This window comes from Amphibalanus amphitrite, unplaced genomic scaffold (genome assembly GCF_019059575.1).
Source record: "Amphibalanus amphitrite isolate SeventyFive unplaced genomic scaffold, NRLGWU_Aamphi_draft 000041F_arrow, whole genome shotgun sequence".
Taxonomy (NCBI): domain Eukaryota; kingdom Metazoa; phylum Arthropoda; class Thecostraca; order Balanomorpha; family Balanidae; genus Amphibalanus; species Amphibalanus amphitrite.
The window spans coordinates 362,793-651,150 of NW_024881537.1; the positions used below are offsets into that span (position 1 = coordinate 362,793).

The window sequence follows — 288,358 nt, forward strand, 5'->3', positions numbered from 1 at the left end:
TCAAATTATAGTTCATTCGACGCGTCTCGGCGAGAGAAACACGATTCTGGCAATATAAATGTTGTGGCGTTTTTTAGTCAAAAGTTATTTTCAAAAAACACATTTCGTAAAAACAGCTATTTTTGGAGTTTTTGCCCCCTGGAGGCTAAACCGTTGACCTAAGGTCAATTTTGATAATGACCTTATCAAAAGAAAAGTTCAAAAGCTATCGATTGCTGTTCCACCTGTTTTTCTAGCTATCATAGTTCCTGAGATAAATGCATGTTTTCTGAGAAATATAATGACATTTGGCAAATTTTGACCTTTGATGACCTCCAGTGACCCCAATATTGTTCTGAGATGAAAAATGACCGAAATACTTTCAAACGTACGCATCGAGAGCTGTCGACTGCCTTTTACCGCGTCTTTCTAGCTCTCTTATTTCTGAGTTAGAGGTGGGTGGTAACATATGCCCCCCTCCCCCCACACTAGGGCGAAGTTGGCTGAGACCGCCACTGGGGCGCGGGTGTTAACTGACCCACACGACCATCTAACAAGCGAGTCCGCAAGTTTCTGACGTGCAAGCCAGCTTACTTTGCATTCCAAAAGTTGACTTTGAGTCAACTTTCGGTTTTCCTCTCTGCGAAGTCTGCGACTTTTGAAGTGTTTTGTTGGTGTCGGTTTTTGGTTCGTTGTGCTACTATTGAGATAATACGTAATTTTTCTAAAGGTGTATCGGTTTCTCAGTATGATTCATGGAGTGAATATTACAGAATGCTCTCTCACTTCATGAATGAGTATGATACCCTCAAACCCAAAATCTGCAGACTCGCAAGTCGCAACCCGCATGAGAGGTCCAGTGTGTGGCGGCCTTAACTTGTTCTGAGGTGAGGTCATTTGACGTGACCTGGTGGCCTGACCTTGTGAGACCTTGGTCTGAAATTTTCGCAGCATGTGCAGAAAAGATACATGATAAGGTGTGCTAAAAACCACGGGGGCGTTCAAACACCCCCAGAATTGCTGGGGTTAAAAGAAATGACAAAAAAACACCAGTGGCATTTCAAGCACCGCAGCGGTAAATGCTGTTCACATATGTTCAGGCAGTCAAGTGAATGTAGTAATTGCGCATTTTGGCTGTAGAGTTCCATACCTACAGTTCTTCATTGATTAACGTACTCGGATGACCAAATTTAGCCTGTGAATGCCTATAGAGATTCACAAATTGAACTAGTATATGTTCAGTCGTGGCTCTTCATCAGTGGCACACATATACTTGCAAGTTGCAATATTACGTACGAAAGAACCGGAATATTCGTGCTCGGCACTGCTATTGGCAAGCTTGACTGAAAGTTCGATCTCCGATGAATATTACAGTATTTGTGGACAATCATTTTGCTTCCATGTGCTTTTTATGCAGCTTCCGAGTCGTCATACGGGTCAAATATAGGCGCTAACCATGACGGTGTGAAAGGACTTACGAGAATTTTGCTCTAAAATTGGACATTTTTCACGTACCACCAGCGTAGCTGAACACATCTGATTCACCTGAAACCACGTCCTTGAACCCCTTCCACGTCCTTTTCATTGCATCGTAAATGAGTGCGCAAAATTCAGACTAGTTGAGTATAATTAGTAAATTTTATTTTGGATTATTTGAGTTTTTTTCGGGACATCCTGTACGTCATGCTGTACTCTTCAAAAGAGCAGTGCACACATCCGATATAGCCGGAGCACGGCAGCTGTTCATACTTATGTTATTGGCTAACTATACGCTATTATCTGTGTACCTACCCACGCTTGAGAGGCTGAACGCAATGGATACGTGGGTGGGTGGGTGGATGCCAATTCTAACCTGCTGAGTCCTGTAAGGATCGCTTTTTCAAACCTCGCCATTTCGCCGTCATCGCTCCTCGGTTGATATATGTAACATTATAAGTCAACTGATAATGTTTTTTCTCCGCCGTGAGGGCGAGCGCCGCCCATGTGATTGCGTCATACCGCCCGCTCTTCAGGTCCGCATGACCCGAGCTCGGGTCATTCGCGCTCGCAGCGCCGCCGAGAGCAGTCAGCCACTGAGCCGTGGGCTGAGCGCGGCGCTTCCTGCTCTTCGCCATCCACCTCCCCTCCGCCACCGACGCGACTGTATTTTATCATTCGTGTAATTGTGCAGCTTCGCGTACATGCTTGATGCGTTGTGCAATGTACATTCCCTCGTCTTCGGCTATGTATTGTGGGCTTTTCCTCACCCAAAGGCATTGTTGGATTGCACAATACATAGACCCATAATCACAACAACGCCTTTGCGAGCTCGAACGAAGCGTAGAAATGTTTTTACGGCGGGTTTTCCGCGGGTCACGGCCGAGGTCTCGTGTCGCCTGTCCGGCGCGCCGGGGCGGGAACCCCGTTCCTACCACTCTCAGATCGCTGATACCGGCTTGGGGTGGTCGGCATGAGCCATCCGATGGAAGACCGCTTACATTATGAGGGTCAGATCAAGCGCGCTATTAGTCATTTCTATGAAGGTTATCTGACACTTATTTGGTCACATTTAGTACAGGCTGGTCGAATTAGTTGGTTAGTAAATTATTTCATTTTGCATGCAAATCTTTTTGAAAACCGAAAATGAGCTGTGTGCCTCCTTTTGAAATTTATTTCCATGCTGCTCCTTTGCGCATGCAAAGACGGTGTAGTGTGAAAGGGTGTTTATTTCCCTCCAACCGGCTTTGGGCGAGGTACAACGGCAACATTACAATGCGCAACGCTACTAGCGCGTATGTACATTCGATCACACAATATGTAAGACTAGGAGGCGGCGGAGAAGCGGGCGGACAGCGCTGGTGCAGACCCCTGCAGAGCGGAGAATGACCCCGCGCCAGGGCGGGTCAGCTGGTGCGCGCACGCACAGATCACGCTACGTGGCGAGCACTTAGTCGCCGCATGGGAAGGTTGTTAAGCTGCGCTAAAACGCTGCATTTAAGGCACAGTAGGTGCATAGCTAGCTACAAGCTGTAGCTGTAGCTGGCTAGCTGTACGTGTACTTACATACCGGGTGATCATTAATGAATGATACAAAAACAAACAACGCACGTGCGCACATTAGTGCTTTTTTAGTCCGCACGTGCGTTATAAGGTCAGTGCTTGGGCATTGTGCCCTGAAATGACATTTCACAGTTCGGTGCCTTGGTTTGGTGCCAATAGTCGTTCCCTATGAGCAATTTGCCGTTAACTCCAATTCGGCACTTCAGATCAACAGGTCCGTTTTCGCAGGATCAGGCAAAAGGGATTGCTCTGAAATATGAGGGGCTTAAGTCAGTTCTGAGCACCCGGAGGGCTTTTAGAGAGGAGTTTTACTCTTCCTGTTCCAGAAAGGTGCCTTCACGGTTGGCATTCATAAGGCTTATTGAGCGATTTAAGCAGACAAACTCTTTGAGGCCTCAGACCCCCACCGGGAGAGGGCCCGTAGCCAAGGAGAAAGTCGACAGGGTCGAAGCGTTCTTTAAGTCGAACCCTAGTGCTCACGTGCGGGAAGGTATGGCCAGCTATAAGACACCGTGCAACGGCGTGTCAGTACTGGTTCCAACAGGATAGAGCGCCTCCGCATGTCACAAAGCCGGTAATGGACTTCCTTCACGCGAAGTTCGGAGACCGGGTAATCAGCCACAATAATGAGCACTCTTGGCCTCCATATAGCCTTGCATATAGCCCTTGCCTCGATTTCAGCATCTGGTCTAGCATCTCCAGTAAGGTCTACAAAGCTAAGCCAGGGACGATCGAGCAGTTAAAGGAGGTTGTTGAGTCTTGAGAACACTGTCAGAAGTATGAGTCCAGAAAGGCTCCGGAAAATTGTCCGCCACACGCGGAGGCGTGCGTGGCACAAAAGGGCGGTCTTTTCGAGCACTTCCTGTGATGCACCTATGCACAAGACAATAGCTTTGTGCTCAGAATATTAACCCTCGCCGGCACAGGCCATTTTGCGTCCTTCGACGGCACAAGGGGGGGGGGGGTACGACCCCCCTCGCGTTTGGCCCCTGATCGAGCTAGAGCTTCGCGGAAAAAAACGAGCGTGTTGCCCGTCACGAGAGGAAGCCGATGATACCCAATTTTAAGGTCCTAGGTCATCGGGTGACCTTTTGGTCACCCGATGACCTGGGTCAGGTCAATATTCAGGTCAGGTCAATGACCCGAAAACCGGGAAAATCGGGACCTGTTAGAAAGTCGTAAAGTGTGGCTGCTATGTGGTTTTCCGGGGTGCTGATCACGAATATCGTGTTAGTTTTAATCAGAGATGATGTTTTTAAGCATTTAGACCAAGTCGGGTCAGGTCAGGTCAGGTCAACCGGTAGGGGTTGTGACAGGTATTCGTAATACGTGTCAACCGCCTCTCTGACAGCTTCGTAACATGTTACGAAGGCACCAAAACTACTTCGTAAATGTTCAAATGGTTGCTAAATTCGAATTCCCCAGCAAACATGCCCACATGGTTCCCATATGGGGCCCACATGGGCCCCCCACCTCTTCCATATGGGTCCCACATGGGAATGGCAGTGGGTGACACGTGGGACCCATATGGGTCAGCCCACGTAGGCCCCATATGGGACCCACGCGGCGCCCACATGGGACCCATATGGGTAGCTCATCTGTAGCCCATGTCCCACGTGGGCCCATCTGGCCCATGTTCACCCCATATGGGACCCACATGGGATGCCCATCTCCAGCCCATGCATGCGTTTGGCCCATCTGGCCCATTTTTATCCCATATGGGGCCCATATGGGTAGCCCATCTGTAGCCCATGTCCCACGTGGGCCCATCTGGCCCATGTTCACCCCATATGGGACCCATGTGGGCATGTTTGCTGGGTCAGCTCCAAAAACTAGCCTAGAAACATGTAAAACTCGAAAAAGTGAACCGAGGTCACCCGAGGTCACCAAAGGTCAATGACCTGACCTGACCTTCAGGTGACCTTGACACCCACCCTAATGTATGGGAGCAACATCAAATCACATGTTTGACGTTTGAAACCACGAAAAGCTTGCAAACGCGCGGCTAATGCGAGCCGACATACGCCGAATCGCGATTTCGGCCAAACCTGGTCACGGAAAAGAGGTCACAGGCAGACTTGTGCCGTGACCAAAAATCAAGATCCAGGATCCTCAAGGTCCCACGGCAAATTCAATTTCTAGAATCCAAGGTTTCCAAGGTCCCACGGCAAATTCAATTTCTAGAATCCAAGGTTTCCAAGGTCCCACGACAAACTCAATTTCTAGAATCCAAGGTTTCCAAGGTCCCACGGCAAATTCAATTTCTAGAATCAAGGTTTCCAAGGTCCCACGGCAAATTAAATTTCTAGAATCCAAGGTTTCTAAGGTCCCACGGCAAATATACATTGCAGGATCCACAGTCCCCAAGGTCCCACGACAAGAATGCATTGCAGGATCCACAGTCCCTAGGGTCCCACGACAAGCGTGAATTTCAGGATCCACAGTCCCCAAGGTCCCATGATAAGTACACACTTCAGAGTTCAGGGTCCACAGTCCTCAAGGTCCCACGGCAAGAATACATCTCAGGATCTAAAGTATTCAGGGTCCCACAACAAGAACTTAAACTAACATTCTGATGAGCAGGCTTACTTCTAAATATTCTGCCAACGGATGCCCAGCAACATTGAAAGGGGCAGAACCTATGCAAACCTGTGGTGGTCTTATCATTTACCAACATAGGTAGGGGGAGCTTCAACACAAGTCAAAGTTAAAGATGAATCATGATATCAATCTCTTCTTCTTTAGCCTGACAAATTCATAAAAATATAGGTAGGTAATAGGTACCTTGCATTTTGCATTGTCATGTCCCTTTCAAATCAATCTTACCTGATCATTATGAATGTAGGATGGCACCTTACAGTTATTGAAGAGTGAAGACAGACATCCAAGTATTCTTTCAGGCAAGATAAAAAACAGAAATAAAACCTGCAGGCTTCATGAAAATGGAAAAATTGAATTGGATAGGTATATGCCAATGCCAGTATATGCTTTCGATTTTCTGCACATTCAGTTACATAATACCTAGAGCTCTGTTCGCACCCCGTTTATTTATCAGCAGGCTGCGACCATGCTGCTAACTTCTTGGCTCCTCATTGGTCGAATTCAAGTGGTCTATTCGTTAGACCAATGAGAGGCCAAGCCGCACGCTGATATAAAAACAGCGACCGAACAGGGCCCTGGATAAAAACTCAAATATGTTCTAAGTCTTGTTTTCACGAGCGCTCACAGAAAATACGGATCGATTAAGCCAATAGAATTAGAGTATCAGCGAGCGCAAACCTTACTTACTGTTCATTCACATTAGCTTGAAGGCTCTGAACAAAATTCCATATGACAATTTTTTCGTCAGACGGTTCTTCGTCGGCAGATTTTCGTCTGACTTTTTCGTCTTGCATTTATTCGTCTGTACGAATTGATTTGGTGCATTTTTCGTTGGAGTATTTTTCTGTCCGGCATTTTTTTTTTTCGTCTGGACGAGGCGGAAAATGTCCTTACGAAAAAATACGCGGACTTAGATATGCACAGGCGAAAAATGCATAGACGAAGTCTGCAGACGAAAATCTGCAGACGAAAAATTGTCCGACGAAAACCTGCTAAACGAAAAAGTTGAACTGTCATGGAATCATTGCTTATATTGGATGCTCATTGCTCAATGGTGATTTGATGACTTTGACTTGCAAATCAAATAAGTTTGACACTTACTTGGTCAGTGGGTCAAGGTAGCTTCCAAGTAGCTTCAAGCCCGGCATATTACAACCCAGAAAATATGTCAGGTGAGATTAGAAAAGAACTTTCCAAACCACCACTGTCCACTGTTTGACAGTTTCATAATCCATAACAATAACATTGATAATGTAAAAAGCTACCAGGTCTCTTGTTCCAGTTCTGCCTCACAGCCATGATAACGATTTGGCTCTGTGTATGTCTACACAGTCTGGTTCATTTTCTCTTCATGTATCTATCCTAGCCCCTTGCAGCTGGTCGCTCAGCGGCTCAACCATAGATATTTATTGAAGTGTTTACAGACAAAACCTAGTGCAGGGTCCTTAGTGGCCCATGTGCAACATAAACCTCATGGTCCTGCTTCCAGGATTCTTGAGGTCCCTCAACAAAATGATGGTGTAGATCCAGACCCTTCTCCTAAGATCCCATGCCAAATATTAACCCGCGCCCAGATGGGGTCTGCCGAGCAACGCGGTCTGATGGGGGGGGGGGCCATTTTGGCCCCCCCCTCAGATCTCGAGAACCACGCAACATAGCGACAAGCGGTAAACGGTGTTGGATAGCCCCAACAGGGAACTACCTTGTGACCCAATTTGATTGACCTCGGTCAAACCGATGACGTCACAGGTCAGGTCAAAGGTCGAATTTTCACCGTTTACAGGCATTTCAAGAAATGCGTTGTAAAATCGTGTAAAATGCATTTCATTGAAAATCATCGATGGGGAAATGTTCTTCAAACACATATTTTGCTATTTGAGGTCACTGATACCAGGTCAGGTCACAGAGGTCAGGTCACTGGGGGGTCACAATATGAAAGTGTCGTGTGATACATGTTTTATGGTCCATTTTACATGACAAATGCGATTATGTGGGTCAGACAGACTTTAGGGCCAGCTTAGGTCATGTTTTGGTCAAGGTCAGGTCAAGGTCAGGTCAAGGTCAGGTCAAATTAGGTCAAATTTCAAAGTTGATATTTTTGCATAAAATGGGTATCGATTCGATGCAGCTCGTCACGGGGAGTTCAATGGTGGTCTCCGTTTTGCGCTACGAGGTCTAGAATTGCTAAAAATTGAGTTCAAAAATTTGACGTCATCAATTTTTAACAGTTTTTTCGCTATAACTTGGCCAAAAAAAGAGATATCGATCTAAAATTTGGTATGTATATCGAAGAGCGCAGGGACTATCACATATATTCCGGTTTTTTTCGAAATTCGAAATTTTTTTGAAATTTTTTGAGTTTTTCTAAAAAAATCATTTTTTTTATTTTTGGGGGTCAAAATCCAAAAATTTCAAAAATCCGAGATAGCAGTTTTGTAGCGCCGTTTTTTCTCTACACAACCACATAAAGAACTTTAAAATTGCTTGTGAACTGTAGAATTGGTGAGCGTTTCAAGATGTCATGTTTTTTGCTCATTTTTACTCGAACATGACCTCAGTTTGACCTCAATAACTCCTGACCTGAGGTGACCTGTGACTTGAAATTTTGTGTGAAGGTGTCAAATTGATGTCCGGTAAGGTACCCAAAATTTGGCGGCGCTGCGCGCCGCCGTTTTCTCGCTATTTAAGAAAAACCACAGGGGGGGGCCAAAATGGCCCCCCCCCCATCAGGGCGCGGGTTAAAACTGGGACTGAAGGTCTGCATTCTGTAGGGTCTTGCAGCATACCAAAATTTTGAGGTCCTGACCCCTGGATTTCCATGGTTTCACGGCATATGAAATGTTGAGGCCCTGGGTTTCTAAGGTCTGATGTCACATGAAATGTTGATGTCCTGGGATGCCAAGGTCTCGCGGCATATGCAAATGTTGAGGTCCTGGGATTCCAAGGTCTCGCGGCATATGCAAATGTTGAGGTCCTGGGATTCCAAGGTCTCGCGACATATGCAAATGTTGAGGTCCTGGGATTCCAAGGTCTCGCGGCATATGGATGTTTTAAGGTCCTGGGTTTCCAAGGTCTCACGACAAAAATGACAATGCAAGGTCCAGGATCCATCAAGGTCCCAGACCTTGGACTCTGCGAACCCTGGATCTCGGACCTTTTTGGGACCTTGGCACAAGTCTGGTCACAGGTCAAAGGTCATTGGGGTCAGGGTCATGAAATTTTCAGTGAACGTGTACAATTGATCAATGCGAGGGTACTGAAAGTTTCGTCGCGATCGGCCGCTTTTTACGCGAGTTATTTGCGAAAAACCTTAGGGGGGGTTGCATCAACCCCCCCGTGCCGGCGAGGGTTAAATGTCCAGATGTGCTGAATCGTTTTACGTGCAATTTGCATCAATATATGCACCCGCTTATCCGTGAACTGAGTTCGTTTTTGTATCATCCATTAATGATCACCCGGTACATACATAGCTACAATTGCTTCGGTGCATGAGTTCAACCCCTCCCGAGTCCCGTGTTTCGCCAATATCTTCTAAACGCTTTAGAGCAGCTACGGCAGACTTTCAGCACCTTATCATGCATCAACATGGGGAAGCAGGAGGAGGCGGGGGCAGAGATCAAGGTAGCGGCTGTCACCGCTTCCGCTATCGGAAAACACTCGTAGAGCTCCCGCTAGCCCGTAAATGCCATGGCTGCTGTCAACGTTAGTCACAGAATCAGCCCAGAATAATGTTATAAAGGCGGCAATCAGTGTGCATGCCGGAAGCTGCAGTCTCGTATGCGAAGATGATGCAAGGCGGTACGAGGCTCCCGCTCTCCGGCCGCGTAGACGGGGGCAGCCACATACCCATGGGGCTGCCTGCCGCCTGCAGCCGACCGCGGCAGGGCGGCAGCGCAGTGGTCGGCCGGTATATGACGTCATGACCCGGCTTATGACGTCACACTCAGTGCCGTATGACGTCAGACGGCCTGTCGCGTGGCCGCGGAGCCGCCCCGGGACCGCTCGGCTGTCGTCGCCGACGTCACGGCTCGGCTCGGAGGGTCATTCAGGTATTTGACGGCGGCTCTCGCCAGCGATGGACGCTCCGAGGCACGCGCTGTGACGCACGTGCCACCCAACGGTCGTCGAAATCGGGTATTTTCCCAGTTTTGGGTTGCAGTTGGATTTGTTTTAATAGCCTGTTGGCTGTTGAGTTCCGGTACTATGGCTTTATGTCCCGGAACTCATTCCTCCGTTAAAGTTCATTTGGCTTAGCAACACGGCTTGTCGCTCTTGTCATGAAAATCTGGGAACATCCATAACTTCTCAGTTGGAGGGAATCTACCCCGTATGTGTCAGTGATCCAGTCAGCATTCCTCTGGAGTGATTGCATCTCCAAATTTAGTAACAGATGAGATCCTTCACTGTGTGATATTGTTAGCGAATGGCGCATTTTTTATCCAGGAGGCAGGAATAGATAGGCAATGTCCCATCGCGTAAAATGAATGCTAATGACATTTTTCATTGCAAAGCTAGAGTTTGCACGAAACGCCGTAATCGCTTATGGCTATAACGAAACCTAAATGCATATTTTAACCCGCGCATGACTGGAAGGGGGGGGGGGGCTCTACAGAGCCCCCTCCCTCCCGTTGTTCTGCAATATCTTATAAACCGCTCGACGTATCAACACGAAACTTGCAGTTCCCTTAGCGGCATTAAACTGACACCATTTGTGCAAATTGCAACTTTTTAGCCACCGCAGGTCGTCCTAAAATGATGTCAGAGTGACGTCATGTCGGTCGATTTTGATGCAAAACATTTAACTACGGTAATCGCTCTCAAAAGTTCAGTTTTTAAGCTAGATCCAATTTTTTGCATGAGGGGACTGAGAATACACGTGACTATCAAACTGCTATCTCGAATTTTCAAAATTGTAAGAATTTTGGAAATTATACTTCATATACAACAATTTCATAAAAAATATATTTTTTAATGTTTTGACTTAACGAGAAAGCCGGAATATATGAGATAGACCACCCACCGATGAACTACTCCAGAACGTTGTAGCTCAAAATCCTCAAAAATGGCTGAGTCATACCCATTATAGTTAAAATTTCACATTTTTCAAATCCTTTTTTCAATGCGTTTTTGACATCGCACAATAATATAAATGACACCATCGTGTCTCTGAGCTTAAACTGCAACTGATAGACAACTTTTTCTGGAACAAAATTTGCCATTTTGACCTGAAAATAACTTGATCTTAGCTAAATGAAGCTGAAAATGACCTCAAATTACTCAGACGATACTGTTTTCGAAATCTGTGAGTGAAATGTACCATAAAACATGGGTCATGTGACCGATACCTACATGATATGAAATTTTCATGATCTATGATGACCTGGCATTGACCTGAAAAACTCGAAGCATAAGTTCGGTACCCTCCCTCAGGGTAGGTATCTAAGGCATATATCAAGGAGCGCGTAACTAAAAATTGAGCCTTATCGAACTGATGAGCCGGCGACCAGAGATTAAATTGTGAACAAGCTGCTAATTTTTGCTAAACAATGCTGCTAATTTTTACTTTGACCTAGCCTGTAATGTCATCGGTGATCTCGAGGTCAATGAAATTAGTATTCGCACGAAGTTTTTCCAGGGCTATCAGACGCCGTTTGAATTTTGACGATCGGCTTAGTAGTTTCGGAGATAGGAGGGGGGGGGGGCTCTGATAGTGCCCCCTCCCCCCACCCCAACCCAGAGGCGGATCCAACTCAGAGTTTTTTTTTTGGGGGGGGGGGCAAACCATAACAATTTATCGATTCCTTCCATGCCTCGTCCATAGGCGTAATGTTAAAATTATGCCGTGAGGGAGGGCAAATGCCCATTTTGCCCCCCCCCCTGGATCCGCCACTGCCCCAACCCCACCATCACCCTCAGTCACTCGCGTTATGAAAAATACCCCAGTCATGCGCGGGTTTAAAAGGGTATGAAAAAGCTGTGTGTCCCACCCCAAAAAAACTCAAACTCCTAACCGTCGATACTTTCCACGACCGCCAACCATATAGGTAATAGGTATCGTTTCATTAACTATGTACTTCAGTGGACAGGACAGTGCGTGTTCTAAAGTGTAGGAGTTTCTGATACTGCTGCAGAGCATTCACGCGTTCGTATGCAACAACGACTAGCCATGCGCTGATATGTGCAGCAGAAACGAATGTCTTTCGCAGCTTCCCGCACAGATCACTTGTGATCACTGATCACATGTAATTAGCGACTGAATCTGAGAAAACATAAGGTGTAGCTGAAGATTATCACCATGCAGCGGGCGTAACATGGCATCAGGACGCACCATATAAAGGAGCGTGTACGCATATGCAGGTCCTGTGTACTAATCACGGTCTTAGTCACTGCAATAGAACATACACTAGGGTTACCCGCGTGCTCCGCAACGCGAAGAAGGGTTATTTGTGACCCGTGGGTATTGGGTTGGTCTGTGTCGACTTGGTTGGTATCCATTTCGCTCGATTGCTTTTTGACGGCCAAGCACTTGGTAATAAAACAAAAAAGATACATCGCATCGAGGTGCCCGTGTCGTATTATCATGCGTTCTCCTTAACCCTATTAGTGGCAGGCTCCTGGTATACCCCTATTAGTGGCAGGGGGGGGGGGGCTGTTTACGACCCCCCCTTGATATCTCAAGATCTATCGGGCCGATTTTCAAAATTCAAACGGCATTCGATTTCGCTCAACGTGATCTACATTTCTAAAAAATAAAAATTAAAACATGTCAACAGGGGGGGTAGAGGGGGGTAAAAACGGGCAAATTGCAGATACATTTTTGACTGTTTATCACGGCCAGGTTTCTGAACCAATTCTAACGCAACTTTTGCCGATCGATAGAGAATGAACCAGGAATTCACATGGATCCTAAAAATATGCATTTTCAAAAATCATAGGCGGATACAGATCATTGAGATTGGGGGTACACAAAAAGTATAGTAAATAAGGTTTTTGTTGGTACTGTTTCTAAAAAGGGTGGTAATGGTCTTGTTATGTTACAATTTTCTCATGAGAGAACGACTACAATTGTATTGGTCATGCATAGGCGGTGTCAGGGCACCTATGTTGGGAGGTAAAACATAACCCCCCTTTTTGGACGCCTGGATCCGCCTATTATAGCAAAAACGTGTCAAAAGAGGATGCACAATAACTGTATATGTTATCACATGTATACCTTTCATTCACTGTTCGTAAAACTGGTGCAGCATCGTGATCTTCGCCCAAATGACTCGCTTCACGAATAGGACCCCCAATTCCCAGTGCTCTGGAGCCGCCCCTGGTAAAGTTATGAACTTGAAATTTTCAGGGAATAAGCCCAATTTAGTTTTAGGAAAAGTCAGAAAATTTCAGCATCGTAGCTTCAGCGGTTTCGGAGATATTCCCGAAAAACCTGAGGGGTGGATAAAAACAACCCCCCCCTGCCACTAATAGGGTTAAGAATGATTCGAAAACTGGCGTGAAGTCTTTTGAGGGCCATCAATGAATTGCGCTAAAAATGACAATGTAATGGTTTGGAACATTTACATTTTTAAGAATACTGTTGCTCATCATGCAAAAATGAAGAGTGAACATTGGGCAGAATTGAATGCTCTATCCAATGGTACCATATTCAATTGCCAAAGGGATCAGGTTATGCAGCAAAATCCGTGTAATTAATAAAGTGGCACAAAATTGACAAATACCATTTTCTCCCGTGATTTGTACCACCTTGATTTGGATCAATCAGCTTTTCACAAATTTTATATGAGAAGCGGTACATTTCTCTTGCCAACAGGCGTTGTTCCAACTCGCTCCGTTTAACGGTCATCTAAAAATAAAATCAATTCCAAAATCCTTCAAAAACCGCATTTTTTCAACAAAAGTGCCCTCCACGGTGCACGTGGCGCGTGCCATCCCCTGCACCGCACACCATTCGGTAGCCCGTTCAATTATTTACACGATACCGTTTTCCCAGTGCCGATCGGACCCCTGGTCACCAAGATATCGCACCTGGACTGGACCCGTGTCGGCCAAAATTAGCCGTTTTCGCCCGATTTCGCACGCCGATTTATACATGTAAAGTCTATGACGCGAATTTGCACTTTTTGAGCACGCGCCACGCGCTCCCTATCAATCCGATCGAGCTGAGACCCCTCAAAGGCACGTCGCGCATCCTTGATCTATAAGTTGTGCAAATTTCACCGGGCTAGGTGCAACGGTCTGGCCTGTAGTCCACGCAAAGCAGCACCAAGTCGGGACCTCGGTAACAGACAGACGCACCCTCCTCAAATAGTAATATAGAAGATAATGCATACGCTGTTGCCTGACCCAAATTACCTATTTTTTGTATTCTTTTCTTTATGAATCTGTACGTCGAATATACATATAAACATAGACCCGGGAACAGGGGGGGGGGCAGCGGGGGCGCTTGCCCCCCCCCAACTTGAGAGCCGAGGGGGAGGCGCCCCCTCAACTTTGAGGCAGCGTGAAAGGATCTTTCCTCCCTTTTCCGGACTTCTTTCCTTCTTGTTTCCTTTATACTCGTACATCTAAACATCAACACACGGCGTTTTCCTAGCCATCTGAATGGTTTTTGCTGCATACAGCAGTATCGATTTGACAACATCTGCTTTTGTCATCCCGCTTTGGTTTGGGCCTGGCCTTGGCCATAAGTTTGGCAGGCCAGATTTTACATACCCGGTGGCCCAGAAAAAACGTTCCCAATTTTAAATCAATATTTCTCAGAAAGTGATAAAGATACAACATTGAAACTTCGAATAGCCAATGCGGCACACATTTTCAGTAAATGGTGTGATTTTCATGGTGTTCGGTAAATTACTTTTTAAACGGTTCGTGTTTCAAGTATGCCATGTAAAAATTACTTTTTTGCTCCGATGTTCACTAAAAAATGTGAGTGAACGGGTCACTTTCACCCCGCGGCACCGCGGCCTAGAGCCATGACTTCTACTGGCAGCTAGTCTCATTGATGGTTCGGGTCTCAGGATGACACATTTCCTCAGGCAACCACGATGGCTTTGTGCCAGCGGCATCGAAAGAAGTTTCCAGTTTTCTAACCAGCTTGTGGCTCAAATGCTTTCCTGGCTGACATTCCTGGGAAAAGGTAGCTTTTCAACCAGTTTTTTTTTTGTCATCTGCTGGCAATGTTGCTTTTCATAAGCTATTCTGTGGTCTTCTGGCACAGGAACCAGTCTTCTTTAGTTTGTTTTCCTTATCCGGTCGATTTACTGTTTGATCTACTGAAAGGAGGGTAATCAGCAGTAATCCATGCACCGTGCCACTCCTGCTCGAAACATGATTTGGTGTTGAAACGAATGGCATCCATGAGCACCATTTTGGCTCAGTATTTGAACATTTGGCACATAAGTGAGACAAAAATATTTAAAATAGGAACATACGTGTTGGTTTCATTCACGTGCCCTATTTTTTATTTTTTTATCACATGGGACGTCTAACCCAATCATCACTATCGTTTGACATCGGCAAAAAAAGCAAAAACGTCTTGCTTAACCCTCGCATGTGTGCGGCGTTTTCCAGCTTCTAATGTGTAGGGGGGGGGGGGGTCGGTTGGACCCCCTCCCCCCTTGCCGTTTGGCCCCTGATCGAGCTAGAGCTTCGCGGAAAAAACGAGCGTGTTGCCCGTGACGAGAGGAAGCCGATGATACCCAATTTTAAGGTCCTGGGTCATTGGTTGACCTTCCAGGTCAGGTCAATGACCCAAAGTCGGGAAAATCGGGACCTATTAGAAAGTCGTAAAGTGTGGCTGCTAAGGGGTTTTTCGGGGTGCTGATCACGAAAATCGTGTTAGTTTTGATCACAGATGATGTCTTTAAGCATTTAGACCAGGTCGGGTCAGGTCAGGTCAGGTCAATCAGTAGGCGTCGTGACGGGTATTCGTAGTACGTGTCAACCGCCTCTGACAGCTTCGTAACATGTTACGAAGGCACCAAAACTACTTCGTAAATGTTCAAATGGTTGCTAAATTCGAATTCAGCTCCAAAAACTAGCCTAGAAACATGTAAAACTCGAAAAAGTGAACCGAGGTCACCCGAGGTCACCAAAGGTCAATGACCTGACCTGACCTTCAGGTGACCTTGACACCCACCCTAATGCATGGGAGCAACATCAAATCACATGTTTGAACGTTTGAAACCACGAAAAGCTTGCAAACGCGCGGCTAATGCGAGCCGACGTACGCCGAATCGCGATTCCGGCCAAACATGGTCTCGGAAAAGAGGTCACAGGTCAAAGGTCATTTGGGTCAGGGTCATGAAATTTTCAGGGTAGGTGTCAAATTGATCAATGCGAGGGTACTGAAAGTTTCGTCGCGATCGGCCGCTTTTTACGCGAGCTATTCGCAAAAAACCATGGGGGGGGTCCATCCGACCCCCCCCTACACATGCGAGGGTTAATTCAACTCAAGAGTCCCAGCTTGAAAATGGTGGTATAGTGTTATAATTTGGCATACCAATGTGCAAAGAAGTGACGCAAACTTGATGAAAATTTTGGCTCGTTATTTGTACTCAAATTTGATATATAGGCCTCCAAAGTTCGGAACGTTTTTTCTGGGCCACCCGGTATACTGGATTATTTTGAGTCAACTTTGAGAAATGCATAACGTACAACGGTGATAAAATCGTTGCAATAGGTATAACACAGTTTACCCGCTCCGGGACGGTGTGAGGGAGGGGTGTGGGGCAATGAGTACACCGACGTGGCGCCCTCGGAAGGCCGGTATGGGATCAAAGCTCAGCGACACTAAGGGCCTGTGTGCTGCCTTCGGTTATCGGTAGCACCCTCAGAATCACCGGCGTAGGGCCCTCAGAGCCGCCGGTAAGGGGCCTTTAGAGGCACTGGTGTGGGGCCGCCATGGCCCATGCAGGTGCCGGTGTGGGCGCTCAGAGGTGCTAGTGTGATTCTCTCAGAAGCGCCGGTGAGGGTCCTTACAGGCGTTGCTGTGGGCCCTCATAGACGCTGGTGTGGAGCCGTTAAACACGGGTGTGGGGTCTTTAGAGCTGCTGACGCGAACCCTCTACAAGCCGGCAGGGGGTTCTCAGTGACCGGCAAGGGGCCCTTAGGCCGGCAGAAGAAGTATTGTGGGGCCCTTAGAGACCAGCATGGTACTGTCAGACGCCGGTGGGGCCGTCGGGGCTCAGAGTCACCGGTGTGGGGCCCTCAAAAGTCACCAGTGGGTGGTGGAGGATGCGCCGGTGTTGACTGTTGGGTCCTCAGAGCCGCCGATATAGGGCTTTAATAGGCACTGGTGTAGACTGTAAGCATAGACACTCCGAGTTGGGGCCTGGGGGTGTGAAACGCTCAGAGACACCGGTGTGGGCCCTCATAAGCGCCGATGAGGGCCCCACAGTTGCCGTTATGGGCCCTCAGAAAAATAAGTGTGTGACCATCACATGCGGGAAATGCCCCTAGAACTGGCCCCTCATAGGCAGGTAAGAACTCTCAGAGGCCAGAAACGGGCCTCTGGAGACCACTGAGTGGCCCTTAAAATCTACAAGAGGCCCTCAGAAGCCGGCGTGGGGCCCTTATGGAGATCTTAGTGTGGTTATTTAGGGCCCATGAGGTGCTCTAACGAGCCCCATGGGCCCTTCCGAGTTGAAACATGGCTTTCGTTAACCCTCAGCGGCCAAATGGCGCCGCAGGGCCTCTCGGACCCGAGGGTCCCTTTGAACCCGATGGGGGTACGTGTCCCCTTAGACCCCTAGCTACGCCACTGCTTCATATGCATCATGTCAGGATTTTAGGCTCGCCCCCCCCCCCCAACTTGAAAATCGTTCCCGGGCCCCTGCATATAAAATAATGTTGCACATCGTCAAGCAGTCATCTTCAAGACCAATGCAACATATTGGCTATTCATATGCATAGTCGTTAGTAAAAATGCCATTTTTCACTAACACTGAAGCTTTCAATGTAAAGAAGCGATCCCTTAAAGCGCGTTCAGATATCGTTATTTTTGCTTCTGCCTGATTCAAAACAGAGCAAATGATGAGAGAATGAATCCAACCCCGTTGCTAAGGTAACGTCCCAAAGTCAAATTGCCCTGTTTGGTTGATTTTCCGCTAAAATTAAAATTTTCACTTTGAAATGGAGTCCCATTGAAATTCTTTAATTTCATTATTTTCGTTACTGATGAAATCAGAATAGACCTAAGACGGGAGTATCCATTCCATCTAAAAAAAGCCTGAGCCAAAAATGGCTAACCGTAATGCATGCCTATGTGTGGTAGAGGGGGTCAACTAGGCAGAGGCGGATCCAGCTCAGATTTTTTTTTGGGGGGGGGCAAACCATAACAATTTATCGATTCTTTCCATGTAGGGGAAGTTGGGGCAATGCCGGAGTTGGGGCAAAGCCGAAATTCGAGATATTTCGAAAACCGTAAGACATGGATGCCACCTGTCAGTGATGCTCTGAAGCTTAAGTGACTACAATTATCGCATGTTTGTTACGAGTCGTCATTCGGAATACTTCGGCTGTGAGGGCGCCAAGAGCGTTTTCAAGGTACGCGTTCCTTGTACTACATGCGCCTTTGAAGCTGCATTTCTTACTCATTATGCCACCGTTTGTCTGGCCAATTCGGTCAAGTAATCTTTAGCATGTCTTTGCATAAGTGTGCTGCCTATTTGAAATTTATACGGCACGTTGAAAAGTTATGGGCCTGCAAATGAAAGTATGGCTGGCTGGGGTAATGCCGAATACGTGCAATTACGCACGTTAAAGCACGCTACGTGGACTTTACTGCTGTAGAATAGCAACGCGAATTTTTAGTCACACAAATTACACTTTCAACCGACACAACGGCCTGTTACCTATAAGGAATTATTTACCTGGCATTTTCTTATTATATCACACAATTATAACTTCCACTGTGCACCAAGCGTCCTCAAGCTCTTAAAACGCGTGTCAGCTTTGATAAATTCTGGATAAAGTTTGAGATAAAGTGGCAAAACATCAATGTCGGCATTCCCCGTAGATCATTTCTCCCATTTTCGGCTTTCCCCGCAGTCCGGGGCAACGCCGAAAAAGTCACTTCTTTGATATTTTTAGTTTGTGCGCTTAACGGTATGCGAATTCATCAAATGCGCCTGGTATGTTTGAAAGGCAAAAGACTGGCCTCTCAAATGACGCCAACAAGAATAGCTTATGTTGTCTACCTTGCGTGCTACGGGCGTCAGAAAAAAAAAGTATTCGGCGTTCCCCCAACTTCCCCTATCGTCCATAGGCGTAATGTTAAAATTATGGTGAGGCGGCCGACCGCTCTCACCAGTCGCCTCAAGACAGCTCACCCAATAAATAGGTACTACAATCATCAACAAAGTCGAATTCTCATGCATTTTAACTTTTTCGTCTCGTAATTTCCCCTTTGGTGTACGCTGTTTAGCACACAACTCGTCCTTTCAGCCACACCCCTGCGGCTTGCGTCGGTGCCCACCGGCTGGCTGGTCTGAGTCCCCGCAGTGTCCGCGCTGCGGAGTTTCCCGGCTGGTGGCGGGGCCGCTGACTCAGGCGCGCGCCCGGCCACTCGGCTGAGTATCCCCGTGGACCGGGCTCGCCCGCAGCCAATCGCCGCCGACCCCGCCGCTGACTCGCCCGGCCGCCATTTTGTGTTGGGCCGCGCCGGCGCGTGCGTCACCGAGACGGGAGAGCGCAGGACGGGTGAAGAGGCGGGGCGGGGCGGGGCGGGGACGCGGCGGGATACGGCGGGACACACGACCCAGTGCGCCAGCGAGACTGAGTTATGGGTAAGACCGAACTTTCTGATTGCGCTAGAGTCGTCGGGCTTGGAATCGTATGCTGAAGAAATGACTTAAATTTCCCTGTTGGTTGATTTCTGTTCAGTAATTTGCTGATGTAGAAAATGGTGGAGCACTAAAATAGGAAAACACACATATCATGTCGAGTGTCGACACAATGGTATCGCTTACAGCATTTTATTCCGTCATTGATCAGACTGATTTTTGCATTTGCCACGTCATCAGCTGTGTTCCACATCAGAGGCGGAAAGGCTAACGAAAGTCTGAAATAAATAGTAAACATTTTACATCAAACATTGAGTAGGAAACAGGTCAGGGGACGGGAAAAAAATTGAAGGTAGTCAACAGGGAACGGCATGGGAAAGGATGGGAGATGGGGAAGAGAAGGATGGGGGGGGGGAGACTAGGAGTCGAAGATGAGTGGGTCAGATATAAACTGGACTGGAGGCGGATAGGAAATGAATAGGAGACGGTTAGAGAAGGGATAGGGTACGTAGAAAACGGAAACGTGACGGGTAGGGAACGGATGGGGTACGAATAGGACACGGACAGATAACGGATAGAGAAGGGATAGGACACGGACAGATAACGGATAGAGAAGGGATAGGAGACGGACAGAGAACGGATCGAGAAGGGGTATGGGACGGACAGAGAACCGATCGAGAACTGAGAAGGGGTAGGGGACGGATGAAGAAGATAGAGAAGGGATACAGGACGGACAGGGGACGGATAAAGAGTGGATACAGGGAGGATAAGAAGCGAATGAGAATGGATAAGAGACGGGTAAAGGACGGACATGACTTTAAGGAACGGGAAGGACGGACATAAGAAGAACAAGAGGACAGACCAGGCAGACTTTAAAGGAATCACGAGAGCTGGGCTGGGGATAGACAGGGACGCTCATGAGATGCCCGAATAGATAACGACATGTAACGGACAGGGAACGGACAATGTCAAGCGGCAAACAGGGAACAGACTGCGGGGCAGAGAATGGGCAAGGGATGAACGGACATGGGATGGACGGACATGGGATGGACGACATGGGATGTACGGACAGAGGAAGGACAGGAGGCGTCCTAGTCGGCGGCGGTGCGCTGCGCCGCCACCGCGTCCCGCTGGAACGGCGCCATGCAGAGGCAGGCCACGCTGACCGCCTCGGACCGCTGATCGCCCGGCAGCTGCACGAACGTGCTGAAGGGCGTGCACTCCAGGCCGGGCCGGCAGCCGCTCTGCTTACACCGGCACTCGGCGCGCTGCAGCCGCAGCAGGGTGCGCCGCCGCACCCGGGAGCGCAGCCTGCGCGGCCGGCCAGCCTGCGGACGCTGAGCGCGCCACCGCCACCCGCTGGCCACTACCGTCTGGTAGAAACGGTGCGCGCGCCGCCGGAACGGACACAGCGCGCGCCGATGGAGGTCGCCGGACTCGGGGTCGGCTCGGCACCGCGCCGGGCTCTGACACCAGCTGTGGTCGTCGCTGGTCACCAGCGCGTCGTCGCAGGGCCGCTCCAGGTGTACCAGTGCCGGCACCATCAGCAGCACCAGCGACAGCAGGCAACACCGTCCGGCGGAGGAGGACATCGCTGTGCGGGCTGTGAGTGAGCTGGTTCAGTTGCCAAGATATTTCTTTTGTGTATTCCTCAAAGATTCTTGAGCAACTTCGTTGGACTCAACAGCGAATGGAAAACTGCCAACGAATTCTTGCGCGGCAAATAATTAGACCTCTTGAATAAGATGTTAATTCTTCTTTCAAGCACTGTCCCGATTCAAGACAAGGGGTACAGGCCAAAGCAGCAGACGACTGAAAAAGCTCCCTGTTTCCCTGTCTCTCACAACGTGATCACGCTGCCAGGGAGGACACCGTCGCCTGTCGAACTGGTGTTGACCCTCGCCAGCGCCCCGTTTATACCTACCATCACTGCCGACGATATGTCTGCGTCGATACCGATGACAAAGTCTATCTTATCGTTCACAGCGACGCGCCTGGACTGCAGGACCTGCAATCTGCAATGGGTGGCGGCTGGGGTGCGCAGGGTTTCGAGCGGCGGGACGCGGGTCCGGTGCCGACGGAACTGGGTATCCACAGGACATCCTGCCACCCACGATCGCCGAGGCTATTTTTGGTTAGAAGCGGACTATTTCTAGCCGGATGTTGAAACATCTTTGCTCGTAAGGCGATATGTTTAAGGATGTGATTCGCCGTGTCGTTTTGTCATGTCTTGCAGCGATGGCGGAGAATCTCATCACACTGGCTAGAGGCTGATGTAATTATCCAAATTAATCAGCATCAAGAGCACCCTTCCGTTCCATAGCTCACTAAATTGTGAATTGACCATCACAGCGCCCGGCGATGATCTCTGCATGTCATATTGGCACGTGCAGGCACAGAGCGCCGCGGAGCACGGGGTCATACGGGGCTACCCAGCGGCTGTCGATGGTGCCATGGGACCACCACCACCGTCCACCAGTCCGGCCAGCCCCACCATGCGGCCGCCGTCGTATTCCTTCATAGATACGACATAGCCGTCATACTTAGATTCATAGCTTCATAGCCGTCGTATACTTTCATAGAAGTACGGCTGGAGGAACCGGGGTTGCTCGCTCTCGACCGCCAAGAGGCTCCCGATGCAGTGGGACACATTTCCATGAGGACAATTACAGGGTTCCAGCCGGTCTGCCGAGCCTGCTCACATCGCTTGCTGGCCACCTGGAACGCGCTGTTTTAGGCCCGCGTGTGTTCTGTAAAGTGCCTGTGATGCGGTGAGCCGAGAAGTGCCTGTGAAGGTGGCGCAGCGCCTTCGTTCGTGGAGGGCGGAAAGCTGGCGGAAAGGCGGAGCCATATTTCCACCGTGGCAGCATGCGCCGGGGGGCTTCAGACGCCATAGCAGGGCGCCACAGTGGGCGCAGATACCGTCCACCTGACCCGACTGTGGCCGCTGAGGAGACATGAAGTTCTCGCGAGAGTAATGAAGGGCGAGCTCCTGTGACGGAGGAGCTCCTCCTACTGCAGCCAGAGCCACTCGGTATCGGCGGCAAGAAAATCGGCACGCTCCCGCCCCCGTCGACCTCCATACGAACGGCAGCGGGGTGAGCGGCGATTCCAACGGCGCCGGCGCTCAGGAGAGGCCTCCTCCTCGGGGAAGGCAGCTGGAGAGCGGTGCCAGGCTTCCTGCTCGTAGAGGCAGCGTGGAGAGTGGTGCAAGGCTTCCTGGTTGCGGGAGGTGGCATAAAAAGCGGTGCCCGCTCAAGCCATTGCTGGCGCTTTAGTCTAGGTCCGTCTCGGCAATCTTGCAGCTTGCAGCATCATTGAAGGAATCCCTTTAGGGTGCCTTGTTTAATGAATGTCACGGCAACGAACGAAATGGCAAATTGATAAAGCTTTCGAGTTTTTTTTTTCAACCTGTGGTTGATCTGCGCAGTAATTGTCATTGTCAAATAAATGACTGGATGACAGCCCACTTGCTGGAAAATGGGACGAAACTAAAGAAGCTCAATCCTAGTCCGGTAAAGGTAGGCTTGTGGACAACGGAAGTCTCAGTAGAAGAGCCCATACGTTTTATCTTGACATCCAAAAAGGGTAGCGTTTGGTTGGACTCTACTTCTTTGGTGAACTTAATCTTTGAATGCTGCTCGTTAAGGAAGGATAAAAGCTTTTCATGTGTGATGTGTCGAAAGACCAGAAAACAGTCATCAACATACCTCCTATACAGGACAGGACGAAATTCAGAAGGGCAGGCAGTAAGCCAATTCTTCTCATGAAAGCATAAGAAAATGTTGGCAAAGGTAGGGCCAAGTGGTAACTGGTAGGCCCATCCTTACGCCGTCAAGTTGTTGGTTCCCTCCTCTGGCAGCGTCCAAAATCGACAAAAGATTGCATTTTTTAGAATAAAGCGAAGGCTGAACAGCTTTTCATTGGAAAATGTTGTTTTTAACTACATAGCAGTGCGTACAGAATCAAAATCCGATAAGTTTTGGATTTTTGTGAGGGTATGCCCCCCTCGCCCCCCCCCCCCAGCGTCCAAGGTCGCCTTTCTGCCAGCGTTCTGGCGTCCGGACAAAGAAACTCAGACGGATTTTGCTCTTTTAGTATCAGATAGGTGTGTTACTGTAACATTTTTTCATTATTGCTTTTGTTTCTGCTTATCACTAATATGTCTGGGCCAATGCTTATTCTCGGAACGCCAATTACATCAGATAAATATTCCACAAAGTTCTTAATCTGTACTAACAATATTATGGGATTCATCGTGATTCAGTCGTAATCTCAAAATAAGCCTCAAAGACCAGCGTATCCCCGAGTAAACGGCAAGTCATGCTTGCTTTCCGACAGACACTCACCCTTTCAACATTCGAAGGATTTTAAGGAACATTGAAGCATGGGCGCCGCCACCGGGGGGGGGGGGGACGGGGGGACGCGTCCCCCCACTCTCAGAATTGAAGGGGGACGTCCCCCCCAAACTCATTACGGAGCGAGCGAAGCGAGCGTAGTCTTTCGTAGGTTAACGGAAATTTCTGAGTATGCCGTGGTCACGCTTTTGCTAGGCTTATATCTCAGCAACCACTTGGCCGATTTACATGCGGTAATTTTTGTAGGGTAGCATTAGAATCTAGATTCATTCCTTCTAACGAGCATCGGATCGGACTATTCCCGATGCATGTGAGTGACCCCATATGCACGTGCCACGTGAAAAACGAAGAGGTGTTAGTTTTGTAACAATTTCAATATCTCGGCAACTACTGGGCCGATTGCGCTGAAAGTTGGCATGTAGGTAGGTAATCTTGGGTAGGTATGTATACACACTAGGCAATGCATATCCATGTGCCACAGTTCGCACATGCAGGGGTCGATTCCAGATCTCGAGAACGGCTGAACCGATTGTGCTGAAATCTGATACATGGTTAGGGACCGGTTAGTAGGGTGCCGTGCAAAAGTCAGTTGGGACCCATTTTGCACGTGCGCACGTGCAGGGTGCCGCTTCCAGATCTCGAGAACGGCTAGGCCGATTGCGCTCAAATTTGGCACATCGTTAGGGACCGGTTAGAAGGGTGCAGTGCACAAGTTAGTTGGAGGTATCCCCTCGCAATTTCGCACGTGCAAGGCCCACCCCACCCTCTCGCTCGCTCCGTTGGTCGCCCCAAAAGGCGTTTTACTGGTTGTTATCCTACTCGAAATTTGATTAGGCCCTTCGGTCCAAAGAGACCATTTCAGAGCCGCAAGTATGAAAGAATTAGTGGGAGACATTGGTCGGGGCAGCCACCCTAGTGAGCCACTTGGGATGAACCCGACCAATTGAACAGGCAGCCCAGCCCACTGGCACTCACTGCACCCGGCAAAGGACTATAGCTCCAGTGGAGCCATTCCCGCATGGGATAGAGTTGCCCGTCCAGCCCGGAGCAGGGGGTTGCGGCGTGGAGGAGAAGGATTTGACTGTCCTGAGGATGGAAGAGATGGAACGGCCGGTGCCGAATCTGAGAGGGTCCAGGAGGTTAGGTACTCAGTATATGGGGTGTGGGCCCACATGCATGAGTCTGACCCCTGCCACCTCGGCCAACAAAATCTCCAGGCTTATCCGACCTGCCATCGCGGAACTGCCGATTTTTGATATCGTGATCAACGTGTGCCGTACAACACGACTGGCCGAACACGGGCCTAATATATTTCGTCTAACCAGCCAAGAACATGACTTTACACCAATCCGACCTCGAAGTCAAAATCCGAACATTTTCGAAGACTTCAACTCCGACTCTGGCCAAAACTGGCCAAAACAGTCAACTCCGACTGATTCCGGCTCCGACCCCACGCTTCTGCAGTCACGCTACACTAAATTTCCAGCTTCTAAGAAATAAGCTATACGGTTGCAGGACCACAAAACTTTGAGGCGACTTGACTACTTGACTTGGTTTTCCTGACCTAAGGTTTTCTGGTATCAAGCTTGTTACACGGTCTGCAAAATTCGTATTTTGGAGCAGTTTTGCCTAATATTTTTTGCCAGTTTTCGCGGCGCTTCGCGCCGATTCGTGCACAAACCAAAAAGAGAGATTTGTGACTATACAACGCCCCCTCCCCCACGCGGGTATGCAATATGCATTACCTATGCAATATGCATTATCGATCATATTAGTGGCATACATCAGCAATTATACCGTGATAGAACACGAGGCTTTGCCGTGTCAAACTGAATCGGACATCAGATGTGTATAAAGGTAGGTATTCGGTGGGAATGCGGTCTATAGCCATTACTTTAAGGAAATACCTACCTAAACTACTTTCCTCAAACCAGTTATTTCGCCACAGTTTTATGAGTTTTTAAACATAAAATGGTCAGGAAATAATGAATATTTGCAAAAGGATTTTATATTTTTTACATCACTATTTCCCATCTTTCGTAGAGGCTACTTGCCTATATTGCAGCGGAAGAGCGTTGACCAAGCCACAGTGTATATAAATAGACCAAGCATAGTACGTAGTTCAAACCAGCTGAATGCTGATTGGCTAGCATTTTTCCGTAAGGGAATGGATTCCTCGGTAAGAGAATGACAAAGTGTAATCTATGGGAATGACTTCAGTCTTCAAACCTAAAATTGATACCTATATATTTGGCTAGGGTGATCGTTGAGCCATAAAAGCTCCTGATTTGTTCTCGTCTCAGCTCAAGCTACAAAACTGTTACTTCAGTTCAAAACCCTATGTTAAAAGTGGCATATTTACTTTAAACGTTGAATGCATCCGACCGAAAAAGCCACGGTAAGAATGTCTAGTCTACTTGTGTTTTCAGTCAGTCAGTCCGTCCCCCCCCCCCCCCAGTCAAAAATCCGTGGCGGCGCCCCTGCATTGAAGGGTACCACTTCTTGGGTCCACTTCAATGATAATGTCCGAGCTTCCTTAAAACGAGTGTACTTATCATGAAATGAAGTCAAATGACCTACTAAATTTCCGTTCCCTCCTGTTACGGGGAGGTGGCAGAGCCTGCTTCCTCCCGAGTTTCGCCAGTATCTTATAAACGCCTTGACAAAGTGCGTGGAGCAGTAATCGCCACGCACTTTGAGAATGTGGATCGCTCATGATAGTTCAATACAATACAATACAATACCCTCGCTGGTCGAGGCGGAAACGTCCGTCGCCCCCTTAACCTTCGCCCCAGTGGGGGGGGGGGGGCATGTGTTACCACCCTGTCGCGTTTTTTGCGTATAAATAAAAAACAGCGACGCGTAGCGCCGCGCCGCTTGGGGTACCTTTTGGTACATCAATTTTGGACAAGGTGTGAAATTTTTAATCCCAGGTCATGTCAGGTCAGGTCACCAGGTCAAGTTAACTGACCAAGCCTAAAAAAGTTTGCAATCATGTCCAGCCTGCAGTGTTTGTCAGAAAGCTTTGAAACTTGGTGGATTGCATGATGTTATGGGCGCCTACAATTTGTATATCTCGGATTTCTTATATCCGTGACCTAAGGTCAGGTCAGTGGCGTGACCTTACCATTACAAGTCAATGGAGAAAAATGAAAATGCCTCTAGATCCGTGTGTACGCATAGGAACAGTCCAAATATTTCAGAATCACAATGATTTGGACCACCCGTGATGACCAAGGTGTCATTTTTGCTGATAGCCTCTAGAAAGGTCATCCGAGGTCATTTGAGGCTACAAACAGATTTTTGCCAATAACTCGCGATTGGAAAGAGATAGAACGCTGGGGATGGTCTCATTGTGTTTGTCTTGCCGAGACGCATCGATTGATATGCAACATGACCTTTTCCGGTCACCTTGACCTGAGGTCAAATTTTCAAGTTGACCTTTCAAGGTCAAATTATAGTTCATTCGACGCGTCTCGGCGAGAGGAACACGATTCTGGCAATAGAAATGTCGTGGCTTTTTGTAGTCGAAAATCATTGTCGAAAAACACTTTTTGTAAAAACAGCTATTTTTGAAGTTTTTGCCCTCTGGAGGCTAAACCGTTGACCTGAGGTCAATTTTGATAATGACCTTTTCAAAAGAAGAGTTCAAAAGCTATCGATTGCTTTTCCATGCGCTTTTCTAGCTACCATAGTTCCTGAGATAACGGCATGTTTTCTGAAAAAATATAATGACCATTGGCAAATTGTGACATTTGATGACCTCTGGTGAGTTGGTGACCCCAATATTGCTCTAAGATGAAAAATGACTGAAGTACTTTCAAACGTACGCATTGAGAGCTATCGACTGCTTTTTACCGCGTCTTTCTAGCCCTCTTAGTTTTTGAGTTAGAGGTGGGTGGTAACATATGCCCCCCCCCCCCCTCACTAGGGCGAAGCTGGCTGAGACCGCCACTGGGGCGCGGGTTAAAGCTTTTTTTATTCGCGACAGCTCGGAACACGCCGGCGATAAAAAGCTAAAACTTGGCATACCTGACTTTTGATTCAGGTCGGATCTTTTGACACCAACCAAATTTTCAGGTCAGGTCAGGTCACTGACCTATGACGTCATAAGTAAATCTCTGCACGGTCCTGCAATGTCGCAACTTCACAACGCCCTCAGTGTCAGGGGAGCTTTCACAAGGAGATGAAACTTTCAGGCCCTAATATTTTTTAAAGGTCTCATAATTTGCATATCCCGGATTTTTTCCTTAACCCTCGCCGGCACAGGCCATTTTGAGTCCTTCGACGGCACAAGGGGGGGGGGGGTTGGTACGACTCCCCCCTCGCGTTTGGCCCCTGATCGAGCTAGAGCTTCGCGGAAAAAACGAGCGTGTTGCCCGTCACGAGACGAAGCCGATGATACCCAATTTTAAGGTCCCAGGTCATCGGGTGACCTTCCAGGTCAGGTCAATGACCCGAAAACCGGGAAAATCGGGACCTGTTAGAAAGTCGTAAAGTGTGGCTGCTATGTGGTTTTCCGGGGTGCTGATCACGAATATCGTATTAGTTGTGATCAGCGATGATGTCTTTAAGCATTTAGACCAGGTCGGGTCAGGTCAGGTCAGGTCAACCGGTAGGGGTTGTGACGGGTATTCGTAATACGTGTCAACCGCCTCGGACAGCTTCGTAACATGTTACGAAGGCACCAAAACTACTTCCTAAATGTTCAAATGGTTGCTAAATTCGAATTCAGCTCCAAAAACTAGCCTAGAAACATGTAAAACTCAAAGTGAACCGAGGTCACCCGAGGTCACCAAAGGTCCATGACCTGACCTGACCTTCAGGTGACCTTGACACCCACCCTTAACAACATAAGAATGTGTCGAACATAAATGAGTGATATATTCTATCTGCGATGAGACTATATCTCATCATACATGTACATGTACTAGTATTAGGTCGTTCAATAAGTAATGAACAATCGGTCATAACTTCTTTATTTCTTTATTTAACACTTTCAAACTTTCACAGATTATAGATCAGACATTTCTGAATGCAGCCTATGCCTCAAATCAGCCGCCGCCCGCCTGCACACACTTCTCCCAGCATTCCGGCCAACGCCGGAATTCCGCCCGGAAAAACGCGTTTTCCGTCTTTTTCACCCAGTTCATGACAGCGCACCTGACTTCAGCGTCGGTCTCGAAGTGTTCACCATGGAGGCCATCCTTTAGGGGACCAGAGGTGAAAATTTGAAGGAGCCAGGTTCGGACTGTAGGGCGGCTGGGGCATGATATTCAGCCCTGTCACGCGATCTCCCCGCGCGTGGCGTGAGACAAGTGCGGTCGGGCGTTGTCATGGTGTATGGTGATGTTGTTGACATCTGAGCCGCGCCTCTTCTTCAGGATTGCTTTTCTCAGTCTCCTGCAGGACTGTGATGTAGCGGCCCGCTGTCCATAGTCCGCCCAGGTTCAAGAAAGCCCACCAGGATGACACCATGACAACGCTCGTCCGCACATGTCTCACGCCACACGCGAGGAGATCGCGAGACAGGGCTGAATATCATGCCCCAGACGCCCTACAGTCCGAACCTGGCTCCTTCAGATTTTCACCTCTGGTCCCCTGAAGGATGGCCTCCGTGGTGAACACTTCGAGACCGACGCTGAAGTCAAGTGCGCTGTCAAGAACTGGGTGAAAAAGACGGAAAACGCGTTTTTCCGGGCGGAATTCCGGCGTTGGCCGGAACGCTGGGAGAAGTGTGTGCAGGCGGGCGGCGACTGGTTTGAGACAAAGGCTACATTCAGAAACATTTGATCTATAATTTGTGAAAGTTTGAAAGTGTTAAATAAAGAAATAAAGAACTTAGGACCGATTGTTCGTTACTTATTGAACGATAATACGTTAACCCTTGTCGGCCGAGAAGGGTTGGGACTGGTGCCACCTCATAGGGTTTTTCGCGATAGCTCAAAACACGCTGAGGATAGACAGCTGAAACTTGGCATACCTAATCTTTTATTCAAGCTGGATCTTTTGACATCAACCACCCTTTCAGGTCAGGTCAGGTCACTGACCTATGATGTCATAAATGAGCCTCTGTGAGGTCCTCAGATGTTGCAACTCTGCAACGCCCTCGGTGCCAGAGGAACTTTCACAGGAAGATGAAACTTACAGGACGTAGTATACTCCAGAGGTCACACAACTTGTATATCTCGGATTTTTCCCAAAGGTCACATGAGGTCAGTTCGGTTACGTGACCTCACCATTGTAAGTCAATGAGGGAAATATGAAGACTGTAATTTTGGCGCCGGAAATGATCTTAACCCGCGCCCCACTGGGGTCTGTGTATAACACGCCCTACTGGGGGGGGGGGGCTATTCATAGCCCCCCTCCTAACTCCGAAACTACTGGGCCGATCGTCAAAATTCAAACGGCGTCTGATAGCCCCTGAAAAACTGTCGAGCGAAACCTAATTTCATTGACCTCGAGGTCACCGATGACGTCACAGGTCAGGTCAAAGTAGAAATTATTAGCACTTTGGCTTGTTCACATTTTGGGCTCTGGCCGCCGTCTTACAAGTCAGATCAGGCTCATTTTTGGTTTCCACACTTGTGAACAGATGCTCTAGATACCTTGAGGGTACCAAACTTGTACTTTGATTTTCAGGTCAGGGTCAGGTCATCACAGGTCACGAAAATATTATATCATGCGTCGGTCACGTGACACATGTTTTATGGTCCATTTAGGCCATAGATTTCGAATTTGATGTCGTCTGTGTCATTCAAGGTCATTTTGAGTCGAAATTAGCTTAGGTCAGGTCACTTTCAGGTAAAAAAAGGTCAAATTTTGAAGTTGAAATTTTTCAACAAAAAAGGTGTCTATTGGATGCAGTTTGAGCTCAGGAACACGATGGTGCCATTTATATTGGTGTGCGATGCCAAATACGTACTGAAAAATTGATTTGAAAAATTAATAATTGTGAATTTTTGCAATAATGCGTATAACTTGGCCATTTTTGAAGATATTTAGCTAAAACTTGCTAGAGTTAGTCATAATCATACGTTCTGTCACATATATTCCGGTTTTTTCGAAAAGTCGAAAACTTTTTGAAAAAAATATAAAAATATAAATTTTGAATATTATTATTTAAAATTTTCGAAATTTTCCAAATTTTGAAAATCCGAGATAGCAGTTTGATAGCGCGGTCAATTCTGAGTCCTTTCATGCAAAGAAATTGGATCTAGCTTAAAAACTGAGCTCTTGGGAGGGATTGCCGTGGTTCAATGTTTTGCGTCGAAATCGGCCGAACATGACGTCACTCTGACGTCATTTCCGGCCGACCTATGGTAGCTACGAAGTTCAAAATTTGACACAAGGTGTCAAATTGATGCAGCCGAAGGTACTGAAAGTTTGGCGTCGATTCGTCAAGCGGTTTGGAAGTTATTGCAGAAAAACGGGAGGGGGGCTATAAATAGCCCCCCCCCAGTGGGGCGCGGGTTAAACTGTCCCAAGCACATGAAATCGTGGTTTCATGCACTCCTTGTAAGGTCCGATCATGAAACCACGATTCCATGTTCTTGGGATAGTTTTAGATCATTTCTGGCGCCAAAATAACAGTTTTCATATTTCCCCCATTAACTTATAATGGTGAGGTGACGTGACCGACCTGACCTCATGTGACATTTTGGTTAAATCCGAGACATACAAATTGTGAGACTTATGAAGGATACTACGCCCTGTAAGTTTCATCTTCCTGCATGAAAGTTCTTCTGGCACTGAGGGCGTTGCAAATTTGCAACATCTGAGGACCTCGCAGAGGCTCATTTATGACGTCATAGGTCAGTGACCTGACCAGACCTGAAAACGCGGTTGGTGTCAAACGATCCAGCTTGAATAAAAGATTAGGTATGCCAAGTTTCAGCTGTCTACCCTAGGCGTGTTTTGTGCTATCGCGAAAAACCTTATGAGGCGGCACCCTCCCCACCCCTTCTCGGCCGATGAGGGTTAATTTACTAGTTCATGTACATGTTTGCGCAGATATAGTATTATCTCAGCTAAAATAGGATATCTCTAATTCATGTTCGACACATTCTAGTGTTGTTATACAAAAATTAACTCATTATATTTTCAATTTATTTGACTATTATGCCTGACGAATATTTATTTTTCAAAAAATAGGTGCTATGGCCAAAATGGAAATTTTTCAGATCTCGGGGACCACACCATCGGATTCCTCGCAAAATTTTAGCCCAGAAAACACTAAAATTGTAGATGGGTATTTTCAAAAGTTATTTACCGTCTTTTGGGGCAATGTGCCCGAGCAGGGCGCTTAGATTTTTTACTTATAATGTAGACTTACACCTTGTAACTGGCCTGGCTACGGATGGGAAGAAAGCTTTTCGGAAAAGTTTTACTCCGAAAACGTTGTTAGAATCTCCAATTTCCAAAGTAGGTAAGTACATACATATGTCAAGCGTTTGATTTTTTATGGTAGAACCGTACAAAGACTTGGCGATAGAACAATGCACAATTCCTTTTCATATGATGGATAATAACTAAAACAAATATTTTCGGTGCAAGAGAAGTCTTACAGTGAATCTCTCATCATACCAACATTCTTTTGTATGTATTTCGCTATCGCTCCTATAACAAACAACTAGGCAATAAGCATTTTATAAATAGTATACAAATATGCAGAATATTCCTAACAATACATTGCAATGATATATGTGAAGATAAAAAGAATGAATTATTCATGGCTTATGTCCATTTAAAAACAATCATGGAATGATCACGAACGTCACGTCAATGCCAACACCATAAGTCTGATCTAGTCCAAAAAGGCAGGGACAGAAAAATCACCTTAACGATTATAGTAATCTGTAAGGCGTTAACAAAACATAAGTCGACATTCATTCGGCTCCTTCCGATCAACGATTGGTAACCATACCCGGTACAGTAGCTACTCAACCATTTGTAGAAACGGCTGAAGCGCAGCATTACTTCAAGTGGAAAGCCCTCTGGTAAATCCTTAGGTCTATGTTCTCGGTGGACTTCATCAGTCATCTCCTTCCCACCAGAAATATTCTAATGGATTTTTCTAGTTCTTGAACATTTCCTCATTGTGTCAATGCAGATGTCTGACACCATGTCTTGCTAACGGGCCCTCTCGTCGTCTGCCACAAAGCAATGCACAGGCCTTCTGCCGTTGCGAGCGACCAGCTAGAAGCGCCAGTAGTGCTGGCGGCGCCGTCCGTGGCCATGCCGAACGGTCCTGGTCACCGGGACGTCCGCGTCCTCAGCTGCCGGCGCGGCCCTCCTGCCCACCGGCGGGGGCTGGGGCCGGTCCGCGCCAGCCACCCACAGCGGCGGCGGCCGCTTGGCGGTCACCCGGTCGGGCACGGGCGCCGCACACACGCACGCCACCGTCACACTCTCGCTGAACATGCGCCCCTGCTGGCGGTAGCGGATTTCGGCCTGCAGCGGCGTGCACTCGAAGCCGCCGACGCCGCAGGAGCTCAGCGGGCAGAGACACTCGGCGGCCGTCAGGTTGACACCGCCCACCTGCCGCTGGTAGACGCGGAACGGGCACAGCGCGCGCAGCTGCGGCTCCTCGCTGGTCTGGTTCGGAGAGCAGTGCGAGTCGCTGGCAGGGACGCCGACAGAGTTGTCAGAGGATGCGCTAGAGGAGTCGATGGCGCGTGTGACGCGTGCGGGAGCACCTCGCAGACAGAGCGCCAGCAGGTCCGGACGATGACCGAGGTGTCCGCAGGCGCCTGCCACGGGGGGAGGGACTGTGAGGTCGGTCGAGAGGCCTGTCGGTGACACGGGACGTGTCCCTGACAGCGGTGTCGCCGCCGAGAGCGTCAGCAGCAGAGGTACCACGGTGATGGTGATGATGTCTGCTGTCAGAGACATCAGAGGTGACGACTGGAGCGCAGCCAGCGGCGCCGGCATCCTGACGAGGGAGGCGCTCCTGGAGAGGATGACTAGGAGAGCGTCTTCCCTCGGGCTAGAGTGAAGCTCGGCAGTAGTGTTACGGCTGGCTGTTCAGATCCAAATAACGAATAGTATCGGAGTCGGACAGCTATTCGTAGCCCGAGCTGACTGGATAATGGATATTGTTACTTTATGCCAACTAGGTGGATGTCGTGTCACTGTCGCTTCCCACTGCGGATGTTGCTGCCTCTATCCTCTGGTGGCCTCCCGCGCCTCGCTTCTGTTGCGCCGCTGTGCCGCTGAATGTGGCGCATCCATCTGCTCAACGGCTTTATACCTGCCCCTGTGGCGCGGCTCGGGCCGGGAAGCACCGACAGTTTCTGGACCTCGTGTTGGCTGGCCAAATTGGCGTGTTGAGCGCCCGACCGCCCCCCTGCGCCGCCCCTTTGGCTGCAGCACGCACACACCTGGTGCGGCGCCCACGTGAGCCCGCGGCGCCCCGCCCTCGGCCGCCACTGCAGTCCGGATCAATGTTTGTTGACCCGGATAATGCCGCCGCCGAAATAGCAGCCAGGAAGGGGCGGCGCGCGCCCCTCCGATTATCCGCGCGGCTGGAGGAGCCGGCGGCGCCGGCAGCGGCGCGGCGCGCGCCCGGCTCGCATGCCGACCCTCTCGTGTGGGCACGGATAATGAGAGCTCAGCGCCGCCGGCCGGGGAGATGAGGGGACTCGGGGTGAGACGGGCTCGGGCCCCGGCCCACCCGGCCCCGAACGGGTGCTCAGCGGCTCAGCGGGGTCATAAAGCCGACTGACCTGCTTATCATGCGCACGGAAGAATCACAAGAAGAACGGTCCTCTTCTAGTTCGTCGCTACAGGCTCATAGCGGTGTTGAAAATGTTTCCATCTAACGTCATCTTTGAGTGATGGCTGCGATAAATAAAACGTTAACACAGAGCAGGGTTTTGAAAGATACAGCTCCCAAAAGACAGAAACCCCAGATACAACAGCAAATGAACTGCCATTACAAACTGTCGTGCATGCTTTCCGGCCCGTGCCGCACCACACAGAGGGCAGGTATAAAGCCGTTGAGCAGATGGATGCGCCACATTCAGCGGCACAGTGCAGCGGCGCAACAGAAGGGAGGTGCGGGAGGCCACCAGAGGATAGAGGCAGCAACATCTGCGGTGGGAAGCGACAGGGACACGACATCCACCTAATTGACATAAAGTAGCAATATCCAGTCAGCTTAGCCTCTCAGAATAGCTGAGAGACTTCGAGAGCATTCGTCCGACGCGCCACAAAGAAGAGCAAGCCGTGACACTACTACCGATCTTCGCAAGGGCCCTAAAGAAGGCGGTTCTTGGTTCTTCTTGCTTACGAGCCGCCACAAATTCTTGTATTTGGGCCCGGTAAGACCGTCTGTTAGTCATCCTCTTGTACGGGCACTTCCCTCTCCACGATGCCGGGCTGCTGGCCGTGATCCAGTCGTCACACCTGATCTCGTTATCCCGCGCCCTGCTGGAGAGGGGTGTTTGAACACGTTTTTTGCGAATGTCTCATAAACGGCGGGGCTCCGCGACACAGGACGTGTCCCTGGACACACCTTATACCTAATACTCGTACATCTTGTCTGCACATGCTGTAAAAAATCCTGTTCGCTGTTCACGGGCACGTGCGGTAGCTGCGATAAACCGCAGGCTTCAAGCCCCGCACCGCATAGGCGGCGGAACGGGAGGGGGGGGGCACCGGGGCACCGTGCCCCCTTGAATTCTGCAAGGGGCACCAATAGCAAGGTGCCCCCTTAAATTTGATGTATTAGTATGTACCAGGGGCGGATTCGGGAAAACTCCAAGGGGAGGTTCATGAATCGAAGTGGTGCCCCTACTAACCTACTTATACCCAAAATTAAAACCTCAATAGATTTCGGCCACTTAATTTTGGTGGTGCCCTATTTTCAGTTTTTTTTCTTTATTTTTGGTTAGTCATGTGATGATCGGTGCCCCTGCTAGGCCGCTGGTGCCCCTGGAAAGACTGTGGTACCTACTTAAGTACCTACCCTGCCCCCTGACAAGCCTACGGTGGACCCTGACATGACTTAGGTGCCCATGGGCCCTGACAGGCCCGAGGTGCCCCTGACAGGCCTGTGGTGTCCTTGCTAGGCATGTGGTGTCCCTGGCGAGCCTGTGGTGCCCCTGTTAGAACGCAGGTGCCCTTGACAGGTTTGTGGTGCCCCTGACAATCTTAAAGTGCCAACGACAGGCTTGTGGTGCCCTTGACAGGCCCATGGTAACCCTTTTGCGAGGCCGGTGGTTCCCCTGCGAAGCCGATAGTGCCCCTGGCAGGCCTCTGGTGCCCCTGGCAGGTCTGTGGTGCCCCCTGAAGACCTGTAGTGCTTTTGCTAGGCCGATGGTGCTCCTGACAGGCCTGTGGTGCCACTGACAGGCCCGTGTTGCCCCTGCTAGGCTTGTGGTACCCCTGGCGGGCCTGTGGTGCCCCTGTCGGCTGTCAGGCCTGTGGTGCTCCTGGCAGGCATGTGGTGACCCCAGGCCCTAAGTCATGACCCATGTGGCCCCCCCTGGGATTCGCCACTGATTAGTACTACGATGGCTTCTTGGGAATTTGATACATGTAGGATAAATGGTATCATCAAGTAAGCTGGTGCAAGACATGACGTGCAGTCATGCAACAATAACTTCGACTCCAGAGTCGGAGTCGTTGAGATTTTGTCGACTCCGGCTCTGACTCCAACTCAGGGCAGAACTGTCGACTCCAACCGACTCCGACTTGGAGTCCGACTCTGACTCCACAGCCCTGTGACAAACAATCTCACGCGAAGGTCAAGTTCAGGTTATGTCACCAAAGACGAGCTATACATATAATAGGATGTGTGCAGCACACGTTTTATGAAGCAATTTGGTCATCGAACACTTTCGAAAGCACTGCGGCTTTCCCCCTCAAAAGCCGCAATGTTTTCGAAGGCTACCGTAAATGAAAAGTATTCGATGCTTCGAATATGCGTCACTAGAAATGATTCCTTCCCAGGTGAATAATAGTGTTTATTAATGTACCAGATGGATTATCTTGCGTTTGATGCTGATGCAACATAGCATTCGGTGCTAATCACCGGCGCTATTGTTCTGAGCATGCACAAGTGATAAAAGCTGACGCAAATTCCGTCGATCGGCCGGTGCTGACGTAAAATCGAACGTGTGATAGGCAGGTGCAGTGATTGGCACGCTGGCATGCATTCCATTAGACCGTTTTACGGCGAGACACAATTGGTCTGCGTTACGCCAATGCATAGCTTCTCTCGAGAATCCGTTACTTCAACCGATAAGGGCTCAATGCTCACAAAATAAAATTCCGATTTGACACAATTATCCACTTCTTGTAAAGCCGTTTGGCTGAGTTGCTTTAATCGTTGTAGTCGTTAGATGACGACCTTTTAGATATTTTCTTTAAACAAAATTACAAATGTTTAAAATGTTTAAAAATTGGTCCTAGATTTGCATGGTAATCCCCCCCATCCTCCCTCCCTTCTATTTCCAATCCTGGGACATGAGCGACATAAAGTAGGCAATGGTTCAAAAAAGAGAGTCTTGAGAATAGTGTCTTTCCAACATTATTAAAACAAGCAGTTATAAAACCAATTTGTAAAGCCGGCGACAAACATATTTTTAGTAACTATAGACCAATATCGTTACTTCCAGTTATTTCTAAGCTGTTAGAAAAAATAATATATGCTCGTTTAAGCCAACACTTATTCTTGAACCAAATTATCAGTGACAAACAGTTTGGCTTTAGATCTGGCATGAGTACATACATGCCTATAGTGTTATTACAAGACAAAATCATAAGTGCGTTTGAAAGTGATTCGAACATGTGCGGCATTTATCTCGATTTACGTAAAGCATTTGATACTGTTGACAAGGAAATTCTTCTTAGAAAATTACTTCAGTACGGTATTTCTGAAGATGCCCATATGATGTTTCACTCATATCTCAGTGACCGTACCCAGTGTGTGGAAATAAATGGCATGCGTTCATCCTTCCTTCCAATTGATATTGGAGTCCCTCAGGGATCAATTTTGGGACCACTTCTGTTTATACTTTATATAAATGATCTCCCTTTGATATGTGGTGAACACATAAGTACACTCTTATATGCTGATGACACTGCTATTTTAATAGAAGGGGAAAGTGAGCATATTTTACAAACAAGATTAAATACCTTGATGCCAAAGGTAGCTGAATGGTTTACTTCTAACCAACTGTCTCTCAATGCTGATAAAACATATTATCAGATATACACGAACAAGAAACGACAACTTGAATTGCGAATCGAACTGAATGGTGTGATATTACAACGTACTAACTACTAATACTGTTAAATATCTTGGTATTTTCATAGATGAGGATATGAAGTGGAGAACTCATATCTCCAAACTCCAGAAAGTACTGTCGAGAAATGTAGGTATTATGTTTAAATTGAATTTTTTCCTGGACAGTAAACATTTGTTATTGCTCTACAACTCACTCTTTCTGTCTCACGTTAATTATTGCTGCTTTATCTACAGTAATACGTACATAACAAACCTAGGTGAATTAGACAAAATACAGAAGCGTGTCGTTAGATTAATAGACGGCCAATGTAGATTAGCGCACACTGCACCAATCTTCAAAAAATTTAAACTTCTTCGTATCCAGGACATCTAGTCCTGCCAACGTACTGTTCAACTACAAACTGAGAGTGCCGGACGTGGAGAGTGAGGAAAAATGCGAAGAGAGTGAGTGTGCTATGTTCAATGTAGGCGATAAGGTATGGATCAGAGACCCTAGTCGCCGGTGTGATGTGCCAAGTTCCATAGGAACAGTCACCCGACAAGTGTCGGCGCAGTGTGTGGAAGTAGACAATGTCCCCCGTCACGTGAGAGATCTGAGACTGGCTTTCGTTCCCAGTCCGGAGAGTGACCAGACTGAGCCGCCGAACAATGACAATGACGACTCTGGCCCAATTATCTTGCGAGAGTGTGCGCACGAAAGCCACGGGGAAAATGTGCCCCCTGTGACGTACGCTGAAGTTCTACGCCGCGGCATGCGGGAGAGACGCCCTGCCGTTCTGACCCAGTACGATGATTTGTAGATCAGGGGGGAGTGTATTAGAATCTTGTGGCCGCCGTGCCACTGCGGCGCCGCCGCCGCCCCGTCCAGGCTCGGGATGAGTTATATGGCATTGTGCGGGGCGGGGCCGGGAGGAGACGGCCGGCGGCACGCGCAGCGCAATTGTAAATTTAAGATATGTCATTTAAGGCACGTAGGCCGCCAAGCTGGCGCCTTCCGTCACCTCGTCGCTGCTGTGCAAGTTCGCACTCGTTTTGGGCGTGTTCTAGACGTTTCGTAGCCTGTTGAATAAAAGGTGGGTCACGTACGACCCCCGGCCAGTCTGGGCCGGCGCGCGACTGAGGCAGCTGGCAATACAACGGCAATGTGGACGTAAGGAGTTTACTACAAGTTAACTTAAGGTAAAAGTCATGACCTGGCCGGAAAAAGTCATGTTACATAACATTCGATCTAATATCATTGATCTCATCTCATTGATCTAAACGCATCCGATATTTTTCATCGACCTTGCATATCTTCATCAAAGGATATTGACAAAAAGAACTTTCATGACCTGAGATGACCTCACGTGCTTAAAGAGCTTAAAGAGCTTAAAGAGTTTAATCAGTCCCGGGTGCTACGTTTCCATTCAATATGTCATGCTTATTCTGAATTGTTCTTTGCACTGTTTTAACCCTATTCCTGGCGGGGGGGCCTCAGGAGCCCCCCCCCCTGAGGTTTTTTGGTTATTTCTCCCAAATGCGTTGAGCTAGGAAGCTCAAATTTTCTGGCTTTTCCTAAAAGGCTTTTACGCAACATGTCTGAAAATTTTGAGTTGATCTGACCTCAGGTCAGGTCACCAGAGGCGGTTTGGTGACCCTACCTCAGAAAAGTTTGCAATCACGCCAGAGCTAGAGTTTTTGACCGATCAATTTCTTCTCTTCAGGGTTTAGTTAGGGTACCAGTATGTGCAATTTGTATATCTCGGAATTTTGATATCGGTGACCTAAGGTCAGGTCAATTTCGCGACCTCCCCATTATAAGTCAATGGGGGAAAAATCAACTCCCTGTTTTTACCACTAAAACGGGTCGGAATGGCCCCATATACCATACATGACTTCATATACGATCAACCTTCACTACCTTGAGGTCTGTTTTGCTGTTGGGCAGCTGTGAGGTCATGTGACGTCATCAAAGGTCACCAAAGGTTTTTGGCCAATAACTCCGTACAGGAACAAGATACAGACGCGTGGATGGTCTCATTGTGTTCAGCTCGTCAAGACGCATCGAATGATATACATGATGACCTCGAGGTCACGTGACCTGAGGTCAACCTTTGACCTTGACCTTTCGAGGTCAACATATATATCATTCGATGCGAATTGACGAGAGGATCACGATGATGCCCTTAGTTTGTTCCTATCTTGACTAATTCGAAAGTTATTCGAGAAAAACTCTCTCCATATCTAGCGCCGCCATTTTGACTTTTTCGACCCCTGTGACGTCATCTTTGACCTGACCTGAAAATGACCTAAGTAAAAATTGTAGATCTTGGCCGTGCGTATCCGATGCCGTTTACCGCTTGTCGCTATCTTGCTTCGTTCTCGAGATCTCAGGGGGGGCCGAATCGGCCCCCCCCCCGCCAGTTTCTTGTCCCGGCGGAGCCCGCCAGGAATAGGGTTAACCCGCGCCCTGATGGGGGGCCATTTTAGCCCCCCCTGTGGTTTTTCTTAAATGGCGAGAAATTTTGGGTACCTTACCGGGCATCAATTTGACACCTTCACACAAAATTTCAAGTCACAGGTCACCTCAGGTCAGGAGTTATTGAGGTCAAACTGAGGTCATGTTCGAGTAAAAATGAGCAAAAAACATGACATCTTGAAACGCTCACCAATTCTACAGTTAACAAGCAATTTTAAAGTTCTTTATGTGGTTGTGTAGAGAAAAGACGGCGCTACAAAACTACAATCTCGGATTTTCGAAATTTTGGGATTTTGACCCCCAAAAATAAAAAAAATGACTTTTTAGAAAAACTAAAAAAATTTCCAAAAAATTTTCGAATTTCGAAAAAAACGGAATATATGTGATAGTCCCTGCGCTCTTCGATATACATACCAAATTTTAGATCGATACCTCTTTTTTGGCCAAGTTATAGCAAAAAAAAACTGTTAAAAAATTGATGACGTCAAATTTTTGAACTCAATTTTTAGCAATTATTGACCTCGTAGCGCAAAACGGAGACCACCATTGAACTCCCCGTGACGAGCTGCATCGAATCGATACCCATTTTATGCAAAAATATCAACTTTGAAATTTGACCTAATTTGACCTGACCTTGACCTGACCTTGACCCGACCTTGACCTGACCTTGACCTGACCTTGACCAAAAAGTGACCTAAGCTGGCCCTAAAGTCTGTATGACCCACATAATCGCATTTGTCATGTAAAATGGACCATAAAACATGTATCACACGATACTTTCATATTGTGACCCCCCAGTGACCTGACCTCTGTGACCTGACCTGGTATCAGTGACCTCAAATAGCAAAATATGTGTTTGAAGAACAATTCCCCATCGATGATTTCCATTGAAATGCATTTTACTCGATTTTACAACGCATTTCTTGAAATGCCTGTAAACGGTGAAAATTCTACCTTTGACCTGACCTGTGACGTCATCGGTTTGACCGAGGTCAATGAAATTGGGTCACAAGGTAGTTCCCCGTTGGGGCTATCCAACACCGTTTACCGCTTGTCGCTATGTTGCGTGGTTCTCAAGATCTGAGGGGGGGGGGGGGCTAAAATGCCCCCTCCATCAGACCGCGTTGCTCGGCAGACCCCATCTGGGCGCGGGTTAACCCGCGCCGGGCTGGGGTCTCCAGCCAAACGCGCGGGGCTGGGGGGGGGTAAGTTTTACCCCCCCCCCTGTTATCTCCCGAACTAATGGTCCGATTTGAAAAATTCAAACGCCAATCGAAAGATCTCATCACGAACAACTAAAAACATGTACTTAATTTAGTTAATTGTAGTTTGAGGTCAAGGTCAAGGTCAGGTCAAGGGTACAAATTGCAAGTTCCTACAGTATCGGCCTTGCACCGTAGTTGCCGAAGAATGGAGTCATGGACTGAGACTGATCGCCCAAAACGTGTTCTTATGCTACCAAGACAATATTCGTTGCATACAATATCATTCAGAGGTCAAGGTCAAGGTCGGGTCAGGTCAGGTCAGGTCACCAAAAACAAAATATAGAAAAGGGCCTGTGCGATACATGTTTTATGGGTCATTTTACTCATAGAATTCAATAGTCACACTCAATAAGTGATATGGACCACCTCTGGATGAATTTCAGGTCGAGGTCAGGTCAAGGTCAGGTCAAGTGAGGTCAAATTTTGAAGTTGGTTGTTAAGGCCTAAAAAGGTGTCTATCTGATGCAGTTTTTCACGGCGAGTCGAATGGTGCTATTTTTGTTTCCGTACGAGGTCTAGAACTTCCAAAAAAATAATTTTTCAAAATTTTTGTGTGTCGTGACGTCATACAATTTCGAATAACTCCCACATTTTTGAACCGATTCTTCTAAAACTTGGTATGTAGGTGCACATAGGCCACTTCTCTGACATATATTCCGGTTTTTTTCGATACACTCAAAATTTTGGATTTTATAGCTATATTCCCCAAAAAGTCAGTTTTTTGAAAAAATTGGGCCAAAATCCAAAATTTTCAAAAAACCGAGATAGCCATTTGATAGACAAAGTAGAATTACGTATATCCTTTTTTTGTTACGTCTTGGTTCCTTTAAAAATGAAGATATTAGCGGCGTTTGAACTTTTGCCATTTTTGAGGCGAAAATGGCGAACATGACGTCACTAAAACGTCAATTTCTCAAAAATTTTCCAACGGATTTCGCTCAAATTTTCAGGGAACGTGTCATTGATGTAAAAAAAGGGTACTGAAAGATTGGCGGCGCTGCGCGCCGCCGTTTTTGAGATATTGCAAAAATTCGCGAGGGGGGGTAAAATTTACCCCCCCAGCCCCGCGCGGGTTAGGAGACATGCCTAACCCTCGCCCGTATAGGGGGAGGGGTCGAATGGACCCCCATCTCGTTTTTTCGCAAATAACTCGCGTAAAAAGCGGTCGATCGCGACCAAACTTTCAGCACCCTCAATTTAATCAATGTCACGAATACCCTGAAAATTTCATGACCCTGACCCAAATGACCTTTGAGCTGCGACCTACTTTTCCAGACCATGTTTGGCCGGAATCGCGATTCGGCACATGCCAGCTCGCATTAGCCGCGCGTTTGCAGTCTTTCCGTGGTTTCAAGCGTTCAAACATACATATATGATGTTGCTCCCATGCATTACGAGTACGATGGATGTCAAGGTCACCTGAAAGCCAGGTCAGGTCGTTGACCTTTGACGACCTCCGTTCACCTTATCGAGTTTTACATGTGTCCAGACTAGTTTTTGGGGCTGAATTCGAATTTAGCAACTGAACATTTACGAAGTAATTTTTGTGTCTTCGTAACATGTTACGAAGCTGTCAGAGGCGGCTGATTCCTTCTACATGCTTCTACGAATATCCGGAAGGACATCTAATAGTTGACCTGACCTGACCTGACCCGACCTGGCCTAAATGCACGAAGACATCATCTGTGCTCAAAACTAGCATGATATTCGTGATCAGTACCACGAGAAACCCACAAGAAGTCACACTTTACGACGTTATAATAGGTCCCGATTTTCCCGACTTTTGGGTCATTGACCTGACTTAGGTCAACCAACGACCCAGAACCTTAAACTTGGGTATCATCGGTTTCCTCTCGTCACGGGTGCCACTCTGGTTTTTCCGCGAAGCTCTAGCCCAAACAGGGGCGAAACGGCAAGGGGGTCCAACGGAGCACCCCCCCCCCTTATACGTTAGCGGCTGGCAAAACACCAAAACGGGCGTGCGTAAAACAAATAATCAAGTAAAGTTACCGTACTCTCATAATTAACGTCCAAGATTCGTATGAAAAAGACGTACTATTGGTCTCAACTCTCAAGATAAGTGCCTAGGCGACCTGTAGTTCGGATGCGGTGAATGCCCTCACCCTCGCTACAACTCGGTGGGGGTGGTGCTGGGCGACCTGTAGTTTGGATGCGGTGAATGCCCTCACCCTCGCTACAACTCGGGTGGGGGTGGTGCTGGGTTGTGTGGGAGGAGGGCGCACTCAGTAAAGTAATCTCGGGTGTACTCGGCCATAGCTGTGGCGAGGGTAAGGGTATTCAACGCATAAAAACTACAGGTCTGATAAAAACGTACAGGAATTTGAATTGTCACTGAAAATGTTATTTCTTTAACCTTCCAGGCGGTGGGGGGGCATTTTTTGCCCCCACTTTAGTTTTTTTCGATATATCTCGAGAACCGCTGCGCCGATCGTCACCAAACTTTCAGTACCCTTCCGTGATTAGCTATTGCACATTGTGACCAAAAAAATTTCCGAAGGTTATGATAGGTTGGACGGTAATGACGTCAGATTGACGTCATTTCTGCCATTTTCGACCCAAAAAAGGTTTCGCGAGAAGAGCCGTCAGCAGGGGCTCCGCCACGGTTTTGGGATTGGGGCCGGGGGGGGGGGTGCGACCCAAAACACAAAACCTCGTTGGCGGATCCAGGGTGGGTATTTTGGGCGAATTCACCCTCCCCTCCCCCCTGCAGCTCCCGAAGATGATAAAAAATTGCCGCTTTTTCTAGAGCTCCAAGAAAACTTAATAATTTTATCGGGAGAATTCTGCTTTAAACCGAAAAACCAAGGTTCAATTTGCACAAGGAATCGAAATCCGAGAAGCGGAGCCCATTGACACCGACATTGCGGCCTCTCAAATCAGCGTTCTTGAGGAATGGAGGCCGCTGTTGCGCGCTCCAAGGGCGGTGTTAGCCATCAGACAGCGCATTAGTCTCTCAGTGACTGGCATGGGCTTGGGAATTTAGGGACCTTCTTAGACGCTCAGATATCTATGTAGGCTCTTAGGCCAGTGCCGGGTCCTCCAAGGCCGTAGTTAACCCGCGCGGGGCTGGGGGGGGGGTAAATTTTACCCCCCCTCGCGAATTTTTGCGATATCTCAAAAACGGCGGCGCGCAGCGCCGCCAAACTTTTAGTACCTTTTTTTACATCAATTTGACACGTTCCCTGAAAATTTGAGCGAAATCCGTCGGAAATTTTTTGAGAAATTGACGTTTTAGTGACGTCATGTTCGCCATTTTCGCCTCAAAAACGGCAAAAGTTCAAACGCCGCTAACATCTTCATTTTTAAAGGAATCAAGACGTAACAAAAAAGGTTATACGTAATTTTACTTTGTCTATCAAATGGCTATCTCGGTTTTTTGAAAATTTTGGATTTTGGCCAAAATTTTTTCAAAAAACTGACTTTTTCGGGAAAATTATTATAAAATCCAAAATTTTGAGTCTATCGAAAAAACCGGAATATATGTCAGAGAAGTGGTCTATGTGCACCTACATACCAAATTTTAGAAGAATCGGTTCAAAAATGTGGGAGTTATTCAAAATTTTATGACGTCACGACACACAAATGTTTTGAAAAATGACTTTTTTGGAAGTTCTAGACCTCGTACGTAAACAAAAATAGCACCATTCGATTCGCCGTGAAAAACTGCATCAGATAGACACCTTTTTAGGCCTTAACAACCAACTTCAAAATTTGACCTCACTTGACCTGACCTTGACCTGACCTCGACCTGAAATTCATCCAGAGGTGGTCCATATCACTTATTGAGTGTGCCTATTGAATTCTATGAGTAAAATGACCCATAAAACATGTGTCGCACATGCCCTTTTCTATATTTTGTTTTTTGGTGACCTGACCTGACCTGACCTGACCTTGACCTTGACCTCTGAATGATATTGTATGCAACGAATATTGTCTTGGTAGCCTAAGAACACGTTTTGGGCGATCAGTCTCAGTCCATGACTCCATTCTTCGGCAACTACGGTGCAAGGCCGATACTGAAGAAACTTGCAATTTGTACCCTTGACCTGACCTTGACCTTGACCTCAAACTTTAAATTAAGTACATGTTTTTAGTAGTTCGTGATGAGAGCTTTCGATTGGCGTTTGAATGTTCCAAATCGGACCATTAGTTCGGGAGATAACAGGGGGGTAAAATTTACCCCCCCCCCCAGCCCCGCGCGTTCGGCTGGAGACCCCAGCCCCGCGCGGGTTAAAGGAAAGCGCAGGGCTTCAGGAGTCGTTGAAGGGATTTGAAAGCCCTGCCCTCATACATATAGCTGTATGGACTCCTTAGATACTGACATTCAGTCTCTGTGATCAGAAAGTGACCTAACTTGACCTGAAAATGGATATCAAAATGCTGCAATTGAATCAAAGGTCAGGTTATGGAGGGGATTCTGTAAGAGTTGTGATTTGTAGACGTACCTCTACCGACCTGCATTCAGAGTCCTGTGCAGATTATTGCAGATTACCTCAGAACGGTGTGAGGCGGCTTAGACTAGCACGGTGCTCGAAAGACCGGCTTAACCCCCTTCCCCCAACACTATCGGTTGACCTCACATGGAAAAAGGATTCTCAGATCGATTTGAAGCTCATTTAGGGCGGGTAAGAGGCAGAGGTGTGTCTAAGAGGTGTACTGCAGGCTGCAAGCTGGGCCTCTCTCACGAAATTACATTAATTACAATAAAGTAGGAAATTGCATTAAATTAATTATTGTATAATAGCCGAATTCTGGCATGCTTAGCTAATCCTATAGCAATAAAAAATCCTTTAGCAATCTTAACCCTCGCCCGTAAACGGCGATCTTTCACCTTCGCCCATGCAGGGGGGGGGGGTTGGTGCGACCCCCCCCCCCCTTGGCGTTTGAAAACCGAGCGTCGTAGAGCTTAGCGGAAAAGACCAACGGATTGCTCTCACCGAGATCTCGCGATTGGTGGTATATTTCTTGGTCCTAGGTCAACATTTGACCTACTTTTGACCGGTCAAAGGTCAAATTTTCGGAAACATAGACTTTTTTCAACTTTCCGCGGCGATTGCGGCAAAACGGTGGGAGATATCGACTTGAAACCTTTACTATCGTGTTCCTTGATCAATTCTCTATCGTTTGGTATGTATTTCGTTTCCCTAGCTCTAAAAATGGCGCGTTGGGAGCGCCGGAAGTCGGCAAGGTCACAGTCGGCGGCAGAAATTCGAAAAATCAAAATTTAAATTTTTGAAATCTGATTGTATTTTTGGATTTGGAAGGTCCATTTGCTCCCTATAGAAGCTAATATTGCTGCATATTCCCATTGAGGTGACAAGAATTAGCAAAATAGTGGTTCGGGCGCTTTTCAAAAATAGTACCGGACGCTGTTCCTCTTGTGACGTCATAGCTCCGTGACCTGACCTGACCCGGTCAAGTTTCTTATACCATATGATAGCCAATACTTGCCCCAACATGCATGGGAAGTTTCATCACGATCCATCAACCGATGTCCGTACCACCGGCAGGAAACCTCGGGCGTTGGCACTCAGTTTGTGAAAATCCGGCCGGAGGCTGTTCCCTTTGTGACGTCATAACTCCGTGACCTGACATGACCCGGTCAATTTTTTTTTATCAAAAGATGCGCAAGATTTGCCCCATAAGGTACCCAAAATTTGGCGGCGCTGGGCGCCGCCGTTTTTGCACTATTTCCGAAAAACCTCAGGGGGGGGGGGTTGCACCAACCCCCCCTACATGGGCGAGGGTTAAACGCATTCATTTTAATAACAAAACGGTAGAATAATGGCACTCCCGTACATACGAGTATAGGTCGGCGAGAGTTGAGCACTTCGTGTGTCACATTTTAATGGATCCCTACATTTCTAGACCTTAACCCTCGCCCGCACATGCCATTTTCCCATCCTAGAAGGCACATGGGGGGGGGTTGCCACCCCCCCGCGCCATTTCGTTCCTGTTGGAGATAGAGCTTAGCAGTAAGGACCAAAAAGATTCTTTGGGAAGAGACGAATCCAATGATACCCAGTTTTACCTTCTCAGGTCAGTCATTGACCTTCCAGGTCAGGTCAAACTAAAAAATATTGCTGTTTTGGGTCACCGTTGGATATCAAGTGCGCTGCTTATCAAATACCGATGACGATGCTGTTTTCTGGTGCCAAGCCAGCTAGAACCTCTTTGTCACACTACCCGACCAGAATTTTGCTGCTGAGGTCATTTCAGGTCGAGTTAGGTCAAGGTCAATCATATGTGTTTGTATGTCTGTGTGTGTCTGTGTGTATACTGATGTGTGCACCGATTGTTTTTGGGTCCATATTACATGAAATCATGATCTGAGAAGCTTTTACCAAAAATGCAGTCAAAAAACTTCACAAAAAGTAAATTCAGCTTGCCTAAAACGCAATTATCTTAGATGACCTAGGTTGACCTTGACCCTGACCTTGACCCCTGTACATCGTCGAACAACATGTCCCATGATAGGTGGGAGGTAAGACTGGCAAAAAAGGCCGAAATCAGGGTGTCAAAAGCTCACAAGGCCCATGGCAAGCGCAAGATGTTGAGAATTGGCCATTTGGGTCATGACATGACCTGAAAAACAAGGTCATATCTCCGAAACCAAAAAATACAGAAACTTGAAATTTTCAGTGGACATCAAGAAAGGATAGAGGAGCAGCTATACGAACAATCAGCCTTCTAGCTCTAAAAATGTTGAGTGCAGAGCAGAAAGACTACCTGGGGGGTGGCAACCCCCCCCATGTGCGGGCGAGGGTTAAATTCCTTAGGTTTGCGACTGTCAACGTATTCTAAATTATTCAACACATTCTGTAAATGATTTAGTCATTCTTATGTGAAAACAAGCTTATACAGGCTCTCAGTGATATCGAAAACTACATGGGGGCCCCATGTGGTTATTCGAAATATTGGGGGGTACTGTACCCCCCAGGTAAATTATTGAGGGGGTCCGGACCCACGCGTACCCCCTGTGGTGGAGCCCTTGGCTGTCAGGCCTACAGCTTTAGAGATACAGAAAAATGTTTCGACATAAAAGGTGTAGAATTTAAAGGGCTATAAAACTGTCATCTTCGATTTTTGAAAAGTTAGGATTTTGATCCCAAAAAATCAAAATATATTTTTTGAATATAATAGCCGAAAAATCCAAAAAGTTTTTTTTTTGAAGTTCGAAAAAAAAACAGAAGATATGTGATAGTCTCTACAGCATCCTATCTACATACCAAATTTGAGATCGATACCTCTTTTTTTTACCAAGTTATAGCGAAAAAACTGTTCAAAATTGATGACGTCAAATTTTCAAACTCAGTTTTTAGCAATTCTAGACCTCGTAGCGCAAAAAACGACCACCATTAGACTCCCCGTGACGAGTTGCATCGAATCAATACCCATTTTATGCAAAAATATCAACTTTGAAATTTGACCTTTTTGACCTGACCTTGACCTGACCTTCACCAGAACGTAACCTAAGCTGGCCCCAAAGGCTGCCTGACCCACATAACCGCATTTGTCATGTAAAATGGACCATAAAACATGTATAACACGACACTTTCATATTGTGACTCCCATTGACCTGACCTCTGTGACCCAACCTTGTATCAGTGACCTCAGATAGCAAAGTATGTGTTTGACGAAGAATTTACCATCGATGATTTTCAATAACTTACCAATTTACTCGATTTCACAACACATTTCTTGAAATGCCTTTGAACGGTGAAAATCCCACCTTTGACCTGACCTGTGACGTCATCGATTTGACCTAGGTCAATGAAATTTGGTCACAAAGTAGTTCCGCGGTGGGGCTATCGAACGCCGTTTGAATTTTGAAAATCGGCCGGTAAATTTCCGAGATCTTAGGGGGGGGCGAAACGCCCCCTCCCCCCCCTATAGTTGGTAGGGTCCGCCAATGACTCTACGGGGCGCGGGTTAAGCTAGATCCAGTTTCGTTGCATGAAAGGACTCAGAATACACGCGGCTATTAAAATTTCATCTCGTATTTTCTAAATTTTGAAAATTTTCAAAACTATTTTATAATATCCCAAAAATAAGATTTGAATTTTTTTTCATACATGTCTTTGACTTTTCGAAGAAAAAAAACTGAACATATGTACTGAACACATACCGATGATCTATTGAAGGAGCTTTGAGCCCGATATCTTCCAAAATAGCTAAGTTCTACGCTTTGTAGTCAATATTTCGCAATATCCAAATCAATATTTTCATTTCTCAGTACGTTTTAGACATCGTATACCGAAATCAATAGCGCAATCGTGTTTCTGAGCTCAAACTGCATCTGATAGGGACCTTTTTCGCTTAAAAATTTCAAATTGAAAATGTGACCTTTTTGGCCTGAAAGTGACCTGCCCTCTATACAGTATACATAGCTGTGTAAATGGCCCCAAATAGTGCAAACGACCCTGTTTTCGATGCCTGAAATGGGCCATAACACATGTGTCACTGACGTGACCGATGCATGATATAAAATTTCCGGGACCTATGATGACATGTCGTTGGCCTGAAAAATGCGAAGTTCATGTAGGGTATCCTCAGAGGATTTGGCATTTATCATCGAGTGTGTAAGCCAAAATGAGCCTAATTTGACTTGGTAGCCGGTGGCCAGAGCCCAAGTGTGAAGAAGTCTAATTAAAGGGACCCTCCCACCTTAACCCTCGCCGGACCTATTGGTTTTCTACATACGCGCCGGCCGAGGGGGGGGGGGGGGCGGGTACGACCCCCCCCCCCCTCGCCGTTTCGCCCCTGGTGGAGCTAGCGCGTCGCGGAAAAAACGAGCGTGTGCGCCGTTACGAGACGCAGAGATTGGTACCCGATTTTAAGGTCCTAGGTCAACCGGTGACCTCTGAGGTCAGGTCAAGTGCCCCAAGGTACGGTTCAGTTTTTGGTGAATAACTTCGCAAAAAACGGCCGCAGAGCGCCGATTTTGGCAGCATCGTGTTCGTCTCGCTCAGGCGCGTCGAATGATATACTTTTTGTCCGGGTCAGGTCAACTTGGGATGTTGACCTCAGGTCAAGGTCAGGTCAGCACCCCCAGGTCAGGAAGTTGGTCGAAAGAGGTCATGTCGCATATCATTCGATTCGGCAGGTCTTCCTGAGTCCATTGGTGGCTTTCCCGACTCGCTAGCTCAATTTGATCAAGAGTTATTGACGAAAAACTAATATGACCTTGATGACGTCATAAATGACGTCACGCAAGGTCAACATTGCAAAAGTGACGCATCTAACCTTGCAAGGAGTGCATCTAATCACGATTCGGTGTGCTTGAGATAGTTGGAGATCGTTCCCGGCGCCAGAATAGCAGTTTGAATTTTTCCCCATTGACTTATAATGGTGAGGTCACGAAAATGACCTGACCTCATATGACCTTTAGGAAAAATCCGAGATATACAAGTTGTGGGACTCATAATGGATACTAGATCCTGCAAGTTTCATTTCCCTGTGACATCTCCTCTGGCAGTGAGGGCGTTGCGAAGTTGCGACATCTGAAGACCGTGCAGAGGTTCACTTATGACGTCATAGGTCAGTGACCTGACCTGACCCAAAAATGCGGTTGGTGTCAAAAGATCCGGCTTGGATCAAAGGTCAGGTATGCCAAGTTTCAGCTCTCTATCGCCAGCGTGTTCGGAGCTATCGTGAAAAAACCCTATGGGGGGGGGGGGCGGCACCCGCCCCCCCCCTCGGCCGGCGAGGGTTAACATTAAATTTGAGTTGAGATAGCCAAAATGGGGTCCCTGGCTCACAATTACCGGTTTCGGCACTCACAACATCGAGAAATGCCTTAAATCGGAAATATTGAATTTCAAAATTGCAGCGTTTTGATTCAGAGGGGCTAATGCATAGGAATACCCGTCTGAATGTGTGACGTCAGCGCAGATATCCAACGATTTTTAAATGTTTGACTAAAACGTTTTGTAGCACGCGGTGGTATATGCTGCTTTGCGCGCAACAAGTGCCGCACTTTCAGCTGCCAAACTATTGCTTCCAAATAAAGTCGCTAGGAACAGCGGAGATCCCAAAAAGTAAACAAAAGTAAAAGTATAATATCTTGAAAACCGGTGAATATTTTTCGGTGTATATTGGTAGATATCCGTTTTCGCTCTTTCTGAACCGAGCGACATCACTTTCATGCCAATTCATAAACTTTTTTGAAGGTGGGAGGGTCCCTTTAAGTGTTGATAATATTTACTTTGAACTGACCTGTGACTTAATCGGTGACCTTGAGTTCAACTAAATTAGAATATTTTCGACAGTTTGTCCAAGGCTATCAGACGCCATTTGAATTTTGACAAAAGTACCTGTCGTTTCAGAGATAGGAGGCGGGGCTCTGTAGAGCCCCCCCCCCCCCCCAGTCAGCAGCGTTATGGAAAATACCCCAGTCATGCGCGGGTTAAAGATGAACCAACGTGCACAGTGTGCAGTAAGCACCATGCTTACTACAGTCTCTATTGGCGCCCCAGATACACAGAAGTCAGAACGGCCTGTGTTTGCATGGCATGATGAATATGCTTCGTTGCAGAGTTAGAATGCGGTTCACATAGCGATGAGTCAGGCATCCGGCACCGTAACACGCGTCAGTGACCCAGACTCTCTCCCTGTTCAAACACCAGCCATCGTGTCTGGGCTTTGACCTTGAGACCTCAAAGTCAAACACCTACTATGGTTTATCATCGTTCTGATTCAGTTTATTGTTTTTCATTGATACATGCTTGCCGCTATTGTAGCCATGAATGGCCTCGGTTACTACGGATAGCGTGTCACGCTCTTAGGGCTGCCTTATTACCACGCGCGGCGCATTTCGTCGCGTGTCCGACCGATGAGGTGTCTCTAACGTCACCAGTAGCTGGTCGTTACGTCACGCAGTGCGTGGCCGGCTGGTATAACGCGCTGGTATGCGGCGGGAGCGCCCCTGGCGCGTGCGCGCGCTGCTCTGACGGCCTTCCTGCGGGCACGCTGCGGGACAGCGGCCCCGGCTACCGCCCGTAACATCCGGGGCGGTATATGTGGGTGGGGGTGGGTGCGCGGCGCGTCTGTTGGGTCCCACGGGCGTCACACAGGGATCAGAGGGGAAGTCCCACACCGTCCGAGATGGCGGCATAGCGGCGGAGAGTAGGTGAAAGGGAAACGGTTCACCACAACAGATTCGAGCGGTGTGAGACAGACATTTTCGGTGCTTGGCATACGAGTATTGGGTAGGTATCTTACGATCAATTGGGCATATTACGAGCAATGATAGTGAGCTCTACGATATAAGCGAAGAGCAGTTACCTGATCGATGTCATACGTTCACATAGGTTGTCACGTATAGCTGGACAGCATATCTCCTCATTGTCATGTGTGAAATAGGGCGAACGGTTACAGATATGGCGGGATCTAAGACAAGCGCCGCGGTGCCTAGCGACAGGGCCGCCGATTTCTGTGAGTGACGTCACTACCGGGTGGCTCACTCGCTGGCAGGGTGCCAAGTATCAGAGGGGGGAGGGGAGGGGTGGTGAAGGACGTCCGGAGGTGGGACGGGGGGGGGAGAGGAAGTGAGGTCCCGTGACCGCAGTGGAATGCTGATATGCACCGCACTATGCTGACGTAACAGTGCACCCATTGACACCGACAGCCAAGGTACCCCGAAGCTCCATTCACACTTTCGATGCCTGCACGGCGGCTTGTTGGAGACCACTCGCATATAGTTACACCCTTCAGCGTATCCTCAGGAATGCATTCCACCCAGGGGTGCGGAGCCGGAGTCCAATTCATGTGTTTGCCCATGAAATGAGGAGCACATTGCCGGGACATAAATGCATCAAAAGGCAATGTGCTCTGTCTTACATGCAAACGTAATGTGAGAACGAACTTATGGGACCCTGTTCGCTGATTGCATGTGCTGTTGAGAAAATAAATAGCCTTGGTTTGCAAATACAGAAGCAGCGAGTACCAATCCAATCGCCTTTATTCTTCCACCCACATTTAAACCCTCGCCCTGGCAGGGCATTTTTCATGACACGGCCTGGCAGGGGGGGGGGGGGGGGGGTCGATGCGACCCCCTCGCAACTTGCTCCTGTGGCACCTAGAAACACCAAATTTGGTAGGTAGGTGGGCCCCCTGGAATTTTCGTCCCTGTGCAAATTTGGTTGCTCTAGGTCACATTTGGGGGGGGGGGGCTTGGGGTACAAATGTAAAAAATCGCTAAAACAGGTCAAATTTTTTTGTTTCGCTTCTAACTTTTGATCTAAATAAGATAGAGCAAAAACAAAAGCACCAGTGAACTCAGCACGTCATGGCGCGTCGAATGATATACATTTTTTTGCTTGCTTAGGTGTCCTTAAAAAGTTAGCACAGCTTTAGTACAACTTAAGTCCAAATGCTTAATGTTGCATTGCATATCATTTGACTCGGCTGTTCAAGAGGAACAGAATGGTACCATTTTACAAGCTTTATCTTCATTATGTGGCAAGTTATTGGCAAAAACGTCATTTGACCTCAGTTGACCTCGTTTGACCTGACCCTTGGATAAGTACACCAAACAAAGAAAGACCAAGTGACATACTGTTAAGTGCTGTGGTTTCAAAGCACACAAGTGATAGAACGAAGCGGGTATCTCTCGTATTTTCCGAATTGGAGTAATTTGAATATTTTCCCATAGGCATTACGATTTCCATTATTTCCATTACCTCTAACTGACCTCCGGTCAGTATCATAAAACGAACTACATTTTATACAACTCGGCTAAATTAACGCATCCTGAAACTTTAAATGAAATCAGTCCAAAACTGTGAGTTGGACAGGTGCATAAATAAAATTAAAAATTGGCCATGACCATGTACCAGTTTTTCTGACCTGGTGACCTGACCCAAGGTCACCCGGACCTGAAATTTTCAGGTCATATGTAACAAAGGCTGCCCCATAGACTGTGCTAAACTTGGCGCGTAGCTACGCGCCGCCGTTTTTACGCTAACTTTGAAAAACCCTAGGGTGGTCACATCGATCCCCCTGCCAGGGCGAGGGTTAACCCTATTAGTGGCAGGCTCCTGGCTACCCCCTATTAGTGGCAGGGGGGGCTGTTTACGACCCCCCCTTGATATCTCGAGATCTAACGGGCCGATTTTCAAAACTCAAACGGCATTCGATTTCGCTCAACGTGATCTACATTTCTAAAAAATAAAAATTAAAAAATGTCAATAGGGGGGGTAGAGGGGGGTAAAAACGGGCAAATTGCAGATACATTTTAGACTGTTTATCACGGCCAGGTTTCTGAACCAATCTTAACGCAACTTTTGCCGATCGATAGAGAATGAACCAGTAATTCACATGGATCCCAAAAATATGCATTTTCAAAAATCATAGGCGGATACAGATCACTGCGATTGGGGGTACACAAAAAGTATAGTAAATAAGGTTTTTGTTGGTACTGTTTCTAAAAATGGTGGTAATGGTCTTGTTATGTTACAATTTTCTTATGAGAGAACGACTACAATTGTATTGGTCACGCATAGGCGGTGTCAGGGCACCTATGTTGGGAGGTAAAACATAACCCCCCTTTTTGGACGCCTGGATCCGCCTATTATAGCAAAAACGTGTCAAAAGAGGATGCACAATAACTGTTTATGTTATCACATGATAGCTTTCATTCACTGTTCGTAAAACTGGTGCAGCATCGTGATCTTCGCCCAAATGACTCGCTTCACGAATAGGACCCCCCAATTCCCAGTGCTCTGGAGCCGCCCCTGGTAAAGTTATGAACTTGAAATTTTCAGGGAATGTGCCCAATTTAGTTTTAGGAAAAGTCAGAAAATTTCAGCATCGTAGCTTCAGCGGTTTCGGAGATATTCCCGAAAAACCTGAGGGGTGGATAAAAACAACCCCCCCCCCCTGCCACTAATAGGGTTAATGGATCGCATAGGGGATGTAGGTACTGAGTCGGAGCCGGAGCCGGAGCCGGAGCCTCCACAACATTTCCATGCACTCCTATTTGCACCACCAAGCCTACGCCTCGAGACAGCCATAAACCACAAACCACCAGTCGCATGCTACGGCAGCTTGCTCTAACCTGCTCTGATCATAGCCGGAACTGACGAGGGACACGAGCTGTCTCGCTAATGGCTGTAAATAACCGGGGTGTCCAGCATTGCTGACGGAGCTCTGCTCTCCGCAGGTTGCCGCATGTCTCCGGCGCTCCCTGACTGCGATCTGGCGCTCAACAGACGTGCTCTCACTCGCACCGTGCCAGTACCGAGTAATCAACCGGCATCTCGCCTCAAGCGGCGGAAGGGGAGACAATTTCCAGCGCACGGCGGCCAACGTGGCGCAAGTGCGACACCCAGAGGTCAGCGCAGTTGGCCATTACACGCGAGTGGCGCAACGGCTTCCGCTCGGTGATGGATGCGCTCCGATCCCTGGTGCACGGATGCACGCGGGGAATGCGACTGAGGTGATGTCATTCATCAGAAGTGAACAGCGAGTGACCTGTGACACGCTGAGGTGACACCGACAACAGGGTTATGACACCACGTGCGAGTGGGGACCTCCGACACCAGGAATATGACACCTCGTTCGAGTGGGGACCTCTGACACCAGTAATGACACCGTTACCCGTAGTATGACACTGGAAACTGACACTGACCTCAAGACTGGGGACACCTTGGTGCCCTGGTCGCTGTCTTTGTGTTGTCTGTTATTATAAGCTCTTTCAGTCGTAGCACTGTTCATTAGCATTTTCGAGAAAACAGATAAAAACTCTCATGTTTGTCGCTTCTCATAACGGCTCGGCGACAGGTGTTCCGTGCAACGATGACGTCGGTTTCAGCCGATTTGCCACTGCCGCTGACCGCGCAGTTATGACGTCATTTCCATCGGAAGGAGACAGAACCCGTCCAGGAGGCCCTTGCGACACCTGCTGTGTGTACCCGAGGTTCTCCCCCAGGTTACCCGAACCACAGGTCGGAAGCGGAGGGCTGGCTCGCCTCCCGCGCTCAGCCCATTGAGACTTTTCTTGGTGTGACCTTGCTCTATTAAAACGCACTTCCAATCTAATTTGCACTGGCTGCTTTAAAACATTAAGTTTGTTTCTGAATGTAAATATGGAGTCCAGCTAGTCATGACATAGTAGAATTTCGTCTTAGAAAGGTGTAAAGGTTATCATGGGCATGGCATTTAGGCGTAAAGGCTAACACATAAGGTTTGAAGCTGCTGCTACTCGATATTATCCATACCATTTAAAGGAACTATCCCACCTTCTAAAATGTTGTTAAAACCAGTTAAATTGTGCCCGACTTTATAGATTGGATGACCAGGAACACGGTTCTGGCATTTATTTTTCATTACACATCTTAGGCTTCCCATATTCCAAACACAAACTTTCAAATATGTGACGTCACAGCCTAAAATTACCTCCTTCCCAGGCCACATTACTGTCATAAAGCTGATTCTTTTTACTCTGTAGGCACCACAACAAAGTTCAGACCAAGTTTTAAGCGATTTTTCAACGAACAAACCCATTTAAATCAGAATGACTAAACGAGGTGACGTCACACTAACGGTCGCTCCATGTTGAAGATAGGGCCTTGCGCAAGGCCCATTTTCAAATGAAGGGAACGAATTTCTTCAACACCAAGAGGCCGCGGGGGTTGCAACCTAGATAGATAGTGGTTTCTGAACCTCGTCGCAAACTTGGCTATCTCAACTCAAACCCCATGTTAATTAACCCTCGCACGACCAGGCCATTTCTCATAACACGAACGACCAGGGGGGGGTTGTTACGACCCCCCCCCTGGCGTTTCGAAACGGAAGGTCGTAGAGCTTAGCGGAAAAAACCAACGGATTGCTCTCAACGAGATCTCGCGATTGGTGGTATATTTTTTGGTCCTAGGTCAACATTTGACCTACTTTTGACCGGTCAAAGGTCAAATTTTCGGAAAAATAGACTTTTTTCAACTTTCGGCGGCGATTGCGGCAAAACGGTGGGAGATATCGACTTGAAACCTTCACTATCGTGTTCCTTGATCAATTCTCTATCGTTTGGTATGTATTTCGTTTCCCTAGCTCTAAAAATGGCGCGTTGGGAGCGCCGGAAGTCGGCAAGGTCACAGTCGGCGGCAGAAATTCGAAAAATCAAAATTTAAATTTTTGAAATCTGATTGTATTTTTGGATTTGGGAGGTCCATTTGCTCCCTATAGAAGCTAATATTGCTGCATATTCCCATTGAGGTGACAAGAATTAGCAAAATAGTGGTTCGGGCGCTTTTCAAAAATAGTACCGGACGCTGTTCCTCTTGTGACGTCATAGCTCCGTGACCTGACCTGACCCGGTCAAATTTCTTATACCATATGATAGCCAATACTTGCCCCAACATGCATGGGAAGTTTCATCACGATCCATCAACCGATGTCCGTACCACCGGCAGGAAACCTCGGGCGTTGGCACTCAGTTTGTGAAAATCCGGCCGGAGGCTGTACCTCTTATGACGTCATAACTCCGTGACCTGACATGACCCGATCAATTTTTTTTCGGCAAAAGATGCGCAAAGGTTGCCCCATAGGGTATCGAAAATTTCAGCCCGCTACGACAAGCCGTTTAGCGTGCACTTCGAAAAAACCTCAGGGGGGGGGTTGATACAACCCCCCCCCTAGGCGTTCTAGGGTTAAAGGTGGTATAGTCCCTTTAAGGACACTGTCTAATGATAATAAATGTTTTGATTGCATTACTTGAACCTTACTTTGATGCCTATAGGACAAAAATAACGTTGTTTTTTTCCTTCAATGATTCCGGTTTGGAGGATGGTTCAACAGTCAACACCATGTCAGTCCGGAAACAGGTCATTTTTTCAGGCAATCACCTCCGCCCTCATCGACATTGGCGGTTGGGCTAGTAACGGTATAAGGGTTACGTCTGCCTCTCGATGAGTCGATTGCCAAACACTTTCACCAAGTGCAACGGTCTTTGATGTGAATGGGATGGCATGCATGTTCAATGACTCCGTAACCATGAGATGTATATTCAAAACGTTACCTTATCCGTTCTGGGAACAGCTACCTCGTATTGGAATGTGTTTGTATTCGGCCTCATAGCGGGCGCGAGGTCACGCAGTCCGGGGGGCCGGCGGGGGCCTCTGGGTGCGGTGGGAGGTCATCCTGCCGACCGAGAGGCGCTGTTGGCAACTCTGCAGTCCCCGACACGGGGTCAGCAGCCTGCGCACTTCACCAACACTGCGCCAGAGGCCTTGACCGCTGCTGAGAGGCATTCTGGAGGTAGCTTATGGTTATGGGGTACGTTACCTGGGGAACCTCAGCGGCACTTGCATGCGTAATATGCTGATAAATGGAACTAAATGGAATCACACGAAGCTTGAGGGCACTCAATGGTGTGCCGTCGAAATAAGTACCTTATTTCGATGAACGCTTCGAAAATAAATGTTTTTTTCCTTTTATGGTTTTCAATAATCATAATTAACCCGCGCCCCACTAGGGGCTGTGTATAACACGCCCTACTGGGGGGGGGGGGGGCTATTCATAGCCCCCCTCCTAACTCCGAAACTACTGGGCTGATTGTCAAAACTCAAACGGCATTTGGTAGCCCCGGAAAAACTGTCGAACGAAACCTAATTTCATTGACCTCGAGGTCACCGATGACGTCACAGGTCAGGTCAAAGTAAAAATTATCGATATTTAACTTGTTCACTTTTTGGGCTCTGGCTGCCGTCTTACAAGTCAGATCAGGCTGATTTTTGGTTTACGCACTCGTGAACAGATAATTTAGATACCCTGAGGGTACCTAACTTGTAATTTGATTTTCAGGTCAGGGTCAGGCCATCATAGGTCACGGAAATCTTATGCCATAAGTCGGTCACCTGACACATGTTTTATGGTCCATTCAGGCCATAGATTTCGAATTCGGTGTCGCCTGTGTCAATTGAGGTCATTTTTATCTGAACATAGCTTAGGTCAGGTCACTTTCAGGTCAAAAAAGGTCAAATTTTGAAGTTAAAATTTCCCAACCAAAACGGTGCCCATCAGATGCAGTTTGAGCTCAGGAACACGATGGTGCTATTTATATTGTTGTACAATGTCAAAAACGTACTGAAAAGTTGATTTTAAGAATTTATAATTGTGAATTTCTTGCAATAATGCGTATAACTTGGCCATTTGTGAAAATATTTTGCTAAAAGTTGCTAGAGTAAGTCATAACCATGTGTTCTATCACATATATTCCGTTTTTTTCGAAAAGTGAAAAAACTGAAAAATATAAAAATATAAGCTTTGAATTTTATTGTATAAAATTTTTAAAATTCTCAAAATTTTGAAAATTCGAGATATCAGTTTGATAGCGCAGTCCATTTTCAGTCCTCTCATGCAAAGTAATTGGATCTACGAGTAGCTAGTAGCTTAAAAACTGAGCTCTTGGGAGCGATTGCCGTGGTTCAATGTTTTATGTCGAAATCGGCCGAACATGACGTCACTCTGACATCATTTCTGGCTGACCTATGGTAGCTACCAAGGCCCTAAATACAAGGTTGCACGGACTTATTTCTACTAAACCTACCAGAATATAGTTTCACGGTTGGCTATTTAAATAATTATTCAATCAAAATTTCTTTATTATTATCTCGTAATCATTTATAAGCAATTTTATAAATCAACTTTCAATTTGCTTGCCTTTTACTAGCAAAATAACTTTTCTAGTATTGGGTCAACATAGTGGTGTAGCAGTAGGAACCACATCTGGCAAAACCCCAATACCTACATACAGCAGAAAAGCAGCCACCAGGCGTCGCTACAGTCGCAGCACAGATGTCGCGCGCGTCGCCAATCGCCAAACTACCGATTTCCATAAGGCTGCATATGTACAGATATGTAACGGAAAGTCGCCCTTAAGGGTTACGCTTACATCCTTTGCTTATCAGGTCGATGGTTGGAAATTGGGAGGGTCTCGGCTATTTTCGACCACGGATTTGCCTCTATCACATGATGAGGAACATGCTGATAAGTGTTGTATGTGTCATAACAGCACAAAAGTATTTTTAATCATTTTTCAAAAATAGCCGTTCTGCCGTATCTTTCAGTGCAAGGTGCTGTCGGTCATCCCCGACGTGACGTCACACCGGGGATTTCCAGATTTTCCTACTAGACTTCGACGCCCCCTGGTAGCTACGAAGTTCATATTTTAACACAAGGTGTAAAATTGATGCAGCCGAAGGTACTGAAAGTTTGGCGTCGATACGTCAAGCGTTTTGAAGTTATTGCAGAAAAACGGAGGGGGCTATGAATAGCCCCCCCCCCCCAGTGGGGCGCGGGTTAATTTTCATATAAGTTAGGTTTACGCTAGAAAGTAATTAAGAACTTTGTAATATCTTAGTTATCGGGGCCTTAGAGCAGAGAGCCAACATTAAAAGGCAATGTTGAAAAGAAAGAAAAACGCTATCAATTAGCTGTACATACTCCTCGTCTGCGGAATCATGCAGAAAGTCACTGTTGAAAGTAAGTTAAATGCTCTGTTTGCCAAAAAGCTCAAAACATTGGCGCCCTTCACGTTGTAGGTCAAGTGACGGTACCAATCAGGGACTAGAAGCAGCATCCGCCATGACTCATCACACGTGGACAGAAATAGCTCCGCTGGTATGTGCCAACCGGTGCGGGCTGCTGGTCCACAGACGTCTATACGAGTACCCTCACCTACCCGCGGACCGGACCTGTCGGCAGCCGCACGGCAGTCACCGACACGGGGATGACAGGGGAAGGGGCACGTGACCGGATGTCGGAGCAGTGCGCCGGGTCGCGGCCCCGCGCTGCCGCCCGCCGCCCGGCTCGTACGCTCGGCAGCTCTGGGGAAAGCAGCTCGCCGCCGGAATGGCCGGGTATTTCCCGCCGCCCAGCTGCTCGGGCCGGCCGCTCACTGGCCGGCCGCGGAGCGCGGAGCGCGGCCGTAGTAGCCGCGCGATTTGCGGCACAGCGCTTACGTCAAAGATGCTCTGCGTTTCCCAGTCCACTCTGCTGTGATGTCAGAATTGCACAACGATGACGCTAGCAGTGGCTATGTGTGCGGAAAAGGCCGGTCTTGCCGCGTTGGCTGAACGGCTGTACGCACGATTCCGGTGAACCCGCGGCACATATGTACTATAAGAAGAAACGGCTGCCACGGCTGATGTTCGCAGAATAACTGTTATAGGGCGATAGCAAAACTAGAATAGCAATTTTGTAAGTTGTGGTGTAAGCACAGCAAACATCTGCTTATCTGATGCCTCTTGAGTCTGAACGGGTGCTATTTTAGCATATTCAAAACAAGTTTCGGGGTAATCCTCTTGGCACGTTCATCATTGCGGAACTTTTGTAGCTAGAACATTTTTTTTACACCCTGGGGCCAGATTTGGTACTTGGCACGAGCCGTTACAGTCGGTTATATACAGAGTGTCTAAAAAGTAATGTTATGATTTAACCCTCGCACGACCAGGCCATTTCTCATAACACGAACGACCAGGGGGGGGGGGTTGTTACGACCCCCCCCCTGGCGTTTCGAAACGGAAGGTCGTAGAGCTTAGCGGAAAAAACCAACGGATTGCTCTCAACGAGATCTCGCGATTGGTGGTATATTTTTTGGTCCTAGGTCAACATTTGACCTACTTTTGACCGGTCAAAGGTCAATTTTTCGGAAAAATAGACTTTTTTCAACTTTCGGCGGCGATTGCGGCAAAACGGTGGGAAATATCGACTTGAAACCTTCACTATCGTGTTCCTTGATCAATTCTCTATCGTTTGGTATGTATTTCGTTTCCCTAGCTCTAAAAATGGCGCGTTGGGAGCGCCGGAAGTCGGCAAGGTCACAGTCGGCGGCAGAAATTCGAAAAATCAAAATTTAAATTTTTGAAATCTGATTGTATTTTTGGATTTGGGAGGTCCATTTGCTCCCTATAGAAGCTAATATTGCTGCATATTCCCATTGAGGTGACAAGAATTAGCAAAATAGTGGTTCGGGCGCTTTTCAAAAATAGTACCGGACGCTGTTCCTCTTGTGACGTCATAGCTCCGTGACCTGACCTGACCCGGTCAAATTTCTTATACCATATGATAGCCAATACTTGCCCCAACATGCATGGGAAGTTTCATCACGATCCATCAACCGATGTCCGTACCACCGGCAGGAAACCTCGGGCGTTGGCACTCAGTTTGTGAAAATCCGGCCGGAGGCTGTACCTCTTATGACGTCATAACTCCGTGACCTGACATGACCCGATCAATTTTTTTTCGGCAAAAGATGCGCAAAGGTTGCCCCAGAGGGTATGGAAAATTTCAGCCCGCTACGACAAGCCGTTTAGCGTGCACTTCGAAAAAACCTCAGGGGGGGGGGGGTTGATACAACCCCCCCCCCTAGGCGTTCTAGGGTTAAAAATTGAAATATCTCGGGAATTTAACCTCGCCCGTATTGGTGTTTTGCCAGCCAGGAGTGAAGTGGGAAGGGTTCATTGGACTCTTTTTGCCCGTGATGAGAGGAAGCCGATGTTACCCAATTTTAAGGTCCTAGGTCATTTTTTGACCTTCCAGGTCAGGCCAATGACCCATAAATCGGGAAAACTGGGACCTGTTAGAACGTCGTCAAGTGTGGCTGCTATGGGTTTTGTGAGGTGCTATCACGAATATCATGTTAGTTTTGATCACATATCATGTTTTCATGCATTTAGGCCAGGTCGAGTCGGGTCAGGTCAGGTCAATCAGTAGGGGTCCTGCAGGGTATTGCAGGACCCTTACTGCACGGTTCGTAGTAAGTGTCAACCGCCTCAGACAGCTTCGTAACGTGTTATGAAGGTAACAAAACTACGTAAATGTTCATGTGGTTGCTAAATTCGAATTCAGCTCCAAAAGCTAACCTAGAAACATGTAAAACTCGAAAAATGAGCCGAGGTCATCAAGGTCAATGACCTGACCTGACCTTCAGGTGACCTTGACACCCACCATAATGCATGGAAGCAACATCAAATCACATGTTTAAACGCTTGAAACCACGATATGGCTGCAAACACGCGGCTAATCCGTGCCGACATACACCGAAATAAGTTAAACTTGCCACATGAAAATGTCATGGGTCGTTAACTGTAGTGCCGATTGTTTCACTCAATGTTCCATAATATCCTGGAATGCCTACCTCGTCAAATCTCCTATAAAGATAGCCTCGTAGCTATTTCAATCAGCTGGAAGCTGATGAGAGTGGTACGCCGCGCCCAGCAAGAATTACGACTATCAATACCTGTAGTGCGACAAACATTCAACTCAAGTAACACCTTTGAATCGGCTGCGGTCACAATCGTACCGTGGATTCAGGGTGACTCTAGCAGCAGGCAATGCTAAGCGCGGACTTCCTAAGCCACTAGCTACTGACAAATCTTGTAAAAAGACAAAGTAGGCATAAAATGTGATATCATTGTTACTGACTTGACAATCGGTTCACGTCAATTCTGGTTGTCAGAAGATATACCGATGGAGGCTGTTTGTCTGTCCACTGTGATGCGAATGACGCACTTTTTACGAATCGTTGCAACATCTTTTCGCCAGCCGATCTGCACCGCTATCGGGTGCTACGCCAGCCCGCGCAATGTGTTTGACCTCCAGCGGCCTGTTCAATGTTAGGTCGCTCATCATAGGCCCTGGTGCAGCTGTGACCCCAAATTAGCGGATGACGTATCCTAGACTCCTACGTGATCGTTCACACTATTAGCGGACGCTCAGATGTACAGGGTGTCCCAGAATTGACCGAACATTTAGTTTACTAGCTAAAAGTACGATTGCGCTCGATTCTGATTATATATACAAGCACCCTTGTTTTTAAGACATCTCCTAGCTATCGAGCTTGGAGACTGTGTGCTTTTGGTGACCGGTCACGACACGAATCAATTATTATCCAGAGTCAAGAAAGAGTAGTCCCTTTCTGTTTTAGCCCAAGCCGTAAAAAGGAAATTATGGCAATTCAAATGCCGTTCTCAACTTCGTAAACAGACTTTCGGCATGGCTCTTGCTGGAGAGCCCCAGCAGCTCATCGACGAAGCAGGTAGGAGTGAGAAAAGCGCAATATATCAGCGAGCGAAGCCAGAAAGAGCAAGAGATAATGTGATCGACAGGCTTGGGCGCGGTCAAAAAGGAGCATGCACCGGTTGTCAACCGGGTGCTTGTCATGACATGGTCATTGGTCAACGAATCTCACCGATCTACAAAAAAAAAAGCGTAACGACAGATCTGGCCAATTCGAGATGGCGCACTAGGAAGCTAGTAAGACTAGGCCGTCAAGTGACACCTGAAGGTAATGTCGCTAAGCGGTAGGTATTTTACAGCAATCGGCTAGTGGCTCAGCGCGAACCGAAATCGCCAAGTGACACTTGAGATCAAGTGTCACTAAGCCTTAGTGCGGCAACGCGAACAGGGCTAGCTACAAAATATCAGTCTTCTTTTTTACCGCTATCTTCAACAAGATTATCCCGCGCAGCGACGGGGGTCTGCGCCACAGATTCATGTATCTGGGCCCGGTTCTGTTCTTTCGTCCGTTTTGTTGTTCGTCGTTCGTCCGTCCGTCTTGTAGTGGTACACGTTGTCTTCTCTTGGTGGCTCGTAAGGGTGGGGTGAGGGGTGGGTCGGGGTTTCCTTATAGCTCTATCTCCTCCCGAGTAGCCGGATTGCCCCTGTTTTTTTTCATTGTCTTTTGTTGCCATTTTGCCATTCTGGGGTATTTTATTTTGATTCTCATTGTTTTTAATGTTTTTTTTTTTAGTTTTCTTTTCTTTCTTTGGCTTTTTTTGTTTTGTTTTTTGTCCTTGGCTCTAGGGGAGGAGATTTACAAGTCATTGATCAGCCCAGTGTTGTGTACGTAGTAGATGAGTAGTGTTGTTAGGTCGGGGTGTAAGTCCCCGAGCAGTGTTGTGAGTGTTAGTGGGATGTTGGCATCTCTGCAGTATGTTTATATGTTTGTCCTGTGGTGTTGGTATTGTGGGTTCGTGAGTAGTAGATGTTTGACAGTGATAAAAGTGTTGCAGGTGTTGCATTTTGGTCTCGGGCTTCTTGTGATAATGTAGTTGTGTGTAATAGCAGTGTGTCCAATGCTAGGTCGTGTGACAGCCCTCTCGTTTCTGCGTGAGTTCATGTTCTTGGAGTGCCAGTGTTCTATGCGTGGTTAAATGGTTTGTAAATTGTAATGCAGTTCGAGTGTTGTTCCATTTTGATTGGTAGTGTTTGTGTAGTTTGGCTGAGAGAGTTGGTGTGAAGTCATTTAGTGAGAGTGGGATGTGGATCAAAACCGGTGTAAGTTACGGACTCGCTTTATGAAACGAGGCCTAGGTGACCTGACCTGACATTTTCAGGGAAGGTGGCACGGGTGGAACTTTGTGCGGAGTTGGGAGGGCCCGGGCGCAGCAAATCCGCCGCCGCCTTAGCGGTGACCTTGACCTCCGCGGTCTGTTGCGGCTCCAAAGCCAAGTCGGCGTCGAATTTGGAGAGCTCGGGCCCTCCGAGCTCGGCACAAAGTTCCACCTATGGAAGGTGGTAAAAGGTTGCCTAAGAGGGTATTCCAAATTTGGCGGCGGTATGCGCCGCCGTTTTTACGTTATTTGCGAAAAAACCTTAGGGGGGTTGCATCAACCCCCCTGGCCCGGCGAGGGTTAACCCGCGCCCCGTAGGGGGGGGCCGAAACGGCCCCCCTGTCCTTTTCGGTCGATATCTCCTAAACGGCTGGAGATATCGCCACCAAACTTTCAGGACCCCTCCGGGCATCAATTTTACACATTGTGACAAAAAATATTTCCAGAGGCTATGATAGGTTGGCCACAAATGACGTCAGAGTGACGTCATGTTCTGTCATTTTCGACCGAAAAAAGACCTTCGCGAGAAGACCTGTCAGGACTACAGCTTTGAAGATACAGAAAAATGATCACGACATAAAAGGTGTAGAATTGACAGGGCTACAAAACTGCTATCTCGAATTTTTGAAATTTTTGAGTTTTGACCCCCCAAAATCACAAAAGCATTTTTTTTATATATTCGCCAAAAAATCCAAAAAGCTTTTGAGTTTCGAAAAAACCGGAATATATGTGATAGTGCCTACCGTCACCTATCTACATACCAAATTTCAGATCGATACCTCGTTTTTTGGCCAAGTTATAGCGAAAAAACTGTTCAAAAATGATGACGTCAAATTTTCAAACTCAATTTTTGGCAATTCTAGAACTCATAGAGCAAAACGAAGACCACCATTAGACTCCCCGTGACGAGCTGCATCGAATCGATACCCATTTTATGCAAAAATATCAACTTTGAAATTTGACCTAATTTGACCTGACCTTGACCTGACCTTCACAAAAACGTGGCCTAGGCTGGCCCCAAAGGCTGCCTAACTCACATAATCGCATTTGTCATGTAAAATGGACCATAAAACATGTATCACACGACACATTCATATTGTGACCCCCGGTGACCTGACCTCGCTGTGACCTGACCTGGTATCAGTGACCTCAGATAGCAAAGTATGTGTTTGAAGAACAATGTACCATCGATGGTTTTCAATAAATTACCAATTTACTCGCTTTCACAGCACATTTCTTGAATTGCCTGTGAACGGTGAAAATCTGACCTTTGACCTGACCTGTGACGTCATCGGTTTGACCTAGGTCAATGAAATTTGGTCACAAGGTAGTTCCCGGGTGGGGCTATCGAACGCCGTTTGAATTTTGAAAATCGGCCGGTAACTTTCCGAGATCTTAGGGGGGGGCCGAAACGCCCCCCCCCCCCCTACGGGTGGTAGGGTCCGCCGGTAGCCCTACGGGGCGCGGGTTAAGGCTAGCTCCAATTTCTTTGCATGAGGGGACTCAAAATACACAGGGCTATCACATTTTAATCTCATATTTTCAAAATGTTGAAAAATTTGAAAATTACATAAAATAAATCTTTTTTACGTTTTTGACTTTTCGAAATACGAAGTATAGGGGAAGTTGGGGCAATGCCGGGGTTGGGGCAAAGCCGAAATTCGAGATATTTCGAAAACCGTACGACATGGATGCCACCTGTCAGTGATGCTCTGAAGCTTAAGTGACTACCAATTATCGCATGTTTGTTACCAGTCGTCATTCGGAATACTTCGGCTGTGAGGGCGCCAAGAGCGTTTTCAAGGTACGTTTCCTTTGTACTACATGCGTCTTCGAAGCTGCATTTCCTACTCATTATGCTACCGTTTGTCTGGCCAATTCGGTCAAGTAATCTTCAGCACATCTTTGCATAAGTGTGCTGCCTATTTGAAATTTATACAGCACGTTGAAAAGTTATGGGCCTGCAAATGAAAGTATGGCTGGCTGGGGTAATGCCGAAAACGTGCAATTACGCGCGTTAAAGCACGCTACGTGAACTTTACCGCTGTAGAATAGCAACACGTATTTTTAGTCACACAAATTACACTTTTAACCGACACAACCGGGCCTGTTACCATAAGGAATGATTTACCTGGCCTTTTCTTATCATATCACACAATTATAACTTCCAGTGTGCACCAAGCGTCCTCAAGCTCTTAAAACGCGTGTCAGCTTTGACGAATTCTGGATAAAATTTGAGATAAAATAGCAAAACATCAATTTCGGCATTCCCGTAGATCATTTCTCCCATTTTCGGCTTTCCCCGCAGTCCGGGGCAACGCCGAAAAAGTCACTTCTTTGATATTTTTAGTTTGTGCGCTTAACGGTATGCGAATTCATCAAATGCGCCTGGTATGTTTGAAAGGCAAAAGACTGGCCTCTCGAATGACGCCAACAAGAATAGCTTATGTTGTCTACCTTGCGTGCTACGGGCGTCAGAAAAAAAGTATTCGGCGTTCCCCCAACTTCCCCTATGGGATAGAACACATACAGATAACATATTTTAGAAAGTTTTAGTTCGATAGCCTCAACATTAGCCAAATATAGCCCCCCCCCCCATTGGGGCGCGTTATACCCTGAACTCAGTGGAGCGTGGGCTAGCAGACTATATCAGACGATAAAAAGAATTAGGTGTTATTATTTTTCCCTTATATTTTACTATGATTAACAGTGTTCGGTCAATTCTGGGACACCCTGTATGTCCACAGGCATCGTCACTGCTCGTCTGAATCTGACCGCTATAGTGGTGTGCTTTGCGCGATGCAATGCCAACTATTTTGCGCTGCAAAATATTATTTTTCGCCTTACACACAGGAACTATGTTTGGAAATTTTTAACCCGCGCACCGACGGGGGTCTGCGCCAACTTCGCACCGACGGGGGGGGGGGCGGATGACCGCCCCCCCCCCCCACCCCTGAGATCTCGAGAACGAAGCAAGATAGCGACAAGCGGTAAACGGCATCGGATACGCACGGACAAGGTCTACAATTTTTACTAAGGTCATTTACAGGTAGGGTCAAAGATGACGTCACAGGGGTCGAAAAAGTCAAAATGGCGGCGCTAGATATGGAGAGAGTTTTTCTCGAGTAACTTTCGAATTAGTCAAGATAGAAACAAACTAAGGGCATCATCGTGATCCTCTCGTCAATCCGCATCGAATGATATATATGTTGACCTCGAAAGGTCAAGGTCAAAGGTTGACCTCAGGTCACGTGACCTCGAGGTCATCATGTATATCATTCGATGCGTCTTGACGAGCTGAACACAATGAGACCATCCGCGCGGCTGTATCTTGTTCCTGTACGGAGTTATTGGCAAAAAACCATTGGTGACCTTTGATGACGTCACATGACCTTACAGCTGCCCAACAGCAAAACAGACCTCAAGGTAGTGAAAGTTGATCGTATATGAAGTCATGTATGGTATATGGGGCCATTCCGACCCGTTTTAGTGGTAAAAACAGGGAGTTGATTTTTCCCCCATTGACTTATAATGGGGAGGTCGCGAAATTGACCTGACCTTAGGTCACCGACATCAAAATTCCGAGATATACAAATTGTAGCTACTAATGACCTAATAACATCCTGCGACTTTCAAAGGCCTCCGACATCTACTGTAGCTCTGGCACGGTGACAAAGTTGCAAAAAAGTGACTTGAGGTTGGGTCATTCAAAGTGACCTGGTGACCTGACCTTAAAAGTTAGGAGGTTCAAACTTGCATACCATGTGTAAAATTGATGAGAGAATAGTCGTACCAAATTTCGCGGCGCTACGCGCCGCGGTGTTCCCACTATCCGCGAAAAACCTCAGGGGGGGGCGGATATCCGCCCCCCCCGTCGGTGCGCGGGTTAAGCCTTTCCATTCACTTTAAGCGATTTAAAGGCGGGCGCAAATAGGAAATATGGGTTGCGATACATATATTGCGCCCGCCCGCCCTCGCACGACCAGGCCATTTCTCATAACACGAACGACCAGGGGGGGGGGGGGTTGTTACGACCCCCCTGGCGTTTCGAAACGGAAGGTCGTAGAGCTTAGCGGAAAAAAACCAACGGATTGCTCTCAACGAGATCTCGCGATTGGTGGTATATTTTTTGGTCCTAGGTCAACATTTGACCTACTTTTGACCGGTCAAAGGTCAAATTTTCGGAAAAATAGACTTTTTCAACTTTCGGCGGCGATTGCGGCAAAACCGTGGGAGATATCGACTTGAAACCTTCACTATCGTGTTCCTTGATCAATTCTCTATCGTTTGGTATGTATTTCGTTTCCCTAGCTCTAAAAATGGCGCGTTGGGAGCGCCGGAAGTGGGCAAGGTCACAGTCGGCGGCAGAAATTCGAAAAATCAAAATTTAAATTTTTGAAATCTGATTGTATTTTTGGATTTGGGAGGTCCATTTGCTCCCAATAGAAGCTAATATTGCTGCATATTCCCATTGAGGTGACAAGAATTAGCAAAATAGTGGTTCGGGCGCTTTTCAAAAATAGTACCGGACGCTGTTCCTCTTGTGACGTCATAGCTCCGTGACCTGACCTGACCCGGTCAAATTTCTTATACCATATGATAGCCAATACTTGCCCCAACATGCATGGGAAGTTTCATCACGATCCATCAACCGATGTCCGTACCACCGGCAGGAAACCTCGGGCGTTGGCACTCAGTTTGTGAAAATCCGGCCGGAGGCTGTACCTCTTATGACGTCATAACTCCGTGACCTGACATGACCCGATCAATTTTTTTCATCAAAAGATGCGCAAAGGTTGCCCCAGAGGGTATTGAAAATTTCAGCCCGCTACGACAAGCCGTTTAGCGTGCACTTCGAAAAAACCTCAGGGGGGGGGGGGGTTGATACAACCCCCCCCCTAGGCGTTCTAGGGTTAACCCACGAGCCACTGGGGGGGGGGGCATAAAGTTGCCCCCCTTTACGTTTTGTGAAATATCTCCGAAACCTGATGAGCTACGAACGTGAAACTTGGCATAGCTTCAAATGAATACCTAGGCAATGTTTGAGGAAAGTTTGGTGGTTGTAGCACCTAAGATGACGTCACAGTGACGTCATAAAGTTTTGCCGTTTTCCGATATGGACCGTTTCTGATGACGCTGACCATCTCAACTGTAAATGAACTAGACAGCACCTGCTGTCATCCTAAAACATCTAACTACACTTCCATCTAGTTTCTGACCAATAATCGGTCCTTTATATTCGGTCCCATATATCTGATGTATCGTGAGGAATATGAGAGTCGCAAATCTATAATTTCACTTATGACGTTACTGTGACGTCATTTCAAATGGGATCAACACCAAAGTTGGACACAACCTTGGCTAGGTATTCAGAAAGATGTGTGCAAAGTTTCGCTTCTCTATCTCTTCGCGTTGCGACGATATCGTCGCAGAAGTAAAGGGAGGGCAACTATATGCCCCCCCTCCCCCAGCGGCCGGCGGGTGGCGCGGAGGCCCAGCGGCCGCCGGGTTAACCACTATGCAGTATGCACTGTATAGCTAGTATATACAGCGATTCAGGCTACGGGAAAACAGCAATCAGTTGAAAAATGATTGTCGATTTAGAAATGTGATTGTCGAAAAGGTGCATTGTCTTAAAGTGCATCTCTTTTCATCAGATAGGGCACAAATGCACGCGTTTTGGATAAAACAACTTGCCATTTTTTTTTTTAACTCGCCTAAAACATCCGACCACAAGCACCGAATTTGATAACCATAGTATGACATCCCTTCTGACATGGTTTACGCCGATTTCTGTTCCCAGCTTTTCTGTAGTGAGGTAGGTCGCAAATTGCAAAGGGTCGCTAATTAGAAAATGTACCCTGTAGGGTCTGAAACGCCGTGAAGCGAACATTCCAACTCAAGCCGGAACGGAAGCCCGACCACTGACCTCGTCTCGAGCATTCCGAAGGAATGTAACAAGATTATGAATTTGGAATGTGGATACCTTTCTGATATTATTTGCTTGAGTCATCCGGTGGTATCGTCCATCGTGTGGCGCACAGGTGTGCTTGCCATCACCCTCCGTCGATGATGCAAATTCCTGTCGCGTGCTATGTAACTAACGGTGATCTACCGGTGACCCGGCGGTGTGACCCGGCGGTGACCCGGCGGTGACCCGGCGGTGACCCGGCGGTGTGACCCGGCGGTGACCCGGCGGTGACCCGGCGGTGACCCGGCGGTGACCCGGCGGTGATCTACCGGTGACCCGGCGGTGTGACCCGGCGGTGACCTGGCGGTGACCCGGCGGTGACCCGGCGGTGACCCGGCGGTGACCCGGCGGTGACGCTGGCGGTGACCCGGCGGTGACCCGGCGGTGACCCGGCGGTGTGACCTGGCGGTGATCCGGCGGTGACCCGGCGGTGACCCGGCGGTGACCCGGCGCGGCGGTGGCCCGGCGGTGATCTACCGGTGACCCGGCGGTGACGCTGGCGGTGACCCGGCGGTGACCCGGCGGTGACCCGGCGGTGACCCGGCGGTGACCTGGCGCCCGGCGGTGACCCGGCGGTGACGCTGGCGGTGACCCGGCGGTGACCCGGCGGTGACCTGGCGCCCGGCGGTGACCCGGCGGTGACCCGGCGCGGCGGTGGCCCCGGCGGTGATCTACCGGTGACCCGGCGGTGACGCTGGCGGTGACCCGGCGGTGACCCGGCGGTGACGCTGGCGGTGACCCGGCGGTGACCCGGCGGTGTGACCTGTCCCCGTCGACGGAGAACAGTCACGAGCTCCGGAGAGTGACAGAAATGGCTTCCTGGCAGTGACGAAGGATGGCTGGCCCTGGATTGTAGGGGAACGGAGGGGAACATGAAACTCGGCGCGTCTCGAGCGCCGATCCAAAGCTCAAGTTTCAGCACGTCAAGAGCTGACTCAGAAGAGGGACTTTAGGTCACTTAGATCGCACTTTTTCGGTGTGCATACGACGGTTTTATTTGCTCAGACACCTCTGCTCTGTGCGGTTTAACGGAAGTGACCATCGCGCTCGCTTTTAATCGGTACACAACACAAGCACTCTGTGAGCACTCATTTGGTCACAATGTCGTTTTAGAATGTGTCAGTTTTTCGTGAACATCCCTGTATGAGTATCTGTAAGTTTATGCTTATACATCGTAACATGTATGTATAATGTATATGCATCGTAACATGTATGATTCAAGAAGTGTTGACTCATATCCGACTTAAAAGAGTGCAACTGCCCTTTGAGTGCCTTTCGATATTTCATTGCAAAGCCCTTCTGTTTATAAACATTACGATCGCCGGAAAACCTGGCTTGAAGCATTGTTTATGCAGACAATGCATGCATATTGCATACAGTAAAGAATGCGCTCAGTTAGGCCTTCATGTTAGCGTATGTAAATAACCGACTATACGACCGAAACGACCGGTTTGGGGTAGGGCTATGCACGGCGTTCTTATCACGGGCTGGTAGGGTTAGCTCATCACGGCACCACTCCCACAGTAGAGCTAAGAATAGCACCTTTCAACTGATTGTGTGTTCGACTGCAGTGTGTGAGAAAAGGCATTGCGCACTGCGCAGGTATGTCGATTAGAAATACTGCAGTACTGTTGCGAGCCCCCGGTATGTACTTACACCAATTGCCAACAACTTTTTTATTTAGCATTAAGTTATTTTAGTATTACGCCTCATTCCATAGGTTACCGTAGCTTAGCTTACACCCTCAGATTGTTCTGACGCTGGCTTAGGTACCCTCTGGCTCTGCTCTGCCATGTAATAAAAGGCTCCTGATTCTCATCAATTCAGCAAATATTCAGATATCCCAGATAGATGAATCGGCAAAATATATTTGTACGCTCCTTTCGAGGGAGTCTTAACCCTCGCCCGTAAGCGGTGTTTTGCCACCTTCGCCCATGCAGGGGGGGGGGTGCGACCCCCCCTGGCGTTTGAAAACGGAGCGTCGTAGAGCTTAGCGGAAAAGACCAACGGATTGCTCACAACGAGATCTCGCGATTGGTGGTATATTTTTTGGTCCTAGGTCAACATTTGACCTACTTATGACCGGTCAAAGGTCAAATTTTCGGAAAAATCTAACTTTTTCAGATTTCCGCGCCGATTGCGGCAAAAAGGTAAGAGATATCGACTTGAAACCTTCACTATCGTGATCCTTGATCAATTCTCTATCGTTTGGTGTATATTTCGATGTCATAACTCTAAAAATGATGCGTTGGAAGCATCGGAAGTCTGCAAGGCCATTTGTGTATTGGGTCACGTCAGGCGTGTGACGTCACTGACCTGACCCTGACCCAAAATGAACTACAAGAAACAACCGACGATGCCTGAAATGGATAGCAAATTCGAATTCAGGGCATCAAAATACCCCGAAAAGGCATACAAGTGCAAGAAGTCATTACAGGTCAACCGAGGTCACTGACCTTACCTTGACCTTAAGTAACCTTCAAAATGTCAACGGACATTGTGCCAATGCCAAATCAGCCAGTTGTGATTCTAAAACAGTCCATCAGTGTGTCAGGTCAGTCGGCATTTATACCAATGTGAAGCAATCTCCAATTTAGCGTAAATCTGGCCGGAGGTTGTTCCCTTTATGACGTCATAACTCAGTGACCTGACATGACCTTGACAAAAAATTACCAAAAGTTGCGCAAAGGATGCCCCAAAGGGTACTGAAAATTTGAGCAGGCTATCTGAAACGGTTCGGCGTGTAGCTAAGAAAAACCTCAGGGGGGGGGGGGGTTGCATCCAGTGATCGCCACGGGCCTGGCCAGCCCAACGGGCCATGGGCCGGGCTGGGCTACGGGCTGGGCCGGGCCCCCAAATATCATTAGTTAACGGGCTATGGACGGGCCGGGCCAAGAGCTTTGTGGACTATGGGTTTTGCGACTAATGTCAATTTAAGAAAATTTGGAAACTGATGCAAACAAAACCCACTGGGAAAATACTAAAACTAAACCAAATTTAAGCAATGTGAAAGAAAACCTACTTGATATTGAATTTTGGGAATCTTGAGAATTATCCAATATCACATCATGTCACACATAGGAGGGTTTTCATAAAACTTCCGCAACCAAATAGATAAGAGAATCTCTAGCATCATTGGTTTGTTAATAAAAGTTAAAATGTAGTTATCAGAATAACTTACTTAGCACTACAACTCCAAAAACTAAGAAGCCACTCAACAATGATGGGCTACAGGGCTAGGTACATTAAGTTTAACACTTATATATGGCGATAGTGAGACAATTCCAACACAGTCTTTTTTCCTTCACCGACGGCTTTTTAACGAACAGAACCTTAAAAGGATACTCACGAAACACACTGTAAGTAACGAGGAATTCTACAGAGTATTTCGCGATGAAAGCTTCTTTAAATGTCCATAAATTTGTCAAAATAAATCACAACAAACCAGCCCCTTTTCAACAAAATTTGCGATCATGGCGCTATGTTTATGTGGCGCAAGGCTCTATAGAATGGCTCTATGATGTGGCGGCATCTACGTAGTATACACAACAGTATATCAAATAAATACGTGTTTTAAGTAAGTATCAAGGTGAAAAACAAAATTAAACAAATAAAAAATAAAACATAAATCAAGAAGTCTGAAAACTCGAACGAAAAACAAAATAAAAACTTGATCATATGTTTTATCATACAATTGGTCAGAATCGCTACCTGCCGCAACTGCGACAATAAAGAAGTGTTCGCTCATTCTCAATTGATGATGATGATGCGTAAAAGTCGCAAAAGTATCCAATGACATTTCAAGCTTACCATGTTTTCTGCTTACGCTGCTAGCGATATCCATATCTTGAAAAAGAGCCTAACATAAAATAGCAAGAAAAGCAGCAGATAGTTGTCCAAAGAGATTCGGTTGACACGTGGGCATGAATTGAAAATAGATTAAATCAGTTTTGCTGATAAATGGATGAATTTTCTCTTTTTTGGAAGACAGTGCTAAAGCTAGTGTCACCTATTTTGTATGCTTTCTCAGGCTTTTGATATTGCAGCATCAATGGAGTGAATTTAACAGCAAGGTCAATCCCAGACAGATTCATCAATTCCCATAAGTCAAGCTTTTTTTCTGCTGGTAAGTGCTGGGAAGTATAGAGTAAGTTGCAAATACTTCCTTCAAGTATGCATTAGAGTCACCAATAGGGTTGGGACCTATCTGCATGCTCTGTATGTTTTGGTAAAATAAGAAAGCTGATAATTTTTCATGATTTAATTTAAAATCACTTTGTTAAAAAAATGCCTAGTTAGCTCAGAAATTAATTATTTGTGACTGAAAACAACTTGCTTCTGATTGGTCGGGCTAATCATGACGTCACATGTAGGTATATAACTGTCTGTATATTTGGCGCAGTTGAGACATACATTTTCTATGTATTTTCCTATGGTAAATCGGAGTGATTGGTCGTGTTTTCAGTGTCTCTTTATTTTGCGCTGGTATTGCGTGGCTAAGAAGTTTTATCAAAAATGACATATACTAAAATGTTCCTTTAATAATGGAGCTTCAATATCTGTGAGTTTTATTGGCAAGCGAAAACTGATTTCGCTGTTATTTTATCTGGAAATTACTCATTTTTTTAGGTCAATATTCAAAATATTTTACGGGAACAAGTTGGCACTTCTATTGATTTTTGCACTCAAATCGCGTGCGATTCAACTGTATTGGAACTTGCAAAGAAGCTTGGTGATTAATTAACTATGTTGTTATGGCACTGTTTGCAAAGCATGGATAATGAAACTGCCAAAGACTTAGCTACATAGCAATGCCTCAAGTAATACGCAGGAGGGACAGAATTCAGAGTCCGATCGAGAAGAATCGGTGCAAATGCTACGAGGACCAGACAGCTCTGATACGATGGCTAGTCGTCTCACTCCATTAGACCAGCTGATTCCTGCCAGCACCGACTCAGATGCAAAGATGGAGCTCATCTTCCAAGCCAGAAACCAGTTCTTTGATGGAAGATGTGATGCTGCCTCTGTCTCTGCTTTGTTGGCCACTTTGGACGGGGCGGAGCTCCGCTCCTTGCGTGAGCGGCTATTCGCCTGCCATCCAGAAATAGTTCCTTCGTTTGCTGGCCGTTCCCTGATTAGGTGCAATACGGGGAGCTGTAGTCAGGGAAGTAACTTTCCATATGAAAGGGGTGCAGGTGCACCCCCGTCCCCCATCCACTAGAAGTGCACCCCCCTAGGCTAAGCGGCGCCCCACACGCCGCCCCACACCGATTAGCTCTAGAGCAGATGGCGAGGGTGATTTCCCGGCTACATTCCATCTCGGCGTCGTGATGCTTGTGGGCTTGGAAAATGTCCAGAGGGTAGTGTAGGGGTAGGGTTGAGTTCAATAAGGTCCTTACATTTGAAAGGTTTGAACAACCCGCAATCAGCACAACATACCATAAGTTAAATAAAAAACTACCAAACTCCGCCCAACTAATATTAATAAACATTACAGCCAAACTAATGGCCCAAATAAAAATATATCTCAAATCCTAACAGTTTTCGCGGGTGATGGCGCCATGAGTTGCTATTATCCAAAACAGATGCAAATAAACATGTTTGTATGTTATATGTTTGTATGTTTGTTTTAAAAACGTTGCAGCGGCGCTGGGAACTGCAGTCTTAGATCTGGGTATGTTTAGCATCTGCAACTCTTCATATAGGGTAGAGTGGGGCAAAGCGCCCAGGGCGGGTCAAACGCCCACCCCTCTTTTTTATGAAGTGCTCGACTTTTCGAAGAATTCTCGATAGCCATTTTCAAGAACGAGCAGGAATCTACTTTTGCCCCCTTTTTCGGTTCTACAAGTGGGTTGTTCTGGACGTAAGATAAAGATTAGTTTATTTCAGACAATTTTTAGATATTACATGTTTTCATACTACTAAAACTTTGTCTGACAGAGATTAAAGTAGGCAATGAAATTTAGCTACGCAGAACCTGCGGATTTAAGCTACGTTTTGAGCATTTACTGGTTTGCAACACAATCGTCACACGCTTAATTTTGGTGGACTTCGTTTTGAATGTGCTGTTGGGGTAATACGCCCACTTTGGTGTGGGGCAAAACGCCCATCATGGGCGTTTTACCCCTAATGGGAGTTATACAGTACGGGTATTTGCGAACATTTTTGGCTGAAAGTGAGTGTCGGGATACGTTTCTAATGCTCAGGATTCTTATGAAATATGCAATATACTGGTTAGTATCGCCTGGAACAATTTATTCGCACGAACTAATCTCCGCTCTTTAAGGCGGTGACAGCCCGTTGACTGAATGAGGAGTGGGGTGGTAACAACAGTGTTCAAGATGTGTTTGGTGGTGTAATCTATCGATTTAAAGTCAAACGAAATGAGAAATGATAAATACTGCATTCTTTTGTCAGAGTACCGAGCGTGTAATGAAACGTTCAGGACTGGGCGTTATGCCCCACTCATATGGGCGTTATGCCCCATGGGTGGGGCAAAACGCCCGATTTGTAGTCCTCTCAATTCGGATGGCATATCTCAAAAACCATGCATGCCACTTGTTTCTGATGTGTTATTCGAAGAAAGCCAAGGTAATGAGCTACCAGATCAGCTACCTAGTTGTCTTTCAAATTTGTAAGATAATGAGATACTGGGGCTGGAAAGTTAGGGTGGGCGCTTTGCCCCACTCTACCCTACACATTAACCCTATTTCGGACGGGGGAGGCCTTTCAGGATTTTCTTGTACAATTGTCAAACGCCGCGAGACATTCAGCTCATATTTGGTGACTTTTCCTAAATGCTCATTGCGCACATCTCAGCAAAAAAAAAAAAATGCCGGGTCAGGTCAGGTCAGGTAACCAGAGCGGGTTTGTTGACCCCACCTCAGAAAAGTTTGCAATCACGTCAGAGCTTGAGTTTTTCACGAAGTTATTTCCTCTCATCAGGTCTTCAAAACAGTACCTGCAGTATGTGTCGTTTGTATATCTCAGAATTTTTTTTATCTGTGACCTGAGGTTAGGTCAGAGTCGTGACCTTTACATTGCAAGCCTATGAAAAAATATTGAAATGCGACCTGCCTCGAGTAAACGAGTCAAAACCGCCCAATTCTTTAAGAATTATGACAAATTATCTTATCTGTAATGATCTAGGTGCCATTTACTGACAGGGACACAGGAGAGGGTTATCTGAGGGCGAGATCATGTGAGGTGATATCTACCATACATCAATGTTCACAATACTTACAATATTGACAATGCTTACAATACTGCTACAATACTTACGATGATACCAGCAAGCACTCTGCCGTTACAGTTCTAACTTCTGTTTCGAAAACCGACGTTACACACATTCGCTGCCAGCATAACATGTATTGTTTGACAGTAACAAAATACAATTGACATTTGAACCCCAAACGGACCGCCATCCACTCAAATTTTATAACCCTGACCGGTCAGGGGGCGAATGGAGGTCATCTCCTGGGCATTACACTCAGCCCTTGCACAAAATATCTCACCTCACAGTGATCATTACAACAATATCACCGACTTGATAGTGGATTTCAAAGTACTTGCATCAGCTCTTCTTGCTATTGCAGACGATCATCTCCTCAGGGTGATGTTGTTCGGGACATAAACGAAGATCGTTTTCGGAGTTTCATAAGTGCCACTGCAACAGCCTGGCACGAAACAGGACTTGTAAGCTTTTCTCTGCACTTTGCCCTTCAGTATATCACAAAAGAATTGTTTAGAATCCAGCTTACGCTTCTTTCACAGTCTCCCTTGCCACCGTAGGGCGTAGATAGGTTGCTGTTGTTGGTAAGTTAAGGCACGGTAGATAGAAATTACATCGGTTCTCAACGCCTTAATTTATTTTTATGAAAAAGAACAAAGCAATTATTTATAAGATTAGAGAAATGTTAAAATTTTAATTGTAAATTAGGCCAAATGAGTATTGGAAAGGCTTTTGCGCTTCAGCATCTTCCGATTCATCATGTTTTTCATTTGAAAATTCGAGGTTCACAAAATGTTTACCACGCGCTCAATGTTAAATGGGAACAGTACACGGCAGGCGCATCAATTTTTGACACTGAACCTTTCATTCGTGAATGCTTAAGCATAATTTAAAGCTAAAAACAGCGCGAATGGCAGAGTGAAACAAACAACCTCTTTCACATATTGAAATAACATGTAATCGGTGGTGCGCCAGATGCGCCATTATTTGTCAACCGCAGAAGGTGACATGTGACGTAACAGCATCAAGAGCGTCTTTTTCAAGAACTTTAAAAAGCATGTTTTCTATCTGTCTTCCCCCATTTCTCTCAGCATAATGATTTTATGAGGAAACTGTATGCACCATAAATTCTGCAAAAATAGTCTGATCATTTCTATACATTCTTAAAAAATCGAGTTCCCAACCCCATTATGCATGATAATGTTAACACACATCAGCTTGCAAGATAAGTTTACTCATAGAATGTAGTTAATATAATCATGTAAACTTTTTATAGGTGTGTAATCATGACCTAATTGACTGAGGTGCTTGCTGTTACTGTTAAAATTTGTGCCATAGGTACTTGAAATGATTATATTCATTGAAAAGAAGGGAGTCATAATTGCCATGTTAATATTCATGCAATTTGAATTGTTCTCAAAATAGTGAAATCAATCATGCTTATTATAGCAATAGACTAAGACAATAACTAGATTGCTATTATTTGACGGGCCGGGCCGGGCTGGGCTTGGACATATTTGCCAAGAGCGGGCTACGGGCTGGGCCGGGCTCTGAACCCATGGGCCCGGGCCGGGCTGGGCTGGGGATTTTGGGGCCCGTGGCGAACACTGGTTGCATCAACCCCCCCCCCCCCTACATGGGCGAGGGTTAACCCGCGCACCGACGGGGGTCTGCGCCAACTTCGCACCGACGGGGGGGGGGCGGATGACCGCCCCCCCCCCCTGAGATCTCGAGAACGAAGCAACATAGCGACAAGCGGTAAACGGCATCGAATACGCACGGACAAGGTCTACAATTTTTACAAAGGTCATTTTCAGGTCAGGTCAAAGATGACGTCACAGGGGTCAAAAAAGTCAAAATGGCGGCGCTATATATGGAGAGTGTTTTTCTCGAATAACTTTCGAACTAGTCAAGATAGAAACAATCTAAGGGCATCATCGTGATCCTCTCGTCAATCCGCATCGAATGATATATATGTTGACCTCGAAAGGTCAAGGTCAAAGGTTGACCTCAGGTCACGTGACCTCGAGGTCATCATGTATATCATTCGATGCGTCTTGACGAGCTGAACACAATGAGACCATCCGCGCGGCTGTGTCTTGTTCCTGTACGGAGTTATTGGCAAAAACCCTTTGGTGACCTTTGATGACGTCACATGACCTTACAGCTGCCCGACAGCAAAACAGACCTCAAGGTAGTGTCGGTGTCATGTATGGTATATGGGGCCATTCTGACCCGTTTTAGTGGTAAAAACAGGGAGTTGATTTTACTCCCATTGACTTATAATGGGGAGGTCGAGAAATTGACCTGACCTTAGGTCACCGATATCAAAATTCCGAGATATACAAATTGTAGCTACTAATGACCTAATAACATCCTGCGACTTTCAAAGGCCTCCGACATCTACTGTAGCTCTGGCACGGTGACAAAGTTGCAAAAAAGTGACTTGAGGTTGGGTCATTCAAAGTGACCTGGTGACCTGACCTTGAAAGTTAGGAGGTTCAAACTTGCATATCATGTGTAAAATTGATGAGAGAATAGTTGTACCAAATTTCGCGGCGCAACGCGCCGCGGTTTTCCCGCTATTCGCGAAAAACCTCAGGGGTGATCCGGTGGATATCCGCCCCCGTCGGTGCGCGGGTTAACCTAACCTAACCTAACCTAACCTAACCTAACCCACCCAAACCTAACCTAACCTAACCTAACTTAACTAAGATTAGGCCTGGTGGGGTAGGATTTCCGTGAGCGGTGCAGGGAGCGGGACGGCCCGGCCCGCGGTGCTCAGTCGGAGCGACGGCCGCGGCTCGGGCTGCGGTCAGCTGCGGTACCCCGACGTTCCCACGGCGTCACCGCTGACGGCCCAGCGCGCGCTGCCCTCGTTCCGGCCGCACGCCGGCCGTGACGTCACCGCAGATTGTGTGACGTCGAGTAATCGGGGAACGCCGCCATCGGGTCGCGCATCGGCGTCAGCTAATGCCGCGCTGGCCAGTGGCCACGCAGAGCACTGCATGGCATGATGATTCAGCAGCTGCCGAGCATATGTTTGTGGTGTGTAAGTGAGGAATGACGTAAAAATGTTTGAAATGTCACCCGTCTAAATAGCTTTTGCCATTGGCTATATCGTCAAAACGCGAAGGGAGATCATCAACAATCAGCATGCATACCTATTGTTCAATTCTAGCATATCACAACATAAGCCTCAAATATGGGTCAAACTATTATCGATTAATTTTATAGTGTTTTCATAAGACTATGTACATATATCCGTGTTTGACCCGAATTGACCGCATAAGGAAAGGCAAGTGTGCGGTTATCCGTCTGCCGGAGTTTTTCAGGTGACAAAAAGAAAAAACACAAACTTCTTGAAATGCACCGTTAATACCTTGAACACTAACCTGATGCCTAAAAATCAGGTCATTAGACGTTTCACGTGAGCAAGTCTTTCGTTTTTTTATGCATAAAGATTCGTGCTCCTAAAGTAATTGTTATCAATTACCTACTTTTGATAATAAATGCTAACGCATCACGGATAAAAGCCGTTTTTACGACGGGCTATCTGGCAAGCATGCACCTAATTTGACCAGCTCTGCGCCAAATCTCTTTGACAGCAAATATCTTCATATCATGAAATTATTTCAGTGCTTTAATCGAAAATAATGTCTGATAAATGGAAAAAATGAGGTCTATAAGCATCTGTGCAACCCAAACTGACAACTTTTAAGAAACACAAGCCGGTTTCACAACGGCCATCGTACTCAGTTGGTGCAGATTTGGTCAAATTAGGTTCATTGTAGCCGTTTTCACTATCACGAAGGTCATCTGGTGCACATTTGGTGCAGATTAGGTGCAGGTTTGGTGTATATTTGGTCAAATTAGGTTCACTGCGTTTCTTAAAAGTTGTTAGTTTGGGTTGTTCAGATGCTTATTACGAGCGAGCAAGCGCAGCGAGCGAAGCGAAGTCTTTTGAATACATATAACGTAAAAATATCAGTACGAGTGGCCCGGCTCAGGTGACTTTCTGATGGAGGTCAGGTCAATGTCAGGTCAAAAAACGGTAAAATTTCAATGTGGATATTTCTGCATAAAATGGGTATCGATTCGATGCAGCTTGTCAAAATTCAAAAATCCGAGCCGGCAGTTTTGTAGCCCTGTCAATTCTACAGCTTTTATGTCTTTATCATTTTTTTTTTATCTTCAAAGCTATAAGCCTGACAGCTCTTCCCGCGAAACCTGTTTTTTGGGTCAAAAACGGCACAACTTGGCGTCACTCTGACATCATTTCCGGCCAACCTATCATAGCCTTTGGATAATTTTAGTTACAATGTGTAAAATTGATGCCCGGGAGGGTACTGAAAGTTTGGTGACGATCGCCGCAGCGGTTCTGGAGTCGAAAGGTCTGGGGGGGGGGGGCAAAAAACAGCCCCCCTCCCACCAGCGCGCGTTAGAAGTTATCAGTTTGAGTCACACATCTCCTTATTGGTATACCTCATTTGTTAAATTATCACACATTATATACGATTAAAACACTTAAATGATTTCATGTTATCTAAATACACTCATCATTCTGCTTTGCTTGCAGCTTTAAGTATCCCGAGAATACATGAACAGCTTAGACGAACGGTGCTGCTAGTCTTATTGGGTAACCTATATTCTGAAGCCACCAACACCGACTGAAACACATTAGGCTACGAGAGCTGGCTTTTTCAGCTACCGAGCCTAGACAATTGCACGGAACATTTTTGGACCTGGCATTGCTTAACTGCTCTTTTCAAAACGTGCTCTATGCTGTGAGGGACCATGTGGGCCCTAGCTTTTTAGGCAGCGCGATTAGTAGATTCGCTAAGCTTTTAAATTCCAGCCAGACGGTGATGTCTCGTCGCCTCGTGAGGCTTCTGTGCTCATGTTTTTTTTCATAAACGTGTTGAATTGTTAATGTGCTCTGCAACAGTGGTTTTAGTGTTGTGTTTATCGTCATACTTGCAGTATCTGTACTATACCTGTCTGGTGTGGTTAGTGGAAAGTGAAATGTGTTTGTGTGTTGTCTGATAAAGACGCATCATCAATTGATGATGATGATGATAGGCAACTGTGCATTGTGGAACCCAACTGATAGCTTTTAAGAAACACAATGAATCTAATTTGTCCAAATCTGCACTAAAGCTGCACCTAATGTGCACCAAATGTTTACCATCGTGAAAACTGCTATTGTGGATGCTTTGCTGTTGAGTTATGCTGCTTTGCTGTCGTGTGCAAGTAGTTGAAGGAGCAATCGGCACTTCACTAATCAATGGACGATGACAACAACTTCAAGCTACAACATCTATGACTAAGAGATTCTACGAGTCGGATGCAAACATACTCGTATGACTATCGTACGAATTTCACTTGATCATATCTGCTATTTCCCGTGAATGACAGTGTTAAAATATATGTGTTTAGTTCGGGTCATATCGCACTGAAAGCGAAGCGCTTAAGCTGTGGGATTGTTGCAATGCCAAGTGCATTAGTGCATGCTTCTTTAATAAACAGAAAACATGCATGTTCCATGCCCCAATTGACATAACAAGCAAATCGAAATTATTAGCAGGACTTATTGGGTCACGCAAGTCGAATGCATTTAAGAAACATCCGCTTAACAACGATGTGGCGTTTCGGAATGCATCGGTTAATTAAACGGGCTGATTGAGAATAAAAACGCGAACGTATATACCTACACCATTTGACTGGCACTCATCCGCTATCAATCAGATAGCACAGGTGCAACCGTAAGTTTAAACATCACACGGTAAAGATAACAAAAAGCTGACAGGGATTATCTCGCATTATGCCTTTCAAGTACCTATTGTGTTATGTACTGTTATAGTCGTGTACCGAATTGGTATACAATGGCCGCGCTGATAGGCACGACCTTGGGTCACACTATGTTAGGAGTGTTTCATGCAAATGTTTGGGGAGGAAGTTGTGTGTCGTCACGATTATGCGATTATGCAATTACGAGCAGACTGGCGGGGTCACTGAAATCAAGTTTCGCCTTGTTGCTGTGCCGTTAATGTGTTATTACCGCATAGTTGCGACATAGACGGAAAGCCCAGAATGCTGGATATGCTCAAAGGACACCTCATCCCTGCACTCGCGCTGAGTCACGACTGACACTAGTGACGTCACGGATCGGCGTGCCGCCGGGACGAGGGCAGCGCGCGCCGTGCCGTCATCAGGCGCCGGTGCCGTCATCGCGGAGCCCGGAGAAGGCCGGCCGGTCTGCATCTGATCACCTAGAGCCCCACTAGTCCCCGTCGCGCCGGAACAGAGCTGCGCAGTACGCTCGGGAGCCGCTGCTGGAACAGGGGCGATGTGGAAGTCATGAGCTGAGGCCGTTAGTGATAAGGGGAACACGGCTTCCGGAGAGCACCAGTCCGACGTCGGGTGACGACACGGCACGAGACGGGCCTCTCGTGCCGCCACGTGCAGGCACTGGGCGGCACACGCAGGCGGCGGAGGAGCGACGGTCTCTGCCCGTGCCGCGTGGAGCAGGGCACGTGTCGCACGTGCCACGTCAAGACGGCTGGCTCAACGGGGCGAGGGTATGCGAGGTACTGATGACGTGACTGCAGCGCGGCGCTTTGTGTACCGTCATTGGCACCTGCTGACGGTCGGTCCTACGGCCGGCGCGTGGCTCGCTGGTCGCAGACGGGTGTGATTCATGTCTGACGTGGCGACCTGCTAGTTCAGTCCCGGGTGACTTACTCTCGATGCCTGATGTTGCCACCGGAGGGAGTTGCCGGGATGTGCCCACTAAGTTTTGGACGAAAGCTCTGCACCGTGGCTAACCAAATGGCATGCAGATGCAACCCACCGTTTAACCCTCGCACTTATGGGGGGGGGGGGGTTCGAACAAAGCCCTTCTCTGTTTTTCACGAATAACTGGAGTTGATTTCGAAGTTAGCACCCAGTTCAACACTAAACACTGGTCAAGTGTTAAGAGCCTACTGGTTGACCTGACCTGATCTGACCCGAGCTGGCTTAAATTCATGAAGATATCATCTGTGATAAAACTAATAACATGAAATTCGTGATTAGCACCACGAAAGCCCATATTAACCTTAGTTTACGAAGTTCTAGTAGGTCCATATTCTCCCGACTTTTGGGTCATTGACCTGACCTGGAAGGCCAATCAATGACTAAGGACCTTAACTAAAGACCCGCTGGGGCTCCTGAATTTCTACGCCCTGCTGGGGGGGGGGGTTGACCCCCCCCCCTCTAAATCGGCTCCTGGGCCACGTAGCGATTCGGGGTAAGCGGCATTCGAAAGATCGTTGAAAATAAATACGAAATTACGTTTAGTCACTTTTCTGGTCAGGTTAAAGGTCGGGTCACCAGAGGTAATCGTAGGCCAAATTCCGCCGATTTTCATGTCATATCTCGACACTCTTCAACAAACGGGCGCATAACTCAGAAACCAATAGAGCTACAGCGCCCTGGAAACGCGTAGGTATTTGCTAGCCCTATTTACGCTCTTTCAAAATATTCATCTAATCTTCGACCTATTGTCAATGGTTTTACCTGCAGGGCCCAGGGGGAAAACTGCCCAAATATACGATTTTTCACAGCATTTGCAGCCAACATGCATGATAAGGTGTGCCGAAAACGGTGGTGCTCCGCGCCGATATCAATCTACCTGAAGGAGGGGGCGTACCCGCCCCCCTCCCCTCCCCTAGTGGAGCGCCGGCATGGGCTGGTGCACCCCCCCCCCAAGGTTTTTCGCAAATAGCTCGAGAAAAAAGCGGCCGATCGCGACGACGATTTCAGTATTCTCCCGTTGATCATTTCTACATCTAATACCCTGAAAATTTCATGACCCTGACAAAAAACGACATTTGACCTGTGACCATAGGCGGCGGAACGGGGAGGGGGGAGGCCACCGGGGCACCGTGCCCCCCTTTGATTTTGGCATTTTAACATTAGCTCTATGGGGGTTGCATGGAAAGAACGGGACCAAAGTCGGCAGTGCACCCCTCCCCTCCCGTAGGTTTTTTTCGCGATAGCTCCAATCACGCTGGCGATAGAGAGCTGAAACATGGCATACCTGACCTTTGATTCAAGCCGGATCTTTTGACACTAACTGCATTTTCGGGTCAGGTTAGGTCACTGACTTATGACGTCATAAGTGAACCTCTGCACGGTCTTCAGATGTCGCAACTTCGCAACGCCGTCACTGCCAGAGGAGCTTTCACAGGGAAATGAAACTTGCAGGATCTAGTATGCATTACGAGTCTCACAACTTGTATATCTCGGATTTTTCCTAAATGTCATATGAGTTCAGGTCATTTTCGTGACCTCACCAGTCACCATTATAAGTCAATGGGGAAAAATGAAAACTGCTATTCAGGCGCCGGGAACGATCTCCAACTATCTCAAGCACACAAAATCGTGCTTTGATGCACTCCTTGCAAGGTTAGATGCGTCATTTTTGCAATGTTGACCTTGCGTGACGTCATTTATGACGTCATCAAGGTCATATTAGTTTTTCGTCAATAACTCCCGATCAATTGAGCTAGCGAGTCTGGAAAGCCGCCAATGGACTCAGAAAGACCTGCCGAATCGAATGATATGTGACATGACCTCTTTCGTCCAACTTCATGACCTGGGGGCGCTGACCTGACCTTGACCTGAGGTCAACACCCTAAGTTGACCTGACCCAAACAAAAAGTATATCATTCGACTCGCCTGGGCGAGGCGAACAAGATGCTGTCAAAATCGGCGCTCTGCGGCCGTTTTTTGCGAAGCTATACACCAAAAACTGAACCGTACCTTGGGGCACTTGACCTGACCTCAGAGGTCACCAGTTGACCTAGGACCTTAAAATCGGGTACCAATCTCTGCGTCTGGTAACGGCGCACACGGTCGTTTTTTCCGCGACGCGCTAGCTCCACCAGGAGCGAAACGGCGAGGGGGGGTCGTACCCGCCGCCCCCCCCCCTCGGCCGGCGCGTATGTAGAAAACCAATAGGTCCGGCGAGGGTTAATTGAAGGTGTTCCGCCGCTACTGCCTGTGACCTACTTTTCGAGACCATATTTGGCCGAAATCGCGATTTGGCGTATATCGGCTCGCATTAGCCGCGCGTTTGCAGTCTTCGTGGTTTCAAGCGTTCAAACATGTGATTTGATGTTGCTCCCATGCATTAGGGTGAATGCCAAGGTCACCTGAAGGTCAGGTCAGGTCATTGACCTTTAATGACCTCGGTCCATTTTTCGAGTTTAACATGTTTCTAGGCTAATTTTTAGAGCTTAATTCGAATTTAGCAACCATTTGAACATTTACAAAGAAGTTTTGTTGCCTTCGTAACATTTTTCGAAGCCGTCAGAGACGGTTGACACCTACTACGAATACCCGGCAGGACCCCTACTGGTTGACCTGACCTGACCGCATCATTTGTGATCAAACTTTACATGATATTAGTGATCAGCACACCGAAAAACCCTTAGCAGCCATACTTTACGACGTTCTAACAGGTCCCGATTTTTCCGACTTTTGGGCCATTAACCTGACCTGTAAGGTCAACCGATGACCTGTAGGACCTTAGAATTGGGTATCATCGGCTTCCTCTCGTCACGGGCAGCACGCTCGTTTTTTTTTTCGCGCGAAGCTCTAGCTCTCAGGGGCCAAACGCGAGGGGGTCGTCCCCCCTTGTGCCGTCTAAGGACTCAAAATGGCCTGGCCGGCGAGGGCTAAGGTATAAGGCAACAGTTGGATGCGCGCAAGTGCAAAATTCGGCCCGCAATCATGACTCGTGCGGTGTAGTATACGCAGAGTGTGAAACTAGTCATTACATTAGCATAATCGATATTGATTTACAGCTTTGCAGTTGCTATCGTACCATTGGCTGCCGGGCGTACTTAACTGAGCGGAATATCCTGGTCAGCTATTCACCTGGATCTATCCCCGGAAAACTTGGAAGCAAATATTGAGACTGTGCAGAACGGCTACACACCCTTACGGCGCGCTGACTTGCATTTGGACGACCAATAACAACTGTGGAGCCTAGCCGCGCGAAGCAATTCATCCATATGCCGCTTTTTTTTTGCTATTTCCACACGCAATGCGCAAGACTTCACACAAATCACGAGGCGAGCATCAGGAGTTGCGGAAGCCTCTCATGAGCAGCTCATCATCAGCCAGGAGAGCGTTACGGAGCAGCACATCTTTCCGCCGGTTTGAGGCCGCTGGCGGCGCCCAGTGTGAGGTCGCGGTGTTCTTGGCGCGCCCCTCAGTCGGCGGGTGGTGCAGGAGCGGTCTTGACCTAGCCGGAGAGCACTGGGCACACATCCGGCCGGCGCGGCAACCCGTCCTCGTCCGTCGGCACCGGCGGAAACCGGCGGTATATCACCCCGCGTTCCCGTCCGATACCCTCCCTGACAGTCTGTTTGCGCCCCTCCTGTGGCGTTTTGACTCGGCCCCCGCCCCCGCCGCCACCCCCGCCGCCGCCCCCGCCGCCCCCACCGCCGCCGCCGCCGCGCCCCTGCTCACGCCCCCGCCGCCGCTCCCACCCCCGCTCCCAGCCACGCCCCCGCCGCTCCTGCCCCCGCCCCGCCAGTGATTTAACCTAAAAAGTGCTCTTTACCAGCTTTCAACCCTCGCCCGCACAATACCCATCCTAGCCCTCGCCCTGGCAGGGGGGCTAGTCGATGCGACCCCTCTAAGGTTTTTCGAAGCTAGCGTAAAAACGGCGGCGCGCAGCGCCGCCACAGCCTATGGGGCAACCTTTTTACATATGGCCTGAAAATTTCAGGTTCGGATGACCTTAGGTCAGGTCACCAGATCAGAGAAACCGGTACAAGGTCATGGTCAAATTTCAATTTTCTTTATGCACCTGTCCAACACCTGTCCACAGTTTTAGACTGCTTTCCTTCAAACTTTCAGGATCTGTTAAGTTCACCGAGTTAAGTTAAGTTGTTAAGTTCACTGTTAATGTATAACATGTATAGTTCGGTTTTATGTCACTGATCTGAGGTCTGTTAGAGGTCATTACGTCATAATGTTAATCCTATGGGAAAATATTCAATTCGGAAAATACTGGAGATATCCGTTTCGTTCTATCACTTTTGTGCTTTGATACTGCACAGCACTTAACCCGCGCACCGACGGGGGTCTGCGCCAACTTAGTACCGACGGGGGGGGGGGCGGATGACCGCCCCCCCTGAGATCTCGAGAACGAAGCAAGATAGCGACAAGCGGTAAACGGCATCGGATACGCACGGACAAGGTCTACAATTTTTACTAAGGTCATTTTCAGGTCAGGTCAAAGATGACGTCACAGGGGTCGAAAAAGTCAAAATGGCGGCGCTAGATATGGAGAGGGTTTTTCTCGAATAACTTTCGAAGTAGTCAAGATAGGAACAAACTAAGGGCATCATCGTGATCCTCTCGTCAATCCGCATCGAATGATATATATGTTGACCTCGAAAGGTCAAGGTCAAAGGTTGACCTCAGGTCACGTGACCTCGAGGTCATCATGTATATCATTCGATGCGTCTTGACGAGCTGAACACAATGAGACCATCCGCGCGGCTGTATCTTGTTCCTGTAAGGAGTTATTGGCAAAAAACCTTTGGTGACCTTTGATGACGTCATATGACCTTACAGCTGCCCAACAGCAAAACAGACCTCAAGGTAGTGAAGGTTGATCGTATGTGAAGTCATGTATGGTATATGGGGCCATTCCGACCCGTTTTAGTGGTAAAAACAGGGAGTTGATTTTTCCCCCATTGACTTATAATGGGGAGGTCGCGAAATTGACCTGACCTTAGGTCACCGACATCAAAATTCCGAGATATACAAATTGTAGCTACTAATGACCTAATAACATCCTGCAACTTTCAAAGGCCTCCGACATCTACTGTAGCTCTGGCACGGTGACAAAGTTGCAAAAAAGTGACTTGAGGTTGGGTCATTCAAAGTGACCTGGTGACCTGACCTTAAAAGTTAGGAGGTTCAAACTTGCACACCATGTGTAAAATTGATGAGGTTATAGTCATACCAAATTTCGCGGCGCTACGCGCCGCGGTTTTCCCGCTATCCGCGAAAAACCTCAGGGGGGGGCGGATATCCGCCCCCCCCCCCGTCGGTGCGCGGGTTAACAGTATGTCACTTGGTTTTTCTTTGTTTGGTGTACTTATCCAAGGGTCAGGTCAAACGAGGTCAACTGAGGTCAAATGACGTGTGTGCCAATAACATGTCACATACCTAATAAAGATACAGCTTTCAAAATGGTATCGTTCTGTTTCTTTTGAAGATCCGAGTCGAATGATATTCATTCATATATTTCATTCATATATTTAACGAATCATTCCACTTGTGTGGCTTATTGTGCGATCCGTGTTAGGTTCAGTAACATCAGTAAGTACATGTGCAACAGAAAGAACAGAGAACGAGTGACCAGAGACAAAGACGAAATTGACGACTAGACGATACAAATTTCAGGGCAGTGCATGTTCATCGAGCATAGCCGTGAGACGGGCACGGGTGCGAGAAGACCTAAGTTGTTGCGGCAGGCGGTTCCAAGTTGCGGCCGCTCTGTAGGAGAAACTTCGCCGCGACATACTGAGGCGAAAACCAGGTAACTCAAGTACCCCCGTACTGCTGGCGCGCGTCGTTCGCGCACTGACATCAGCCCGGTACGAAAACAGTGCGCGGGTGGCAGTAGGAGCGCGGAGGTCATTCAAGGCCCGGTGTATGGCCATACAGTCGCGACGGTTAACTAACTCTGAGACAGTGCGCCAGCCTAATGCTGTTAGAATCGGAGATATATGGTCGCTACGCCGCGCTCCCGTGACGATCCTCGCAGCGAAATTAAGAGCTTTCTGCACGCGGCCCAGACGGTTTGCGGTGGCTCCTCCCCAGACGGAAAGACAGTAAAGGATTAAGGGGAACACATGTGCCTGGATAAGTAGTTGACGGGCATCAGCATTTAAATGATGGCGGATTTTGTGTAGACAAAAGAGAAAGGAGTTGCACTTTTTAACAACGGTGGATATATGAGCTTCCCATGTTAGATTGCTATCGATGGTAACTCCAAGGATTTTAACGGACGAGGAGGGCTTTAGAATGAAGTCATGAAAGTTCAGATGAAAGGATGTTGTCTTCTTGAGAGAATTGGGGGTACCTATTAGCAAGAGAGTGGTCTTTGAGGGGTTCATTTTTAGTGAATTTGCAGTAAAGTAAGACTGAACGGCTAGGAGAGAGTTCTCCTCGCGTGATTTAAGAGATGATAGGTCGTCTGGATGTGCTGAGTCAAGTAGCTGGGTGTCATCGGCGTAAGATACCAAACGACCGTGGGGGAGATAGGATGGAAGGTCGTTTGTAAAGATGCTAAAGAGAATCGGACCAATGAGGGATCCTTGTGGGACCCCATGGGATAGAGGAAGGAAAAGAGAGCCGCCCCTCACCATCTGTCGTCGCCCTACAAGATAGCTTTTGAACCAGGTCGGGTCAACACCGTACCACTGGAGTTTCATCAGGAGCACACTGTGATCAACACTGTCGAAAGCCTTGCTTAAATCCAATGACGTGATTGCTACCACATGTCCATCATCGACTCGTCGCGAAGTCCACTCAGTCACATCAAGGACGGCGTCCTCGGTCGAGTGGCACGGCCTGTAAGCGTATTGTGAGGGAGAAAACAAATCACATTTGACAAAATACGCGGAGAGCTGTGCACACACTGCTTTTTCACACAGTTTCGAGAGAACTGGTAGAATGGAAATAGGCCGAAAGTTGTTCGCGACATGGCGCGGTCCTGACTTATGGATTGGTACCACTAATGCCGTTTTCCAAGCGGCCGGGAAGACACGGTTGACAATCGACGCATTGATGACATGAAGTAGATGTGGTCCTAGAACGGCAAAACAGTTTTTAATAGCAATCAATGGTACACCGTCGACACCGACGGCTTTTGAAGAGGATAGTTCATTCAGATATTTGGAAAGCTCAGGAAGTGTCACAGGATGTAGGATCAGGTTTGTGGAGATGACACGGGGCGGCTTGTGTGAGATATCAGGCATGTCGTTGCCAATATGACGCTCCTTCAGCTCTGTGGCAATGCGGGGACCAACCGAGGCGAAGTCGCGGTTGAATTCGTCGGCTTTTTCAGTCCCTAAAGGTTCGGAGGAGCTGTCAGTCCCTGGGCGTATGGCGAAGTTTCGAATGTTCCTCCAAAAATTTGTTCGGTCCGATAGCATTGAAGAACACAAGTAATCCCGCTTGGATTTGGCAAGAAGACGCTTGACACGGTTTCGAAGGTGGCGGTACGTTGACAGATCAGACTCTGCACCAGATGCACGCCAGATTGTAAAAGCACGGTCCCGCTCGTCCATGATCTCTCGCAGTTCCGGGTTATTTTCAACCCAAGGACAGTGTGGACGGCGCGGCGTCACAGTTTTAGTTGGACAGTAAATATCAATAGCGTTGAGCCATACTTTCATGAATTCCTCTAATTTGCTATCGATCCCCTCCGCCCGATACAGAGGTTGCCAGTCGGCCTGTAACAGATGCAGACACAGCGCGTCCCAGTTAACTTTTCGCCAGGGGCGGATCTGAAAAGACTGGCGCGGTGATTTATGACGACGGAGTGGAACGCGGGCCAAGATAGTCATATGGTCGGCTATGGGCACCGGAGGTATTGTTACCGAGCATTCCGAAATGGGCAGGCTTGTGATGATATGATCGAGAGTGGAGGGTGGATTGAATCGAGTAGGGGAACTGATGAGCTGTGAGAGGTTAAGATCACTTAAAACAGATGTATATAGACGCGTGCTTGGAGCAGAGGGACACAGGAGGTTCACGTTAAAGTCACCAAGACAGAACACAGGCCGACCAGTAGCGATGGCGGCTTGTAGTTGGAGATGGAGACTGTCCAAACCTGCTGCGGTCGGCTGAGAGGGTGGGCGGTAGAAGACACCCACAGTGATTGAGCGTCTCCCGCCCCCGCTGATGGAGACCCACAGAGATTCACTAGAAACACTGTCACTGGTAATCGAGAGAGTATCACATTTTAATTGTTCGCGGTAAAGAATGGCAACGCCGCCTCCACGAGTTCCCGCCCCCGGACGATCGCACCGCACCATTTTATATCCAGGGAATACCAGAAATTTCTTTTTGACGTTTTCAGATAGCCAGGTCTCAGTTAAACAAAAAACGTCAATTTTGTGATCAGATAGAGTCTGCTGGACACTGTCCATGTTGGGCATCAGTGAACGGACATTTGCGTGTCCGATGATCAGCGAACGAGCAGTGGCCGACCGGGCTGGAGCATCGTCATTGCCGGATGGCCGCTGTTGCGCTGAGGTCGGCGGCTGAGTGAGGTGTATCGCCGTCCGCCTGGTCTGGCTGATGGTGAGCCGAACAGAGGCCTCCGGTGGCTGGCCAGGACTGTCATGGCTGGTGTCACGGTTTGGTTGTCGGCACCCTACACGACGGGGAGAGACCCCGGTGCCTGGAGCGCTCAGATGGCTGTCGGCGCTCCATTCCCCCCGGAAGATTTTCACCTTCCTGCCGGCCCTGCATCCCCTCCGCCGAGACCGTCGGCGGCGGGCGGGACGGCCCTGCCCATCGACCACTTCAAGGTCGTCGTTAGCGACGGCCGCCGGACCCGCCCCAGTGGGACGGGGAGGGGAGCGGTCCGTCGCCGGACGGCGGCGACTCGACGGTGGGGGAAGTTGGGGTGCTTGCTGATTGGTGACTGGCCTGGTGTTCATCCGCGCCGATGGGAAACATAGTTCTTGGTTTTATGCCGATAACTTGGAAGCCGTTCAGAATATCGAAGATATGATGATGTTGGAGTGATCCTAGCCGAAAATTGACCTTGGTCGAAGTGTTGCAGGTGTTGTTTCTCGAAGTTCAGATTTCTGGCGAGACACACGGCGAGCACGCTGGCGACGAAGATCAGCAGATGATGCAAATGTTTTTAGCCGATAATAAGGTTGAAAAGCACTCACGATTCCGAATGTTGGCTTCAGTAGTACACAGGTCCACTAAAACACCTTCTGCCACGGTTTGAAGAAGTAAAGCGGCCTAAAACGGAGAAAAAGCGAAAAAGAACTGCAATAGATATGCAACATTAAGCATTTCGACCATTCTTAACCTTCGCCCCAGTGGGGGGGGGGGGGGCTGTCCGCTGTTACCACCCTGTCGTGTTTTTTTGCGTGTGAATAAAAAACCGCGCTTGGGGTAGCTTTTGGTACATCAATTTTGGATAATGTGTGAAAATTTTGCCCCCAGGTTACATGTGATTTGATGTTGCTCCCATGCATTAGGGTGGATACCAAGGTCACCTGAAGGTCAGGTCAGCTCATTGACCTTTTATGACCTCGGCTCTGTTTTCCGAGTTTTACATGTTTCTAGGCCAGTTTTTTTTTAGCTGAATTCGAATTTACCAACCATTTGAACATTTACGAAGTAGTTTTGGTGCCTTCGTAACATGCTAACACTACGAATATATATGTAGGTACACGGCAAGACCCCTACTGGTCGACCTGACCTGAACTGACCCAACCTGACCTTAATGCATAAAGACATCATCTGTGATAAAAAATAACATGATATTCTTGATCAGCACCCCGAAAAACCATATAGAAGCCACACTTTACGACGTTCTAACAGGTCCCGATTTTCCCGACTTTTGGGTCATTGACCTGACCTGGAGGGTCAACCGATGACCTAGGACCTTAACCCTCGCCCGGGGGTGGTCCTGACCTGGTGAGGTGAGGTCCTGACATGGCTGACCTGGTGAGGTGTTGCGCTAGTGTTTTTCCACTGGTCCAAGCGACCCGCGCGCATTACCCATGCGATCCGTGCATTACCAGTGGAAAAACACTAGCGCAACACCTCACCAGGTCAGCCATGTAAAGTCCTCCCTGCCCGGTCGGTGCAACGAAATGTCACACTTGTGAGGCGGGGCTGCCTGGTCGCTGCCACACCAAAAGCGTTGTGTACAAAATCGTGTGTAACATGTGCCAAGACAAAACTAGTATTTACATAGGAGAAACTATAATAGACGCACCCGGGAACGGTTTCACGTGCATTTGTGGGACGCAAAAAACCAAACCAAGGTCTCGGAGATCGTGTAGCTACTAGCTAGGACACACCCAACCAGCATAGTAGGGCCCGATCCGTTTAGCGTGTCGATCAAAAAAGTTTGCAAAGATGTACCAAACCTCAAAATAGCCGAGTCGATCGAAATTAGAAACCAGCGACCCCACCTTAACCCGCGCGGGGCTGGGGGGGGGGTAAATTTTACCCCCCTCGCGAATTTTTGCAATATCTCAAAAACGGCGGCGCGCAGCGCCGCGAAACTTTCAGTACCTTTTCTTACATCAATTTGACACGTTCCCTGAAAATTTGAGCGAAATCCGTCGGAAAAATTTTTGAGAAATTGACGTTTTAGTGACGTCATGTTCGCCATTTTCGCCTCAAAAAACGGCAAAAGTTCAAACGCCGCTAACATCTTCATTTTTAAAGGAATCAAGACGTAACAAAAAAGGATATCCGTAATTGTACTTTGTCTATCAAATGGCTATCTCGGTTTTTTGAAAATTTTTGATTTTGACCCAATTTTATTTCTTCAAAAAACTGACTTTTTTGGGAAAATAACTATAAAATCCAAAATTTTGAGTGTATCGAAAAAAACGGAATAAATGTCAGAGAAGTGGTCTATGTGCACCTACATATCAAGTTTTAGAAGAATCGGTTCAAAAATGTGGGAGTTATTCAAAATTATATGACGTCACGACACACAAAAATTTTGAAAAATTACTTTTTTGGAAATTCTAGACCTCGTACGGAAACAAAAATAGCACCATTCGATTCGCCGTGAAAAACTGCATCAGATAGACACCTTTTTAGACCTTAACAACCAACTTCAAAATTTGACCTCACTTGACCTGACCTTGACCTGACCTCGACCTGAAATTCATCCAGAGGTGGTCCATATCACTTATTGAGTGTGCCTATTGAATTCTATGAGTAAAATGACCCATAAAACATGTGTCGCACATAACCTTTTCTATATTTTGTTTTTGGTGACCTGACCTGACCTGACCTGACCTTGACCTTGACCTCTGAATGATATTGTATGCAACGAATATTGTCTTGGTAGCCTAAAAACACGTTTTGGGCGATCAGTCTCAGTCCATGACTCCATTCTTCGGCAACTACGGTGCAAGGCCGATACTGTAGGAACTTGCAATTTGTACCCTTGACCTGACCTTGACCTTGACCTCAAACTTAAAATTAAGTACATGTTTTTAGTTGTTCGTGATGAGATCTTTCGATTGGCGTTTGAATTTTCCAAATCGGACCATTAGTTCGGGAGATACCAGGGGTGTAAAATTTACCCCCCCCCCAGCCCCGCGCGTTCGGCTGGAGACCCCAGCCCCGCGCGGGTTAACACACAAACCTCATCATGGTCTCTCCTCAATCCCCCGCCATACACAGTACACCTATACACACTCCCAGTGGCTCCTGTATGTATAGCTCCAGCGTAACATATGTATAACGTTTTAGAATACCTTTTGTATGAGCACAAACATTGCAATATGTCATGAGCATGTATGAGTAACAATACACAACTATATATTATGTGTATTATGTATATTGTATATGCATATGTATGTATGTATCTATTGTATATATATGTATATTGTATGCGCATATGTACGCATCTATCTATTAGGTATGTATATTACATATATTATATACGTATAGGGCATTATGTACCTAAACTATGTACCTTTGAAAGCATTACGAAGCGTAGTCTTTTAGATTAACGTAGATGTTACGTAGATTTTCGTAGATATTGCGATATCACGTAGATATTACGTAGATATTATGTAGATTAACGGAAATTTCTGAGCACGAGCGGCCGGCCGGCCGGCTGTGCGGACGCTTTTGCGAGGCTTATATCTCAGCAACCACTTGACCGATTTACATGCGGTAATTTTTGTAGGGTAGATTCATTCCTGCTACCAAGTATTGGATTATTCCTGATGCATGTGGGTGACCCCTTATGCACGTGCCACGTGCAAAATGAAGAGGTGTCAGTTTTGTAACAATTGCAATATCTTGGTAACTACTGGGCCGATTGCGCTGAAAGTTGGCATGTAGATATGCACGGCAATGCATAATGCATATCCATGTGCCAGAGTTGGGGCGCTGCTTGATGTGTGCACGTGCAGGGCAGGGGTCGATTCCAAATCTCGAGAACGGCTGGACCGATTGCGCTCAAACTTGGTACACGGTTAGGGACCAGTTAGTAGGGTGCCGTGCACGAGTCAGTTGGGACCCGTTTTGCACGTGCACCGTGCCGCTTCCAGGGCCTCGTTTCATAAAACTCTGCCGTAACTTACACCTTTCCGTAATTCACACCCTTTCAAACTACGGAGCGCAAATGAAGCGGTTTCACAAAGCCACAACTGGAATTGTTTACACCTCCGTAACTAAGCACATTTGCGTAGTTACCGTAGTTTATCAAGCGTCCTACAAATTACAATTTCGTGTCAACACTTATTTTTTACGAGAAATTATAAAACAATTATGTTGAATTTTAATCTTAAGAATTATTTATGAAAAAACAAAATTGATATTGATGACCATCCTTTATTAAATAGATCTATTGAAAACAGCAGAAAGCCAGCTAAGCAGAAGTGCCTTACTACGAAAGTGGCGCGGCGCGGCGAATAAACAAAATTCCGATAGCTGCCACAAAAAGTGACTGGTACAGAAGATTTGCAGTTTCTTTTTCTCATTTTGGCTGTTCTTTCTTCCTCACCGGGCTCAACATGATAAAATATATTAGAAGTTAGCTTCGAATCTTCACATTAATTCAAATTCACGCAACATTTTTGTGCGTAGTTTACACCACTGATATCAAGAACTTGATAAAATATTTGGCGTTAAATACGTCGTTTTATGAAACCCAAATGGCATCAATTGGTCCGGATTCGAGCATTTGCCGTAAATGAAGCTCCGTAATTTCGATGGCGTGAACTACTCCGGTCTCCGGCTTTATGAAACCGAATTGGCATCAAATACGCCAAATCTGGCATAATTGACGGAACGCCGTAAGTAATTCCTTTTATGAAACGAGGCCCAGATCTCAAAAACGGCTGGGGCCGATTGTGCTCAAATTTGGCACATCGCTAGGGACCGGCTAGTAGGGTGCAGTGCACATGTCAGTTGGAGGTACCCCTTTGCAATTTCGCACATGCAAGGCCCACCCACCCTCTCGCTCGCTCCGTTGGTCGCCCCAAAAGGCGTTTTACTGGTGTATAATATGCAAATGTTGACACGTACCTGAATGATTACGGAGCGAGCGAAGCGAGCGTAGTCTTTCCTTAGATTAACGGAAATTTCTGAGTATGAACGGCCGGCCGGCCGTGCGGACGCTTTTGCGAGGCTTACATCTCAGCAACCACTTGACCGATTTACTTGCGGTAATTTTTTATAGGGTAGCTTCATTCCTTCTATCAAGTATTGGACTATTCCCGATGCATGTGAGTGACCCCTTATGCACGTGCAAAACGAAGAGGTGTCATATTTGTAACAATTGCAATATATCGGTAACTTTACTACAGGGCCGATTGCGCTGAAAATTGGAATGTATGTAGATAGGCACCCACTAGTAGGCAATGCATATCCATGTGCCACAGTGAGGGTGCTGCTGCACGTGCGCACGTGCAGGGGTCGATTTTAGATCTCGAGAACGGCTGAACCGATTGCGCTGAAATTTGATACCTACATGGTTAGGGACCGGTTAGTAGGGTACCGTACAAAAGTCAGTAAGGACCCATTTCGCACGAGCGTGCGTGCAGGGTGCCGCTTCCAGATCTCGAGAACGACTGGGCCGATTGTCCTCAAATTTGGCACATCGTTAGAGACCGGCAGTCGCGGAGCACCGGTCCGGCACGGGGGTCTCGGGATAACATTGCCATAGGATGTCCACCCGCTCAAATCGCTACAAAGAATCAAATTTGGAAGGCAATGGAAAATACTGGATGAAAAATGATAAAAATTGACCAAAATTGACCAATAACCCTTTACATATAGCCTGTATTTTACTGGCGGCTACCATGGGCAAATCCAAGATTTTGACGTGTGACCAAAGCCGCGTTCTTACTTCGCCCCCGCATGTATAAACCACGAACGTTGGCGTTTTCCCAGTCCAAACATAGCATTCTCTGCGTCATTCTTTGAGTTTATCGACATCTCCAGTTTCGAAATGGCTTGCAGGGGCGTCGAATTGCGTAGGTTCCGCGTCAGAAACGACTCGTCGTAGCCGGCGTGGGCAGTCGGCTGCCGTTTTCGAGACGCCCCTGTTATGAGTGACCGGATGCGACGTTGGCGGATTTCCGAGGCCGCTGAGGTCATTGGAGTATTGCGGGACAATCGCGCACCACCCCCGCCTCCCCCACTGGGAGTGAGACCGTCTGTCGCCTCAGCCACATAGCGGGAACAACAACGGACGTAGCGAAAACGGAAAACTTCTGTGCAATGGCATGGGAAATCTGCGAACAGGAGTATTTCGAGCATCATCAGTTTTCCTGTGGGAATGGTTTGCGCTGATCAGCCGCAAGGTTTGTCCTATCGCGTTTAGCATGGAATTACCTAGCCAACGCCTCAATGGGGAGGGCGGGGGGGGGGTCTGCTGACATGCTCCATGGAGATTTGGACGAAATCCGTCGGAAAAGCTTTGAAAAAATGACGTTTTAGTGTTGTCATGCGAGGTCATTCTCGCTTCAAAAACTGCACAACTTAACCCTAGAACGCCTAGGGGGGGGGGGGGGTGTATCAACCCCCCCCCTGAGGTTTTTTCGAAGTGCACGCTAAACGGCTTGTCGTAGCGGGCTGAAATTTTCAATACCCTCTGGGGCAACCTTTGCGCATCTTTTGCCGAAAAAATTGATCGGGTCATGTCAGGTCACGGAGTTATGACGTCATAAGAGGTACAGCCTCCGGCCGACAGTTACCAAACGTGTGCGCCGAATCCCTAGGTTTTCTGCCGGTGATACCCACATTGTTTGATGGATCATGATGAAACTTCCCATGCATGTTGGGGCAAGCATTGGCTATCGTGTGGTGCAAGAAAATTGACCGGGTCAGGTCAGGTCACGGAGTTATGACGTCATAAGAGGTACAGCCTCCGGCCGGATTTTCACGAAGTGTGTACCGAGTCCCGAGGTTTTCTGCTGATGCTATCCACATTGCAGTGGATATCCACATATCTTTTCTGAGTCGTTACCTACAGTATTTATAGCGGAGCAGTGGTCAACAGCCGACGAATCGGGACAAACACCGGACGGTGATGTGACACCATATCACTCATCAGCAATAGGCCTCTTACTTTTATAGGGTAAATACACCAAAAACACCATAAATGATGCAGAATTGAGTGGGGAATACGTTATTGAAGGTTTAAAGTTAATATCTCTCACCGTTTTGCCGCAATCGTTGCGCAAAGTTGAAAAAGTTTGATTTTTTCGGAAAATTTGACCTTTGACCGGTCATAAGTAGGTCAAATGTTGACCTAGGACCAAAAAATATACCACCAATCGCGAGATCTCGTTGAGAGCAATCCGTTGTTTTTTTTCCGCTAAGCTCTACGACCTTCCGTTTCGAAACGCCAGGGGGGGGGTCGTAACAACCCCCCCCCCTGGTCGTTCGTGTTATGAGAAATGGCCTGGGTCGTGCGAGGGTTAACCCTCGCCGAACTAATCTGTAAGAATCTTGGCCGGACCTTGTTTTTTACGTACGCGCCAGCCGAAGGGGAGGGGGGGGCGGCGGAAGACCCACCCTCGCCGTTTCGCGCCCCTAGTGGACCTAGCGCGTCGCGGAAAAAAACGAGCATGTGCGCCGTTACGAGACGCAGAGATTGAATGCACGATTTTAACCCTCGCCGGACCTATTGGTTTTCTACATACGCGCCGGCCGAGGGGGGGGGGGGGGCGGGTACGACCCCCCTCGCCGTTTCGCCCCTGGTGGAGCTAGCGCGTCGCGGAAAAAGCGAGCGTGTGCGCCGTTACGAGACGCAGAGATTGGTACCCGATTTTAAGGTCCTAGGTCAACCGGTGACCTCTGAGGTCAGGTCAAGTGCCCCAAGGTACGGTTCAGTTTTTGGTGAATAACTTCGCAAAAAACGGCCGCAGAGCGCCGATTTTGGCAGCATCGTGTTCGTCTCGCTCAGGCGCGTCGAATGATATGCTTTTTGTCCGGGTCAGGTCAACTTGGGGTGTTAACCTCAGGTTAAGGTCAGGTCAGCACCCCCAGGTCACGAAGTTGGTCGAAAAAGGTCATGTCGCATATCATTCGATTCGGCAGGTCTTCCTGAGTCCATTGGTGGCTTTCCCGACTCGCTAGCTCAATTTGATCAAGAGTTATTGACGAAAAACTAATATGACCTTGATGACGTCATAAATGACGTCACGCAAGGTCAACATTGCAAAAGTGACGCATCTAACCTTGCAAGGAGTGCATCAAATCACTATTCTGTGTGCTTGAGATAGTTGGAGATCGTTCCCGGCGCCAGAATAGCAGTTTTCATTTTTCCCCATTGACTTATAGGTAATGGTGAGGTCACGAAAATGACCTGACCTCATAAAACAACCTTACAAGTTGTGGGACTCATAATGGATACTAGATCCTGCAAGTTTCATTTCCCTGTGACATCTCCTCTGGCAGTGAGGGCGTTGCGAAGTTGCGACATCTGAAGACCGTGCAGAGGTTCACTTATGACGTCATAGCCTCATAGGTCAGTGACCTGACCTGACCCAAAAATGCGGTTGGTGTCAAAAGATCCGGCTTGGATCAAAGGTCAGGTATGCCAAGTTTCAGCTTTCTATCGCCAGCGTGTTCGGAGCTATCGCGAAAAAACCCTATGGGGGGGGGGCACCCGCCCCCCCCCCTCGGCCGGCGAGGGTTAAGGTCCTAGGTCAACTGGTGATCTCTGAGTTCAGGTCAAGTGCCCTTAGGTACCTAGGTACGGTTCCGTTTTTGGTGAATAACTTTGCAATAAAAAACGGCCGTAGAGCCGCGATTTTGGCAGCATCATGTTTGCCTCGCTCATGCGCGTCGAATGTTATACTTTTTGTTTGGGTGAGGTCACCTTAGGGTGTTGACCTCAGCTCACTGTCAGGTCAGCGCCCCCAGGTCTCGAAATTGGTCGACGGGGCATGTCGCATATCATTCGATTCGGCAGGTCTTCCTGAGTCCATTGGTGGCTTTCCCGACTCGCTAGCTCCATTTGATCGGGAGTTATTGACGAAAAACTAATACCTATAACCCTAATGACATCATAAATGACGTCACGCAACGTCAACATAGCAAAAGTGACGCATCAAGCCTTGCAAGGAGTGCATAAATCACGATTTTGTGTGATTGAGATAGTTGGGGATCGTTTCCGGCGTCAGATGAGCAGTTTTCATTTTTCCCCATTGACTTATAGGACCAGGTAATGGTCAAGTCACGAAATTGACCTGACCTCATATTACCGGAAAAATCCGAGATATACAAGTTGTGAGACTCGTAATGGATACTAGGTCCTGCAAGTTTCATTTCCCTGTGAAAGCTCCTCTGGCAGTGAGGGCGTTGCGAATTTGCGACATCTGAAGACCGTGCAGAGGTTCACTTATGACGTCATAGGTCAGTGACCTGACTTGACCGGAAAATGCGGCTGGTATCAAAAGATCCGGCTTGAATTAAAGGTCAGGGATGTCCAGTTTCAGCTCTCTATCGCCAGCGCGTTCGGAGCTATCGCGAAAAAAAAAAACCTGGGGGGGGGGGGGGGGTTGTAGGGGAGAGCGGGGCCAGTTGAACCACTTTTTATATATTGACATGCACAGCGAGATCTAGTTGTCATTTCGAAAAATGCACAATGCAATGAAAAAATATGCTCTTTTGGCTTTATTTTAAGATATGTAAAATTATGTTTCAAAAATATTTTGCTGCAAACGCATGCTTATAAAACAGCTCTACGCCCGTTTCAAATGACCCCGATGCGAGGGTCAATTGAACCAGCCCATGGGGTCAATTGCACCTATCCTTAACAATGGGATGTTTTCCTCTTTAAGGCCACTTTCTTAAGGAGATATTTTGTCCGGTTTACTTTTCCAAATGCTACATTCAATAGGTCGTTGGAAAGCTAAAAGTGCAAAGTTCCTCATAATAGGTGACATAAAGTACATAGACTATGGTAAAATGGGCGGATGAGAAAAATGAGAAATATCTCAGGCTATAGTTTGCTTTCAAGCAAAAGGCTGGAGAAAAAGGGGTCAGAAATTGAGCTCTATTTAACTACTATTTCAGTTTAAAAGCTCATTTCAAAGGTGGACTATTTCCTTTAATGTTTACAGCCCCTGAACAATAACCATTGCAAAGGTCACCGGGGTCCATTGAAACGGCCTGTGGCCCTGTTTCAACTGACCCTCAGAGAAGTGTTTCAATTGACCCCATCCGCTCCCGCCATCTCGCACGCGCCGTAAAGCACATGTCAAACGAGCTGGAGGGACGGCATCATGCTGAATATGAAGGGCCAAATAAGGTGTTATTCCGGAGCCAGGAGTTCTTCTTTCAGAAAACAAAGGTATATGAGATATCACAAAATATTCATAAGAACGATTTCTCCCAAACGCCCCTCAAAAACACAAAAACAAGTGTCAAATCAAAACTACCGTCCGTTTGCCGCCCAAACGCCGTTGACAAAGGAAGTGGTCGAGCGCGGATGCGCAGTGGTGTCGGCAACGCCATATGTTGCATACTGTTGAAAATAAAGCCATGTTTCATCTGACCCCGTGTTTCAACTGGCCCCGCTCTCCCCTACACCCACCCCCGTCGGCCGGCGAGGGTTAAAATGTGTCTTACATCCTTAGGTTTTACTTTAACCCTCGCCTCGCCAGCACCGGGGGAAGGGGGTTGATGCAACCCCCTTCCTAAGGGTTTTCGCGAATAACTCGCGTAAAAAGCGGCCGATCGCGACGAAACTTTCAGTAGGCCCTCGATTCACACCCATAGGTAGGGGAGAGTGGGGTGGGTTGTATCAGTTTTTACTCCGAGACCCATAACCTCGTAACTATCCGTGATAAACTCATTATTTCCATACTATCTCCTTCCTTGATTCTTCTGCTTTTTTGTGCAAAGTAACTTTTCCGCTACCTCTACCAGTTTTTAATCTACGGTCTGCCGAATAGAACAATGTTTTTGATACAACTTGCCCCATGGCTTGGGTGAGTTGTATCACATGGTGGGGTAATTTGTATCACTATTTCACGTTTCAGGGAGTGTGCTTACTACTGGTTTTGAACATAACAACAACATTAAATGGGGTTAATACAATGTATATGCTCAAAGGCTTCACTTTTAATAGACCAAACTTAGGTCAATCCGAACGAAACATCGAAACCAACGAAACATTAATAGAGTAGACGCAAAAGTGGCCCGTTAAGAGCAAAGAAGCCAACACATCGTGCCGAAATGGAACGAGTATTGACTAGCTACCTACAAACGCCAGCCAGGGCTTAGCTTTTGCGATCAACAGCAACATACCCATACATACATACATACATACATGTTACAACATACCCCACCCGGCTCTGATACAACATGTACCTCGCCGCCGTCTTGGAAAAACATCCTCGTGCTCAAAAACAGCGGAGAGCTGGAGAAATCCATTTTCACTCACGCAGCCTTAGAACCTGCCCTCACCACCGCTACGGAGATCTTTCAAATTCGTGCACATTTAAATGCCCAAAACACACATTTTCTTGCAACTTATTTTTTTTAGAATGACATTAAAAAAAAACATAAAATCGGCTCTCACCTCGAGACGCGTCCACCCAGCCACACGACAGAACAGGGAAAGATGGAGCCCGGAAAACCTTGTCGGCTGGTCGTGTCACGATCGCCATCTATTGGATATGTTTGGCACAATTCGCCCTGATACAACTTGGACATGATACAACTCTCCCCGCTCTCCCCTACCTACCTACCCATAAAATTTCATGACCCTGACCCAAATGACCTTTGACCTGTCACTGTGACCTATTTCTAGAGACAAGTTATTGCCGAACAACATTTTTCGTGAAAACAGCTATTTTTACAGTTTTTGCCCTCGTTGAGGCTAAACCGTTGACCTGAGGTAAATCTGAGAACATTAGGTAGGTACTCAGAAAGGTCTGTAATGGGACCATCGAATGCGCTTTTCCGCGGTGCTGTAGCTCAACTGCAGTTCCCGAGTTAGACGTTGGCAGTTTCCAAAATTATTGAAATGGACTAAATTTGACCTTTGATGAACTCTGGTGACCTGACCTTTGACCTGACCTTAAAAATGACCGAAGTGTTTTCTTCCTTATTCGTGACGCTCTTTCAATTACCGCTTACCGCGTGTCGCTACGTGGCCCAGAAGCCGAGTTAGACGGGGGCGTAAAAACGCCCCCCCAGCACTCGGCGGAAAGTTCAGGCATAGGCGGCGGAACGGGGAGGGCACCGGGGCACCGTGCCCCCCTTTGATTTTAGCATCGTTGCAGGGAAAGAATGGGACCAAAAGTCGGCAGTGTTCCCCCCCCTTAATTGAAGGTGTTCCGCCACTACCTACCTACTGATTTCAGGCCACCAGCGCGGCGCGGGCAGGGTAGTGCGAATTGAAATCCGATATGGCTTTTTATTTGGACGAATCTTTTCGGGTATGTGCCCGCCGCAGAGTCAGAAACCGCTATTCTGGATCCGCCAGTGTTACTGTATGTATGTATATACCAGTAGGTAGTGTATATATGAATACCTAGCTCTCTAAGATCACTGATCACAGGTGTGCATGGATAACACCGACGTGCAGACACTCGACAGCTCACCGATCTGTGATTTGGGAGCCCAATATCACTCACGGTGGCGCTAGAGCCGCTCATAAACTTTTATAGGTGTCGCGGCTGATGCCCGGCGTGAACGAGACCGTGGTAAAATAGGTAAACAACGCTATATAATCACCCTTTTTATTAAATGTATCATTTAACTTGATGTTCTTTTTTCATTGTTTCTATTATTAGCTGTTCTTTGGTCCCTTTTGTCGTGTTAGGTCATTCAATCTCCACAATGAAATGATAGCACTAGGCTGTAAAGGTGTATATGTTATTTTAGTAGCCCTATCCCTTTCCGTAGCTCCGCCATTTTCCACTCATAGTTGCATCGGTGTCCGCTTGATGGCAGCACCAGCAGCTCCTTTGAAATTGTTTGATGCGGGCCGGCGAGTATTGACGCGAGGTGACCGTGTGAGGTGGGCTGTGTCAGTGGTGCTCCGCATAGAAGAGGGATTTCGAGTGAATCTGCAAGAACATTCGAGGTTTTACAATGTAGGGACTGTTGGCTGGGGCTTTGTTGTTAGCTTGATTGCTTGTCTGGGTAGGGTGAAGAAGGAACCTTGCCTTGCATTTCATTATTCCTGGTTCTCATTCTCGGTCTGATCAACGATCCTTCTGCTGCCGGCGTTTCTGTCAGTCAGGTGTGCATGACATGTTGCCGATATTGCCAAAATATGGCAAATGAGTGATCTTGCATCCTGCTGTACAGGTGCCTGTGAACCTGCAGCATCAGCATGCTTCATGCTTGACATATTCCAATTCAGTGCCAAACCTCAATGATTGCATGGAATGCATGCTGATTTGGCTTGATATTTGGGCATTAGTAGAGCAGACGTCGAAAACCTTCGTGTGATGTCTGCTCTACTAATACCAATATTTGAATGATACCTATCAGTTTGAGCCTGGGTAATGGTGATGGACATAGTATGGTTCAGTTGATAACTTTGATGCATATTTTCAAATTGTGCAAAATGCACACAAGCATTTTGTGCAAATGTATTTATAATCCCTGTGTCTTAGTTCATGTCAATGTGAATGAGAGCTTTTCTGGATAGGTATGCTGTTGCATCAAATTTTTACATTTTTTTCTTCACAGTTTGACGTAGGTAATGCAATGCTGGCGGAATCTGTTGAGTTGAGTTTATACCTATCCTTTTCAAGATCTCAATACTGGGAAAATGTCTACGTGCTACATAGTAATTCCAAGCTTGTGCACTTGCGGATCACATCTTTCACCTCTGCCTTGACCCTTTATTAAAGGAAGCTGTGAGAATATTGTGAGACTGAAGCTCTGCACTTGCTTGTCTACCTTTTTTAATTACCTAATATGAATAAGGATATCACTACTTTTCCTGTCTGATCATGCATCACCCTATCAAGTAAATGTAAAACATGTGCATTGTGCATACTGATATACCTAAGGCTCCTGCCTTGGCCCCTAATTGAGTCACCATATGAGCTTGTGATTATATTTTGTGTTTGTTGTGAACTTCATCATTTTGACCCTATTGCCAGCTGCAATTATCTTGCTCCATACCCATAGCATATCTCTTTTCTAAATCTACCTATTGGTTTTCAGCAATTATATCATTTTCCATCTATGTCAATATGTAACCATATTTCAAGCTGAACTTTTGCCCAGTGATAGGCTGATTTTGTCAACTCTTGTCTGAGGCTGGAACCCAATTTTGATATAGGATTTAGCTGAATTACTGACCCACAAATCATTGTCCTGCTGTCTGTTCCTCTATATGTCGTTTGATGCCTCCCTGAGCTGTTTTCTTGCACTGACGAATGCTGCCGCGCTCACAAGAGGCCGGGAATAATCGAGGGCGTCGCTCACAAATTGGATCAATGGATGGTGTCGATCGGGATACAGAGGCGACCCAGTGACCACGCGGGATCACTGAATCGAGTCGCTGTCAGTCTCTGTCGGAAAGGCGTGAATTTTACCTGTCGTCAAGCACGACTTTTGGGCGACGTGATGGCAGGGGATAGGTACTGCATTGTCAGGTGCATGGTATGCTGATAACATTTGAATCCTTACATTTCAGTGCGCTTGTCTCGTTACGATTTCCACGTCCGCCGGTTCCCTGACAGATACCAACAGCACACCGTGTTCAGTTGACAGCCTAGCTGGCTCGGGACAATCCGACCCCACTGCCGGCCGGCGGCATCCCCCCAGCTGGCCACAGAGAGCTGTGCCAGCCCTGACCTCCGTTGGCTGTCGGCCGGCGGTCCTGTGTCACCAGCAGCGCGGCCGCGGAATGCACTGCTCTTGGCACGGCCAGCCGCTGGGCGATCAGCGTTATGTGACGCAGCCCGGACTGATGACATAGGCTCACGGCCGGCGCACGGGTCGCGTCTGGTACTCATCACGTCGGTCGTGCACGGGGCGCTGGGATCGCACAGATCACGGATCACCAATTACGGATCATGGATCGTCGTGGCTGCGTGAAGCGCCGATCGGTCGGAGGCCTCTGGCTGAACATGCCACTGGCTAGTCCATATTTTTCCCCAATATGATCGGAATGGGGTGCTGTTTTGTCCGTCGCAAACTTTTTGCGGTGTCACGACGGTCGCTTGGAGCATCGTCGTTTGACGATTCCTCTCCTCTCTTCTTTCTCCCCGTCCCTCCCCTCCCTCTTATCTCACCCTCTCTCTCTCTCTTGTCCCGTCCCTCTGTCCACGTTCCCCCGTCCTTAATCGGGCGTTCAGTAGGCGACGTGGACCTCCCGGTCGAACTAGTCTCCGTGCCGTCCGTCACACAGCTGCTGATCGTAGATTCCAGATAACACGTCCAACGAGCCCATGGTGTCAATCTCTAGTAGACTCTTGTGAGGTTTTATTGGCCGTCGATTTGTCAAATTACCTACGAGAGGATAATTACTTTGAGGACGTGTGAAATTTCGTGATTCAGGCTAGCAAACGGTTTCTTGTTAGTTTTGCATTTCTCGACCGTTATTCTGGATTTGTCTCATTGCCTAGCATTGGTTTCGTACACATTGTTTTCAGTTCAGGGCATTCTCTTGTGCACCCCAAGTTTTTCATCCTAGCTCAGCCTAGTCCGCCACTCCCGCTGACTCTCCTGACCATGCTGCCAGCCCGGCTGACATCACGTGCTCTGTTCCACAGGCCCTGCTGAAGTCACCGTCGTGATCCCCAGCGCCGGACCGTTTCTCCGGCCCGAGGAGCGACCCTGCGCGCCGTGATGGCGGCCTCGCGTGGCCGAGCCATGGCGCCGCCTCTGCCGCTGTTGTTACTGTCCGTCGTTCTCGGCGGCGCGGCGCTGTGGCCGCCGGCGGCCGCATCGGCCGTGCTGGAGGAGCCGCCGCAGCCGGTGCGGCGTCTGAACGCGCCGGCCGACGCTCCGGTGGGACACATAGTGACGACTCTGGGCTCTGGCGCGGTGCTGCTGCCCTCAGAGTACAGTGAGCGGTTCGCGATGGTCACCGGCGGCCGGCTGATGACCGTGCTGCCGCTCCAGGACCTGGCCGGCGCGCGTGTGCCGCTGCAGGCCGAGCGCGGCGGCGAGCTGGTGCCGCTGGAGGTGCGAGTGCGCCCGCCCGGCGGTCCGCTCCACTGCGACCATGAACTCTACGAGGCGCACGTGTTTGAGAACGAGCCGGCCGGCGCGGACGTGGAGGGTGCCGGCGCCATCGTGGCAGGTGGCGGCGCCGCCCCGGAGGCCCGGTACAGCCTGATAGCCGGAGACCCGGACGACCTGTTCCGGCTGGAGCCGCGGCGGGGCGCGGCGACCGGCGTGCGCCTGGTGACGGCCGCGCCGCTCGACCGCGAGCAGCGCGCGCGCCACGAGATCACCATCGAGCTGGCCGCAGCCGACGAGCGCGCCGCCTGCCACGTGCTCGTGCACGTGATCGACCGCAACGACAACGTGCCCGTGCTGGCGCGCGAGCTGTTCACCTTCGCGGCGCCGCTGTCGACGCCGCACATGGCCGAGGTGGGCCGGCTGGAGGCGGCTGACGCTGACGGCGATCGGATCAGCTTCCAGCTGGCGGCGCCCAGCGAGGTGTTCGTCGTGGAGCCGCTGACCGGCAGGATCCTGCTGGCCGGCGCGCCGCGCGCCAAGGCCTACGAACTCCTCGTGTCGGCCAGCGACGTGCGAGACGGCCGTCGGTACCATACCAGCGCCCCGGCCCGCGTGCACGTCGAGTTCGGCCTGACGCCCGATGAGGGTGAGAAGGCCGACGTCTCGGCAGCCGATGACGAGCACCGGATCGCCAAGCGCCGCGTGCGCCGCGCCGTGCGTCCCACCAAACGGCTCGAGTTCCGCGAGAAGGACGGCAACCAGGTGGGCAAGGAGATGTTCATCCTGACCAAGGAGGTTGAGTCGGAGACGTTCAAGATTCGCGACGAGAACCCGTGGGTGACGGTCGAGCCGAACGGCCAGGTCAAGGTGAAGAAGAAGTGGGACTACGAGGAGCTCGGCCCGGAGAAGAGTATCGATTTCTGGGTGACGGTGAAGAACACGCGCAGCCGCTCCTCCGGACCCGGTGAGTACCGTACTTTAGTGAGGGAGCGGGGGAGGGGGGGGGGGCACTGCTGTGCTGCTTTAACCGTGAGGATATGGGGTGGTAATTTAGGCTTTATTGGAACGGTGTTTTGTTCTTCTCTCTAACACTTGTGTGCTTTTCGGTGCTGTCCTAAGTCACTTAGTGTCATTTGTGAAGTGTTGCTTGTCGGCTGGGCTCTGTGATGACGTGTGTATAACTGTGCATGTGTGTGCTGTGTATCTGTCGATAAGAGGTGACACGGTGCCAGTAGATGACTCTTGGCACCACCTGAGAGCGTCCTCACCTGCGTTTGTTTAGTTCTGTGGGGAAGTGGAAGATTGTCTTCGCTAAAGTGCGTCTTGTGTGCCTAAGACAATGATCACTCAGCGCAATATTAATATAAGCCCTCTATCCATTCAACAAACAAGGGACCTGCCTGATTTATGCCGCAATATTTAGCGTTGCATGTGAAGTCTGAAAACTTGCGTAACGCAACGCACGCCGTCTTCGAAACTGTGTGGCGTCTTTCCAATTTTAGGCGCCCGAACGCGAGGCCTTTTTACCTCATCGATAGCGATGTTCTCAGTGGGAATTTGTCCTATGAATGATAACGTTTACCGCAGAGACACAACGTAACGTTGACTACACCGCTGCACGTGTTCATGTATATGTTGGAGCGGGCAAACATGTATTTATCTCAGTTGTTGTGGGATCTGCGAGACAAACTCAACGCCAGTTTTTTTTTCCGAGGTCCTGCTCCCCAGGGATCGATAGTTTTTTGTTCACAGGGCGTACGGAGGGAGTGGGGGACGTTTTTGTGCTCGTGGGGCGTGAGGAAGGGTGGGGATGGCTCGAGAAAATTGGCTAACTGCCGGGTAGGACAATAGAGAGCGACAGCTGAATAGAGGGGTCGGAACAGACGTTATTTGGTGGTTCGAAAAACGGAGCCGCAGCTGGTCTGGTTAAGATACCAGACTAACGGTGTGGTCGGACTAAAACTTCATTCCCAGCCGTCGGGCGGGCTCTGAATTCCGCGCTGCCTCTGTATTCACGGCCATTTCATCCTGTCAGTCCCACTCACACCAGACGCTACACTGCCCCACCCGCCCCGTTTCCTGTCACATTCTGACGCCACGGCGCCCTAAAACGTCGCCCGTCTATCAATACCATCGCATTTTCCGTCGCGTAACGTGTCGCCTCGGTGAGATGACCTCCAACCTGAGGCGGCCTCGACTGTCCCCCTGTGCGGCATTCCGGACAGGTGTGACCGTCACTCTGGAGCACTGACCTCTGGCGGGTACCACAGGTCGTCCCGGGACAAAGAGAGCTTGGGGATAAGTTGGGGATAAGGGACTTATCTGTTCGCTGTCGCGCTGTTCCTTCGCTTGTCTTTTCCCGTGTATCTCCTTCCTTGTATGTGTTACTCCTGAAGCTTGCATGCCGTAACATCCACTGAACATTAGAAGCTCTCGTGAACTGCAAAGCGGGACCGACCCATTGGAAATAAAATCATGCATTGCATACCCAATCCTTTCTCACTTGGCTTCGCTTCGAACTCAATCGTCTGACGCCGAGACGCAGTGTGGGGACAGTGCTAGCCAAAAGAGGGGCTCGGTGTGCTTGCTGATTAGGTACGATATGGACTTCAGGCGTGCATACCCCTGTGCCTGTGGAGACGGTACGGGACGCGACGGTACGGCACGGTACGGGGCGGGACGGGAGGCTCCCCGTCGCCCAACAGACAGGTACTTGGTAACCGGAGCTCGCGCGCACGGAAGGGGCGCCGGTGAGGGAGCCAGCTCGTCGGCAGGGGGCGGATCCGGTGACGCGATTTGGAGGGACCCTGAGGAAGACGCCGCGCGAGGGCATCGTCCGAGCGGTGGCCTGAGGTTCCGCGGCGTCGCGGTGTCGCTGCCCGGCGACCTCCGGGCCCGGTGAGCGGCCGGCCGGGGAGCCGGCGGAGCCACATGGCTGTGGTATGCCCGGGCCGCGGCGATCGCTCCGGTGACTCAGCCCGAGCTCGGGTGAAGGACGAGAGACGTATGTACCTGGCAGCGACCGTGTTTGTTTTGCGGAGTATTTGGCTCGTGGTCAAACATCTGTGGAGCGCGGTGGTGGGAGTGGGCCTCTATCTGTCCCGGGACCATGTAACATGGCCTGCTGGCCGATGTCGCGGGCGCCTGGGTGACGAGGGACATTGTCGCCTGGATGTCGGGTGTCTGGACTCGTGGTGATGTTAGTTTACGGGCGCCTCGATTGATTGATAAGCTAAATCGGGTACATGGTCTGATCGACTAGGTGACGGTACCGCTTCCAGACCGCCTTTTGGGTTGTATGATCTCGTGCTCTATGCACTGCAGGCATAGCGAGGGCTATCTAACGTCCCGGCCGCGGTACTCTTGCGATCGATTTACGCGAACTTCTCCCTGTCTAAACAGGGATCTGGCAGCCTAACGAAACTGGAGCCAAAGTCGGCGGCTGTTTCATTAGTTGATTAGGAGGATTTATAACAACATCAACGATGATAGCGCAACTCACTAATGATGCCGGCCATAAGACAGACGCGAGTTTTCCGGAGACGCTGCTATGCGGACATACACCGAGACATGGGCTGTTGGGCGACACCTGGCCCGCGCTGTCACCAACTGTCGCCGGCGACAGGGCCGGCCGACAGCTGCGGCGGTGTCGTCCCTCCCCACCTCCGAGTCCCTCTCCTACCCTCCCTGTCCCTCCCCGATCCGACCCGGGGCAGCACGGGCTCCCTCTGGGGCTACCTGCCCGTCCGAGCACTGTCCACGCCAGGGAATGGTGCAGACCTGACGCTGTGATCTGTGCACCATGCAGCGCACCATTATAAATGATTTCATGTAATATCAGAAGTGAAAATCGTAGGCATTGCTCCAGTAGGGCACAGTTTTCTGATATGATGGCGTTTTATATATGTAATGTGCGTTGTGCAATGTCCATTCAATAATTTTGATATTTGATCGATGAGAAATGCCTAGCGTGTGGATGAATGTAGCGCTGCTAATTGGGCAAAGATGATTGTTTCTGATGAAATTCTTTTAAAGTGTATGGAATGGCCACGCTGGGTTAAATAGTTGCACATTTCTGCTGAAACAAGCTCTGAACCGCACTGCCGGGCTTCAGACGCAGAAGCGGTATGAGCTAGATTCGAATGAAGATGTGATCCACGTGTCTCGTATCGTGACCCCTTTGGATTTCGTTTGAGCCGAATTCGGAATATAATTTATTTTGATTTCTTTTTATTGTGATTTTATATTTAAAGTTGGTTTATATTTTATTGAAATTTGATAGCATTAGCAGTGTGATTGATTTTGGTTGGACTTGGTTACGGATTTGAATAGTCGTACAAGCTGAGATCACATTGTGAATTCGCTTTGATTCCTTTTCTCGTCCAACTCAACTAAATAAGCGAGTGTGGTGCGACGGTGATATGATTTGGTTTAGTTTTATTCTGATTTTCCACCGATGCTGATGAGGTCCCGGAACAACACCTCCGTCTGGGCTGCGTCTCACGAGGGTGGCACCGCGGCATGACCCGGATCCTGCTCTCGGCAATGGCGGCGGTCGGCCGGCGTCGTGTATCGACCGCGCGCGGCGACAGCCGGCCCGCCGCCGGCGGCCGCTGACCCCTGCTGACCCCTGACCTTTGACCTGGCCGACGGAGGCCGGGGTGGTCGGCGGGCCGCCGGCGCTGCGACACGCAGCTCGGAGGTCCCGCGCCTCACCGCTCCGCTTTGGTTGCTAAATGAGAAAGAAAGTCATTCCAGAAGTTATGCTGCTATGTCTTTCGCGGCTTAGCTTTTTAGCTTCAATTTACGCTTCAATTGCGTATTAGTACGTTGCTTTCGGCGTGTCCGCAATGTCAGTCTGTCATCAGTGACTGTCGAAGCAGACCTCTTACCGACCTGTGGTCTGTGAGACTGCGGCCGTCCTGTATCGTCCCGTGACCGTCCTGTGGCCGCTCCGTCACCGTCCTGTGGCCATCCCGTAACCGCCCTGTGGCCATCCCGTAACTGCCCTGTGGCCGCCCCGTAACCGTCCTGTGGCCGCCCCGTAACCACCGACGGCGCGCTCCGTCACCGGCCGGCCGCGCCGTGTAATCACGCCGTTTGTTCGGCCGGCCGAGCGGCGCCGTGCCGCCCGCGCCCGGCGGCACTGGCACCTAGGCCGGCCGGCGGCCCGCGGCGCTACTCCATCGATCATGGCCCGCGTGCCGCTCCTCGGGGCTGGGCCGAGCGACGCCTCCAGAGGTCCTGTGGGCTGGGACGGAGAGGTGGCTGGAGCTGGGTCAGAGCCGATCAGAGGCTAATGTGACAGAGAGATTCCTTCGCTGCTCATCTTTAGTCTACATCCTCCCCTTCTCTTTTCTCTCTCTTTCTCTGTCTGTTTCTATTTCGCTTTCTTATTCTTTCTCTCATCCTCCCTCTCTCCTCGCTCCCTTTCCCACTCCACTTATCAGACGCTTGCCTGCCTTCCAGCTGGTCCTCTGCCCTTCCCAGGCACCCCGTGAAGCTGCCTTTGACGCCCACCGAACGGGTGGCGAGACATGTGCGGAGCGAGGGGACCAACGGTCGCCGCGACTGCGACAGCTGATATTCGGCACTGGTCCCCGCTTATTGGCCATGTTGCAAACGCGCTGCAGCTGTGTGCCGCCTGCCTCCTGGTAGCCCCGGCTACCGGCTGTCGGCCCCGGCTGCCGCCTGTTCTGAGTTTGGCAGCGTTACCTACTCGAAGATGAATTTATCTGTCCTTGAGTCAACTGACGGTGACTCTTGACCCTGTAGTCAGGGCGATAGTCGCTCTGTCTGGCTTCTGGATGAGAGGAGCTGGCTTTGTTACTGGCTCTGGCTTTGTTACAGAGGAGAGGTGTTCCAACGCTAGAGGCTTACTATTGCGACGGATCTTACTATCTCGCAATTCTGTTCTGTATTAGCTGCCATACACGCCACACCATATCCCGTGTGTGACCTCTGCGGCCGGCTGTCCAGGTGCTGTGCTCCACCCGGCCGGTAGCCAGGTAATTAGTGGCGGTGGGGGAGGCGGCGGCGACCTTCTCCTCCTCTCTCCCTCTCCTCCTCCTCTCCTCCCCGCCACCTGCCACAGCGGTCTCGGCGCCGCCCTTCCCCAGTCCGCCGAGCTGGGCAGATGACCTCGCCCGTCCCCGCCGCCGGCGGCTCCTGGGATCGCCATCCGATGCCGGATGCCGAGGACTGTCGGCCGACGCTGCTTGGTGCTATCTTCGTGGCATTATGTCGCCCTCACTCCGACCCGACCTAGCGAGGTTCTGCCTGGCTCGAACCCGGAATGTATTTCCTCCGGCCGCGCCCCCAGCGCCGAGCCGTTTCCTGTGTGTCCACCCCCGAGCTTCTCGTGACATACCAGACGTTATGTCCGTGCTCGCCACTGTGTCCGCTCCGACATTTACGGTCGCGGTAGCCGGATTAATTTGTTCGCCTAATGGCTACTTCCGCTGCTCGGTGGACGCGTTGTAAAATCACGTGCGGGCGGCCTCCGGCGGACATGCGAGGCTAATCACGGTGAAGGCACGGAGCGCCGGCCGTGGAGCGGCTTCGAGGGGTGCTCGAACGCCGTGTGATCGCGCTGGCCGCGCCGGTCGCCGGTCTCAGCACTTCCCCGAACGGTAATGGTCCCAGGGCGCATCCATAACGCGCGCTGTCGGTCGTCGGACGGCGTCAGCGCCGCGTCACCTTTGTCTCTGCCGCGTCGGCCTTTGTCTCCGGCACGACTGTCGCGTCGAAATGGCCGCCGTCGGCCGATGGATGGCCCATGTTTGCCGATGGTCGGCCGATGGTCGGCCATTGTTTGGAGACGCCCGGGGCTGGTTGTGTCGGCCGCCGTGCCGCGATGGCCGGAGATAGTCAGGGTCGGCGTCCGGTGCCGGGGGCGCTCTGAGGGTCACCGAGTCGGTGGTGTGACCCCGTGGCGTCTGTCTGCAGACAAGGTGACCCGTTGAAGGGCTGAATGTGAGAGCGGTCGCCGTGAGACATCCGGTCGGTAGGCTGCGCTCAGCGACTGCTTTGTGGCGGCTGGAGGTTCAGTTTCAGTTGCCAGAGCGCTGCTGGAGAGACGGCTTCCTGTAAGTCAGGGGCGGGCAAACTTTTGGGAGCGCGGGCCGGGTGTTGCATTTGTGAGCAACTGGGGGGCCTGAGTGCTAAGCTCGCCAGAGTTTCGTTTTCAATGACTAAAATGGATGCTATGTTGCTATGACGCGACTGACTAACGACGTTCAATGACTGTCTCATGACAGAGACAAATAACTATAGTTACACTTATCAAACGAATGACTTTTGACCCATGACAGCCGTACTAAAAATCAAGTCTGCTTTTGTAAAATGCACAGACACAGGAATCATAGAAATAACGACTCACCTTACCTATTTGAGAAGTGCCTCAAGAAGCTGGAGACGGCGGGCTACCTTGATGTTTATGTTAAGTTTCTTGGTTTATGCCGCAAAACTTTTCTCGATCGTAAGAAGACAAAATACTTTGTGATTCACATGCTCTTTGTATTGACACGATACTCCACGTCACTCCCTTCATGCTGTCCCAGAAAGGTACCGGAATGCGTCCTTCGATCACCGCACCCTTGTTTTTAGTGCGAAGGGTGGTGCTGCTTCCTGCCGTGAAGAAGCCCTTCGACATTCGGCGCCACAGATGTCGTCGAGCTCAGCCTGAGGACGTCATTCAGGTGACGATCAGACAGTCTGAATCGGAGGCGGGACTTCACGTACTTCATTTTGGAGAACAGCTGTTCGCAGCAGTACGTGCTACCGAACATGGCAGCGATGCATTGGACGTGCGATATGTAGTTGGGATATCCGCCAGTGGAGATAATGACATCGCGGAAGACGGGCACAGGCGAAGAGGTTCGGAACTTTCCTCTGAGTTCATCACTGCTTTGAAGTTCCACCGACTCGATCTGTAGGGATACCGGCGCTTCGTCGACACTGAAGTCGAACGGTGCTGTCACCAGCTTGAAGTCGGTAGCGAGCTCCCGAACGCCAGCGAAGCGGTTCGTGAACTCCTGGCGCAGAGTGGCAAGAGCAGCGGCACATCCATCGCGGGCAACATCTTCCGCAGCACAGGTGGCCAGGCGAGGGAAGTGGTCAAGCTGTCCTCGACCTACCTGGGCTTCCCACAGACGAAGCTTCACCTCGAAGGCAGTGACATGCGCATACATGTCGGGGAGCAGAAGATCCTTTCCCTGAAGTTTTGTGTTCAGCGTGTTCAGGTGGGATGTGATGTCCGTGAGCAAAGCCAGGTCAGCCAGCCACCTGGAATCACTGAATTTATCGGCGTATGACGAGCTTTTCTCATATAGCTCGCGAGCTTCAAGCTCGCGATGTCCTGCCTGAGCTCGCAAGCACGGGACAGCATGGCGCCGCGACTCAGCCAGCGTGCCTCACTGAAGAACAGCAGGTCACCGTGGTGCTATTGCTACTGAACTCGGATGAACCATAATCCTAAACTGGGCTTCCGTAGGGCTCGCGGGCCGGATTGCAATGCTGGCTGCCTATTAGAGTTGCAAAGTTTCCCTACCGCATTACCGGCATGCCGGTAATTTTTCACTACCGCAGGTTTTTTGTGGTATCTGGCATGTCTTGCCGGTAGCATGCCGGTATTTTTTGTTTTGCACAAAAAAAAAATTTAGCATATGATTCAAACTTTGGACACTAAGAGGAAAATGTGGCATCTCTTGTAGGGGTAAACTGGAATCAACAATGCAGGTTTTTAGTATGCCGGTAATTTGGTGGTGTTTTTGCTTTGGGCGTGGTAGCATGCCGGTATCCCCCAAAAAATTTGTGGGGCGGGGCGGTGCCGGTAGCAGCCTTTGGGGGAAACTTTGCAACTCTACTGCCTATCCAGGCCGCGGGCCGGACGCCGGAGCTTGGCGGGCCGCATCCGGCCCGCGGGCCGGACTTTGCCCGCCCCTGCTGTAAGTGATATAGGGACTCCGTCTTGAAGGACAGATCATATCAGATAATGCCGCCTCGCCCAAACATACCAGATCTGAATCTTACCGGTGCGGTAAACAGAATTACGAAACACTGAGTATGGCTGGTATTTGAGCCGGGAGAATACCGACAGAGTCCGAACTTCTGCCGTTTAGAAAAGGTCGCCGGAATTTGGGCGGTAACACGGACACTGATTTACGGTCCGAGTCCGAATGTAATTTTCTTCCCCCGGGACGGCAGTTAATCATGTCTCTTGTGCTGCAGGCCAGCGGAACGGCCAATTTCTTTCCCCGCCATTCGAAAAACCTCGACAGGTTTCGGAATTGGCGGGCTAACGACTACAAGTTTTCTTTCATTTGCTTTATTTCCTCGTCAAGACGGACATCGTTTTGTCATTTCCAAGGCGAGCTGTTTGTCTTGTGAGTTTCTCGAAAAAGATCACCTACTAAATCGGTGCCAGCTGGCGATGTTTAGGCGCTGCCAGCTATCTCCCCGGTACCTCGTCTGATCCCAACTAGACGCAATAAGTCCGCTGTCTAGGAAAGCAGTCGTTCCAAGCCTCTCCTATGTGTTCGGTAGACCTACGCTGTCTTCTTGCTATTGCTGACTTCCTTCCACCTTAGACCTATTGCTACCTGGAGCGTGTCGTGACCTTTCGTCAGTTTGTCTCACCTGATCTGGCGCAATGCCTGAGTGCCGTGCGCTCCAACAGCCCAACTCGGAAAGCTGAATTGATGAAATGGCTAACGGGCACCTGTCTTTATGCTTTCATGCATAACGAGCGTTCGGAGAGTTTTTGTCGAGGACTCCGGCGGTTTTTATCGCCGGGCTTTCCGGATGGTTGACGGTGAAATTGGTGTTTTATGTAGCTGGAACTCAAAGACTGGCGGGCAGTTAAAAGCTGGTTTGATAAACGAGCTTCACAGCTCAGTTGCCCGTCCAGTCGTGTTCGAGTTTAGGCGCTCGGCACCGTCAGTTGTTTGCTCTCTGTGAACTCCGGAACACTCCAATGCGCTCGTGAGTCGCCTGGTTGGACTGAGGGTCGTGACTGGACCGGCAGCCTCGTTATCTCGCATCTCATCCCCGCGCTCGGCCTGATCCCCATCAGAATCCGCCGGCCGCAGCCCGTGGCTCGGTCACGACACCGTGCGGCGGGCAGCGCGGCGGCCGCGGCGGTGGCGGATTTTCTTTCTTCAGTTCACCGTCTTGGCTCGTGCGACGTGCTCCTTATGCGGCATATGTTCTCAGTGCACCTGCTCGGTCAGCAAAAACCACTCGAGTGGCGCCTCTGATCTGAGATGATCTCGGCACGCCGCCTGCCGCAGAGCCGCTCAGTCAGCGGCGCCAGGACCGCAGGCGCGCGCCGTCCCAGCCGGCATCGCTCTGCCGACCGCCAGATTTAGCCGCCGCCACCGCCGCTGCTCCGGACAGCCGGGCGGCAAATCTGGCGCCCGGCGTGTGACGAATTTGACGCGCGGTGAGGAGTAAATCCTGTGATGCCCCGGTGTTGAATTTGACGTCCAGTGTGTGCCACGTTAGCCTACTAGCGGACGTGTAAGCCGACAGGCTGACGGGCGTCGCTCTCTTTAGTCTGCGCCGATGGAGGTGCGGCACCGACTTTTAACGCTCCATTTACTTTTGGAGCTGAGCCGGGATTAGGTCCGAGTTGGCGTGGGGACGGGGGGGATCAGCCGGTTTGGGGGCCGTTTCGCATTGTGGGACCGTTCCTGCATTGCGGCCCGCCGCCCGCGGGAACCACCCCGGCTTAGAGCCATGACAGCGGCGCTGCGGCGGAATCGTGACGGCGGCGGCTACCGTTGCAGCCGGCGGCGGTAGTCGCCAGTTTACGGTCATCGTCTGACCGCAATGACCACCACGGTCGTCTAACCCGGGCTACCACGGATTACGGCAGACGGCGATGACTTCATGACCCCTAGAAACTCGCTCACTGCTGGGCCTGGGAACTGCCGGCGCCGGCGCGCGCGCGGCGTGGGGACGGACGCGGCGTCCGACGCGGTAGATTGAGCGCACCGATCCCCTCCTGCCGCCGTCGCCGTCGGTCGATGGCGGTCCCCTCTCCGTCTGCCGCGGGTGTTCGGGGTGTGGAGCACACGTGTTGGCGACGAGGGGTCGTCCGACGAACACTGAGGGTGCGTGGAGACCCTCTGGGACCGGCTTGGCGCGGCGGTGGTGGGAAGGGAACGTCGACCACGCACGCACAGGCGTACTACGCGTCGGCCGCTGCGTTGGAAGCGACGGAAGGGGCGGCGACGGCGGCGACGGTCCCTGTGAGGCACCACCGTAGGAAGCACATACCATGCTGCCAAAGCCAACACCCGCGGCTCGCCAGTCTGACGGGTGTCGTGCGGCTGGATCGTATCTGCCCTGTGACGAGGGCTGGCGGGCCGGGGTGGTTGGTGCCGAGCTGTGCTGATCGGCGCCGGCTGGGATGTCGGGAAAGGAGGGAGGGGGCGAGAGGACCGAGGATCCGCCATTCGGGCCGCCGTGCCGACTCTCATATTCCCGCCGAGAACAGGATGGATGAGAGTGTCGGCCTTGTGATGATGACATGGAGGCGGCATTAGAATGACTCGCTCCGGCATTGTATGACCATAATCGTCCATGTAGCCATGGGACCGAATTATCATTTGGAATGACTCGGCGATGAGGAGTGGCGAATGGACGAACGGACAGTCGGACGCTATCTTCCCACCGTCTCACGGTCTGCTCTGTATTCTTCGGCTGTGGGGGAGCCTCTGAGACCCTGAGAGGAATGTGAACTATGGCCCCGCCGATGAAATCTCGTCTGTGAATCGCGTGGAGAATTCCGGTGAGCTGCGTGTCACGCTGACATCAGAGTGACATCGGAGGTCGCTGAGGAGCTGCGCTCGTCTCCGCGTCGTCTCGCAGATCAGACGAAAAGTAACGACTTGTTTTCTGTGCAGCCGTCTCTGCTGCCGTTCGTGAGACCGGACCTGCTCGTCGGTCGTTAGCTGAATCGACAGGTGTAAAACATGCGCGACGCTGCGTTGGTCTTGACATGAGTTTTCATCTGACATCATTCTCGATTGGAAACGCTATGGGTGTCCTGCGTACAGCAACAAGCCACTGCAACCGGCAGAACTGGGGAAGACAGGAGAACCTACAACTGCTGCCTCGCACCTGTTGCAGGTTCGACCGGCGGCATTGTCTTTATCCTTTGAAGATCGCCTGTGATCACTTTGACTGCAAAACAGTTGAGCAGGACGGAGATGAGCTCGTTCGAGTTGTTGACGAGACATGGTGGCTTGCGCCGGTCGCTAATTTCCCGAGAGCCCGGGCGGTGTCTGACGATATCGACTGGCGTCCGACGGCGGTGGTGCGTCTGTCTGCAAAGTTCACCCGTCGACCGCCAGCTGATAACGCCACAAAATCCGCAACGATCTAGTAAACGGCCGTCGAGACGGCGGCCGGGCGAGGCTCGACCCCGACGCTCTCTGCGTCCGGGCGTCCCGACGGGGCCGTTCCAGGCCGGCGGCCCGCCAACTATGGCTGTTACCGTGCCTGGACTCGACTTATCGGCTCCATACTGGACTTATCGGCGCTCAGCGGCGACTTTTATCGGGCTCAGACCGATTCAGCCGAGCTCAGTTTCGGCTTGCTTGGTGCTTGGTTTAGACTTTTACCACTTGCTGAGGTTCGTGCGGCGTCATGTAACCGTTGGAGATCTACTCAATAACCCTGCCTTACGTGACTTCACCGGACCTTATACCTGACTCACCTTGCCTCACTTGACCTCACCTGACCTCACCTGGCTGCGTTCGACGCGCGCCGGGCGCCCGTCCAGCGCACCAGCCTCGTCATTCTGCGGCCGTCCTGGGACGTGCGTTTTTCTGCGTGCGATTAGCCCACCGCTGGGCACCGGTGGGTAACCGGTGGGTAACCGCCGCCGCTCGGTGCTTTTTGCCTGCCGCGTCCGCCGCCTCGGTGGAATGCGCCCGGCGCCGCCGCGGCCTGGCCCCGCGCCGCGCCACTATTCGTCGCGCTGCGCCACTGTTCGTCGGACGCAGCGGGCGGCGAGTGCGGCGCGGTGCCGCCGGAAATGCCGCTGACCCCTGACACCGCCGGCGTGACCTCCGTGACACGTCGACATCGTCGTCTGCGGCGCAGTCGTCTGTCGGTCGACGCCTCTCGTCCGCCTCCTCCGCGTGTGGACTGCCCTGTGTGTTGACCGGACGCTTCCCGCCCGACGCCCCGCGGCGCTGATTGACACCCAGGGTCAGTGTTTGGTCAGAGTGACCCCCAGTTTGGAGCCGTCCCCGTCCCCGTCCCCACATGGGTGGGCCCGGTTATGAATGCTGCGGGCGGCGGCAGCGGTGAGGCTTCTGTGGCGACTTCCGCCGGCGTCAACCGCCATCCCTCACCCCTCCATCCTCCCTCCCGGAGTAGATCCATTTATCGGCGGCACGCAGCTGGGACCGGCCGATGGCGGCGGCGGCGGCTGCGTGCGGCCGATACCAGACGGCGGAAGGGTGCAGCGCTGGACTCCTCACCTCTCCTGCGACCCGTCCGCCGCAGATGTGCCCCCCGCCGCGGTGAGGGGGAGCGTACCGCACCGCAGAGCGGCAGCGCGGCGCGGTGCGGTGTCAGAGGGGCCAGCCAGGGTCGATCTCCTCACGCTCCACGCTGCCGGCGGCGGCGGTGAACAAAGGGGCAGTGATGGGACCGAGGCCGATCGGGTGGGCTGCCGTGGCGAGATGTGGTCCGGTGGGGTGCCTGTGAGGATGGAACGGGAGTGGAGGTCACTCTCTGATGTGCTTTGAGTTGGGAATTGGGAATGAGGCTGTCCTGCGCCCGCCGCCCAGCGTTTGTTTTCACTGCTTTTAGCCAATGACTTAGTCCTATACGCTCAATGCGCATGGTCATTGTAACGCGTCCATTTCAACCAAACTAATTATGGTAAAGCCATAGCCAGTTTAATCATGCAAGTAAAGCCAAGGAGCCATGCCATCAATCAGCCATTCATCATTCCGTGAGGTCGGTCCATAATTTCCAACGGCAGCGCTCGGTGCAAATGTTGCACTAATCATTTTGCACAGGCAACGCTGCACGCCGGCTGTATACTGTCACCTGTTGGTGATAATGTTGACACCGGTTCACAAACACCTGCTGGCACCTCTAATGAATGCGGTTTAAGGCGCCGGCCGCGCCGTGTTGGTATCTTCAACGCTCCGTCACTCGTGGCGAGTCGGGGCCATGCGTGACAAAGCGGCGGTCGGACGGCACGGGGCCCGTTTGAAGGCCCGGACGGCACTTTGCATCGCATACGACCTGTGATTTATGGCCCGCACAAATGCATTGGTTCCGGTGCCGGCAGCACGAGGTGTAATCACGCCGTCGACAGGCCCCGGGACCGAAATGACGGCGGGGCAGGAGTTACAGCACTGCGGGGACACCGATATATTGAATCTCGCTTTCGCGGTGCTGTCATGGTTTGGTTTCGTTGTTGAAGCGGACGTCGGTTTGTTACGTCGTAACCGCCTTTGTGCGTGTCTTTTTTAGGGCTTTATATCCGAGTCTGGCAGACGTGTCGCTGATCAATAAAACATTACTGAACGATTTAATAATGCATGGGGCGGTCTACGCGCTGTCCCCACCGCCGACGGTCACATTGCCGCTACGCATGAGACGCACGCAGATATACCGTGTGCGACCGACGCGTCCCTGGCCCTTAGCTTGGGACCGGCTCTGTCAGATCATCGCCTCACGTCTGTCGTGCTGTGTCGTGATGTCGCCAGTCAGCCGTGATCGTGACGGAGGGATTCAACACTGGGGGATGACCGCAAAGTAGAGGAGATTTGGATGGAGTGGTCAGCCAGGCTGTGATTAGTGGCTGAAAGGCCTTATTGTAGTCCAGTTATCAGTTTAGACCCATGTTTAGTTCCAGCTCTAGCCTTAGTCCAAGCCCAGACCAATCCCCAGCCCTAGCTGAACCTCAGCCCTACCCTCAGCTCTGGCCCTAGCCTTTACCCCAGCTCACCTAAAGCTTCGGCCTCAGCACTAACTACTAAGCTGAGGCCCGTGCGCACTGCGCTGCGCCTCAACCCCTGCCTCAGCATTTAACCCCCCCCCCCCCCCTCCCTGCCCTCACACCCACCGCTGCTCATGGTCGGTCCCATGACCGCGGACCGCTGTTGTGTGATGGTGGGTGCTCCGGTCCGCTCCCATTGTCTGTCAGACGGTGGACCGTGTCCGGTGACGGATGACGGGTCCATCGGTGACAGATGACGGGCGAGCCGGTGACGGATCGCCCACATCGCTGACCGATGGTGCCCTGTGGTGCGGTGACAGTTTCGCCAGGTGGGCTTTGGGATGGTGACAGGTCACTGCTAACTAGGCGCAAAATGGGATCGGCAATGAACGGTTCACCACATTCATCCATGATCCAATAAAAAGCACTGGTGCTTAGTCTTTTTCAGGCTGTTTTCAAAGGTCTCAAATCTTTCCAAGCATTGGGGCGTAATCGCCGTCCTTCGCTGACTATTGCTGCTAAGGTTGCTGACGACCCCATTGCTGTGCCAACCAGCGTGCTGACATGACAAAGTCATCTTCGGTTTCTCTGCTGACTCGGGAATTTGGACATACCAGGGCGCCACCCGATGCCTGAGTCCGCTGAGTGGTCCGAATAAACCAACGATACATCACACAAAGGACGCCTTTTTATCTCGGGAGTACTTCCTGAACAGCATAACATCCGCTCTCGGAGTGATGCTGAGCGTGTGTCTCCGGCTGTGGCCCGCCGCCCTGGAGCCATGACTTGTCGCCTGTCCATCATTTGATCGTCCCGTCGGCGGGCCTGCTCGCTGGTCTGCAGGTCTTGTGAGTTTGTCTTGCGCCGCCTGTCCGGTGTCGGCGCCGCCGCCGCCGATCATCGATACTGTTTATGGCGGCGATCCTGTTTGTTTTTGTGACGGCCGATGAGCCGTCGATGTCCGTCGGCGCCGGCCGGCCGGCCGGCCGAGCTCTGCAGACCGGCTCTGACCATATTCTCCTGACGACCTATGATTGCAAGGGAGTATGCAAGGGAATTATGCCCACTGCGCCTGCCCGACGCGACTCTTACTCGATCTCGGCGCAACTCAGCTGTGCTCTGTTTTGACGCACCCCGCTCAGCTGCGTCCTGCCCGTCTGCTCGGCTCGGTTTTGCTCGTTCGACAACCCGTGCTGTTGGCGCCCGCTGCCGAGTGCGACAGCGTGCGGTCTCTCTCTCTCTCTCTCTCTCTCTCTCTCTCTCTCTCTCTCTCTCTCTCTCTCTCTCTCTCTCTCTCTCTCTCTCTCAGCTCTCGTGGCTCTGCCTCACCATCCGTAGCTTTGAAGGAGCTCGCAGCTGCGTTGCAGCGCCGACGCAGTTAAACTCATCTCGTCCGTCAGCGGCGGTCGTCTCGCCCGATCTGTATTCTGTTTACTGCTGTTGACTGCTGTTGACGTGACTCGGGCCGCTGCAGCTGCGGTCGTGATGAAATTGCAGCCCGCAGAGCGCTCCTCCTCCGCCGCTGCCGGCTCCTGGGGTCGGCAACGCTCCGGCGCTGGCCTCGACCGCTGCACAGATGCGCGCCCGGTGCTCTCCGGGTGGCTTTGACAGCCGGGTTTTATAGTGGCCGTCCACGGCGTGCTATGGTGATAGATGTAGGGTCGGGGCCCGCCGAATGGTCCCCAGGCGGCGGGAGGTGACGCCCGCTGAGTGGACGTGCCGTTTGATGTGGAGATGGAGGCGAGGGGGATCACAGGCAGTCGTGACTGTGACCTGCGGGAGATGAACTCAGTGGTCAGCATATAAGTGTCTGGCTTCATACTCAAGCCGTCAGGATTGCATACTTGAGGTGTCAGGACAGCCAGCTTCATGAATTCCTATTCTAGGAGGGAGGGGAAGCCTAATGGCACCGAATGTGCTCGCATATCCGGTGAATCGCCCAACACTGGATCAAAGTGTGCCGCCGCTGCAGTTCCGCACCACCAGGCCAGTTTGCCAGAGTGGCGGTCCGTGTCGGCCCCGTGTCGACCCGTGTCGGCCCGTGTCACCGGTGGCGGCGGGCGTGTCGTGCTCCCGTCCGATCTCGTGTCTGATACCGTCCGCACCGCTCCGCTCGCCGTGCGCTGTGAGGAGACTGTCGAGTGCCGAGTGGTTACCGTCCGGGTGCAGAGGCGCGTGCGCCGGCCGAGTCACGATATCGCGCCGCCTCCCGTGTCCGTCCGCCGACTCCCCGCGTCCTCAGCGGCGCCCGCCGCGAGCCGCCGGTCCCGTGCAGTCGGTCAGCCCCCGTCCTGGCCCCGCGGGCGGCCGCCGGCAGCAGCGGGGTCGTCAGCTGGGGTGGCCCGCCGCCGCCGCCGGCGGCCGCCAATCGATGCCGTCAGAGAGCACGCCGCCGGCCTCATCTGACCAATCAATATCGGCGCCGGCCTGCGCGCGCCGATCACGTGACCGACGCCGCTGGCGCTCTACGGCACCACGTGACCGGCGGCGACCCGGTGCTGCGCCCCGGGGCGGCCCGTGCGTGCCGGCCGTGTGGGCTGGGGTGGGGGCTGAGGGCGATCGCCGCGATGCCCTGAAAGTGCCACGAGTTCTATGAGTTGGACAGGTCATCGGGTACTGGGACAGCAATGCCGGCCGGATGTTAACCCGGCAGTTGCTGGGGGATTTCGCCACCCACCGTTTGCTGGGGGGGGGGGGGGGGGGCGTTAAACGCCCCCAGCCGATAACTCGAGAGTCGAGAACCAATAGGCGCAGCGAAACGCACGAGGCGGCAAACGAAAGAACGCGACGAGACGCTTCAGACGAGTACTTTAATGTTGAATTTTGAGGTCACAGGTCGGGTCAAGGTCAGGTCAAACACCTGAAATCGGGCTTTCAGTAGCATGGACTTCAGGACTTCGCAATGGGCGCCTCTCGTCATAAACTCTGTCAAAACGGTGCACAATCCATCATATAAGGCCTACAAGAGTGCCAGCTCCATGTAGGGGTCAGTCAAGCATAGGTCAGGGTCAAGGTCAGGTCAACCCGGTAGGCACATATCCTCGAAAATCAATACTGATATTCGCAGCCTGTGACACATGTTTTATGGGTAATTTGGGGCGTAGAACACGATGGTGACAATCATTTTATCATATGTGTACGTGTTTGGCTAAAAAAGTTCAATTTAACCCTCGCATGTGTGCGGCGTTTGCCAGCTTCTAATGTGTAGGGGGGGGGGGGGGGGGGGTCGGTCGGTTGGACCCCCCCTTTGCCGTTTGGCCCCTGATCGAGCTAGAGCTTCGCGGAAAAAACGAGCGTGTTGCCCGTGACGAGAGGAAGCCGATGATACCCAATTTTAAGGTCCTAGGTCATTGGTTGACCTTCCAGGTCAGGTCAATGACCCAAAGTCGGGATAATCGGGACCTGTTAGAAAGTCGTAAAGTGTGGCTGCTAAGGGGTTTTTCGGGGTGCTGATCACGAATATCGTGTTAGTTTTGATCACAGATGATGTCTTGAAGCATTTAGACCAGGTCGGGTCAGGTCAGGTCAGGTAAACCAGTAGGCGTCGTGACGGGTATTCGTAGTACGTGTCAACCGCCTCTGACAGCTTCGTAACATGTTACGAAGTCACCAAAACTACTTCGTAAATGTTCAAATGGTTGCTAAATTCGAATTCGGCTCCAAAAACTACCCTAGAAACATGTAAAACTCGAAAAAGTGACCCGAGGTCACCCGAGGTCACCAAAGGTCATTGACCTGACCTGACCTTCAGGTGACCTTGACACACACGGGAGTAACATCAAATCACATGTTTGAACGTTTGAAACCACGAAAAGCTTGCAAACACGCGGCTAGTGCGAGCCGACATACGCGAAATCGCGATTCCGGCCAAACATGGTCTCGGAAAAGAGGTCACAGGTCAAAGGTCATTTGGGTCAGGGTCATGAAATTTTTAGGGTAGGTGTCAAATTGATCAATGCGAGGGTACTGAAAGTTTCGTCGCGATCGGCCGCTTTTTACGCGAGTTATTCGCGAAAAACCATGGGGGGGGGGGTCCATCCGACCCCCCCCCCCTACACATGCGAGGGTTAACCCGCGCCCAGATGGGGTCTGCCGAGCAACGCGGTCTGATGGGGGGGGGGCCATTTTGGCCCCCCCCTCAGATCTCGAGAACCACGCAACATAGCGACAAGCGGTAAACGGTGTTGGATAGCCCCAGCGGGGAACTACCTTGTGACCCAATTTCATTGACCTCGGTCAAACCGATGACGTCACAGGTCAGGTCAAAGGTCGAATTTTCACCGTTTACAGGCATTTCAAGAAATGCGTTGTAAAATCGAGTAAAATGCATTTCATTGAAAATCATCGATGGAGAAATGTTCTTCAAACACATATTTTGCTATTTGAGGTCACTGATACCAGGTCAGGTCACAGAGGTCAGGTCACTGGGGGGTCACAATATGAAAGTGTCGTGTGATACATGTTTTATGGTCCATTTTACATGACAAATGCGATTATGTGGGTCAGACAGACTTCAGGGCCAGTTTAGGTCACGTTTTGGTCAAGGTCAGGTCAAGGTCAGGTCAAGGTCAGGTCAAATTAGGTCAAATTTCAAAGTTGATATTTTTGCATAAAATGGGTATCGATTCGATGCAGCTCGTCACGGGGAGTTCAATGGTGGTCTCCGTTTTGCGCTACGAGGTCTAGAATTGCTAAAAATTGAGTTCAAAAATTTGACGTCATCAATTTTTAACAGTTTTTTCGCTATAACTTGGCCAAAAAAAGAGGTATCGATCTAAAATTTGGTATGTATATCGAAGAGCGCAGGAACTATCACATATATTCCGGTTTTTTTCGAAATTCGAAAATTTTTTGGAAAATTTTCGAGTTTTTCTAAAAAAATCAATTTTTTTGATTTTTGGGGGTCAAAATCCCAAAATTTCGAAAATCCGAGATAGCAGTTTTGTAGCGCCGTCTTTTCTCTACACAACCACATAAAGAACTTTAAAATTGCTTGTTAACTGTAGAATTGGTGAGCGTTTCAAGATGTCATGTTTTTTGCTCATTTTTACTCGAACATGACCTCAGTTTGACCTCAATAACTCCTGACCTGAGGTGACCTGTGACTTGAAATTTTGTGTGAAGGTGTCAAATTGATGCCCGGTAAGGTACCCAAAATTTGGCGGCGCTGCGCGCCGCCGTTTTCTCGCTATTTAAGAAAAACCACAGGGGGGGCCAAAATGGCCCCCCCCATCAGGGCGCGGGTTAAGAAATGCATGTATCATGGTCGTGAAGTAGTCACGAGAAATTGCCAAGATTCAGTTCAAGATTTTGGAAAATGCGGAACGATAATCAATAATCGAAAATAGTCATTTGATTGTTCATGGTATTGGCAGTCTAATGGCGTTTACGGCATGTCTGTGTGTCTATTCTGTGATTTTATATGAATTTTTGAACATATGCCGTTTTTGGTCGAAAACTCAGAAATCATGACGTCACTAAAACCTCGATATCTCAAAAATTTATCAAAATACGAAAACGCCCCTGAAATCGGGCTCGTCGCGTTCTTTCGTTTGCCGCCTCGTGCGTTTCGCTGCGCCTATTGGTTCTCGACTCTCGAGTTATCGGCTGGGGGCGTTTCAAAATACAAAAATACGTACAAAAAAATAAAAAAAATATCTCACCGATTTTTTTTTGAAACTTTGTCACAATAAACTTCAATCAATTCCCTACAGGTACCAAAAATTTGCGTTTTTATGCTATGGCCCGGCGAAAAAAGTGGGGGCGTTTAACGCCCCCCCCCCCAGCAACTCGCGGGTTAACGAATGACGGACATCGTGGGTTCGTACGATTTATGTGATTGTCAGTGTCTGAAGGTCCGCAACACACGTGTTGAGTCTTTCCGCTTATGATTGCCTTAGATTAAGGTTTCAATTCAACTTCAGTTAAGCAAATTACGTTAATGTCATTTTTACTCAATGTGTTACGTCACTGTGTCTAGCAACTCAAATTACCCAAATTAATATCAAAATAAAAGTCTACGATTCAAATCCTTTTCTATTCTCTCCAAGCCCATTCTCTCTCTCACCACATAACATTCTCAATTTCTTGTGACACACATTCTCTGCACGTACACTTTTGACAAACATACTCTTTTTCTGTAGAGCTTAAATAAATGCGCACCTCCCGTTAGCAATCACAATCCTCTTTGGATATTCTACATTCTCCCCCGGGGTGGAATTCATTCCTCAGGTGGAGAGGCCGCCTCCAGCAGGTACAGCTTCTGAATAGGACGCCGCACGTCCCCCCGGAGGGTGTGGACGGTCGCGGCCCGGGACCGCCCGTCCCGGCCAGGGTGCAGGGTCTTCACTGTGCCCGTGGTCCAGGCGAGCCGGTTGGATGACCTCTCCCCCTCGATCAGCACAACATCGCCCGGTGCCGGCTCGAGGTCCACTCTTGAGGAGTTGTGACGGAAGTCTCGCAAGTTCCGAAGGTACTCGCGCTGCCACCGAGTCCACAGGCTGGTGACGATCCTCTGCTGGTAGCGGCGCCTCCGCGTCAGCTGTTCCGATTGCCTCCCGGCGGCCTCGCTCCGTTCGAAGGCACAGTGCAGAAAGTCGGCGGGTCGCAGCGGTTGAATATCATCGGGATCATCGCTGACGGACGTTAAGGGTCGCGCATTAATCGCTGACTCCACCGAGCACAGAACGGTCTCCAACTCTTCCCACAACATCAGTGAAGATCCCAGGGTGCGTCGCAGAGCGGCCTTAGTGAGTCCCACCATCCGCTCCCAAAAGCCGCCCCACCACGGAGCGCGCTCAACGATGAAGTGCCATTTGACACCCTCTGCAGCCAGCACGGACGCAGCGCCACGGAATGTTGTGGCGTTGTCACTCATGAGGCTGGCCGGGCAGCCTCGTCGGGCGCTAAATCGGCGGTAAGCTTTTATGAAGTCCTCTGTTGTCAGCGACTTCACCATTTCCAGATGAACTGCACGAACTACTGCGCAGGTGAAGACGGCGATATACGCTTTGAGGGGGCCGGAGTTTCTTCCCTGTCTCACATACAGTGGCCCTGCGAAGTCCACACCTGTTCTGCTGAAGGGCCGGGCCGGGGTGGTCCGACTACGGGGCAGAGGGGCCGGCCTCTGGTGGCAGAACGGTCTGGCGCGGAACAGGTGACAGCTCCGACAGCTCAGCAGCACTGACCGCACCTTCTGTCGTCCCCGAACGATCCAATACCGATCACGGATGGCGCTCAAAACTTGCGGTGTGCCGGCATGACACAGCTGCTTGTGCGTCTTCTCGATCAAGAGATGTACGAATCTATGATCCGGTGGCATGATGATTGGCCGCTTTTCCTCCTCTGGCAGCGCAGCATAGTGCAGCCTACCTTCCTTTCTCAGGACCTCCCCGTCCAAGAACGGACCGAGATCTTTTATTCTCGATCCAGGGGGTACGGTGTGACCGGCTTTCAGAGCCCCCACTTCTTCACTGAACTGAGAGCGTTGCGCGTCCAGAATCCAAAGTCGCTCCGCCCTCGCGAGCTCTTCTGCTGTCATGATGCTGTCTTGCTTCTCCGACGATCTGCTATTACAGATCCAGCGCAGGACGTAAGCTGTGACTCTCAGGAGCTTGTTCAGACTGCTGAACCGTTGAATATTGATCAAACGACCAATACCTGGCGCAGGCTCATAGCTGCTGGAGGCCGGAAGTGCTTGCTTTCTCGCTTCGACCTTGCATTCCGCAGGTTCCTGTTCATTTTGCATCCCCTGTGGCCATCTGATATTCGCTTCTCTGAGCCACTCAGGTCCGTGCAGCCAGAATTCGCCTTTCATTTTCTCTGCCGGCGCGCCGCGGGAAGGCAGGTCGGCGGGATTCTCCGCTCCGGGACAGTGGTTCCAGGCAGCCGGAGAGCTGAGGCTTTGGATCTCGCAGACTCGGTTCTTCACGAACACACCCCAGCGTCTGGCGTCGCTACGGATCCAGTGCAGAGCCACCATCGAGTCCGTCCAGAAGTACACGGCTTGTGGTGTCGCGTGCAGCTGCTGCCTAACATAGCAAGCTAGCCGAGCACCAATCAGGGCCGCTGTCAGCTCCAGTCTCGGCAGTGACACCGGCTGGCGAGGTGTGAGCCGCGACTTGGACATCACCAGGGCAGGCGGGCCGACTGCCTGATCCTGTTCAGCGGCTCTTGTGTACGCCACAGCAGCGTACGCCTCTTTGCTGGCGTCACAGAAGATGTGGAGCTGGTATCCGTCTTGAAGCCTGTTTCCATATGGTCTGGGCACAGAGAAGCCGTTCAGTTGATGGAGCTCCGTCAGCCACTGTCTCCAGCTCCTGCAGACACCTTCGGAAGCCCGCTGGTCCCAGGCCAGACCCTCCAGCCACAGCTGTTTCAGCATCATCTTGGTGCGCACGGAGAATGGTGTAAGCATTCCCAACGGATCGAAGAAGCGTGCTGACAGGCGAAGAATACTCCTCTTCGTCTCTGGTGCTTCGGTAGCGAGCTCCGCGAACTTGCGCGTTTCAAACACCAACTTGTCTTGGTCTGGAACCCAGTTTATTCCCAACACCTTGCAAGCTGTGTCAGGCTGGGCTCCGAGCACTTTGGTCTGTTCACCGCTGCTTACCTCTTCTGACTGGCTCACCGTCCACTTTCTCATGTTCATCCGTGCGGCTTCAAATATTTCTCTGGTTCGCTCAACCAGAGTCTGCGCCTCCTCCTGAGTGTCCACGCTTGTTATCAAGTCATCACAGTAGATGTCCCTCTGTAACTTGTCAACCAGGTCCCGATCTGACTCTCCATACTGCTGCAGGTGTTTTCTGAGGGCGGCCTGCAGTAGGAACGGTGAGGGCTTGACTCCGAAAACTACTCTGGTCATCCGGTAGAGAACTGGATCTCGATCGGTGGCGTTCTCTCTCCAGAGAAACCGTGTCACATCCCTGTCTTCAGGATGGAGCGACAGCTGCAGAAAAGCTTTCTCTATGTCCGCTGTCACGCCCACGCTCTTCGTCCGGAATCTCAGGAGCACCCCTGTCAGGTCAGCGATCAAGTTGGGTCCCGCCAGGAGGTGCTCGTTCAGTGACTGATTCGGAGGGCCAGCTGCCGCATCAAACACCACTCTGACTTTATCATCCTTGTATACTGCGTGGTGAGGAAGGACGTGCACCGGTCCATCCGGAACAGCCGGCGCCTTCTCAGCATGTCCCTGCTCCAAGTAGTCTTGCATCGCATCATCATATTGCTTGAGACGCCCGTTTTTTTCGTAGCTGTCTTTCACAGACCTCAAGGCGAGCCAGAGCCTGCGCTCCATTTGTCTGTATCTCTGCATGTCCGGGCTTCCAGGGCCAGCGGACCTCATACCGACCATCTGGAAGGCGATTACAAGTATCTTCGAAGTGTTTTGTAGCGAGTTCTTCCAGTTCTCTCTTAGAGTCGCGGTCACTGACTCCTTCGCTGCTTATCCCAATGCTTTCCATGTTCCATAGCTCTTCCAGAAGGCGATCAGTCGACTCGGCCCTGATGAAGTTCACGGTACTTGGCGTCGACTCTGTGATGCTCCGGCCTGAACGGCCAGCCAGTATCCAGCCGAATCGTGAACCCATGGCCACGGGCCCGTCCTCTCCCTTCTTCATTCTCCAATCAATCACATCTTGCATGTAGTCAAGACCGATTAGGATATCGATCTCTTCGTTGAGAGGATCAGCGCTGGGCTCCTCGGCCAGTTTCAGGCCAGCTAAATGCAGATGGCCACGGAGATCCTCTTGCGTCACGGCGGGAGGTGGACTGCAGATGACTGGCATTTCGTAAGCTGTCAGAGTGATTCTGCTATCCTCGTTATGTGTTGCTGATAGGGTTACTTTTACCCTATCACTGGCCTGTTGCAGCCCCTGGCCGCCTCCGAAGGTGTGGACCCGCAGGTGCTCCTGGCTCAGCACCTCGCAGCCCAACTCACGCGCTGTCTTCGTCCGTATGAAAGACTGGTTGCTTCCAGAGTCCAGCATTATTCTGACAAGTCGTGCTCCTGTTGCTCCTGTCGCTTTTACCTGGGCCGTCTGCATCAGAACTGCTCCTTCCTTTCTAGTCATGTGGGTGCTAGCTGCCGTCGCTGATGCCTCCCGTACGTTTCCATCTCGCGCGCTGGAGCTGGCAGTAGATGGCAAGCTGGACCGTGGAGCGCAGACCAGCTGGTGGTGCTTCCCACCGCAAAGCGGACATCTGGGCTTGTCCTCCCGACAGTGCGCGGCGAGGTGTCCCGGCTGAAAGCACAGGAAGCAGGCCCCACGCCGCATCACCTGCTCTCGACGCTCCGCGGCTGAGAGCGTCTGAGCCCTTCGGCACTCTTCGGTCGGGTGTGGAAACTGGCAGAGCAGACAGTTCTGGCCCTGTTCTCGAGAAGTTCTTAGCGCTGTCGCTGAGCTAGTGGTTCTAGATGGTGCGTGCGCGGTATGGTCTTCCGTGACCGTCGCACGCCTACTCAGACTGCTGGGAGACCGATCATGGGCTTCCAAGAACCTTTGCGCATACTCAGCTAGCTCATCTAAGCAGTATGTGGCCTTTTCTCGCAAATAGATGGCGAGGGGCTTGGGACAGGTGTTCATAAACTGTTCGTGAATGATCAAGTTTTTCAGACCCTCGAATGACTGATCAGTTTTGGTCAGCGTGATCCATTTCTCTAGGTAACTAGCCAGACGAAAAATAAACTGCTGGGGGCTCTCATCCGGCTCCGGCTTGGCATCACGCATTCTTAGCCGGTAGCCTTCTCCAGTGAGGCCATACCTGTGCAGGAGAGCCGACTTCAGTTTCATGTAGTCGTTTGCGTCATCCTCCTTCATTCGGGTGTAAACTTCGAGCGCTCGACCTGACAGCAAAGCGCTGAGACTGACAGCCCATTCCGATTCGTCCCATCCGTTTACTCTGGCCAGTCGCTCAAATCGGTTAAGGTAGCTGTCAAGATCATCCTTGCCATCCGTAAACGCAGGCAGTTTGGGTCGCTTGACGGCCGGCACTGAATGGGCAGGCTCGCTCGGCTGCTGCGGCTCCCTGGAACCACCGGTGCTCTCTAATTCTGCTCTCTCCAATCTCAATCGCTCCATTTCCAGCTCATGTCGTCTTAAGAGTTCTCGCTCTTCTCTTTCTTCTCGTCTTGTCTTGTCTTCTCTTTCTTCTTTTCTCGCCTTTTCTTCTCTTTCTTCTTGTCTTGCCTTTTCTTCTCTTTCTTCTTGTCTTGCCTTTGCCCTCTCTGCCCTGTCTACTTGCTCGTTCGCGTACTTCAAGGCTGATTCGCCGCTTAAACCATACTTCTCGGCCAGTTCCAAGTATTCTTTGAGTCCTGTCACGGTCGCCATAATGTTGAGTCTTTCCGCTTATGATTGCCTTAGATTAAGGTTTCAATTCAACTTCAGTTAAGCAAATTACGTTAATGTCATTTTTACTCAATGTGTTACGTCACTGTGTCTAGCAACTCAAATTACCCAAATTAATATCAAAATAAAAGTCTACGATTCAAATCCTTTTCTATTCTCTCCAAGCCCATTCTCTCTCTCACCACATAACATTCTCAATTTCTTGTGACACACATTCTCTGCACGTACACTTTTGACAAACATACTCTTTTTCTGTAGAGCTTAAATAAATGCGCACCTCCCGTTAGCAATCACAATCCTCTTTGGATATTCTACAACACGTGTGCACTGTGCAACGGTGCACGGCAGTTGTGAAAATTCGATGGATATTAGGTACCCATTTTGCCCCCGGCATTCCACCTCAGCACCCACGGCGACCCAAGCCCATCAGCTTCCCATAGTTTCCTTGTCTATCGGAGCTGCCCCCGGGGATGGATAAATCCCCCGTGGCGTCCGCAGAATGCGCAATAAAGGCGGTGGGGTCGGCTAGGAGGCTGATCCGCGTCCCGCCCCAGTCCGTCGTCTGTCACCCTCGGCTAATGTTATTAACCGGCGGGCCGGCGGTCACACCGGCAGGGAGAAGGGAAAGGATGACTCAGAGGAAGGACCGCCGACGCACTTCGCCGCAACCGTCAGTCCGCACCTGATGTGGGTGACGTGTGTGGCGCGGTGGTCCGATGGGATAAACGTACTAAGTAACATGCCCGGACACTGCGGGAATGGGTTGAGCTGGACGACTGAGTGATCAGGTCTGTCGCATTTAGCCTAATGAGGCCTAAGAGGCATAATGAGGTGTGAGGTGAGACACCCCTCTGCCGTATGAAGAAAGGCGGCGGTATCGACGGTGCTGCGTCGCTCAGGACACGGGTCTCGACCCGGCGCTGGCGGCACCCGATGGCGTGTCAGGGCGTCCCTGGTCGCGATGGGTCGGGATCGCCTGATCGGCGGCGTCGCAAAAACTCCGCCACCGCCGCTGCCGCCGCCCTCCGCCCTCCGCCCTGCCGCCAGTGGCGCGGCGAGCAGGAGGCCGTGGGCTCGTTATACCTACCTGGTTGGCGGGGGTAGGGCAGTCTGGCTGACGTCTTACCTAAGGGACGGACGGTTTTACAGCCATTGAGCGGTAAAGGGTACACCCTTTTAGTCTACAAAAAGGTTACAGCACGGCTGACAAATTCAAACGCATTCCTGGGCCTTAATTTCCACACAATAAAACATCCATCTGTCAGTTTCAAACGGGACGCTGGAATCCGATGCCCCAGGCTTTATCGTTGCTTGATTGTCATTCAAACGTAATTACTGTCCCAGCACGCGCCATTGTTTATTCATGAGCCGCTCGCTGCTGCACAGGACTGGTGTTCCGAATTAAAGAAAACAACCCCTCGCCTGGCGCTACGTGAGGGTCGCCGGCGAGACCTTGGTATCGTGCAGCCGTTGGGGGAGGGGGAGGAGGGGGGCTGAAATTGAATATTATTTATTCACGGTTGCACCTATGCGGGCCGGGCGCGCGGCTGCCCAGCGATGTCATTAAGTAACCTGTGCAGGTTTGATGAGCTGCGTTCGCGGCCGGCAAACGCGCTTTAGTTGAAGTGTGAAAAAGTGATTCGTTCTGTCGGTCAGTGATTGATGACTTGCCCTTATTACGGGCGTCGAGCTGGGCCGCCGAGCTATGCTGGCGTAGACTGACGTTTTGCTGTTTGCTTTGCTCCCTGTATCAATGACGCGCTCAAAATAATGCGCCAACGAATAACGATCCATCTATTGCCATCCATTTCTCTTCTATTATGAAGAGGCTAATGTCAGCACTCAGCTGCTGTTTGTTCTACACACTCAATGACGGCTGCAGTTACATAGGACGTTACTGTATCATCATACGCCTACCCAGCGCCGTACGCCTACCAGTTCTTGTGATCCCCGGGCTGCGAGACATAATTTATTGCAAAACAAACATCATTTCACGCTATTTAGGGCTCATGCTGTAGTATCCATTGTCGACACAAACCGCAAACTTCACAATACCAAATAATTTATTTACCGGCCATTTTTATCACCACCCACACATTCATAACAACCTTCAGGCCGATCCCTTTTATTGAATCTACGTTCGACAATCTACGTCCAGCAATCTACGTTCACCGGCGGACGGGCGTTGTGGCCTGTACTGAATACTGATCGATCTATGGGAGGTGGTGGCGGCGGCGGTGGCGGCGGCGGTCGATGTCCCGCCATCATGTCACACCTTGGACGCCCCCGCCCCCGCCCCCGCCCCCGCCCCCGCCGCTGTCGCCGCCCCGTGACTCGACTTGGGTCCCCGCGGCTCCACCTCCTCCGGATTAGTCCCGGCTGCCGGTGCCCCTGGCGCGCGACCCGTGCTGCAGGGCAAGGCGCGGCCTTGCTGGTCCCGAAGGCCGCAGGGGTACGGGTGACGGTGGGGATCAGACAGGTAGGGGACTGGAAGGGACCAGAGGCCTGGGTAGACCCTCATGGGGTTCGGCTGCCGACTGGCCAACTCGAAGGGATCTTGGTTATCGACGAGGCGCTGGAGGAGGGATTGTGCTCCGACGGGTCGGTCTCCACACTGATCAGGCCCGGTGGGTAGGTCCAGGATTGTGCTGCGACGGGTCGGTCTCCACACCGGTCAGGCCCGGTGGGTAGGTCCAGGGTTGTACTCGGACGGGGTGGGCTCCACACCGATCAGGCCCGGTAGGTAGGTCCAGGGTTGTACTCCGACGGGGCGGGTTCCACACCGATCGGGCCCGATGGGTCGGTCCAGGTCGTTAGCGCCTGGGCGTGGCCGTGCGGGGCCGTTCCACCTGACGGTGGGGCTATTTATGACCCCCGTAAAATCAATGGGATAATTAAAATCCACTGCACTGATTCTCGGATTGAACAAGGTCAAACAGATCGTCAAAACACTGTTTCTATTCTTGAATATGGGACATTTCTTTGAAATGTTTATCGGGCGTAGTTCATCCAATTCTCGCAGCGGAACTATGCGACTCAATTCCCAACATTTCTGCCCATAATTCTTAGCGATGGCTTGGTTCAGGATGTATGAGCTTCATTGGAATTGATAATACTTCCATATGTGCTTTTAAGCGCGTTGATTGGCTGTAGCTGGAAGTGACTTTGATTTAGATTGAATTACGCTGGATTGGTTAATAAATCTCCACCCCGGACGCCAATGCGGCAAATTGATGGTCGATGCTCCGCAGCGTGGATACTTCCGGCGAAGCGTTGTCGATCTGCGGCTGGATTCTTCAAGCTTACAAGTTTTGCAGGGGTGCGTTTACAGGAGAAGAATTGAAGCCATCCCGGTATATAACTGTCAGCGCACCCAAACCTGCGGGAGCTGCGAGAGATTTGCCACTGGGAGAAGTGATACAAATGGCGGTGTGTAATTCAGTTACCCTTTGTGGAGCCAGAGCGTGCCATAGGGCCATTGGTCACTCGGACGCCTGTGAACGTCTCAGCTGCGTGAGCCTCCGCTGGGTCACCGAACCGCTGTTAACCCTGTCCAGAAACGGCACACGGCTGCCGTTTGTGATGTGAGAACGACATAGCTGGGATGGGTGCTGAGTGATGGCCCTGTCCTGTTGTGCTGCCGAGGCACGGAGCGCGGTGAACTGCGCGTCTAGGTGAAGCTGGATGAAAGGAAAAGAGGATGGTCGAAACGCAAAGGATTTTTATGCATCTTCCTCAGCTATCGGTACTCTCTTTCACTACCATGGTGTTTGATTATCGCATTTCGCATCGTCTACTTTCCTGTCCTCACCGTCCGTCCTCGCTCCTCCACCCATCGGCTCTTCTAAGTCCCACCTCCACCCTCCGTCCACCGTCCTCCATTTTCACGCTCGCGGCCCGCCTCCGCCCTCCGTCTACCGCCCTCTTCTACCGCCCGTCATGTATCAGAGCTGGACTTCACACGGCTACTGAAGGGCCACTGTCCGTCAGTCGCTCCTCGGTCGCACCTCGGGAGCCGGTCGCTCCCACGGGCCAACCGCAGGGGTCAAGGACACTGACCACACGCCGTCACGGCCGGCACGGTCACGTCACGGCGTCACGGCGCGTCACGTTAGTCACGCGTGACGCCTGGCGCTCTTAGAAACGGCGCCGGATCTCATCAGGAGAGTGATTTGGACCCTAAGGCCGATCTGATGTGTCATCCGCCGTTCGCAGAAGTGCTTTCACGCTACTGATGGTCTTAAGTCACTTGAAGATGAATGAGAGATCGGTTATGAATCGGTCTCTGCGTCGAATATCAAGTTACCGTTTGCTCATAGAACGTTATGTACCACAGCTGATTTCTTTTTGCTATCATTATTTTAAGATACTGCGTGCAAAATCAACGAGAGAGCTCTTTACGACCTAGCAATACTTCAGATGCCGATATTGCCTGCTCCCAAGTTTCCTCTAGACTCGAATGTATCTCGAGCTGCCATGTTCTCCCTCTGTATATGCGCCCGTTCCGCCGTTGTCGGAAGCTTTACCTGCTGTTTATTCCGTTCGAGGTTTTCGCAGATGTTCTGCTGTGTTTCGCGCCTCTGTTTGGCCTTGGCCGGGCGGAACCAGACCGCGCCGAACCTGAGCTTCCTCGGGGCATGGCAACCGGCAACGGGAGGGCTGGAGCGTGCTGGGTTGCTGTTCCGGGACAGCAGCGTGTGCGTAGAGTGCAGAAGTACTGCCCTGCCCTGCATGTAGAGAGGGCATGTGAGCTACCGGACGCTGAACAACTCGTGATAGGCACACCTTGTTGGAGTTGAAGCCCTGAAACCATCTTTCGCAAGGGAGACCTTCCCCTCCCTCTCTGTTCCTTCCGTCATGGTTTTCAGCCACCTCCGTACCGCCTTGCCCCTGTCCTCGTCCCGGCCTGTCGGGCACGCGCTGCACCTGTTTCAGCGTGACGCGCTGACGCCGGCAGGTGTATCACTGAGTCACGTGCCTGTGCGCTGCTCACCTCCCCGCCCAACTAACAGGCCACCCTCAGCCGCCCGTGCCCACCGAATAATCTCGCTTGGCTGGCTGTCAATAGTCGGTGGTCCCCAGCCCGCCGCCACGCGCATTCCTGAATGCGACACCGCTTCGACATAATCGGCAGCTGGGTCCGGCGGCGGCGGCGGCAGTGGCGGTGATGCTGGTGGCGTTGGCAGTTTCGCCAGGGTTACCACCCCACAGGAACGGCGGTATCTGAAGCGTGATCCGTCACTGGCGGCGGTGGGGAGGTGATGTGACTCCAGCAGACCGTATCCGTGTGTGTATGGAGATCACTCCGCCGCCCCCGCCTGCGCCCTCACTCCCGCCGGCTACCGCTCCCAGTGGCCGCAGCCAGTGGTGCGGAAGTTGGAATACGGATGCCAGACACCATACAGATGTATCTTGTCGGTGATTCATGAAATAGTGCCTCTGCTATTGTTTGCCGTCGTGTATAATGCACATTGATCCATGCTACTGTCAGTGAGAGTTGATCATAACCTGGGACGATTATTGAAGAGCTATTTCCGTCGTACCCTGCCGCCCACTCGGAAAACCAGCAGCCTTTGATCAGCGCATTACATGGTGGAACACGACCGGGTGTTGACAGATTCCAAATAGACATCCGGTGCTTGTCCACCGGTGTATGTTCTCAGAGACCTCTGTGTTCTCACAATAGAGTGAGGTCCACGTGCCTCGGACAGGCAGCCGACTCCGGTCTGTTCGGGGAGCTGTTTGATAACGTCACCCCGAGCTATGTGGGTTGATCGGTCCTGCCAGGTGCGCTTTATCTTACCGTATTGTCTGGAGGCCATTGTCGAACAATGGAACGACATTAACGACATTGCGCCGGGTCCAGTACGAGCCGTCAGCCGGTGCGCGGTGTTCCCTGAGACACCGATCTCGTCCGCGCCGCTCCGGGCTGTACTCTTGGACACCAGGTGGGCGTCCGGCCCGCTCCAGGGCGTCGTCTCATCAGCGATCGTGGTCTCTCCTCGCTGGTGACGCTGCCGCTCGTGACCGGGGGCTCCGAACGGCCGACAGTGGGCTAGCGGCTGTCCCGGGAGGCCGCAGTCGGCCCTCATCAACGAGTCGCCAACATACCAGTGACGTCATCACGGTGTCTCGGGTCACCGGTGACGTCACAGTCTGTACGGCGGCAGAGGGGACGGTGAGCTATTCGATAACGCCGCCCCAGATCTGTGCTAAGCAGCTTAGGACGAACCTCTGGGGCGCGACGCGGCGGTGGGCTGGGGCTGGGTGTGACAATAGGGATATGCTGGACTGAAGCATGGGAGGTGCCGCAGAGCGAAAGGGATGAGAGACGAGGGACGATTGGAGGGAGGTCCAATCGTCCAGGAATGCGGCACGGAGTGGGGGTAATCCTCCGCCCCGCCCCCGCCTCCGCCCTCACCGTCCTCACCGCCTCCGCCCCACTCAGCCTCAATAACAGCGGGGCTGGCGGTGCGTGGTGGGATCATAGGGGAACCATGGATCGGTCTGGGGTCTGGTAGAGAGAGTGGAACCGTTGAGTGGGGAAGTGGCTCTAACCGCGGACAGAAAATGACTACCGTCGGACGAGATGGGGGTCATCGTGGCGGACGATGTGGTCCCCAGGTCCAGACGTGAAAGGATGTGCTGTGTGGTGGTAAAATGGAGCATCGCTCCAGTGAATTCATAAAAAGGGACCCCGCCAGGTTATGACACTGCGGAATGTGAAATGACGCGAGGTCGAAATGGCTGTGACCTTTTATGGAGCGGAATGCCGTTTCCATGTTATAATAATGAAGTCGTTTGTTTGATGATGGATGAATGACCTGAAGTAGTATACACTTAACATTTATATCTTCCTTCCATACCATATGCGAGGTGTCTGAGGGACCAAATAGCTACGCGTCATCTGGCAATTGCTCCTGGGTGAACACTGGACTGGGCAAGGGACAGCCGTTCTGGCACTGTGAAGGTGCTTAATGTTTTTCATGTTTTTGTGAATTTCTTTCGTTGATAGAACAGCAGCACTTCATAACTAATCGTCACGATCTATTTCATTTGAATGGACAAAACGTTTCTTTCCCACCTGACTGTCCTCCGCTGCGCTTGGTACTTTCGCATCAATCTGCTTGCGAAGGTACCCATGCTCTCCCATCCTCCATGTTCGTGTTTGTGCCCGCACGGGCGCCGGTTCCGTGCCGATGTCGGACGTCGCGCCGGTGCCGGTGCCGGTGCCTGAGGGCCCGTCGTCCGCTCGACTCCGCCCCACGCGTCTCCCACGAGCCGCATTCCACCGGCGAGACGGTCGGACCGAGCACCGCCGGGAGACGGTCGGGAGGTCGGACGGTTGACCGGAGTTTTGAACGGTCGAGAACTGTCTGATGGATCGAGGCCTCTGACGGCGGCGCTGATATCCCTGGACGACTAGGGACGTGTAGGTGACCTAAGGATGGAGTCGAGGCAGTCAGGGGCTGGGATGAGTCGAGCTACTCGAATTACAGTCCAAGGTGTTTGGGTTTGTACTGAGTGGAATTTCTGGTCACGGGTCTTGGTGTCGGGGTGGGTGGACTTTTGGAGCAGGGGAGGAGACGTAACCCTTTGCTCCCCATTCCTTCGCAAGGTGGATCGGGTGATGGCGACAATGTGTATGGAAGGGCGAGCTAGATGTTTGTTGATATATCGTGATTTCACCGGAGCGAGGGGCGTGGCCGCATACCATGAACTACGGTAAATCCCCCGCTCTGAACCTCAGAAACGCAGTGGGCTCTGGTGAGTGTGATTGTTTTCCTTATCACCAATAGGTATGCGAAGGCCAACCCCTTTGTGACTCGCCTATTTATCCTGGCTATCCAAAACGGCTGTCTTAAACCAGCTACAGCAGAGCGGCGGCTGGAGCCCGCGTCTGTAGTCCGGGCTCTACCACACATCACTGGCCGGCGGCTACTGATGCGTCATGAGCGGTCACGGCACTTTGTATATGTTCACCGGTCGTGATCTCCTGGGACCAATTTGCAACGTATCACCACCGCCCGTCCAGCCGCCGCCCCCGCCGCCTCGGCTGGAAGTCACTCGTCACTGCGCTGTTATGACTGGAGCCGATGGACCAGCGGCAGTGCAACGGGTGCCAGCGACCCTCGGTCACTCTCCATGTTTGGAGACGGAGTCGGCGACTCACGGGCGTCCTATAACCAAACGACCGAGCCGCCCGTATAGAGCCAATCATCGCCGCCCGTGAAGAGGCGATGTGGGATCCAGACATGTGCATGGATCCGAGTGATGGATCTATGATCTCAGTGGATCTCGAAGCAAACTGCAGGTTCGGATCTATGATCCCACCGGATCCGGCGTGAAAAATTTATCCTGGATCTATGATCTCTCAGGATCTGATGATAAACCAAGAACACGGATCTATGATCTGAGTGGATCCCACCATGCACAGCATTTTAAACCAAGTTTGCAAGTGTTTATTATGTCAATAAGTGCAATAAAACTATGGCTTATGATGTGCTATCACATAAATCACTAAATAAGAACGCTTGTGAGTTGCAACGAGCGATTTTCGTGGGATTTCTTTGTTGACAATAAATAAATGAGGATCTATGATCTCACCAGATCTCAAGCAAAAATATTAGACTCGGATCTATGATCCCTGTGGATCTGTTGACAAAATTAAGAACTGGATCTATGATCCCGACGGATCCGAGATCAGGATCCGTGGGATCAGATCCCAGATCCATTTTTCGGATCCACGCACATGTCTGGTGGGATCTATTTGGTGGCGAGCCGATACTATCTGAATGGCTGGTGTTTGCTGGTGGGATGGCTCAGTGGAGGCTATTATGGCTGGTATGTGGCTATTGACATCATTACACAATTCGTCAGCCAGTACAAAGTGAACTGGTAGCCTCTATTATGACGACAATACCACAGAGCTAGCCATGTTTGCTGATCTACTGGGTGTTTTTTTTTCACTCCCTCCTTATCGTACCCACCGGATGGTCGCCCCTCCTCCCCTGTACTCCTGGACGGAAGTGGAGAGAATGGCCCAGTTTTAGGCAATGATTCAACTTCGCTGCGCCTTACCTCACCCCGGGTGTTGATCTGATCTTGGGCGGTAACTGGGCTCCTATACAGTGTGGCAGACGCCTACTGCAGTTGCGGCAGTGGGCAGTAGGACTCCACGCCTACCGCAGTGGAGGCAGCTGGAGCTGGTAGTGGGACTCCACGCCCACAGTAGAGACGGCGGCGCCCGATGTAACACAGGAGCTGTGCTGCAGGGCGGGATGGGCTCTGGGATGCCAGGCTGGGACCACTAGCACTCTGTGGTGTAACCTAAAGGGAGTTGCAAGGCTCGCTCCCTGGGAAAGTAAACATCACCGAGTTTATTGCTTGGTTTTCCTCTCTACGGAAGCTGGTTGACAACGTTTTTGACGAGAGCAATGCATGTGTGATAGCTGATGAAATGACTGAGTATGTGTAGTTTGTTCGTGTAGCCTATACAGGGGACATTGTGGAGAGAAACATAAAGCGCTGCTGGACAAGGGAACTGATGTTCCGCCACGGTTTGTGATCCGGTGACAATCAGTCGCTCGGACGACAGGGAATTTCACAACGACTGTCACGTAGTCACGACTAACATCACGGAAGTTGTCACATAATCACGGCTTGGGCCGAAATTGTAACCACACGACGTATTTAATCAGTCCATTGCACATCGCTGCGACAGACCTGCTCCATGATGACACAGACCGCTGTCACTTGGCTGTCACGCCACGAGACACGTCACGAGTCGTGTCACGGTCACGGGTGTCTCGCGGTCGGTCGTGACGTGACTCGTTACCCGAGCTGCCCAGCGCGGCCCACAAAAGGACCCGCCGGTTCATCAGGCACGCCCTGATGAGCAATGGTGCGGTGACGGCGCCGCCGACCCCGCCCGGAGTCCAACCGAGAACCATTTTCTGATTGGACCCGGTCAGTTCAACCGTCCGCGTTTTGTTTGGGCTGAACCATATTCTGTGGCTGCCTTTACTTGGCTGATTGCTTCACCGTGACCTGCCTTAGCTCGCCTCTGGTTCAACCTTTCCGTGTACATGGTGGACTGCACCACTCAGACATTCAGTCGACAGAACTGTGGACACAGCCGAGATTAATGGCTGCTGTCCCACACAGCCCGGCCAGTGCGGATTGGATGGACTCCCGCGGAGCGCCGACCCCTGTGTGCCCGCCCGGTACACACCGCTCCGGTCACGGAAGGGTCTGTTTGCCCCCGGGCTGGATGGTTAATTAGCTGAGTTGATGAACCTGTTATTCAGGGTCGGGCGTCTTCATTAGGGCGGCCCCCAGCCGAGAGCACGGGGAAGTGCTCTGTTGTGGACGCTGTGGGTACGAGTGGACTGTGTGTGGAATGTGGACGCTGGTGATTGTGGGTGGATGTGGACGCAGGTGGATGTCGGTGGATGTTTGTGGAAACTGCAAGATGATGGTCTCAACAGTGGCACCTACATATGTTTGCTGGTGAATGGTGGTCTAGCGACTGGTTTTCCCCGAGTGAGCAACGAGATGTTTCGTGCAATGTTTTCCGTGCTGTGTTGTGTTCTGTTGCATGCACTACCGCATAGCTGTCGACGTGTGACAACAAAATAAGTCATTTCTCTGTGTGATTTCCGTGTAAGATCCTCGTGTGCGGCGTAATCCTGTAAACACCGTGACCGCGAACCGTCCAAATCCCGCCAATCGCCGCGGTATTTGTAATCCCGTGCTGAGCCCACCCCGTTCGTGGTGCGCTTTCGGCACGCTCCGTTACCCAGAAGCCGCAGAGTGCCGTGGGCCGGTCATTCCCGTTTCATGCTTCATGCACTGACTGATCTGGTCATACATTGCCACATTAGTGCACTCGTCCGTGGTGTGTTCGTGCGCCTTTTTGTGTGTTCGTGCAGATCTGGCTGACTTTCTTCTGTTTGCACTTTCAGTTTCAAATCCGACGTCCGGATTTGTGTACAAAATGCAGATTGAATGTGACGTAATCCGGTTTCAGCTACATTGTGTCACGGTTTATGTAGATGTATGGGGTAGCTAAATGACAACATAACGCTAGTTATAAGATGTTAGAGCGTGTGTCGCTGCTATAATAACTGACCCATCCCGTGTCTCCATGCCGCTGGATCTCGTCAGGCTACACGGGAGGAACCTGTGAGTATCGGGTCCACTACCGATTTGTGTGTGCCTGTGTCAATGCCGCCTGTCGCCTGCCTGCACACCTGCCCGCCTGCTTACCTGTGCCTGTGTATTAGCCTGACGGAGCGACGCGAAGCTCCACCGTATAGGGTTTTAGTCACACTCGAGCCACTGTTCGTACGTGTCCGGTCCGGAGAGCGCTTTTTCCATTCCATTCCATTCCAGAATGTTTATTGCGCATCGACAACCTAGTAAAACGATCGGAAAATGAACATGAATAACGGTACCCCTGTCTGTACCGGTCAGCGGAGGGACAGAACGCGTCCGGACGGCACTAACTGACCCACCCGCAGTTGGCTTCCATGTGCTCCGTTCGGCCTGCACCTCAGTGTTCATCAGAGGTGCTATTTGCCGCATGTATCGTGTTATTACTCGCCTCCCGACACTATGAGAGCCGTGAGGGCGAGATGCCTCTTGACGGATCCGCCCGCTTTAGCTCAGTGCTGTGGTCAACACTAAACCACGGTGCCGTCTTCACGTCGCTCTTTGAGTTTGCGAATAATATCCACGCCGTCAAAGGCTGTAGTCAGTCATGAAAATCACATGCTCATCTTCCTCGGTGATCAGAGCTCCGATATCACCGTTTCATATCGCCCACCACACATTGTGTGTTCACCGGCGTGTGTTCAGCGGCGCACGGCGGCGTCACGCTCACCGACCCCAGCTGGGCGGCACGTGCTGCCGCCGTCACGGTGGTCGGCGCCGCGTCACGGGCCCACCCAGGCGGCCGTGACGTTACTATACGGGCCGGCAGCGTGTCACGCCTCATTGACACACAGCCCCCAAGGCCGCGGATATGGTCACGGTAGGACAAAACATTGTTACAAAAACGGGAGGCTTAACCATGATGATTCCTGAGCCAGGATCTTAGGGACAGTCAAGATAATAGTTCCTTGAAAAATTGTTTGTGGTGTTATGAATCCTCCACGAATTCTTCCGAAGGCGCTCATCCATCCTATCTCGTCTGTTTCCTATTGATTCACATGGGCATGCACACTATACAGTCCTCATTATTCTCATTATTCTTATTATGCATTCCAAACAGCCACTCGTTAGCCCCATGCACGCGCCAGTGTGTATGCTTCCCCATCTCTGCATGTGGTTCACAGTCCCATGCTGTGGAATACAGTGCACCTGTCCTCAGTGCAGTCTGCTCTGATGTATGTCCGCCACTGTGACTGAATGGCGTGTCACCGTGTGATGTGAATAGCCCGTGAATGAGCGCACGGCATGAACGATTGCCCGACAGCGAATGGCCTCTGATGCCGCTGAATGTGTAGGTATCTGTCTGCACAACTGCAAATGCATCAACGGCTGCAGTGTGTGGAATGCGCCGCTGCCGCCGCTGTTCGAGAAGAGCAGCTCAACGAGTGACCTCACAGCGTGCTTACTTAGTCGACTTGTTTGTGACATTGACCGTTAGTATATGTTTCAAGTTGGTAGCATGCTGCAGATGAAAATAATAACTTCTCATTTGTATTTATGCCACCATGCTAAATCAATTGTTTTGTTGTCGTTTATGTGTCCAAATGCTGCTTTATACCGATATTTTTCTAACAAAAAAAGCTGAGTTTGCATTCCACTCATCCATTTCTTGTAGTTCCACGAGACCTGAAACCAGAATGCCTCATGGATGTCGCTGTCCCTCCGTATTTCCCCCTTTTCTTCCCCGTCTGTATTTCCTCCCTTCTCCCCCTCCCTCCCTGTCGTGTCTCCTCCCGACCTACCGCGGAGCTGGCGTCATCGTTTATTTACACCTCGGCCGGCCTGCGGAGACCTGCGGCACGGGGAGCGACTGGATGTTGTGTCGAGCCCGGAGCGATCCGACGAGCATGTGTCCGTCACGTGCAGTCCGTCTCATGGATCGTGCACGGGTCGCACACTAACCTGAATTGTATTCCTTGCGTCAGTTCAATACTTGATCCTTTACAATTTTCGGCGACGTTGAGTTCTTGTAGTGATGTCGACATCAATCGCCAAATCGAATCACCACCCGCAACCGAATATACCCCCTTACGAAATCACCATCACACACCACCAATACTCTAGATTTGACCACGAACCTCCCACTCGTCCACAGACCAGGACAACCAGCGCATCATCATCCGCGTGGAGGACGACAACGACGAGAACCCCTACTTCATCAACCGGCCGCTGCCGATGCAGGCGGTGGTGAAGCTGAACGCGCCGCCCAACACGCCCATCTTCACACTGCAGGCGCGCGACCCGGACACGGACCACAACATCCACTACTTCCTGGTCAAGGACCGCAGTGAGTAGAAGGGGGTTAGAGTTGGAGGGACACGGGACCACAACATCTTCAACTTCCTTGTCAAGGACCGTAGTGAGTAGCCAGGGGACCAGGGAAGGAGGGACGGGGCTGCAACATCCACTACTTTCTCGTCAAGGACCGCAGTGAGTAGCGAGGGGACCAGGGGAATAGGGACGGGGACCACAACATCCGCGACTTCCTTGTCAAGGACGGCAGTAAGTAGCCAGGGGGTTAGGGCTGGAGGGACACGGGACCACAACATCTTCAACTTCCTTGTCAAGGACCGTAGTGAGTAGAAGGGGGTTAGGGTTGGAGGGACACGGGACCACAACATCCACTACTTCCTGGTCAAGGACCGCAGTGAGTAGCGACTAGCGAAGGGTCAGGGGGCAGAGAAAGAGACCACAACATCTTCAACTTCCTTGTCAAGGACCGCAGTGAGTGGCCAGGGGACCAAGGAAGGAGGGACGGGGGCTGCAACATCCACTACTTCCTTGTCAAGGACCGCAGTTAGTGGCCAGGGGCTTTAGGGGCTTTAGGGGCTGGGAGAAAAGGGGGACCAGGGACAGGGACATGAACATACCATCCAGCTTCTTCTTCAAGGATTGCCGACAGCAACAGTGATTGGAGATGGGAAGCTAGGGACAAAGTCTGCGAGAAAGGAAGACGGAAGGTGGAGAGACGGAAGATACTGCAATGCGGATAGATATGAAGGGGAAGGGAATGGTGTATGTTTGGTTGCTGTGGTGATTGTATGCCTACAAAAGATCAGCACAGTTTCCGACACAATGCCTTGTAATTTCCTTGACAGTCATGGTTAGCTTCATACCATTAGGCAGTCAGGGCTGGTCGTGATAAAACGTCTTGGCATTCCACGCGGAAGAGCTGAGCAAGCTTTCGTTTGGACTGTAATTGAAGTCTGTTGCAAACTGTTGCAAGTCTGCCGAAAGTTTGGCCGTTTCGCCAGAGCACTTCCCGTTCCGTGCGGCGCGTGCCGTTCCCATAGGTCATGGGGTCAGTTCTGATAGGTCAGGGGTTTCCAGAGGTTGACTTGAGGGGTCAGACAGGTTCAGAACGTGTGTCAACCGTGCAGCGAAAGGCATGTGTTTGAATTACGGCAGAACGATTTCCGATAGCAGTTTCGTGGTTGAAGTCAACTCGGCTACGTAATAGTTTGATGATGGCTAGAGAGGTTGCAATGTCTCTCAACCCTGTGTACCTTAAGCCCAAGAAAACCTTACCAATATCTCCGTCTCCGGCTTCTCCCCTCTCCTCTCCCTCTCTCCTTCCTGCGTGGGCGCACCGTCCAGTGTCCTGCCTACCCGCGGATCTGTTACCGCTCCCTGCTCCCCCGTGGCCTGCTCGTTACGGCTGCCGCCGCCGCCCCGACACTGCACATTCATCAGGGCTCTCCGGGCGGCTGTTTTGCGGCCGGTTTTGTGCGCGGCCCGGGTCGTCGTAGCACGCAGGGTGCGGTCAGTGGCCAGTGCCTTGGTTAGAAGCGGTGACCTGGCGAGATTTGATTAGCGACCCAGATGCCCAATGGACACTATGGGCGGTGTGGCGTGGGTGAAGATTGGTACTGGGGAACTTTGAGCTAGAGGACCTTAGAGGGAACCCCATGGGAAGGGAGTTGTATGAGCTGCTCAAAATCGGGGCTGTCGTCGTCAGAGTTCACTTGCTTATTATGTGAACTGGTCAGGTGAAATATGTGACTAGGTAGTAGGTAGTTTAGGTGAATGTGTTCTTGGGTTGTGCTGCTCTGCCGAGGAACCACATCTGTCTGGGCTAATCCATTCCATTGGCTCACTGCTCTCGCTCTCTACCTGCCGCTCCTTTACTCTGCTGGCGTGTCGACCCACCGGGAAATGAACAGCGAAAATCGCCGCCGCCGCCGCTGCCGCCGCTGCACCGTGGGGACTTATGCCATCCTAGCACGCATTAAGTGGCAAGTTAAAGTATTTCGATTTCCACTTTTTTGTTATTCATCCCACGTAGAATTGTCCAGCGCATCCGAATCACACCTTAAATCGTCTGTAAAATGATTGTTTATGCCTCAAAAAAACTCTCAAAGTGTAGCTTCGTCCTGACCAGCGTCGTGCTACCTGCATACAGCGAAAAAGCACACTACAATAAAACGCCCTCTCACTCGTTTCCCTGAACAGCAGGTTATAGTTGCGACATGTTTTCATTATCTTTGACTTATAAGGAAGATGATGGTATGCACGAAAATTTCCAAAATTCATCCAAATGTATAATTTTTGACCGAAATGCTAAAAATGTTAAAATGCTTCTTGATTCAGAGAGTTGACAAGCAAACTATTGCCTTACAAAGTTTGATACGCGGTGTTACGCGTGGAAATGTATATCAAAATGTTCTCCAATAATTTCTGCATCGGGGGCAGCTCTCATTTTTTGCCGAAATTTGCCTAAACCAGTCACTATGAGACGTCAAAGCAGACGGTGCCGCGTGGTTTCTTACGCCCCGCCGGGCCGCGCCGCGGCGGGTTACCCGACCGCAGCACACCGCCTGGGGGTTTCCGGTCAGTATAGGAGTTGGGAGGAGGGAGGAAGGGGGTGATACCATGTTGACATTATTTTTCTATCGCCAAATGTTCTTTTTGAACAAAACAACAACACCCTTGCAATGCTGCGTCCATTTTATTGGCTATCGCCGCCAATGTTCACCTTATTGAACTTCAGTACAGAGCTTTGATATAGGTAAATCGAAAAATGCTGTAACTTTGTAAAGTGAGGTTGGAGGTTTTGGGGTGCTAATCACGAATTTCAAGCTAGTTTTGATCAAGGATGATGTTTTCATGCTAGGCCGGGTCAGGTCAGGCCCGACCAGTAGGTGTCTTGCCGGCTATCCATAGAAGGTAGGCGTCAATTACCTTTGACGGCTTCGTAGCATGTTCCGTTAGGCACCAAAACTACTTAAATCTTCAAATGGGTGTTAAGTTCGAAATAAGCTCCAAGCACTTATCTAGAAAAATTGTATAACTTGAAAAAGTCAACTAAGGTCATCTAAGGTAAATGACCTTGATTTGACCTTAACGTGACCTTAAAATGCAAAGAACAAACAGCATTTCATACCTTGGAGAGTTAACAACCACAACAAGACTGAAAACGCGCCGATAATGTGCGCTGAAGGTCAAATTTTTATTAAGGTCAAGGTCATGAAATTTTAAGTGTGTGAGTAACATTGATCGAATCGAAGGTATAGAAAGTTTCGTCGTGATCCGCCACGTTTTGCTTGAGTTAGTATGCGAAAAGTCGAAAAAGTCGAGGACAGAAGTCTGTGCGACCCCCTCCCCCTTTAAGTGCAAGGACTAACAAAGTGCAAAGGTTGAGCCCGAAATGCCTTTTGGTGATTGGGCTAGACATGATCAAATATCTACTTCTAAAACGATTGTAGTTTCGTTCTACTTTTTTAACGCTTCCACGCCCACGATGCATTGCTAGCCGAAAACGCTTCAGTGCTAAGTCCTTGGGGAGGGGGCGGGGGAGGGATGGGGTCAAGCAGGAGAGCCAACCATGTTGTCAGGGATCATACACCCTAAGCTTAACCATTTGAAGGTGAAATAAAATTAGTTAAGGTAGCGGAGGATGCGATATAAATAAATTCGTGCTAGGATCGATAAAAACCCCACAGTGCGCTGTTCCGCGGCCGGCGCGCCTCTCAATTAGCGCCGCCTGGGGCGGGACGGAGACGCGGCCGGCACTTGGCGGGCGCGTCCGGGTCTGGGCGGCCGAGAGTTGCTCGGGTCCGGAGTCGTCCGGAGCTCGGTCGATCGCTCCCGGCGGCTGCGGCGCGGCGCCGAGCGGGCGTTAGAGTAGGATGAGGTGCTGGGGGCGGGAGGCGATGGGGAGGTGTGGCGAGTGATGGGCTGTTTGTGCGCGCAGAGAGGAGATCGCGCCAGGCACCCACTGCCAGCGGCCAACTGGCGCTGGAAATCGGGATAGTTTAGCGTCGATGGCGTGCTCGGTAAGCTGTTTCCATAAAAATCACCGCCGTAGTTTTGCAGTTGTCTGGGCATTTGACGGCGCCTCGCTGGTAAACGTTCGCTATTGCCACAGCAGTTAGCACCCGAGTAACACTTACCGGGGTTCGGCGCCTGGGTCCGCTGCGTCCCCAGTCAGTTAGCGCCGCAGTTTGGTGGGGATGGAGGCGCTTCCACCAGCCCGGTTAACCTCTCCGTACCGAGATGAACTCAGCAGTGTGGCTCGCTCTATCTCCGGAGGACGCTCCGCCAGCACCTGTCGGCCGTCTGGCTGTCCAAACCGTCTGACGCGGACCTTTGTAAAACTGTCCGACCGGCCGCTGCTCCGCATCCCACCTGGCCCGTCTCGCCGTTCGGAGGCCGTTAGGAGAGCGTTTTTACCGGTTCACCCATTGGCTACGATCGCCGAGACGGAAACCGGGGCAGATGAGGTGCTCAACTCTCCCAAACTGGCGGCTGGCGCGGCAAAGTTTGTCGATTTTCGCCGGAATGGAGGCGGCCGAGTGCGCCGTTCGAACAAATCGGGCGCCGCCGGCTGGCTGATGACTTGCTGCTGGCTGCCGGGATCGTGTCGGACGTGCTGAAGTTTTCGTCTGTGCTAGTCTGCCCCGCTCCCACCGAAGTGGGCCGCGGCGGTGGCCGGTCGTTGGGACTCGGGTAATGTCTGGACGCTCTCCCAGGCTCCAGTACCGGTCTCAGTTAAATAAGCTTCCCTATCGTCTCATTCACATTTGGGATACCCACCTACCGCCTCTCATCTTCTCCCACCACCGTCTGCCATTATGCCGGGGCTCGGCATTAGCCTGCATACAGGGTAATTTGTGTCGCGGCGGGCCGCGCAATCACCTGTGCCTAGCAGGCTCTGCGGCGGTAGCCGTGGCGGTGGCCACGGTAGCACCGCCTCGCTGCTACACAATGATGCCGCCGCTCCCATTAGGCCGGCTGTCCAATTAGCGGGCGGTGGACGTAGTCGGCCGGGAAGCGGTATTACCAGAGTGTCGGTGGGACTCGGGTGGATGGCGGCTGACCTTTCGAGCACAGCCGTGCCCGTGGCCCGAGCAGCGAGCGGTGCGGAGCTCTTGCCTCTGTCTGTCTGTCTGTCTGTCTGTCTGTCTGTCTCTGTCTCTGTCTCTGTCTCTGTCTCTGTCTCTGTCTCTGTCTCTGTCTCTGTCTCTGTCTCTGTCTCTGTCTCTGTCTCTGTCTCTGTCTCTGTCTCTGTCTCTCTCTCTCTCTCTCTCTCTCTCTCTCTCTCTCTCTCTCTCTCTCTCTCTCTCTCTCTCTCTCTCTCTCTCTCTCTCTCTCTCTCTCTGTCTCTCTCTCTCTGTCTCTCTCTCTCTGTCTCTCTCTCTGTCTCTCTCTCTCTGTCTCTCTCTCTCTCTCTCTCTCTCTCTCTCTCTCTCTCTCTCTCTCTCTCTCTCTCTCTCTCTCTCTCTCTCTCTCTCTCAATCTTTTTCTTTTTCTTTATCTCTCGCGCTCTTTCCATCTTTCATCCCTCTTTCTCCCATATCTCTCCCATTCTTCCACCTCCCCCTTCCAAACTCGTCTCTGCTCTAGACCACGCTCCTGTCTGTCGGTATTGATCTGCTCTGTCCTTCCCACCCGTACCCTCCCCACCCCCCAGTCCCACTGCCGACCCCAGTTGACACGCGCCGGCCGAACTGTGTCCGCTATACGAGAGTCGGGGGATCGCCGGAGCTGACCTGGCAAGGGGTAACGACCGGCGACCCCGGGGAGGGGGAGGGAGGGGTAGCGCTCTGCCGGGTCACCTACTGTAGGGCTAAGGTGGCGTTTCGCGCGGATGTCCTATGCATGAGGAAGACGGAACCAATGCGATGCTGAGAAACGGGATTGATAGCAAGTTGGTGAGGAGGAACGACGCAGGTTTCATGGAATGTGCCCTTGGGGAAAGAAAGGGGGAGCTGGAGATAAGGAACACTGTTCTTAGATAATCTGCGTTGCCTGGGTTTGGAGCTATCTCTTATGTCCGTCCAAGACATCCGGGCTCATAAGTTTGCAGCGCTGTGGCTGCACCATGTTTCCTGGATATGATTTATTCCACACAATCCTTCCTCGGAAGACGGAGGTGTTACTAATGCCACTGACTTCCGTGCCAAGTTTTCCGTAGTATCCTAGTGTTCACAAGCGTACCTGTGTTACATAACTGCCTGAGAAGGAATGAAATTTTCACTGCCGGGGTAGGCCGGCATCGGACCCACTGATGCACAACCGACCACTTCCTGAAAGTCGGACAGTCTGTCTGGGTCGCGGCATGCACGGAGCGCACGATATGTGCCATTTATTATGCATTTATTATTTGGTAGTCAGATCCAAATGTCAAACTGACGTCGTGTTATAATTCCATTAATCACGACTCTGTTCCGGCCGTGACGGGGCGTGGTTTCTACCGTCACTCACAGACACCTGCGATCGAACCGGCGGCTCTCCCGGCTCTGAATAATGATGAGACTCGTCTGGTACCGGACTGGCTGCGGCCTGTGCCTGCCTCAGTGTCTGGGGGTCGTAGAACAACTCGGCTCCTCTCAGAGACGGAGGGCGCCGCCGCTTCGATCGGGGGTGATCAATCGTGCTGCTGTGCCGCGGCTGGCGGCCTGTCGGAGTCAGGAGACGGTTTAGGAGAGACGTGCACCGGGCGGGGCCCGACCGTCACTGGGACTGACGAGGCGCCGCGGACGGGGTGGGGCGCGGGATGAGGGGTGGGGGTGGTGGAGGTCAGGTCAGGGGGGTGGTAGCGATTTTGATAGGATATTTTTAGGACCAGGGCTCTGCACATATGCTGTCAGATGTTCAGATCGTTTAACGAAACTCCAGTGGCATTTATCTTGAGCGCTTAACCCGGCAGGCGGTGGGCCTACCAGCCACCTTCCACGCGGTGGGGGGGGGGGGGCACTTTTTTGCCCCCCCCCGTATCTCCGAAACTACTGGACGGATCCGGAAAATTCAAACGGCGTTCGATAGCCCTGTCAAATTTGTCGAAGGAAACCAAATTTCATTGACCTCGGGGTCACCGATGACGTCACAGGTCAGGTCAAAGATAAAATGTTTCACCGTTCACAGGGCTTCTAGGGAAAGCGCTATAACACCGAGTAAAACGCATTTTGTCGAAAATCAGCGATAAGGCGTCAGTTGTCTAGTACATATGTTGCTATTAGAGGCCACTGGTCATACCAGGTCAGGTCACAGGTCAGGTCACCAAAGGTCACCAAGGGTCACCACATGAGCCCAACTTTACTAAGGTTATGTGATGCATGTTTTATGGCCAGTTTTTCATTTCCAACTCAATGGTGTTGGTTATAAGACCATCAGGTACGGTTTAGGTCACTTTCTGGTGGAGGTCAGGTCAAGGTCAGGTCAAAGAAGGTCAAATTTCAAAGTTGATATTTTTGTATAAAATGGGTATCGATTCGATGCAGCTCGTCACGGGGAGTCTAATGGTGGTCTTTGTTTTGCGCTACGAGGTCTAGAATTGCTAAAAATTGAGTTTGAAAATTTGACGTCATCAATTTTGAACAGTGTTTTCGCTATAACTTGGCCAAAAAACGAGGTATCGATCTCAAATTTGGTATGTAGATAGAAGGCGGTAGGGACTATCACATATATTCCGGTTTTTTCGAAATTCAAAAAACTTTTTGGATTTTTTGGCTATTATATTAAAAAAAAATCTATTTTTTGATTTTTGGGGGTCAAAATCCAAAAAATTCGAAAAACCGAAATAGCAGTTTTGTAGCCCTTTTGATTCCACACCTTTTATGTCAAAAACATTTTTCTGTATCTCTAAAGCTGTAGGCCTGACAGCTCTTCCCGCGAAACCTTTTTTTGGGTCGAAAATGGCAAAAATGACGTCACTCTTACGTCATTAGCGGCCAACCTATCATAGCCTTTGGAAAAATTTTTGGTCACAATGTGCGCTAGCTGCTCCCGGGAGGGTACTGAAAGTTTGGTGACGATCGGCGCAGCGGTTCTCGAGATATATCGAAAAAAGTAAAGGGGGGGGGCAAAAAAATGCCCCCCCCCCCCCCACCGCCTGGAAGGTTAATGAGTACCTAACAGGAAGCGACCCTTCAGTCTTCATCGCCCAGTTTGTAATCCTCAATGCAGCATTCCGGGGAAATGTTAAATTTGCTAGCGGAGAGTCGCCACGAATGCTCTAATCCGGTCCTCTTTCTGACGTTGGAGATATGAACCCGTCATGGCGGCATCGCTCCGATCTGACCACGGACGGAGCGCGCGGCGGTGCTAATTGTCGGTCCGATACCATCTGAACGGCTGGCAGATGGACAATCACGGCGGCCAGAACCGGTCTGTCTGACCGCTCTGCGGACCGCCCACGTGGTTAGATGGGGGGGGGGGGGGAGTGTAGTACGGTGATTGTGGGTGGGTGCACTCACACTGCACGGCGTCAATGGTGAGCGGATTAGGTAAATATTGAATGTTTTGATTGGTGCATATCAGTCCAAACAGGCTCAGTCGGGGGTGAACAGAGCAGATTGTGACGAGCTCAGAGTCTGGTAGTTGTCATTCCACTAATCACCGACTAACATTTCTCGCGTCAATCGCTGTTGGGCAGTAGCTCTGTGAGGCGGCACTGTGACAAGTCACAGCCGTCGGCGGCCCGTCTTCCTGTGTGGTCTCCGCCTGTCCCGTCTGGCCTCGGTCAACAGTGCGCCGGCGCCCGCGCGTGCCTGCCGCACGTCCGGACCGGCTTTAGGGGGTGGCCGTCCACCCACCGCCTGCCGGCCGCCTCGGTAGCCTGTTGACCGCCGGGGCGGCCGCGCCCACTGGGGAGGGGTGGGGAGGAGCGTAGTGGCTGTGGTCAGTACACATATGGGGAGAGGGTTGGCCGGCGCTGCGGGCGGTTACGTGATGCGCACGGCGAGATGACGTTTTTTATGTGCGCCTGGTCACGTGCTCCGGATATTGATGGTTGGCGGAATGTTCCAATGTATTGTGCTTAGTCGGAGCTAATTATCAGCAGGCATGCGATGTTTCGGCTACCTCATGGAAGCATTAGATGTTTACACTGCTGTGGAACAAAGATCTAGTGTCTTGTCTTGTGGTCGTGGAGACTTTCCATTGCCTGATCTTTCTATAATAACTGAATGCCAGTCTGACTGCCTGAGAAATGTGTCCCTTTGACCCTTTTACGGTCTGCCTTTTCTGTCTGACCCCTATCTAACGTCCTCTCTTCCTCCGTTCGCAGCCGGCGGCCGGTTCCAGGTGGACGAGCGGTCGGGCGTGGTGCGCACACGCGGCTCGGAGCCCTTCCAGTTGGACATGGAATACTTCCTGTACGTGCGAGCAGAGGACCAAGGCGGACGGGACGCCATGGGCAGGTTCCAGTCCACAGAGGAGGAGCGGCTGAGCATCGTCGGCGGCAAACGGCAGCCCCAGTTCTACATGCCAGGATATGAGGCCAAGATCTTCGAGAATCACCAGAAAGATACCGAGTGAGTGGGTCGGACGCGCGATTGGGGTAGGCATGAGCGTTGCATAAACCTTCGTCCCAACTGTCTCGAATATTATGCATATTCATAAAGAAGAATTGGTGGTTTTTATACAGCGCCTCTTACATTCATAAATTACGGCTGGAAGTGACGTACCTAATAGGAAATATCTTTTTATTGTGCTAATTTTCCATAAACCGAAGTACCAAAAAATGGCAGGTTTATTTTTGCCCATGCTATTGTCGTCGTTTCTCTGTGGACGATGTTGCGAAAATACCTATGCAGCGAGTGAAATGTAATCACTGGACTCTTTGGCGGATGACCTGGGAAACGGAAACTGAAGTTGCCCTATAACAACAAGGAACAACATTAAGTGGAATGAAGTTTACCTGTAACCGAAAAGAACAACGCTGAGTGGGCGTTTTGTTCGTGCGGCCGCGCATTACGAGTCGGAAGTATTTGCGCTGCGACTGGCGGCATTACGGTACGTTACATTGGCGGGCCTGCTGCGCGGACCATTTGTTATGCCTCGTAGGTGGCGTGGGAACGGCTGCGGACGGCTGGCTCGTGTGGCTCGGCCGTGTTTTGCAAATGCGCTGACGTGAATGACGGATGATGGCGCGGCGCTCGCGCTGTTTGCTTACGTCCGTCGGCCGCCGAGCTACTTCGAGTGCCGCGGCTCCCTGCCGCGGCGGACCCGGCGGCGGCGGCGGCGGCTCCCTGCAGCGTCGGACCCGGCGGACCCGGCGGCGGATCCAACGGACCCGGCCGCGGATCCAACGGACCCGGTGGCGGATCCAACGGACTCGGCGGCGGCTCCCTGCAGCGTCGGACCCGGCGGACCCGGCCGCGGATCCAACGGACCCGGCGCGGCGGCTCCCTGTGATGACAAACCGGCCTGTCGGCGACATGGCTCGAACCGGCCATATGTCACCGTTCGAGTGTGCACCGGCCTTGCACGCCGTGCCTGTCGTGCACGCGGTGCGGTGCACGGCTGCCCGAAGTCGATCACAGACTGCGCCGGTCTGTTTGGGGGAGGATTCCGATAGCTGGGTATGGCCGGGGCACCGACAGACAGCGGCGGCGCGGCACCGTTAGCCGTGGCATTCGTTTACCGCACCGCCTTGTGGTCTTGAGTGGGCGGACCAGCCGCCGCCCCCGCCACCACCCCTGCCCCCGCCGCCGTAGTACCCATCGCTCACCCCATCCTTCTCAGCCCTGATACCGGCACCAGTCAGGCTTTTTTCTCGTTTCGCGGTGTCTGTCTGGCCACCTGAGCCCGCCACCCCGCCCCGAACCGTCCCGTCCCTGCCGCCGGGTGGTGGGCGCCGGTGAGCGCCGCGTTTTTACAGACACCGCAGCCCGGCGGGGTCTGAGCTTCATAGCCGCTCCCCTGGCAGCGGGCCGGCCGCCACCTCACCGCGGGGTGCTCGCTGCGGTTTGAATTACACCGCACTACGTGAGACGCATCGCGGTGACTTTTCATGGCGGCAGCACGGCTGGGGATGAAGTCGGGTATGGACCTGACGGCTGAGCTGTACCGTAGCGTACTGCAGGTAACCTACCGTACCGTACCGTGTTCGAAGCGTTTTGCGTAGCGTTTCGAGCATTGCTATGGCGTGGTAAGGTTTGCGTCCGTTTGTGGCCAGCTTTTAGCCGAGGCAGCGAGCCTGGCGTGTGTGCGGCTCGCGTGCGTGCGTTATATGCTGTGCGTTGCTAGGTGACCCACAGCGCGTGCATTAGCCGCCCCCGGGTGGCGGCTCCCTGCCCGAACCTTCCCTGAGGATTGGTACGGGCTGAGCCGAGGGCAAACAGCAGTGAATTGATGGTGCTGTCGTGAGGGAAAAGGTGGCATTTGCTGGTTTACTTGGCTCTCTGGTATTTCCCCATGCTGGCTATTGCTCTTACGAATGTCTTCTTGGAGTCGTTATGGTAATGGAGATGTGCTCTTGGGGACGCTGTATCACTAAGTGATATGTTATATGAAGTAGTAAACCATGGAAACGTCTTGCTCCACGGTCAACTGTCCGAACATGGCCGCGGTCCCATCATGCCGGATACAGAAATACAGTAGGGTTAACTACGCGGTAATTGACTAAGACCTCGAATGCCGCTCAGTTGAAATATCTCCTCTTTTGCTATTATTTCCCTCCCCTTCAAGTCTGTCTGAGCTGACCCGAACACCGCTCTGTACTGACTCGACCCTCCCCCGTTTTCAGCGTGATCTCTGTGAAGGCCAAGTCGTTCGCCGACCGCGAGATCCGCTACACGCTGAAGGCGGAGGGCCAGGGCGCCGGCACGTTCAACATCGGCCCCACCTCGGGCGTGGTGAAGCTGGCCAAGGAGCTGGACTTTGAGGACGTGCGTCAGCCGCACATGTACAGCCTGGTGGTGACGGCCACAGAGGACTCGGGAGGATTCTCCACCAGTGTCGAGGTGAGGGGAGAGATGGCCCGAGGCGTGAGGGGGCTTCTCTGTCCATTTTGCGACAGGTAGCTTGGATGTGAGGTAGGGACGAGGTGTGGAAAACGGTTCTTGAACAGAGTGAAGTGTTCAATAACATATTCGATATTGATGATATGATTAAGTTTAGTTTGAGCGTTTCGGGTGGAAGTGGTGCGGCGGAAAGAGGCAAAGTGCGTCAGAATTGCGCGACTGAGAAGAAATAGTAGTTTTTGAGGGGAGGGGGAGGATTCTGAAAGATGTGGCACACATTAAAGAGCTTATCTCGTATTGCTATGAAGTTATGTCCTGGAATCAAAAGGGAAATTGATTTTGTGACCTTTGAATACAACTGAAGTATTATCTGTATCTGAGAAGATACGCTTATTGTAAGTGAAACAAGTTGTGTTTAATCGAAGTTGAGATTGGATGCGACGACTGGAATTCAGATACAAAAGCCTTTGTTCAAACGTTCAGACTCCTCGTTGGTATGCCCCAGGAGCCAGCAGCTGCAAAGTTAGGTCGAGCTCGTGGAATTATTTCGGGACTGCGTGGGCGTCCTGCGTCAGCATGCCTGCTCTGCTCCAAAGTACACCCCTCTCCGCCGTTAACGAGTGAGAGTGGCCCCATGGGGGTGGCGCTGCCGCCGCCTCTGGCACCACTCTGGCACTGGCAGACTTTGGGAAGTTGAGTGGGCGCCCGGTCTAACCTGGGACCGCGTGGGCGCGCGCGGCAGGATAGATTGCATTACAGGGTAGGCTGATAACGCTCCGTCTTGGACGTCAGGTGAATGTGCGCGATGGTAGGGGGTGGGTGGGATAGCGGCCTGTGCGCGGTGATGTACCGCAGAATTCTGCCGTTCGGAGAAAATGGGCCCGGCGGTAGGAGCTGAATGGGACACGGGAGGTTCATATCGGACTGGGAGTAAGACTGGAGCGTTGGAAGGCTTTCCGCCAGTGCAGTTCTTTCTACAGCGCGCCTCTGTCGCCCCGCCGCCTCACGCCTGCCACTCACACAGTGTTTTTGTCTTCTGCCGGCATATTGAGGAGTGCTCTGAAATTGACATGTTGGGGCGGCCTCCCAATACTCGGAAACGACCGAGCCGGCCGCAAACAACCTGCCAGCGACAGCTCCTCATTTCATTTGCATTTCATGGAAGCGAAAAGAGCGAGCGAATTTCCCGTCAGACGGCGGCTGTCAGCGTGTCTTCCGGTCGCCGTAGTGGGCTGAAGTTGGCCAACTATTGCAATTGACTGATCAGCGTAGTAATAGTTTCGGAAATTTGGCTGCCATATGCAGTTTTGGAGGCATTCAGTATCGCGAAAACTAGGCCCGGCTTGCCGTACTTTGAAGTTCTGAGTTTCGGGGAAATAGCTTCCTCATCTCTATCTCCCTCGCTTCCTTCCTCCATCCTCCCTCGCCCCTGTCTTCTTTCCTTCTCTCTCTCTCTCTCTCTCTCTCTCTCTCTCTCTCTCTCTCTCTCTCTCTCTCTCTCTCTCTCTCTCTCTCTCTCTCTCTCTCTCTCTCTCTCTCTCTCTCTCTCTCTCTATCTCTATCTCTATCTCTATCTCTCTATCTCTATCTCTATCTCTATCTCTATCTCTATCTCTATCTCTATCTCTATCTCTATCTCTATCTCTATCTCTATCTCTATCTCTATCTCTATCTCTCCCTCCCTTCCTCCCTCACTCCCTCCCTCCCTCCGACTGTCGACCCGAGTCCATCTCGATTCTCCATCTTCACCATCTCGCTGCCCGCTCGGTCCGTCCATATAATGCGAGGCACGCGCGTCCGCGGCGCGGCTTTCTTTCGCCCATCACTCACCCGGGGCTGCTGGTGTCGACAAATAACTCCCCCTGTGGGAAAGATGTGGGTGCCGGGCTGTATGTATGTATTGTATGTATTACATCAACAGACACTCCACACATGGTTGTGGCTATTCTGTGCCTTAAGTAAGATAGATAAAACAAAGTGTCAATGAGGTGGGAAGGATGTCACGCAACATGTAGGTACACAGCATACATACACGCACACACCGCTCATGCACACACGGTCGTAAAAGCTACCGCAGTACCAGCGACTTGGCAGCGCGCTTAAAAGCAGACGGGCCCAGAGCTCGGGTCTCGATTGGTAGGCGGTTGAGAAGCGTCACAGCTCGGTAACTAAAAGATCGCTGTCCGGTCACGGTTCGGAAAGCCGGCGGCCGAAGACGCCCGTCCTGTCTAGTTGGCCGGTCACAATTGCGCGCGTCGGAAAAGCACTGGAAGAGTGAGGCCAGTTCGGACGGCTCTCCACTGACAAGTATCTTGTGAGCTGCAGTCAAGGTATACAAATCATGCATTTGCCGCGGGACCATAAAACACAACTGATTTCGCGCTCGAGAGATGTGATCAGATTTCCTAAGACCGGTCACTACACGCGCTGCAAAATTGACAACCTTGAGCATGCGAGCATCGTTCGCCGCGGATCCGTTCCCGTAAACTGTGATGCAGTAAGATACTCGCGAAAGCACCAAACTCTGAACTATTGAGCGCAGAGCCCTCTGCGGGAGGAAATGTCTCAGGCTGCTGCTCTTGAAGCAGATTATTCACCATGGTCTTGAGGACTGAGGAGTTTCTCTTAAACCCACTTTCTCTTTCTGATCTTGAGCTGCATTTTTAAATATTGTGTAGCTACTTTTACATTCGTTCTTCTCAATAGTGTATTGATTATCCTGCTCATTATTACGAATTGCCCGGACTAGACATGTAATTAAATGGCCTAGCAGATACGACGTGGAGCCCAAACTCCTTCCAATTCTGTCATCGAGTCACATAAAAAGCAAATTCATGAAATATTTGTCATCGAAGTTATCTGTTGCACTTACCCGTTTTCGATGTTTTTAATTGTAATATGTATCGTATTCGTATTTTGCTGCTAGCGCTCCACTCTTTCGTAGCCCCTCCTTGTTTTTCATGAGCCCTTTTCTCACGCCGCTCTGTTCCGTCCCGCAGCTGACCATCAAGGTGATGGATGTGAACGACAACTCACCCAAGTTTGAGCTGCCCGACTACCAGACGCACAACGTCGAGGAGGACATCCCGATCGGCTCCGAGCTGATCCGCGTCAAGGGCACGGACGCCGACAGCGGCACCAACGCCGACCTCACCTACTCCGTGTCCGACGACCACTTCCGCGTGGACGACAAGGGGGTCATCTACAACAACCGAGTGCTGGACGCGGACAACAACAACGGGCTCTACCAGTTCCTGGTCACCGCCACCGACAGAGGTGCGTCGGGGAGGGGAGAGGGGGACGGGGGGAGCAGGGGAAGGGTTGGGGAGAGAGGGAGAAGGGAGGGGCGGAGGTTAGGGTATAGAAATTTGGGAACAAATGATACCTAAGTGCATCGATTTTGAAATGGCAAAAATTTCCTAAGCGCAACGTTTTTGAAATAGGTAGTAAAAATTTAGGGACACATTTTGTTTAACTATAGTAAACCATGAAAATATTTAGATCGAAAAGAAAGCAATACATTTAGCTGAGTGAGGTAGGCTGTTTCATGCTGATCATTTTGATGGAAGGGATTATATGTTAAGCAGTAGGTAGTTCCAAGCAACGCTCGGCGGTCCACACGGGCTCTGCTGTAATCTGCATCATCTTTCCTGCTGCGGTCTAACGGCCGTCGGTTGTGAGGCCTGCCTTCTAATTTCTCCGTGGCAACAGCTGCGGCCGTCGGCGTTCAATCGGCTATCGGCCACTGCAGCTCACTGCCCACCGGCTGTCGCCCACCGTTCGTCGCTATCGACCTTCGACCATCGTCCATCGCCCATCGACCACTAATCACCAGCCTCCCATCGCCTCTCGCCCGCGTCCCGTCAGGCATCATCCTATCCTCACCTCCCACCGTTTGCCTTTACATTACCTATCACCCATTACCCTAAGTACCCAATGTCCACCGTTGTCTTACATCTTGTCCACTGCCCATGGCACTCCACTGGTCTATGATTGCCAGTAGCGGTGGCGAGGCTAAAGCTGTAGTTATAGCTGTAGCTTTGACAGTGACTGTGCCTGTGACCCTTCACTGTGACTGCCGGCAGCAGCGGCGGCAGATGTAGATTCAAACCGTCCTCTGCGCTCGGTCTGCGCGCTCAAATGCTCAGCTGGCCTGCGAGCCGCATTGATCGGTGCCGTGCTGTTCTCGTGTGGGCCGCCGCGTCCGCCGCCTCCTCTCTGTATACGGGCGCTGGGCTGAGAGAAATGCGAGAAATGGCTGTCGGAGCTGAGAGATGCCCGCTTCAAGGGTGGTTTCACGTTACATTCAATGCCAAAGTCCTGAGTTGAATCCGGTTCGGTGAGAGGTCATGTCTCGAGTTTAATTATGCAATCGTCCGGATGACGCGTGAAGGTCGTCTATTTCGAAGAAGCTGGCGGTTGGTAGATATAATGAAGCTAGTCCTGTATGCTATTTTCCACCCAGGCCTCGTCTGGGGCACAGCCTTGACTTTGAAATGGCAGGGACGTTCAAACGCTAAGGACATGCACATACGGTCAGTGTTTGACTACGGGCCAACAAATTGTTTGTGGCGTAAATCGATGCAGTGTAAAACGGCTGCAAGGTGCGCGTTATTTGTATCACCGTAGCTTCGCACGGCCAAGCGCAGCCATAGCTTTGTGGGTTTGGGGCTCAACTGCTAATCCTCATTTGTAGTAATTATGCACTAGTCTTTGAATTTCCCATAAACTCACACACGATTGTGCGCATCGGACCTCTATCCCACCCTTCAAACCATTCGGCTCTTATCCCTCGCCTCTTTCTCCCGTGCTGGTTACTGTCTGGTTATATCGGTCTTGGCCTTCTGTGCGTTATCGAGCTTGGTCGCGACTCCGACCCATCCACATTCTGCCAGTTGCAGAGGTCACGCCGAAACTGCCGCTGACCGTTTTCATACCCCTCGTTGATCGTACCTGTGTTAGCCCCCCCCCCCCCCCCCCCCAGCCTCCCATGTGTTCCGTATCCGTCGACCGGTTACATACCTGTCTTGCCTGTCGATGTAACCTGCCGTACCCCTACCCCAAACCCTACCCCTAATGCTCATCCCTACCCCAACCCCACCCCTAATTCTTCCACATAGCAGCGACAACCGTCCGATTGGCCTCGCGTGGTAAGTCTTCAAGGACGTCCGCGGTCGCCACTGCCAGTTCAAACGGTCACCGGCCGGGCGTCGGGTCGGACCGGCGCGTGGCCGTTAGCCCTGGGGCGGTCTCAGCCCCGCCGCCGCTGCTGCCTCGAGTGCCGCCCGCTGCTGAGCTCGAGCTGTGCGTCGCACGAGCTGCCGCGGCGCTGCGGCGCTCCGACCGGCCGATGGGAGCGGGCTATTGATCGTCTGAGGCCGGGCTCGGCCAGACAGTCGGCCGCGGACGGGGAGCGTACTGCGGACTCTAAAACGGCCGGCAGCGGCAGGAAAGGTGCCGCCGGGTGATGGGAGGCAGGGATGGAGGGTCAGGGAGAACGAGACGCAATGGGATGTAGGGGTGGGAAGGAGAGACTAGTGGGGCAAGGCGGGAACCGAGGTGACATAGGGAGAGAGGAAAGCTTTGTTCTGGGCTTGAACATGATTGCATTGATTATGCGAAAACGGGACACAAAACAAGTCATAATGCTAAGTTATGCGGCGATGTAGGTCAAGATAAATAACCTCCCTGCTACACATGCTCGGCCTAATCAGTGTCAATTAACCGCGTCGGCTCGCATCCCATCGGCTGCCTCGTCTCACGCCACTCCGGAGCGTGCCTGTCCCACCTATGGGCTCTGATAGCATCACCCAGAGGGTAACTACCCGCCGCTGGTGTGAGCCGAGCTTAGATACCCAGAGTCTCCGCCGCCGCCACTGACAGTCGCATTACTAACCCCCGAGCCGGCGACGGCGACGGCTGAGCAGTCTAACTAGGTGCCTTCCTTCGCGGGACGGGGAGGGGTACCGGTTCATTGTGACCATTCGGTCGGTGAACTGATGCTCTAACGACTTAATTAGCGTTTCATTCATGCCATAGCCTGGTTTGAATGCCGTTCGCCGGTGGTCGGGGGACCCATTGAGTTACTGGGCGGACCCGCGCTGCCCGCGATTTATGCAGTGGTGCGCAGCATTGATCATGGGCTAATGCGTTAGGGGGAGGGGGCTTTGACGGGGTCGTGACCCCCCTCCCCCCACCAGTGGATGTCGGTTTACCCCGAGGACGGTGGGTGCTCAGCGTTTAGACTGTGACCTCGACTGGGGCCATTCGGTGGCGAGGGGAAGGGTAATGGGCGGAGCCGAGGTCTTTTGCACTGCAAGGTGGGGGAGGGGGGGGGTTACCATATAATGAGCTGGGTAGCGGTGCCGCTGCTCCAGCAAGGGTGATCATATGTAGCGTGCTGTTCGCACCATGTCCATTCTCAGCGATATTTGTGCCATATTTCAGTAGCTCGATAGACGCTTTGTAGTGGTTTGCTAATTAGCAATTTACGGTTATTATGGGAACTTTCTATTTAGTAAATAATTTAATCAAAAGGTTGTTGCCAAATTCCAGTTGTTTCTCACGCCGATTATATGCTCATCCAACCCCTCGCACTAATCCCCATGACCCTGAACTAACATCCCTCGCCCTCCCTCCGCCGCAGGCGAGCCGGCCAAGACGGGCACCGCCACTGTCCGCGTGTACACCAAAAACAAGAACGACGAGGAGCCGCGCTTCACGCAGCAGGTGTACACGCCCAATGTGGACGAGAACGCCGGCCCCAACGCGCTCGTCACCACCGTGGTGGCATCGGACAAGGACGGCGACCGCGTCAAGTACGGCTTCGCCAACGGCGGCAACACCTACGGCCAGTTCATGATCGAGCAGAACACGGGTGTTATACGGCTGAGGAACGGCGCCATCGAGCTCGACCGGGATAAATACGAGGTGAGTGGTAAGAGGGGAGGGGAAGAGATGGGATAGTGGGTAGGGTGGGCGACTGGCAGGTTTCCTTACTTCAGACCTATTGAAGGTGGATGACGATTTCGTTCCCACGGAAAGTATCTCGAATGTCCTAACTACATCATTGTGTGATTCTCGTTTCTAGGATGGGAGGTTGGCTTCCGTGTTTTCCGAGGTTGGCTTCTCTCCTTTACAACTTGATCCGTGCTGTTCTGTAGCCCATTCATGCGGATCCACAAGCAGCGTCACCTCTTGCTTATCTTTCCTCAGACAAAGCCACACTTTGTGATGTGTACTCTCCATGTAGTGTACTTGTCACCTGTCCCACCGATTTGAGCCACCAGCAGAAAATCGCACCATTTCCATGCACCCATCGCCATTGTTCAGCAGCTCATCTATTCTCCGGAAAGGAGCCCTAGCGTCGGAGGCGGCTGTTGTCCGTCTTTTCTCAGTCTCAGCGCAGATTGTACGATCATCTCGGTCACTGGTCCGCGAAATGGCGCCGCTAACGACCCTTGTCACGTTTCCGGACACGATGCGATGGGCACCGTGCATAGTAACGGAATGACTGGGTGGTGGCCGGTGGGGTGATGGCGATCCTCTAATGGCTCCAGAGAGTTGAACCCACCCGCTGGCCTATCATGTTAGTGATAAGTCATGGTGTTCTTTGAAACTGGGCGCTACGTGGCGAATGCACACTGTTTCAACGTTTCCGCGACATAATTCGGGGGAATGATTCATGAGAACTGTCGGGATGCCTCCCGGCTTCTGGGAACCATTTCGTTATGGTCGTCATAAATGAGAATGTATGCTGCTCGGCGGGTCTCTGCAAAATTATGAATTGAGTCGGCCGTTCGTTTTGTTGAGTTCCGTGCAGGCCCCAGTGCGGCTAGTGACGGGTATAATGCGCCGGTGACCTTTGAGTAAGGTCACTGGTGGGGCAGATTCTGTGAGATTTGGAGATGTCTGGAGTCCCATTACTGAGTGTCATGAGTCATCTGAAACCTTCCGGTGAACTATGCAGCTTCTGACGTCAGAAATGACTCCAACGACGCCGACATTAACGTCAGGAGACAGTTTAATTCCCCAAACATCACAGATACACGGATACACCGCGAGATAGCGGCCACATCGCGACATTCTGTGCCAGGCACCGCGCCGCGGTCCTTGAATTAACACATCCCACAACACTGCACACTGTCGCAGCACACGGTCATCTTTAGACCACTGACTCGGGCGGCCTGGGATAGCGCCGTGGTCGCTTGCGCTGCCGTTCTCCGGGCCGACGAACCATCCGACGGGGTAGGACCGTTTGAGAGGCCCGCCGGGATCTGGTTGGACCGGGGAGAGGGAGAGAGAGCGGTGGGGACGGCAGAGGGAGGGGACTGCTGGACGGCAGAGGGTGATAGGTGACAATCAATGACAGTCGCCTTTGTTCAGACTACTCTCTGCGTTTCAGTAGCCCTATTTCATCTCTTATCTCCCATCGTGATGTTTTTTCGCTGTCATTGGCGAAATTTGATAGCAGCGGCCACCGCATGAAAATGAGGAAGGGACATACTTGGTCAAAATAAGTCACCACTCACTCTGTTGGCTTTTCATTTCTGGACTCGGTTGGTCACGATTTTTATTGGTCATTCGTCTAGCCCCATTTTGCATTGGATATGTGATGGAAATTGCGACCAATCCCGACTCTCTTCCTCGTAGGAAGATCATTAAATCATCAAATAGCTGAAACGGCTTTATTTCGTTTGACATATGAGTGCCATTCAGTGACCTGTCTGTCTTTGCCCTTTCGTCTCGCCCTGTCCCAGTTCAATTCCCGTCTCGCTGTGCCACAATGTCCCGACCTGGTCGGACACCAGCCCGCACCACTCTGAGCAGAGCGGCCGGCCCGACCCCGGGGGAAATCTCCCTCCGCTCTGCCGCCGCCGATGAGGTCGGCTCCTCCCTCTGTCTCCGTGCAGAGACCCTGGACCGGCACTGAGCTGGCGGTCACAAGGGCAATCAGACCGGGTTACTGCTGACGGCGGCTGGGCGTGTCGCCGTCTGTCTGGTGCCGCGCTCGTATCTCACCTGCCCTTTCCTCCCGAACTCCCAGAGAGGGGACAGTGGTCTCTCCCTCCTCTCCCTAGTCCCTCTTTCCTCTGCCCTGGTCCCTCGACCCTCGCTCCTCTCTTCGTTCCTCGCTCATCTCTCCTACCCGGACCCACGAGCACCCAGACAGGGGCCTTATGCTGGGGGAGAGACTAGCGTGATACGGAGTAATTTCTAACTCTTAGTGGATTAATGGAGGGGGAGACAGAACAAAACGGGCAGCTAACTGATGAGAGTGTGTAATAAATTATGCACTGTGTCCGTTACGAGAGGGATTTAATCGGCTGAGTGATTTCCGAAAATTTATTGCGCGTCACATAGGGAGTTTTTTTATGAGCTGCGGCTTTTGTGTTGTCGATGAAATCAGTATTGCTTAAACCATAGACCTCTGTATACAGAGGTCTATGTTTAAACCAATGTCTTTTAGTCGTTATGTTTTTTTTTCAATGTCATTTCAAACCATGTTATTACGGATGTTGGACGGAACAGTGGGCAACGCAGGGCAGAACATTGTAAGTAAGGGTGTTCTCTCTGATGTGACATTGATAGGCGGTTCTGAAGTTGGTGAGGTGCTGCAATGTTTTAATTCTCACTTATTTCGAATAGTTTTTAGCATTCCTCCTTAGAGGTACTTGAAGCTAAAATTTCTTCGTAAATGATGCTTTTATCTTTTTTTCTGATGTCAATTTCTCACGCATACCTATATTTCATATTATATTGTGATCAGACCCATAATCACAAATTGCGTTTCGTAGTAGCGTTTTCTTCACTCATCGTTGTTCGATATTGCTCGTATTGCTGGCACACACTGTCTTGGAAACGGCCTGAACTCTCTGCCAGTTTAAGTCAAGATTTCTTAGGGATATAGCTCAGCTCTCGCCTAGTTAAATCGACTTCCTCCGATGCCGGCCGCCACATGTCATGTCTGATATGACATGAATGGATGACAGCGGGGCCCTGACGGAAATAGAGTGTCACTCATGCTGCCGGTCTGGGGCTGCGCGATTAACCGGCGGCCCTGATTTCTGGGGATGCTGGCGCACCCAAGTTGTAGGCCGTATGAGCCTGCCCTCCCCCCCTCTCTCTCTCTCTCTCTCTCTCTCTCTCTCTCTCTCTCTCTCTCGCTCTTCCTTCGCCCTCCCACCCGACATCTCTCTCTCTCTCTCTCTCTCTCTCTCTCTCTCTCTCTCTCTCTCTCTCTCTCTCTCTCTCTCTCTCTCTCTCTCTCTCTCTTTCTCTTTCTCTTTCTCTTTCTCTCTCTGGTCCACTGCTGGCTACTCCAGCTCTGGAGCCGTAGCAACCGTCCACTTGTTCTATCTTGGCTGTTATTAATATGGTGATCGAGCCGTGGATAGCTGCTGGTTCAGGTTGTCTGCAAGAATCTTGTTCAGCTATAGTCTATGGAAGATGTAGGTAATACGAACTACGAAGCTTTCCTTTGTACAGGCCTGTCCTGGTTAATTCATGGCATGACACAATATAGCAGTGCTCGGGTAGATATATCCCATCATTCTTCTAGCGGTATTATTTTTAACGATAGTCTGTCTTGTGGGGCGATTCTCCCGCGCTGTATCTCATTTCAAAACGCAAGCACTTTAGCTGATTGCTGGTCAATTATGTGCTGTTTTTGTTACGCAGTCGTGAGAATCGTGTAACATTAATGATCTGTGCAAGACATTTCACTTTGTGAGCCTGTGTAAGGAAATCATTGCCGAGGGTAGCACTGAGCACGGGCTTGATAACCCGCCGCAGTTTCGTTCTACCGCCCTTCCGTCCCACCGCCCCACCATCCCATCATCCCACTGTCCCATCTTCTCACCAACCCCACCGTCCCATGGCTACCACCCAACCGCCCTCTCGTCCCACTGTCCCACCGTCCCACCATCCCATCTCCCTTATTTCCCATCTCCCCTCCGTGGCTGTCCGCAGCCGGTGACAATTTACGGCGGCCGCTGCCGGGCCGTTCATATCGCCTGTATCCCGTATATATCCCACAGGAGGCCGCTGCTGGCGACAGACGTGATGAATGATTCTCCGCCGACCCGGCCCCGCCGACCCGGTCCTTTCCCAGTCCCCCGGGGCGCCGCTCCCATAACCCCGCACATTACCGTATCCGACCGCCCAGACACAGCCGGTCGATAGCCAGGAAGCGTTAGAGACATTTCCTTGGTTTATTCGGGCTGGCTTGGTTTTATTTATTAATTTTTCGAGTGTCCTCTTATCGGTGTCGTCTAGTCTCGGGACTTCCGCTCGAAGAATCGTTTGACATTTGCTCCTTTATTCTCTCACCCCATACTGTCTTTATCTTGTCGCATGCCATATTTATTTGTTTCACCTTCCCATACTCCCTCTAAATGGCCGTTTATTCGGCCATTTCCTGTGCCCAACTATTAAGTGTCGAAACAGGTTTTTTTTTCTCAGCCAACGTATGGTGGGCGATGGCGACAGCAGACAAAGCCCAGCTTCCCATCTCCTCCCCTCGCGGGCTTCGACCGAAGGGGCATCGCAGTTACCCCTCTTCTGTTTGTTCCGTTTTTCTCCCATCATTATTCGTGCTTGAAAGTGGACGAAGGTAAAGATGGGTCAAAATGACTGACATATCGTAAAAGTCTTTTTTTTGCATTTGATGCTGAGACTGATGGTCATGTCGAACTATCTGTCTAGCTATTTTGCCCACAAGTTTTATATTTTGCAATTTGATTGCAATTGGTAATGCCTCCACAGCTAACACCTCTGCTCTCAGGAACTGACTTACCTTGCCCGCTGTGACCTCTGGTCCGCTGTGACCTTTTGCCAACCCACTGTGACCTCTGACTGACCCGCTATGACTTCTGACCCGTCCTAACTTTCAACTGACCCTCTGTGACCTCTAACTGTCCCTCTGGTGACCTCTAACTGACCCACTGTGACCCCTGACTGACCCCCTATGATCTCTAACTGACCCCCGTGACCTCCTACTGACCCACTGTTACCTCCTGTGACCTCTGTGACACGCTGTGACCGGCTGTGACTCCTGACTGACCCGCTGTGACCTCTACCTGACCCCTCTGTGACCGTCCCCCAGGTGAACGTGACGGCCACGGACGACGGCTCATGCTGTGACGGCGGCGGCCGGACCATCCACACCAGCACGGCCGTGGTGGTCGTCTTCATCACGGACGTCAATGACAATAAGCCGCTGTTCAAGGACTGCGACAAGTACCACCCCACAGTGGAGGAGTCCGCCTCCAACGGCAGGTGAGTGATAGGGAGGGGATCAGGGGAGAGCGGTGGGCAAGGGATGTTAGAGGAGATGACAGTACCACCCCACAGTGGAGGAGTCCGCCTCCAACGGCAGGTGAGAGTGAGACAGGGGAGGGGATGGGGAGGGGGAGATACTCGGACTGCTTTTCGATGTTTGTCAGTCTGTTAAATGCTATAGTCAGGTTCTGAAAGCTCAAAAAGCACATTGACCTGTTACTGCTGGTGACGAAAACAGTCTGCTCGGCGCGATCGTATTAGCAATCTTTGAACAATCGCATGAGGCTGATAATCAGTTTTTTTTCCACAGGTAAGTTCACTTACTTCGCTAAATACCTTTTCACCTGCCCTGCCCTACCTTCCCTGAGCTGACCTGCCCTTACAACTTGTACTTCACCTGACCTGTCCTGACTTGACCTGACCTGACCGCGACCCTCCCCGCAGGTTCGTTCTGGAGGTGAAGGCGACGGACGCCGACAAGGGCATCAACGGCCAGGTCAAGTACAGCATCGTGCAGCAACCCAACCAGAAGGGAACCAAGTTCACTGTCGACGAGGACACCGGCAAAATATACACCAATAAGGTGAGGGTGGCTCGGAGAGCAGGGGTGCGTCTGCGTTTGGAAGGGGTGGGGGATGGTGCTGTTTTTTAGTTTCATAGGCTGTGAAAATATAGCTAGGTATGAATTAATATTCATATGCATGTCTGTGGAGTTTCGGTAGGCCTCAGTGGCTATCAGAAGGCTGGGTGTTCATGGGCTTATTGAAGTTGTATAGGAATTAATATTGTAATGGAGGATTTTTAAGACTTACCAGAAAACATAAAAGGAGCTAGAATGAAAATTCGCCCAAGTCACAAAACTATACCGTGGCGACTGCGCATTTGGTCCACAATAAGGCGCGGCTGTTATTTTCCACAATTTGTTGGAGCGCGGTGCTATTTCTGCATCATCTGACACGAGATGCCGCCCACTCGGAGTGGATTAAATCCGCGAACCCGTCCGGCGTCGACAGCGGGGCCCAGCGACGTGCCCTGAAATATCCCCGGCTTATGCACAATACCACCCCAGAGGGAGGGTTTGTGCGTTTGACCGCGCCGCGGAGCCCCCAGCTGCGTATAGCCAACGCTCTGGATCTGTGTGTATAGCCGATATGGTGCTCCTGGACTGTGTACTCAGTATCACCCACAAGTGTCGGCGGGGCGGCGGCGGTCCTGCCGTGCAGTGAGCGCCACTCCGCCAGCGCTGGGCGCCCTGATAGATCGCCTATTGATTGATCCGCCGACCGGCCCGGCTGGTATTGATGACCACTTTGACTGCGTGCCTTCTGGGTCCGCCCCCGCCCCCGCCCCCGCCCCCGCCGCCGCCCACGCGCTGCGTCGGCCCGGCTGGACGAACGGAGGGAGCAAAAACGGGCGGTACCAGAGGCTGCTGAGTAGGTCGAGTCGATACGACTGGGTTCGTCTGTTACTGGATTAACTTAGACCCTATATTTACTCCAAAGTCCATGTTGCATTCATTGGAACTTATGCACTCACCTTATCAAGCTTGCATTGGCATATAATTGCAAATGTCCTAGGCCAACATTCATCGGGTATTCATCCATCTGCCAATGTTCATCCCCAATCTCTGTTGAGTCTCAATGTGCCCCATCTCTCCGACCCACGAGCCCCTGCCCGGCTCCAGTCTGGGACCCCGGGGAAACAATGTCATCATCCGCGTCCGTCCGCCCGGGGAAGGCGACTGCCAACTCGATCAGCAGCTCAATCGACTTCCCATATCGTGTTTGTCGCCGCTCCGAGACGGCCGGGACAGAGTAGGACGTCGGCGGCGCGCGTGGCAGAGGCGACACGCGCCCCCGGGGGGGGGGGGGGCTACAGGGGGTGGAGGGTGACCTTGGAAGTTGGTGTGTTGCCGCGGGTGCTGCCGTCTGAACTGGGCGGGATATGAGTGACTTGTAAAGGACGATGATTTAGTACCCCTCAGCGACACATTACAGCTGGTCGTATGTCCGGTCTAGCACTGAGATGGTGGCGTGCAATTGCACTGTTCTGACTGCAATTCGTAAATGTTTTCATTTAATCCTTTTTCCCACCCTGACCTGATATTGACCTATTGGCAACCCTTACGCTATCTCCAACACTAACTAGTTTTCTCCGACCTTACCAACTGTTCCGTGCTTACGACACTACTCTTCACCTGACCTTGACGTCCTGACCATGAGCTAACTGCATAGGTATAACACGAATTCCGTCTCGAGCCCGCTGACACCGACCTGACCCCTGTCAGGTGTTTGACCGCGAGGGCGACGACGGCAAGTTCGTCTCGGTGACGGTGAAGGCGACGGATAAGGGCTCGCCGTCGCTGGAGGGCGTCTGCAGCTTCACCGTCGAGATTCTGGATGTCAACGATAACCCGCCGCTCTTCGACAGACAGGTGCGTGAAGGAAAACCTTCATAGACCGCGAAAAACAGGAAGGCAATATTGGTAAAAAGTATTATCTGCAGAGGTGGTTGATGAACATGAATTTCCAGAATTTGTACAACTTCCCCTAAGGTAACGTGCTAAGTTATGAATGTACGATGTGATGCTGCTACGGAACGTCCTCATCTGGTCAGACGAAAAGCCGCTTTGTCGAATTAATCAGCGTTAGTACGATGTTGCCAACCGGATTTGCTCCAACGTCTGCGATGGCCTCACATGTGCTTCATTAATCTGATGGCGCGCGTACGACGTGTGTATGTATTTTGGGATCGGCGCTTGATCCTGGGATCATAAACCATGGCTTTACATGGACGTTGATTTAATGAGGAGGCTCACGCCCTAAGCCGGTGTATTCTAAACGTTCTGCCTGTTAAAAGTTTGGCGTTTTGACGTTAGACGTTTGGCGTCAGAAGTTTGGCGTTGTGAACTTCGGTGTTTTACTCCACAAAACACGTGTAATGGGTCTTAGATCTATGGTTCATTCTCAGTAAAACGTAGCACGCTCATTCGCCAGCCTCAAACTAACCATGTCCCCCACCACGGCAGAAATACGTCGAGAACGTGAAGCAGGACACACACGTGGGTTTCAACATCCTGCGCGTGTCGGCGTCGGACGAGGATGCGGACAACAACGGTGTCATCGTGTACAACCTGTCGGCACCGCAGAACCCCAGCGACCTGGACTACTTCAGCATCCAGCCCGACTCCGGATGGATCACACTGCAGAAACCACTCGATGTGAGTAACTGCGGCGGCGTGGAGGGCGGGGGAAGAGTTGTGTCGTGCTATGTCTGAATATGCTAAAGGATGTTGGGGGGTGTTGAGGGATGTTAATGATTTATCCGTAGATAGGGGATGCGCTGATAATTATGATGGGGACTGGTATGTAGCGGTAGTGATGGTTTCCATCTTTTGTGTTTTTATCGCTGTGCTGAGCTCAGGGTGTAACTGCTGATATCAGGCTGGGCTGATCGCGGCTGGCAGCTGTTTTACTGATGCGCCTTCCCGGTCACTTGTATTGGCTATTCGCTGCGGACTGTGGCGTATCGTCTCGTGGTGTCGGCCCCACTAACCATACGCAGTTGACGTGGTTTGTCGCTTATTGCGACCCTTCACACGGTTATCATTAACATGATACGGAGTCCCTCCAAACCGGCGCCCATAACTCCGTTTTTCTCACTTGACAAAGCCTTCAAGCTATGGCAGGCTGTTCGGTCTTACTGGTTTAATTGCTCGCTGTTCGCTGAGTCGTGGGCCGGTTTGGATGTGCTCCGGGCGGGTGCGGTCATTAACGCGGGGACGGGAACCCTAGTTGGCCGCGGCACTGGGATAAGGCCGTCCTCCCCACTGACCAAATAACCTACCCACCCCCGCGGTGACGGCTGTGGTCTCGTCTCTGACCGTCGGGCCAGTACAGGTGGCGCCGCCCTGGTGGCGGGGCCAGTTACTACCGTCGGAGTGAGAATGTTTTGCTTGTAGTAGTGGCGGGTTACGGACAAAAGTACGTATCGCTAAAGTACGTAGGACAAAAGTACGTAAGCAAAAGTACGTAGGATTAAAGTACGTATCGCAAAAGTACGTACAGTATAAAGTACGTATGGACAAAAGTACGTCAGGGACAAAAGTACGTATCGCAGAAGTACGTACAATATAAAGTACCTATGGACAAAAGTGCGTCAAGGACAAAAGTACGTATCGCAGAAGTACGTCCAGTATAAAGTACGTATGGACAAAAGTACGTCAGGGACAAAAGTACGTATCGCAGAAGTACGTACTGTATAAAGTACGTATGGACAAAAGTACGTCAGGGACAAAAGTACGTATCGCAGAAGTACGTAGGGTATAAAGTACGTATGGACAAAAGTACGTCACGGACAAAACTACGTATAGCTAATGTACGTAGGGTAAAAAGTACGTATGGACAAAAGTACGTCACGGACAAAAGTACGTATCGCAGAAGTACGTAGATAAAGTACGTATGGGCAAAAGTACGTCACGTACGAAAGCCTACGCTTAGCAAATGTACGTAGGGTATAAAGTAGGGTAGCCTTGGGCAAGACGCCCCAGATAATTTATTTTGCTACATAGGTACCTACTTTTGTCTCACATCACCTGGAAGGCCAAATTTGTGCTCAATGTGTTCTTTGGACATTTTATCCACCCTTCAAATTCGGACTCCCAGCTAGGAAGTGCTTTGTGAAGCAACTGCAAATGGGGCATTTTCCCCCAACCCCAGGGCAAAACGCCCCACGGCCTGAGGCAAGAAGCCCCATACACTAGACCCTCGCGGGCCCGGGGGCGTTTTTCGCCCCCCCCCCCCTGGCGAATATTTGCGATAGCTCTCGAACGCTTAGGGATAGGATAGGAAAGCGAAACTTTCAGTACCTTTTCTCCCATCAATTTGACATCTTCTGAAGAAAAAAATTGGACCTAGCCCCATTGATGACGTCACAAAGTCGATTTTTCTAGACCACTGCACGGCAAACTTCGGTGTCACAGACGCGAACTTCAAATAGCTGCTAAAAATAGTTTTAGAGATAAAGACAAATTACGAGCACGGTTGTGTAGCGTTTGACCTAGAGAAAAACACAAAATTAGTTTTAGTGACCTGAGGTCAGAACTCAGAGGTCAGGTCAACGACCCCAAGCTGTGGTTTTAGTTTTTCGCAAATAACTTCGACAAAAATGGTCCTAGAGCTACGGCAGTGGTACCATCGCATTTGCCTTGTCAAGCCGCGTCGAACGATATATATTTTGTTTGGAAAAGGGCAAGTTTTATGTTGACCTCATGTGACCTCGAATGACCTTTGGTTGACCTTGACACATCAAAAGTCGTTTATGATGGATTCGTACCCGCTGATCACGAATCTGGCATCTATTTTCCTCTAAGCCTTTATTTAGAGCCTCCGGATGGCATAATTGTCTTATTTATTATTACAACCTTAAATCAGTGAAATAGCCTCTAGCAAGGACTCTCTTCTGTGACCTTGACCTTTGAGCAGCCTTGTATCGTAAGATGAACCACAAATAGGGACCTGATAAGCCTCAAAACATTTCAAAACATCTTGGAAGTTGACACGCAAGATGTACGAAAAAGTGCAAAGTTTGAGGTCAATTTTGAGCATGACCTTGACCTTGACCTTTGATGTTGAGCACATTTTCGGAGTTCTCAGATTCTCTTCTTTCGTTTGACACCCAATTTTGCCGGTTTTATGCATCCTGCCGTCCTCTAGAGCGCTCACTTTGAGATCACTACACATGTGCCGGTTTTTGCCTTTCACCTTGACCTCTGACCTTGGAAATTGACCTGAGGTCAAAAATTTTGGGTGCTTTAGAATCGTCTCGTAAGGACCTTTTGTTTGGTATTGCTTTTGTTTGCGTAGCTCCCTTATTTACGGAGTTAGATAGGGGGGGGGGGGGCGAAAAACGCCCCTCCCGGGCTGCGGTGGTTGGAATTACCCCCCGGGCCCGGCCGGGTTACCAGAAGAGAGGATCTTTCCCCAGAACCCTGCCAGTTCCGAGAAACATCGGTGAGGCGTTTTACCTCGGCGGGGCGACTTGCCCCGGTCTACCCTACGTGTGGACAAAAGTGCCTACGTCACGGACAAAAGTACGTATAGCAAATGTACGTAGGGTATTAAGTACGTACCCCACCCTTGGGTTAAGTTGATCAATGTGTAATACCTTTCTTATTCTTTATTTAATGAGCATTTGCTACAAGGTAAAGCAAAATTTCTCGATGAGTAAATGGGCGAAATGGATAAAGCTATATTATTTGGTATATGTATGAATTTATCATGAGTTCCCTGTAGTATGGCAACAGAACAGCAATAAAGAAAAAGTGGCTCAACTTACACTACTATACCCTACTTCTAGCATACGTACTTTATACACTACGTACTTTGGCATACGAACCGTACGTACTTTTGGCATACGTACTTTTTACACTACGTACTTTTGCATACGAATTTTTGCGTACGAACATTTGCGTACGTACTTTTGGCATACGTACTTTATACACTACGTACTTTTGCATACGTACTTTTGCGTACGAACAATTGCAATGCGTACGTACTTTTGGCATACGTACTTTATACACTACGTACTTTTGCATACGAACTTTTGCGTACGAACATTTGCGTACGTACTTTTGGCATACGTACATTTTACACTACGTACTTTTGCATACGTACTTTTGCGTACGAACATTTGCGTACGTACTTTTGGCATACGTACTTTATGCACTACGTACTTTTTCATACGTACTTTTGCGTACGAACATTTGCGTACGTACTTTTGACATACGTACTTTATGCACTACGTACTTTTGCATACGTACTTTTGCGTACGAACATTTGCGTACGTACTTTTGGCATACGAACTTTATCGCCTACGTATATTTGCGTACGAACATTTGCATACGTACTTTTGTCCTACGTACTTTAGCGATACGTACTTTAGTCCTAAAATCAGTAGTGGCATGGCATGTGACCCGCACTTCAATGCGGCTCGTCGTCAGTTACTCTGTCTGGCAATCCTCGAGTTCCTCTCACGCTGTGAGACGCTCGTCTGAACCGCATAATATGCCTGTGTTATGCTGGCTAGAGGCTGATTTGGCTTAACCCGCGCCCTGCTGGGGGGGGGGGGGGGGTGTTTGAACACCCCCCCCCCCTTGTGGTTTTTCGCGAATATCTCAAAAACGGCGGCGCGGAGCGCCGCCGTTTTTGGTACACCTTATCGTACATCAATTCTACACATGTTGTGAAAATTTCAGACCAAGGTCATTCAAGGTCAGGTCACCAGGTCACTTGAAGTGACCTCACCTCATAAAAAGTTTCAATGTCTGTCATAACTACACCGAGTGACCGATCGCTTTGAAACTTTCAGCGATTGCTAAGAGCAATAGCATGTACAAAATGTATATCTCAGAATTTTGATATCGATGACCTAAGGTCAGGTCAATTTTGCGACCTCCCCATTATAAGTCAATGGGAGAAAATTGAAATGCGCCTCTTTTGGACAAAAGACATTATAAACACTCCCAAACACCGAATTACAAGTGGTTTAGACACACTGAACATGAAAATGGTGTCCGTGACCCTTGTTTATGCCCTGAGGTCATCTTAGGTCACGAATGGTATCTAACAGTTTTTCGCAAATAACTTTTGATAGAGGCATGCTAGAGCGATGAAAACGCCTTAGATGTGTTCAGCTCGACGATACGGATCTACTGATATGCAACATGACCCTTTCCGGTCAGGTCATGACCTTGACCTGAGGTCAAATTTTCAAGTTGACCTTTCAAGGTCAAGTTATAGTTCATTCGATGCGTCTTGACGAGAGGAACACAATGCCGGTAAAAGTAAGCTCGTACAGGGCTTGGGTCAAAAGTTATTGCAGAAAAACTGTTTCCGAAAAAATCGGCTATTTTTGCAATTTTTGCCCCCTGCAGGCAAAACCGTTGACGTTAGGTCAAATCTGAGAGAATTACTCAGAAAGGGCTTTAATAGGGCTATCGAATGCGCTTTTCCGCGGCGCTGTAGCTCTGTTGGTTCTCGAGGTATGCGTTGGCTTCTTGGAAATTTTCGACATTCGACCTGGAAATCGGCGAAATTTTGCCTTCAATGACCTCTGGTGACCTGACCTTTGACCTGACCAAAAAATTGACCAAAGTGATTTCCTCATTATTTTTGACGCTCTTTCGAACGCCGCCTTCCGCGTATCGCTACGTGGCCCAGGAGCCGAGTTACAAGGGGGGGTGTTCAAACACCCCCCCCCCAGCAGGGCGTGGAAATCCAGGACCCCCAGCTGGGCGCGGGTTAACCCTCGCCCGTATTGGTGTTTTTCCAGCCGCGAACGTACCTATAAGGGGGGGGGTCCGTTGGACCCCCCCCCTTGCCGTTTCGCCCCTGATCGAGCTAGAGCTTCGCGGAAAAAACGAGCGTGTTGCCCGTGACGAGAGGAAGCCGATGATACCCAATTTTAAGGTCCTAGGTCATTGGTTGACCTTGCAGGTCAGGTCAATGACCTAAAAGTCGGGAAAATCGGGACCTGTTAGAACGTCGTAAAGTGTGGCTGCTATGGGGTTTTTCGGGGCGCTGATCACGAATATCATGTTAGTTTTGATCATAGATGATGTCTTTATGCATTTAGTCCAGGTCGGGTCAGGTCAGGTCAGGTCAACCAGTAGGGGTCCTGCCGGGTATTCCTAGTAGGTGTCAACCGCCTCTGACAGCTTCGTAACATGTTACGAAGGCACCAAAACTACTTCGTAAATGTTCATAAGGTTGCTAAATTCGAATTCAGCTCCAAAAACTGGCCTAGAAACATGTAAAACTCGAAAAAGTGAACCGAGGTCACCAAAGGTCAATGACCTGACCTGACCTTCAGGTGACCTTGACACCCACCCTAATGCATGGGGGCAGCATCATATCACATGTTTGAACGCTTGAAACCACGAAAAGACTGCAAACGCGCGGCTAATGCGAGCCGACATACGTCGAATCGCGATTCCGGCCAAACATGGTCTCGAAAAGTAGGTCACAGGTCAAAGGTCATTGGGGTCAGGGTCATGAAATTTTCAGGGTAGGTGTAAAATTGATTAACGCGAGGGTACTGAAAGTTTCGTCGCGATCGGCCGCTTTTTACGCGAGTTATTCGCGAAAAAGCATGGGGGGGGTCCGTTCGACCCCCCCCCCTATACGGGCGAGGGTTAAGTTAGAAGCATCTGATTAATACGGTAACTTGTTTCTTTTGCTGCGATCGTCGATGGTTGGTTGGTTAATGTTTCCGCCTGGTTGATGGATGGCTCGGCCGATGTCTACAGGGATGCGTGAGTGGTGGCTTTTCAGTCAGCTGAAACCAGCTCTGCACTGGGCTCTAGGCACCTTACTTAGCCCTCAACGTCACTACTCTTCTAGTTATTGCACGCCACACCAGGGCCCAATCTCACCAAGTGCGGTAAACTCAATTTGGGGTAAAATAACAAACTACCCCACTCCGTAACTACAAAAATACTGTCCCGAAATTAAGTTTACATAACTTGGTGAGATTGGGCCAAGTGCCCAACCTCACCAAGTTAGTTTAACTAATTTCGGGGTAGTATTTTTGTAGTTATGGAGTGGGGTAGTTTGGTATTTTACCCCAAATTGAGTTTACCGCACTTGGTGAAACTGGGCCCAGTATACAGAAGCCATCTTGCAGAGTGGACAGATTAAGTGTAGAGTCTTGGAGAAACCGTTATGTAGAAGCGTAGTCTTGAAGCAGCCATGTTTTCTAAGTCGCCTCAAACGTTGAGCGCGCGTGCTGAGGCCAAAGACCAACAGCTTAGTAGCTAGACAGATAACTGAACAGTCGACGTAGATGTTGGCGCCTGCGATGATTGCGACGGTGACGGTTGGAGTTGATGCAATTGCAGCCGGCTAAGTCGGCTCCCCAAGCTCGGAACTAGACATTCAGCGCTGGTTTCACTCGACGTCGTGTCCTGTGTTCATCTGGCTTTGCTCGAAATGAATGCGCATGATGCACTGCTTTGCATGGTCCTTGCACCCCGCATGCCTTTGCCTGCTCTGTGATCCTTTGTACATGTAGGCACTGTGACTGTTAAAGTGGGACTAAAACTAGTGCGACTCTCTAGTCTGTTCTTGATAGTGGGGTTTATGTCGTGGGAAGATAGTCTGTAGTTCAGTTTTTGTTAGTGTAGCCTGTTTCTCTCTGTTTTGCTTGTGTTCTACACTTGATTTATCCTTTCTTCCTATCCTATTTACTAGTTTCTTGATGCTTCAGCTATACGAATTCTCTTGAGCTGTGTTGGCTGGTCGTTAGAAAAATAATAGACCAGCTATTTACGGAACACCGGCTATGCTTTTATGACTATTCACGGGATTTATTATTTCAGTAATATCGACCATAATGAGAAAATTAGCCGGCACTCAGTGGTAACCTTGTAGTTGACTTTCTTCTTTACGTCGACTCAACGTAACAAGACATCAATTTCTACAAAGAATGTCGCAATTGACATGAAGCAAAGAGGGCTTCTGTGCAACTGAATCACTTAAAATTGCCTTTGATAAATCGATTAAATTTTATTTTGATACATGTCCAAATGCATAGCTGATTTCACATCCTTATTATTCAAAGCGACATTGTACTTCACCGCGGCTTAATCACATCCCGCAATCATTCCTACTTCCCAGTCCAGACTGATCAATGTTCGATGTTCGCTCCAGTGAATGACTGAATGTTGCACTGTTTTTTTAAGTGTATAAATGGAATTTTCGCTGCATCCACACCCTGCTTGCTATTCCGAACCAATCCCGTCTGCAATGTTCCTCATTTACTCCTAAATTCCATTCGATTTAAAGTCGCTTGAAGGAGAAGCCATCAAGGAAGATGTGCCGGATGAAATTGTAACACCCCATAAAATCAGTTGCTGAAACGTTTCTCAGCATTTGTTTGGTGGCGAAATTTGCTACATCGAATTTTCATTTGGCTAGAAATTACATGAAGGCATAGTAATTTCGAGGCTTTTGTGCGCGTGGCACAAGTTCCAAATAACGTTAGATTTGCTCAAAATTATTTGATATCTGGCCTTGGCTCTCCGCATTAAATGCTTTTCTTTTTCAGAAAATCACTCGCCTAGATCTACCCACTGTATCCCCTCCCTCCCACCGTTTCTGCCCGCTCCCTGTCCCACCGCGGCTCACCCTGTCCGCCGCCGCTGCCCGTGCCCGTGTCTGCGCATGTCTCGCCGTCTGTGTGCCTGTTTGTGTGTGTGTCTGTGTCGGGGCCGTTGTCGTCTGTGCGCTGTCCGTGGCTGACGGAGCCGGTGGTGCCGCCGGCCGCCCGCCAGCTGCCGCAGTACAGGCTGCGTGTGACCGCCACAGACCTCGGTCGGCCCGAGCGGCTCTCCTCGGAGGCCGATATCGTGCTGGACGTCATCAACCGCGACTCGAACCCGCCCATCTGGAGCCAGAGTGTGTACGGACCCGTGCACGTCCCAGAGAACGTCGCCGTGGGACAGCGCGTGTATACGATGCGCGCCAGGTGAGACCCGACGCTGGCGTCATCTATAGGCGCCGCAGGGAACTAACAGTTGCAGCTGCCGCCGCCCCGTGGCGCTACCGTCGCGGGACTAACCGCCCGCGTTGGCCGCTGGAAACTAACGCTGGGCTTGTGTTTCTGTGTGTGTCTGTTTGTCTGCTGCTGCTGGTGCGGCGGACAGCGGGCGACGTACCGACTGCGAGCCACGGCCGAGGACCGCGGCTACCCGCCGCTGTCGCGCTCGGTGGACGTGCAGATCGACGTGGTGGACCGCGGCAGCAACCCGCCCGTCTGGGGCCAGATCGTCTACGGACCCATCTACGTGCCCGAGAACATGGCCGTCGGATCCAGTGTCATTCAGGCCAAGGCCAGGTCGGCAGCGCAGCGCGCGGGGCGCGGGGCGGCCGGACGCCGCATGACACGCGCCGCCGCCCCGGCCGTCCCACCTGCACAACGTGCATGCTCAGCGTGCACCTCAAACCAGCTGAGGCACAGGGTGCTCGGTTATAGACTGCGGGGTTACACACTTTTATACATGGGTTTTCGATTTTATCGTGCATTGGTTGCATGGCTGATTGGATATGCTTAATGTGATAGAATTCACTTTTGGAGGTCAGGAAATAGGAAGCGCTGGTGCTTCGGCCACCCGTGACTCATTTTTGTTTGTTACAGTTTAGTTACCATGTTCGTTAAGTGATAAGTCTATATTCAATATACCCTGGATAAGTCATAGCTTTCATTCATGCATAAGATAGGAGCATGTCATGTTGAATGTTCGTGTTAGAAACATGGCGTAAATGTTCATGCTTGCCATCGGGGTAATCACGATGCATCTGTTTGAGTTTGTGTTTCGGAAATGTTGTTAGTTTTTGGTCACACGTCGTTCCATGACGCGGTAACGCCACCGTCATGCTAAATGGATGTTTCGGTGCTTGATTAATCCTTTGGTGGGCATCACAATGAGGAGTGTTTTGTGATGCTTTAAGTTTTTTTTTCTGTGGATAGTTTTCGCATAATTATCATTTGTTTTCTGTTCACACAATGCACTTCTCCAGGGATACAGTACAGGGCTTGTTTTAAGCACAGCAAAGCCACGCTCGGGGTCGGTATTTATCTTACATTTTTCGTCCCGAAAATCATTAGTTTGGACTTTTACGAGTGGAATTCAAATCACAGGTCATCCATTCATTTAGGGTCGTTGCCGAATATCTCAATATTTTTTTTTTAAATATTACCACTAAGCTCCAACAGGCTGATTTCCTATTATGCAGGAGCAGTGGTTTTTCAAAACAGGGTGCATGATTGTTGTGTTCGGCTAGCTCAGGGGCGGATCATACTATTTAAGTGACGGCCACTGAAGATAATCTACAGGGTGTCCCAGAAGTCTTGAAGCTTTTTTATTTTTGTCGTGTGACCTTGCTATGCCACCGATTAAGGCGAATCATGCCTCAAACGAAAGAGAAAGAACTGAAATTTTGTATTTTCATGCGTAGAGCACCACTTTAGTCAGGTGGTCCCCGTTGGGAGTCGCACAAGATTGAGCACGAGAGATCACGTTCTTCGCTGCGGCCAAGATCTCCCGGTTTGCGAAACACCGGTGTTGCCATGCCCGTTTCTTGTCAGCTTCAGAGTTTTATTCCCTGAAGCGAGGGACATAATATTAGCGACATATATTTCCGACGGGTTGATATTTGTTTTCGACCCATAATAATGCGACGAATCAAAGGATGACAACGGGCTGTTGCTTAGCGTGCTCAAGCAGCTGAGCCTTATTTCCGTAATGGATGCGTGCAAACATGTCAGGAGACTTTCTGATCAGTAAATCATTATGTTGCTAATGTTTTCTGGGAGATCCAATACTCTGTTTCCTGGCGGCTGGCTCGCTTCATGAAATAAGGCTCTGAAGCTGACCAGAAACGGGCATGGCGACACCGGTGTTTCGCAAACCGGGAGATCTTGGCGGCAGCGAAGAACGTGATCTCTCGTGCTCAATCTTGTGCGACTCACAACGGGGGCCACCTGACTAAAGTGGTGCTCTACGCATGAAAATACAAAATTTCAGTTCATTCTCTTTCGTTTGAGGCGTCATTTGCCTTAATCGGTGGCATAGCAAGGTCACACGACAAAAATAAAAAAGCTTCAAGACTTCTGGGACACCCTGTACATGGGTGTTATTTTCCCCGCGACCCGCGACAAGCACGCTGCCTGACTGTTCATCGAGGCGTACCCACTACCCAGCATTGTGGGCATGCACACAACAACGAATGTATGAATGTGGATGCGTGTTTGGATGTTGTGCTCGGTTTTTGGCCTGATCACTGATAAAGTGACAGCGCAATTTGATGACGTGTCGTGGCATGGCTCATTGTTAATGTGATCCATTTGATATGCTAGTCAAAAACTTTGATTTGCTCAAGTATGAATTTGTTTCAATTCAAATTATATTTAATTGCATCGTCTTGGTCTATAAATGTTTGATTTCCCTCACATTACGGAACAGTGTGGTATCAAACAAGACCGATGGTCTTCAAATGACTGTTCATTGGTTGCCGAACAAGAGTACATCGTAGGATTTTTGTTTCAGCGAACACAGCTCCATCGATTCAGTTTGTTTGGCCTTGACGTTCACCCTCATTTGAACGCATTTTAGCTACCTCCTAACACTCGTCCTCCCCTCCCCACAGCTCTGGGATCGAGGGCAACCCGACCGTGTTCTACTCTCTGATCCGGGGAAGCACCCCGCAGACCAACAAACACGACACGTTCTACCTGCAAGAGCGCAGCAAGAACGGCGAGACGTGGGCCGACATCCAGGTCAACCAGCCGCTCGACTACGAGGACATCAAGGAGTACAACCTCACCATTCGGGTCGAGGTGAGCTGAGTTTGTGGCCGGGTGGGGGTGGGACACGGGCCAGTGTGGAAATGTGATTGACTGAGTATGGGCTGTTGTTGGTTATTTGGTGTGGTTGTTTCTAGTTGGACGTGTGGTATGAGTAATGCTCCAGTCTTACGATTTTTGTGAATCTTGCTCTTAACCCGTAAAACTTAATCGAATTTCGTCACTTACTATCATCTCTTTACCGATAGTCCCCACTGATCCGGCCGTTTCCAGCTGAGCCATAACCGTTCCACCCCACTCTAACTCTACCCCGATCCTTCTCAGAATAACGGCGCTCAGCAGTTGGCCTCTGAGGCGACCATCTACATCGTGCTGGACGACGTTAACGACGAGATCCCACTGTTCACGGAGCGGGAGCAGGAGACGGTGCTGGAGGGCGAGCCGCCCGGCACCAAGGTCACGCAGGTGAACGCCATCGACAAGGACGGCACCTTCCCCAACAAACAGGTCAGTATTCAGGGGGTAAGATGGGAGAGGCGGGAGGTGCGGGCTGGAGGTGCTTGAAGGTAGAATTTCCGGGGGGGGGGGGGGGTTAAAATGCGTGGATGGGAAGCTAGGTGGAAAGAGATTCTGTGACCAAATAAGTAAGAAGTACAGGTGTAAACCAGTGAGGACAGATATGCTGCAGCTGCTGTCCTACAAATTACACCTTTATGATAACGAAGAAAATGTATTTGATTTTTTTTTTCCAGTGACTTCTTCCAGCCATCTGTCATCACAGCCTTAATTACTAACTAGAATGTTCATGTTGCTGTATATCCCGTGGCTCCCGTACACCTGGCGTGACCCGTGCCGCCCCATATCTCCGCCAGGTCTACTACTCCATCATCGACTCACCCCGCAACGAGGGCAAGGACTTTTTCGAGATCAACGAGCACACGGGCGAGATATTCACCAAGAAGACGTTTGATCGCGAGTACAAGCAGGCGTACGCGCTGGAGGTGGCGGCGCGGGATGGCGCCCCCTCGTCGCGAACACACTCGGATGGACAGCCCAACACGGGTACGAGAGAGGGGAGGGAGGACAGGGAGTATGGAGAGAGGGAGGGGGGCGCACACACTCGGATGGACAGCCCAACACGGGTATGATGGTGTGGAGAGAGAAGTGGAGAGGAAAGTGGCGAGACGTGGAAGGCCGAATTAACGGTTACGTTGGATAGGCGTTCCTAACAATAACATGGAATTTGTGGTTACGGAGCGAGCGAAGCGAGCGTAGTCTTTCCTTAGATTAACGGAAATTTCTGAGTATGAGCGGCCGGCCGGCCGTGCGGACGCTTTTGCGAGGCTTATATCTCAGCAACCACTTGACCGATTTACACGCGGTAATTTTTGTAGGGTAGCTTCATTCCTTCTACCAAGTATTGGAATATTCCCGATGCATGTGGGTGACCCCTTATGCACGTGCCACGTGCAAAACGAAGAGGTGTCAGTTTTGTAATTGTTGCAATATCTCGGTAACTACTGGGCCGATTGCGCTGAAAGTTGGCATGTAGGTAGACACCCACTAGGCACTGCATATCCATGTGCCAGAGTTGGGGTGCTGCTGCACGTGCGCACGTGCAGGGGTCGTTTCCAGATCTCGAGAACGGCTGGACCGATGGCGCTCAAATTTGGTACACGGCTAGGGACCAGTTAGTAGGGTGCCGTGCACAAGTCAGTTGGGACCCATTTTGCACGTGCGCACGTGCAGGGTGCCGCTTCCAGATCTCGAGAACGGCTGGGCCGATTGTGCCCAAATTTGGCACATCGCTAGAGACCGGTTAGTAAGGTGCCGTGCACAAGTCAGTTGGAGGTACCCCCTCAAAATTTCGCACGTGCAAGGCTCACCCTCTCGCTCGCTCCGTTAGTCGCCCCAAAAGGCGCTATACTGGTGTATAGATTATTATTTGGAATTTGATTTGGGAGGAACTGTATAAACATGTCGATTGACCTTGCTATCTTGATTTCCGTTTAGCACACGCTCTTTCCAATTTGATGACTGATTTTGCTAGTTTTCTCTTTAAACAAAATATGACTGAGCGCTATTGGCAGTGGTTTCTTCAGTCTGCATCCGTTAAAGGCCGGAACACAGCACACGCTTGCAAATCGCGTCGAACTCGCGTCAAGCGCGGAAATCGCTTCGTTCGCTGTGTTTTCACTTGCAATTCAGCTCACAACTCGCGTCGAAAACGCGTCCCGCTTGGAAAACGCTTTGCGCTCCCAACTCGCGGCTGAAACGCGTTGATTATTGATTACACTTGACCTTTGCACGTGACATCTTAGCATATCCATGCGTCTGTTTCATGATAAAATTTTATGCGGCGTTCTTTCGATTAAATTTTTTTAGCTTTGGTATTTTAAATGACGTTCTCCTCGATCATTGATTAAAATCAGCACAGGTTAAATGTTACTTTCTTTTGTAGGAAATTCCTTAAAAACAGTTGATGCCATGCCACACAGGTAGTTCATCATGCCACATTGGAACTTATAAGGAAATAGTTCACTTTTAACATGGGGTTTGGAACTGGAATAGCAGTTTTGTTGCTTGCGCTGAGACTAGCACAAATCAGAAGCTTTTACGGCCCAACGATCACCCTAGACGAAGATATTCCATTTTTCGTTCCGAAAAGAGTGCCTTGCAGAGGAATGCGTGCCTTGCTGAGGAATGCAGTCACGTCATCGTCAGCCAATCAGAATGCTGCTTACAGCCGATAGGTTTGTCCTACGCAATATGATTGGTCAACGCGTAATAAGCTTCCGCGTCAAACATTATTTTGCATAGAATATAGTTCTTCTTATACTAAAATATAGAAAATAATCCTTTTTACAAAAACGTTTTGTTTTATTTTCTGATCATTTTGAGCATAAAAAACATAAATCCATAGCAAAATACTAATTTCAGGAAAGTGAACTATTTCCTTTAACTATAATTTGTTCAGTCAATTTTAGTATTTTAGTCAGTATTTGTTTGCCACGTATCATGGTCACAATCGGTTGTTCAGAAGTTTTTCAAACGAATACATCACCGCTCTTGCAAATCTAAAAACTGTTATCGTTCAATCGAATCTAGCAATTCATTCAATCTAATAATCCAACGATTACCATCCGTAAGTAAACTACATGTCTCTCCTTTTGCGTTATGCAAATCACAGGACACTGGCGGATCCAGCTCAGAGTTTTGGGAGCGGCAAACAGTTAACGTTTCTTTCCATGCACTGTCTATAGGCGTAATGTTAAAATTTTGCCGTTTGTGAGGGGCAAATGCCCTATTTGCCCTCCCCTGGATCCGCCACTGTCACAGGATATACTTAACCCTCGCCCGCACATGCCATTTTCCCATCCTAGAACGCACATGGGGGGGGGGGGGGGTGCCATCCTCCCGCGCCATTTCGTTCCTGTTGGAGATAAAACTTCGCGGTAGAGACCAAAAAGATTCTTTGGGAAGAAACAAAGTCAATTATACCCAGTTTTACCTTATCAGGTCAGTCATTGACCTTCCAAGTCAGGACAAACTAAAAAAATGTTGCTGTTTTGGGTCACCGTTGGATATCAAGTGCGCTGCTCATCATATAGGTACCGATGACGATGCCGTTTTGTGGTGCTAAGCCAGCTAGAACCTCTTTGTCACACTATCCGACCAGGTTTTTGCTGCTGAGGTCATTTCAGGTCAAGTTAGGTCAAGGTCAATGATATGTGTTTGCATGTCTGTGAGTGTATGTGTGTATGTTACAGGGAGTTTGAGAAATCCGTGAGTTTGCAAACTCCCTAGGGAGTTTGCAAACTCCCTGACCCATCAGTGAATTTGCAAACTCACTAGGGAGTCTGCAAATTCACAAGGGAGTTTGCAAACTCACTGACCGGTCAGGGAGTTTGAGAAATTCCAGAGCGATTGGGCCATAAAATCAAGTGTGTAAGATGAGGATGGCATACGTGCCGTCCGTGATGTTAAAACAAAGGTGACTAGTGGTACGGCCTATATCCCGCGCCCCGCGGGGGGGGGGCAGAATCTGCCCCCTCCCGTTTTTCGCCAATAACTTCTAAACGCGTTACGCCAGCGACGTCAAACTTTCATATCAGTACCTTAGCAGTTAGCATACATCAATTTGACACGTTCCCTGAAAATTTGAGCGAAATCCGTTGGAAATTTTTGAGAAATTGACGTTTTAGTGACGTCATGTTCGCCATTTTTGCCTAAAAAACGGCAAAATTTCAAACGCCGCTAACATCTTCATTTTTCAAGGAATGAAGACGTAACAAAAAAAGGTTATACGTGATTCTACTTTGTCTATCAAATGGCTATCTCGGCGGACGTGAAAATTTTGGATTTTGGCCTATTTTTTTCCAAAAACTGACTTTTTTGGGAAAATAATTATAAAACCCAAAATTTTGAGTGTATCGAAAAAAACGGAATATATGTCAGAGAAGTGGTCTATGTGCACCTACATACCATTTTTTAGAAGAATCAATTCAAAAATGTGAGTTATTCAAAATTTTATGACGTCACGAAACACAAAATTTGTGAAAAATGATTTTTTTTGAAGTTCTTGACCTCGTACGGAAACAAAAATAGCACCATTCGATTCGCCGTGAAAAACTACATCAGATAGACACCTTTTTAGGCCTTAACATCCAACTTCAAAATTTGACCTCACTTGACCTGACCTTGACCTGACCTCGACCTGAAATTCATCCAGAGGTGGTCTATATCACTTATTGAGTGTGCCTATTGAATTCTATGAGTAAAATGACCCATAAAACATGTGTCACACATGCCCTTTTCTATATTTTGTTTTTGGTGACCTGACCTGACCTGACCTTGACCTTGACCTTTGAGTGACATTGTATGCAACGAATGTTGCCTTGGTAATCTAAGAACACGTTTTGGGCAATCAGTCTCAGTCCATTCTTCGGCAACTACGGTGCAAAGCCGATACTGTAGAAACTTGCATTTTGTACCCTTGACCTGACCTTGACCTGACCTCTGACCTTAAGCAAAAAAATTGGGCTCTTAAGATCCGCCTTGTTGAGAGCTTTCGATTGCCGTTTTCCCCGTCTTTCTACGACCATCGGTTTGGAAGTTAGACAGGAATCTGCCCCCCCCCCCCCCCCAGCAGGGCGCGTATGGCTGAATAGCCTAGCGGGGCGCGGGATATAACCGTCGCACGCTGACAAAAAGCTTACAGATCCTGAATTGTTTTACCGGAAAAAAATGCTACTCGCGGCTATGTAGAGGGGAGGTTCGGAGCAGCGTGCTCCTCCGTTCCGTCGTTTCCATCCTCAGGAATCTGCAGCCTGAAGATACTGAAATCCTCCTCCACACCGAAACTCCCACTCCGGGCTGGACAGGCACCTTTATCTCATGCGGGGACTGAGATACCCTTGGAGCGGCACCGCTACTCCCGAGGGAGCGCACCTCGTAGCCGAGTGCAGAGAGTGCTTGGGGGACTGGTCGGCTTGTCCATTCGGACGGGCTCAGCCCCGGCGACTCTGTAGGGTGTCTGCCCAGACCAATGTCTCCCCCTAATTCCTATCATTCGTCCGGCTCTGAAATGGTCTTGTCAGACCGAAAGGGCTTAACCCAACAAAACAAAAACAAACAGGCAGCGTGCGCCAGTCGCAGCTGGGCTGGCTGCCAGCAGCGCCGGCTCTCGATGACACGTCTATGGCGGATTGGGAATGGGCGTGAATTGGTGCGTGTGCCTGTACTTTAGCATAAGTGACCAACAGTGAGCTGTTTCTGCCTTTGATATATTGAGCCTGACTCTGGAATAGCCACACTTGAGTGGAACGGATCTAATTTGGACGTGAACTAAATGCATGTATGACTAAATAAAGCGGCGGTACATGCATGGGTAGATCACTGAGCAGTTTAAGATAAAAAGGTATTTATGGTGTGCATTGATCTATAAGCTTTTCGTCAGCGTGCGAGGCCCTACAACTAGCCGCCTTTGTTTTAACATCACGGACGGCACGTATGCCGCCCTCATCTTACACACTTGATTTTATTTGGCCCAATCGCTCTGGAATTTCTCAAACTCCCTGACCGGTCAGTGAGTTTGCAAACTCCCTAGTGAATTTGTAAACTCCCTAGTGAGTTTGCAAACTCACTGATGGGTCAGGGAGTTTGCAAACTCCCTAGGAATCAATGTATCAAAAGCTGACAAGACCCATAGCCAACGCAAGATATTAGGTATTTGTCATTTGGGTCATGACATGACCTGAAGAACAAGGTCATGTCTCCGAAACCAAAAACCACAGAAACTGAAAAATTTTCAGTGGACATCAAGAAAGGATAGAGGAGCAGCTATACGAAACCAGGCTTCTAGCTCTAAAAATGTTGAGTGCAGAGCAGAAAAACTACCTGAGGGGGGGGGGGAGGATGGCAACCTCCTCCTCCCCCACCCCCCATGTGCGGGCGAGGGTTAACATGACATTGCAGTCTTGTTTAACCCGCGCCCCTGTTTAACCCGCGCCCCCGCTGTAGCTCGAAATTGGCGACATACTTCTGCACTCTCTCAAGGCTGGCAGGTGTAGCATTCATTTTACTTTCTTAAACAGCAAGCTGAAAATGATAGAGCAACTACTTATGCTTGAATTTTGTCGTTCTAGCAAAGGTCTGCAAAGCGGCTAAATTGCCCCGCTAGCTGGGTTATTTGGCCGGTGGGGTAGAGCAATTTGGCCGGTGTTAATTTGAGGCCTGGATTTTATGTTACGGGCAAGTCAGCTTCAGCGCCATCAATGACATGTGTCCTTTACGCATTTTTAGGCTGACTCGATGTCGGACTTTCACTTATCTTCGAATGATTTTGACTCAGGTCTTATTTCAGCATTTTCCTGCACAACTGAAAATGCGCTTCCTTAGCATACACTGCTAAATCAAACATTTGCATTTTATTTGTGTTGAGAAAAACGTTAACTGTTTATTCTAGTAAGGAAATAATCGACTAATTTCAATTAAAAAATTCTTAGCAATCAAAGAAACTACTCAGCTCAGTCTCAAATCCTCACATCTCATAGGCCTCCGATGTCTGCAAACGAGTTGTTAATAGTGTTTACTAGCTGGAGATGTGACTATCAGTTTGGTTTGAGCAGATCCCTAGCAACTTCGTCGTGCTGCTTTGAGCTGTGTCTTGATAAGCGCCTAGGAGACAGACTGTGCCGCAATGCCACCGCCAACGGCTATAAACCCAACCAGCTCGGTACGACGACCTTATCATCACATAGGTGGCGGAACCGGGAACGGAGGGGGGGGGGCACCGGCCCCCCTTGATTTTGCCATTTTAACATAAGCCCTATGGGTGTTGCATGGAAAGAATGGGCAGTGCCCCACTTAATTGAAGGTGTTTCGCCGCTACTGCTTATCAAGTCGGCCGTTCCAGCATAGCGATCCTGAGAGCACCGTCAAAGCTGTTCCACTAGCACCGGCAAAATTACCCCGCATTGCCATTCTGAAAAGTTTTGTCTACAAAGTCGTTGTGGTTTTACGGAAATAGATGAAATTACTCTTGAAAACGCTGAACATCTAAGCAATTGGACCACAATGTCAAAAATTGTCTACAGCCCGAAATTTACATGCCAGGCATATAATTTTTCGAACGGAAGTAAAAGTTACCATTTTCTAATCAAATTTATGTTTTACTGATTTTGAAGAAAATTACGAAGGGAGGTTTTTGAAAAAAAAAATCCACGGATTCCTCATTTTATGTTGACCGCAGTACAAGATACGTGGTAAGATTTCTTTAAACATCGAAACATAAAAACTGAACAATTTAATACATTTTACGTATAAAATTGTGAATCAAATGAATACCGATGTGTTGAAAGCAGGAGACCACGCCGGTATTTAGTTAAAATTGCCGTAAGCCAAGGTGCTTTATTTGGTTTCCATGGTTACTGACGCTATTACGCTTGCATTTCGCGAGCAGAGAAGCTGAAAAGTTGAAACAGATTCAACTTTTCAGCTTGCAAATCGCGTCGGTCTGATTTTGCTTGCGTTTCGCTCGCGATTTGCTCGCGTTTTCCGAGCGGGATCCGGCGTGATTTCGCGGCGTAAAAGCGAGACGACCTGCGTGTTGGGAGCTGAAAATATGCCATGTATTGCAATGGGATAAGCGAGACGCGATTTGCGAGCTTAAAAGCTGTGTTCCGGCCTTAAAGGTAGACTGCCACCTTTTTTCCACAAAACGGTTTTCACTAGAGCTGAGCCACCTATGTCCCAGACTGAAGTCGGTTTTCCGAAATTCGAACCCGTTTGCGAGAAATCGGAGACCAAAGTTCAGTTTGATGCCATTTTTTTAGTCCAAGAAAACCGACATCTCTACTGTTTATCGATAACTTTGAAACATGAATTTTCTTATCTTTTGGTAAATATATGTCAAAACTTAGATTGTTTCGAGATCAGAGAAGAATTTTGGAGTGTCAAAATAAAAGTTAAACTTATATATTCAGTAGTTCATTTTTTCCAAAAAGTGTGGGAAATGGGGTTTAACATGGGCCAGACCCATTCCAAATGAGCCATGATTTTTAAATGTTTTACGAACTTAAATGCAAAATAAATTAAACATGGCCAATTTCTTATGAAATCATATATTAGTAAATCATAAAATACCTTACTTTTTCAAATAAAATGTAATAATCTTATGACCTTGAAGTCTAGTGATGTGTAAACATTGTCGCTAGACATTAACCGATTGATAATTGTATGATAATCGACAATTTTTTTTCGCGATTCACGTGATGATACTTTGTCAGGTGAATTCTAAAATTTTGTTTTGTCCAGGGAATAAATCATAGGCCGATCTGAGAAAACTTTTTGAAGGTGGCAGTCTTCCTTTAAACTCATGTTTCTAACGTCTTTCTTCCCGTCTGTTCTCCAGTGACCAAGTTCATCCGTATCGGTATCTCCGACAAGAACGACAACCCGCCCTACTTTGACAAGCGTCTGTACGAGGCCGAGGTGGATGAGAACGAGGACATTCAGCACATAGTGCTCACCGTGGTCGCCAAGGATATCGACGAGTGTGAGTAACTGGGACTGTGAGGAAATACAGTGTACGTATTGTCTGGTAAGAGCTCTGGTAAGAACTGGTAAGAACGAGCGCAACGACAATGTGGCGCTAGAAACAAATGCTTAAGAAAACGCGACGTTCTGTTATTGTTCTTTGAAAGTATCTGGTGCTTGACTTGTCAACGTTTGTACTCATTGCCCATATAATTTCGAAGTCCTTTCATTATACATGACATCAGCCATCAGCTCTGTTGATGTTCCCCGCCGCCGCCGCCGCTGTATGTAGACGCCACTCTCGCTTCGAGCCCGCCTGACCCTGCTCGGCAGCGTCCCGCATCCGGTACGAGCTGAGCCCCACCCCTGACCCCGCCCCATCTCCTCCGTAGCGTCCTGGATTCAGTACTAGCTGACCCCCCCCCCCCCGCTCGGCAGCGTCCCGGATCCGTTACGAGCTGACCCAGGGTAACGTGGGCGGCGCGTTCGGAGTGAAGAACAGCACCGGCGCAATCTACGTGGCCGGCCCGCTCGACTTTGAGACGCGCAGTCGGGTGAGAACGAGGGAATTTTCGTACGGGATGTAAATAATGGGTGAGAAGGGATGCCTGGCCGTACCTTTTCAATGCGTTGGTTATTATTCAGCCGATTAATGCATTGTGTGACATGTACGATGGTTGTTTTTGTAAACCATCGTATGGTTGTTGTTTTTTTTACAAAAAAAAACTAACATCTGTATAGATCGCTGGGTTTATTTTCATTTCAACGGGTTCGTGTCATCTTCGAGATTAGTATTCTTCGTCGAATATCCGACATCATAATTACGCATTACCCAATATCATGGCCATCTCGCCCTGTCCAGTGTCCACCCGACTACCAACTAAACATTTTACCCCCGCCCATCGTCACCTTCAGTACGAGCTGCGGCTGGTGGCCTCGGACAACCTGAACGAGAACTACACGGACGTGGTGATCCACGTGCGTGATGTGAACGACAATCCGCCGCTGTTCGACAAGCCCATCTACCAGGCGCAGATCACTGAGGAGGACGACAGAGGACTGCCCAAACAGATACTGCAGGTAGGTCAGCCGACCAGCTGGGTTGCACTAGAGCGGAGTTCCTTAGCCTTTCATTGTAATCAAGGTCGGGCTATGTTAAATGGTTTGGTGCAAGACTGTCTGGGAGCCATTATTGTCTCTTTCCATCGTAGCCGAGCTATTGAGAATCTGACGTTATTTCCTACTGCTTGAGCCAAACAATGCTGATGCTATTGCTGATATTTTCAAACAAATGTGATATGATAAGCCTCGCATTGCTCACCGGTTCCATGTAATGTGTGCTATTATACCCAGCACGCACCCCTCACATACCCGCCCTCAATTGTTCCCTAATCGCTCCCCCGTTTACCCTCAGGTGGCAGCCAAGGACAAGGACGTGGAGCGTCCGGCCGACATCGTATACTTCCTCACCGGACAGGGTATCGACGTGGATAACCCGAGCAACTCCATGTTTACCGTCAACAGAACGACCGGGGAGATCTCCGTCACCAAGGTGGGCGGGGCTTCGTCAGGGGGCGGGGCGTGATACGGGGTGGGTGGGGTCGGGAGTAGGTCGTGGGGTAGCTGTAACTGCTTGTCGTCTCGTTTAGTTCTTATGATAGTGCTAGCAATCTGGTATGATGCGAAAATTCAAAATAATAATCGTACATTCTGACCCTTTTTGGATAAGTTACCATCAGTTCAATGCCTTCCATCAGACATGTGCATGGATCCGAGAAAATTGATCTGGGATCTGATCCCACGGATCTTGATCTCAGATCCGACGGGATCATAGATCCAGCTCTGTAATTTATCGAGAGATCCGTAGGGATCACAGATCCGAGTCTCATTTTTTGCCTGAGATCCAGTGAGATCATAGATCCTCACTTATTTTTTGTCAACACATATATCTCAAAAAAGCACTTGTTTCAACTTACAAACGTTCTGTTTTGGTGATTTTATGTGATCGCACGTCATAATCCATAGTTTTGTGTCACTTATTGGCATAGAAACCCTTTAAAAAATGGTTTCAAATGTGGTGCATGGTGGGATCCACTCAGATCATAGATCCATGTTCGTAATTTATCGTCAGATCATATGAGATCATAGATCCAAGATGTATTTTTCACGCCGGATCCGGTGGGATCCGGTGGGCCTGTACTTTGCTTCGAGATCCACTGGGATCATAGATCCATCACTCGGATCCATGCACATGTCTGCCTTCTATACGTCCTATTGTATTCAGTTATTAAAATCATACTATGTGCTCTGACCGGTTGTCACATGTATCGTCGAAATCAGTCACAAAGTTGAAAAACATCCAAAAGAAGGAATAGCGTGGAGGAAAAGTAAAAGTGATAGCGAGGAAGTCACTCAGACCCCTTGGAAGGGGCCTCTTTCCATGGACAGCTTCAACTTCAACTTCAAGTTCACATGACCCGCCTTGATCTGGTGAGCTTACCCGACCTGACCCGCCTCCCGCAGCCTCTGGACCGCGACATGCCGAACGGCCGTCCCCGCTGGCGGTTCACCGTGTTCGCCCAGGACGAGGGCGGCAACGGCCTGGTGGGATACGCCGAGGTGCAGGTCAACCTCAAGGACATCAACGACAACGCGCCCGTCTTCCCCAAGGGCGTCTACCGGGGAAATGTCACTGAGAACGGAACCAAAGGTGTGTGACAGGATGAGAGGACGGAGGGGGGGGGGGGGGAGGGACCCGTGAGCAGGGATTGATTTGTCGGGGTGTGGCAGAAAGGACGCAATTGGTAGCGCGTTGTGGTGTGGCTGATAAAACTGGTGGTCGGATATTTTGACCAATCCGGGTATCAGGGTTGTGCTTGACTCATGAGTCTAGTCAGAAATTTGACTCAACTCTGACTCAAATGAGTCAGATTTGAGTCGAGTCGGATAAAATGTTGAGCTGTTGAGTTGAGTCAGGGCTTTCTGAAGTTGAATGATGAGTCGAGTCGGCAAATTTTTTTGAGTCGAGCACAACGCCTGCCGGGTATTTTGAGTAATTGTGAATAATAATGTAAAGCGTGATATCACGTTCCCACATAGCGTCTCAATCGTGACATCATCCTCTTCCCCCTCGCTCCCCCCGCCACCCCAGAGATGATGGTGATGACGATGACGGCCGAGGACTACGACGACCCCGAGGAGGGCAACAACGCCAAGCTCGCCTACAGCATCGAGAAAAATGTGGTCGACGAGACGCACGGCAAGCCGATCTTCGCCATCGAGCCGTCAACGGGCGTGATCCGTACGAACGTGTGCTGCCTGGACAGGGAGAAGACGCCCGAGTACAGCATCCAGGTGGTCGCCATGGACGGAGGCGGGCTCAAAGGTGAGAGGGCGACGCACGCAGGGATGCCAGGAGGTGCGTTGGAAGGAGGGATTTAAGGACAAGGAACAAGGAAAAGTATGTGAATGCTTAAGCCATGTTAAAGAGTTTTATTGTTTCAGCAATTTTATCATAACTATGTTGTGCCAAAAATAACTACGACCACCAATGCTAAGTTAACGATACAATTATGCTCTCTCAGACAGGTACGGCATGGCCCTGCTTTTGCGCTCAAGTTGGCAGCCTGGCTCTGATCTGTCTCTAGCCCGAGTCCCTGTGCCAGCTACCCACTCCTCCCCATTCAGGCACTGGCACGGCGCCGATCTAATCGCCCCCTCCCTCCTCCCATTCCAGGCACAGGCACGGCGCTGACCTAACACCCAACTCCTTCCCTTTCTTCCAGGCACTGGCACGGCGCTGACCTAATTCCCCCCCCCCCCTCCCCGGTTCCAGGCACGGGCACGGCGCTGATCCACGTGCGGGATATCAACGACATGCCGCCGCGCTTCAGTAAGGCCGTGTGGAACACCACGGTAGACGAGACGGACGGCGACGACCTGCCCGACAAGGCCATCCTCACCGTGACCGTGCTGGACGAGGACGAGACCAACAAGTTCCACTACAAGGTGGGCGGCGGCGCGGCGGCGGGGGGGGGGGGCAGAGGAGGACGGGGTGGGGATGGATGGGTCGAACAAAGGGATAGTAGGGGGACGGATTGTCCGAAAGTGAGAGAAGACATCGTACTGTGGTAAATAGATGAGGTAGGAAGTGTTGGTACAAGTCTCTATTCATCGCTCTAAATAACGTATTTATTGGAAACATAAATGAGCGGTTGCGTTGACGTGTACCAGGACATGATGAGCTACCCTGATTGATCACCCTGACCGCTAGTTCCGAGCCTTACCCTGGCCCTGACCGTTGCCCTGAGCGTTGCTCTGACTCTGACCCTGACCCTTGACCGTTAACCTCTGGGTAACCGGCAGGTTCTCGAGGACACGGGCTACGGCGCCGACAAGTTCACCATGGTCCGCAACAGTGACGACACCGGCTCGCTGAAGATTGTCCAGCCGCTCGACTACGAGGACATGAACGACAGGAACGGATTCTCGTTCACCATCCAGGTACGAGCGAGATGGCGACTCAGCTGCGGAAAGGCTATAATTTTTTATATTTCTGAGTGTGTTTGGATTGGATTCTAATTGCGGACAGGTTGTTATTTGTCGGTGCATGATGTGATTACACATCGACAGCCCGCAGAGGTTTTACGGATTGGATTTCATTGTGGATTGCAGCTGGTGATGGACGATTTTGATCGTGTAATTGATGGTGTATTCAGTAGGATGTCGATTTCAAAACAGTCACGACACCAATTCGAGCCAGAACTGTTAAAGGCAGTTTTCAGCCACCCTGCTTTTAGCTGTTTGTCTATGCTTGTGCGCACATATCCAGCTGCCCTGCGTCAGCTCCCACCCCTACTCACGCCCTCCCTTTCCCTGTCGCCAGGTGAACGATAAAGGCGAGGACCAGGGCGACTCGAGTCACGTGGCCAGGGCGCGCGTGCACGTCAAACTGCGGGATATCAACGACAACAGACCCATCTTCGACCGGCCCAACATCGAGGTACGAAACGGGAACCGACTGTGGTTACGGGTTGGATAATCAGCTATTTTAATGCTGAGCTTATTCTGTGTTTCGGTCTTTTCAAGTGCTAAAAGAATACATTTGTGCCATCTTAATGACCAGTTTCTTTCTCATTATATTTAGCTGTGACGTCACTCGACTCTGTGGCGTGGTGCTTTGTCTTCAATAGGTTTGCTCGGTAGCGCGTTTCTACATCAGCATCTAATTTCTGCGCAATGCGCCAATTGGTCAACGATATATGTAATTGTTCTCGGAACTAGCGGTTGATGTGGCGTCCTAGCTGACCCACCCCTCTTGTGCCCGCGGCGCCTATCTAACCTACCCCTCTGGTGACTGGCAGCCTGCCTGACCGGCCTTGTCTGGTGCCGGTGGCATCCTGTATGACTCGCCCTCTGGTGGCTGTGACGGCAGGTTCACGTCAAGGAGGACGCGCCGGTGGGCCAGCACCTGGAAACGTTCCACGCCAAGGACCCCGACCAGGGCGGCCGCAGCAAGGTATCCTACGCCATCGACCGCGAGTCGGACCGCAAGCGTCAGTTCACCATCAGCGGCCAGGGTAAGGTGTCCATCCAGCGCGGCCTCGACCGTGAGGAGGTGCCGCGACACCACATCAAAATACTGGCCATCGACGACGGCGTGCCGCCCAAGACGGCCACCGCCACGCTGACGGTGATCGTGGACGATGTGAACGACAACGCGCCCACCTTCCTGGAAGATTACCGGCCGGTGCTGATGGAGAACGCCGCGCCGCGAGAGGTGGCCGAGGTGATGGCCGCAGATGCCGACGACCGGAGCAGTGGCAACGGGCCGCCGTTCACCTTCAAAATGGACCCCAGAGCCGACGATACCATCCGCTCCGGGTTCCGCGTGGAGCACGACTCGACGGGAAACAACGGAGACGGCATGGCCATCGTCCGCTCGCTGAAGTCCTTCGACCGAGAGGACAGGAAGGAGTACCACGTGCCGATTGTGATCAGGGATGCCGGCAAGCCGTCGCTATCTGGTACGTCTACTCTGACTGTCATCATCGGCGACCTCAACGACAACAGGATGTACCCGGGAAGCAAGGAGATCTTCGTCTACAACTACAAGGTGGGTGTCTAACTCGGGTGGGGCGGAGAATGGGATGTTTGTGGTGGGACGGTTGATAATTTGCTCGGTGTCTGATCATTAGGGAAGTGCTGCAACGCATGGACGGTTAGAATAGCTGCATTTTATGTCCCCATTCATACGGAATGTTGGAGAGGTCATGGTGATTGAACGTCAATTCACTCGTGTGAATTCATAAATACCAATCGACTTGAGCTATAATAATGCGAGAATATCACAACGCATCGTGGCTATCACGACTTGACGATAGCCGACCACGTATGCAATGCGCCTCCTCCTATCACGTGCTCCCCCGCTGACCGGTCCACCCGCAGGGCATGAACCCGGAAGTGGCGATCGGCCGTGTGCACGTGACGGATAAGGACGACTGGGACCTGCCGGACAAGACGTTCTACTGGGAGGGCGCCGAGCACCCCTCCTTCATACTGGACGAGCACACGGGCACCATCACGATGCGCCGGCGCACGCTGGAGGGACGCTACCACCTGCGCTTCCACGTGTTCGACCGCAAACACACCCAGAGGGATATTGATGTGAGTGTAATTGGCGAGGGGATGAAGGGGGAGACTTGAAGCTTAGATGGTGAGAGAGTTACTGGAAGATAGATAGTTGATAACTGCTGTTGGTTCTGGGTCGGTAACCCCCGTAATACAGTTGGTAATTTTGACTATGAGTCTGAAGCTTGTCAGTTGTCACACTTTTCGCTTATTTCTTCACCTTTAACCGTTAAAGTGATATGTTATGCTCTTATTTGAGGTTCCAAAAGTGGGCAGCAGCCTCCCTGCCCCAGCTGCTTTTTGCCTCGTGTCATCTTCTTTTCTCTCCAGCTGATAAATCCGCATTACCCCCTCAGCCGTTTCCACGCTGCCACCCAGCTGCGGCGGTCAACCTGTCTAACCCCTGCCCTCTGCCCCCGTCGCCAGGCCAACGTGACGGTGGTCGTACAGAACCTCCCCGAGGAGGCGGTGCTCAACTCTGGCTCGGTCCGCATCGCCGGCATCTCGGACGAGGACTTTATCCGCGTCTGGGACGAGCGAGAGAAGGCCGTCAAGAAGAGCAAGCTGGAAAAGTTCAGAGAGGTGGGGGACCGAGGGAAGAATATAGTCAGAGACTGAAGAGGGGGGTGAATAGAAACAGTTGTGAAGGGGGTAAAGGATGTGCCTATTGAACTGGGATGTGTTAGCGACCTGTTAGTGGGTAGTTTGCCTTGCGAGACGTCTGGTCTAACGGTATAGAGGGAAATGATAATGGGGCAAACTGCTAGCTTTCCATAACGGCGTAGCCTAACCGAGGATGCATTTTTGGCGTGTCTACATCATGGAGTTTCCTACACAGCTTACAAAGGAAGTCCGCGTCACACAGTATTGCTCGCTCTTCCCCGTCTCTCCAGCTCTGACTCCGTTCCCCCTCCCATCGTCAGGTGGTAGCCGGTCTGGTGGGCACGCCGGTCGGCAACGTGGACGTGTTCTCGGTGCAGCTGAAGCAGGAGCGGCCGCCCGTCATCGACGTACGCTACTCGGCGCACGGCTCGCCCTACTACAAGGCCGTCATGCTGGACGGCATGCTGCTCACAAACAGGATCAAGGTAGGGCTGGGTGGTTGGGAAAGGTTGACTGGTGGTGATAGTGCCAGGGGCAGGACTTTGATGTTGGTTGTATTATTGATATAACGCCAACGGTTGCGTCTATAACCGTCGTTGATGGACAAACTAGGCGCTGGTGAAATGTTTTGTGGCGATGGTAAAGCAGAAAAGTGAGAGCTTAAGATGGCTGCGGCCTGCGATGAAGCATTTCCTTTGTTTGATTGACCGAAATAATGTTCTTATTAGTGGTGTTTATTGTATCGCTATTTATCTCTTCTTATGCTGATTTAAAGTTCCAGATTGGTTGTGGCTGGATTGGATCCAACAATGGATTGAGTCAATAGCACCAGTGACTAGGGCCATCTTTGACTACCTTGTGCATCATTACTGACACCTTTCACGTTTCCATGTCATATTCAGGTGGAGGAGGAGGTGGGCATCAACATCACCATGATCAGCATCGACGAGTGTCTGTACGAGAACGTCAACTGCGAGGGCAGCTGCACCAACAACCTGGTCATATCGACCATCCCCTACCTGGTCAACGCCAATAAAACATCACTGGTCGGCGTGCGCACGGAGGTACGATGTCGTGGGAATGAAGGGGATAGGAGTGAGCAAAGGAATACAGTCATTAAATGTGTGGGAGAGGTGATCGTGAATTGCTGTAGTTCATGTTTATTATGTGTCGAGATGCTGCAAATTATGAATTTCTACTTTTGGTTTTGACGAATGTTTGCTCATTTCGTGTTGTTGATCGATGTAGCATTCCTAGTTTTGGCCGAAGAAGTCGTGCGGAAGTCACACGCTTATTCCCTGGCCTTTTTAGCCGGTTTTTGGCATAAGGAATGTGGTGTTTTGTTATGTTCGGGCCTGACTGACCTGGTTATCTAGCCCGATTTGATCTGGGCTGATCTGGTCTGGTCTGACCTGACCTGCCCTCCCACCCATCACCAGGTTGTACCGGAGTGTACGTGCATGGCTCGCAACTTCACTCGCGAGGAGTCGTGCAGCACAAATGTCTGCCTGAACGGAGGGAAATGTGTTCAGCAGCGCGAGGGAGGCATCAAGTAAGTGCGGGCGACGGGTCGAAGCTTACTGGTGGCCCTAGGACGCCTGGTGAAATGAGGCTGGCGTTCGCTTTTTCGGAGCCTTATGAACATCCATGCACATTGCTCATGGGGCTCTTGCTACAATGCGTGACAGATTGAAGGATCTGAGCTCATATCTGGAAACTCAGCGTGTGTGCTGTGGGTATAATACTAAGGTGGCTTGTGGAATAGCGTGGTCACCACTACATTGCCAGCGTTTACAGTGATCTTAATATCCAATCGTATCTAATCGATCGTAATATCCAACATCAAATGCTGACTCCCGCCCCTTCCGCTCTCTGACGCCTTTTCCGCTCTCTCCCCTCCCCAGGTGCATGTGCCGGGCCGGCTACGACGGTCCGCGCTGCCAGCAGACGAGTCGCAGTTTCCGCGGCGACGGCTGGGCCTGGCTGCCGCCGCTGTCACTCTGCGAGGAGACTCACCTCGCTGTGGAGTTTGTGACCCGCAGAAAGGACGGACTGATCCTGTACAACGGACCGATCAAACCGCCAGAGGCCGACCAGCCCGTGGTGTCAGGTTAGTATTAGAGTGGGGTGGGATGGAGTCTGGTTTGATCTATTAGTCGGAAAGATGATATTTCTACTGTAGTAGTTCTGTAGGTACAAGGTTGTAGTTTCAATTCAATTTTCTTGCCATCTTGATGCTGGGCTGAATGTCTGATCATCACTGCTGTTGGTTACAGGGATTGTATGTACTGTTTTAAGTTTCAATATCTATGAAACACTAGCAAACCAATTGAGATGCATAGACTGTCTTCTTAGTTAGATACTTCGGGAAAAGCTCCAATGCTGTTAAATGGTCTCATCACAGTCCCAAACACCTCCTTTCCCATCTAACGTCCCTCCTTGACGCCGCTCTCCCCGTTCCAGACTTCATCGCGCTGGAGCTGGAGGAGGGTAACCCGCGCCTGCTGCTCGACTTTGGCTCCGGCACCCTGGAGCTGCGCGTGCAGACGGCCGCCGGCCTGGACGACGGCGAGTGGCACCGACTGGACGTGTTCTGGGACCGCGAACGGGTGCGACTGCTGGTCGACCTCTGCGCCGCCGCTCAGGTCGTCGAGAACGACGACGGCCTGGAGCCGGTGTTCCAGGACGGCACGTGTGCGGCGCGCGGCACCATCCCGCCGTTCAACGAGTACCTGAACGTGAACGCGCCGCTGCAGTTGGGCGGCGTGGCGCACTCGACGTTCGCGCAGCCGGCCTACGGCTGGGATCACAAGCCCAACGGGAAGCCGTTCGACGGCTGCATCCGGAACCTGGTGGTTAACAGCGAGGTGAGAACGCGGCCGGAGAAGATGTGGACATGGGAGGGTATTTGGTAGGATGCAGCTCTCCATTTTGGAGAATAGGAGGGTATGTCAGAAAAATGGGTCATGAGAATGTCGGTGGTTGGAGGATGGTTAGGTGTTCAAATAGACAAGGTTTTGTGGCTTTTGCAATATCTTAGCTAAAGTAGAAAGCCTCTTGAAATTCCATGGGTAACCGAAGGTTTGTCGTCAACAGTTAAAACACTATTCTTTAGAATTGTGTTTTTCTATTGAAAAACTAATTTGAGTTCCCTGACAATTTGGCAAAAGCTGCCTGAGATCAGTAAATATAACGATGCATAACTATGCGTCGACGATTCAATAACCTCATGGAAAACATTACATCGTGATAAACACTGTTTGTACCGGACATGCAATTATCTGAACACATCACAACTTACTTCACACACCTACCTAACCTCTCACACCCACCTCGGCCCTTCCCGTTCTCTATGTTTCAGATGTACGACCTGTCGAACCCGGGCCTGAACCGTCACTCGTACCCGGGCTGTCCGCAAGTGGAGACGGTATGCAGCGGCGCCGACCTGGCCTCGCGCTGCGGCGAGCACGGACGCTGCGTCGGCTCCATGACGCGGCCCGACTGCGAGTGTAACCCGGGATGGTCCGGTGAGTCACCCGGCCAGGTCAACGGAGGGCTGGGCTAGAGGGGGAAGTGATCGAGAGGGAGTCAGCAATAGGACAGATTTAGTGTTGTGGGGGAATATGGATGAGCTGTTTACTGGGTTTATGAGTGTGCGAGAGAAGAAAGGAGAGTCAAAGCTCTGCAGGGCATAACTGATCAATGATGGTCAGGTGACTTTTGTTTCCATAGTCTGAAGTTAGGAAATTAGGGTCATTTTTGTCATCACGGGAATATGTGATGTAGAGGTGGCAAAATGTGGACCCGAGGACCCGGTCCAAAGAACCAGTCTGGACCCATATGGGTCCAGACCGGTTCCTGGAAATTTTTCTGAAGGGTCCAACCGGGTCATACCATAAACTATACATCTTGCACACTACACATTATTACAAAATATGAAGGGAATTAAGTGAATGTTACTTTGCACACAATAGCTCATGAGCATTTCCAGTGGGAAATAGGCTGTTTTACATGATGCAACTAATGATTCCTACAAGTAGTTTGTATTAATTGACTTTTGGGGAACGGGTCCAACTGGTTCCGGTTCCAACTAAGCCCGGGTCCGACTGGTTCCAGAAATGTTCAGCCGGGTCTGGTTCGAGTCTGGTTCCCAAAATTTTCATCTTTTGCCACCTCTAATGTGATGATATGAAATGCAATTTCTTGCTGCGCGTTTCGTTAGCCTCAGTCATTTATAGAGAGTTAACTGGAAAAGTGGGCGCATTTTGCCAAGTGTTTTAAGCTTTTTTTCCCGAGCAGACATTCGTTAGTCCCGTTCACAATTCAGCCCGCCATTGACTCTCGTCCCCCCCCCCCCCCCGGCAGGCCCCGCGTGCTCGATCCCCACCATCCCTGCCACGTTCAAACCCGAATCGTACGTGAAGTACGCGCTGAGTTTTCCGCCCAACGACTTCCACACGGACGTACAGCTACGGTTCCGCACGCGGGAGGATCACGGCGAGCTGTTCCGTGTGTCCGACCAGCACAACCGCGAGTGGTGCATTCTGGAGATCAACGACGCACGACTACGCTTCAGGTGAGGGCAGTGTGCCCAAAAGGGGGTCGTGTAGCGTAAGAGGGGGATGACTGATGGGATGTCTGTGAATTGAAAGGAAGAGGGGAAAGGTAACGGGGAGGGCAGGTCGAGGGGCATTCGCCTGAGGGAAGTTTGTTTTGCTATTGCACAATTCAAATGTTTTGAACTCTTGCGGGCGAATTCTTGGTCTACGTTCTAATAAACCATGTCATGAGAAAAGGCACGTTTTTATTTTACAAGTAACGCAATGCCTTCCTACATTCTGACCGGGGCTCGAGCACTGCACGTCTTGTCCGAACCCCTCCGTGCCGCAGCTGGACGTCTAACACCTCCCTCCCTCTACTTACGCAGGTACAATCTGAACATATTGCACACGGAGGAGCACGAGCTGACGCTGTCGGCGGTGACGGTCAACGACGGTCAGTGGCACGTGGTCAGGGTGACCCGGCACGGCTCGGCCGCCATCCTGCGCATGGACGGCGGCGAGGGCCGCAGGTCAGTAGCAGTGGCGGAGGCTAGGGAGAGGTGGGGCAGCAGCTCTGAGCTCACGGTGTGATTGGCACTTGGGCTTAGTAATTCACCTAGCTGTAGCTACAACTACTTAATAAATAAGGAAATTAAGTTTGAACATGCTGCCGGAAAACGGTCTTGTATTTAATAACATGCAATTTGCTTTGAAAAGCCGGTGACAGCAAACCGTTACTCATCACTACTCGGGTCACATCAACCCGTGACCCGTGACCTCCCTGACCTGACGTCGCTTCCCCTGTTATCAGGTACAACGAGACGATTCAGTTCACGGGCCACCAGAAGCTACTGGTCGACAAACAGGAGGGCGTCTGGGCCGGCGGGAAGGCCGAGTACACGGGCATCAAGACGTTCGAGGTCTATTCCGACTACAAAAACGGTGAGCCGGACGCCAGCCGCGGTCTAGGCAGGCGGGGGGGGGGGGACCCTCGATATGTGGCTGTGTTGATGACGTGTGAATATTGTGTGAGCTTGGAAATGGTTTACAAAAGGACTGTTTGACCCACCAGCTTCCAAGCTTCCAACTACCTATCCATGCCGGCAAATTGAAGTGCAGTTACTCTCATTAATTCTTCATCACTCCATTCATTTGCTCTAATGCATTTTTTTGTATTTGTATTTATTCAACAGACCGTCAACAGGCACTTGACCCACTAAAGGACGGAGTCACAAGATTAAAAACAATAAATATGGCACACACAGGCAGCATACACACGCCCGGATAAAAACGCAGATACACATGTAACTAAAATAGAAAACAATGAACAATACAATGAGATAGGCAATGAAGTGAAAATATGAAGAAAAAAATGTGTGAACGACCACTGAGCATGAGTTTTAAAATCCCATGTAAGGTGGGAAAGAAATCATGATACAAGGTAAACCAGAATAGCTGAACAAACAGTAAATATGAACACTGAGAGATAAACGATGTATAGGTACTTGAAAAACACGTAAAAAAGTATAAAGTGAAATGAAAAATATAAGAAAACATTAAAAATAGACATATTTAAAATCATAAAAATATAAAATCAATAAGAATCACCTCCCAACAATCAGACTAGTAGCCCGGAGGTGGTGGTAAGTTCGCAACGTATTTGATGACATGAGCTTTGTACGCAAAAAAGCTGGTCGTGAAAAAGTCGTCTTTGGAATGAGCGAGGAATGAGTTTGTCTCTCTCGCGACACGACAGACCAACCCGTTCTGGACCGTGCTGATTCGGGCGCGACTCTCAGCAAACGGTGCTGCAGTGCGCGTCGGTCGGATAGGCACGCGTAACTGGAATCGGGATAAGAGTATCTCAGAGTTCAGTTTCTCAGAGAACAGACCCTTTAGGAACAGGAGGTCGTGTTGGGCTCTTCGAGAGGAAAGGAACGGGACACGGAAATGCTTGGATAAATCTGGATAGGTAAGTGATGGGCAAGGATTGTTGGAGTGGTGGTTTAACCCTCGCCGGCACAGGCCATTTTGCGTCCTTCGACGGCACAAGGGGGGGGGGGGTTGGTACGACCCCCCCCCTCGCGTTTGGCCCCTGATCGAGCTAGAGCTTCGCGGAAAAAACGAGCGTGTTGCCCGTCACGAGACGAAGCCGATGATACCCAATTTTAAGGTCCTAGGTCATCGGGTGACCTTCCAGGTCAGGTCAATGACCCGAAAACCGGAAAAATCGGGACCTGTTAGAAAGTCGTAAATTGTGGCTGCTATGTGGTTTTCTGGGGTGCTGATCACGAATATCGTGTTAGTTTTGATCAGAGATGATGTCTTTAAGCATTTAGACCAGGTCGGGTCAGGTCAGGTCAGGTCAACCGGTAGGGGTTGTAACGGGTATTCGTAATACGTGTCAACCGCCTCTGACAGTTTCGTAACATGTTACGAAGGCACCAAAACTACTTCGTAAATGTTCAAATGGTTGTCAAATTCGAATTCAGCTCCAAAAACTAGCCTAGAAACATGTAAAACTCGACAAAGTGAACCGAGGTCACCCGAGGTCACCAAAGGTCAATGACCTGACCTGACCTTCAGGTGACCTTGACACCAACCCTAATGTATGGGAGCGACATCAAATCACATGTTTGAACGTTTGAAACATCTAAAAGCTTGCAAACGCGCGGCTAATGTTAGCCGACATACGCCGAATCGCGATTCCGGCCAAACATGGTCTCGGAAAAGAGGTCACAGGTCAAAGGTCATTGGGGTCAGGGTCATGAAATTTTCAGGGTAGGTGTAAAATTGATCAATGCGAGGGTACTGAAAGTTTCGTCGCGATCGGCCGCTTTTTACGCGAGTTATTCGCGAAAAACCTTAGGGGGGGTGCATCAACCCCCCCCCCCCCTGTGCCGGCGAGGGTTAACCAGATGAGAAACTTGTGCTGAATCCGATCGACGCGAACTGTGTGGGAAGTGGCTGCGCCTGCCCAAATGACCGTTCCGAACTCAAGGACAGAACGTACGTTTGCGCAGTAGGTACGCAGCCAACAGAGATTTCGTATTGAATTTGTTTTTTTTTAGATCCGGTTTGAAATGAGCGAATGAGAAGCCCGAGAGACCGGTTGGCTCGGGCAGCGATATGGTTTATATGGTCCGAAAAGGTCAATTTTGAGTCCAGAACAATGCCGAGATCACGAATGCTCTTGACGGACTCGAGACTGGTGCCTCCGATGCTATATTTCACTTGAATCGGCTGGCGCCGAAGAGTGGTGGTGAAGGCCTTGCATTTAGACGGATTTAGAGTGAACCTGTGACTGGATGGTTGCATCGGTTTGGTGATGGTGATGGTTGCATCCTTGCATTTAGACGGACTGAATTGCAGCACCGAAGCAGTCAATCTGTGTGGTCCGGTGACGTCTTTGCCCCGTTGAGTCGCCCGTCTGACCCCTGCTTCCCCTGTAGGCTGCCTGGACGACATTCGTCTGGAGGGTCGCCAGCTACCGCTGCCGCCGGCTATGAACGGCACCCAGTGGGGTCAGGCCACGCTGCACCGTAACCTGAAGATGGACTGTCCGTCCAACGACCCGTGCGCCAACGTCATCTGTCCCACGCCCTTCTCCTGCATCGACATGTGGAAAAAATACGACTGCGCGTGAGTAGAGTGGAGGGGGGAATGGGGGAATAGATGGGGTGACGTACACTTTGGGGTGGAAAGAGAAAAGGAAGGGGAGGGGGGCTAACTGAATTTGAATTCCGGGACCATTCATGTGGTCGTGTGCCGGAAAGTCTAAATTGATATCGCGCAGCTGAACGGAGCGCCAGTCGTCCCGAAGATTTTGTGTTCACTTTTTGTACCGCTTTCAATCTTATCGTAAAGCGTATTATTTCTTATTTGTCTTAGCAATATGTTATTTGTAAACCAATGTCATAAATTAATTTGACATGATTTATTTTTGACTTTATTACTGTTTCCGTTGTGTGTTTGTTTATGTTTTTCCTACTTTATCCCATTGTCTCCCGAATTCTCATAGCTTCCAAGTTACGGACATGACATCTCATTGGTTCTATCCATTTACTGGCTCCATTTACCGAGCCGTCCCGGGGACTGGTGTTGGGCGCCGCTAACAGCATGGTTTGTGATATGGTTTGGGATGGTTGCATCGGTTTGGTGATGGTTGCATCATAACTAACTACTAACTCGCTTGGACTGGGTAGTGGGTAGGAAGTGGAGGACTGCTTCGATAGCCTCGGTCCTGGGTGTGAATACAACGAGAGGGCTTGTCAGCACTTGGCAGAAGTTTGGCTCTATTTATTTGTCCATGATTTAAAAAGAAAAGCTCGTTTTCACGGTAGTGCTTAATAACCAATACGGTTCATGGTTTATTTTTTCTCCTTTGGTTGTGATTGATGCCGAAATATCGGGTAGGTACGATATTAATGCCTATTGCAATTCCAATAACGTCCAATATTGTGACCGGTAACGTCAATTAAAAAAGAAACATCTGCCAAGTGTTGACACTACCAGCCTCTGGTACGGGGCCGCCCGCGGGGTGCTGAGCGGCCCGCCGCGCCGCGCCGCCACTGTCTCAGGTGCGGCGAGTTCAGCGTGGTCACTGCCGACGGAAAGGCGTGCGTGGACCGCAACGAGTGTCTGCTGGACAACCCGTGTCTGAACGGCGGCCTGTGCGTGAACCGCGACCCCGAGTACGAGTGCCGCTGCCGGTCGGGCTTCACGGGCCGGCGCTGCGGCGGCGTGGCCGAGCCGCAGGTGCTCCGGCTGAGCATGGGCGCGCTGGCAGCCATCCTCGTCTGTCTGCTCATCATCCTCAGTGAGTGGGGAGGTGGACAGATGAGGGAAGGGGCACAGGTGAGGGGTCTTAGAGGGAGGGGGTGCAGGTAAGGTGAAGGGTGCCATTGTGTGGACTGAGTGGCTCGACAGAGGAGGTCGGCCTCTCGGACTTGCATAGAGGCGGCGCTTCTGTGTTCGGTTCTCATGGCATGCTGGTTTTAGTTAGCAGTAGCTAGCTTGCATGAACTTACTACATCAACGCTGGATACACTGTTATGGACATCCACGTCTCACTTGATGGCTCTGGAAGTAAGTTTCTAACAAACTAATAAACTCCGTCCGAAGAATCGGGATTAACACCACGGGCGCATGTTTCCTAGCCCAGCACAAACCACATTTTTCCTCACTACAATGTCATCCAAAGTCCTCCTTCCGTCTCCCTGAAGCCTACCTGCCGTGAAGCCACTCGGCCCATGGCCACCTCTGCTGACATCAGTCTTTGCACTCTCTCCGCCCCTCCGTGTCATCTTCGCCTGGCCACCATCGCATCATCGTCATCATCTTACCATCATCGCCATCGCCATCGCCACCGCCGCCGCCGCAGCTGTCCGTACGGGTTCCGGGCGTGGAACGGCGGCTGCCGGGACGAAGACGAGTGTGAATGGAACCCGTGTCTGAACGGCGCCGAGTGCCGGAACACGGACGGCGACTACCGGTGCGAGTGCTCGTCCGGGTTCGCCGGTCGGGACTGCGAGCGGGTGGGCGGCGTGACGGGCCGGTTCCGCTACCCGGCCGAGTTCGTGGTGCCCATTGTGGTCTGCATACTGCTGCTGCTAGGTGAGACGCGAAGAGGGAGAGGGGTGAGGAGGCTCAGAGCGAGAGGGAGGGACTCATTCGGGAATTCATTCGGCATTGGGGATAATATGGTAGAGGTTTAGCAAGTAACTCGAGAACTGATTGGGACTGACACAAAATACGAGGGGGGGGGGGCAATGGAGGGGATTTAGTAACTGATACAAATCCAGGACGAAGTTGAGCTTAGAAGAAAGAAGTAAGTTATTACCTATCTTCCGAGCTGGTGACATGTCATTCAAGTATCACTTGCGTAGCATGCGCGCCATGTCAAGCCTTTGATGTTTTATCTTCATTTGATGTTGATGTTGATGGCGTATGTTGAAAGAGGCACGCACGATTGATTATTCATATTCACCAGTATGCTAGTCTGTCATTGCCAGTTAGTCAAAATTGTGCTTTTATATGATTTTGTTTTTTTATTTTTTTCAGCACCGTATGTAGTTATAATACTCATTTATGCTACGCTGCATGTGACTGCCCTATTCAAAAGTGATTGATGATGAAGGTGTCAAAAGCTCTTTCCCAGTTCTTTTCATTCGCTTAGATTAATCTTTAAAGCATACACTGCAATCATTTTTCATGTATTCAAAGATATGTAACTCTACACTGTAACTGTAACCAAATTCACTGTAATTCTGCCAAATCAACTCTTGCGTGTTCGCACCATTCACATATATCACCTCCCCCCTCCCCACGTGTGTGTACCCTCTCTTACACCACCGTCCCCCTCCCCCGCTCTCTCTGGTGCAGTCTTGGTGCTGGTGTTTGTGGTGTACAACCGCCAGAAGGAGCGCCAGTACCCCAAACAGGACCCGTACGACGACGTCCGAGAGAACATCATCAACTACGACGACGAGGGCGGCGGCGAGGACGACATGACGGCGTTCGACATCACGCCCCTGCAGATCCCCATCGGGCCCATGGTCGGAAACGGAAAACCCATGGCCAAAATGCCGCACCACTGTGAGTAAATGGGACGGGGAAGGAGGGATGGAGACGAACTCGAGCTTGATTTGTGGAGTGGCGTAATTCAGGAGAGATATCAATCAGGGGGTGACTTAGTTTCTTATAATATTGTTGATGGAGATGGGTGGGTGCAACATGTTCGTGCTCACTTTGTCTGTGATTTGCCGTTGATTCTAAATCTATGCCACTTCAGTGAGATGCATAAGTAGTTTGATTCAGTTACTATTGATAGTAATTCTCAGACCCACTGGGGCCTAGCTACCGCTCCCCATCGTGCTACTACGGGCACTCCTGTGCTCGTCACGACCCGTTCCCACGCCCAGCCCGCGCTGACACCCCACCCTATCCCCAGACGGCGGCCAGGCGGGTCCCCACCCGGACGTCGGCTCGTTCATTGACGAGCACAAGGAGCGAGCCGACACGGATCCCAGCGCTCCGCCGTACGACGACTTGCGCAACTACGCCTACGAGGGTGGCGGATCCACGGCCGGCTCGCTGTCGTCGTTAGCTTCAGGTGAGCAGGGGAGAGTCTCTGGAGTCTCTGTGAAAGTTTCTGGAGGTGATGTGGGGCCGGGGATGTCCGTAGGGGTCGTTGTTGTGATTTTTGGGAACTTTAGAAGTCTGTTGTCTGTGGGTGTGAACTGGTTGAGAGCACGTATGTCGATGTGTGGCTATAGAGGTGCGCGTGGTTGAGTAGAGGTGCGCCTGGACTGAATGGATGGGCCGAGCGAGTGCTGCCAGCGAGTGTGGACTGTGGACGTGTGGAGAGCCGTCCACCTGTGGACAAGTGGTGGATCATCGCACCCTTACCACCAGGGGCGTCGCCACGGATTTTTGAGTGGGGGGGTCGGGTTTCTAGTCTTCACCCGATGGGTAGGGGTGTTTTTTCTTGCCACACTTACCAGTTTTGTGCGTGCGTATGTGTGTGTGCGCGTGTAACAAATCGGCGCGCAGCGCCGCGAAATTTGGTATAACCTATTAGGTAGGTATACCTACCTACATCACTTGCGTAAAAATTATCACTGGTCCCTTAAGCTCAGGTCGCCATGTCAAGTTCAGTTATACGGTATACCTCTATCAAACTTTCCCCTCTCGCCATTCTTGTAGCTATTCTCCCATAACTTCGAAATTTGGTACACATACCTAATGTAAGGGGTTATAGGTACGTGTCAGCAATTCATGATTCTGAGGAGTTACATCGATCTGGAGGCAGGTCAAATACGTGACCTCATCATTAGAAAATAATGAGAAATTAGAAAAAGCACGAATGCCTCCTGCTTTCAAAAAGTTCGTCAGAAACGCAAAATATCTTTGGAGCCATGACAAATCAGCTCATCATTGCCAGGGACAGGGTGCAACTTATGGCGAGTGATGACTCGAAAGGTCATTAGTGGAAATGTCCATCGATGGCCACCAGCATTTTTTTTTTCTACAACTTTTGACGAAGACGCGGTAGAGCGATGACAGCACCTGGAAGGTGTTCACTGTTCAGCTCAACAACACGGATCCATTCATATGCAGCAGGAGGTCCTTTTTCGATCAGGACATAACGTCGACCTGAGGTCGTTTTAACGTTAATTCTGAATGGTCAAATTTTAACTCATGTGACGCGTCTCAAAGAGATAAACACGGTGGTGACAAGACAACATATGTAAATACCATACAAATTCACGGAATCTTAAGTTATTGCAAAGCAAATGTTTCGGCAGAATCTGTCCAGTTAGCTGTTTGCCTTCTATTGGCAAAACATAGACCTGAGATGAAATCTGACGCGAAGCTAGCGAAAGAGCGTTGAAAGAGCTATCGAATATGCTTTCTGCTTCACTGTAGCCCTTCTATTGGTGGGTTCCCAGTCGCTAACGTATAACGTATACTAAAGTAACGCTGAGGTATGCTTTCGACCCCTGATCGATCTAGAGGTTTGCGGAAAAAAAGAGCATGCTGCCCGTGACGAGAGAAAGCCGATGATACCCATTTACAAGGTTTCGGGTCATCTCAGGACTCAGGTCATCGCCAATAAGTAGGGAAACTCGGGACCTGCTAGAACTTTGTGAATGTAAGTTGTGATGGTTTTTCGAGGTTCTGATTACGAATGTTATCTTAGTTTTGAACGGAGATGATGACTCCATGCATTTGGGGTAGATCAGGTCAGGTCAGATCGACCAGTACCTAATAGTGGATGACCACCACTGATTGCTTCCTAACATGTTACATGTATAAGCAACACAACTACTTCTTAAATGTTCAGATGGGCGCTAAGTTCAAAATCAGCTCCAAAAACTATCCTATACCTAAATTAAAAGCATGTTATGAAAAAGTGAACCAAGGCCATCTTTATTTTAATCAGGGATATCGATTTATTTTTAAGTAGGCGATTAACTCGAGCGCACCGAAAGTTTCGTTGCAATCGGCTGACGGCTCCTTTTTGCGCGACTTCTTTGCGAAAGCCCGAGACGGTTTCATCTGACTCCCTTTCCCCTACATGTGCACTGTACAGCTAGTTGTGACGGTAGCCATAGGGCTGAGGCTAGTTTGTAGTTTTGTAGTTAGGTACTGATCCGACGAATCGACTGCGACCATTTTTTTTTTTAACGATCAGACGAACGCTCGGGGCAGTTTTGGCGCGTCCAATCCTTTGAGGGATAAAAAGGCACTAGAATGGTGGCTACTTAAAAGTAGGTATTGTTGTGCTGGTGTTCCCCGCCCACAACTAATTGAACTTTAGGTAATTGGCTAATTGGCTTTAGGGAGCTCTTGAAGCGATTCTGAATCTGATGTATTTGTTGGTGTTGGTGACGCCTGCTTCACTGACATAAAAGCTAAAAAAGCATACTCAGCATCGCAAAAAGTGGGGGGGTCGACACCCCCAGTTTTCAAGAGTGGGGGGTCACGACCCCCCCGACCCCCCCGTCGGCGACGCCCCTGCTTACCACCCTGTCTGCGGCCGGGCGGGTCCGTTAGTGGACTGTGGACGGTCTGTTCACGTGTGGAGGGCCCTCCACATGTGGACAGTGGTGGATCATCGCACCCACACCTGTCTGAGGCCGGGCGGTCCGTTTTGGTGGCTGTATGATCCGTCTCGGGACGCTGAGATCAGCCGCGGCACTGCAACCACCCGTCTGTGTCGGTTTGGCATGGACTTGGCAGGGGTCACGATCGCTTTACTCGTGCATATGGTGGCGAGTGCTGGCTATTTAGAGTTGAATAAATAGCCTAGCGCTGTCATGACGTGTCCTTGTTTGCCAATCATTTTCGTGATATTTTTTGGCTGTGTGGGGTTGCGGGCTGTGCTGCGACCTTGCTTCGGCGACCCATTTTTGTTTAGTACATTTTGAGGTGCTGTTTCTCATCTCGTGTTTTCACAAACACCATATTTAAATAATGCTTCGAGTAGACACAATCAGACAAATATTGATCTGTCTGAATTATGTGCCTGTCGCAACTTTGCCGGGTCATCCTGGCTCGGGTACACGTCGGCCGACCACCGCTGATTACACTGGTTCGGAGACCTTGGTTAGGGAGTAGGGCGGCAAGGTGACAGAGTTACCCGTCACCGTTGTCCGGGCTGGAAGAGGTTTTAGTCAGCCAGCCAGTAGATAACGCTGATTTTTAAGGGACAAGTATCTGAATTCGAAAACTCCCCTGAAACCCTCGTCACCTGGCGCACTAGCCTAAAATAGCGCAAAATTGTGAACACCACAATAGTTACACTGCTGAAGCCCGTAAGAGCGTAAACCTTTGAACGGCTGCCAAATTTTTATTTAGATCGGGTTGCAGTTGTGATAGAATCTCCAGGAGACGATTTGGCATGGGAGCTAGTATTATTTCGGCCAGCTATGTTCTGCCATTTCGGTGAGCGGTGGTCGGCCGGTCAGCAGAGGTCATCAGACCCCGCTGGCAGGCGATAGGCAGGCGCTGAAGTCACTGGTTTAGCGCTGGACGGGCTCTGGCACCGGGCGCTGCCATGGCGCCGGACGGGTGGGCGGGCGGGTGGCCGGCCCACAGTAGGGGACGGGCCCCGGGACGCGCCGCACCGCGCGGCGCCCACCGACCGCTGGCTGACCGGCGCTCTCTGTCTCTCCCTCTCGCTCTCCGACAGGCCTCTCCGAGTAGTCTAGGTACTGTTGGGTCGACCGCCCGCCCGCCCGACACGCTCGCTGGCCCCGCACCGCTCCGCTCTGTTCTTTGTCGGCCGTGCTCTGTTTGTTTTGTGTTTGTCGGTGTGTTTGGTTACGTTTTCTTGCTCGCACGCTCTGGTAGAGGTGTCAGTTGGCTGATCGTGCCACGTCACTGCCCTGCACTTGCACCGCCACGTCTGTCTTGTCGATATCCATTCTCCTTCTGTCTCCGCTTCCTTAGTTATACCAGCTGCAGTAATTTGTTATTTTAGCAGTCTTATTCTATATCAATGTCCATTTTTCATGTTATTTTGCCATGTTTAGGATGATTTTCGTGTTTGTCCTTTTTTCTGTTTATTCCGTCGTTCATGTATGTTCCCTCCGGCATAGATGTAACAAACCAGTCTTCTTTTCCTTATCCTTTTCATACCATGTATTTCTCTGCCAACCTTCCTTACATGTCTGACCTGATGTTTATATTGGAGGAGTAGTATGGACAGTGCTGTCACCTAGTCGAACCATAATACGCAACACAGCACTAACGCGCACATTATCCAGTCCGTAGATCGATGGCTTGAGCCCCCGTTGTGTTTATATCGATTTTCTGCTGATACAGATGCCGTATGAACAAAGTCCTGGCCATACCTTTGGGTTAATGAATTTACAAACAGGTGCCAACTTAAGATTTGTTGGCTCTGGTATGCGGAAGGGAGTGATGGCAATAATTCAAAAGATTTTTTTTCGGTCCATGCAATGGATATAGTATGCATTATGCACGTGATTGTTTTCTCGATACAATGATATTCATATTATCGGACGAGACGAATTCTGCCTGTGCTCATTATTTGTCTTTAAGTTCAGTGATTTGTCTGCATGCAAGAAAGTCCGCTTTAAGGCCGCCCCACACTGGAACTCGCATGCGGGTTGCGGGTTTTTGGATTTTCGGGTTTCTTCAAAATTTAATTATACAATATAAGCTGAGTGACCCACACTACCATCTGACAAGTGAGTCTGCATGTTTTTAGCTTGCGAGCTACCTTGCATCGCATTCCAAAAGTTGGTTTTGGGTCAACTTTCGATTTTCCTCGCTGCGAGGTCTGCGAGTTCTGCGAGGTTTGCGGGTTTTTCGTTGGAGTCGAATTTTGGTTCGTTGCGCTGGTATTGCGACTATATGTAAGTTTCTGAAGGTGTACCGGCTTCACTGCATTCATAAAGTTACCATAAGGGAACGGTCTAATCACTCTATGAATTAATATTATGCCCGCAAACTGAAAACCCGCAAACCCGCAACCCGCATGCGAGGTCCAGTGTGGGGCGGCCTTTAGTCTATTTAGACAATGTTATATTCCAGAGTATGCAATAGAGACTGCGTAGTTTATTGTGAAGAATGTAACGGCCTCACAAAACTGTGTAAATAAAGGCATATCCCTCACTTCACTTCGCAGTCAGTGGTGCTCTCTGTGTTCTGTTCTGCTTTACTACAACTTTCTCCGTGTATTCTGTCGCAATACTGGAGGGCTACCGATCACGCAGTTGTTTTGTACCGTACAACAAGGACAATCAGTCATGCGTGTAACACTAACATAAGCCTGCGGATTCCAAATACTTCCCCGACTTCCCATCCTCCTGCTGTTATTCTGGCCACGTTCCAACCTCTTCTTTTCGCCTTACGTCATTATTTTATGCTCCTCTTCCACTCCTACCACACTCCAATGCCTCATACTCTTCCTGGCCTGGTTCTCGCTCACTGTTCGCCGAGACTTGGCCCAGACGCCACTGGTCTCTCTCCCGCGCACATATCTGTACCTGGTCACCACACAGAGCATGCAGTGCACCTCACTCGCTGGGCGGGGTACCAGCCGTATGTGTTCGTACGCTGTACAAAGCTGAAGGCTGTCCGTCTCGGTGTCAGTTTAGGGAGACTGTCATAGATGGTCACATGGCGATTTGTTTTGTGTCCTCTTTATCTATGTGATATAAATGTGGCTGTGGTCCGTTCTGTTCAGCTTTTTAGGTCATCAGATTTGGTGTTGCCTAAGCTTGCCTAAATTTGTCTCCCATTATGTCTGCGTTTCGGACGTACTCGTAATCGTTACTTCGTAATGTAATTATGAGTTGTCTGTTTATCGAGCAATTTCTTTCCACTGTTGTGTATTCTTCTTGCTTAGAAACGTACCAATCCCGCGCCTTGAACCTGGCCTCCCCCGGATTTCGCAGGCACCGACGAGAATGAGCAGGATTTCGACTATCTGAACAACTGGGGGCCGCGCTTCTCCAAGCTGGCGGACATGTACGGCCGCGGCGAGTCGGAGGAGGACGAGGAGCCCTGAGGAGCGCCCTGGAGAGGACTCGGGACCTCTGAGGACTCCTGGGTACTCTCTGGCGACACGCGGTCAGTTTTGAGTCACTGAGCTGCCGGGACTCATTTCTATAGCTCGGTGACAGTGAGGGTCCGAGGGACACGATAGGTTCATCACTCAATGTGGACTCATTACTCTATGGGAGTCGCCAGCCCGCCGGCGGTTCTGGAGCCCGCTCGGGACTCGGTTAGGAGGGTGACGAGCGCCGTGACATGCCATGAGAAGAGTCATGACGGCCCGCGAGGGCCAGCATTCCAGACTGCCACTCGGCTGGCCAGATCTCAGCGGTGTATCGCGCGCCGGGCCCGCGCGGTGGCCGGCGCGGCCGGCGACAATGCGCCCTCGGCGCGCTGCCCTCCCTCCCCGCTCCCTGCCTGCCTGCCTGCTGTTTCGCTGTATGTCGTGTGGGCGCGCGTGTGAGGCGGAGAGCGGTGTGCGAGCGGCCGGTTGGCCCGAGTGTTTTGGTCAGTGAGCGGTCGGGGCGGGCGCCCAGTGTTGCCGTTTTCTACGTTTGATACGCTGGCCGGCGGCGCCCTCTGCTCAGCGGCTCGTGTCGGCGGCGTGTCTGGCGCGCCGCGCCGCGCCTCGTCTCTCTATGTGCGCGCTGCGCCGCCGCTGGATGTGTTTGTTTTTTGGTGCCAACCGCGCGCGCTTTACGCGGAAGGCCGTCGCGCCAGTGGTTCTGTACGAAGGCCATCGAATTGCGGGATCTCAGTGCTGGTGGTGGCTAGCCATACTCATCGGAATCTCGCGCGTGGCCGGGCGCGGTTCACCTATCGGAATCTCACGAAATCAAAGTGTGAGGCGCATCTAGTCACGGTCGGCCGGCCTCTACCGAAACCCGCATCGGTGGGGGCGCCCGGCGGCCGGCCCGCGTCTCACGCGCTCTCGAAAGCAATAGTTGCGTCTCACTCGCCATATGAACTCCTGTCAGAAGGACAATCACGTTTAGTGGCTTTATGATTTGCCAGCTCGCGATTGGGCGGGGCTCAGTTGGTGTTGTTTTTGGAAGGTATAACTCATTTGTGAGATTGTTTTGCCGGCGGTTTTGCGCTGTGGCCGCGGCTGGATGCCGCGGGTGGACCATCTTCATTTGGACGTACAACTTGAGAGGTTATGTTTTGTTCATGCCTGTGCTTTCGGTGCTTGCGTTTTTTACAATTTATACGTGATTTGTACGCGAGTGCTCGGTATGAGGCGACTCTGTATGGATATTCTGTAGGATATGTTGTATGAAGTAGTAAAAAATTATGTCTCAATAGCATTGCGTTTTACTGTGGTGATTCTTGAATTTGACTGATGAGAATGAATTTGGTTGAATGATTATTTTGCACCGATAGTTTCCAAAAACCATCATTTTGTCAGCGCCTACTGGAGAAACTACACGTGCGACCGAGTGCGTGCCACTTTTTGTAATTACTTCTTCGTTTTAATTAGGTCGGGTGGCCATGAGGTCAACATCGTGGCTTTAACATCTCAGTAACCCGGCATACTACCATCCTACTAAATTTGCAAATATGATTTAAACACAACCATGGCGGGTAACCGCCCTCAACGGTCCCGCCCTATTCATAAATCATTTTCCACTAGCTCGGTTGACAATGGTCAGACCTCTATATTTGTCTCTCGACCTACGCAGACCGCAGTCGAAAGGAATTCCGGCGATCCAGTATTGGAAGGAAAGAAATTCGGAGCGACAGTACGGAGAAGGAAGCGGTCTGCAGAGGAAATATCACATGAAAATGTACCGGAGGATGACGCAGCTACGGAAAATCGCATGGCTTCCCTGTCACAGCCCTCCAGCAGTGCATCGCCTCAGAATCGCTCCAGACGTTTCGCAGCTCGAAAAGCCCAAACACGGATCGACTATGCTGAGAACGTGCGGTCAAATTCTCGACGGCACCTGGCCGGCTGGCCGCCGGCGGCCTCCTCAAGTGACGGCTGCTGTAGAGGTCGCTACGATCGCGACCGGCCGCCGGGGGCCACTCGCTCCGGGAGGGGCAGGCGGGGTCGCCCCTCGGGCCAGCTAAGGTCACAGGGGTCAGAGTCGGCCGCGCCCGGAGGTGATGCAGCAGTGATCAGTGGCCGAGGAGTGTCACGGGATAGTAGCTCAGTGATATGGAACGGTTATTATTGACGGAGGGGAGGGGGCCGTTACGAGCCTGTGGCAGCTCATAGTTACACGTACTAATGTAATTTGTTGTTTTTATTGAATAGCTATTTTGTTTTGTTTTACAAATTCGCGATTAGGTTTTTGCGTTAATGTAGGTAGAGGTGTGTATGTGAACAGTGTGAATGACTTAGCTTGTAGGAATCATGTACCATATAAATTAGTATAGATAGGTAACAGTGGCTAAAAAATACTCGAGGAATAAAAAAATAAATCCGTCTTAATCAGTTTGCCTTTGTTCTGACAGAATATCCTTCCAACTTGTCCCTGATCGTCTAAATAATTACCGAAAAGTTTTTGTAGTGGCAACTGGCATGCGTCTTTTTGTTTTGTCGGACATTCCGCTGAAACGTCCAGCATCCCTCCGGTCATTAGACCCTGAATCAGACTCTCCGCGGTCAGGAAATCGCATGCGAGAGCCTATTCAAATGCATGAAAGCACGCTCGCATCAATCGCACGCACCTTCGGCATGCGATTGATGCGGGCAGAGTTATAATGTATTTGAATAGGTTCTCGCAGTCACAGGTCAAGGGTCATTTGGATCAGGATCATGACATTTTCAAGGTAGGTGTCTAATTGATCAACTCGAGGTTACTGAAAGTTTCGTTGCGATCGGCCGCTTTTTGATCGAGTTATTTGGGAAAACCTGAGGGGGGATCCGTTCAAGCCTTGCCTAACCTATCGTTTTTCTACATGAGCCCCTACCGAGGGAGGGGCGAGAGCGGCGCTATTCATTTTGTATGAATTGAATAGTGACGCGCCGCCGTTTTCCGCTATTCAATTCATACAAAATTTAGTCATAGGTCATATCATAGGTCAGGAGTTATTGAGGTCAAACTGAGGTCATGTTCGAGCAAAAATGAGCAAAAGACATGAAGTCTTGAAACGCTGACAAAAGCTACAGTTACCGAACAATTTCAAAGTTCTTTATATGGTCGTGTAGAGAAAAGACGGCGCTACAAAACTGCTGTCTCGGATTGTCAAAATTTTGTGATTTTGACCACCAAAAATAAAAAATGATTGTTTTTTTTTTTAATAGCAAAAAAAATTCGAATGTCAAACAAAACGGAATACCTACATAGGTATGATAGTTCCTAACCTCTTCTATCTACATACCAAGTTTTAGATCGATAACTCCTTTTTTGGCCTTATTAACCCGCGCCGTGCTGGTGGCCTGAACTTTCCGCCGAGTGCTGGGGGGGGGGGCGTTTTCACGCCCCCCCGTCTAACTCGGCTCCTGGGCCACGTAGCGACACGCGGTAAGCGGCAATCGAAAGAGTGTCAAAAATAAGGAAGAAAACACTTCGGTCATTTTTTGGGTCAGGTCAAAGGTCAGGTCACCAGAGGTCACCAAAGTTAAAATGTTGACTATTTCAACATTTTGGAAACTGCCAACGGCTATCTCGGGAACCGATAGAGCTACAGCGCCGCGGAAAAGCGCATTCGATAGCCCTTTTACAGACCTTTCTGAGTAATGTTCTCAGATTTGACCTCAGGTCAACGGTTTAGCCTCCAGAGGGCAAAAACTCCAAAAATAGCCGTTTTTACGAAAAACGTTTTTTCGTCAATAACTTTTGACTCATAAGCGCCATGACATTACTTTTGCCAGCATCGTGTTCCTCTCGTCGAGACGCGTCGAATGAACTATTTGTTGACCTTGAAAGGTCATTTTGAAAATTTGACCTCAGGTCAAGGTCATGACCTGACCGAAAAGGGTCATGTTGCATATCAGTCGATCCGTATCGTCGAGCTGAACACATCTGACGTGTTTTCACCGCTCTAGCACGTCTCTATCAAAAGTTATAGCCAAAAAACTGCTGGCGACCGTTCATGACCTGAGATGACCTCAGGGGCACACAGAGGGGTCACAGGTGCATTTTTCCTATTCAGTGTGTCATGTTTACCTATGAACCGATGTTTGAGAGCGTTTTGAACGATATTCGTCCAAAAGAGGTGCATTTCAATTTTCTCCCATTGACTTATAATGGAGAGGTCGCAAAATTGACCTGACCTTAGGTCACAGATATCAAAAATCCGAGATATACATTTTATACATACTGTTACTCATATCAATCGCTGAAAGTTTCAAAGTGATCGTTCAGTCGGTGTAGCTATAGCGAGCCTTTGAACTTTTTCTGAGGTAAGGTCACTTGACGTGACCTGGTGACCTGACCTTGAACGGCCTAGGTCTGAAATTTTCACAACATGTGCGGAAATGATGTAGGAACACGTGTACCAAAAACGGCGGCGCTGCGCGCCGCCGTTTTTGAGATATTCGCGAAAAACCTGAGGGGGGGGCGTAAAAACGCCCCCCCCCCAGCACGGCGCGGGTTAAGCGAAAAAAAAACTTAAAGATTGATGACGTCAAATTTTCGAAGTCAATTTTTAGCAATTCTAGACCACGTAGCGCAAAACAAAGACCACCATTATACTCCCCGTGACGAGCTGCATCGAATCAATAGGTACGCATTTTATGCAAAAATATCAAGTTTGAAATTTGACCTTATTTGACCTGACCTTCACCAGAACATAACTTAAACTGGTCCCAAAGGCTGCCTGACCCACATAGTCGTATTTGTCATGTAAAATGGAACATAAATTAGGTATCACATGATATTTACATATTTTGACCCTCTGTGACTTGACCCCTATATCATTGACCTCAAATAGCAAAATATGCGTTTTATGGACAATTCTCTATCGATGATTTTCAATGTTATGTATTTTACTCGATTTTACAACGTATTTCTTGAAATACCTGTAAACGATGAAACTTCGACATTTGACCCGAACTGTGATGTCTTCGGTTAGACTGAGATCAATGAAATTGGGTCACAAGGTAGTTCTCCGTTGGGGCTATCCAACGCCGTTTTCTGCTTGTCGCTATGTTGCGTGGTTCTCGAGATCTTGGGGGGCCAAAATGCCGCCCCCCATCAAGGCGTGTTGCTCGGCAGACCCCATCTGCATCAGGGCGCGGGTTAATATGGCACAAATGTATTATTTTAGCAACCGGGAAGACCGAAACGTCGAATGAGCTTTCGTCGCAAGGCATCGTCAGAAGAGAAGGCGCTCAACAGTCCAGACATGTGCATGGATCCGAGTGATGAATCTACGATCTCAGTGGATCTCGAAGCAAACTGCAGGTTAGGATCTATGATTCCACCGGATCCGTCGTGAAAAATTTAATCTGGATCTATGATCTGATAGGATCTGGCGATAAACCAATATAAAAAATGGATCTATGATCTGAGTGGATCCCACCATGCACAACATTTGAAACCAGGTTTCCAAGAGTTTCTATGTCAATACGTGCCACACAACTATGCATTATGAGTTATGACGTGTAGTCACATAAACTCTCTAAAACAGAACGTTTGTGAGTTGCGACAAGTGATTTTCTGGGATTTCTGGGTTAACAACAAGTACCTAAACGAGGATCTATGATCTCACTGGATTTCAAGCAAAAAAAAAAATAGACTCTGGTCTATGATCCTTTCGGATCTCTCGATAAATTGAAGAGCTGGATCTATGATACTGACGGATCCAAGATCAGGATCCGTGGGATCAGATCCCAGATCCGTTTTCTCGGATCCATGCACATGTTTGCTCAACACGAAACATTGTTGGTTTTCGCGTAGTTTCGACCCGACTTCCTCAAATCGAGTTTCTAGCTACAGGCTCAAGACGAAGTTGTTCGTCGTAGGTTCCAATTCTTGAGACAACTGAATGGCATAGTGGATTAATTTGCCCGCAACATCAGGGAGAGGCAGCTGCTAACATACCGCTCCTATAGGGTCGAGCGGAGCCATGCATTAACCGAAACAGGGTGGTAATTTCGAACACATGCTAGGATCGAAGGTCGAACTGAACGACTTCGTTTTATTTTATTTTATTTTATATGTATATCAAATGCCAAACAACTGCGTTTTCTAATGATGTGCCACGTTGCTATGCTGAGTGTAAACAAAGTGTAGTAATGACGTATTACTTTATTTCATTCCGAATGATCACCCTGAATAGGTCATTGTTTTACAAATATTCATGCAATACAATCACCACCACCAACTCATCACTGTGTTCAGTGTTGATATTTAGATCGGGATGGACAGCGCACACATGTAGATTAGGGGTACCCATTTTTGGGTCAATTTTCCAAATTTTAGGTGGGGGTGGATTTTCCCATTATTTGGTCTATTCTGATTCCATCTGTACCAAAAATAGCGAAATCAAACGATTTCTAGGGGTCGCGAAGTCAAAATGAAAATGCCAATTTTAGCGAAAAATTGACCAAAATAATGTTATTTTATTTTGGAACAAGGTTGCCATGCGCACAGGTTGGAGTCAATTTTCCCATTATTTGGTCTATTCTGATTCCATCTGTGCCAAAAAATAACGAAACCAAACGATTTCTAGGGGTCACGAATTCAAAATGAAAATGTCAATTTTAGCGGAAAATCGACCAAATTAACATTATTTTATGTTGGGACAAGGTTACCATGTCAACAGTTTGGGGTTGATGGTATCATTTTTTGCTCCGTTCTGCCGATCTAGCAGTGACAGAAATAACGATATCAGACTACTTTTAGGGGTCGCGAGCTTGCATTGGAAGTTTTAATTTTACTTGGAAAAATGACTTCATTTTAACGACTATAAATATGCAAAGCCAATGTGTTGCAGTGGTATTGATGACTGTTGGACACCGTGCAACACTACATACTTCAGTTGTATATTTGACGTACAGCGGTAAAAGAGAGCACCAAATATATCTACAAAGACATAAAAACAGCACTAAGCTATGCCGGTATGCATGACCTTTTCCAATTCGCTAGACGACCTCCCCGAGTCCCGGAGTTGCAGAGACGGCAGAGGGAGGGGCGCAAGCTTTACACCACCGCGCCTTTGGGTGACCGCTGTGCTTGAGTGTAGCTTTGCCCCTCCCCCACAAACACCCACAACCACACACAGAATGCGATTGTGCATATGGAAAGACAGCTGGCGGAGAACATCACAGGAGGAGAGGAACAATGAACTTCATCCTCACCCCATTATGAAAGCAATATGTTTGCAATCTTGCTGATGACGGACAGCACTGGCCTGGCCGAACGCGTGCACGACTGCTCGTGGCTCCAGTTCTGGGCATGTGCCACTACAAGCAGCTGTTGACATGAGACGGGTGCAGATATCATGTCATGGAACTAGTGCCTGGTGATGGCCGCTGTCAGCAGTATCCTTGCAAGATAAAGTAACGGATCTTACGCTGCACTCACAAGTCACAGGCCCAGTCCAAACCCTCAGATGGTGCTGAACTGAAGTCGAATGGCATTGCCTAAAGCTGAGAATTAGGAAGGTACCAAGTCTAAACGACTCAGCCAACTCCGAGGCAGAACCGTTTACTGACTCTTGGCATTGCCTGGGGGCCGACACAGTGGGTGGGCCACGGACCTTATGGTGGCGGACCTGATTCTCCTCCTCTTCAGCCTTTGCACGCATACTCCTTTATATGATGCGTCCTGGTGCCACCATACGGCCCATGCAGGATGAAAATCTTCTGCTACATTATAGGTTCTTCAGATTCAGACGCTAATTACCTGAGATCACAAGTGATCTGTGCCAGAAGCCGTGAAAGTTCTTCGTCACATACCTATCAACCGTGCACGTATCAGCGCATGGCTAGTCCCCCGTGTCGAATAATTAATATGAACTCGTAAGTGATCGGATTGTATCGGAAACTCTTACATGAACGGTGTGTATCTGTCCCCACCGAAGAAATGAAATGGTACATGGTTGGTGGGCATGGATAGAATCGACTCTTTGGGAGTTTCTGTTTTTGGATCAGAAGTTGATTTTTTTGGTATAGAACACCCATAGGTATTTATCCTACCCTGTCTAAAGGTGTATTACATCGTAGCCGTGAGCGAACAGGACGGCGTTTCTTGTGGAAGTATACGGTCGAAATGGTTTGATCGTTTTTGAATTACATGGTTTGAAATACATTCGGAGCCATGATCTGTCAGATGTATCCTGAGCTAATTTGCACAAACTTGAATTGTATAATGGACACAAAGAGCCTGTCATGAACTGAGATATGGCAGTTCTGAAACTTCACATTTTAGTTTGACCTCAAAGGTCATCAAAGGTCACTAATGCAACACAAAAAGAAAATATCAAAAATGATTGCACGCTGACCAGAATGATACCAGCAACAGGAGCAAAACATCCCGGCGCTTTTCACCAAATGTTACAATATCGACATTGTAATGAACGCTAGTAAAGCATTGAACCGTAAGCACGTGATGGAGCACATCGACCTGGATGAAAAGGGAGCGTCCAATGACCCCTCTACCCGACTCTCGAAACAAAAAGTTTGCCTTCGTTGCGATTTACTATCAGCGTGAAATAAGCATATTTCTAGGTAAATACGCAAATTTCAATCTCAATTCGCGACCCCTAAACCACCTTTGATTTCAATATTTTTGGCACCATTGGAATCAGGAGCCGGGAAATAATGGGAAAAACCACCCCCACCCACAAATTTCCAAAATCGGGAAAAATGGGTACCCCTAATGTAGATATAAATATCACTATCACATGACGCAGGCTCGCTATATATCGCTCATACATAAATACACATTGCACGAAAACATACCTACCCACAAACCTTTTAATGCATATCTGAGAAATTCATTCAAGCGCTCGAGTAAGTGTTCAAGGAGGAAGTCACACTAAACAAATGTATAAAAAAAACATGTTAACAACATAAGAATCGTAATGTCTAAACCAACCCAATTTAAATTAAGAATTGAATAGGTATGCTTATTCGGAATGAATATCACTCATTGCTTCTAATTCTGTACGCTTTAGAAGTTGCTAATAGGCTTCATTTGTACTGGGATATTTTGGCCCTCATTTAAAAAAAAAAAATATCCTTTTCATGTCATTTTGCCGTTCTGATGAATATGTACAGATAAAAGAGCACAGGCTAGCTGCGAAGGGTTTTGCTCTCGCAAGACTCCTACGAGCCGATTGGCTTATTTTTGGCATTTTTGGCTTCGACCCGTTTGCTATTTGAATGCAAATAAGTGCACATACCTACATATATCACAGACTGATAAAATCAACTGATTTTACTGTTCAATAGCTTTAGCCTTTAGGTTAACCGTCCAACTGAAAGTCGTTCTGAATTTATGATTTGGAAACATAATTGGTGTCGCATGACTAACTCGTCATCGTGAATCAGCGCATTGCGGGGGCATTCTACACAGCCCCCTCCCGTTTTTTTTTTTTGCAATATCTTCAACACTGCTGAATGTATCGACATGAAATTTTCGGTCCTCCGCTACAACAACTTGGCACCTTTTGTGCGAAGATGAAGTTTGGAGCTATCACATGTCGGCCTAAAATGAGGTTAGAGTGACGTCATGTTTTAATTGATTTTTATGTAAAACATGTGCTTATTGCAATCGCTCTATAGAGCTCAGTTTTTAAAAGGAAGCAACAATTTGTTTACATGAAATGACATGAAATACACGGGGCTATCAAATGCCTCATTTTTTCTAACCTGTGAAAAGTTTAGAGGAAATGCACAAAAAAACAATATTTTAAAAATTTGACCTGTAAATTTTGATTTAAAAAAGAACGGAATTTATTTGATAAAGCAAAGACCTATGCCTTACTTTAGAAGGTTTTATGCCGACAAATTAAAAAATAACCAAGTTATCCTCTTTTACGTTTCACCGAAGCCAATTATTCACCCTAATTCTAATGCAATTTTCAGTACGTTTCGTACGCCATACACCAAACCAAATAGCCCCATCGTGTTTCTGAGCCCAAACTGCATGTGATAGGCACCTGTTTGTTGGGAAAAATAAATCAATTTTAAACTCTAACATTTTTACCTGATCGTGATCCGAACTTCGCTTTAGCCATCTGAAATGATTTCGGATGGCACAAACGACAATATTTTCGATTTTTTTTTGCCCAAAATGGACCATAAAACATGTTTCACTGCACATGACTTATACAAGCCTTAACCCTCGCCGGCCGAGGGGGGGGGCGGGTGCCGCCCCCCCCATAGGGTTTTTTCGCGATAGCTCCGAACACGCTGGCGATAGAGAGCTGAAACTTGGCATACCTGACCTTTGATCCAAGCCGCATCTTTTGACACCAACCGCATTTTTGGGTCAGGTCAGGTCACTGACCTATGACGTCATAAGTGAACCTCTGCACGGTCTTCAGATGTCGCAACTTCGCAACGCTCTCACTGCCAGAGGAGATGTCACAGGGAAATGAAACTCGCAGGATCTAGTATCCATTATGAGTCCCGCAACTTGTATATCTCGGATTTTTCCTAAAGGTCATATGAGGTCAGGTCATTTTCGTGACCTCACCATTATAAGTCAATGGGGAAAAATGAAAACTGCTATTCTGGCGCCGGGAACGATCTCCAACTATCTCAAGCACACAGAATCGTGATTTTATGCACTCCTTGCAAGGTTAGATGCGTCACTTTTGCAATGTTGACCTTGCGTGACGTCATTTATGACGTCATCAAGGTCATATTAGTTTTTCGTCAATAACTCTTGATCAAATTGAGCTAGCGAGTCGGGAAAGTCACCAATGGACTCAGGAAGACCTGCCGAATCGAATGATATGCGACATGACCTCTTTCGACCAACTTCGTGACCTGGGGGTGCTGACCTGACCTTGACCTGAGGTCAACACCCCAAGTTGACCTGACCCGGACAAAAAGTATATCATTCGACGCGCCTGAGCGAGACGAACACGATGCTGCCAAAATCGGCGCTCTGCGGCCGTTTTTTGCGAAGTTATTCACCAAAAACTGAACCGTACCTTGGGGCACTTGACCTGACCTCAGAGGTCACCGGTTGACCTAGGACCTTAAAATCGGGTACCAATCTCTGCGTCTCGTAACGGCGCACACGCTCGTTTTTTCCGCGACGCGCTAGCTCCACCAGGGGCGAAACGGCGAGGGGGGGGGTCGTACCCGCCCCCCCCCCCCTCGGCCGGCGCGTATGTAGAAAACCAATAGGTCCGGCGAGGGTTAAAGTTCCGTGACCAATCGTGATTCTTTGAGCCAAAAAATACTACTTTGTACTACAAGCTCAGTACCCACAGTGTATCATCAGCATAGCCTGAAGTGTAAGCATACCTAACTGTTGATAATGTTGACTTTGCAATGACATGTGACGTTGTCGGTGACCTTACGGTATTTGAAATCAGTTTTTGCCCGACAGTTTTTTCAGCGGTATCAAGTACCCTTTTAATTTTGAAGATCGGACCAGTAGCTTCGGAAATAAAAAGGAGCTCTCTAGCCCCCCCCCCCCCCCCTCCCCAGTCACTCGCGTTATGGAATATACCCCATCATGCGCGGGTTAAATTGTACGTTACCGAAGTAACTTTTGGTTCAGACAAACCATCAAGTACTTCACAAAAATGAGATGAACACTCACTGAGCACCCATATGAATGCGATGCGTCGTCGTTTTGTCGGCACGCTGCTCACGTTGACGCGCTGGTCTGTGCTGCGCTGTTATCGTCGAATAGGAACCCGCCGGGTCCGAACCCGCCGCCTACTCCGCCCAGTCCGCCTACTCCGCCTACTCCGCCCAGTCCGCCGCCGAACGGGGGGCGCACTCCGAACCCGGAGTACCCGCCGAATCCCGGGTAGACGCCCGGGTAGCCGCCGCCGTACGGGTAACCGCCGATCGGCCGGTACGGGTACCCGAAGCCCCCGTACCCGCCGTATCCTCCGCCCAGTCCGCCGTACGGGTACGGACGGTACGGGTACCCGCCGATTCCGCCGAGCCCCGCACCGCCGAGTCCGCCGAATCTGCCGCCGCCGAGTCCGCCGCCGAGTCCGCCGCCGCCGAGCAGACCCCCTCCGAGCAGACCCAGCAGACCCGGGGTGTTCTGCGGGGTGTCGGCGCTGGCCGCCTGGGGGCTCATGGCCGACCCGGCCGCAGCCAGACACACACACAGCAGTGCAGAGAGGCGCAGCATCTGTAACGGGCGGCCAATGTAAAATAGATGCTGGGCCTCGGTAGTTATTCAACAATCTGTAGATGAGGACTGATATATTTTATTCTGGTTTTTACATAATAAATTCATGAAAAGGCATTCGATTTTAGCTATGCTGTGCAAACGATAAAAATGTCATTCAAGGCACCACATCATCATACGTATTAACTCGTCACGGCCTCGCGGCATCACTTACCTCTGGTAATCTGACGTTAGTTCGCGGACTGCACCGTTCCTTGTCTGAGCGCGCCAGATCTCTGTTCACCAATGCATCAGCCGCCGCACCGCTTACCTTTATCACCGGCGGGTCCACTGCCAAGTGGGTCACGGTCGCGCGGAAGTTTGCCGGATTAAAATCTGGTTTGGAAAATTGCCAGAGGCAAAGATTTCGTAAAGCTCCTCAATAAGGCGCACTTCTGTCAGCATTCTTCTGTCAGAACGGTCAGAACCGTTCTTCAGAATTGTGTGCCTAGGATTGTACCGATAGAGTCGAACATCAAATGATTGACCATCTTCTAGGTAAGATAACGATATTTTATTTAAGAAAAATCACTGACTGATCAGTGCGCAGCGGAACAGATACTGTTGATAAGGGTCATTTCACCTCCTGGGTTTATTCTACGTATGTTCCATCGTGAGACTGAGCTATATCTAGGTACATTTAGCCTTATTTGCCTTCTTCACGACGGGCCATCTGGCGAATGCGCCTGATTTGACCAAATCTGCACCAAATCTTTATTACAGCAAATATCTTCAGATCATGAATTTCAATTTCAGTGTTTTAAGGGTCAGCTGAGGTCAGGTCGGTCACGTGACCTCACCATCCATGGTCCGTCGTAAGGTCATGTGATGTACAAAATAAGTGCAATAATACCATTCGAAAGCTGACGGTGAGCTGATTCCAATGATGTTTTTTGTAACAATCGCTTGATGGTCTTAAAAATGTAAGAACGCAATATTTTTAATGAAGAACTATTCCAGATATTCTTGAAATCATAGGCATGGTTTTACGAGCTCTGTTGAGGACTTGTTACGGCCAGTAGGATGGTGCTAAATGAAAAGCATACTCAAATCTTCGTATACCGACAATAGCCGTTTTCACAACGGCCATCTGGTACATATGTATTTGGTGCACATTAGGGTCAAATTTGGTGCAAATTTGGTCAAATTAGGTTCAGTGCAGCTATCAGCTAGGGTTGCCCTAATTGCTATATATGCCTGCTTTGTCATATCATCAGACGCCAGACGGTATCATTGATTTACCCGCGCCGGGCCGGTGCTCTGAGATTCCGCGCCGGGCCGGGGGGGGGGGAGGGGGTCTGAACACTCACCCCTTCTAACTCGGCTCCTGGGCCACGTAGCGACACGCGGTAAGCGGCAATCGAAAGAACGTCCAAAATAAGGACGAAAACACTTCGGTCATTTTTTGGGTCAGGTCAAAGGTCAGGTCACCAGAGGTCACCAAAGGTAAAATGCTATTTCAACATTTTGGAAACTGCCGACGGCGATCTCGAGAACCGATAGCGCTACAGTGCCGCGGAAAAACGCATTTGATAGCCTTTTTACAGAACTTTCTGAGAAATGTTCTCAGATTTGACCTCAGGTCAACGGTTTAGCCTCCAGAGTCCAGAGAGGGCAAAAACTAAAAAATAGCCGTTTTTACAAAAAGCGTTTTTTCGGCAATAACTTTTGACTCAAAAGAGCCATGACATTACTTTTGTCAGCATCGTGTTCCTCTTATCGAGACGCGTCGAATGAACTACAATTTAACCTTGAACGGTCAACTTGAAAAGTTGACCTCAGGTCAAGGTCATGACCTGACCGGAAAAGGTCATGTTGCATATCAGTCGATCCGCAACGTCGAGCCGAACACAGCTATAGCGTTTTCAGCGCTCTAGCACGCCTCTATTAGAAGTTATTAGCGAAAAACTGTTAGATTCTGTTCGTGAACTGAGATGACCTCGGGGACATAACGAGGGGTCACGGTTGCCATTTTCCGGTTCAGTGTGTCAATTCTACCTACATCTCGATGTTTGAAAGTGTCTAGAATGGCGTTCGTGCAAAACAGACGCTTTTCAATTTTCTCCCATTGACTTATAATGGAGAGACCTTAGGTCACCGATATCAAAATTCCGAGATAAACATTTTTTAGATAATGTTGCTCTTATCAATCGCTGAAAGTTTCAAGGCAATCGATCAGTCGGTGTAGCTATGACGAGCATTCTTATTTTTTTCTGAGGTGAGGTCACTTGGCGTGACCTGGTGACCTTACCTAAGGTGACCTGGGTCTGAAATTTTCACAACATGTGCGGAAAAGATGCACACACAGGTGTGCCGAAAACGACGGCGCTCCGCGCCGCCGTTTTTGAGATATCTGCGAAAAACCGCAGGGGGGTGCTCAAACACCCCCGGCCCGGCGCGGATTAATGCTAATAAAAACACCACTTTTCGAAACTGTTACTAAAAATGGGTTTATGTTCCAGTGTATTCATTGATAACGCATAAATCGACGAGGCGACTGCCATAGAGCTTTTGGCAGCGCACTAGTTCAATAGGTAGCTATTTTATACACAATTGTTATGAGTATCTGCATATTGTATTTTATTATCAACCGTGAAGGCAGCAGTTCATCCACCCATTCGCCACATCACTTATAATAAATACCTGAATCATTCAATGACACGTGCTGAAGAGCAATATTTTTCGATGAACGTTACTCAGACGCACCCAGACTCGCATGTTCGTGATCTGTCAAACCAACCGACTTCGGCAAATTGTTCCACAAGTCAGTGTGTGCAGTCTTTCTACTGACATTTACTGGTGTAGAGACCAGACGAGGAAATGGTCCTTGGTGCCAACATTCGGCGCATAGCTTTTATGAAGTCTTACTTCCTGCAGTGAAAGCATTTCACAGAATACCTTCTCATTATTTCGATTGCCATTGGAACGATATCACATCAATGCTGCGACTGTTTTCAGTCATTTTCCACGCAATGCGTGAAAAAATTGAGGGCCTCGCCACACATTATGGCACATAGACACATAATCGACTCTTCTCTCGCCCGCAACTGGTTCAGACTAGACGAACACACAACTCGCGATTCTATCTCACCACAAGTACCCAAACTCACACCACCAGCTCACCAGCCCACCCGGCGGCTCACCCAGTCGCACCTACTCAGCGTCCACGAACGTGACCTTGCCGCTGCGACCCTGCACGTCGCTCGGCGACGACGCGCGCACGTCAAAACTCTCCGCGGTGGCGTCATCAGTGACGTCATCACCGTCCTCGTCGGCCAGAATGTCGGAGTGGGCGTGTCGCACCAGGTCGCTGTTGGAGTAGGGCACAGGGCCGACGGGCGCGGCGATGTCGGCCGTCTTGCAGACACGGTGCTCCAGGCAGGTGTCGAAGCAGCACCGGTCCACCGCCGAGCACTCGTGGTCGCCGGCGCACTCGGTCGGAGGCGAGGCGAAATTCCGTGACGTCACGCAGTAGGGCCGCGGCGGGGGGCACACTCCTGCTCGAACATCAGCGGGCTGCGTCAATGGGGCCGTCTGCCCGGCGGCCGGCCGGCCGGCGCCGCAGCGGCCGGGCGGCTCAGAGCAGCCAGGTGCAGGGTTACAGCGGCGAGGTCATAGCAGAGGTGCAGGGTCACAGCGGCGAGGTCACAGGGCGGCCGCCGTGCACAATGTTTGATTTTGGTTCATGGAAGTTTTGATTTCCATAAGAGATGCAATGTCTTACGCTTGAACTACGCGCACAATGTACGGAGCTCTGTCGGTTACTTTATTGCACATTAATTATCAATAGGCATCCCACCCAATACACGTAAAAACTACGCTTTGATTAATGTGGCAAGCAAAGTAAATTGGGAAAGCGCGAGGCGACCTGGGTGAAACAGCACTTTCGCAAAAAGCATTAGTCGTCACATCTCCAAGTAACCCGCCTAATTAACAGCAAAACAAAGCTAAAGTTACGCATTACGCACGAGGCAAGTACCCGATACCATCGCGTATTCTTGAAAGCTTCTTCACTACCCGTCACTCGTCAGAGCCTCTTAGTAGAGCCACGCCTCCATAGCTCATGAAACATATACGAGTACAACAAGTAACTCTAGCAGCGAACGCGGTCCACCAAATACCCAAGCTGACGATCCACGACCCGTATTATCATAAAAATATGGCAAACATGTGTCAAATATTCACTGATCAGTGACGCAGCGTATCTTAGGCTCAGACCTAGAGCGTTTTTCGGATTTCGTCGTGGATAACGCCGTTGAGTGCGAGGACCCCGCCCAGCGTCGCCACATTCCCATACTCACTGTTGCCACGGTATGTGGCCAGTGTGTTGTAGCCGTTGTTAGCCGTGTAGCGGTTTCCGTAGTTGTTGGTTCCAGAGGTCGTGTAGCGGTTATTGGTGAATCCGTTGTTTCCGTTGTATCCGCCAGTGTATCCGTTGTTTCCGGTGTATCCGCTGTTTCCAGTGTAGCCAGTGCTGGGCGGCGCCGGTGGGTTGACCGTGCCGCTCGAGCCGCTGTAGACTCCCGGGTACGGTCCCGGCGGGTACGGTCCCGGGTACGGCTGAGGGTACGGCCCCGGGTACGGCACGGGGTACGGCCGCGGTACGATAACCGGTCCCGAGTGGTCGCAGCAGTAGTACTGGATGCGCTGACGGCCGTAGCCAGGATACACTCCGCCGAGGTAGCCCGGCTGGCGACGGCACCAGTTCCTGTCGGGGAAGGGAGAGGGATGTCATCGCGCTGTCGTCGAGTGCAATAAGGCACGAGGATCAAGCCAGAGAGCTGATTAACAAACATGTATCTCAATTAAAGCCTGGGGAGGTGGGCAGCTGCCGCGCTTCTACGCCAACACGGAATTTGCATAGTCGATTCATTCATAGTCCATCCCAGTCAAAGGATCTAAGCATTTGATTGTGAGACTGAGATTCCCATGAGCCGCACCTCCAGGCTATTCCAGGACCGCTGTTTACATCACAATCGGTCCGTTCGTGCATGAGAAATGTTCATGAAATATTCATGTCACTCGGACGAGGTCAAGGGCACGGATATACAGAAGCCGGTGCCAGCGGAGACTGTCTGAATCACGTCAGGACCTGGCGCTCTGGCGCGCAGAAGGTAGCAGAAAGCGGCTGTCGCTAGCGAGGTCTAATATGTGACGACTCGGAGATGCGAGCAATCAGCGAAGCTTTGTTGACTGGTAGCTACCAGACTCCTGCTTTCCATTATCTATGGTAATGTAAATGATATTTTCACTGATAATGAATTATATGAGCCCGATAAAAAAGATGTAAAAAAAGATCAAGAATGAAGTATAAACAAACAAAATGAAACAAAGTGATCTAACTTACTCTATAATCAATTGCATAGCCAAAACATATTATCAACTACATTTTGTACAGACTCACTTGCAGTTGGAGGGACGATTGTAGCCCGGGTAGATGCCTCCGGGATAGCCTCCACCGGGGTACACTCCGCCTGGGTACACTCCGCCCGGGTACACTCCTCCCGGGTACACTCCGCCCGGGTACACGCCGCCGGGATAGTGCCGCGCGGAGCCAGCGTCGTCCGCCTGGATGCTGGTCCTCAGGTTCCGGCCATCGACCACCACCGAGTCGGAGTCGGAGTCGTGTTTGGAGTCGGAGACGGGGTCGGAGCTGGCCGACACCGCCGCCACGGCCAGGCCCAGGACGATCAGGGCCCGCATCTGAAACAAGTGTAGTTTGCGGTGAAAACAGGGTCACACAAACATGGAGCAATTATTTTATCGATCGGATCTACATCTGCAAGCTTTTAGTTATCATCACTAAAAACGTATGACAGGTGAGTATGTATAGCTTTTTTGTGATCATAGCTTTCAAAGGTACACCTAAATTACACCAAAAATTTCTAAATTTGCAAATAAAATCAAATAAATAAAAAATAAATAAAAATCAATATTTTTTTCTAAAATACACCTAAATTTTCAAATAAATCAAACCTTAAATATTCTTTTAAAAAGGATGTGTAAAATGGTACACCTCTGATGACATCTCTCCCATTACATTCATCCCTCTAATTAAATGTTTTTTAAGTCGAAAAAATCAATCCTAATTTTTGTTAATATCATGAGCTTGTGCTAGGAAAACGAAAGTTTGACCGCGTGTCAGCTGTGCGAGACAGGCTGGGGTGGCTCGACTCGTCTCAACTCTTCCAATACCAATCCCTCTGCCTCCTTGACAAAGTCCTCTCCTCTAGCCAGCCCGAATGCATTGCCCGTCAGGTCTGCCTCAACCGGGACCATCATGGCCATGTCCGGCACACCAGACAGGACGATCTCCTGCACGTGCCACCCATCCGTTCGGAGGCGGGCCGGCGACGGTTTGTATACCGCTCGCCCCACCTCATGAACGATCTGCCCATGTCGGTGCGGAACCAGCGAGGTCCGCGGTTCAGGCGAGCCCTGAAGGCCCACCTACTCTCGAGACGAGACACGTGATGAACGCGTTTTTATCATGATGCCGTGCAGGTGGTGTTTTTTTTTTATCCTGAGCTATATGTATATTTTAGGTTGTGTAACATCGTGAGTGTGTATTTTACCCTGCATGTTATGATCCGATTTTATTGACGTGAAGGCCATAATAGCCACTTGTCTTGTGGATGGCTCTTTAATAAACTACTACTACTACTACTACTAGATTTAACCTGCGATCAAACACCAAGTACAAAGTAGGTTTGCTTTTCTCTCGCCCAGAGCACGTCCACATTCGCCGGCTGGATTCTTGAGTGGATGATATGACGGTGCCGGTGAGCACTCAGACACCCCGGACGCCTCGGGACCGGTTGGCAAGGATGTCAAGGTGGAGGGAAGCTGCAGCTAATTCCCCATCAGCCGACCGACCGGTACGGCAGGGTTTAGCGCGCGGTTTCGGAGAAATATTGGCTTGTCATGCGATTTCCTTGAAAAAAGACAAATATTTACGTTGGTTGTAGCCAATCCAGTCACAAATACACAACCGTAGTATATTCATGATAAAAGAGGCACTCACAACTTGGAGTGCGCTTAAACCTATGCAGTTATGCTTTCTTGCCCTTGTCACTCACTTTGATAATATGTGGCGCGCTCACTCAATTGTCACGTGGGTCAGTGTGGCGCTGTTCACCTGTTCGGGTCACCAAACAACTGATCGGCGCCCCTCCAAACCGTCCACTATATCTCCTCTCCAAGTCTGCAACTGGGCCAAGGTCCTGCCCCTGGCGGTGGCGGCGGTGGCGGCGGTGGCGGCGGCGGCGGCGGGCGGGCGGTGGCCCGGGCTTCGCGTCAGGACAGGCCCAGGTCGACGCTCCATATATGCGGAACGGATGAGATGGCACGGTCGGACGTAGGCACACCAAGGTCACTGTCAGAACAGCGGGCGAGGTGACTTTTGTGGCGGGGTCAGAGGTTAGGCTCGTCTAATCTGTTTCGGAAATCTGCGTGAATGAGACGGATCGAGTAAAAACGCATACTATATTTGTTGAGACACGTAATTTACGCAATCGACAGTAGCCTATAGTTGGCTATTGGTAGAAATTAGACATTCATTTACGATAGTATTATGGTGACGTTGAAAGTGCTGTCGTATGACAGACATTTGTAGGTACGTTTTAATGAGTGGATTTTGATAGCGCTATTATTTTATTCTTGCTTGAATAGTTCAAGAGCTATGCGCAAAAAAAAAAAATCCTGACCTCCAATGCCGCCATTTTGACTATTTTGACCTAATCGATGTCATTTTTGACCTGACCTAAAAACGACCTAAGCAAAAATGTTAGCCCTTGTCCGCTCATAGATATTCAACGCCTTGTTGCTATACGTGATAGCCTGCTTCGTTTTGGAAATCTTAGTAAGGGACCGGGCGGGGGGGGGGGCAGGTATCCTCCCCCGTCGTTGCGAAGCTGGTCCGGACCCCCGTCCGTGCGATGTTTAATTTAAAATATTTCAGCATCACTTTGTTACAAGCATGATGTGCATGCTACGGCGAAGGAGTTTCAAGGAAATTAGATCGCTGCACTGTTACACAATATTATGTATACTTATTCTCGGCATTGACACCAAGCCAAATGGCGATTGTTATCAAAATAGGACGATACAAACCATTACTAAGCGCAATGTAGGCATCCAGTCATAGCCGCACAAAACCGGATAATTGATTGGATTAGGATGAATGCAATATTAACACCACACATCGCCAGATTTAGCAGCTCTTAAGCATGATTCGCGCCCTGTGACTGACCGGTCACGGTACAGCCTGCTCAAGATTCCTAGCAGGCAATTCACGGCTCAGTTTTATCTCAGACAAAATCCAACATGATTCAGACTTACCGCAGCTGCTGAGTACTATCTGATGTGGATCGTTGAGCCCATCGTGGCATACGATATGCCTTGCAGGGCGGCTGGGCCATTCACCGCTGACATAGAGCCACAGGCAGGTTACGCAAGTGGTGGTATACCTCCCGAGGAGCAGGTGGGGTGCTGAAGGAGCGGTCCGTGAGCTGGGCGGGCCGGGCCGGGGTGGGGTGGGGTGGGGTTATCCGCGGCAGGGAGACGAGAGAGAGCCGCCCTGGCGAGGCTCACCACGAGCTGAGGGCTAGCTAAACCAGTTCAGAGTGCGCTTGGCTTGATAAATTGATTAAGAAGCGTCTTCAAAGCACTGGTCAGGACCTTGTGGCGGCATCGGTGATGTGGTCGCGGGTGTCAGCTGCAGTCGACACTGTAGTGTTTGATCAGAGGCCTCTTGCACCAAACTACCTAGCTAGGTAAAATCGAAAAACCAGTTTCAGAATTAGCTAATCTAACGGAGGTAAATTTGTTTGCAATAGCCCAATACACAATCCTATATGTGCTTACTAAATTTTGCACGCAAATTGTTACATTTGAGACTTGGACTGTGTATACGATGCAAAATAATCCAAGCATTGGTGCAAGAAGATTTTGGTGCAAGAGGCCTCAGATTACTGTCAGCTGCAGCTATACTTCCCCAAAGAACAGCGTAGTGGCGTGTGTCACAAGTATGGGCTCAGCTATAGCGGTGGAGCAGTCAATAGTCGAATCAGTCATCTTCCAACTAAATAAATGGTGAAATGATTATAATGATTATAAAATAAATGGCCATAACATGGTGAAAATGGGCCGAATGGACCTTACCCAATAGAAACTGTCCCGGCATTAGCTTTTTCCAAACAAATTACTCGCTATAGGCATCGAATACTGTAAGCTCGCCATTACTATACATTGCAACGTCACTGGTGGGTAGGATTCTTCACACAATGCCGCTTTCAATTGATTATATTATGCAAAAACACCATAAAGCATATGTGGTGAAGCAAACTACATGCAAATCACTTCCTTCGAGCAGATCCTGGACTATGTGCCTGGACTATGCAAAGTAAGATAAGTGCTCGAATGACAAGTGTGAAGTACCAGACGTCTATGAGCCCCTACTTTATGCAATTTTCTCAAATTCAAGAGCCAACCTTTGTCAGCCTTCTAATTTGTGTCGAGTACGGCAGTGTGATAAGCGCCAAACCTAGCGTGTATGTCATCTGCTTACATCACACGAGCTCCCGAGCCTACAGTGACGTGACGTCTGTCAGGGGGCCTCTTCAGCCACCTCAGAGGTGCTCTTCCCTCGATACAGCTCGGCAAGTGTTGCCCCCATCAACATGTGCATCTGCAATCTGCAGGGCGACTCTAGGCAGTTCACAGGAACTACTCGAGCATGGAGATCCAGAGTTCGTCGTACTCGATGAGGCCGTCAGTTCGAGCCATGGCCCCGGCAGTCGTCTGTCCGTCGTCCCGGTTTATCGTCAGGAGAGTGGGGCCCGCGAAGGGCATCCAGAGCATGGACACGTTCCAGTGGACGATGGAATGTCGCCTGTGATTCAGCCATGAGTTGGCACGGGGGGCTAGCTGGAGAACAGGCTCATCCCGAGGTGCTTCGTAGGAGAGAAGCTCCGTCCAGATACCACCAGTGACAGACCAGACCGAGATGTGATAGCTACCGTCACTTTCAGACTCGCGAAGAAACTCGGCGAGGTGCAGAATTGACCGTGCTCCGATCTGCGGTTGGAGATCATAATTCATCAGGGTGCTGAAGCTGAAAGAAAAGCCGTTGACACTCCATAAAATATTAGTATATCCCTTGCCACTTAGTGTCATCCAACAAACCACGCTCATCTCTTTGCCGTCGATCCAACCAAAAATGGGCGGCTCTACAGCGTAGTGGCGAATGCTTCCGAACGTCTCAGCAACGGTGCGACAGGTCACCTTGTCCAGTGCGGTGCAGAAGCGGCCGCGGCAGAAGTCTCCGCTCGCGGTGCAGTCCGAGTCCTGCCGGCAGAACTGGCCGGTCTCAGAGCGGCCCGGCATCACGTAGTAGCTCCACTGGCTGTCAGAGTCCGGTTGAAGGGTGGAGTAGCTGGCCACGCTGCTGTACAGCTCACACTCGGAGGTCGCAGAGTTGAAGCTGAGGCTGGCGCAGCGCGGCCGGTAGTGGCAGTGCGCGCAGCAGGTGCAGCCGCCGTCCTGCGATGGTGCGATGGTCAGAACCTGCAGCTGCTGGTCGGCGTCCATCCGCCCGCTGCTCCAGGCGGTCTCCAGACACGCCTCTGACGTCCAGAGCAGCGCCAGCAGCGGCAGCGACAGCAGCACAGTGACCGCGCAGCAGTGCGGGGGACCGGCCATGGTGGACACGAACCAAAGTGCCTCTTGATTCAGCCCACTGCTTGCGGCGTTCCAGCGGGCGGTCTCTTCAAGTCCACCCGTCCAGAGGCCCGAGAATTCAGCTTTCCACAGCTGCTACTCTGATGAAAACTGAACACTCAAAGGCGACTTGGAATGTTTGATAGTTTGCCTCTTGCACTAGGCGAGTAGCAGTTCCAAGTCGCTGGTGGTCTCCGCCTTGGCGCCCTCAAAATGGGCACCACCGAGCCAGGGACGGTACCACCGGACATCGGAGACTACACGTCGCTGTGACAACCGCAGACCACAAAGCCTTCGACTCGTCATTCACATTTACTGCTGCCCTCCCATTAACGTCGTAACAGGTAACTGCAAAGTCGGGTCAGCATAAACGACGTGCACGGGTAGATTATTTGGGCAAATCATTTCGTGCAAGTTTCGACGGTCCCATTTATGAGTTGTGCAGAAACCTCATAAACGGCGAAATGCGGGGTCACATTGTGTCAACGTCGAAGTTTGCTGCGATGTTTTTTTTCTTAAAAAAAAATCATCTGAATCTTATGCATCACTTTTACCAGAAACATGCTTCTCTTGTCGAGACACAACTAATGAACAATAAATTGGCACTGAAAAGTCAACATGAGACTTTCGATCAAGATTATGATCTGATCGGAAAAGTTCATGTCATGCGCTGGCCGATGTGTTTCGTTAAGCACACCAAAGGTGTTTGTGTCTATATATCATTTTCCTATTCAAAGTTATTGTCGATAAACTGCTAATAATGAGCTTACGTTATCTAAGATGACGTCAGATTTGTGGCAAACTTTATGTGTTTTGTCATCCCAATTGATCGCTGAATTTTTTTCCAGCTGTGTCTAAGTTTAAATCGCTCTACAAATAGTTTCCATTTCTTACGCAAAACTACTTAACGTGAAATGGTGGCCTGACCTATATGACCTAAGTTTTTTTTTACGCAATGTACGGAAAAGGTACATCGTAAAGTATGCTGGAAACTATGGCTCTACAATTACATGTCTCATCTTTCAGTGCTGGGAAACAAATCAGAGGGAGGGTAAAATGTCCGCCATGGCGTGAATTAACCCTCGCCGGCCGAGGGGGGTGCCGCCCCCCATAGGATTTTTTTCGCGATAGCTCCGAACACGCTGGCGATAGAGAGCTGAAACTTAAAATACCTGACCTTTGATTCAAGCCGGATCTTTTGACACCAACTGCATTTTTTAGTCAGGTCAGGTCACTGACCTATGACGTCATAAGTGAACCTCTGCACGGTCTTCAGATGTCGCAACTTCGCAACGCCCTCACTGCCAGAGGAGATGTCACAGGGAAATGAAACTTTCAGGATCTAGTATCCATTATGAGTCTCACAACTTGTATATCTCGGATTTTTCCTAAAGGTCATATGAGGTCAGGTCATTTTCGTGACCTCACCATAATAAGTCAATGGGGAAAATGAAAACTGCTATTCTGGCGCCGGGAACGATCTCCAACTATCTGAGCCCACAGAATCGTGGTTTGATGCACTCCTTAACCCGCGCCCCACTGGGGTCTGTGTATAACACGCCCTACTGGGGGGGGGGGGCTATTCATAGCCCCCCTCCTAACTCCGAAACTACTGTGCCGATCGTCAAAATTCAAACGGCGTCTGATAGCCCCGGAAAAACTGTCGAGCGAAACCTAATTTCATTGACCTCGAGGTCACCGATGACGTCACAGGTCAGGTCAAAGTAAAAATTATTAGCATTTTTGCTTGTTCACATTTTGGGCTCTGGCCGCCGTCTTACAAGTCAGATCAGGCTCATTTTTGGTTCCCACACTCGTGAACAGATGCTCTAGATACCTTGAGGGTACCAAACTTGTACTTTGATTTTCAGGTCAGGGTCAGGTCATCACAGGTCACGAAAATATTATATCATGCGTCGGTCACGTGACACATGTTTTATGGTCCATTTAGGCCATAGATATCGAATTTGATGTCGTCTGTGTCATTCGAGGTCATTTTGAGTCGAATTTAGCTTAGGTCAGGTCACTTTCAGGTCAAAAAAGGTCAAATTTTGAAGTTAAAATTTTTCAACAAAAAAGGTGTCTATTGGATGCAGTTTAAGCTCAGGAACACGATGGTGCCATTTATATTGGTGTACGATGTCAAATACGTACTGAAAAATTGATTTGAAAAATTAATAATTGTGAATTTTTTGCAATAATGCGTATAACTTGGCCATTTTTGAAGATATTTAGCTAAAACTTGCTAGAGTTAGTCATATTCATGCATTCTGTCACATATATTCCGGTTTTTTCGAAAACTCAAAAACTTTTTGAAAAAAAATATAAAAATATAAATTTTGAATATTGTTATATACAATTTTCGAAATTTTCAAAATTTTGAAAATCCGAGATAGCAGTTTAATAGCGCGGTCAATTCTGAGTCCTTTCATGCAAAGAAATTGGATCTAGCTTGAAAACTGAGCTCTTGGGAGCGATTGCCGTGGTTCAATGTTTTGCGTCGAAATCGGAACAACATGACGTCACTCTGACGTCATTTCCGGCCGACCTATGGTAGCTACGAAGTTTAAATTTTGACACAAGGTGTCAAATTGATGCAGCCGAAGGTACTGAAAGTTTGGCGTCGATCCGTCAAGCGGTTTGGAAGTTATTGCAGAAAAACGGGAGGGGGGCTATAAATAGCCCCCCCCAGTGGGGCGCGGGTTAAAAGTAAGATGCGTCACCTTTGCAATGTTGACCTTGCGTGACGTCATTTATGACGTCATTAAGGTCATATTAGTTTTTCGTCAATAACTCTTGATCAAATTGAGCTAGCGAGTCGCGAAAGCCACCAATGGACTCAAAAAGACCTGCCGAATCGAATGATTGCGACATGACCTCTTTCGCCCAACTTCGTGACCTGGGGGTGCTGACCTGACCTTGACCTGAGGTCAACACCCTAAGTTGACCTGACCCGAACAAAAAGTATATCATTCGACGCGGCTGAGCGAGGCGAACACGATGCTGCCAAAATCGCGGCTCTGCGGCCGTTTTTTGCGAAGTTATTCACCAAAAACTGAACCGTACCTTGGGGCACTTGACCTGACCTCAGAGGTCACCGGTTGACCAAAACCTTAAAATTGGGTACCAATCTCTGCGTCTCGTAACGGCGCACGCGCTCGTTTTTTTCCGCGACGCGCTGGCTTCACCAGGGGCGAAACGGCGAGGGGGGTCGTACCCGTCCCCCCCCCTCGGCCAGCGCGTATGTAGAAAGCCAATAGGTCCGGCGAGGGTTAAAGCGGGTCAACTGGGTGACCACCGAGAACATCACAAACTAGTGTTTTCAATGCCCTACTTCTCATAACTACATACCTACTTTGGTCCATTCGCAAGGTAACTTCACGACGGAAACGTTCACAGTGAACATTACGTGTGCGCTGCAATCTGCATGATGGACGGTTTTACATTTCACGGTTATGTGACAGCCTATTTCACGGTGCACCATTTCCGTTTGAACCGCGTCATCGCGTCACCATAGGTCATCACGACTACGAGGTAGGACGTACACTGCCGAGTACCGAGAATGTGGTGATTTATGATTCTGTTTGTGTGCCATGGTATGCCAGATATACAGCGTTTTTGATCAACTCATATTACTGAAAGAATGGGGTCAGTAATAGCTATTCAAGGAACCAGGAAGTCACTGGTGGTTTTGCGATCCATGTTCAAGATAATCATGCATCATAATAAAAACCGCCCTCGCACAGGTGAGCCTTTTTCTTGGCTTCAATGGCCCTTTGCTTCCCCCTCTCCCTGCTGTGACTCACGCCAGTCACGTCCTTCAATCAAAATCACCGTCTTGTGACGTCAGCGTGTCAGGCAGCGCCAATGCGGTGACCTCGCGTGGCATCCCACGCGCCCAGTGCGGGGTCGGCCGCCGGCCGCCACCACCCTATCCGAAACGGATCTCGACTGCGCTGCACCCGTGGCCGCCCGGCGCCCCGCGACTGGGGTGGGGACGGGGGCGCGGGGGAGTGGAGGTCAGAGCTGGGGCCACCCCCCCGGCTAATGGAGTAGGGTGTGGGACTGTGGGGGAGGTGAGTGACCCGCCACCAGGTCAGGTCATTGCAGCGTCATCTCATACCATGGCTGAGTTGCAGCTACCGGGATTTGGTGATAATGTCTGGTGATGATTCTGCTACCTTACTTAGCTCGGAGGTGTGTGGTGTTTAATGACCTGTCACCAGGTCAGCTCAGGGCTGCCCTGGGCGCGGCGGTGCGGGTCAGGTTGCTACTAGGCTGGTGACAAACGAAGCACTTAACCCTCGCCCTGGCAGGGGGGGGTCGATGCGACCCCCCCTAAGGTTTTTCGAAGATAGCGTAAAAACGGCGGCGCGCAGCGCCGCCAAATTTGGCATAGCCTATGGGGCAACCTTTTTGCATATGACCTAAAAATTTCAGATCCGGGTGACCTTAGGTCAGGTCACCAGGTCAGAAAAAACGGTACAAGGTCATGGTCAAATTTCAAATTTCTTTTTGCACCTGTCCAACTCACAGTTTTGCACTGATTTCCTTCAAACTTTCAGGATGTGCTAAGTTCACCGAGTTATATAACATATAGTTCGGGTTTTTTGAGGTCACTGACCTGAGGTCATTTAGAGGTCATTACGTCGTAATGTTAAGCCTATGGGAAAATACTAAATTCGGAAAATACTGGAGATATACGCTTCGTTCTATCACTTTTGTGCTTTGAAACCACAGTACTCAACAGCAGGTCACTTGGTGCTTCTTTGTTTGGTGTACTTATCCATGGGTCAGGTCAAATGAGGTCAACTGAGGTCAAATGACGTTTTTGCCAATAACTTGGCACATAATGACGCTAGAGCTTAAAAAATGGTACCATTGTGTTCCTGGTGATCAGCCGAATCGAATGCTATGCGATATGATGCAATTTGGTTAACTTTAACTTAATTTATTAATTTAAGTTTACTTAAAATTTAAGAAAAACTTTAAGTACACTAAAGCAAGCTAAAAAGTATATCATTCGACGCGCCTTGACGTGCTGAGTTCACTGGTGCTTTTTTTTGCTCTATCTTAACCCTCGCCGGCCGAGGGGGGGCGGGTGCCGCCCCCCCATAGGGTTTTTTCGCGATAGCTCCGAACACGCTGGCGATAGAGAGCTGAAACTTGGCATACCTGACCTTTGATCCAAGCCGCATCTTTTGACACCAACCGCATTTTTGGGTCAGGTCAGGTCACTGACCTATGACGTCATAAGTGAACCTCTGCACGGTCTTCAGATGTCGCAACTTCGCAACGCCCTCACTGCCAGAGGAGATGTCACAGGGAAATGAAACTTGCAGGATCTACTATCCATTATGAGTCCCACAACTTGTATATCTCGGATTTTTCCTAAAGGTCATATGAGGTCAGGTCATTTTCGTGACCTCACCATTATAAGTCAATGGGGAAAAATGAAAACTGCTATTCTGGCGCCGGGAACGATCTCCAACTATCTCAAGCACACATAATCGTGATTTTATGCACTCCTTGCAAGGTTAGATGCGTCACTTTTGCAATGTTGACCTTGCGTGACGTCATTTATGACGTCATCAAGGTCATATTAGTTTTTCGTCAATAACTCTTGATCAAATTGAGCTAGCGAGTCGGGAAAGCCACCAATGGACTCAGGAAGACCTGCCGAATCGAATGATATGCGACATGACCCCTTTCGACCAACTTTGTGACCTGGGGGTGCTGACCTGACCTTGACCTGAGGTCAACACCCCAAGTTGACCTGATCCGGACAAAAAGTATATCATTCGACGCGCCTGAGCGAGACGAACACGATGCTGCCAAAATCGGCGCTCTGCGGCCGTTTTTTGCGAAGCTATTCACCAAAAACTGAACCTTACCTTGGGGCACTTGACCTGACCTCAGAGGTCACCGGTTGACCTAGGACCTTAAAATCGGGTACCAATCTCTGCGTCTCGTAACGGCGCACACGCTCGTTTTTTCCGCGACGCGCTAGCTCCACCAGGGGCGAAACGGCGAGGGGGGGGTCGTACCCGCCCCCCCCCCCCCTCGGCCGGCGCGTATGTAGAAAACCAATAGGTCCGGCGAGGGTTAATTAGATCAAAAGTTATAGGCGAAAAACTTTTGACCTGTTTTTAGCGAAATTTTTGCATTTATACCCCCCAAAACCCCCTTAAATATTGACCTAGAGCAACCAAATTTGCACAGGGGCGAGAACTCCAGGGGGCCCACCTACCTACCGAATTTGGTGTTTCTAGGTGCCATAGGAGCCAATCGCGAGTGGGGGGTCGCATCGACCCCCCCCCCCTGCCAGGCCGTGTTATGAAAAATGCCCTGCCAGGGCAAGGGTTAACTGAACAGTTACTACACCCATTGGACGCTCATTCAGCGCTGTGTTCAGTGATCGACTAGCGGGTTAGATGTTGCTTCATGTTAAGATAATAAGCTGTCGATCATGTTTTGTTGAGATGCTTGGGTCTCAGTGGATTTTTGTTTTAGGTATGCATGATAAATTTGCAAGCAGCTAATCATTTTGCGAATGCAGGCTATTTTTTAGCTTCCCTAATGAATTGCTATATATCAACATAAACTACTCAACCACTAATAGCCGATAAAGCGTGCTTTAACCCTCGCCCGCACATGCCATTTTCCCATCCTAGAACGCACATAGGGGGGGGGGTGGTTGCCACCCCCCCGCGCCATTTCGTTCCTGTTGGAGATAGAGCTTAGCAGTAAAGACCAAAAAGATTCTTTGGGAAGAGACAAATCCAATGATACCCAGTTTTACCTTCTCAGGTCAGTCATTGACCTTCCAGGTCAGGTCAAACTAAAAAATGTTGCTGTTTTGGGTCACCGTTGGATATCAAGTGCGCTGCTTATCAAATACCGATGACGACGCTGTTTTCTGGTGCCAAGCCAGCTAGAACCTCTTTGTCACACTATCCGACCAGAATTTTGCTGCTGAGGTCATGTCAGGTCAAGTTAGGTCAAGGTCAATTATATGTGTTTGTATGTCTGTGTGTGTCTGTGTGTATACTGATGTGTGCACCGATTGTTTTTGGGTCCATATCACATGAAATCATGATCTGAGAAGCTTTTACCAAAAATGCAGTAAAAAAACTTCACAAAAAAACAAATTCAGCTTGCCTAAAACGCAATTATCTTAGATGACCTAGGTTGACCTTGACCCTGACCTTGACCCCTGTACATCGTCGAACAACATGTTCCATGATAGGTGGGAGGTAAGACTGGCAAAAAAGGCCGAAAACAGGGTGTCAAAAGCTCACAAGGCCCATGGCAAACGCAAGATGTTGAGAATTGGCCATTTGGGTCATGACATGACCTGAAAAACAAGGTCATATCTCCGAAACCAAAAATCACAGAAACTTGAAATTTTCAGTGGACATCAAGAAAGGATAGACGAGCAGCTATACGAAAAATCAGCCTTCTAGCTCTAAAAATGTTGAGTGCAGAGCAGAAAGACTGCCTGGGGGGGGGGGGTGGCAACCACCCCCCCCCCATGTGCGGGCGAGGGTTAAGAGTGAGTCTTTCCGGCACAACTTTCGATTTATTGGAGAGAGTGAGAGAGAGAAAAAGAAAGAAAGAGAGAGAAAGAGAGAGAGAGAGAGAAAGAGACAGAGAGAAAGAAAGAAAGAGAGAGAAAGAGAGAGAGAGAGAGAGAGAGAGAGAGAGAGAGAGAGAGAGAGAGAGAGAGAGAGAGAGAGAGAGAGAGAGAGAGAGAGAGAGAGAGAGAGAGAAGGAGTAGCCGTCTGAAACCGGATAAATTGATGGCCTACACAGCACATATTGCACAAGTCGATTTGACTGTCATTTTGCAAATGGGTAGTATTAGACCGAAAAGTGGTCTAGGTGTTTCCATTGAAGTCAGGGATAAAATATAGATACCTGTCGTGGATTTAGGCATGTTAAATTGCCCACAATGGAATATATGCAAATGGCCTCTGGCCGCCCAGTATCTGGCCTCAATAAGGCGGCCATTCCCACCGCGCGTGGGCCCCTGATCTGTTGGAGTTGGTGGAGACATGGCTGAGGGCCAGATACGTAAAGGTGACACGTGGGTGGCAGGGTCTGGGTCAGGGTCACAAAACGGGTGGGCGTGTGTGGGGCCCGGTAGGTAGACTGGTCCGGCTCACCAGCACACACAGAGGGGAAACGAGAGGGAGAGAGATAAAGGCAGAGAGAGAGAGAGAGAGAGAGAGAGAGAGAGAGAGAGAGAGAGGGCGACAGAGAGAGAGAGAGAGAGAGAGAGAGAGAGAGAGAGAGAGAGAGAGAGAGAGAGAGAGAGAGAGAGAGACAGAGACAGAGACAGAGAGAAGAGACAGAGATAAGGACAGGGACAGGGACAGACATGCGGAACTGAAGCGGGTTTTCTCCGTTCATCTGAGCGTGGGAGGACATCGTCGTAGCGTGGGCACCGTCATGGTCAGAGCTGGCTTCTACCGCGGTGCTCTCGACAAAGGTTTTCCTGCTTATTGCGGTGAACAGAACTGAGGGCTGAGCCCGGAAGTATTTGCGAGGTGAAACATTGTGTTTGCATTCAATTGAGTGGGCTAAGTGGGAGCCGCCCAGAGTTGGTTTATGGAATATGCGCCAATAAACTTGTTCAAGGCAGAGGTGAATCGGTTTAACTTTAAATTAGCGTTGCTTATACACTCGTACATAGGGCCATGTTGCAAAAGTCTGGTGCTATTGTTATGGCTCCGTTTCACAATATTTTCTTAGGATTGCGATTCACTTCTTGTGTCTCTCTACATATAGACTAACATTATTGTAAAGATACAATAAGGTGGAGTAAACTGCGTCCGATGCAACGAAACGCTTTTTACATCATGCTTATCTCAAGCTGCTGGCAATGCAGTGCACGCTTCTATGTATTTCTGCCTGGACAGTGCTGGGAATGTTGTGCGGAAGGCGGGTGCCGGTTCCCGATGTGACTTGATAGCCGAATGTGTCTCTTGGATGTGGAACGCAGCTGCGATCGAGGTCACGAGGGAGTCCTCTGTCCACGGACAAGGTCACAGCGAGTATCGATCCTGGCAGCTGATTAGATGACATTTTCCAATGAGCGGAATCACTCGACTCGTGTGTGCTGAATGACAAAATACTAGCTGGATCAGCAGCTGATATAATGTTGATGAGATAAAAAAGTTTGTATTTAGATATAAGAGAAGAAATGCATCTTTCAGGACCGAGCGATGAGATCGCAAGCGCCTCTACATAAGCGAAGATGTGAGCTTGAAAGGATTATCAGGATTTAAATAGATGAGGGAAACCCGTTGACAGCTACGTTATAATTATCTTTAGGGAACCTTTATACTAACTAATCTGGATAATGAATAATCCTATCAGGATGGTATTGCTCCTAACAAATTAGGCTGATAAATAGATAGTAATCCTGATTATACGTCCCAGTAAACATGACGACGTCGGCCCGACGTCGGGCCGAGGCTCGGCCCGACGTCGGCACAACGTCGGTTCAACCTCGGCCCGACATCGGCTGGACGTCGGATGTGCCCGCATGTTCCGACGTCCAGCCGAAGTCCAGCCGACGTCGAGCCGACGTCGGGCCGAGATCGTTTGCCGAGGTTGACGAGATCGTTTGTCGTTGGACCGACGGGGCCGACGTCGGCATGTTTATTGGGACAACGCGCCAAAAATATCAATCGGCGGCGGGATTCGAGCCCCCCCCCCCCCCCAGTCGCCGACGTCGGCATGTTTACTGGGACAACACGCCAAAAGCATCAGACGGCGATGGGATTCGAACCCCGTTTCATTTGAACGCGAGGTTCGTGCGCTAACCACTATACCACGCAGCCAGCCAACGAAGTAGGTTTGTTTTGTTGGGTTATGCCCTTTCGGTCTGACAAGACCATTTCAGAGCCGGAAGGATCATAGGATGGAGACATTGGTCTTCTTGGCGAGCACCCTGGGTCCAGTTCATATAGAGTCCCTGGTCCCATTGCTGTTACGTGACATTTATTGGAAAGGGCGACCCCACAATGGATTCATATAGTCACTCTTACACACCTGCACCAACGTTTCCCAAAGTGTCCCTTTGATAAGTGGCACTTTGGCAAAGTGACACTTGCCGACTGGCCTTTCTATATGAACTGGGCCCGGCCCTGGTGAGTTGCCGGGGCTGAGCCTGACCAAAGGATAGGCCGAGCAGCCCCCAAGCACTCACCGCACCCGGCTACGGGCGAGCTCGGCTTACGGGCAATCCCAAATGGGATAAAGTTTCCCGTCCAGTCCGGATCAGGGGGTTGCGGCGTGGAGGAAGATTTGAGTTTCCTGAGGATATTTTGGATACAGGAGCTCTTTATGAAACATGAAACATGTATTTTATATTATTTCAACGGTCAAAACAGCGGCCGATGTCGGTCCGACGTCGCCCCGACGTCGGCCCGACGTCGGCTGGACCTCAGCAATTGATCTCGGTCCGACGTCGGCCCGACGTCGGCTGGACCTCGGCTGGACGTCGGAACATGCGGGCATATCCGACATCCAGCCGACGTCGTGCCGAGGTTGGACCGACGTCGGGCCGACGTCGGCATGCCGATGCCGAGTTGCCGACGTCACCCCGACGTCGGCCGACGTCGGGCCGACGTCGGCATGTTTACTGGGACACACGCAAAACTCCTCCGTGACAGGCAACCCAACCAAGCCGCGGGTGTTGCTTGTCGCATTATTCGTCGGTCCATCTCCCATTTCTCAAGCTACACACCACACGCGCGTTGCAGTCTCCGTTACTCGAGCTCCAGTCTCCGCTGCCGTGGCTGCAGGTGGTTAGGCTGTACCGCCGAACACGTTTGGTGATACTGTGCTGTGAGTAACTGCAGTCTCTCGGAAGGGATTCGCATAACGCGAGTCGAGCGTGTGATGGCTCAGCACCAGGGCTGCGGAGTCGGAGTCGGAGTCGGAGTCGGAGTCGGTCGGAGTCGACAGTTGTGACCGGAGTCGGAGTCGGAGTCGGAGTCGATTTTAGAAACCCGAGCCGGAGTCGGAGTCGGAGTCATCGAAAATCTGTCGACTCCGCAGCCCTGCTAGGTCTGCGGAGTCGGAGTCAGGAGTTGGAGTCGGTCGGAGTCGACAATTCTGCCCGGAGTCGGAGTCGGAGTCGGAGCTAGTTTTTGAAAGCCGGAGTCGGAGTCGGAGTCGGAGTCGCCGAAAATCCATCGACTCCGCAGCCCTGCTCAGCACAGTTTAGATTTTATACATATGCCTTAAACTTTGACCACGTTTCCATGGGCATCACTGATCCGGATTAGTAAAAATGGATTAGCTAATCCAGTATAGTTAGACAATATATGAAAATCAAAATAAGGGATTGACTGATTATATAAGCCTATAAATCCACTTGGAATTATATCATGTAACGAATAGTTTAATAGATATAATACGATTTAACCCTATTCCTGGCGGGGGGGGGGGGCCTCAGGAGCCCCCCCCTGAGGTTTTTTGGTTATTTCTCCCAAACGCGTTGAGCTAGGAAGCTCAAATTTTCTGACTTTTCCTATAAGGCTTCTACGCAACATGTCTGAAAATTTTGAGTTGATCTGACCTCAGGTCAGGTCACCAGAGGCGGTTTGGTGACCCTACCTCAGAAAAAGTTGCAATCACGCCAGAGCTAGAGTTTTTGACCGATCAATTTCTTCTCTTCAGGCTTTAGTTAGGGTACCAGTATGTGCAATTTGTATATCTCGGAATTTTGATATCGGTGACCTAAGGTCAGGTCAATTTCGCGACCTCCCCATTATAAGTCAATGGGGGAAAAATCAACTCCCTGTTTTTACCACTAAAACGGGTCGGAATGGCCCCATATACCATACATGACTTCATATACGATCAACCTTCACTACCTTGAGGTCTGTTTTGCTGTTGGGCAGCTGTGAGGTCATGTGACGTCATCAAAGGTCACCAAAGGTTTTTGGCCAATAACTCCGTACAGGAACAAGACACAGACGCGTGGATGGTCTCATTGTGTTCAGCTCGTCAAGACGCATCGAATGATATACATGATGACCTCAAGGTCACGTGACCTGAGGTCAACCTTTGACCTTGACCTTTCGAGGTCAACATATATATCATTCGATGCGGATTGACGAGAGGATCACGATGATGCCCTTATTTTGTTCCTATCTTGACTAATTCGAAAGTTATTCGAGAAAAACTCTCTCCATATCTAGCGCCGCCATTTTGACTTTTTCGACCCCTGTGACGTCATCTTTGACCTGACCTGAAAATGACCTTTGTAAAAATTGTAGACCTTGTCCATGCGGATCCGATGCCGTTTACCGCTTGTCGCTATCTTGCTTCGTTCTCGAGATCTCAGGGGGGGGCCGAATCGGCCCCCCCCCCCCGCCAGTTTCTTGTCCCGGCGGAGCCCGCCAGGAATAGGGTTAAATTTGCTGATCCGCATCAGTGGTGCCCATGGAAACGGGGTCTTTGTCAAATTAAAAGGTTTTAGACACCATTGCATGGCTTAATTTAGCCTAGATTGACAGCCATTACAATCTCTTGTCATCGTTCAAGCGCCAAGCTCTGTACCCCAAACGAAAGCTATATTGACATGGTCCTTATTTCGCTGCAAGAAAAGAAGGAGTGCAGATTTGAAACACTGTCGGTATGATCGCAAGCGGGCATGGCTGGCGGTATAGAAAAGAAGACTCAAGACCTTGCCATGTATTTGTGTTGATTTACCGACTTGTTACACGACTGCATGATTTCCGACAGGATCTCAAGCGTCAGTCAGTGTTCACAAGAAAACAGCAACGTTTACAAAAGAGATAATTACACAAACACTGTTTAAGCATCAAACGCTCTGCAAAAATAAGCACATAATTGAAACAGGACATTTATGAGGACACCCATAGATGTTGTGTCGCTGGCTGTACGGAAAGCCTCAGTAGCGCCATCTGCCTAGACCTCCGTCAGCCAGGTGGCGCTTATAACCGAGACCTGCCTCAGAAGCCGGACGAAGCTCTTCCAGAAGTATGCCCTACCTCTATTGCCAATGTCCCAAGTCTCTCTTCTCTCCCAGGTCCGGAAATACAATATCATTGGCCAGTGGGTGCCCACGCCCAATGCTCACCGATACACAAAGTTTCAGCGCGATGGGATTAATCAGCAGCATACTAAATTGATTGGTACCTAATAAATCGTGGCAAGCGCTTTGGCTTTGATTACATGGCACATACCTATACCTAAAGCTGAATGGTGTGGCTGAAAACGCCCCTCCCCCAGCAAGGTGAAGGTTAAATCCTCGATCACTGGATCAACTTTAGGAGCTCAGGGATGCTAAAAGGCGCAGAAAAGTCAGCGCTGCTCTGTCTGTCGTCGCCTGTATGCTCAACTACCGTGGAGGACGCATTGTGCAGTGCATAGAGCTAGGTAGTTGCTTATCATGGATTCAAATGATATCGAGTACATACCTACATTCTATTCAATGTCCTATCATTAATGAACTTTGAAATGATAAAAGATCTTTAGTCGTTTTTGAATGCTTGCCCAGCATAATGAAGAATAGATTTAGGTCGATTTTCAACATTTTTTTGCTGTCTTTTCCAATCTTTTCTTCACATGACATAACCGACATTCCGAACGTTCTAGTCTCCCGGTCACCTTCATTTGGTCGGAGCGCACAATCAGCGTCCAACACAAACTCATGACGTCACTATGACGCCCGAAGGATCGTGACGTCGGCGTCTCGCGATAGGCGGCCGTGTGGCGGAAGTTTAACAGGAAGTCGCCATCCGGCCGCGCCCCCCCCCCGACCAGGCGTGCCTACCGCACCTGTGAGGTCAGGCCGTCTGTGGTTCCACATTCCAACTGTTCTTGCATACCGCACAGAGTAGGTATTACACCTTGCAGAGGACCAACCCTGATCGCTGGGCCATATTCCAATGAGAAACGAAGCTGCCTATAGCGCCAGCTGTCTTTACCAAAGGCGATGCAGCATTTGGCGCTCTGCCGGAAGCCTGCAGGGCAGGGAGTTGATCGGATGTTTGCAGGACGGTGACTGGTTTGTCGGTAGGTCGAGGCAGCGAAACAGCCAGTCATTGTGGTCAGTAACCGATAACGGCAATCCTCCAGGCTTATTACATCTGGTAGGGAGGCGTAATCAATTAGCTTTTTGACTGAGTTTAGTTTGACGGTTCTTCCCTATAGTATTTTTCACCATTAAACAATTCTTTTTGGCATTTCCCGATCCTCTTCCGCGCTACGCGAGGCCGCTCATCCCGCTGTGGCCGGAGGCCGAGCCGCCAGTGCAGTGGTGCCGGCCCGGCTGTCTTGGCGCTGCGGTGAGGAATGTTTGCCGATTTCGCCGGTACCGCCGCCGACCGGTCGCCTCGTTCCACCGCCCGCCAAGCCGGTCACCGCCCGACTGTACTGGAACGGTCGACTGCTGACGGAAGTTTGCTCCGAGCACCCACACCGCGTCACCAGTCACCAATGGAGTCAGCTGCCGGTGATGTCAGCTGTAGCAGAGTGACTGCGGCACCCCATTCGCACTCCATTCACCGTTCTTAGGGGACGTTTATTACACATCAACAAACACATTTACGCCTGAAACACTCGCGGGTCAACCGCTGGCGTTCGGCACGAGTGAATACCAGGCATACTGATAGGCGAGCGAGCGCCGCTGCCCGCGAACTACCGCGGCAAGGGGGTGATTCATGTGACCAAAGCTCTCAGCCAGTGGTAGGGCGCCGGAACTTGGCGCACTTCTCCGGGTGACCGCCAGCTGCCTACTGATGAGCTTCCCAGTGGCCAGAGGAGCGATTCACACGGTCAGTCAAAGAGGAGAGGTTCTCACGGCCCGGAAGAGTCAGGTTTCCCCGTCCTGTCCCGGACTGTCCCAACTAACCACGCCCCACCCTCTCGCTCCCCAAGGCGTGCCTATATGGGTTGGGCTGGGTGCGGGTCAGCCGGGGTGCGACTGCTGCCTACGTAGAAGGGGTACCGAATGAATTCCTCGATATGACGCTGAGAATTGGTCAGATTGCTGTAGAAGGGAAAATATCAGGGAAGTGAAGAGATAGGTGGGGGGAATCCATCGTAAAAGGGTTATGTCAGGGGAATCCATCGGTTATGTCATTATTCACATATTTAGTCATCGATTGTGGGCAAAAAAGGGATATTATTGGAACGCAAGCACCGCATCAGTTTCAGAACAGAAAGCATCAGTGTTCTCATTTTGCCGCAGTCAATCGCTTCACTTGCGAAAGCCTTGGATCGGCTCTACCGTCTGCATGTACGATAGATCTTGATCACTGATGAAACATGGTCTAAGACTGAACTTGCCCGACCTTGTCACTTTTAATCGGTTGAAGGGATGGTGTAGTTCTTGTCATCGAAAGCCAGCATTGTGAAAAAAGAATACAAACAAACATTAAAATGGAAAACTAAATAGGGATGTCATTACTGGGTTAGGTCTGTGATGACATTATAACTCATGCATTATGTTGGTGGTAAAAGCTTTTCTTATAAAGAAACATGATCTGCTCTACAGAGTATCTCTACAGCATCGCTTTGAAGTCAATTATCCTTTTTAGCATGACTTTATTGTTGTATTATGCACGTCAACTAAAACCACAACAGCTATGGCTTAATAGCCCAAACCGATAAAATTCCCTCTGTGTCAACACACTTCGCAGGCCTGATGAATATAAATGACCGGCTGCCGAAGCGCTGCAGCATTGCGCGCTGCAGTATAATCCTTACCGGCATCTGTCCACCGAATACATCAGAAACCGTCCCACGGAGGTAGCGCATGCCGGAACGGCTGGTGGTGCGTTCCTGCGGCATTCCCGCTCCCAGGCACAGGCAGAGGGCAGGTCATCCGGCATTCCGGTCAGAGGTCATGGTAGAGGACAGGTCAGTGAGCAGGTCAGCGTCATGTCAGGGGTCACGATAGAGGGCTGGTCAGCCGATGCCACACAGGCTATAGGTCATGATAGAAGGCAGGCCATCCAAAGTTCTGGTCACAGGTCATGATGAGCATGTCATTCAATATTCCTTCCAGAGGTCATGATATGTGTTGCTTTTTTCCTTCCAGAGATGCAGGTCATCAAATGCACTGACCAGAGGTCAGGTACAGGTCATGTATACTGGAGAAGGACCAACAGAAAGTAAAACATCCACCAATCGTTCATAAGAAACGAAACGGACATTAGAGTTCAGATTATCCGACATACGAGTACATAGTACAAACTGCTCAGAGGTCAAGCACAGGAACATGTTTTCCAATATCCAGCACATCCCGATAGTGGCCTGACTGATAATTGCCTACTCTCATCACCATGCAAATGGCTGTTTACCGTTGTCTATCATTCATCCAGCGAACTATTTACTACTACGGCGATAGGACTACCACTACATACCTGATATGAGACATTTATAGGTATGGGAGTCTCTCACGGCCCGGTAGTCGCTGTGGCTGGGAGTGATTCTCCCCTCTTTTTTTTCTCACACTCTGATGGACCCGGAATGCCCCAGAGAGCACAGTCATTGAGGGCTGGCTGAGTGAGACAGACCGCAGTCGATGTCGATTTCGCCACAGATAGGGTGAAATTGACCACAGGTCACTCTGTCATGCCAGCTGTGTGCGCTATGCAGTGGAAGAGCGGCCAGGGATTGCGAGATAGGGTAAATATTCAACAGCATAGTGGAGCCAGTGTGTATGTGAGTTGTGACAAAAAAAAAGCTCAGAAGCTGGAAACTATGGAGGACCTACTGCTAAAATAAAAACTGACAACCACTTCTATTCTAAGTATGCGTCAACCCGAACTTTTTTTGCACAACGGGAACTTGCAGGAAAAATCAAACAATCAACATATATTAACATACATTTAGTGCCATTTGCGATCAATGAAAGACATCCAACAGCAAATGAACTAGAAACGAACATAGGTTGAACGAAACTGAAACAAAATTGAACGGACATAGGTTATCTGAAAATAATGATGCCTATAAGCAATACTGCCTTATGTTCCATAACAAACGACTACCAAACCACATCGCGCTGTAATGGCTAGGAACTTCGCATGAATGCTAAGAGATGCTGCGATGCTCAGCTATTTGATCCGTGGGCTTTCACTGCTGCATCGCTAACGATGTCATTTATTAACATTAGGGGCCATCAATGTCAGAAGGCTTTACTGATGTTGTTCTGTCATCAGCCGATCGAGACCCCATCACGACATACGCGACATGAGTAGCTACACATCTGCAATCATTGCACTACGCTGTTTAGCCATCTGAGAGGCAGCAGCAGTGATATTCGTGGTCATTAACGCGTGCTTCAGATATCCTGTTATCATAATCGGTGTCGGTTGCCTGGTGTCAGCGATGTAACTGATGACCACTGGGCTCTGAGCTTCTGTCACACCCCGAGAGAACAATGCCAGCTCTCAGCAGGCTCGGAAACCGACCGGAAGTAGCCCCGACGTGTGGAAAGCTAACACGCCGGTACCGGCGCGCCAATCGGGCAATCGCGACACCGCCCGACGTGGAGCTCGGGCCGAGCTCGACCCAGGGAGGGAGGGGAGGGGAAGGAGACGTGACCCGGCGACCCGCTGCCGCCTCAGCGCTCCTGATTGGCGGGAGGGGCCGTCGCCGCCGCTGCCGCCGCCGCCGCCGCCCGAACCGCCGCCGCCGCCGCCAGTGGAGCGGGTCCCGCCGCCTCCGGTCACCCGAACACGCCAGTGGTCAGGTCAGCGAGAGGTGCCGCCCGCGACGCAGGCCACGCTGGAAGGGTGCGTGGGTGACGGCCGACAGTTGCGGACGAGCAACGCCAGTGGTGATTCGGTGTGACCTGAGAGTCGGAGTCGGAGTTTCAGAGCCGTTGAGCTGACAGTGGCGAGTCGTGAATGTTCGAAGTGAGAGCTACGAGGACAGGAGCTTTTTGTGACGTTGGGGTGAGCTAATCATCAAATGCGTGGCGTTCGCAAAGATCAGTGACTTACCTACTGGATCTAGTGTAAAGATCACGGGAGGATAGTGGTGAAAAGGCACCGGGGACTGACAGGTGTATCAAGGGATGATCTTATCGTCATCGCCTGTTAAAAACTATTGACTTTGGAAGGCTGTGAGCGTCTTCAAGTAGCGTCTTCCCACACACATCTGGACAAAGCAAGAAGAGCGACCATTCTCAGCGGGAGGCGAGGGGTGGGAGAGAAGGCATCTTCGAGTCCTGATAAAACTTGGGACTCACGGAGTTCGAGACTCACGGAGTTTGGGGCTCACGGAGATAGAGGTTCACAGAGTTTGGGACTCACGGAAGCTGGTGACGCTGTGAGTTCGGGACTCACGGAGTTCGAGACTCACGGAGTTCAAACTCACGGCGTTCGGGACTCACGGTGTACGACTCACAGCGTTCGGGACTCACGGAGCTCGGACTCACGGCGTTCGGGACTCACGGAGGAGTGCCGACGGGGGCCGATGGGCCGTCAGCGATGGCCGGCGGCAGAGTCCTGCTCACCGGCCTCGCCCTCCTGTTCGGGTCGACACCGGCACTCGGCAGCGGCATCGGGTGAGTGACAACGTGAGAAACGAGATGTGAGACGCTGTTCAGTGTGAGAGTGTCAGCTGGCTGCCAACAAAGGTATGACTTTGAGGCTGCGAGTTACGTCAAAACTTTTTATTTGTGGAGATAATTATTTCCGTGTTTTTCAGTGAGCTTTGTGTTGCGAAATAAGCGTATTTCATAAAAAACAAATGAGTTATAGGGATAGATGTAAGTCCGATCTTTCGGCAATAAAGCTACTCGCTTTGTGCGCCAGAGGCCACAAAATATGCATACAAATATAATAATTGCAAGTACAGGTTTTACGTAGCGTTTCCAGAATCCGATCGACATAATAATAAGCAGCCAAAGCGCAATCAGGTAAAAGTAACACAAACAAGCCTCTCGTTTCCAGGGAAAATGAGACTAAGTTATATTTCTTGTTTTTGTCATGATAATTAGACATAGCCAACTCCAATTATTTTAGAGTCAAGACGCTGTAGGCTCACTCTCGACAACAGTAAATGTTTCTGTCTCCCGAACAAGGTTAGTTTCGTCTTTTTATTCCCTATTTAATGAAATTGTTACTTGTCACAACTTCTAAAGCACCCCTGATGCAACAAAATGCATCGATTGACAGACCAAAAATGCAACTACTTACATCGTGCCTGAACAGCGAAGCCTAACCAATCCTGCACCCGGTGCCGAAAATGCCGACCAAAGAGCTCTAGCGCGCTACATGAGCGCTAAACTTTGGCATCACTTTGCAATGTTCTCGTATGTTAACCTAACGTTGTTTCGCATTTGCTTTCAGAAGCTTCTTGGTTTATTAGTGCTTTAGAATGCACCAGGTGCAATGCTTTTTTAGGCGTAATTTGCTTATACTTATATGTTATTTCACAATTTCATGGTCAATGAGATTTTGGAGTTTGGATTCAGATTACTCCAGCCCACATGGTAGTGTTTCTGAATACTGACTGTTTGATTACTTGTCAGCTTCATTTTTTACGCTCGTTTACCAAGCAAACACTTTGTCACACCTTTCCTCTAATGACACAACAATGGTGCCTCCGAGAAATGCAATCTTTGAACGCTCTAGACCTGAGTTCATTAGCAAATATTGGCAACTTACTGTTTTGTGAATGTTAAATTCACGTAATACTCGTATAGCACACTTCTATGTTGTTTTACAGCGTCAAACGCATAGAGGGGGGCCTGTAGGACCCCCAAGCCGTTTGACCCCGCATTGAGTTAGAACTTTGCGGAAAAACGTGTGTGTTTCTCGTAACGAGAGAAACCCAGTGATACACATTTTTAAGGTCCCAGGTCATTGTTTAATCTTCCAGGTCAAGTCAATGACCCAAAAGCTGGGGAAACTGGACCTACTAGAACGTCTTTAAGTGAGGTGTTATCGGGGTTTTCGGGCCCCGATTTCGAACTTTGCATTTATGATTTGTCTTGAGCAGTTAAGATGTGCTCATGCATTGGGGTCAGATCGGATTAAGTCAGGTCAGGTCAACCAGTAGGCGCCCGACCAGCTATCCATAGAAGGTGTTACTGCTAACCATCACTGAAAGCATTGCACCACATCGCATGAGCACCAAAACTTATTTCAAATATTGAAATGGGTGCTAAATTCGAATATCAGCTCCAAAAGCACCATAAACGTTGTAAAATAGCAATGAAAAATTAACCAAGGTCATCTAAGGTTAACCCTATTAGTGGCAGGCTCCTGGCTACCCCTATTAGTGGCGGGGGGGGGGGGCTGTTTACGACCCCCCCTGATATCTCGAGATCTAGGTAACCGGCCAATTTTCAAAATTCAAACGGCATTCAATTTCGCTCAACGTGATCTACATTTCTAAAGAATAAAAATTAAAAAATGTCAATAGAGGGGTACATAGAGGGGGGTAAAAACGGGCAAATTGCAGATACATTTTAGACTGATTATCACGGCCAGGTTTCTGAACCAATCTTAACGCAACTTTTGCCGATCGATAAGAGAATGAACCAGGAATTCACGTGGATCCTAAAAATATGCATTTTCAAAAATCATAGGCGGATACAGATCATTGAGATTGGGGGTACACAAAAAGTTTAGTAAATAAGGTTTTTGTTGGTACTGTTTCTAAAAAGGGTGGCAATGGTCTTGTTATTTTACAATTTTCTTATGAGAGAACGACTACAATTGTATTGGTCATGCATAGGCGGTGTCAGGGCACCTATGTTGGGAGGTAGAACATAACCCCCCTTTTTGGACGCCTGGATCCGCCTATTATAGCAAAAACGTGTCAAAAGAGGATGCAAAATAACTTTGTATATGTTATCACATGATACCTTTCATTCACTGTTCGTAAAACTGGTGCATACAGTTATAATACATCAGCATCGTGATCTTCGCCCAAATGACTCGCTTCACGAATGGGACCCCCAATTCCCAGTGCTCTGGAGCCGCCCCTGGTAAAGTTATTAACTTGAAATTTTCAGGGAATGTGCCCAATTTAGTTTTAGGAAAAGTCAGAAAATTTCAGCATCGTAGCTTCAGCGGTTTCGGAGATATTTCCAAAAACCTGAGGGGTGGATGAAAACGCCCCCCCCCCCCCTGCCACTAATAGGGTTAATGACCTTGACCTGCTTTGCATGTAGCACGTTTCTACTTCATATGTTGGAACGTCTAAAATCACAGAAAGCCTAGAAACGCACAGATGCTGTGCACTGACATACGATTCGTCCTTCGAATCGTTATCCTGGCCTGCCATGCTTTCGAGAAAAATATCTCAAGTGAAAGATCATTCGGGTTACGGTCGCTAGAGTTTGAGGGATCGTGTAAAGCTTAAACACGAAGGTACTGAAAGTTTCGCTGCGATCTGTTCACTTTTGCCCGAGTTACCTACTCGAGAAAGGCCAACCTCATAAGTGCAAGGGTTAAATTTAAATAAGCTACGCCACAAGCAAGGTATTTTCGCCAAATCTTACCGAAGCAACAAAATATGTCGTAGTTCCATATCGCTAAGATTTCATGTGACTTGGACAAATATTTTGGAGACTGTGCGTTTAAAGTTCGGAGCGCTTTCTTTGCACCTGATATTTCACAACGAATTCAGCCCCGACTGCATGCAATCAACTAATTATGAACATTTTCTTTTTTAGCTGGCTGCTTGGTCTAAAGGAGGAGTAATTGTCTAGCTTGAAAATGACGATTCTTTTGATTAAGCGGTTCGGTTTCTTGGTATATTGCATGCATGATCTTGGAAAAAAAAAATCACCGAAACGAGTTCTTCTGCTAGAATTTCTTATGCGACCTGTTGTCTGTGCCCTGTTTTAGTGAGAGACGTTACTTTCAACTGCATTCTGTGCGCTTGATATGCTTGTTTTTTCCAGTTTCAGGTGATTCAGTTTAGGCTTGAACTGGCATCCACTTAAACTTGTTTGAAACCACCCATCATATGGTGGTGTGAGGCTGACACATTTAGTCACGGCTTGGCGATTTTGCAGCAGCTACCACGTATTCCGCTGGCCACAAATGTGGTGAGCGGCAAAATGCCCCTGACGGCTCGGTAACCGCCGCGTGACGGCGTCACATCCGTGACGTGCTCTGCGGGTGGTACCCCTTCCCCCCTGGCCCCACCCCTGCGCGTGTCGGCATGGATGGGCGGCCCCGGAAAACGGAGGCAGGGTCATGGAGCATTGTATCCGGGCCAAATGATCAGGTACCCGCGCTGAAATCCCGTATCACAGACTGGCAGTCACCTCTGCAGCGGCGGAGCGGGAAACCGACACACCTCACACACGTCCAGGGGCGTCGCAGTAAATTGCAGGCCAGCCGCTCACACAAAAGCACAGAAACATGCCGGCATTTGGGCCACTTTTAGAATGTGTCAGGGGTGACTCAGTTGCATTCCGTTACTAATGGTCTCGAATGTTCGTCTGCCACGACCATTCCATTATCAAGCTCACGGTCTTTAATACGTTGCTCTTCCCGGGCGCGGTGTGTGAATAATTAGCCGTTTCATCGCAGTAATGTGACGGCGCCTGAGTGCCAGAGAACGGCACGGCCGTATCATTGCATCAGAAAGCCCACAGCCAGGCAGGATCAGTAACAATTGGCCCGGCTATTGTGCCGGCTAATGATGCCCCTATGTGAGTGGCATATCATTCCTGATGGCTGCATAGCTGTCTCAGCTGCGCGATTGTTGCTCTTATTGCTGAGAGATTGGGAACCCTCGGAGCTCGCAAGGCCAGCTGTGGTCTTGGTCCTGCAAGATGTTCTCTCTGCTAAGTTTATTGCAAGGAGAGAAATGTTTTTTTTCTAGCACTCAAACGCCTGCTAAAATGTATACTTGATCTGCATCCATGTTTGTGGCATTTCTGATGTTTCTATGCTTGCATTTGAACTTCTAGTGTGTTTCTTTCACATATGCTCTACTTGCCATTTCCATTGGTCACCTTCATCTGCAAGCTCTTTGTAATTGCAACGTTCCAACGACATCAAGCCTTTGCCTAAAAGGGCGTTGTAGACAAATATCTATTACCTACACGTTTTACACAGGACTTTAAATGTTTTATGAAAAGCCTGTGAGAGAGCGCAGATCGTGTAGCGTGTGAGATTTCGAAGCGCTTGACGCTTTTTTCCAGATTAACCATTTTCAGAAACACTTCAACGTTCCTCTCTCATCTCCGTCCAGGATCAATCACAATGCATTTGGCCATTCAATCGAAGAGCTAATGGAAGCAAACATCCGCCTCATACCACAGCCCGCGGCAAAAAGTTGTGATTGTCACATACGTGATGAAGCGTGGGACCAACAAGAACTGCGATCGCGCCCGCATCTAACGTTGACGCTTCATTAGTCAAACGATTGACGGCAACAGTCGAGACTGCGCCGTGTCGAAATGCGACGATACTTTTTGCTAGAATGGGAACTTCTCGGCAAGTGTTTGATTTGCATGGTGCTAAGTCAATGACAGCGACAAATATACAAACTCTCGACCCCGATTGCTATGGGGTATGGACAGGGAGATTTAACCAAATTAACCACTTGATTATAATGCGTCACGGCTGCAATAAAAAACATGATGGATTCAACTACTACCCTACTGTTCATGCACATGCACATGCACATGCACATGCACGTCCATGCACAATAAAGCTAAGGACTTTAACTGGCCTCCTTCAATATCTAACTTCGACATTTTTCTTTTCAGGTTGAGCTCACCAAGACCTCTGGCGTTACACGATCCAGATAAGATATTTTCATCCAAAAAGCAAAAGAAAATGTGCGAAAGAATGGTGAGCAAATAGGATATTTTTACTATCATTAACAGTACAATTGAGTGATTCATCGAAACAGAGTCGTGGAGCATGTTTTGCTTTCGTCCTTGACTATACATTTGTGTTTATCCTATGTCATATGATTTTCTTTGTCTTGAACAGACAACTTTATAAATTTAAGCGGCAAACAATTGGTGATCACCGTCGTTTATTTTTCCGTGATTAACATAGTTATCCATTGATAAATAACTGCATCCGGATAAAAAGAAAACCATTTTCCCATATCAGGCCGTCTCCACGATCACTGCTTCGCTCCCCCAAGGGTAACCCCCCCCCCCATCCCCGCCTGCCCCTCCAGCCGGGAATGAAGGAGGTGCTGCTGCAGGCCGTCCAGCTGAGCGTCCTCTCCTGTACCGAACAGCTGGCTGACCAGCGGTGGAACTGCTCCCTGGGTGCCAGCCGCATACGCATCCTTCACAAAGGTAAAACGGGGAACACTGTCTAAAGACGGGGAGGTATTTTTGTTCTGTGCATTGCGGCTCGGAAGGATGGTGGAGTGAATTTGCTATGCGTTCAGGACTAACAAAGTATAGGTGTGGAAACAGCGGCAGAGCCTGTACCTAATGTATGAAGAATGGGAGTGTGAAACAGGAACAGAAGATTGAGATAAGCAAATGCGAGCCAGTTTATTGTTGATTTTTGTCTGTTTACTGTGACGTCATCCCTGACACTTCAAATTATAAATATTTACTTGTAATTTACATTTATTATACCTGTATTTGTCATTATCACTATCACTGACGTCTTGAGAATATGGATAACTCGTAGCTTGAATAAGAAGGCAAAGAACAGATGGAAAAATGGCCCCAAGATGCGACCAGTGCGTCAGGATGGCCGAGCGGTCCAAGGCGCTGCGTTCAGGTCGCAGTCCGGTTCTCCGGGCGTGGGTTCGAATCCCACTGCTGACTGTATCGTTTTGGACTGTGTCTTGCGGGTAGCTTTGCACTGGATGAACATAATTAATGCCGCTAAGAATAATATTGCAAAATAGAACTGTTCAGCAGGTCTGGGCCACACAGTGACACCCCATTAATTTCAACCCTCTCGATCAACTCAGTGCATTTTCAACTCACCGCAAAATCATATCAAAGCTGCCTATATCCGCCCTGCAGCCTTCAAGGAGACGGCGTTCCTGTACGCCATCACTGCAGCGGCCATCGCGCACACGACAGCTCGCGCCTGCGCGGCCGGTCACCTGACGGCATGCTCCTGTGACCTGGCATACCCTCGGGGCTCGTCTCCGGCCGCCGAGAGATGGCGCTGGGGCGGCTGCAGCCACAACGTCCGCTTCGCCGGCCAGTTCACCCGCCGGCTGCTGAGGAAAAGGGGCAGGAGCGAAGAGCGACGACCGGCGCTGCTCGTCCACAAACACAACTGGAAGGTCGGGATCAAGGTGAGAAGAGGGAGGGGAGAGAGAGAGAGAGAGAGAGAGAGAGAGAGAGAGAGAGAGAGAGAGAGAGAGGGAGAGAGAGGGAGAGAGGGAGATAGAGAGGGAGAGGGAGAGGGATAGGGATAGGGAGAGGGAGAGGGAGAGAGAGGGTGAGGGAAAGGGAGAGGGAGAGGGAGAGGGAGAGGGAGAGGGAGAGGGAGAGGGAGAGGGAGAGGGAGAGGGAGAGGGAGAGGGAGAGGGAGAGGGAGAGAGAGAGAGAGAGAGAGAGAGAGAGAGAGAGAGAGAGAGAGACTGGCCGAATGTTTAATTAATTAACTGATTTATATTCTAAAGGCTTTGAAGCAAGTGAGGTCCGTGCCTCATCAGTCTGGCAACGATAACAGGATGTGTTTTAGTTTTGTTTGATTTTAGTGAGCTTTTGTCAGAATTAAAGAAAGAAATGACCAGTGGCGGCTAAATGCCAATCAAAAGATCGTCTTCTGACGAATCCCGATGACCTGTTCTGACCTCCACCCTCTCCAGGCCCTGCTGGGGGAGATCACCCCTCGCTGTAAGTGTCACGGCGTGTCCGGCACCTGCCAGCTGCAGACCTGCTGGAAACAGGTGGGGCCCTTCGAGCGCACCGGCGCGGTCATCAAGGAGAAATACCTGACGGCGGTGCTCAGCGCGCCGCAGCTGGCCGCCGACGCGCGACGGCCCGTCGGGGACGTCAGCGTGCGCACCAACACCATCATCAGTCGCCGGCGCCGACGGGGGCGGGGCCGGCGGCGGGGGCGGGGGCGGGGGCGGGGGCGGGACCGCGACCGCCGGCGCCGGCGGCCGCCCTCAGTGGGGCCCAGCAGGAAGCTGGTCTACACGGACAAGTCGCCCAGCTTCTGCGAGCGGGACGCGTACGGCCCGGGCACGGTGGGCCGCCGGTGTCAGCTGGGCGGCCACTGCGCCGTCCTCTGCTGCGGCAGGGGCTACAACACCCAGCTGAGCTCGCTGGTCACCTCCTGCAACTGCCGCGTGCTCTGGGAGCAGCGCTCCGTCCGAGTGGACTGTCAGAGCTGCACCAACGTTACAGAGGTCTACACCTGTAAATAGACGCCAGACACTGAGATATACACACATAAATAGACATTACAGAGGCCTGCACGTGTTCACACACTTCGCAGAGGTCTACACGTGCAAATAGACCTCACAGAGGTCTGCGTGTGTAAGAGCAACACAGGTCTCTACGTGCAAATAGACACGGGCGCCGGTGAGGCGGTGATTGGCTGGCTCAGCGTGTAAATGACTAGCGCCAAGGGCGCTCTGCCTTGGGCGCGTGAAGACGTGTAAATATAGACGGGTGTTATCGCTGTCGCCCAGGTCGGTATGGTGCCCGCGCGCCGATTGGGGTCGGACTATTGTAGCCTTAAGTCGATGCGTGGCTCGGCAACAGTTGTGAAGCATGTAGAGCAAGAATTGAGCGGTGAATTAGATCCAGGATCCAAGATCCACGAGCTGACTTTGAATAGCGCTGAATATGAGTTAGCGTAGGTCATCATGCTCTTATTACTATCACTTTGCGATAAACTGCTTTCCTGATGTTCAGCTTATTTCTAAAGCTGCTATTTATTACAGCAAAAGAAAAAGTTTTTTTTTTACCTTGCACATAGTCACTACCGAAGGTATATCCATGAATAGGATTTTTGTTTTTGATTTTGAATGAGATTCATGTGTTAAACTGACTGTACAGCCTTTGTAATTGATATAGACGGATCGCTTATTGGTCTGACCGTTTGGGATTGGCGGTGGTCGGTACCGATCACTCCGATGCTACTGGCGTGCTGTGAACTGTTGAGGGCAGCTGAAATCCTGTGTAGCTAAGGTGGGAGGGCTGTGCTGTGAGCGTATTTTTGTGCGATAGTTCATCTCTCCCGGTGACATGTAGTGCTTGTTCCTTTACCGTATTGTATCGGCTAGTTATGCACCTTGTACTTATAACTTATTTGGAAGGCCGAAACGAAGTCTTCCCGATGATCAAATAAATTTGGCGAAGGCTTTGAACATTCGACGACACAGTTCACTTTGTTCTCTACGCAAAGACTGGAATGGTGAAGGCATTCGTCCAGATATCGTCATACAGTTGTGCAGCGAGTTTTAATTCACACCATGCGCGCCATTATTGTGCACACAGCAGTTAAAACGTAGTGTACAGAGCTTTCGCGAGACCATTTGGGACTAACATTAGGCACTAGTGCGGCAGTGCTTGGGTGTAGCGTCTGCTCTTTTTCTGACAGTGTGAGAGTTGCCAAAGCGATGTGATCTCTGCCTGTGATGTAGGTCGTGTCTGGTGACGATTGTTTCGCTCGTAGGCTTATCTCTACGCCAGCTCTTCGCTTTCACTTATTATAAACGAGAAGCATCGAACCCCCTCATTTTGTAGGACCTACTATGGCGGCGAAGAATTGATCATAGGCAGGCTGCAGAGCAGTTTACTAACTCTCTGCCTGAGATTCTGATTTTACGAGTGTTATGTGCCTATAGGTAAAAGCTAGCTGACAGCAATTAAAGTTCTTCCTTCAGGTAATGCTTGGTAATCCGATGCACTTGTCACCTGTTTATGATTTTCAGATTAAATAAATGTGAACATTCGGAACATTCGCATTTGTTTGCTTTACTACACGTGAGTGTCGCCTCGAACAACAAAGTCAAGTCCGTCATCAGAAACAAAAGCTTCGCTCGGTACAAATTGGAGTGTCCCACTGACAGTTGTAGATATTCCAAGTTAATTTGTAGATACTCGATGATAATCAACTATAATGACAAACAAATAATTAAATCTATCAACACTTGTAAATAACAAACAATAATTGTTAAACAATAATTCACGTGATAAGATAATCGAAATAACCTTTTTCTGGAATTGATTAGAATTTTAAACGTTTTTCAACCGCTTGAACTATATTTACTGGATAAATATTGCGACAATTTATTCATTGTTGTCTATTTATAATCGTTCACTGCAGCAACACCAAATTGTTTTGCTGTCCAAAGGGCTATCTCGCGCATGACTGGGCGGGTCTCTTCAGAGCCCCTCCGAGTTTTCTTCAATGTCTTCCAAACTGCTGGACGTATCAACACGAAACTTGCATTACCTTAGATGGCATCTATCTGACACCTTGTGTTTCAGAATAATTTTTTTAGCTACCATAGGTTTGCCTGAAATGACGTCATAGTGGCGTCATGCTCGGTCGATTTGGAATTTGGATGTAAAATCTTCACCTACGGCAATCGCTCTCAAGAGCATAGTACCTATTTAAGTTAGAGCCAATTTATTTGCATTAGAGAACTCTATATAGGGCAGTGTAGCCCTACACAGGGCTATCAAACCGCTATTTCTGATTTTCATAATTTAATAATTTGGGATAGTCATTATTCAACATATGATATCTCAAAATTTAATTTTTTGAAAATGTTACTTTCCAGTTTTTTTTTTTTACTTAAAAAAGGGACGTGAGTGATAAAACACATGCCGATGACTTGCTCCAGAAAATGTTAGCCGAATGTCTTAAAAAAATGGCCAAGTTATCTGCTTTTACATGTTACTTTTATTGTATTGTATTGTATTGTATTTACTACAAGCACCCACAGGCAAACGCCCTTTTAACAGGTGCAGTCAAAACAGTACATTAAATCATAAACAAGATGAGGTGAAAACACAAACGATTCACAACACTGTAGTTAAAAGCACGGCATAACATAGGTAGGTATCTACTATAAGCAACACTAAACAGAAAACAAGCTAAGAGTATACACTAAAAGGAAACATGCTAGTACACACCGGCGGCCTGACCGAATGAATATGCAGCAGTTCTGAAGGCTCCAAGTGTTGCCGTGAAAAAGTCAACTGTACTGTTCGCGGCTACGAGGGCGTTACAGCTGTTTGGAATTCGCCCGAACATAGAGTTTTTGACAGTATTGACTCGTGCTGGTGGGATTTTCCACAGCCTGATGTTGCGCACCCTTCTACTAGGTGCTGAGAGTGAGAACCTTGTGACTAGTTGCGGGCAGTCAATCTGACCATGGAAAATCTTGAATAAAAACATGAGGTCGTGTTGATGAAATCTCGATTTGATGGATGGAACCTGAAAGTGAGACAGTAGATGTTCATAATCCAGGCAGTTTGTGGGATGGTCCGAACGAGATGCGAGCCAAATGAGGAACTTGTGTTGCACACGGTCTAGTCGTTTCATGTGGGTCACTGCAGCGCCGGCCCAGACGACACTACAATACTCCAGGAGTGATCGGACATGCGCAAAGTAGGCAGTACGCAATGCTCTGACGTCAAGGGCCCCGCCGCGCAGGTTGCGATTCATTGTTATCAATAATTCAAACTGGACTTTTCAACTTCCGAATATGGTCTCTTTTGACCTGATGGTGACCTAACTTCCGCTATACTCAGCCGGAAATGGCTGCGGGTGACCTGAACTAGCCTTGCTAAGTTATAAGTAAAAGCTTGGTACCCTCAGGACATCTTCAGCATACACTTACGAGTGTGTAAACAAAAAATGAGCTCGATGTGACATGTAAAGCTGTAACCAGAGCCTAAAGCGTGAACATACCCAAACGTTAATTGTTTTTTTGACCTGACCTGCGACGTCATCGTCATATGACGACTCGACCTCGAGGTCAAAAAATTAACCTTTGCCCCGGTGGGGGGGGGGCATATGTTACCACCCTGTCGCGTTTTTTGCGTGTGAATAAAAAACCGCGGCGTCTAGCGCCGCGCCGCTTGGGGTAGCTTTTGGTACATCAATTTTGGACAAGGTATGAAATTTTTGACTCCAGGTCATGTCAGGTCAGGTCACCAGGTCAAGTCACCAGACCAAGCCTAAAAAAGTTTACAATCATGTACAGCCTGCAGTGTTTGTCAGAAAGGTTTTAAACTTGGTGGATTGCATGATGTTATGGGCACCTACAATTTGTAGATCTCGGATTTCTTATATCCGTGACCTAAGGTCAGGTCAGTGGCGTGACCTTTCCATTACAAGTCAATGGAGAAAAATGAAAATCCCTCTAAATCCGTGTGTACGCATAGGAACAGTCCAAATATTTCAGAATCACAATGATTTGGACCACCCGTGATGAACAAGGTGTCATTTTTGCTGATAGCCTCTAGAAAGGTCATCCGAGGTCATTTGAGGCTACAAACAGATTTTTGCCAATAACTCGCGATTGGAAAGAGATAGAACGCTGGGGATGGTCTCATTGTGTTTGTTTTGTTGAGACGCATCGACTGATATGCAACGTGACATTTTCCGGCCAGGTCATAACCTTGACCTGAAGTCAAATTTTCAAGTTGACCTTTCAAGGTCAAATGATAGTTCATTCGACGCGTCTCGGCGAAGGGAACACGATTCTGACAATAGAAATGTCGTGGCTTTTGTAGTCGAAAGTTATTGTCGAAAAACACTTTTCGTAAAAACAGCTATTTTTTAGTTTTTGCCCTCTGGAGGCTAAACCGCTGACCTGAGGTCAATATTGATAATGACCTTATTAACCCGCGAGTTGCTGGGGGGGGGGGCGTTAAACGCCCCCACTTTTTTCGCTGGGCCATAGCATAAAAACGGCGCGCCGCAGGCGCGCCAAATTTTGGGTACCTGTAGGGAATTGATTGAAGGTCATTGTGACAAAGTTTCAAAAAAATCGGTCGGAAAATTTTTGAGATATTGAGGTTTTAGTGACGTCATGATATCTGAGTTTTCGACCAAAAACGGCATATGTTCAAAAAATCATATAAAATCACAGAATAGACATACAGACATGCCGTAAACGCCATTAGACTGCCAATACCATGATCAATCAAATGGCTATCTTCGATTATTGATTATCGTTCCGCATTTTCCAAAATCTTGAACTGAATCTTAGCAATTTTTCGTGACTACTTCACGACCATGATACATGAATTTCTTAAATTGAACTTTTTGAGCCAAACACGTACACATATGATAAAATGAATGTCACCATCGTGTTCTACGCCCCAAATTACCTATAAAACATGTGTCACAGGCTGCGAATATCAGTTTAGATTTTCGGGGATATGTGCCTACCCGGTTGACCTGACCTTGACCCTGACCTATGCTTGACTGACCCCTATATGGAGCTGACACTCTTGTAAGCCTTATAAGATGGATTATGCACCGTTTTGACAGAGTTTATGGCGAGAGGCGCCCATTGCGAAGTCCTGAAGTCCATGCTACTGAAAGCCCGATTTCAGGTGTTTGACCTGACCTTGACCCGACCTGTGACCTCAAAATTCAACTTTAAAGTACTCATCTGAAGCGTCTCGTCGCGCTCTTTCGTTTGCCGCCTCGTGCGTTTCGCTCCGCCTATTGGTTCTCGAGTTATCGGCTGGGGGCGTTTAACGCCCCCCCCCCCAGCAAACGGTGGGTGGCGAAATACCCCAGCAACTGCCGGGTTAAAAGAAGAGTTCAAGAGCTATCGATTGCTTTCTCATGCGTTTTTCTAGCTACCATAGTTCCTGAGATAACGGCATGTTTTCTGAAAAATATAATGACCATTGGCAAATTTTGACCTTTGATGACCTCTGGTGACCCCAATATTGCTCTAAGATGAAAAATGACCGAAATACTTTCAAACGTACGCATTGAGAGCTATCGACTGCTTTTTACTGCGTCTTTCTAGCCCTCTTAGTTTTTGAGTTAGAGGTGGGTGGTAACATATGCCCCCCCCCCCCCCACTAGGGCGAAGTTGGCTGAGACCGCCACTGGGGCGTGGGTTAAGTTTCGCTCGATAGTTTTTTTTCTAGGGCTATCAGACGTCGTTTGAATCTGGACAGTCGGACCAGTTGGTGTTACGTTGAACAGTGGAAGCCTCATCATCAACAGCGGCAGCCGGCAGGATGCAGCTCAGACGGAGACAGCAGCAGCAGCAGTCGGCGGGGCAGCAGCAGCAGCAGCGGCAGCAGCAGCAGCAGCAGCGGCAGTAGCAGCAGCAGTCGGCGGCAGCAGCAGCAGCAGCAGCAGCAGCAGCAGCAGCAGCAGCGGCAGTAGCAGCAGCAGTCGGCGGCAGCAGCAACAGCAGTCGGCGGGAGCAGCAGCAGCAGCAGCAGCAGCAGCAGCCGGTCGGCTGCCGGCGGTGTCGGATTCCTCCACTCTCCGCCGCCGCCGGCCGGGTAGGTGGCGCCACCTGCTCCCGGCCGCCGCCGCCGCCGCCGCCGACCGCCGTTGGTGGCCCCGGTCGGCGGGCACATTTCACACCGCGCCACCGTAATTGCCACTTTCAGCACGGACGGGATTCCTGGCTGACTTAATAGCCCACGCCGGCCTCTATACATTACACCGCTCAGCAAATTAAGTAATTACAACCTTTGCTAATCACTGCAAGTGTATTTTTATGGCGACTAAGTGAGAGAGACTATGTGATTCATAATTGAAAAATCGCCGCTCGTATTGGCGCTGAAATTACCGCTCCGGCCTCCGGCGCCGCACTCGGCAAGGTCAGGTCAGTGCGGTGAATGTGCGCCAGCTGCAGGCGGTGGGTCAGTTTGTCAGCCGTTAACTGTCGCCGCGGTGACACTGTGTGACGCGGCGGTGACACTGTGTGACGCACTGCAGACAAACTGCGGTTCTCACCGGCAGGCGGTGTCGTTTTCTCAGAGCTCCGCGGTCGCTCTGCCGTCCGGACCGGGGCGCGGCGGGTGGCTAGCCACACAGCCGCCGTCCGCCCGTCTGTCTCCGGTGAAATGCCTCGTGAGACCAGAGCAAATCAGTAATGACACACCACTGTCGAGGCCACGCAGAATTTATCCACACCCGCGTTCGACCATTAATTTCCGTCACACTCGGCCGACACCAGAGCGGGATAACCAGCGGTCTGGAGGGCTCAAACAAATGATTACCCTTTCGGGGCGTTCCAGAAAAAGGGCCGACATCGGAGCGGGGCGCGGGGCGAGGCCCGCTGGCGGCGGCCGGTGCCACCATTTTTGCAGCCGGCCGGAGCGCCGTGTGGGGCCGCCACGGTGCGTGGCTGGCCAGCATTTCTCAGGATGAAACTATCCGGTGCCCGAGGCGCTGGCATGAACAGCCTCTTGGAGGAGCGTGCCAGGATGCCTGCTTCGTGAGCAGAAACCCTAGACCGCTAGTAGCACTTAATTATAGTCCCCGTCAAACTACGTGTAGCGTTCACATTTCATTTTGAGCTAAATTAAGCCATCCTGAATACACTGCTCGACACATATGTCACATTTCTAAGAAGAACAGGCGGCAGACGGCGGGCTTGATGACCTAAATTGAGGTCATGTCTCGTGATTTCATTAAAATGCAGTAAACTGCGTGTTTCATTGCTTTCAGCTTCATATAGATGCCTGCTACGCAGACATCATATAAAATCCCGGAAGCTAGAAAATAATGTGCACTGTGCAGCCTAGGTGAAGGTCACGGGGCTAGCTAGCAATGCTTATACAATGCAACACGCTTGGTTGAAGAGTACCTATATGTAGAATGCAGACATATCTGATAGCTGTGGATGTGCAAACTAATGGACCAATGAAAGCCAACTTTTGATAGTATGAAATTATGACGTTTTCTATATAAAACATATGTGTAGGCCTTAACCCGCGCCCTGGTGGGGTCTGTTTATAACGCGACCTGGTGGGGGGGGGCTATTTTTTGCCCCCCCTCGTATCTCCGAAACTACTGGACGGATCCGCAAAATTCAAACGGCGTTCGAAAGGCCTGTCAAATTTGTCGAAGGAAACCAAATTTCATTGACCTCGGGGTCACCGATGACGTCACAGGTCAGGTCAAAGATGAAATGTTTCACCGTTCACGGGTCTTCTAGGGAATGCGCTATAACACCGAGGAAAACGCATTTTGTCGAGAATCAGCGATAGGGCGTCAGTTGCCTAGTAGATATGTTGCTATTAGAGGTCACTGACAATACCAGGTCACGTCACAGGTCAGGTCATCAAGGGTCACAGGTCAGGTCACATGAGCCCAACTTTACTAAGGTTGTGTAATGCATGTTTTATGGCCAATTTTTCATTTCCAACTCAATGGTGTTGGTTATAAGACTATCAGGTACGGCTTAGGTCACTTTCTGGTGAAGTTCAGGTCAAGGTCAGGTCAAGGTCAGGCCAAAAAAGGTCAAATTTTAAAGTTGATAGTTTTGCATAAAGTGGGTATTGATTCGATGCAGCTCGTCACGGGGAGTCTAATGGTGGTCTTTGTTTTGCGCTACGGGGTCTAGAATTGCTAAAAATTGAGTTTGAAAATTTGACGTCATCAATTTTGAACAGTTTTTTCGCTATAACTTCGCCAAAAAAAGAGGTATCAATCTCAAATTTGGTATGTGGATGGAAGGCGGGAAGGACTATCACATATATTCCGGTTTTTGCGAAATTCAAAAAACTTTTTGGATTTTTTTATCATTATATCCCAAAAAATTATTTTTTGATTTTTGGGGGTCAAAATCCAAAAATTTCAAAAATCCGAGATAGCAGTTTTGTAGCCCTGTCAATTCTACAGCTTTTATGTCTTTATCATTTTTCTGTATTTAAAAAGCTATAGGCCTGACAGCTCTTCCCGCGAAACCCTTTTTTCGGTCGAAAACGGCAGAACATGACGTCACTCTGACGTCATTTCCGGCCAACCTATCATAGCCTTTGGAAAAATTTTTGGTCACCATGTGTAAAATTGATGTCCGGGAGGGTACTGAAAGTTTGGTGACGATCGGCGTAGCGGTTCTGGAGATATATCGAAAAGTCTGGAGGGGGGGGCAAAAAATAGCCCCCCCACCAGGTCGCGGGTTAACGTTTATCTCTACACAATTTTATTGATCCTAAATAATCTCTTTAAACGTGAACAAAAAACGAACAAAAAGGCACATAACCAGTACCGGCCCATACCTTAACCCTCGCACGACCAGGCCATTTCTCATAACACGAACGACCAGGGGGGGGGGGGGTTACACCCCCCCTGGCGTTTTGAAACGGAAGGTTGTAGAGCTTAGCGGAAAAAACCAACGGATTGCTCTCAACAAGATCTCGCGATTGGTGGTATATTTTTTGGTCCTAGGTCAACATTTGACCTACTTTTGACCGGTCAAAGGTCAAATTTTCGGAAAAATAGACTTTTTCAACTTTCGGCGGCGATTGCGGCAAAACGGTGGGAAATATCGACTTGAAACCTTCACTATCGTGTTCCTTGATCAATTTTCTATCGTTTGGTATGTATTTCGTTTCCCTAGCTCTAAAAATGGCGCGTTGGGAGCGCCGGAAGTCGGCAAGGTCACAGTCGGCGGCAGAAATTCGAAAAATCAAAATTTAAATTTTTGAAATCTGATTGTATTTTTGGATTTGGTAGGTCCATTTGCTCCCTATAGAAGCTAATATTGCTGCATATTCCCATTGAGGTGACAAGAATTAGCAAAATAGTGGTTCGGGCGCTTTTCAAAAATAGTACCGGACGCTGTTCCTCTTGTGACGTCATAGCTCCGTGACCTGACCTGACCCGGTCAAATTTCTTATACCATATGATAGCCAATACTTGCCCCAATATGCATGGGAAGTTTCATCACGATCCATCAACCGATGTCCGTACCACCGGCAGGAAACCTCGGGCGTTGGCACTCAGTTTGTGAAAATCCGGCCGGAGGCTGTACCTCTTATGACGTCATAACTCCGTGACCTGACATGACCCGATCAAATTTTTTTCGGCAAAAGATGCGCAAAGGTTGCCCCAGAGGGTATGGAAAATTTCAGCCCGCTACGACAAGCCGTTTAGCGTGCACTTCGAAAAAACCTCAGGGGGGGTTGATACAACCCCCCCCCCCTAGGCGTTCTAGGGTTAAAAGTGTCACGGAGAGGGGCGCCTTCATTAATGAACATTATTGATTGTCAAATTTGTTACGAAGGCTTTCAGCGATTCTGATATCAAAGCGCTAAGGCTGGAGGCCTACCCAGAGACGCTACTCCTCCGCAGTCTGCGCACATTGTGGCTGCAGCTCAAGTCAATTCGCAGACACCCACGTCCTAACTTCATCTGCTCTGGAACATTTTAACTTTTAAAAATCCTAGAATCATATGACATTTAAATGACACCGAGATACGTCGCAACATTTGAAGACCATGCATGTCTGTGGGTTTGATTCAATGCATCAATAGCTTCATCTAAAACGCAGTTACAAGCGCGCCAGGAAGTATCATAGGCCAAAGATAGCTGGAGACAGTCTGGTGTTAGCCTGTATCTCAGTATTGCAGTCCTGTGTAGCGGGATATGCTGCTGTTCCTCGTCGCAGTCTCCGAGTGATTTCCCGAGGGTGGCGGGGAAGGTGAAGGCAAAACTAATGCGGCTTCTATTGTGGATTTGAGCATCAATGGATAAATGCAGACGTGCAATGTCCCGCTGATGGTAAATATTAAATGCTCGTAATTTTGACAATGTTCGTAATGCCTATCATTTGATAGTGCGCTAAGCTGACTTGTAGTTTGTTTGGTAAGTCATCTTTGGGTTATTCGAGAGAGAAGACAGGATTTTAGCAATAGCCGACTTCACGACGCGCTATCTGGCGAATGCACCAAATTCTTACCAAGTCTGCACCTAATCTCTTTTATAACAAAGATCTTCATATATGTAATGAGTTCATTTCAGTGTTTCAATCCCTAATGATGTCTGATGATATGACAAGGCAGTTATACAAGCAATTATTAGAGCCCTAGCTGACTGCTTCTAAGAAATACATAAAACCTAATTTCACCAAATTTGAACTAAATCTGCACCTTATCTTCACTGAATGCGAACCAAATGTCCTTCGTGAAAACGGCTTATGGCAATTAAATGTACCCGGACAGTGCAAAGAGGTCAGAACTCAGAACACACGTAACAGCCCCCTTTTAGCATGAATTCCACATCAACGAGAACTTTCCCATGTCTTTTTTCACGATCTCGAGCATATTTTCCCCAAATATCCAAGTACTTTTTCTATGGCTGCACCGACATCTTCAACAGCATGGACGTCTCATCACGTTTCCGCCCACATGTTTCCCACATCTTTTCGAGCACGTCTCCCCACGTCTCCCCAGTCTCCCAGAACGTCCCCAACCCCATGTTCCGAGCCCGCCGTTCGGCACGGCTGCTGCGGCGCGACGGACCGGGCGTACCCGGCGGACGGTTCTGACACGTTTTACTGCCCACCTCCCATCGCGGAGCGTCCACACCGGCAATGGCTCGGACAGGGAACAAAGCCACTTTATGGCAGCCGGGACCGGGCGGTGATTTAGCTCTCTGGAGAGGCACAGCGGCTCAATGGCGAGCCGTAAGTGCGGCCGACCGCGGCGCGCGGACACATGTGAAAAGGCTGTGGTCGGCGCTGGCCACTGCGGCGGCAGAGAGCGGCTCTGTCCGAGAGTCGACACTCCGAGGTCGCCGATAAAGATGTGTGATGGGGTAGTCCCAATATGTCGGTTGGAGATGAGAAGACGAGGGGCGGGTCCAGAGGAAGTGGAGAAATAGAGTGCAGGCGTATATGAGGAGGAGAACGTGAACTTCTATAGTTAGGTCGAAACTGGTAGCACTGACGAAAGCTGCTTGCCGTATAGGTGAAGTTGAAAATGATTGTGAAATAACTACTTTCAAAGTAAATCTTACTGGATCAAAGTTCAGAACCTGGTTCATATGTCGCAATGATTTATCCTGTCATGAAAATGCGGCACAGGCTTATCCTTTGTCTTCACTAGCTCCTAGCTTGATCCATCATCCAGGCTATTCATCACATGGGCAACATTCTGAAACCCATGAAAATAAATCACCTTAGTTCACGGTGCTTGTAGCTGTAACGCACCAGCTGTGCCGAGGCCACCGAATGCCCAGAGCCATTATAATGGCCGCTACATCTTAGTGCAGACACGGCCCTGCTGTGGGCACCCGCCGGGTGTGGCCACCGGGTCTGACGGACACAGCCCGCATCCGTCTGACCGACACCGTCACTGGGTGATCTGTCTGGCGCTCCTCCCTACATGATCCCGGCTGCAGCGCGGGCGGAACCATCGCGCCCTAATGCCAACACCGATTTGCTTATTAATGGCTTCATTTAGCGTGCCAGAGCCCGTGTGGTCTAAGGTGTGCGGAGCAAGCGCCGACAGACAGCCTCCACCATCTTCAGTGGCCTGAGTGGGATGTTCTAAATCCATTCATGTGCTCCGACGAGATGTAAATAATGCATAATGACATTTGATCCCCTTATTGTCAGAAAACAAGATTACGGCTGCTCAACAGAGGGCCGTTCGTCCGTGGCCAGGCACGGAATTCTGACCTTTAGTGACGCAGACTGGACACAAATTATTCCCGACATGTTAATTGGAAAACGCTGAATGATGAACAAAAGAGGCATAACGACGCGGTGTGGCGCGGCGCGGGGCCGTCTCCGACCGCAGCGGCTGTCCGGCCGGGATAATCACAGGGTGGCCCGTCCCCGAGCCGGCCGGCAGATGTATGGGGACGTCCGGCGCCCGGGCGCCACACACGGCGGCCGATCCAGTTCGGCCGCGCCACTCCTCGCCGCGCCAGGCGTCAGCTGCGCCGCTCCTCAGTACACTGCGCCGGTACTGCCGCCCAAACCGACACCGCGCAGCTTCTTGCAGCCTTTCGGCTCCCCTCCCGGTCTACTCCAGCCTCCTCTCGGCCTGACGCGGAGACTCTTGTCGCTCCCGGTCGCTCCGGAGCGTCACCTCTCAATCGCCGTCCGCCAGCGGCGCCCCTCTGCCCGGCGGTCTGCTGGGCGGCCCGCCGCAGCAATAAGTCACAGCGCCGGCCGCCCGGAGGTCGCTGTATCATCACTGAGAGCCGGGGTAATGGAGAGCTCTGCGGGCCGCGGCCCGGCCGACCACCCGGGGCCGCGCCGCCGACACGACCGGCGTTTATAACACGTAAATCTGCCATTACCGCCGCCTGTGGCCAACTTTTACACTTGGATCCAATCGTTAATTTGGCCGGTAACATGCTAATTAGGTGAGCCGGACCACCGGGGTGCTGCGCGCCAGAGCTTGCCGCTTTTTCAGGCGCCGGCCGCGCTCAGGCCGATAATTTGCTGCGGCCGGCGCGAGAAAGAAATGTCTATATTACAGCGCGGCACTGGCCCCCGGCGGCGCGGCGGCGGCGGAGGCGGAGGCAGTGCGGGCGGTGGTCCGAGGCCCACCTAAAGAGTGTCAATTGCGGCGTTGATGGCAGCGGGGTCAGGACCGCCACGTCGGGGCGGCCTAATTGAGCCTGGGCAAACAGGGAGGCGCGCCACCGCGCCCGTGAACAAACTGTAATCTCACGCCGCCAGCTCGATGCGCGTGAAGTTTTCGCCGAGCTGTAAAAATTCCCCCGCAAATGAAATCACATTCCGGGGTGTTGGCGCCGTACTGCTGTCGACGGCGAGGGGTGGAGAGGTGGTGGCGAAGGACGAGGGACAGGATGTGTGGCAGAAACTGCGGGCAGTTAACTGGCGTCCCCAGCTGACGTATCCGGCCCATTAGGGACGCGTGAACAGCTCACACTGCTGTCAGAGGCGAGCGCACGGACCCGTCACACAGGACGGCCGCTGACGAGACGGCCAGCGGTCGGGCGGGTCAGGAGGAAAGTGGGTGGGGCGATTCCTCAGAAGGACGTCTCTGTGTGCAGACACCAGCAGAGGTGTGACAATTGAGAAATAGCGGGTCAGAACGGGATCGGGGATCTATTGGGTCTTGAACTGGAGAGGCAAATTGATGTGAACGATACGGATCGGGACGTAGAAAACGACAGCTAATTAGGTATGATGTAGTGATAGAGACAACATAAATGTCAGTTCGCTAAAATTGGCCTCCAGAAATGCACATTAGCTAATCGTAGAACATCATCGAGTAAGATGAAAGCTAATAGTCGTCTGGATCTGCGACTATTGAATGTGAACAAAAAATACGCCATCATTTATTTCCTTTTATATTGTTTCACAGCTTGTTAGAAACTTTTTTATTTAAAGAGATATTCGATACCATATTAGGTCACCGTTAGTAGAAATCACATGCAGGAAACTCTCACGACTTCCATATGCATGTAGACGACAACATACACTTCGAAAAATTTCATGCTCAATAATTGCATAGCGCAAGATGCAAATGATGCAATATATCTTCCTTGGTTATCTTCACTGTCACCTTTGCTGTCAGAATGATATACGGTTGTTCATAAGTCCAACAGTATCTAGTTTTTGTTTCATGAAACGGCTTGAGTATGCTTCATAACACTAAAGACAAAGGTAACTCTACAGCATCATTTTTATGAAGCTCGTCATTAATTATTTTTACTGCATCCGATTAAATTAGAGTGTGCATGCATAATGCTACTGAGCATTGCAGAGCGTAATTAAATGAACACAAACAGAGCCGTGTGAGGCTATTTAGCTCTGTGCCAGGGTCGTCAAAGCATGGTCTTTCCAGGCCACACAACGTGGTACTCTGCTAAATAACTTAATTTGCGACCACACACACCGACCGGCCCGTTTCCGTTCGTTTTATTCGCGTTTTCACGCGGCGCCGTGCCCTGACACCTATAAACTGGCACGGACTGTGCGAATCGCGCCATAAGGAAGCGGGCCGGTGGAATCGGAGTGGGCCGCGGCTCCCACGGTGGTATTCGCGGTCAAATGTCGCCACCGCCTGCGGTCAGACCGTACTACCCAACACCGTGTCACAGCAGTCCGCAATCAGCCGCCGCCGCCGGCCAGCAGCCTAATGTGACGCACCGGGGGCGAATGGGGCGCGGTAGTGGACGCCGTGGGTTTACAATGGCATGCGAAGTGATGAGGCAGCCAAAGCTCCCTTCTGCCGGACACGATAAACGAGACATGAAGGGTATTTCGTCTAGGATGGCGTGCTGGCTCCCGAACCAGCCTTCACCTTGTATTGAGATAGCAGCGCATACTGCTAGTTTATGACCCCACTCAGATAATTAACCAAAGCTGGCTACATGCATTGTACTTTTTATTGAACGATGACTACGACTGTTGATCAAGGGTAAATAATGATTTTTGTTTGCCGATCAAATTGCGTCATTGATTAACAACAGACCACAAAACATTGAAGGCGGCCACCAGCCATACACACCAGAGCAGCCATCAACATACCGCCTGGCCTGCCAGCCTGCATTCCGCGCGCCCCTGTTCAGCGGCCTCCGTCGACAGTTGCCCACGCTGCCGCCGCCGCTGACCCTGGCCAGACGAGTATCCGGCTGCTGTTGACAATAGCAGCGCGCCGTGTCGCCCTGCGCGGCACTCGTGGCGCGTCAGCGGCGCGCCGTGGGAGCGCACCTTGCAGGGCGCGCGTCAAATCGGCCACAATGCCACAACAGCGCGAGCCACTGGCGGCGCAGTAGTGCCGGCTGCGGCGAGTCTGACGTACACCGCGGCGCAATTGTCGCACCGTGAGACGCGCCGAGACACGGGCCGGAGAGCTGCAGGAAATGAGTGGCTAGGACAGGGGTGACAGAGGACGGAATGCTAGGGAAAGACGATGTTGAAGCGCGATTTGCAAGCATGTCTTGCACGTTGATTTACAAAAAAAAGAAACTTTCCTGGATGCCTCGGAAGAATATCAAAGTAGCAAATACATTTGCTGACAATGCACATGTGTTTGGCTTATATGCGTCATATTTTAGTTATTGCTACAAGCAGTGATACTTGCAACGTAATAACCCAAGAGCAAACGAAGACATCGTGCTCATAAGACAATCCTGTGAGCAGCCAACTTCGAACTGATATCGTGCTAAACCTTCTGTTTTAAAAGTAATCTTTAGTCACGATACTAAAACATGGCATTGCCACTCAAACATTGTTCAGAAATAGCCACAGCTCTGGCTGTCAGCTTAGCTACGCTTCAATCACGAGATCCAATTTTCAACACATTTACTTGCATAATCCTTCCAATGCAAGCTCAGCTTAATCTAAATGCGTACGCGTGCAGTTTAATCTCACTATGCGTGCAGCGATCCGCCTCTGTGAGCGTTTCTCACGGTCTGTCGGCCTGTAAGCTTCCCGTCGCCAATTTATCCCGAATTGGCCCTCATCCCGCTGTGGTGTGGGTCTCCGAACAGCACGAGACACCAATCCATCCCCGATCACCAGAGAGATC

General features: G+C 49.8%; 4 protein-coding genes and 1 non-coding gene across 14 annotated transcripts; 3 read left to right on the forward strand and 2 right to left on the reverse strand.

Annotated features, from left to right (window-relative positions):
- Window positions 1–107,577: 107,577 nt before the first annotated feature.
- Window positions 107,578–225,404, forward strand: LOC122375535 (neural-cadherin-like). Of its 9 annotated transcripts, none has more exons than XM_043355040.1 (43): window positions 107,593–107,681; window positions 110,325–111,703; window positions 148,234–148,251; window positions 150,377–150,568; window positions 159,791–160,037; window positions 162,254–162,470; window positions 165,470–165,746; window positions 169,117–169,400; window positions 174,577–174,749; window positions 175,197–175,335; window positions 177,040–177,186; window positions 177,781–177,972; window positions 186,085–186,278; window positions 188,960–189,149; window positions 189,441–189,623; window positions 189,989–190,178; window positions 198,031–198,174; window positions 198,594–198,709; window positions 199,071–199,235; window positions 199,570–199,707; window positions 200,679–200,865; window positions 201,307–201,540; window positions 201,991–202,163; window positions 202,521–202,658; window positions 203,041–203,157; window positions 203,590–204,270; window positions 204,603–204,821; window positions 205,212–205,367; window positions 205,709–205,873; window positions 206,291–206,452; window positions 206,828–206,940; window positions 207,293–207,498; window positions 207,852–208,255; window positions 208,750–208,915; window positions 209,754–209,964; window positions 210,316–210,459; window positions 210,741–210,871; window positions 213,382–213,571; window positions 214,510–214,748; window positions 216,314–216,526; window positions 216,882–217,043; window positions 220,629–220,647; window positions 222,865–225,404. In XM_043355040.1, the coding sequence occupies exons 2-42, from the start codon at window positions 110,401–110,403 to the stop codon at window positions 220,640–220,642; spliced, it is 8,934 nt and encodes a 2,977-aa protein (XP_043210975.1). In that variant the 5' UTR covers window positions 107,593–107,681; window positions 110,325–110,400; the 3' UTR covers window positions 220,643–220,647; window positions 222,865–225,404. The 9 variants fall into 9 exon arrangements, with proteins under 9 accessions (XP_043210951.1, XP_043210965.1, XP_043210958.1 ...); XM_043355048.1 differs by lacking the exon at window positions 214,510–214,748 and adding an exon at window positions 215,313–215,545; XM_043355010.1 differs by lacking the exons at window positions 214,510–214,748; window positions 220,629–220,647 and adding an exon at window positions 215,313–215,545 and having other exon boundaries at window positions 107,582–107,681.
- Window positions 225,405–234,533: 9,129 nt separating this feature from the next.
- On the reverse strand, window positions 234,534–235,469 carry LOC122375576 (acanthoscurrin-1-like). The gene is made up of 2 exons (XM_043355069.1): window positions 235,412–235,469; window positions 234,534–235,197 (listed from the first exon to the last, which is right to left on the reverse strand). The coding sequence occupies exon 2, from the start codon at window positions 235,195–235,197 to the stop codon at window positions 234,697–234,699; it is 501 nt and encodes a 166-aa protein (XP_043211004.1). The 5' UTR covers window positions 235,412–235,469; the 3' UTR covers window positions 234,534–234,696.
- A 2,217-nt stretch (window positions 235,470–237,686) lies between these two features.
- On the reverse strand, window positions 237,687–243,703 carry LOC122375583. 2 transcript variants are annotated; one of them, XM_043355091.1, is made up of 4 exons: window positions 243,577–243,703; window positions 240,641–240,939; window positions 239,538–239,944; window positions 237,687–238,733 (listed from the first exon to the last, which is right to left on the reverse strand). In XM_043355091.1, the coding sequence occupies exons 2-4, from the start codon at window positions 240,937–240,939 to the stop codon at window positions 238,390–238,392; spliced, it is 1,050 nt and encodes a 349-aa protein (XP_043211026.1). In that variant the 5' UTR covers window positions 243,577–243,703; the 3' UTR covers window positions 237,687–238,389. The 2 variants fall into 2 exon arrangements, with proteins under 2 accessions (XP_043211026.1, XP_043211017.1); XM_043355082.1 differs by lacking the exon at window positions 243,577–243,703 and adding an exon at window positions 242,316–242,536.
- A 19,952-nt stretch (window positions 243,704–263,655) lies between these two features.
- LOC122375353 (protein Wnt-9b-like) lies at window positions 263,656–273,844 on the forward strand. The gene is made up of 6 exons (XM_043354698.1): window positions 263,656–264,523; window positions 269,702–269,786; window positions 270,127–270,250; window positions 270,941–271,221; window positions 271,741–271,973; window positions 272,022–273,844. The coding sequence occupies exons 1-6, from the start codon at window positions 264,447–264,449 to the stop codon at window positions 272,302–272,304; spliced, it is 1,083 nt and encodes a 360-aa protein (XP_043210633.1). The 5' UTR covers window positions 263,656–264,446; the 3' UTR covers window positions 272,305–273,844.
- Trnal-cag lies at window positions 270,653–270,736 on the forward strand. Its single transcript has one exon. It is a non-coding gene; the product is annotated as a tRNA-Leu (tRNA).
- Window positions 273,845–288,358: the final 14,514 nt, after the last annotated feature.

Coding starts and splice junctions, on each gene's coding strand:
- LOC122375535 (XM_043354992.1), top strand. CDS start 110,401: ATGGCGGCCTCGCGTGGCCGAGCCATGGCGCCGCCTCTGCCGCTGTTG. Junction 205,368..205,708: donor AGCTGGAAAAGTTCAGAGAG/GTGGGGGACCGA, acceptor TCCCATCGTCAG/GTGGTAGCCGGTCTGGTGGG. Junction 206,453..206,827: donor TGGTCGGCGTGCGCACGGAG/GTACGATGTCGT, acceptor ACCCATCACCAG/GTTGTACCGGAGTGTACGTG.
- LOC122375576 (XM_043355069.1), bottom strand. CDS start 235,197: ATGCTGCGCCTCTCTGCACTGCTGTGTGTGTGTCTGGCTGCGGCCGGG.
- LOC122375583 (XM_043355091.1), bottom strand. CDS start 240,939: ATGCGGGCCCTGATCGTCCTGGGCCTGGCCGTGGCGGCGGTGTCGGCC. Junction 239,945..240,640: donor AATCGTCCCTCCAACTGCAA/GTGAGTCTGTAC, acceptor CTTCCCCGACAG/GAACTGGTGCCGTCGCCAGC. Junction 238,734..239,537: donor GGCCACATACCGTGGCAACA/GTGAGTATGGGA, acceptor ATGTTCGAGCAG/GAGTGTGCCCCCCGCCGCGG.
- LOC122375353 (XM_043354698.1), top strand. CDS start 264,447: ATGGCCGGCGGCAGAGTCCTGCTCACCGGCCTCGCCCTCCTGTTCGGG. Junction 264,524..269,701: donor GCACTCGGCAGCGGCATCGG/GTGAGTGACAAC, acceptor TTTTCTTTTCAG/GTTGAGCTCACCAAGACCTC. Junction 271,222..271,740: donor ACTGGAAGGTCGGGATCAAG/GTGAGAAGAGGG, acceptor CACCCTCTCCAG/GCCCTGCTGGGGGAGATCAC.